Source organism: Vulpes lagopus, chromosome 7 (genome assembly GCF_018345385.1).
Source record: "Vulpes lagopus strain Blue_001 chromosome 7, ASM1834538v1, whole genome shotgun sequence".
NCBI lineage: Eukaryota > Metazoa > Chordata > Mammalia > Carnivora > Canidae > Vulpes > Vulpes lagopus.
In genome coordinates this window covers 74,341,930-74,630,287 of record NC_054830.1, presented here as the reverse complement: position 1 = coordinate 74,630,287, position 288,358 = coordinate 74,341,930, and the positions used below count along the sequence as shown (strand labels likewise).

At 39.4% G+C, this 288,358-nt stretch overlaps 3 protein-coding genes across 4 annotated transcripts; 1 reads left to right on the top strand and 2 right to left on the bottom strand.

Annotated features, from left to right (window-relative positions):
• Positions 1-14,323: 14,323 nt before the first annotated feature.
• Positions 14,324-40,580, top strand: RNF20 (ring finger protein 20). Its single transcript, XM_041763844.1, has 20 exons — positions 14,324-14,464; positions 15,611-15,765; positions 20,529-20,696; positions 20,816-20,963; positions 21,118-21,300; positions 26,073-26,191; positions 27,987-28,133; positions 28,311-28,388; positions 28,584-28,703; positions 30,238-30,417; positions 31,369-31,504; positions 31,835-31,956; positions 32,077-32,447; positions 33,647-33,764; positions 34,372-34,521; positions 36,569-36,781; positions 37,627-37,752; positions 37,910-38,050; positions 39,136-39,237; positions 39,463-40,580. Exons 2-20 carry the CDS (start codon positions 15,637-15,639, stop codon positions 39,637-39,639), a joined length of 2,928 nt encoding a protein of 975 aa, XP_041619778.1. The 5' UTR covers positions 14,324-14,464; positions 15,611-15,636; the 3' UTR covers positions 39,640-40,580.
• A 5,135-nt stretch (positions 40,581-45,715) lies between these two features.
• Positions 45,716-197,496, bottom strand: GRIN3A (glutamate ionotropic receptor NMDA type subunit 3A). Of its 2 annotated transcripts, XM_041762920.1 has the most exons (10): positions 196,798-197,496; positions 152,303-152,907; positions 134,489-135,536; positions 98,803-98,948; positions 94,797-94,912; positions 86,441-86,592; positions 55,403-55,567; positions 54,509-54,585; positions 49,456-49,784; positions 45,716-47,573 (listed from the first exon to the last, which is right to left on the bottom strand). In XM_041762920.1, exons 1-10 carry the CDS (start codon positions 197,494-197,496, stop codon positions 47,527-47,529), a joined length of 3,384 nt encoding a protein of 1,127 aa, XP_041618854.1. In that variant the 3' UTR covers positions 45,716-47,526. The 2 variants fall into 2 exon arrangements, with proteins under 2 accessions (XP_041618854.1, XP_041618855.1); XM_041762921.1 differs by lacking the exon at positions 45,716-47,573 and having other exon boundaries at positions 49,402-49,784.
• Positions 69,459-69,971, bottom strand: PPP3R2 (protein phosphatase 3 regulatory subunit B, beta). Its single transcript, XM_041762922.1, has one exon. It carries the CDS (start codon positions 69,969-69,971, stop codon positions 69,459-69,461), a length of 513 nt encoding a protein of 170 aa, XP_041618856.1.
• Positions 197,497-288,358: the final 90,862 nt, after the last annotated feature.

Here is a 288,358-nt window from a genome sequence, read left to right as displayed (position 1 = left end):
GGGCAGGCAGTGGGGGGAGGGACAAAAGGAGAGAGAGTACCCCAAGCAGGCTCCAAACCCAAAGTGGAGCCCTGTGTGGGGCTGGATCTCACTACCCTGAGATCATGACATGATCCAAAATCAGAAGTTACATGCTTAACCAACTCAGCCACTCAGGCACCCTATCCTCTCCTATTTTTGTCAAGCTCTTGGCAGCAGCCTCACAGTGATTCTTTCCTTTTATTTCCCTAGAGGGAGAGAGAGAGAGAGGGAAGGGAGAGGGAGGGGCAGAGGGAAAAAAAGAATCTCAAGCAGGCTCCATACCCAGTGTGGGGCCCAAAGTGGGGCTTGATCTCACAATCCTGCAATCATGACCTGAGCCAAAATCAGGAATAAGATGCTTAACCAACTGAGTCACCCACGCACTTCAACCCCATAGTGATTCTAAAAATAGGTTATACCTAATTGATATAGTTTCTGTTTAAAGTTTACCTATTTTACAGTTTATGCTCATTATAAAAAATTTACAAATATAGTCAAATAAAAAGAAAATCAAAATTTCCTGAAAGTAAAACTCAAAATCTAAGCTAAATTAAACAATTATTAATATCTTTATGTGTTCCCATTCTCTCATTCTGTGGGGACTGTGTGTGTGTGGGGGGGGTGTGTGTGTGTAACAGGACACTTTTGGCTGTTTGAGGCCAGCAGTGACCTCACTGCAATTTCCCATCCTTCTACATTTGCATTCATTGCAATGCTGAGGTTTTTATTTTGGAACTAGAGAACATTTGGGTCGGAGGCAGGATGAACAAAGAGAAGGAAAAACTAACTAAAGGAGACAGGATGGTGTATATCTCATCCTACTCGCTGAACAGGGAGAGACTCTGATTAGAGTCAGAAATAGAATAGACCATCAAGTCTCCACTGTTTTCCTCATTGCTTTTCACTAATGGGGGGATAGAAACAACTCCAGTTGGGAACTTTCTCCCCAAAATAACCAGCAGACACTTCCACTGGGACTGCTTCTGCTTTGGGGAGGGGTGGCTCAGAGATACCATATTTGAACATACATATAAAGTGATAATATTTTAAATTCATGCAATCCTCCAACTGATGCTTTGAAGGCTGTATTAGTTTCCTATTGCTGTTGTAACAAATTGCCACACACCTAAAACAACATACATATATTCTCTTATAATTCCGAAGGTCAGAAGTCTGTCTTCTGGACTAATCAAGAGGTGAGCAGAGCTGGTTCTTTCTGGAGGTTTTAGGGAAGAATCTGCTTTCTGATTTTTTTCCAAGTTCCAGAGGCTGCCCACATTCTTGGCTCATGGCCCTGCATCACATCACCTTTTCTTCCCCTTCTTCCATCAGCCCATCATTTTCTTCCTTCTTTACTCTCTCTGCCTCCCTCTTAATAAGGATCCTTTAATTACATTCAGAGCTCACCTGGGTAATCCAAGCTTATCTCCCTGTTTTGGTCCACTGGGGCTACTATAACAAAATGCCATAGACTGGTGGCTTATAAACAACAACCATTTATTTCTGACTTTTCTGGAGGCTGCTAAGTCCACTATCATGGTGCTGTAAATCTGGTGTCTGGTGTGGGCCAGCTTCTTTGTTGATGACTATCTTCTCCCTGTAACCTCGGATGGCAGAGGGACTAGCCAGCTCTCTGGAGTCTCTTTGATAAGGGCACTAATCCCCATCATAAGGGTTCTGTTCTCATGACCTAATCACCTCCCAAAGGCCCCACATCCTGATACCATCATCTTGGGGTTTAGGATTTCAACATATGAATTTTGAGGACACACAAGCATTCAGATTTCCCCATCTCAAGATCCATAAGTTAATTACATCTTTGCCATATAAAGTAACGTACTTACAGGTTCCAGGGATTAGGATATTGACATTTTTGAGGGTCATTATTCAACCTACTACGTGCCTACTATTTGCCAGTTACTACTGTTTGAGTTCCAGAGAGATAGCAGTGATTAAAATGAGAAAGCTTTGAGCCTGGACAGAGTTGGGGTTTAACGAATAGGTGGGGAAGGTGATCAAACCATGCAAATCTTATAAGCCTTAGCCACTTGATTAGATTTTATTCAATGGGCAATGGGAAGCTAGGAAGTAGCATTATTCAGTTTGTGTTTTTTTATTTTTTAAAGATTTTATTTATTTATTCATGACAGACAGAGACAGACAGAGAGAGAGAGAGAGAGAGAGAGAGAGACAGGCAGAGGGAGAAGCAGGCTCCATGCAGGGAAACTGATGTGGGACTCGATCCCGGATCTCCAGGATCACACCCTGGGCTGAAGGCGGCGCTAAACTGTTGAGCCGTTGGGGCTGCCCCAGTTTGTGTTTTTTTTTTAAAAGATCATTCTAGGGGCACCTGGGTGGCTCAGTCAGTGAAGCATCCTATTCTTGATTTTATTTATTTATTCACGAGAGACACACAGAGAGAGAGAGGCAGAGACATAGGGAGAGAGAGGAGAAGCAGGCTCCTTGCAGGGGAGCCTGAAGTGAGCTCAATCCCAGAACTTTGGGATCACTTCCTAAGCCAAAGGCAGCTGCTTAACCGCTGAGCCACCTACGCGTCCCTGTCATTAGATTTTTCAATGGCAGTCATGGAAGCAATCAGATAATGCAGTAGGATTTCCAAGTGATTAAAGGAAAAAAAAGTTAGAAACCAGAATTTTATATCCAGCAAACTGTTGTTCAGATACAGCTGTTCAGGATGACAAAACGCTTCTCAAGTACAGGCAGTCTTCACTTTGCACAAAAGTGCAGGGCCAGAAGCATGTGCAAGCAGAAGCCACACAGAACCAATTAATAATGAGAAAAGTTATGATTGTTTCATGACCTTAAACATTTTTGCCAAAACTTTAAAAGCTGTCTTACTGTTGGTTGTAAATGTATGGGGAAATGAAAAACATAGTCAAACTAAAATTTATTTAGTGCATTGAAATTTAAAGCCTAGAAACATCGAGAATTAAATATTTTATCTATTTGTAAAGAAAGTATCAATAGCAGTTTGATTAGTGCTTACCTTTTTCTTTTCTTCATATAAATTATGACATAAAGGAGTTAATCTGTCCTCAACTCTTTGTTGTCCACTTTGAGATTTCTCTGTCTTTCCTCGAATAAATTCCTTGATGGTGTTGCCTTTGGAAAAGGTTTTCCTCATCAACAAATAATATGCGATGATCATCATAACCACTTGGGTGTCCTGATTTCCTGACTCTGACCATAAAGAAAACTTAAGTTTTCTTAATATCCTCATAGCATGCCCATGCAGCTTCCTAGCAAGTCAGCCACAAATGAGTATATGCAATGAAATGGAATGTAAGCTTCCAGTAACCTATCATAATAGAAAATGATGTATTCACTCATTCATGCTTCAAAAACTGAGGTGTAACTACTGAGAGCTGAGCTTCTTAACCACCTTCTCTAGGAAGTTTCCCTGTTCTGGAACAATCTGTATCTTGCTCAATAAAATATTCATATTAAGTAAATTCTCTGAATTTTCTTTTGGCAGAAGCAATGAGCGGAATAGGGTGGGGGAGACACTGTGGTTTAGTGTAAAGTTATTCTTGAGGTCCTTGTTTTGTTTGGAGAGCTTTGGTGTTCAGCCCAATGACTGCCATGAGCAATACGTTTCTCAGGACTCACCTCTGACTCTCCTTGAAGCTGTTAGATTAATTAAATGAGGAGGCTGCTAGACCGATGTGATGTGGCACTCATGCTGTGGTGGCTGAGTTAAGCAAACCAAAATCTAAGCCTGCAAATGCCACAAGCTTGCAGAAATGAAAAGCTAAGGGCAACTGATCACCAACAGCCAACGAGGCTTTAAGCTACACCTAATCAGTAATTTACTTATTTTGCTTATTCCTTTTTTTAAATAGAAGTCTTTCTGCTAGCTCCTCTTGGTAGAGTACTCCTAACTGCTTGCAGTTTGGCACTGCCTAATTAGAATAGATTTTTGCTCAAATAAATTCTTACAGTTTTTTTAAAGATTTATTTATTTATTTTAAAGAGAGAGAGAGAGAGAGAGAGAGAGCATGCAGGGAGGGCAAGGGAGAGGGAGAGAGAGTGTTAAGCAGGCTCTGGGCTGAGCGGAGCCTGAAGTAGAGCTCAGTCTTATGACCCTGAGATCATGACCTGAGCTGAAACCAAGAGTCAGACACTCAACCCACTGCACCACCCAGGTGACCCACTCTTAAAGTTTCCAATATGCCTCGATTTCTTCTAACAAGCTTAAACCAGGCTCTATTCAGTTTCTTGTTGTAGGGGTAGAGGATGTCTTTTAATAATGGCAACAATATTGTCTCTCTCTCTCTCTTTTTTTTTTAAAGATTTTATTTATTTATTCTAGAAACAGAGAGAGAGGCAGAGACACAGGCAGAGGGAGAAGCAGGCTCCGTGCAGGGAGCTCCCAGTGGGACTCGATCCCCGGTCTCCAGGATCACACCCTGGGCTGAAGGTGGCGCTAAACCGCTGAGCCATCCGGGCTGCCCTATTCTCTCTTTCAATAGCGAAGATTGTGCTTGATCAATTTACATATTAAAACCCTTTCATATTTATCTGTATGTAAATAGTTGATATATAAAATATTTGATTTAGAAAATGGAGTGAATGGAAGATGCTGTGGAGACAGAAAGTGGTATAAATCCTCACCTGGTAGCACATTGGTTTTTAAAGGTTTCTCATTTCTTATAAAAATGAATGCTCCACTCACATCCCTATAATCTGTTTACTCCATTCAGGAACACATTGTAAGCATACTTCATGTTAAGAAATACAGCTCCAGATCATTTTAATGGCTGTAGAGAATTTTATATTTTGGATATCCCATAATGTGTCTAGATTGATTCTAGAATTTAAAAATGACAAATAAGACTGCAGTAAACATTTTTGTATAGTCATATTTAAACAATTATTTGCTTTTGTTTTCTTTAGAATACATTATTAGAATTACATACTCTAATCGTTGGGTAACTGGGTATGACTTACATTTTAAACTTTTAGTACAAATCGACAGATTGATGATCATTTTAAAAAGTAGGACAGTCTTCGTGAGAATGAAAAAAATACAAAACAAGATGTTCAGTACTTCAGATATCTTAGCATTTGCTAGCAGCTTAAAACTACACATCTCTACTGTTATTCTGCTTGCTAAGGCCACATTTCAAATAACCCAATCAAATTAGGCTTGGTGATCACTCAGGGGTAAATGTCCACATACATCATTAATAGCTTAGTAAAAATAAACACAAGCTAAAAAGAGACCATACCATACAGGTCTTAGAGGGAACTAGTCTTCAAGGTTAACGGACATTTGAAATGTCAATGCAGTGTCAAAACGTGCTCCATGGCATGGACATGCTCAAATAACAGTATCTTTATCACTGTACTTTTGAATTGCCCAATACCCTGGCATACAATTGCTTTTAAAGCCCTATTCAATTACAGGCTGCAAATAAATCCAGCCTCTAGGCTGGTGCATAAATTATAATTTGAGGTTTTGTTCAATAACTATAGCATAGTGACTTAATCTACGGTGAAGGGAAAATATTACCAGCCCGGATTATGGTTAGTAGAAAAAGCAGGGAAGGGATGCTGCCTGAACTCCCTCCCAACTGTTCCAAATAAGATGATGTGTCTCCTGCTTTATGACTCTCTTCAATAGGAAATAATATCACCATCCTACAGTAAAGACCAAGCTAGCTTCAAATTCCAAGAGCTACCTGTGAGAGGTGACACATCAACTTAATTAAACTTCACAGCAGACTCTGTGTGTGTGTGTGTGTGTGTGTGCATGCAAGGTCAGAGTGTCTCTGAGGTTTTGAGAGTGACAGAGGAGGAGTTGGCAGAGTGCCAGAAGTATCAGGGGCTGATGCAGCTGATGTTGGTTGGGAAGACTTTACATGAGCTGAGGTGCTTGAGGCAGTCTCCGGTTTCTTTTCTTTTTTAAAGATTTTATTTATTCATGAGAGACACAGAGAGATTCACTGACATATGCAGAGGGAGAAGCAGGCTCCCTGCAGGAGCCCGGTGTGGGACTCCATCCCAGGACCCTGGGATCATGCCCTGACCTGAAGGTAGCCGCTCAACCCCTGAGCCACCCAGGAGTCCCATTGGACTCTCTGGGCACTCTCTGTTGACTTCTCAACTGTAGAAAATTATAACTGAGCTAGTCATCAGTGTAGTCAGCCTTATTCCTCTGAGGTGGGGAAGCGGTGCCCAAAGGCAAGATTTGAAACATATAGTTCTGCTGCAAGATCTCCTTTTTTTTTTTTTTTTAAGTAGGCTCCAACAGGGGGCTTGAACTCACAACTTGAACAAGAGTCTCATGCTTAACTCAATGAGCCACTCAGGCATCCCAAGACCTCCTTTTAACTAGATTGGCTGCTATGCTTTTAGGCATCAGAAAGTCATAAATGGATGTATTGGAATGAATGTGAGTAACATCTTAATGCATACAGTTCATTGCAGTCAATGAAGCTTTAAATTGATACACTATGTCAGTTATATTATGAATTCTTTACTGACTGATCTCAGAATTGTTTAAATGCTAGATGTATATAGTCATCATGAGCCACACAAGACAGCACATATGCAATCAATAAATAATATTTTTCAGACTTAAGTAATGTACAGGCTCCTCTCTAAAGGAAAACAAATTTACCATGGACCACCTAGTGCTTACATAAATTATTGTTATTATTATGTTAGCTAAAACATATATAAACATAATCGTGGAATAAATGCCTGTACTTATATAGCTATACAAATCAAAACATATATGAATTTATTTACTTATTTATTTTTAAATTTATTTTTATTTATTTATGATAGTCACACAGAGAGAGATGAGAGAGAGTCAGAGACATAGGCAGAGGGAGAAGCAGGCTCCATGCACCGGGAGCCCGACGTGGGATTCGATCCCGGGTCTCCAGGATCGCGTCCTGGGCCAAAGGCAGGCGCTAAACTGCTGCGCCACCCAGGGATCCTTTATATGAATTTAATATAAAGAAAATCCAATAAGCTTCACATGAACAATATTTGACATGATGCTTGTTGTTTTGCTGAAATTAAGGCCATACTTGCACTGTGAACATGGTGTGTATAGATTCTTTGGAGTTCAGTGGTCTAGCTCACCACTCTTGACTGCCCATTGGGGAAGATGACTGACCTCTATTCAGGTGGTTTCTTTTGAGACTTCTATAAACTCCAAGACTGAGAGAGAGAGAGTGTTCCTGGAAACCTGATGGTCCAAATTTGTGCTCAGAGAGGGTGAACTGGACAAGCATGATTACCCTGGCCTGGGATAGTGTTTATTTTGTGTGTGTGTGAGAAATTTTTTATGAGAAATGAATTTTGTGTGTGCCAGAGAACATTTAAGTTCTACTTCTCTTAGCAAATTTCACTTATACAATATAACTTACTTTTAAAAATGAAAATGAGATTATACTATTCATAATGTCATGGTGTTCATATTATGACCATAAAGTTATACACGTTTCCCATTGTGAAACTGTTCCATAATTTAAGCCAACTCTTCTTTTTTTTAAAAAAAGATTTTATTTATTTATTCATGAGACACACACACACACACACACACACACACACACACACGGAGAGAGAGGGAGAGAGAGGCAGAGAGGCAGAGACATAGGCAGGAAAAGTAGGCTCCCCGCAGGGAGCCTGATGTGGGACTCCATCCCAGACCCTGGGATCACGCACTGAGCCGAAGACGGACACTCAACCATTGAGCCACCCAGGCGTCCCTAAGCCAGTTCTTCTTGAATATATTCAAGAAGTATATTCACTAAGTACCTTCTGAGCTACCCAGGTGTCCCTATGCCAGCTCTTCTTGAATACATTCAAGAGAATATTCACTAAGTACCTTCTGATTATTTATAAATGTGGCTTCATGCACAGATCAGCTACAAGGAATATGTCATCTTATTGAAATAATTAACAAGTCAGCATTTTGGTTATAACATTGCATATAAGCTTGGATAACAAGTACTTTATTTAGTCCCTTGATCACTCCCAGGAGTTCCTAAAATTGTTGTGTATTTGACCCAGATGGGACATAGGTGACTTCACCTATATAATGCCACTCGGGGAGGAAACTTTATACTCATCAGCAAGACTTCCCTAGGGGATGCCCCCTTCTTCAATTGTGTTTCAAGTTTTAACAGTACCTTTATTGTCAGAGCTGATGGGTTTGCGCAACAAGAGCTGGGACATAATCTGGAAAGTCTTAGTCAAAGGAATAGAGACTTGAATTGGACTTTAGAAGACAGATATGATTTAGATGGTTGACCTAAATGGGTCAGTCAGTTGTTCACTTCTGAAAGACACGATTGCAAGATGCTATTCAGCAACAGCCATCAGGAAGCTTTGAAAAAATAAAGGTTTATTTCTTCCAGAGCCTGGAAATTAGTTTATCTGGAGCCACACAGTGAGTTTGGGAGGTAGGACGGTAGCAGGTGGAGGGGTAAATATCTACAAGGGCCTGGGGTTTTGCTACTATTGGGGTTGAGGATAGGGGCTAGAGTTTCTTGGACTCGCTATGGTTGTATCTAAATGTAAGAGTGGGAATTTAAAATGATAGCAGAGGGACATGTGGGTGGCTCAGTGGCTGAGTGTCTACCCTCGGCTCAGGTTCTGATCCCGGAGTCCTGGGATCGAGTCCTGCATCAGGCTCCCCACAGGGAGCCTGCTTCTCCCTCTGCCTATGTCTCTGCCTCTCTCTGTGTCTCTCATGAATAAGTAAAATCTTAAAAAAAAAAAAAACCCAAAGCAATAGCAGAGAAAAAAACAAAACAAACCAGTGGCCTAAATGATCAGTTCTCAAATCCACTAAGATCTCTAAAACAGAGGAACTCAGGGGGTGGGGAAGTGGTCTGGCTCTTTATCCAATCTTGTGGCTGGCAATGTGTTTATTCAAGATAGTATTCTTTAAGGTAGATGCCTCAGCAATCAAACCTATAATCATGCACTTGCATTACAAAGAGGAAAGCCAACTATGATGGGTTATTCTACAACATATTAGAAAAGTAGCAAGAAAACTATCATTATTTGCTGATTCTACAATTGTTCTCCACCCTCTGCTCAACCCCCTTAGTCAACAAGAAAGTTTTCTAATAGGTCAAATGCAAAGATATATATAGCACTTATAAACAATTGGAAAAATATAATGTAAAAAGTCTTATTACTGAAAGCAACAAAGCCTCAGAACTATCTAGATACAGCCTTGATAAGTGACATGAAAGATTTATAAGAAGAAAACCATGAAATCTAACTAAAACATAAAGGAAGATTTGAGATAATAGAGAGGTAGGATGTGTTTCTGGTTGGGAAGACTAAATATTAGAGAATTTCATTTCTCCCTAAATTATTATATAAATAATAATTAGTTCTATAAATAGAACAATTTAGTTCTATAAATAGAACTCACTATATTAACATCTCAATGGAATTTTGTTTGTAAAGTTTACAAACCTTACAATATCAATTGTTTTGATTCCCTGCTCCCTCCATAGGCTCTATTCCCAAATACCATCACACTGAGGGAGGGGTGGCACATGAGTTTTGGGAGAACACAATTCAGTCCATAGCACTGGGTTGTTGAAAGTGTTAGAAATGGGCTCTTCCATTCTCCCCTCTGCAGGAGTAAAAACAGCCCATATCTTTGGAGTAAAATACAATAATCTCTTTACAAACCGCCATCTGAGTGATCAAGAGGTTGTCTGTGGGCTAGGAATAGGCCCTTTCAGCAAGACTCTTGAGTTCATTTGCTGGAGTCAGGTGGGAGACCAGACCTCTGTGCCTCTTAGCAAGACTCCAAAGTGACATTCTTTGAACTCTCATAATTTTTGGGCCACCAGCGCTGGCTATCAGCAGATGCTGTGATGTGTTGCCAACTTTTAATGGAAATCAAAACTATAAAAATCTTAGTAACTTAAACATAGCATAAAAACATAAACATAAAACCTCAATTCTATGACTGTACCATAGACACAACATAGCTTTTTAGGAGAGCATTAAAAGAAGGGTGGCTTCTTTGACAATTTGTGACTAGATCATCTCTCAGGTTTCCTGGCTCCGTGGACTAAAGCCACAAGCATGATCCACAGAAATCATACAAAGAGGGCATAACATAGTGGACCCAGTGATCCTGGGAGAAGGAGGCAGGGGTGTGGGAAAGAAGAAAGATGTGTTATGGCGAATGTCTGTAAGTGAGGGGAAGCTGAGAACAAGGGGGCTGGTTTCTGCAGGATTCTCTCAATCAGGCATAGCTGGGTATCACCACTTAGTGCTCCTCAAACATGTCCAAAAGGGGGGCATAATTAACAAAAGTAATAACTTGCATTTCCAGAGTTTTCCTCTGGAGATTCTGATTCACTAAGTCTAGAGCAGGGGCCATGGAACCTGCATGTTTATATTTAACACATGATGTGGGATCCCTGGGTGGCGCAGCGGTTTAGCGCCTGCCTTTGGCCCAGGGTGCAATCCTGGACACCCGGGATCGAATCCCACGTCAGGCTCCCGGTGCATGGAGCCTGCTTCTCCCTCTGCCTGTGTCTCTGCCTCTCTCTCTGTGTGTGTATGTGACTATCATAAATAAATAAAAATTTAAAAAATGATGTCAGGCTGGATAAAATACAATTGGATTAAAAGTAAGGATAAATAAAGGAATTATGTTTAGTACACAAAGAGCCCAAGCTAGGGTTTTAGAAATATTTGAATGCATGGAGATAGAACAATAATCTTACCGTAGAACATTTTCAGGGAGCATAGCCAAAACGGTAAACAAAAATCCAAAGCATTTTAATTTTTGTCCTTTAGGAGACCATTAAGCCCACCCTAAATAGTTGGCCAGGCTTCTAAGACTTAAACTGAAGACATGACCGAAGGGTTAAATTGAAGACGTGACCGAAGGCAGTTCAGTATTCTGGAACCAAAGCTTGAAGAGAGGAACTGGGGATGAAAGCGTGTCACCTGCTGCCACCTCATGGCAGAATTGTGCAGTTAATAAAGACCGGTTGCAAGTCAGACTAGCAAATGCTGGTCTACTATTTATGAGGGCCAAATTTATTTTTCTAGGCCTATCCTTTTCCCTCTGGATTAAGACGTCGGACAGGAGGTGGCCTGTCAGAAATAGGGAATATGTTCAATGAGAGAGGTCTCTGCCATCCTTCCCTTCATCTATTCCATTCCCCCAATTATTTTGAGTGAGGCTACTTCTTTGAATCAGATGGGCAATGTCAGGGGTAAATGTAAAAAGTCTTATTCTTGAGGTGTCAGGTCACTGACTGGGGCTTTAAGAAAAGATAGATATCACCAGGATCTGGAGAATATATATGGTTATCAACATGATGAGAATTGAAAGATTCTATAAATATGTGCTCTCTTCTTAATTTTTCTGAGTGTGGGTTGAAGCTAGCGGTGAAGTTAGCACTCTGAAGTGTGGATTGAAATGAGGGGTGTCCTCACAATTTCCCTGAGACTCTCTTAGTTCTGCCTATCTTTGTGTTGGCTATCAAGCTGGTTGGCAAGAAGTGTCCAGCGGTTTCAGTCCTCACACAAAAAATTGGGAGGATAAGTAGACTGTTGTAGTATTCTAAGCAATTAACCCTGATCAAATGGTCCATTGTTAAGACTAGGATTTTGCTTGGGGAATGAGACTTACTATTTACATTAAGACAATCTTTAGGGATGAAAGTGAAGTTAGCTTCCCCTAAGACATAGGGGACTACATGGATACTCGACTAAAGTCCTGATTGTGTTCTGTTAAGAAAGTGAGGGGAAATGATGGATGCTGGGTAGGCAACCAACAATGTTCATTTAGTATCAGTGATTGATGTGTCACAGTACAACACACAGGTGGTGATAACCAAATGAAACCCAACTAGTGTGAGGCAACTGATATTAGTGGAGATTATAGTAAACAAAAATAGAAGAGGATGCATTTCTCAGTTCTAGGCAATGTGACCATGCAAGACCACAAAAATATTGGAACATGTTAGAGCTTCAGCATTTTCAAGGAGTTGATAATCTGTATTTGTGTGTGTGTACACATTTTTATTATAACAAAGCAACCTGTACACTTCTAACGTTTAAAACTGAGCATCATCTTTCCTTTCCAGTGAAACAAAAAGAAAATTAAAAAATAAGCAGGAACAAAATCACAATAGAGAATGCCAATTCCAAATAAGATACTACAAGTTCTGCTGACTCTCCCATTGAGTGGCAGGGCTCACGTCATCATTAGAAGAGAGTTTTATTTTAAAAGTGTCACGATAACCTGGATTTTTATGTCAAGTATCTTATTTCGAATGTTGTAAACTAAGTTGGTTTTTGTTTTTAACCAGCTAGTACTGCCCAAAATAACCAAAGCTTATGTGGTGACCAAATTCAGCTTGTGAAACCCTATTTCACAAACTTTAGGCTAGAAGAACCATTGCTTCCCATTCACTGGTTCTGTGGATACAAGGCTTGTCAAGAATAGAGCAGTCAAAGGAAGGAAATCAGTTAGTGTCATTATCTCATGCAATACATTTCAGTAGGTGAGTCTGATGCCAGGAGGGGGGGGGTCTGGGGGGCCCAAGAGGGTCCTGCAGGACCAGCCAAGAGGATCCTTAGCTTCATGAAGGATGAAAACCAAACCTTAGCCAGCAGAGAGTGAGAGCAGCGTTCATTAAAGACATAAAGAGAACAGATACAGATGAAGCATCCAGGAGACTCAGAAAGGAAAGGAGCATGAGTTTTGTCTTTATTTGGGGTCTGGGGTTTTGAGGATGGTTCGTCTGGTGTACATGTCCTTTTAGGAATCCAGGTACCAGCTGGAAAAAAAAGACAAGGGCCTGGGTGTTATTTCTTGGAGCCAGGGGGTCTTGGTATTGAGATGTCTAGCTCCGGTGGTATGAAACATTCATATGATGATAGCTTCTCCATTCATCCTCACCTGGTCCTTCCTTAGATGTTATCTATACTAGAGACATCATTAACTCCTTGTCCTTTCCAAGGAGGACACATGTCTTTTGCATTACGAGGTATGTGTAAAAGTGGGGTGCAGATCCTAGCAAGAATAGAAGCAGGAAAGGGAACAAAAAGCAGATTTTTGTGGAGTTCCTCAGTTTCTCTATCTCCGGTCCCCAAACAATTCTCAGGCTTCTGCTTCAACTAACAAAACCTGAATTCCATTGGAGCCAGTTACTCCTTTCCTGTGTAGCAAGCTACCCTCGTCCCCAGAATCACAAACACTTGTTTACCCTCTTTCTTCATGCACAGGTGAAGACCCAGCGGCTACAGGGACTTCTTCCTACTACCAAAAATCTAGTGTGGCCTGGGCTTGATCCATTTTTTTCAAAGCTGCCTAAATTCCATTGGTCTTCTTTTTTCTTTTCTTTTCTTTTTTTAATTTTTCTTTTTGAAAGATACGGCTATCATTCTTGCATCTCGGGGCCCCTACCTGATGTCCTTAGGCAGTTTCTCATAGTTCTGAGAGGCATACCGTTTTTTTTTTTTTTTTAATTAATAAGTTAGATTGATTACCTTCCTATCATTCAAACGTTTAGGCATTTGGTTTAATTGAATGGGAAATAGCAGTTTGTTATGGACTAAAAAAAAAAAAAAATCAATGCCTCATTAGGTTAAAATAGACTAATGTTGAGATCAGAAACTACTTATTGATCTATGTTTCTTATCTTTTCCCTGGTCAATTTCTTATTCTAAGGAAGCAAAAAAAAAAAAAAGCAGTTAACTGTCAACCCAGTTTGCACCTTAGAATCTCGGGGGCTGGAAGAGCGATTGAGGAACGCTTTTTTTAAAAAAATGCCAGACCCTACCCTCCAGGGACCCAAACTCCCCAAATACTTCTCTAGTATGTTGGCAGGGCTGTGTATATGAAACCTACAAGCCCCAAAACCCATCAAGTCTTTAGGACTTTCTCCAGAACCCCTCAATTCTGCACGAACCGGCTCGGAATAACCTCGGCGGGCCGTGCCGGAGGCGAGGTCCTTCCGCCCGGAGATGGACGGGACGGCCAGCCAGTCGGCAGTCAGAGCGAGTCTCCCGCGTACCCGGAAGAGGCAACGGAACCAGGCACTTTATTCCAGTACAAACACTGGGTCGCAGCAACAGTGGCCGACGAGCCGAGGAAGCCAGGGGCGCTCTCGCCCGCGACAGCGCGGAGCGGGTGCACGCTGAGGTCGGCTGCCTGGGCGTTGCTAGAGCGACGACCTCTGTTTCCGGGCGCGCGGCGCCCTCGCGGGACGTCACTTCCGCCCGGCCTCGTTGAAGCCTCTTCCTCTTTCGGTTCCCTTCTTCCTTTCCTTGGCCCCGCCTCCCGGAAGCTCCGATGGGTCCTCGCCTGCGGGTCAGGGGTGAGAAGTGGGGGCGCTGAGCGGACCCCGGCGAATAACTGCCCGAGTTCCGCTCTCCAGCGGCGCGAGGCGTTAGAGACCAGGTTAGATCTCGGCCGAGGGCGCTGCGGGACTGTGCGGGGCGTCGGGAATCTCCACCCTCCCCGGCTGCGGGGCTTCCCTCTCCTGGGCCTGCCATTGGCCGCGCGGGAGGCTGGGGGGTCCCTGCCCCCTCGCGACTCGGCTTGGGGTTGCGGCCGGAGCCTTGCCCTTCTGTGTCCTCTCTCCAGGCGAGGTCCGACTCGGGTTACTGCCGCCGCTAAGCCCCCTTTTCCTGGAGCTTGGCTCGGAAGCGGGGTAGTGTGTCGTCCCGGTGATGGCAGGGCCGCTTTCTAAAGCAGCGAGGTGCCTTAGCATCCATTTCTCCTCCTCTGAGCTCCGAGACCCCGGGAGGCAGTTTGGGCAGAGTATTTGTTCGCCTCCCCTGTTGCTGTGAGGACACTGAAGCTCTTGTGGAAGTCCTTCCAGGCAACACGGCTCCCTGAGAGGTAGAATTGTGATTCACGCTCAGGTCTGGGCTCCCTAGGGTTGCACCGACATCATGAGGAGCGCGTTTGGCGATAGGGAGGAAACTGCAGATACAAGAAAAGGGAGCTGGTATTTCTGAGTGTGTGCTTCGTGTGCGGCGTTATGCTTAAGTCCTCTCTGTACTAACTCATCCTTTGAAAGGGGCACGGTCATAATACACTCTTATGCCTGGTATAGGAGACTGAGCCCCAGTGATGCTACACGGCTTGTTCAGTGTTAATGATTCAGTGGACACTTCTCAGGTCTCTTTCAGCTCTGTGTTGTTCCCCTCCCCCCCCCCCCCCAACACAATAGATTTGGTTCCTGTCGTATTCAAACTATTATTCTGATTCTGGCATTTCAGGAAGTGAGATTTCTCTTTTTTCTTAGGCTCTTCATTCTTTGCCCATTGTCCCATTTGTCTTACTCCTTAGCAGCATCCTGTTTAGAAATTAGTAGTTGCGTAGATTCAGCCCTGACTCTTAACTCCACACTTCACTTTTTTCTTTCCAGGAGGAATATGGGGATTGTATTCCTTGGTATGAAGTTCATGGATTTAGGTTAAGAGGCTGGCCAGAAAACTTGCTAGTTTTTACTTTGTAAGCGATCTCTTTATTGTTGCTCTTCTTTCATGTCTTACCTAAGTTTCTGTTTTTTTTTTTTTTTTTCTCCCCCCTCTCCAGGAAGACAGCTATCATCTGGAGCCAAGATGTCAGGAATTGGAAATAAAAGAGCAGCTGGAGAGCCTGGCACATCCGTGCCTCCGGAGAAGAAGACAGCCGTTGAAGATTCAGGGACCACAGTGGAGACAATTAAGCTTGGAGGTGTCTCCTCCACGGTATGTGGAAACAGTTCTATGAGAGCGTGCTTTTCTTTTCTCAATTACAAGCCGAAAGTAAGAATTTATGGAAGCCTTCTGGCCTAAGAAAAATTTATTTGAAAAGAGGGAAATAAAACAGGCAAAAGTAGGTGAAATGATGTGGTCAGTTCTGAAAAGAGTACATTGACATTTGATCTTTATTTTCAAAAGTATGCTTCTGATCTCTGGAGAGTGTGGTGCCTGATACACATTGATTATAGGCATTTAACAGTGGGAAACTGTACGGTCATTTTTCATTCACTGAAAGTTAGGTGCTAGGTACTAAGAGGCGGTATTCCAAAATCACTGAGAGAGTTGTGGTGGGTCACAGTCTGAGGCCAGACTGCCGGGAATTCACTCTCAGCACTAACACTTTCTAGCTGCATGGCTTATCCTCCCTGTGCCTCTTCTCCATGTCTATAAAATTTAATATGGTACCTACTTCATTGGGTTGTTGAGATGATAAAATGAAAGAGCCCCTGTTAAGGGTCGAAATGTTACCTTTAATATGGTAAGTACTCTTCCATGTATGTGAGCTATTAATAATAATTATTGGGCTTGGTATTATGACTATCATGGTGAATAAGATAGGTACTGTCCTTGCTATTATGGAGTTGACAGATTCATTAGACTGTTCTACACCAGAAGCTTAGAGTAATGTTATATGTCCATCAGAAGTTCACTATAATAAGTGTGAATCTAGATTAGGAGTCTGTATTCTGAAACTCAGCCATGGGGATATGGTGTTAAAATGCTACATTTGTATAGCTTATGAAACCACATCTCTTCCTTATTTGAATTAGGCTCAAGATGAAGGAGAAAATGGGAACATTCAGAGTAAATAGTTGATGAAGTGTCATTTCTGAGTCTGTCAGGGGTTAAACTACTCTGTACTGCTGCCAGGAGGTGATTTTGTCTTAACACTGAATCGCGTTATGCATCCCAAGGACATTTGCTAATTCAGTAAATATAAATATTTGTTGAACATCTGTTATTTCTAAATACTATGCTTTACACTGAAGACAACCCCTGGACTTCAGTTTAAGATGGCACTGCCAAGAGACCAGACTGTTCTAATATTTATGAGTGGGAGATGTGATGTTCATAGGGATAAATAGCCATAGGCTCTAAGGGAAGCAGACAGGATTCATCCCAGTTTGGACATTACCCACAAGTCATTAGAAGGTCTTAAGCAGGAGAGTAACATGCTCTGACTTCTGCTTGGAGAATAGATTGGAGAGGAGCAAGATTTAGAAGTTGAAACGTTAGCAAAATTGTTCCCTTGTTCCTTTGCCCTCTTCTCCTTCCCATTATGGGTGGGGAGTTGGGACATATCTCCACTGATTCCTACCCCAGTTGGTTGAAGGTTGCCTTTATAGGCAATATCTCTTCTTCTTCTGCACTTCAAGGTTGCTGTAGTGAGCCAGCTGAGATTGTGGAATAAAAGTTGAAAAGATTCCAGGTGGCTTGAGGTGGGAACACTGCCTGTATGAATGGAGCTGTCCACCACGGCTGTGCTGAAGTCTGGGAGACTGACAGGACATGGCATGGGGAACAAAAGTGTCCACTACAGGAGACTGTTGCAGTAATCTTTTTTATTTATTTATTTATTATTATTTTTTTTATTGGAGTTCAATTTGCCAACACATTGCAGTAATCTTGATGAGGCATCATATTTGCATGGGTCACCGTGGAGGTAGTGTTGACAAGATTTGCTAATGGAGTGGATGAAGTTTATGAAATCCCCAAATTTGGAAGTATAGACTGTCCACTGAGCTAGGGAGAAGTAGGAGAGGAGCATACTTTTTTGGGAAGCTGTGGAGGATGAATCAGGAATTTGATTTTTGATATGCAAGTTTGGGATACTTATTAAACATCTGAGTGGGTAGGTGGTTGGATACTATAATCTGCAGTCTGAGGAGAGGTCGGGGTAACGCTGTACATTTGGAAGGAGGTATTTAAATCCATGAGACTAGAGGCTCTAAGGGAGTGTAGATACGGAAGAGGTTTGATTGAGAACAGAACCCTGAAGTGCTGTGATGTTTTCCTTTCAAGGAGATGCAAAGAGACTAACCCAAAGAGACAGAAAATGAAGTAGATGGAGAAGAAGAGTGACTGGGGGCCCAGAAGTCAAATGAAGAGAGTTTCAGGAAGGAGTTGTTTAGGTGCTGCTGATGGTTTGAGTAGGGGGAGCACTGAGACATTTGGTTTAGCAGTGGAAGGTTCTCAGGAGCCTGGATAACTGTGTTTATTGGAGTGGTAGTGCTAGAAGTCTGATTGGAGTGAGCTGAAGAGAATAGGAGAGGAGAGGAATTAGAGAAAAGAGGGTAGAGACCATGCTTTGCAGGAGTATTGATGACTTTGTCTTTGCAAGACAAAGAAATGGGGCATAAGCCAGAGGGAAATGTGGGGTTTAGGGAAAGTGGTTTTGTTTTGTTTTTAAGATAGGAGCTATTACAGCAGGTTGATTGAAATGATTTGGTAGAGATGATAAAGCTGATGAGGTAGTAGAAAGAGGAGATGGTTGCTGGTGTGAATTCCATGAATAGGGGAGAGAGCGTGGCATGTAACATACAAGTGGGGAATTGGTTTTAACTGGGAGCAGGGGCAGTTGATCCATAGCAACAAAGAGGAACACAGTGATATGAGTTCAGTTGTAGGTAGGTCAGTAGTTGCAGTTATGAGAGATAGATGTGGACATTCTCTCCTGATTGCTTCTATTTCTTTTTCAGTGAAATCAGAGGCGACTCATCTGAGAGTGAGGATGGGGGAGGAAGTGTTGGAGGTTTGAAGAGACAGGAGAAGGTATGAAGTAGTCATCTTGAAGAGGGAATGGACTAGAGAGATCGAGTATTGTTGCTGGGCAGCACTGAGGACCTATCTGACTCTGATCATGAGATAAAGTGAGCCCAGGCAGCACAGTACTTTGTTTTGTGGTCACATTCAGCTGCATGGATGTAGGCCTGGAGTAGTGGAGAGTTGGATGATACCAGGGGTGGGGTTTTTACCAGGTAGGTGTGGAGAAGGAACAAGGACGGAAGAGGTTCTAAAAGGAGATGATTATGACTGATCATGGAATTCAAGTTCAAGAAAGAAAGGGAGTGAGGAAGTGAGAGGAGTGAAGGATGGGAAAGATAGAGGACCAATGGATTGTAGATGCTGGAGAAAGTGAAGAATTGGAGTAATCAGGGAACTAGAGAGAGTGAGCTGGAAAAGTAGGTGGTAATTGTGGGAAATGGGGTGTTTGAAATTCAGCTTATAGAGAGCATACATGTACAGCTCAGGCTAAGTATAAGAATAACAGAGTTTGGTGGCTGAGGGAGGTAGAGGACAAGATCATTGGAGGAAAGGAAGTCAACGACTTGATTTGAGATACAGGAAAGATCATCTATATGGGAATTGTAATCCGTAAGAACCGTGATAGTAGTAGCATTGGAGAGTGATAAGCTAGGTACCAAATCTTAAGGAAACGTGGGGAAGTGATCGGCACATTTATAGACCAGTGCAGGAAGGCAGGGTGGCAGGAGGATGCCTGCCTGTTTCCGGCCCAGGGCAGTGCTGGAGAAATGTGCAGGGAAACTGTATTCTCATACTGGTTTCAGTTAGAGCAAGAAGGGGAAAGGAGGGCTCAGAGAAGAGGTTAAGGATATCTTTTATTAATGGTATTAATAACTATACGTTTGGAAAACTATTGACTAATTTGGCATATCAAGTGTTTTAACCAAAATGGAAGAAGGAGAATAAAAGCAAAACAGGACATTGGTGCTCTAATAAACAGTGCTTACTTTAAAATATTCATGAACTTCGAGGTAAAGTAAAAGTGTAATCCTTTCCAATCCTTTGTTTCTGTGCCAGGGATCTCCCTCCCTGACCTCTACCTCCCAACTTGTCCTAGGGAAGTAGTTAGGGAGAAAAGTTAAAGATACTGAGAGAGGTGTGGAATTACTGATGGAGTGATATTTTTGCAGAAACAGAAGGGAATGAGAACCTGAGCACAAGTTGAGGTCAAGTATGGAAGATAGTGGAGATAGAAGGGATTGACAAGGAAAAAGGAGAGAATTAAAATTCTGGAAGATCTAGATGAGGATTGATATATGGGGATAAGGGCACAAGGTATCTGGAAAGATAAGATTTTATTCAAGGAATTTAAGATCTCAGTTGTGACAGAGTTACAGATAATGACAGAAGTCCAAGACATAGCCTTTGAAATGTGTGGCTGAAGCACAGTGGGGGAGATACTCACTAGAGTTAAGGAATTCAGAATGCAGCGTAGCTGCTAGAGGATTCGATGGTCTGTCCACATGTGTTCATGTCCACATGTGTATTGCGCTCACTGCATATGTTGGCAGGCACTGGGGCATAGAAGGGCCCAGGTGCCGAGGTTCTTGATTGAGTGAAGGGCAGTGCCATGGAGATGGGTGGCAGCGTTGATCAGGGTGGAAGGTGCTCTGGCTGGACAGTGGAGCCTCACAGGACTTCGTGGATGTCCATGAGAAAGAACAGTGAGATGGGCAAGGTCCAAGTCCTAGTATATGAGTGACATTCTCACTTCCCATCATTGCACATTCTTTCCTTTTCTTCTTTGTTCCTACTTCTTATCCAATGATTTGTTGTAAGATTTTTTAAAAAAAATGAACAGCTTTAGTCATAGGCAATAACAAATTAATGTGACCTTGTTGAATTTAACAGCTGATTTGCCTGATTTCTTTGGGGAGACTAATAAAATTGGTTTCCCGGGGCAGGAGGAGCTAGACATTCGAACACTGCAGACCAAAAATCGCAAGCTGGCAGAGATGCTGGATCAACGGCAGGCCATCGAAGATGAACTCCGTGAGCACATTGAAAAACTGGAGCGAAGACAGGCCACTGATGATGCCTCACTGCTGATCGTCAACCGGTACTGGAGTCAGGTAGCTGCCTCGTTCATTTGCTCAGGTTTTTATTTGAGCATTTTTGTTCTCAGCACTCTCTTCATTTCTCAAGTTGTGTTCTTTTGGTTTTTCATAAATGTTGTACCCACCCTTCTCAGTTTGATGAAAACATCCGTATCATCCTTAAACGGTACGACCTGGAGCAGGGCTTGGGAGATCTCCTCACAGAAAGGAAAGCCCTTGTCGTGCCTGAACCAGAGCCGGACTCTGATAGCAATCAGGAACGGAAAGATGACCGAGAGAGAGGTGAGTATTTGTAGTGGATCTACCACCACATGCTGTGTGGGTGTTGGAAGTAGAGCTTTGCTTTCAGGATTTCCATTTGAGGCAAGAAAGAAGACTTTGGTATTTCCAGTTTTATCATGTTGACAGCTTCTTTTTTTCCCCTCTGTGTCCTCAGGGGAAGGGCAAGAGCCAGCTTTCTCTTTCCTTGCTACTTTGGCCAGCAGTTCCAGTGAAGAAATGGAATCTCAGCTGCAGGAGCGAGTGGAGTCCTCCCGCCGAGCTGTGTCCCAGATCGTGACTGTCTATGATAAATTACAAGAGAAAGTGGAGCTGTTATCGCGCAAACTAAATAGTGGAGGTGAGGCAAGAACCAGGAGACTGAGAGAACGGGGAAAAATAAGAGCTCACCTTTGTATGCCGATTTATAGTTTGCAGACTTAACGTATTTATTTTTGATTAAATTCCTTGCAATCTAATTTCCAGTATTACTAGTAATACCTGTAATGTCGTCGTTATGGCATGTTAGTATTTTCCAAGTGTTTCATATTTTGAGGCACACGATAGTCCTGTAAGAAGCTGAGGAAAGCCTAATTCTGAGGAAAGCCCCATTCTATTTATTAAACACTTTTATAAGTAGCAAAATAAATTTTATTATTTAAGGAATAACTGTTTCTGGACATTTGTGTAGTATTGGCCATTGATTTATTTATTAGTGATAATATTTTATTTTAAATATTGGTAATTATTTAAAAAATTTTGTTGGTTAGATACTGAACTTTAATTTCAAAGAGTCAGTTTTTTAAAGATTTATTTATTTTAAAGATTTATTTATTTGAGGGAGAGTGAGTGAGTGAGTGAGAGAGCACAAGCAGGGGGGTGGGGCAGAGGGAGACACAGGCTCCCCCCTGAGCAGGGAACCTGACATGGGGCTCAATTCCAGGACCCTGGGATCATCACCTGATCTGAAGACATGCTTAACCGACTGAGCCACCCAGGCACCCCTAAAGAAAATTATTTATTCAAGAGATAGAGTCTGAGAGGTGGGTGGAAGGGCAGAGGAAGAGGGAGTGAGACAATCTTAAGCAGGCTCCATGCCCATTGTGGAGCCTGACTGGGGGTTTGATGTCATCACCGTGAGATCATGACTTGAGTCAAAATCAAGAGTCAGATACCCAGGCATGCCCAAAGAGTCAGTTTTAATATGTTCTTGTTTTTGTTTGTTTGTTTGTTTTTCTCTTATCTCTAATATTTTCAAAAAGAGATGGCTCAGGTTTTAGAGCTGTTGAATGATTTCTGTTTACAAAGATAAAAGAGGGGAGGCTGGGTAGCTTAGGTGGTTAATCGTCCGACTCTTGATTTCTGCTCAGGTCATGATCTCGGGGTCATGAGGTGGAACTCTGTGTTGGGGTCCGCCCTGGGCATGGAGCCTGCTTTAAGATTCTCTCACTTCCTCTCCCTCTGCCCCTCCCTCTTCACACAAAAAAATAAAAAGATAAAATATTATATGGATGGAGAAGTGTCTATTTGAAGTAGTTATGTTACTAGTCAGTGTTAATGGGGAACCTTAGAGATGTATAATATAGTAAAGTATTTGTGCAGTGAAGTTGCATTTTAAATGCCCCAATTTCACATTTTTAATAATCACGGTCTAGTTGTAATATCGTAATTTCTCTGATTGCTATTAAGATATTTAACCTTTCAGGGTGCCTGGCTGGCTCAGTCAGTTGAACATGTGACTTTTGATCTCAGGGTTGTGAGATCAAGCCCCACATTGGGGATGGAGCCTACTAAAAAAAAAAAAAAAAAAAAGATTAATCTTTTATTTCTGAAAGTAATACAGAGAATGTAATGAACCATTGGATGAGCAAATAAGAATTTTATTACTCTAATTTTCTTTAAGGATACTTGGGCTAAATTATCAACAGAATTAAAAAATGAGAGATGTAAAAGACTTGTGCGTATTTGATGGGAAATGGTTTCTTTTGCTTTTCTATAAATGTATTTGTGTATTTAATTATTTGGATAACAGTTTTAGAATATACAGATCAAAAACATTTAAGAGTAGACTACAAAAGTTCTCCCCTTTCACTTCTCAAAGATAATCATTGTAAGCAGGTTATAGTACAAAGCTTCGTGTCCTCCTAGACATTTGTATTCCTATATTACATCCACTTGTGAGTTCCAGTTAAACTCTGTCCCCTGATGTAGTGCTGTGGCTCACTCTTCTTTGTTTCTCCAGTGTCTAGCACTGTATCCGGTATCTAGTGTGTGCTTAGTTAATAGTGAATAAGTGGCTATAAATCACCTAATATAAACTGAGCTGGGTGTTCCTTCTTTTTCCCTTGGCTATACTTGACCAGTTGGATGGTATGGTTAAATCCTAGTAATATGCCCGTGGATAAACCATATGGATTATGGTACATACCAAGTGTATATTATATGCAGATAATATGCCATGTGCAGAGGTTATGCCAGTGTTAAAACTTGATTTTATAAATGAAAGTCAAGTAAAAAAAAATGGCTATATTTTAAAAGGAACTAAAATGATTAGCATACTAAACAGTATTTTAAAATTATTTTTGATGGCATACATTTTAAGGTTAGAGTTTAAGTTAAAAAATAAAATAAGTGGGACGGACGCCTGGGTGGCTCAGTGGTTGAGCATCTGCCTTTAGCTCAGGGCATGACCCTGGGATCCGGATTGAGTCCCACATTCGGCTTCTTGCAGGGAGCCTGCTTCTCCCTCTGCCTCTGTCTCTGCTTCTCTCTCTGTCTCATGAGTAAATACATAAAATCTTAAAAAAAAAAGTTATAAATCGCTGAGCTATTATTTATAGCATAAAAGGCAATTGCTGTTGATAAGCTGAACTTGCGAAGAGATAAAGATCTATAAAGTATGAATTGTAGCATCAAATATACTTTTTTGGCAGTTCATTTTTTTCCCCATGTTTATTTTATTTATTTGTTATTATTACTATTTTTAAAGATTTTATTTATTCATGAGAGACACAGAGAGAGAAAGAGAGAGAGAGGCAGAGACACAGGCAGAGGGAGAAGCAGGCTCCATGCAGGGAGCCCAACATGGGACTCGATCCCGGGTCTCCAGGATCATGCCCTGGGCTGAAGGCGGTGCTAAACCGCTGCGCCACCCATGCTGCCCCCCCATGTTTATTTTATCTTTGGTTCAAAAGAATTGTATTTATCAGCTTATTAATTCACTATTTATTGAGCTCTTACTGTAGTCTAGGCTTTGTTCTGAGTATCTCAAGATATCAAAAGGACTGAAATTCAGCTCCTCGTTCTTAGCTTGGATTATGAACCAGAAGCTTTGAGAACTTTCAGAGCATATGTTTTTTGACCGTGCTCATGGGTATTCTTATTTAGTAGGTGTGGGATGGATCCTAGGGAAGTGTCTAATCTTAAAAGTTCCACAAGTGATTCTGTAGGCAGTCCTGGTTGAAAACCACAAAACCCGCCACATGACCATCCTGTTCTGTATGGTGTTTGAGTGATGCCAGGGGGGTAGTAGGAGAGACCATAATTTTTCCTCCTGGTAACTGTCTCTACAGGGCATTATTATATATCCTGAGAGTATCTTGTTTCACTTGCTAACATTTGGATTTGAGCTATTATATTTGTCACTCTAATTTGAAACATATTAACTTATTGTAATAAGGTCTGTAAGTTTATCTACTTTCTTTGTAAATTGTAGTGTACATTTTGGCTTTTGAGCTTCAGGCGTGCCCCTTGCATCCTATTCTAGAACATGTTAAATAATTCTAGGCTCTTATGTTTACTCTTCCATTATTTTATTTTATTTTATTTTATTTTATTTTATTTTATTTTATTATTTTATTTTATTTTATTTTATTTTATTTTATTTATTTTATTTTATTTTATTATTTTATTTTATTTTATTTTATTTTATTTATTTTATTTTATTTTATTATTTTATTTTATTTTATTTTATTATTTTATTTTATTTTATTTTATTTATTTTATTTTATTTTATATTTTATTATTTTATTTTATTTTATTTTATTTATTTTATTTTTTATTATTTTATTTTATTTTTTTATTTTATTATTTTATTTTATTTTATTTTATTTTATTTTTTATTATTTTATTTTATTTATTTTATTTTATTTTATTTTATTTTATTTTATTTTATTTATTTATTTATTTTTTAAATCTTTATATATCAGTCATCACTCTAAACATTTATTTATTTATTTTTTATTTATTTATGATAGTCACGGAGAGAGAGAGAGAGGCAGAGACATAGGCAGAGGGAGAAGCAGGCTCCATGCACCGGGAGCCCGACGTGGAATTCGATCCCGGGTCTCCAGGATCGCGCCCTGGGCCAAAGGCAGGCGCCAAACTGCTGCGCCACCCAGGGGTCCCTTCTTCCATGATTTTAGAGGTGCTCATTTGTACAAGGAAATTTCTGCTCTCTGCCCTCCCCTTCTTTGTGTCAACAGAGAGACGTTTCATGTTGGTGTTAATGAATAATAGGATTTGTGATAGCCTTATGAAATAGAATTTTATTGTTATGAAGTCTAACACTGATGAGAGATCCTCTATCTTGTCTACAGTTGTAAAATGTAGTTTTTTTGGTGATTCTGTCTTTTCCAAATAAAGTTAAAGAATCTCTATTTCTCTTCTCATGGCATTTTGACTTTATAGAAAGGAATGGGAGGTAAGTGACCTTGGCTCTGTGTCATCTTCTACTGAAGCACCAGAATGGCTTATTTCCTTAGGCAAGTCATTTAAGGTCTGGGTACTTTTTTTTTTTTTTTTTAAGATTTTATTTATTTATTCATGAGAGACACACAGGCAGACACAGGCAGAGGGAGAAGCAGGCTCCATGCAGGGAGCCTGACGTGGGACTCGATCTCAGGTCTCCAGGATCATGCCGTGGGCCAAAGGCAGGCGCCGAACCGCTGAGCCACTCGGGCTGCCCAAGTTCTGGGTACTTAATCAGTCATTTGAGGATAATAACAACCAGCCTACTTCTTGAAGGTTTTCAGGAAAATAAAGTGAGATAGCATGTTAACATTTTGGTGGGATGCATAGTTTTAAAATTTGACACTATAGATGCTAAACTAAAGTGCAGTTCTTCTCCCTCAGATAATCTGATAGTGGAAGAGGCGGTGCAGGAGCTGAATTCCTTCCTTGCACAGGAGAATATGAGGCTCCAGGAATTGACAGACCTCCTTCAGGAGAAGCATCGCACCATGTCTCAGGAGGTACTTAACCCGAAAGGAGAGAGAGTACTTCTCAGTGGCCTGTGGCAGACATTGACTCAGAATTTTGAGTACTTTGAAGGTCATCTGTCTGTAGAATGCCTATTTTTATATTGAAAAGCATGCAGAAAAAAAAAGAAAGGAAAAAAAAAATATGCAGGGCAGGCTCAAGTGACCAGTTCTGAGCAATCAAAATCTGAGGAAAGGTTAAGGAAAAAAAATAATCACATGTTTCTTCTAGACGTGTGCCTCTGTTAAACAGACACTTGATGATATTAGTTTTTAGGAAGAAATACCATCATATGGGGTTTTGTGAAACAACACAGCAATCCCCCCAATAATGAATTCCCCCAAATATAAAATATCGTGTACAATGTTATGAGGAATGGGTTGGTAGAAATTTATCTTTAATGGGCAGTAGGAAGTACTGTTGATCACAGCCTGGGAACTTGAGGAATATGGGTTTTCAATCCAGACTTGGGTGGAAATAGTGCCATGACCAAACCATGTCAGGATTTGGGTATTTATTTATTTATACACAGTGATTGAGATAAAGTGATAATAGCCCTTTAAGATTTTTTTTGACATTCCTGATTATTGTTTCAGTTTAGTTCAAAGGATATTGTGCTGAAATTTGACATACTTTAGTTTGGCCACCCATGCCAAACTTGTGCTTATTATTAGTAAGTTAGTAGTTACCATCTATTTAGTGCCTAGCACTTAAGTACTTTGAGTATTATCTCTAATGGTTAAACAATTCCCATCTTACTGCTAAGAGAACAAAATCAGGGAGGTTGATGAGTGGTCTGAACCCACAGCCAGAAGGTGATCAAACTTTGATTTGGATGTAGGTCTGTTTTAGTTCAAAGCCATGTTCTTCACCATGCCATTGTTTTGTAAACTCCAATGCCAAGGTCCATGCTGGGTGTTCTTATGAGAATCGTCTGGGAAGTTCATTAACACATGTGGATTCTTATAAGCCTTATAAAGGGTTAGAGTAAAGCAGTGCTTATAAATAGATTGGAGTGTAGTAGAAAAACAGAAGAACTGCTGTCATGTTGGAGACATAAACTAGGTGCCACCAAAATGGGAAGGTTCATCTCTACTGGCCCTTTCCCAATCCTCATGTAACATTACGAAGCTGGAGAGTGATGTTGCTTTGCTCAACTGAGCTGATGTCCATTGTGGCTTTTGTGGCTGGCTGCTGATGTGGCCTGTCCATTGGGTGGAAACTCACCTTCGGTTGTCCACTAGAACGCCTGCATGTTGTCGCCTCCAGCGTGGCAGTTTGAGTGTGGTTGGGCTTCATACATGGCAGCTGGTTTCTTCAAGAGAATGAATGTCTCAAGAACTTCAGGCAGAGTCTGCATGGCCTTTCAGACATGGCCTCAAAGTTACATAGCATCATTTCTATTGGGTCACTAAAGTTGACCCAGATTTAAGAGGAGGGGACTGTGCCATCACCTCTTGATGGGAGGACTATCACAGATTTTTGGAACCATTTTTTAAAACCAACAAAGGGTAAGTATAGATTAATGTGAACATGTAATAGTTTTGTAATTAAAGTTTTCATGATTGTAACTGACCCAGAAAGGTTAAAAATATCTGATTTCATTTTTATACTCATGCATTGGGAAGAAGGTGAAGGAGCTTCTATTTAAATTTTGCTTACAATGATCCATAAGCGAGGATTAATTTTGTGAAATTTGAGATGTAAGATAGTGATGGAAGGTATTGCTTTTCTGACTCCGTATTTTTTTGGCTTTCTCTTTCTGGATGCCTTGTCTTTGGGATATAGTTCTCCAAGTTACAGAGTAAAGTAGAGACAGCCGAGTCGCGAGTGTCTGTCCTAGAGTCCATGATCGATGACCTGCAGTGGGATATTGACAAAATTCGAAAGAGGGAACAACGACTCAACCGACACTTAGCAGAAGTTCTCGAACGGGCAAGTGCTGTTTCATTCAGAGCTTAGGGACTAAGATCACTTTTAAGGAATCTGCTCAGAAAGGGTGGACTTGGGTAGTAGTACCTGGGGACAAAATGGACTCTTTAAAAGTACTTTGGTGATCAGACTGAAATCTTAGGGCCTCTTCTCACTAAAGAATCTTTTTCCTTGCTGTAGGTGAATTCGAAAGGTTATAAGGTCTATGGAGCCGGGAGCAGTCTCTATGGTGGCACAATCACTATCAATGCCCGGAAGGTAAAATCGGTGACTCCCTTGGGACACATTTTTGAACTAGTATCAGCTGTTGTGCTGTGTACTTAGGAGTTCACAAGTGGCAGAGTGGGGTTTTGATGGAAAAAGGGGTTGGTGAAGGTGGAAGCTTAGGAATGGAAGTGATTTAGAAATTCTTTTTCTTTATGCTTGTTTTGCAATTTTCCTGCTTCTCTCCAGTTTGAGGAAATGAATGCAGAGCTGGAGGAGAACAAAGAGCTGGCTCAGAACCGTCACTGTGAGCTGGAGAAACTTCGGCAAGACTTGGAGGAGGTCACTACGCAAAATGAAAAGCTGAAGGTAGGAGACACCTTTCTGAAGGGCCGTGAAATGAATCTTCTCACTGATCAACTCACACACATACCGGTCAGGCCTCATAACTTATGAGGGAAAAGAAAAATGTGAGTTTTGGGGCACCTGGGTGGCTCAGGGGTTGAGCATCTGCCTTTGGCTCAGGTCGAGGTCCTGGGATTGAGCCCCACATCAGGCTCCCCATGGGGAGCCTGCTTCTCCCTCTGCTTATGTCTCTGCCTCTCTCTTGGTGTTTCTCACAAATAAATAAATAAAATCTTTTTTTAAAAAAAAAAGTGAGGGCAGCCCAGGTGGCTCAGCAGTTTAGCGCCACCTTCAGGCCAGGGTGTGATCCCGGAGACCCGGGATCCAGTCCTACGTCAGGCTCCCTGCATGGAGCCTGCTTCTCCCTCTGCCTGTGTCTCTGTCTCCCTCTCTCTCTCTCTCTGTCTCTGTGTCTCTCATGAATAAATAAAATCTTTAAAAAAAAAAAAAGTGAGTTTTTTTGGCATACCAATTTATTTACTTAATTGTACCCTGCCTTGTTCTGGAAAGTAATTATTATAATTTTTTTTTTTTTTGGAAAGTAATTAAAACAGTCTACGAAGATGTATAGACTGAGCCAAGGTGTCCTAACTTGGAAATTGTTGAGAAAATTGAGGAGTAGGGTAAACTGGGGTGATGATCCAAAATGTATTTAAAAAAAATGTGGCTTGTATACAAGATATATGCATAGAGCACTTATACCCCATAACAGGGTCAGCTATCACATGCAGTAGTGGCAAATATGGGTCACAGAATTTGGCTCTGCAGTACCTAGACATCAAAACTGAGAAGGAAACATGATCAGTGATAGTACCTATTGGTTCTCCAACCTGCCTGTTAGAATTTTCTCTCCCCAGGTTCTTGGAGGGTAGGAAGAAAGTAGATCCTGAAAGTCTTCCTATCCCTCTTTCAGTAATAGCCACGTGTCTTTTATAATTTGATTTGTTTCTAGGTAAATACAGGAATAAAGATGTTTGAACTGTACAAACAAAACAAAACCCAACCTGAGTTAAATCGGTTAAAGTGTTTACATAATTAAAGCAAACCATTGCTTAAGAGAAGCATAACTTTTTTTGATACAATGTCAAAAGTATATTTCTCTGTGACTTCTCATAAATAGAACCAAGTTAGTGACAGGGGTCCTCAACTATGTTTTAAGAATTAAACATCTTGACAAATTTCATAAGGTTTCTCTGTGTCCCCACATCTGATAGATTTCACAGGGCTCTTCTTATTGGGTGTAAGTTGGTACATGTTGTAAAACATATCAATTAACACAGTTCTTGGGTGGAGAATACAGGTACCTGGTGTCACCTCTTAGATGGTCAGATTTAATTTGATACAGATTTTACCTAAGTGGAGGAGTGGGCAGAAATAATCCATAATCTTCATAAACCTTGTCTGAAATTACACAGACCTCATAGTGTTTAAGGTTTTATTTCCTGTCTAGCATCTAGGGCACAGACGCTAGCTTCTGATGTTTTTGGGCCCTCCTCAGGTGGAATTGCGGAGCGCGGTGGAGGAGGCAGTTAAGGAGACTCCGGAATACCGCTGTATGCAGTCACAGTTCTCCGTCCTGTACAATGAGAGCCTGCAGTTGAAAGCGCACTTGGATGAGGCTCGGACTCTGCTTCATGGCACCAGGGGGACCCACCAGCGCCAAGTTGAGCTTATTGAGGTAACACCCTTGCTTTGTCTTCTGTATATAAGCTTTTCTGCCTCATAAATTCTATAATTTTACCCTCTCATGAGCAATTATCTCTCATTCGGCAAACATGTTTAGAGTGGTCATAGGCCTTTGCTCTGCCGGTTGGTGGGCATCCTGCCATCAGAGATCAAACAGCCTCGCGGGGAGAGTAGTGTCCATTAGAATGCAGAGTGGGACAACGAGGCATACTTAAAACAGGCAATGATAAAGGAGACGGAGCATCTGATTTGACTGCAGAACCTTCCTGATACAGCTTGCCAGAGTAAAGTGTGAATCTTAAGTTCCCTGGTAGTAAACTTAAATACAGGTTTTGTATAAAAATGGGTTCACTGGTAGAAAAAATAGAAGGGCATTCCCAGCAGTGAGAGGAACAGATTTAAAAATAGCTGAGCATGGCTTGGAGCCTTCTGTGCATGGGCAAGAATAGTGGGTAGAAGCTGCCTCCCCATTTATAAGCCATTATAGTGTGTCAGGGCAAATGTAAATACTGGGGTTTTTTTTTTTGGGCAGAAACTTTTATTCATGTGTTCACTTCTGTACTTTCCATAGCCCTTAAGGTAATGTTTGTCATAGTTGGTCTTGTACTGTATGTCTGGCAAATGAATTGAATTTAATGTATCTTACCATACATATGTTTATATCCTGTTTTACCACTTAGTACTTCTAGTAAATTACAACATTCTCACAGGTAGTGGCTATTTCCCTTGTTTAATATCTTGCCAGTTCTCAAGTCAGTTTTTGTAGCTAACTGGTGCTCATTAAATGTCAACTAAATTGGAACATTGTAGAGTAATCCCTCTGAGTATTTCTTTTTTTTACTTCTTAGATCCTTACTGGTCAAAATTAGGAAACCTAGTAACAATATGATGGTGTTTCCACATTTGGATAAGAATTTTTGATTGCTTCCCTTTTTGTGTGTAGCGAGATGAAGTTAGTCTTCATAAGAAGCTGAGGACTGAAGTGATCCAGCTGGAAGATACACTGGCCCAGGTCCGCAAGGAGTATGAGATGCTGAGGATAGAATTTGAGCAGACCCTTGCTGCCAATGAGCAAGCAGGTATGATTATCCTTGCTCCACCCTGCAGTTTGCTGCACATGCTTCCCTTAAAAAGCATAATGTGGTCACCCGAATTTGTTAGTATTAAGTGGAGCTCAGATGTCTTAAAGACCCTTAAATCAAATCCTATAATTCATTTTGGTTCACAGCCTGGGTGTTTGTTTTGCAACTCAGATTAGCCAATTTTGTTTTCTTCTTCTGAGAAGGAATATGTCTTTTGGTAATTTTCCCTGTTTCTCAGAAGTCCCTGATGTGTGCTGCACTTTCTCTCCTTGTGCTTTTTTGCCCTTAATCTCAGTTCTTCATAATATTGCTATTGCTGTATTTAAGGCCCCATAAACCGGGAGATGCGTCACCTCATCAGTAGCCTCCAGAATCACAATCACCAGCTCAAAGGGGAGGTCCTAAGATATAAGCGGAAACTGAGAGAAGCCCAGTCTGACCTGAACAAGGTAACCAACCAGGAGGGGTAGAATCAGTGCTGTCTGCTGTTCCGTTTGTCAGGCTGGTCTCGAGGGAGGCGAGTGTGGTTACAGTAAGTGGTGTGCTTCTTTTCTGTCTTTGTCTCCCAGACACGTCTGCGCAGTGGCAGTGCCCTCCTACAGTCTCAGTCCAGTACTGAGGACCCAAAGGATGAGCCTGCAGAGCTGAAGCAAGATCCTGAGGACGTACCTGCCCAGTCCTCCGCATCAAAGGCATCTCAGGAGGAGGTCAATGAAATTAAGTCCAAACGGGACGAGGAAGAACGAGAACGAGAAAGGAGGGAGAAAGAGAGGGAGCGAGAAAGAGAGCGGGAGAAGGAAAAGGAGAGGGAACGAGAGAAGCAGAAACTGAAAGAGTCAGAAAAAGAAAGAGACTCTGCTAAGGATAAAGAGAAAGGGAAACATGACGATGGAAGGAAAAAGGAAGCAGAAGTTATCAAACAATTGAAGATTGAACTCAAGTAAGAGAATTTAGAGTAACTGTTTCTGACTCACAAGCTGAGGTTAGGACATCATGCACGAAATGTTTGGTTGATGGCGTGGGTTATAGAGTGTTGCAATATTTCAGGTGTAACTAAACGTACAATTAATTGTGCTCTCAATCCTTAATCAGGTGTACAATCCTTAGTACAGGTGGCTTGCACGGGCTGTTGCGTAGTCTGGGTCAGTGGTCAGGTCTCAGTAAACCCTCCTTGTGTAGGCTTGTTCTTCATGAATCCGAGTCAAGGGACAGGATGTCATGATTTAAGCGATACAAGAATTAGTGAAATTAACTGCTTGGGGATTGCTACCCTGAACTGTAATTTAAATCATATTAGGTTGAGTTTGTATCACTAGAACTTGAACAGTGTTGATTTGTTTGCCTGGCAGTTAACTAGTTTGTGTATGTATCAGATCATTTTAAGAGCTGTCTTAGGAGGTTTACCCCTGCGAGCATTGAAATGGTAAGACAATCCTGTTGGTTAATGAAACACCAGCGTGACTTCACATGCTGCCCCTTCTCTTCCTGCATAACCAGTAACTTGTCTGGGAGAACTAGTTATTTCTTGTTTCCCATTGGTTGCCTTTATTGATACTTAGATTTGAAGGACAGCTGCGCCCAGAACGTTTGAACTTCTTTGGTATATAAAAGTATAGTAAAGAGGTTTGATAAATTAGTAGATGAAGATTCAGTCTTCAGCTGATGGCTGATCACTGCACTATTGAATCTAGTTTTCTACCCTTTTTTTCTGCCATTCTTTCCTCTTGATCTCTTTAAGGTAAATGTTTTTTTCAAATGTATCAGAATCCTCTGGGTGACTTATTTAAAGTATATTCCTGGACCACATCACAGACCTGCTGAATCTCAGTTTCTAAGAGTAGGGCCCCAGAATTTTACATCTTTAATTAGGGCCACAGGCATTTATTTTTATAGCTTTATGTTAGAGAACTTAGTCTGAAGGGAGAAATAATTCCATTATCCAGCTTGCTTTTCTATAGTTTCTGAGTATATCCACAAGTCTCCCGTTGGGTCTGTGCAGAAGATTTATCTTTTAGATCTGTGATATAAGGTGTAAATGGAACTGTTGTAAACTATTTTGCTCAGTTCCAGTTTCCCTTGCTCTGATCTCCTGTGTTTTCTCATTACACCCTTCCCCTCCCCCTACTACCCTCATCATAGGAAGGCACAAGAGAGCCAAAAGGAGATGAAACTATTGCTAGATATGTACCGCTCTGCCCCAAAGGAACAGAGAGACAAAGTTCAGCTGATGGCAGCTGAGAAGAAGTCAAAGGCAGAGGTAATCTAGTCTGCCATTACCTGTCATTCTGGTTACAATCTGTATTTGTGGGATTTTCCTTCACATTTCTGAAGGATGTAGTTTCTTTCTTTATCTTTAAAGTCAGTGTTTAAAACTCAGCGGCGTTTTCTTTCCTTTCAGAGACCATCTAAAATAAAATAGATTTCTGTATTCTCCACCAGGTAGTAAGGTATTTCACAATTTCTGGGAATAGGAGTAACCTTTTCAGACTTTTTATTCCCTCTTTCCCATTAATGATTTCCCCATAAATCATTGTTACAGTGAGTTTCTTTTCTGATTACTTTTGGGAAGAATGTCTTAGTTTCTTACAATTTGGAGGCCTTAAAAAAAATGTGAGAACCACTATCCTAAAGAGAGGTACACGTGCACTTCTCACCAGTGTTCCTTATACAAGTGTGTCACGTTGGAACGAAGTGGAGTTACAACAGTGTTGTGCTGTGGTGGACCAGTATATCATTTTTCTCCCTTTCTAATTCTGTCAAGGTACTTTTGGTGTTGGGGGCCCTCCATTTGCACGTGATTAACTGATTTTTGAAGTTTTATTACGGTTTTTTCTTCTTGTATGTGTGATTCCTTACTTCTCTAGTTGGAAGATTTAAGGCAAAGACTCAAGGATCTAGAGGATAAGGAAAAAAAGGAGAACAAGAAAATGGCTGATGAGGATGCCTTGAGGAAGATCCGGGCAGTAGAAGAGCAGATAGAGTACCTGCAGAAGAAGCTGGCCATGGCCAAGCAGGTGGGGGCACACTCTCTTCATTTAGTTAGGTTTTTAAGTAAATGTTACTTGACAAGTTATTGACAGTGCAATTTTCTTTCATTCCATTTTTTTCTTTTTCATGAATACGTTTTTCTCCTATATGTACGTTCGTTTTTATATTGAAGTCTTTCATTCTTTATTATTTTGTTTTATGTATTTGTGAGGCAGGAAATTTACTTTTATTTTCAAATGGATAGCCGGTTGTTCAAACATTGTTTATTGCGGGATCTATCCTTCCTCTGCTGATCTGGAGTCGGGGATATAGTGAGTATAAATGAAAAAATATATATTATGTAAGGTTTTATGTATGTTATGATTACAAATATATGAAACTAAGAAAAAAGAACTGTAGAGATTTTTCTTCTCAGAATGAACATATTTCTTTTTTTTTTTAAGTCCCCATGAATTTTATTGATTTTCAATATTAAAGATCCCGAAAATGGAAAAGCTATGTACATAGTACACTGTGAGGAACATCTTCACTGCCTCTAAAAAATAGCAAAATGGCAAAGTGAAGGAGTTTTAGTGGTGATTTGATCATTAAGTACCTTGAGAAGAGGAACTTTATTGGAACCTGTATGCATTCTTTTTATAAAAAGTGGGCTTCGGCTTTTCTTAAATTTGGTGATTGCCAATTTTCTCTCCTTTGCTCTTTTTAAAAAAACAAAAATTCTTATGAGGAAATTGTACCTCATATGAACCTCTTAATAGGTTCTAGTAGCAGTGGAAAGGCATATGTACTCTTATATAGGATAACTCACTATCTTAAAAATATGTTAATTCTCCGTAAGTTAATGTATAAATTTAATATGATCCTAGTAAAAATACTGATTTTTGGTAGTAGGCAGACCAGTATTAAAGTACATGTGGAAGAGTAAATAAGAGTGGCCAGTAAAACTGAACAAGAAAAGCAGTAGGGTTGAGGGGTGGCCATTCCTATCAGATGTAAAAACATGAAGTTTCAGTAGATAAAATAGCTTGAGGCTAATATAGACTGTTAGGACTGAATAGAAAGTCCAGAAAGAGACCAAAGTACCTATGTGTATTTAATATGTGCCAGAGATACAGTTTAAAGTCAGTGGAGGAAAAGGAAGACTATTAAATGTGGTAGGGCAAAAAGAAACAATAATACTGGAAAAAAGTTGGGTGTATACTCAGACACTTTTATACTAGGATAATTTCCAACTGGGTTATAGCTGTAATATTAAAGAAGTTAATCCACTAAAAGAAAACAGACAAATTCTTTATAAATTTGGATGGGGGGATCTTTTTAACTGTTAATATAAGTCTAAAAAATATGAAAAGAATTGATAATTTCAACTTATGAAAGAAGCCCACAAAAATTCTACCTGGCAGAAACCACTGTTAGCAAAGCCAGAAGATAATGACAAACAGGCAAAAAATATTTCTGACTCTTAGCATAAAAGGGCTTATCTTTCTTCAAGAAAAACTCCCCAGAAATGATAGAGAAGAAAACCCAATGCCCTAATAGAAGAATAGGCAAAAGATAAGACTCGTTCACAGAAAAGGACATAGATGGCTCTTACACATCTGAAAAGATGTCCAGTCTCCTATTAACACAAAATGTAAGTTAAAAATATTTTAGATACTGTTCTTCACCCATCAGATGGTTGTGCAGTACTGTTGGAAAGTCTAGTTAAATTTGATATTTCAGTTGTGGGGAAATCATGAGAAAATGTGAAGGTTTCGTGATAGAAGTTCACTTCACCAACTGCTACTTGATCATTTTGCTAGATTATGTATGGTATGTGTAAGCTTTGTCTACTTTGTGGATACAGATCACCCAAGCATCAGACCATCAGTGCCAGTAGCTTCAGATAATAAGGGCTTCTTTTGTATTCCTAGGGCTAACCTAAGTGACAGAACTAACCTTCTTAACACTGAGTCCCTCTGTCACTAGGTTAATTTATTTCTGAATGAACACTGGGAAAATTTAGTTTCCAGTGCTCATTTCTTTGGAGCTAAAAGATTTTATTAAAACGAAGGTTCTTTCTCCTTATTTTAGGAGGAAGAGGCACTCCTCTCAGAGATGGATGTTACAGGCCAGGCCTTTGAAGACATGCAGGAGCAAAATATCCGTTTAATGCAGCAGTTGCGGGAGAAGGATGATGCAAATTTCAAGCTCATGTCTGAGCGTATCAAGTCCAATCAGATCCACAAGTTGCTCAAAGAAGAGAAGGAGGAGCTGGCTGACCAAGTTTTGACTCTAAAGACTCAGGTAATTCAAATAAAGCTTTCCAGAATTCTGTTGAAGTAGGGGGCTTTCTACGTGAAAGTATGCCTTAATGATTATGTGGCATTAAAAAATAAGAAAAAACCCTAAGAACTACATGTACCTTGTAAGCATTCTGGTAAATAAATTATACATCTCTGCAAGGGAGTACAGTGTAGCTGTTAAAACAAATATGGATCTGCTAATATGGAAGATGTTATCCTTAAGTGGTTTATTATCCCTTTTATGTTAGTAATGTGTACGTTTTGTGTATATGTGTGCTGTGTATTTTTACAAATTTCTGGGAGGCTGCATGAGAAACTGTGAGAGTGGTTACCTGATAATCTCTGGGTATTGGGATGAGAGCCTGTGGGTATGTGACTTTACTTCTTACCCTTTCATGTTAATTTCACCTTGTGTGTGAATTTCAAGAAAAAGGCTGCTTTAGAACTTCTAGCCATTCTGAAAGATACACATGGCCTTTATTGGAGCTGTAATTTTCATGGTCTAGTATGAATTGCCAGGCTTTGAGAATTAGTATGGCCGAAGGAGATGAAATTTTGTAAATGGAATTCCCTTTGCTTTTGGCAATTTGAGAGAAGAATTTTCAGTGGTTTCCTAGACTCCTGCTTGAATCATCAACAATGAATTTTTAACTTTTTTTTTTTTTTTGTATGAAAGGTGAAGTATTGTGCTGTTGCATATATTTTGAAGGGTTCATAGGTAAAGAACAGTGATGGTTTGAGATTTCTAACAGACTCTCTTTGTGGGCCTACGGATTAGCAGCACCTAGCAGTTAATTGTTTTTTTCTTTCCTGTTTGTGTTAAAAATCTGATTTTCTTTTTCAAAGGTTGATGCCCAGTTACAGGTAGTAAGGAAATTGGAAGAGAAGGAGCATCTTTTACAAAGTAACATTGGCACAGGGGAGAAGGAACTGGGTCTTAGGACTCAAGCCTTAGAGATGAATAAACGCAAGGTATGATTGCTTACACTGTAATCTAAAGTGATGATTAATCTCAGGGGAGCAAATAAGTAGGACACTGATGAAATTACAGGTTCACTTTCTTCCTTGAACCGGGTTAACATTTTGCCTCACTAGAAATAAGATGATGCTATATGTATGTCCCACCTAGGCGATGGAAGCAGCCCAGCTGGCAGATGACCTCAAAGCGCAACTGGAATTGGCTCAGAAGAAGCTACATGATTTTCAGGATGAGATCGTGGAGAACAGTGTCACCAAAGAAAAGGATATGTTTAATTTCAAACGAGCTCAGGTAAGAGCAGTTGTGTTTTTTTTGCGTTTCACCTTTTAGGTATTTTCTGGGCTCTGGAATTTTACGAAAGAGTCATTGGTCTAATGTATGTCATTTTCTACTTGATTATAATAAGTTCCTTAAGTGAAGAGACCAAGTCTGTTTTCTTCACTGCCATACCCCTAAAGCCTATCCTGATACCTAGCACCTGGTGGGCATGAAATAAATACTAATTAATTGAATGAATTGGTGAATTTGTAAAGTAGCAACATACCAAATTAGAGGATTTTAAAGTTCTGTAATTTTTCTATTTTAGGCATGTCAAATGTTTCTCAGGATAACTTTCTATCCTTATCCATACATCTGTAAATTATTATTGTTATTATTTTAAAGATTTTATTTATTTATTCAGGACAGACACAGAGAGAAGCAGAGACACAGAAGGAGAAGCAGGCTCCCTGTGGGGAGCCTGATGTGGGATTTGATCCCGGGATGGTGATTTGAGCCAAAGGCAGACGCTCAGCCACTGAACCACCCAGGCATCCCACATCTGTAAATTATTTTAATCCAATCTACCTTCAGCTTGAAAAGAATTACCTTAAAATAAAGTGGCTTATCTAGTTTTTCAACTTTTTTTTTTTTTTTTTTTTTTTAAATAAACTATTTCTGTAGAACTAGATTGACAGTAGTTAGGCGCAACTTGAGTTTGGTGATAGGGTTATGGTTTTTTGCTCTGGAACAAAAGAAGGTATTTGCCATCTGTAGTTCTCCGCATCTCTAGAAGATAATTGGATTTGGGACACCTGGGTGGTTCAGCGGTTGAGCATCTGCCTTTGGCTCAGGGTGTGGTCCTGGAGTTCTGGAATCGAGTGCCACATCAGGGTCCCTTCGTGGAGCCTGCTTCTCCCTCTGCCTATGTCTCTGCCTCTCTCTCTGTGTCTTGCATAAATAAATAAATAAAAATATTTTTAAAAAGATAATTGGATTTGAAAGGACAGAAAGTGCAAATAAAGCACAGCAGAAAGTTCCAAGTTGGAGCAATTTTTTTTTTCCTCAAAAATGGCAGGTCTAGGAGAGTATTTCTAATGTGTGCTGTGTTACCGCAGGAGGACATCTCTAGACTCCGAAGGAAGCTGGAGACCACAAAGAAACCAGACAATGTGCCCAAATGTGATGAGATCCTGATGGAGGAGATTAAGGATTACAAGGTTAGGACCACAGTGATTTCTTTGTGTGTTTTTTTTAAGTGGTCTACTAATAGACTGGGAGAATAAATGCTAAACTTCCTTACATGAAGGTAACCAGGGGATGGTTTATTTTAGTGGGGAAGTGACACTCTCATCTTAGTGCATACGGGGTTTCCTGGTTGTTTGCTTACATATGATAGCCATTTAAACCTTTACAGTTGATCAGACTCTGATTTTTTTTTTTAGGCACGCCTGACCTGTCCATGTTGCAATATGCGTAAAAAGGATGCTGTACTTACCAAGTGTTTTCATGTTTTCTGCTTTGAGTGTGTAAAGACACGCTATGACACCCGTCAGCGCAAATGTCCCAAGTGTAATGCTGCGTTTGGTGCCAATGACTTCCACCGCATCTACATTGGTTGAGCCAACCCAAGAGAAGAAGAGGGAATGGCTAGACAAGCACTTCTTCATTAACCACCAAACCTCTACCTCTTCTCTCCTTGACTGTCGCCTGCAGGGCAGTTTGTCTGTCAACTACTTTTCCTTCACAGACTTCACGTCCGGGTTCCCCTCTCTAATGGCTAGATGACTTCAGGGAAAAAGACTGGTAAAGGCAAGGCTTGGGTTTTAGAATGAATTAGAAACAAACAACTCTTATTTGTCTTCCCGCCAGCTTATTTCTTTCCTGCTTTTAGGTGTCTCAGCATTTTCTTCTTCAGGCTTACCGTATAATCTTGGACTTCCATTCCTCCTGAAGAAGTAAATTGGCATATTTGACATGGAGAAGGGAACAAAGAAGAGTGGAGGCCTCTGGCTGTGTTGGAGGGTCAGGGTGATCTTTTAGAAATAAGCTGTCTCTGGGCACAAACATTTCTTGAGTTGGGTAGTAAACTTTTTGTAAAGTTGGATTATAAAATGGTGTAATTGTGCTACCTTTTCCTGGATGGATTGAAGCCTTAATGAAATTATGTCCAGGATGATTCAGTCCATTTCCTATTTACTAACAGAGTAACTTGTCAAGGTCAGCTGGTTTCCATGTTCAAGTTATTTAAATTTTGAATGTTCCACTCATTAAAAAGTCTTTAAATTTCTTGAGGCCAGAATAATTTCCATTTCAGTAGCCCTTTTGATCTTACAATGAAATCAAGATTGGAGAGGATGGGGAACAGGACTGAGATGATGAAGAGATCTTCTGGGTACTTCAGGAACTTGATATGGGGAGGCCTCAGTGAGCTATGAATTACTCTTATCTGCCTCTCCCTGAGGATTGCTGTAATCCCTGTTTTCTGGAAGATTCCCTGTAATGTTTCTGTAGGACTTTATACTCCACCATCTTCAATTAAAGCAGGAATCAGTTTGTTTTAGTGTTTGTGTTTTTCTTGGGCAGCAAGTGGTTTGGGTTTGGATTTTTACTGTTTATGGTGCTTGGCTAGGAGAGCTGGTTGTCCAGCATCGGGGGAATGCAGCCTGTGGAATGTTGTGGAAGAAACCACTAGTCCCATGGGATTTATGGGAACTTCCTCTAGCTGAGAACAGCAGAGAGCCCCTTGTCCCAACTAGTTTGAAGTCCCAGCAACAGAGAGAGAGAGCTCCTAGAGACATTTTGAGATAATTACCAAAAATAGTGGTGATTTTTGGACAGTGAGGCTTCTAACTACAGAAGAGGCCAATGAATGGGCTCCAGGAATACCCACACATTGTATACAAAATTTTGTTTGTGTTGTATGTACATTCTTCATAGCTTTTTTCAGATTCTCAAAGGAATTTTGAAGCTTCATAAATCCCACAAAGGTTAAGAACCACTGTTCTAGGAGGACCTGGGTAGCTCAGTCTGTTAAACGTCTGACTCTTGATTTTGTCTTAGGTCATGATCTCAGGGTCCTGGGATTGAGCTCCACATCAGGCTCCTTGCTCAGTGGGGAGTCTGCTTGAAGATTCTTTCTCTCCCTCTGCACCCTACATCCCCGTGCATGCATTCTCTCTCTCTAAAATAAATACATCTTAAAAAAAAAAAAAAATCGGGATCCCTGGGTGGCTCATCTGCCTTTGACTCAGGGCACGATCCTGGAGTTCTGGGATCGAGTCCCACAACAGGTTCCCTGCATGGAGCCTGCTTCTCCCTCTGCCTGTGTCTCTGCTTCTCTCTGTGTTTCTCATGAATAAATGAATACAGTCTTTAAAAATAATAATAATAGAAAAATTTAAAAAAGAATCACCGGTCTAGATCCATAAAGAATATTTTAGAAATTGCTTTAATGCTATATGTGATTCCAACTTCAAGGATTATTGATCTCTTTTTTCTTTCTTCTCTCTTGTTATCTTGGAAAGTGTCTTGGCAATTTGGACCAAAATTAGGATTGATGTGCTATAAGACATATATCTTAACTACATGGCTTGGCTCCTACTACTATATTCTTACCTCTATAGGGATCTTTTTCAAAGGTGCTCAGCTATTTGTTAGCTATTGCATTCTTACATGAATTTCCATTGGGATTCCTTGTGTCATTTTGTTTTTTAATCTCTGTCCAGATCCACAGGCATCTTTGTTCTTCAAGGGCAGGAGTTCTGTGCACCTAGTACTGCGTGCATGCCATTTGAGTGGAATGTGATTTGTTATTTTGGGGATTCATGGGAAGATTCTGGAGAATAGAGAAATGATCACTTGTCTTCTTTCAGACCTATTGGGATGGTGATACTTTTTTTTTTTTTTTTTTTTTAGATTTTATTTTTTCACGAGAGACACACACACACGGGGGGGGGGGGGGGTGCAAAGACATAGGCAGAGGGAGAAGCAGGGTCCATGCAGGGAGCCTGATGTGGGACTCGATCCCAGGACTCCAGGATCACCCTGGGCCAAAGGCAGGCGCTAAACCGCTGAGCCACCCAGGCATCCCCTGATGCTCACTTTTTGAGGGAAGCTGTATGCTGCTCTCATCAATTTCCATGATCAGTTGTTGGTGTGGAATGCCTTTAAATTTTGATCTTTAAGGTTTTTGCTAAGGATTGTCCAATTGATAGATTGATTGTCATTGATAGATAGACCCAAGTACTGGTGAGTATGCAGAAAAGTTTTGACTAGTTCTTACCATGGAAGTCTACCTGATTTAACATGATAAGACAGCTACATTGAGAGTTAGTTAAATTGGTGGGTTGTGTACATGTTGGATTGGGTTTATGCAATAGGAAGTATGGAAGGTATGGAAGTAACCTAAGCATTTCCTAAATCTGTAATTGTCCCAGCACACAGAAAAATTGAGCTTTACTCCCTGGGGATTTCTCCCTAAATTTGTTTTTTTCCCTAATGTCAGATATTAAGGTCTTATTTGTAGCATACTTCACAGGTACTAAAATTAGGACATAGAGCACTGTCTTCTTTTTTAAAAAAATTTTATTTATTATAGAGAGAGTGTGTGCACAGAGAGAGAGAGAGAGAGAGAGAGAGAGAGAAAAGCAGATTCCTGCCACAGGGAACCTGACATGGGGCTCAATCCCAGTACCTTGGGATCCTGACCTGAGCTGAAGGCAGGCGCTTAACTGACTGAGCAACCCAGGCACCTGGAAAGAGCAATATGTTTACAATGTAGTCCTCACTATTCAGTAGTAGGCCTAGCCCACAGCACCCCGGACAAGTCTGCAAGGTTAAGTTAATGCAGCTCGTTGCTTCTGCTAACAGTTCCTCAGAAGTCTGCTTTATTGGTCCAGTGTGTAATTCAGACCTTACTCATTTTTTTTTCACTCCTTTAAGTAGAAACAATTTTTCCTCATATATTGAAGTAACTTCAAATTTGGATTATCCTAAATATAGAACTATGTTAAATTTCCTTTCATGGTGATAACAAAAGGAATTATTATGAATTCTGAAACTGGTAACTCTGAGGTAATCCATGATAGCTATGGCTTTTTTTTGTAGGTTTAGTCTTTTTTTCTTCTTCTTTTTTTTAGGGAAATTGAAGACAAAGTTGGAAGCATGGTATATTTGTATTAAGAATAATGCCATAGGATTTCAGGTTACTGAATCTACAGAGTGGAATGGTTTGAAGACTAGGATGTGGAAGTTAAAAGGGACCTCAAATCATGTCCTTATTTTAGAGATGAGGAAACAGGTCCCAGGGTCACTCAGTTTAGCAGCAGAATAAAAATGTGGCAATCAGACCTCTGTTTTTTTCTTTTTTTCTTTTACCCTAAGTGGAGACAGGTACCAACAGAATGCATGACATCAGGAAGATAATAAACGAAAATACCTTGAGTCTTTTAAGTCTTTTCTGAAAATTTGTAATTTAAGTAGGATCTCTGCCAGGCCCTCGATTAAGACTTTTTCTTCCCCTATTCCTTGAGAGTTCCCATAGCACTTTGTTCCAGAGCAGGACTGAACCAAAGGGATCTTCTATTTCTCCTTATTCACCCAGCCCAGGCCATTTGTGCGTTTGTTTAGTGCTTATTGTGATTCCAGGCACTGGGCTAAACATGTTTCTTGTGAAGTCAGACTTTGGATGAGTATGGCTCTGCCTCTTGTCAGCAGGTTACTTCAGCTCTCTGTTTCAGGTTCTTAATCTATAAAATAACTATATTACAGAATTGTATTGAGGATGAAATGAGTCAATATGTATAAAACATTTTAACAGAGTACCTAGCAACTAGTAAATGCTCAAAACATTAACTTTATTGCAAAGAAATTGAGAGGTCAATTTTTCTTCTATATTTTCTTCCTATTTCTAGAAATAAAAAATAAAGACTGACATCTTTAGAATCTAGACCAAATGTGTTTATTTAGGTCTGTCTCTCAGTCTACCTGTCCTGGTTAAGTGATGTCATGGCCAAGTCATTCCCAGTCATCAAAAAGTTAACTTCATTTGCTCTCTGCCCTACCAACAAATTGAATGCGTGTGCATGATAGCCAGTTCCACCTAGCTATGAGGACCCTGATTTTTTCCTATAACCCTCTTTTAGCTTAAAGTCCGTTACTGGTTCCTGAAGTCTTTGGGATACAAATCCAATTTAGCATAGGTTATCTTGCCTCTGCTTTTCTCTTTCCAGTCCAGTCTGTTACCACATGTGCTTTATGTGTATCATTGAATTATTTGATGTTCCTAAGTTTTTTGATTGTCATCGTTTCCCACCTCTGGAACTTAGCACATTGCTTTTTTTTACCTGGGATGTTGGTTACCCTCCTTTCAATTTCTCCACTGTGAGTATGTGCATGCACGTGCACACAACCACACACACACATGCATGTGCACGATGTCTTTTTTGCCTCTACAGTACCCGATGAGCATTTATCAGAATATACACAGTGTTGTTTTGCCAGTTTGTGTCTCCCCATTGAACTGAGCTCCATGGGGTCAGAATCTGCTTTTTATTTTTCTCTCTCAAGCAGCTAGCTTGATGCTTGGCTCAGAATAAACATCCAAACAATGGATGATTGTATGATGCAAAACAACCTTGGGTAAGTTGGCAGTTGAATTAGGTTACAGTAGGTTTATATTTGTCTGAGATTTGACTTGAGTGTATTCCAAAAGAATGTGTGTGAAGAATGCATCCTGCTAGCAGGTTCATGATGGCAGGTTTGCCAGCAGCTAAAACTGCCAGGTGTGTCAGAAACCCGTGCCTGAGGCTGCAGGACTGCTGAGGGATTTTCAGCTCTATTTGTACCAGTTCTCGGGCCAGGAAGCCAAAAGAGACGTCTAGAACAGCTGTTTCTGTGAGACTTGTGCGCTGCAGTGTTGAGTTCAGTGGACATGGCAATACAGGTGCAGTACGTGCATTGGTTTCCTTCTCTGTGGAGCTGGGGGGCAGGTTGAGGCATGGGTCAGACGCACTATGGCAGAGGGACTGAAGGGGAGTTGGAGGAAGGAGAGGGAGTTAGTCATAAGCCAATGATCAGAATCCTGACGACGTCAAATAGGTGTTCTGGAATTGCACTGCCTGTGTGTGAATCCATCTCTGCCACTACTATTATTAGCTGTGTGAGCTTGGACAGCTTCCTTAATTCCCTGAGCCTTAGTTTTTCCATCTGTAAACTAGCTGTCTAGTTTATCTAGGTCTAGAAAGCCTGTGTCTTGGGGTTTTAATGAAGCTTAAAATATGCTTAATAAATGTTAGCTTCTAGATCATTGTGTATTTACAGGTTGTGAAAGGACAGATTGTGAGATCTCAGAGACTATGCCCATCCTATTCACTCTTGTGTCCCAGCAGCACCTGGCACGTAAATACAGGCCATGTAGCAGATGGTTGTTGAATTACTAAGTGAGGGTGGCCAGGGCAGAATTTTTTAGAGATCTCTCAGTATTGTGGCTTTTCCTAGAATGTCTCCCAGATGAAGCTATTTCATTTATACTTTGTGATGCCCAGGCTCTGAGTTTTCTCAGCAAATTTTGTGCCACGTTGACTCTACTGAGGAAACAGTGTACATTATAGCATGAGTGAGTCTCCTGTGAGGAAGGAGCTGGTCCCATGTCCACATCTGAATCCCCAAAGACAATGCCAGCAGTACACCAGAAAGTGAAGTTTCTATCTGAACATTTATTCCACAGTCATAGAAACTGAAGATGGAAAAGACCTGAGAACATCTAGTCCATCCACATGGTTGTACAAGAAAAGTGGCTGGAGCAAAACAGCCTGTTCACTTCATGCTCACAAGACAGCATTTCAGTTCTTCCTGGAGTGGAGCGATTACACACACATTAAAATGAAGACACAATGCAAACACTCTTTACAAACCTTAAGAAAATACTTCTAAGTACATTATTTTCATAAAACGATTAGGAACTAAACTTAAAAAGAGTGAGGGACTCCTGGATTAGATGGGTGGCATTAAGGTGAGTAAAGAAGGGAATAACTCAAAAGTGCAGATAGTGAAGTGGCTTTGATGATCAGAACTCAAGTTCTTTCCATGACTGGTTGAATTTTCTGGTTTGCTTATCAAAAATGAGTTGGGAGGAAGAGAGGCCCTAAAGTAGTTTCTTTCCCCTTCATTCTTTATCCACACCGAGGAAACGCTTATTAGCTCCAAGGCCCTATGAGACCCAGCACCAACACTGAGAAGCTCACTGCCCAGAAGATGTAGCTTAGTTTGACTTGGCAGTTGCTTCACTGACCACTTGTCTGGTTGGCGCAGAAGCAGCAGCCCCGGTATAGGGTTTGTGCAACAGCAAGATCCATGAATAATGGAGTCCCCTCCAGGCACATTAAAGACCTCAAGTGATTGTGTCGCTGTGGCTGCCCCACTTGTCTGTCCCTTTTTTTCCAACTTGTCTTTTAATTGTTGGAGGAATCCCCCTTGTTCCTCTACCCCAAGGCATCCACACTCTGGGGCCTTATAATTATTATTTACATGAACCACGTTGCCCTATCTGTTCCTGCTCAGCCCGCCGTATATTATTGTGTGCTTCCTGTGCCAGGAACTTCCCCTTTGGAAAATGGGGTGGGGTGTGCTACACAACCAGGCCGTCTCGTTTCCCAGCAGCAGAGCTTGGAAAAGAATGGGCCTTCCTGATGTCATGAAACAGGAGCCCGGAAGAGGAGGCAAGCATCTTTCTCCTTTACTAGACTACCACCCTCCACCTGAAGCCTTGGATCTTTGTGTTTTTGAGCCCGAGGGAAGTTGAAAGAACAGGTGGAGCAGAACAGAAAGGAGGGTTTCCAAAGGACCCACCATTTCATGAACTCTTTTTATGAAACACAACACACTGTTTCACACACTGCAAAACACTGGTCAGTTACTACCGATAACGACAACCACTGCTACTTGAGACTGCTTCATTCCACCACAAGCAACTATGCAGTTTCTCTTCATCCAGAAACTGGAGGTGTTTCAAGCGATGCTGATGGCAGTAAGCCTGCCTCCAGCCCCTGCTGCTGCTTGCCCCGTCCTGGCCGCAGTTTGGCCAAGTAGTTCCTCAGTAGATACTGGGGAAGCCGGGCACTGGTCATCCGCTTTGCGGGTAGGCAGGGCCGTCTAGCTTGTCACCACTGCTCAGAGTGCCTCAGTAGAGAAGCTTAAGGTAAACCCGAAATACAAAAATCCAAACTTACAAAACAGAGACATTAAGGGATAATTAATTGCATTACAAAAGGATTCTTTACTTTACAAAAGAATTCACCTCTGGGTTCCTTTAAATAGCCAGCTTCTCAAGTACAGTTAGTCTGAGTTCAGTTACAAAAATGTCCATGTACGTTAGGAGCATGGCTGTCACGTTGAGTTGAGAGGTACACCCGCACGTCGGCCTTCCAGGCTGCGCAGAGGTTTGGGGCGCGCAGAGCATGATGGCAGGGTCTACGGCATCCTCAGCAGTTGCAGACGGGTGGGGATGGCTACGAGGCATCATCTTCCAAAGGCAGTTGCAAACCTATGTCTGGGCCTGGGTGAGAACACGGGAGGACAGGGCATTTCAAAGCAGGGTTGTCCTTTCTGTTTCCAGGGCTCCCCCCCCCCCCAACACCCGTCGTTCCCTCACTGTTTCATCTGCAAGGTTACGAAGTCTAACTAGAAGCCTCTTACCTCCCTCATCAGTCTCTGGGCCTCCATCCACCCCAGGGTTTTCTCAGATAATTAGCCAAAGTGCTACCTAATCATAGCTGAAGGGGTTCTCTTTCCCTGGGGGCCTGGGTAGCTCCTGGTGGGAACGCAGGAGAAATTTTTTGATTGCGAGCCCTTCCAGGGATGGGAAGCTGTTCCAGGGCACAGTGCGGGGACAGTGCTGTGGATTCGTTGTGCGCATTCCCGTTGATGAGTCTGGAGCAAAGGAAGTGATAAACGAAGTCTCGTCCTAAGTGGTCCCCTGGGGTGGGAGCGGCTGTGTGGGAGGTGAATCAGCAGGTGTGTGCTAACATCTAAAAACCTCTTAAAAAGGCTCTTCTCTCCGGGCTGGGAGCAGCCATCGTTCTAGAACAGTGCTTCCTGAAGAGGAATTTTTGGATCACGTGTGTCAGTCACCTGGCGGAGTGGGGTTAACAGGTTTCTGAGCCAGACTCCCCACCACTTCTGGGAAAAAAGGCCCTGGCAATCAGCATTCTAACGGGTTCCTAGCTGCTTCCCATCTACTCTAGCCCTGGGAACCGATGTGCCACGGTTCCCCATGACGTGCCCTTCCTGCATGTGTGACCACGCCGGTGCACCCGGGACACGGATGCTTAGGCAGAGGGGGAGGGGAAACCAGGTTACTGATGATCAGTTCCTTGGGGGCGTCCGATGGGGCCTAGGGGAGAATGGGAGGGACCACATCTGGCCACAGCCCCTCAGGGAGGAGTGGGTGTCGGGCTGGGAGACTGCTCGGTGGTTACCTGTACAGAGATGGACGGCACAGGGCGCACCGTCCCAAATATTAAAGCTTGTGGTGTTTGCAGGGGAGGTCCGCTTTTGGGATTCCTAGAGCTCAGGGGCTAATGTGTGGTTCACAGAGCCTTTTAACTCAACCCACAGTGCCAGCTCGTGTGCCCTGTGTGGGCAATAAGCTGGGATAGTCCGGTTTCATCTAAGGCCACGTCCTTGCTTTGCTTTTTTTTTTTTTCCCTTTATCAAAGGCACACTCTGTTGCGGAGATGCTTTGCTAGATTAGAAGTACAGTCCTATGCATGCATTAGCCAAATTGTTTTTTCTGGCCCAGCGCTTTGGTTCTTCAGCATGATGGCCGTTTTTAACACCTCTTTTGTCTGTCCTCTGTTCCCTCTCACCACATCCCTGTCCCCTTCCCTTGGTCTGCTGTGACGCTAATGAGTTCACTTCATTATTTACAGACCCACACCTCTGGCTCTTATCCGGCTCCCCGGTCAGAATGTAGGAACAAGTCTAGATGGGGGGAGTTAGATCAAAAGCCACAACCCTGGAGAATCCTGTTCCATACTAAAAATAAAACCAGGTATGAGTAAGCATCTATCTCTTGTTGGTGACAGTGCAGAGAAAGGGCTAAAACCCCGAACTACTAGTGTGGCACCCGGTGAGAAGGTTAGCAGGAGCCAGGGTTGCCTGGTCATTCATAGATCCTTTCCACAGAGTTTACCCCTAAGTTACCATCCCTGCTCCGAAAGACCCCTTACCCTGGAGAGCTAGGGAGTCGGCTTGGGAAGGGCTGTGGCTGATTTTTAGGCTAGGATGGGCAGACTTGACCTCTAAGAAGACCTAGACCTCCGCTTCCCCACACTTTTGTCAGTAGTTACAAAAGAGCATCGCAAAGTGTCTCAAGGGCTCAGAGGAATGCCCAGAACCGAGAAGGGGAGCGGCAGGCAGGGTCACCTAGGACTCACAAGTCCGGTTTGTCCTTTGATACTCTTCAAGCTCCGTCTTCCTGCTCACAGCCAGCTGCAGCTCCTGCCGGATCACCTGAATCTGCTTCTCGAGCTCTGAGAGTTCCTGCATCACTGAGTTCCGAGCTCCACTTAGGGAGTCCGCCTTCCCGTTGGTGGTCAGCGAGGCAGGGAGCTCTCTCCTCCTTGGAGGGAGCGGGATGTCCTGGTGGGTCCGGACGCTCAGCTGGTTTTGTCCTCCCTCATCACTGAAGATGTACTTTCGCCGGTTATCATGACTCAGATTGGAAGTATTCCACACAGTGAGCTGACGGGGTCCCACACTGGACCTGGGAAACAAAGACACTTTAGATTCACCTTCCACTCTGCAGCTCTCAAAAGTGCTGCTCCCCATCTGTTGGCCATTTCAAACTGAATATGGAGCTGGATGTATATTCAGAGAGGAAGTAACAAAGCCACGGATGGACTACCTGCTGGGGTGGTGTAGGGACAAAAAGAGCCATTTTACTGTTCTTTTCAACTGAAGTTCAAAGCTTTGCCAAGACTTCCGCTGCCCTGAAATTGGAATGGATCATCGGGAGGGCGGAGGGACCAGGGTGTGGCATATATCTTTTATGAAGAACCTTGGCCGTCTTTCCATTTCCTTCCTACCGGTGAGGCTGAGCGAGCAGCACTGCCTTGAAACATTCAATGGCTACAAAAATGGTGCTTTAGTAAAAGTGAGAATCTGTTTATTCACCTCTTGGACTCTAAGCATAAGCCTGCTGATAGATACCATAAAACAGCTCATCCTCTGTTCCATAGGACTACCCTGATGTTTACTACTTGAGTTTGAGGATAATAAAAACATTCAAGCTGCGGGTTTCAGCAAAAAGTGTTCCATTATAGGGAAGACTTTATGTGGGTTGAGAATGACAGCTCAGGTCTGAAGCTAAAAAGAAACCCCAAGAAAGCCTCAAATTCTTGCTGAAATAATGAAAGTCAATAGAAATAGATTCACAACCTTCTTTCACGCTTGCTTCAAACCACCTTCCACTGTCTCGGAGAGATGGCTGTGAACAGCAAGAGCTACTGCTGGACAGGCCCAAGAGAAGGGGGATTTGGTGCCCGAAATAAACTTTGACAGTTAGGTGCAGTGAGAAGAGTTTCTTGCCATAAGAGCAGACTAGAGCCCTAAGCAGTTGCTGTCTTCTACTTTTGTAGGAGGAGGAGGGTTATGACCATTTTTGCATTTGGCCATGGGGCGAACCTAAGTAGAAACACTCTGTTAAGTTCTTGTGCTTTTGTTCTCAACGATGTAACTGAATCAAGACTTTATTTCTGGGCTCTTTCTTCCCAGGAGAAGAAGGGGAGGACCTCCAGGGGAAGGAGTAGAGGGAGGGCCAATAAAGTCTTGATTCAGTTACATGGATGAGAACAGAAACACAAGTGGGTTCATTATAGACTTTTACTCTGCCTAGGACACATGAAATGGTGCTTTAGTAAAAGTGAGAATCTGTTTATTCACCTCTTGGACTCTAAGCATAAGCCTGCTGATAGATACCATAAAACAGCTCATCCTCTGTCCCATAGGACTACCCTGATGTTTACTACTTGAGTTTGAGGAGAATAAAAACATTCAAGCTGCGGGTTTCAGCCAAAAGTGTTCCATTATAGGATGATTCTGTTTCATTTTGCCCTCTGGTTGACTGCAGAAATGGTCATAATCCTTTATTCCTCCTTTCCATCCATGTCCCTCGGTACTGGGACTTTGTGGCTCAGCTCTATCAAGGAGGATTCAAGGGGAGAAAGTCTGGCTTTCCCTCCTTCTTGAGTTTAGTCTGGTTTCATGACTTGTTTTGGGCCAAACTAGCAGAAATGGCAGGCAGCAGTTCCACACTTAAACTTTTAAGAAGCCTCGTCCACCTCCACTAAGGGTTTCTCTCAGAATCCTGCTGCCGCAGTGTGAACAAGTCCAGACCGATCTGCTGATGATAACAGAGAATGTGGAGAGAATTCCCAGTCTCCCCAGTGGACCCAGCTGAGGCCATACACCCACCAGCCCTTAGCTGCTTTCCCCCTCTCCACAAGCTGCCTGCAGATGTATGGGCAAATGTAGCCAAGATCAGCCAAAGTCTGGCCCAGACCAGTAAACTGCACAGCTGACCCATAGATTGCTAACTCGCAGTTGTTTAAAAAATTAAGTTATTGAGATAATTTTCTCACACACCAAAAACTGAGATACCTGCCCCAAGCTACTAAAACGCATATTCCAAACTACCCTGCAGTTCATTTACATTTCTCATAGTTGCATATAAATGAGTGAGTGGCACCAGAGCTTGACTTTCATGTGTCCTAGGCAGAGTAAAAGTCTATAATGAACCCACTTAGAGCTCCGCTGGCTTTAAAGCTGGGTCAGGGGTATGGTTAAAATTTTAAATTCTAGTCCTATAGTTCCCTTTAATTTTTCCTTCAAATCTCTTCCAGTTGAATTTGAAAAATTTCGAGACAATCTTGTTTGTGTTTGTGTTATGTGGATTATAATTTTTTTATACCTTGGGGCAAGGAGAAAGGGAAAATGAGGGTGTATTAGAAACCTAGTGGGATGAAGTATAGACCAAAACTTATATGAAATCCCAGGTTGAATACACCAAAGACTGGGTAGTGTCTTGCAATATTTACTTTTTTCTCTGCATTAAATGGAAAAAGAGCAACATCTACTTTGGTATCATGGCCCAGAATTTCTTTAGGCCTTTGCTCAAATCCATATGTTAATCATTTGTTCATCTATTTTTTTTTAAGCTCAATTAAACATTTATTTTCCAGAGGGTACACACACATCCATTGTCCCTGGTCCTCAGGGCCAGACTCATCTGCATACACCCACTTATCTATGGTTTTATTCATTCTATAAATATAGAGCATGCTGGAAGGATGCCAAATTGTAGCAGGCCCAGGCATTTGTGTAGGTACTCTTCCAAAAAAGAGGGAAAGAGTTTTCGACCCAACAAACCTAACTGTAGTACCACAGAATGATTCATAGTAGGACACCTGCACATTTTCCTGGCATGTCCAGGCAACCACAGAAATCAGGCAAGTAGAGATAGCCAATCTGGTTTTCTCCAGAGCTTTGTGCATATATCTGGGAATAGAATATAGAGAAATAAGCAAAAGCTGGATTCCATCACAAACTCTATCAAGTGCCCTGGTAATTGACATGTGGCTCTGGGCCACCTATGAATAGAAGATGACAGATACTGATGTCAGATTTGGTTTCTCATTGGAGGCCTCTTCAGCATTTTGTTATGTTTTCTATGGAAACTTCCTGAGCCTTGGCATGTAAGGTGACCAGTGGGTGAACTGCACTTGGCACTTAAAATGAGCAAAACGAGTTTCCACAGACCAATTCTGTAACCTTGGAGTTCAATACTCCACTGGAGCATTCAGAAAAGGGATGACAGCTGTGGGGCCTCAAACACTCACTGCATTTGAAAGGTTATGGCTGGGTGTTGGGTAGTAGGGAGGTGGCCCAAGGTAAGCCAGGAGGGCATGTTCTGCTTTAGTGCCTCAAAATAAGGGTCTTCAGGAGGGAATCTGCCAAGAAAGTGCATACACTGAGTGAAAGACACATTTGGTGCCCAACTCAGGTGAGAGAGATGTGACTAGGAATCACACCACGGCTGGAAATGGGATCACTGGGCTTCCTGTTTCTATTATGGCTGGTAAACAAATGCTTTGTCATGAGATGATGTCTTTGCTGCTATGTCTGTCTGTGTTCCTCTGGTTAAAAATTTGTTTTAATTGCAGAAAGAATACATGTAACATGACACAGGACAGCTGTGACCTGATTAGTCTACAGCTTGTCGCTGACAGGGTTGCAACATGATCCAGGAATACCACAGACTGAGAGGGCGAGAAGTGCTCACTGACTGGAAAGAGAGGCTTCCAGAGAGAACGGAAATGGTTCTGACAAGCTAGATGCACACTGGAGACATGGGCACAGCAGCCGTCCCAGAGGAGGTATAAACAATGAAAATGAATGATGCCTTTCACCCCCCTTTTCCTTTTCCTCGATTAGGAGTGGGAAATGTGAGGGGCAGATTTCAAAATCACCCAGAAAGCCAAGCTTTGAGCTGATGATCTGCCACAGATGAGAGTCATTTGGAGGCAGTGCCCTGAACTGAAGGCTCTGGTATAAGGGAGGAAGAGGAGGAGGAAGAGGAGGAGGAGGAGGACGAGGAGGATGAGGAGGGGAGGAGGGCCACCGGGGCAGCGTGCAGCACAGCCGGCCCCTTTAGCTGCAGCAGTCACCCACAGGCTGGATGTGGGGAAGGCGGGAAGCTTCGGTGTTCAGATGTCCTCTCTGCATTTACTGCTTGTTACTTCCGATCCATGAGACGCTTTGCTGGGCATTTGTAGTAAGAGTGCCAGGAAACGAATTAAGCAGAACACGTCTGTTGCATATTTCAAATATTCCTAGGAGTGCTGGAAAGGAGTGGGGAGCAGAAAGGCCCCATGGAGCCCACATGCCAGAAAGGGCACACTGCAGGAAACGAATTGTGTGCAGTACTCATGAATTAGGGTTTGCGTGTATTTTGTGCACAAGAACAAGAGCTAAAATAGCTTCATTCCCGGGGCTTTACCTGTATTATTATCTCAATGAATCCTTACAGCCTCTCTAGGAAGTGAGTACTGTTTTTATCTCAATTTCACAAATGAGGACATTGAGGCCCAGAGAAGTTAAATAAATAATTTGCCAAGCCACACATACGGCAAGTGTCTGGGACAGGTTATGATCCAGGTGCCTGACTCCAGAGACCACAGCCGTGCTTTTAACCATACGTGGCCTATAATGCATTTCCCTGTCCATTATGTACAGAGAATTTTTTTTTTATTCTGTCCTATTTCTGTTTGAAACCACACATACTCTTACTGGTTGTGTTATCAACAACTTGGTCCTGATCTGATCTGAATTACTTACACATAATTGCCCCTATGTGTAGGGAGACCCAGTTACATGTCTCCGTTTTTATTTTCACAAACATAAAGACACCTGGCCCTGGCCTCTTCTTACCTCTTTTCCACACGTTTTGTCTTGAAACGCTGCCGCTTTTCCTCTCCAAATGATGTGTTTAGTGCTCTGTGTAATCTCTGGCAGGAAGAACAGATTCACACGTAGAGATTATTAGAAACATACAGTTAATTGTGTATCTTACGGTTAACAGATCTTGGGCTCTCGAAACAAATTTCCAGGGATGCCCGAAAACGGATCAACCTTCAGCCCGAAATCTCAAGAGAACCAAATTCTAAGATATTATTCTTATCTAGAGGGGGAAATAAAAAAATAACTTGGTAGGAAGCTTAGAAATGCTCTGGTTTGTAAAAAGGCACATGATACAATGAAGATACAACTAGCGTGTGGGGCAAAGGGCCTTGCAGAAGTGCTAGAGAGGAGTGTCAAAAACTTAAGTGCTGGCATCTGGGTTACTTGACAGAAATTCCATCCTGTGGCACTCGGCTTTGGCACCAGCCAACTTCAAAGCTCAGGGCCACTGAAGATGGGGACAGAACAAGGGCTGCTGGGTTCATCTAAAGGGCAACAGGGACTTCAAGCTCACTTAAGGAGTTTCAATTCTGGCTAGAAAAGTCTTTAGGAAATACACCTCTCACACCATCTCTTCAGGTTGTCACTATTAAGTGAAACGAGGCTGAAAACAATTCTATGGCTTCCATGTGGGCAATAGTGGAGGGTTCCATGAAAGGACGGGGAGTTTTGGGGTAGGCTAATTTAAGAGGGAAGCGAATTAATGAGATAGAAGGAAAAAAAAATGAGATAGAAGGAACTCTGTCTTCTACACCAACTGTCTATACCTAGTTTTCTTGGGAACTTGTCACCCATCTGACTTGGCCTCTCCCATCAGTGGGAGTTCTGAGGTTAGGATACTGGGCAGGATGCTGTGGCACTCACCTGGCTGGTATGGAGCCAGTACTGTAGCCTAGATTTGTTCTTGATTCGTGGTAGTAGGAGCCTGTACACTATGTGCTCACCAATGGTTGTCAAGATGGATAGACCAAATCCGATGCACAGCAGCACGAAAAGTCCAGAGAAGTGTTTGATGCCCATTTGCAAAGTCTATGGCAGAACAGGAAAGGAAAGGCCATGAATGTGTTGCTTCACCTGGCCCCATGCTGATACATTTTCCTTAGACCCAAAGAGAGCTGGAGATCACCCCTCCCTGTGTGCTTGACCGGCTTCACTACAACGTGTAGTGGAGGAACCAGCCTGGACCGAGGGCCACTGCCCGGAACGCTTCCTGGGAGTCCTATCGTATGACTGGTCCCAGTGTCTGGACCACCCTATAGACTCTAGAGAGAGACTGAGAGGTAGAGGGACACAGACCAAGAATTGAAACAATTTAATTTCCTAAAGTGCTGCAGAGTTGTCAAGGAAAGAACCTTTCTCAGGGACACAGAACGAGTAGGTTTAAGGGGAAGAGATGATGAGTTCAATAATTTTGACATTTAGATCTGGTGGGAACATGGAAATCATCCACTTCAATGTTCTCATTTTACAGATGAGGAACCTGGGACCAGGGGAGTGAAGTAAATTCAGGCAGGCCACAAAATTAGTCACAGAGGAGGAAAAGATAGGACCTAATATTTATTGACTGCTTACTTTTTTTTTTGCACTGAGCTAGGTATTAAAACCACAATTTACAGTTGAAGACACTGAAGTCCTTGCAGCTTTTAAGTGACAAAGCTGGTCTATAAGTCCATGTTTGTTTAGCTGTGAAGCCTGGGCTCTTTCTGCTGTACCTCAGAACAGCAGCTAGGGCACCTGGGTGGCTCAGTCGATTAAGTGTCCAACTCTTGATTTTGGCTCAGGTCATGATCTCAGGGTCATGGGATCGAGCCCCAGGTTGGGCTCTGCACTGGGCTTGGAACCTGCTTGAGATTCTCAATAGTTACAACAACTATACGTGGCAGGTACTTTGCTAAGTGGTTTACATATGAGATCTAAGAGAATCCTCATGAGTTCTCTATGAAATGGGTATTTATTATTCAGTCACGGGTATCAATGACTACAGAAAAGACAGACTTTTGACACAGTGAGTGTGTATTTCAGGCACTGGTTGAGAAGTACCACAGGATTCGGATAGGAGAGTTACGTCCCTGCCTTTAATGGGCTTGAGTCTAGGGAGGAAGCAAACAATTTATACCCCTTGATACAGACACTGATCCATGCCTTCTCAGTTTTGTGGAGAAGTGGACTCATGAGATAAGACGTAAAGGGAGAGAGGTAGAATGTGGAGGCTTGGGTGAGACGTAAGCACTCTGAAGGTTGCAGAAACAGGGAAAGAAGTGACGTCTGGCACCAGTGATGTAGGGGGTTGTGAAGCAGACCGTGGTGGCTGAGGGGTAGGTGGTGCAGGAGGCATGTGCTGTGAGGAAGAACCATACCAAGCAAGTCCTCAGATGCCAGTGCTTAGAAGCCTGATGTCATCCCTCTGCCAGGGGCTTTTGGTCATCATCCTCATCACTGATAATTATTTATCACTTAATATGTGGCAGGCACAGCTTTGAACACTTTATCACTCACAACTTGCTTACTATTCATAACAACCTATGAGGTAGGTACTGTCATTGCCTCCATTCTATAGGTGAGGAAACTTAGGAACAAAATAACTTAGCTACTTGTCCAAGGTCACACAACCAGCCAAGATTAGAGCTGGGGTTCAAAGTCAGGCAGTCTAGCTCCAGAGCCTATATTTTTAATCACCCTCAAATGACGGATGTCAGTGTCCTCCCATTCTCTTGAAGGGAGTTTCCTTTCTTCCATTCTCCCCGCCTCTACCTCCAGTCCCGAAGAAACACTTAGCCAGACATGGTTCAGGCATGGGGCCATCTCCTGGGTATGCCAGGAAGTCCATCTGGGGGCAGCGTTCAGAAGTAGAACTTGGGGACTCCAGTGGAGTCTGGGCATGAAATCTCTTTCTCCATGACAGTACATCCTCCAGCGATGGCTCTGCATCAATGACAGATGCTAGGATCCCTGGAGAACTAATGACTGGAGGTGAGCAGAGGCATGACCTGGTCTAGGCCACTGAGAACAAGGCAAGATACCTGGGCAGACCACCTGAGACAATGAGGCAGAGAAGCCCAGCCCTAGGGAATAAGGAATGCTGCTCTAGGAAAGGGAAGAGGTGTATCAGGTCCGGAGAGCTACACAAGTACTAGGGCTTCTCCTGGGACATCTCTGCACAAGTGGTGACCAACTGTAATGCTGACCTCCAGAAAGTAGGTTACAAATATGTCTGAAAATAGCCCTCGGGCGGGACCTGTCGTAATGCGTACAGGATATGGTTATTACGTAAGGATTTAGTGAGTTGTTGCTGCCATGGATGAAGAACAAAATGGGGGAATTCATTTTTGACATTAACATCATCAAACATTTGGCACAACGCTTAACAGACTGGCACTTTCTTACAAGGTGCTGCCAAGACGACTGAGAAAAATGCAGCTTACGGTGAAACATCTTGCCTTTATTTATTTATTTATTTATTTATTTATTTATTTATTTTATGATAGGCACACAGTGAGAGAGAGAGAGAGGCAGAGACACAGGCAGAGGGAGAAGCAGGCCCCATGCACCGGGAGCCCGACGTGGGATTCGATCCTGGGTCTCCAGGATCGCGCCCTGGGTCAAAGGCAGGCGCTAAACCGCTGTGCCACCCAGGGATCCCCACATCTTGCCTTTAAACACATGGCTCCCCCCTCTGTGTTTTTGTGCGTGACAATAACCAGTCTCATTTTCCTCTTATTACCTCAGTATCAAATAGGCTGTATTCAGTTTATTTTACACATTTTTCTTTAAATATTTATTTATTTATTTATTTATTTATTTATTTATTTATTTGATACAGTGGGCACATGAGCAGGGGGGTTGGCAGAGGGAAAGAATTTTTTTTTTAAGATTTTATTTATTTATTCCTGAGAGACAGAGGGAGAGAGAGAGAGAGACAGTGAGAGAGAGAGAGGCAGAGACACAGGCAGAGGGAGAAGCAGGCTCCATGCGGGGAGCCCGATGCGGGACTCGATCCCGGGTCTCCAGGATCGGGCCCTGGGCTGAAGGCGGCACTAAACCGCTGAGCCACCCGGGCTGCCCGAGAGGGAGAGAATCTTGAGCAGACTCCGACACGGTGCTTGATCTCATGACCCTGAGATCATGACCTGAGCGGATACCAAGAGTCAGACATTTAACCAACTGAGCCATCCAGGCACCCCCTCATTTTTTCCTTTAACTTGTTTACACCCATATACTAATAAACTAGTAGATATAATTACTGTTTGTTTTAAATTGGGCAACTAATATGTGTGCCAGGCATCACATATGTGTATTATGATTTTTAATACCCTTTAAATATTATTATCCCTATTTCACATTCAAGGAAACTGAGTCTCATAGAGATTAACTACCTTCCCCAAGATCTTACAAGCTAATAAATGGGGGAGCCAGGTTGTAGATCCAGGACTGTTTGATGCTAAATCCCATACTACCTTTCTTTTCTCTCTCTCTCTTTTTAAAAATATTTTATTTATTCATGAGAGACACAGAGAGGCAAAGACACAGGCAGAGGGAGGAGAAGCAGGCTCCATGCAAGAAGCCCGATGTGGGACTGGATCCTGGGAATCCAGGATCACGCCCCGAGCCAAAGGCAGACGCTCAACTGCTGAGCCACCCAGGCGTCCCCCATACTACCTTTCAAGTGAATACCATTTATAGGTATCCCTTGCTACCTGAACTCTTACCGTCTATTCCCTAAAACAACATGCAAATATTTTAATTCAAAACTCAACATCCAAATTGAAAATCCGCGATAATCTGCCTGTGAGCACCAACGAACATGTTTAACTTGTGTGTGAGTCTGAGTGATAAGATGTACAGCTGCAGTTGTAATTCAGTCATTCTTCTCCTCGGACGTGTTCCGTGTACTGCGCATTAGCTACGTGCGTCTGCCCCACATACCACGTGAAAACTTTCTAATAAAGTGGAACTTGCTCAACTCCACATTTATCACTGGCCAGAGGAAGAAGAGAAACAGTGGATATTCAAAGTCATATCTTAAAAATACATTTAAGCAACACAGACAAAATGATGGGAGTATGAACATCCTGTTCAGAAATGCAATCAGAGCCCAATGGTGTGTTGTCAGGAGCTGCATAAATGACAACAAAGAAAGGCAAACAGACATAAGGTTTTTGTTTTCTTTATCCTGTGGCTTTGTCTGCAGCTTCATTTGATAGCTCACAGCCATACACTTCTGGGGTCTCAAGTCTGTCCTAGGATTTAGCCATGGGCAAATCTCGGCCATTTATGGCTTTTTTTTCCATCATACACTCATGCTAGGCCATCCAATCTCACTGAGCTACCTCTTTAATCCATATGTAACCACTCAGAAAACTGCCTTGCTTGACTATTTTGCTAAATGTTATTTATATATGTTATGCTTCTTTAGCATTTTATTATTTACATTGGCATATATTCATTGCATTGTGGAGGGAAAACATACTCTGCATATCACACCCATGAATATCCAATAATTATGCATCAAAGAAAGAATGAATAAGAAGTGGTGTTTTAAATGCTTCCTATTATGCAGAAATCCTTGATGGACTGTTATATGCACTGTGCCTTAGATATTAAACACACGTGTCTAAGGGTGTTTTAGTGATATTTAAAACTGGTTGGGGTTTTTGGATGAAGTAGGAATGCTTTGTTTTTGGTTTTTCTTTTTTTATTTAAAACAATGGAAAGGACTCCCACAATCTAGAAGTTCACCAGCCAACGTATTTCCAGGAATGGACTAGATTCAGATAAAGGGAGATGCCTGTTGTGTCAAATGTTCTAAGTGGTCCCTGCCCAGATTATGAGTGCTCCCAGCATAAAGAGGCCAAGACCACCAATTTTGTTGCTGCCTAAACCGTGCTTTGCATCTTGCTCAGATGTGGACATTTGAAACATCTGACAGCTGGTTAGATGACTAATTCTGAAACCTCCAGCAAGAAATGCAGTTAGAGTGTTTCATGCATCATGCTTCAGATGTCACTGAGTCCAAAGAGCTAAGCCTTCCTAGCCCCCAGTACCCATCTCTCAACATACCAACTGCACACTTTCTCTGGTCCTCTAAGGAGCTGGCTATACTTGTTTTCAATTTCTCTGTCCCCATTCTCTTTTGAACTCATTCCATTTAGGCTTTTTGTCCCAACCTGTAACCTAGACAACTCGTGTCAAAGCCGTCAATGACCTCCACATTGCCAAATACAACAGTTTTCACCTTATTCATGTACCAGGTTGGACACCATTGATTATTTCATCCTCTTTGACATATTTTCTTCCCTGCTTCTGGGATACCTCTCTGTTCTACTTCAGTCTTGTTTACTGGTTCCTCCCCATCTTTATGATCATAAATATTGGCATGCCTTAATTCTTTAGCTACATTCACTTTCTTGTCCAGACTCACGGCTATAAATCCTACCTACAGGCCAATGATTTCTAAATTTATATCTTCCCCAACTTCTTATTCAGTCTTGCTGCTAGGATATCTACCAGACATCTCAAGCTTAACACATTGAAATAAACTAATTTTCCTCCCTGAAAACTGCTCCTCTCATAGTCTTTCTCATCAGAGAATCCCCATCCTTGCTATCATTCAGGCAAAAAGTCTTAGAGTCATCTTTGACTGCTCTCTTTCTTTAGCATCCATACCTAGTATGTCTGCAAATATGGCGAACCCTACCTTCAAAGTATACCTAGAATCTGATGACTTCCCACCACCTCAACCAACCACTCTGGTCTCTGCCACCATCATTGCTCACTTGGACTATTGAAATAGCCTTCTATTTGGTTCTCTGATCCCCTCAGTCTGTCTTCTGCACAGCATCCAGCTTGGCTCCCTCAACAAAACATGTCATTCAATGTCTGGTGACGGTTTTCCATCTCCTCTAGAGTATACATGAGTTCTTACAATAATCTAAATGACCTTCCATGATTTAGTCCTGTACTTCTGACTTCATATCCTTCTCTCACTTGTTCATTCTGCTCAGCTACTTGGGCTTCCTCTTGCTTAAGTCTATGGAGCAGTTGAGAGTCTTCATTTTCTGTGCTCTGCCTGCAACTCCTGCCAGTAATCAGTATTGTTCCTCTCCCTCATTTTCTTCAATTCTCTATTCAAATGTCATTTATCAATAAAGTCTCCCCTAACCATGTGGTTAAAAAGGGCAAAACTTCCTCCCCTTCCTTTTCTGGACACAACTTAACCCCCTTACTCTGCTTTATTTTTCTCCTAACATAATATATTTTATTTATTGCCTACTTCCCTTCTTACATAGAATGTAAGCTCCAAGAGGATAGGAGTTTTGTTCATCTTGTTCAGACTGTACCCTGATTGCCTAGAACAGTGCCTAGCATTTACTTGGTCTTCAATTAATATTTTTTGAAAGAACGGATGAAAGCATTCAAAAGCTAGAATCTTATTGTATAATGTAAATGTGTACCAGTTTTTCTCCCTGAACACGTTATTTTTTATTTTTTTAATAATAAATTTATTTTTTATTGGTGTTCAATTTGCCAACAATAGAATAACACCCAGTGTTCATCCCGTCAAGTGCCCTCCTCAGTGCTCGTCACCCATTCACCCCCCCCCCCCCGCCCTCCTCCCCTTCCACCACCCCTAGTTCGTTTCCCAGAGTTAGGAGTCTTTATGTTCTGTCTCCCTTTATGATATTTCCTACCCATCTCTTCTCCTTTCCCTTCTACTCCCTGAACACTTTTGTATATCTCAGGAGATTTTTTAGAATAATTTTGTGAGGGAGAAAGAGATGGGTATTCTCAATTGATAGATGAGAAAACTGAGCTTGGAAAACTTGCCATCATGACTGCATAATACCAGTATTCATCACTCTGGGACCTAATTGGAGGGAAGTATATTTGCAATTAATAAAAAGTTAGAGATTGAATGCAGTAATTTCAGCTGACTTGTGTTGGGCATGTATTGTATTGATTTTATTTGTTTAGGACACTTTCCTTGGGGAAATGCGTAGTTTTCATTTATCAACCAATCAGACTCCTCATTGTTTGGTCCCTTAAAGCCAAGCATGTGACCTAAGGTAAGCCAATTTGCATTTGAAACAGAGATATTGGCATTGAAAGTTATTTGAGACTGAGTCATTTCCAGTGCCAATGCCTCAAAGTCATAGTCCCTGGAGTCCTGTGGTTCCTGAGGCATTATCAGTTATTCTTTTCCTTACTTCAAAACACTGAGCTCCCCACTATTCTTTTGATAATCCCCTTTTTTCTTGCTTAATCTGTTGCTTGCAACCAAAGAACTTGACCCGATAGACTGCTTAAAGGACTAAGCTCCTCTAGCTCCAAGCTGTAAATAGAACCTATCTTGAAATAGACTTTATTTCTCAATGTAGAACCCTGAAGTGAATCCATGAGTCTGTTCTAGGAAGATTTCTCTGATGCAGTGAGGCTTTGCCTTTCTTTATATGCCTCCAAAAGTTTGGTGTATAGTAGGTGTTCAATACATGCCTATTAAATACAATATGTCTGAAAAGAAACTTAGTTACAGTTAATCTCAAGATTTCCAGTACCCATTAGAGTAGGCTTCCCCCAGGGTAAAATAACTACAAGAACCAGGGGAAATCATTTTATATTTTAGTGATCTAGTGCGTTAAACTTTGCATTATCTCTTCTCTGAGTCTGTAAAGCCCAATCCTGGTGTTCAAACTGATATTCTTTTTCTTTAGTAAGAACAAGAGTTGGGGACAAATGATGATTTTAGTGAAAGGTAAAGGAAAGAAGAGCTATGGAAAGTCTGAACTATGGATGACTCCTAGATACTTGGAAGTAGGGTGCATACATAGGAAGCAAATACGGTTTCTAATCTAGAAGACCTGATTTATACACTTTTGTTTGCCACCCACTATTTTGCCTGGAAGAGCAGAAGCTCAACAAATTTGGCAGCTTCATTGTTGTATCTATACAAAAGATCCTTTGTGGGGGAGGGACAGAAGATGGAGACTTGCAGGAGGCTGGGCTCGGAGGTCCCAAGGACAGCTCCCAAGGGATACAGTTTACCTGGCTGGAGAGTAGGGTAAAAGTGTAAGGTGCAATCATTTGGGATTTCTAAAAAAAAAAAAAAAAAACAATAATTATGAAGAGGGAGAAAGAAGATGTTCACTCAGAGGATCTGGAATTTTTTCATCAATGAAGACAGATGGAAAGATCACATTTAACAAAAGAAACAAGAGGAGATGATCTGCAAAATCCAGCAGGACAATGCATAAGCAAAGTTAATTAACAGTGCTCACACATTTGCATTAGCAAAACGATGTAGATGGACAGCGACCAGTGTCTGTGGGAAGGTCTCATCACTTTCCAGGCCCTGGGGGCTGGGAACCTCTGTCTTCTTTAATCTGTAATCTGCTTAATGGCTCCGTCAGTGTGGCACTGCCCATCCTGTTCAGGAAACATTCCTTCTGTTCCTTGCCTTCTCCAAGCCCCTGCCCCTTCTAGGCTTCCGCAACCACTTTTTAGCCTCAGACCTGGTACTCAATTTGCTACATTACTCCATTGTGTGGTCTTTTGAAAATCTTGATTTATTATTAAAGCAACTCAGAAAAACATTTCTAAACTTTAGAGACGATTAACCAAAATCCTTTACCCATACATAGTTTCTTTTTAAAAAATAAGTGTCTACATCCCATGGGGGGGCTCAAACTCACAATCCCGAGATCAAGAGTCACAGGCTTTAGCCAACTGAGCCAGCCAGGTGTCCCTACAAAATACTTTCAGTTCTTATTTTCCTTTTCTGAACTGCATATGAACCATATACATATGTATTTTCCATAATTATGTAAATATATAACAACTCTGCTTTTTAAAAAAAATACTATTTTCCAAAAATGTGTATTTACAGTCATTTTATTTATTAATTTAATGGCTTTATTTTATCACCTATTATTTACCATAATTGGCAACTAATCTCAAACTGTCAGGTGTTTAATTTTCTTTAATATTATATATACATGATAAATATTGCTACAACAAAAAAATCTTTTGTGCATAACATTTAAAAATCGGTTTTGATTCTCTGAGATATATATATATATGAGATTCTCTGATATGTATATATATATATATGCATATATATATATATATACAGTGGCTGGGATTAACAAGTCAGATGATATTACTGTTTTGAGGCCTCATGAAGTGTGAAGCATCCTTCACAAAGTGTGAACACTGTTGCTGATGCTGCCCGATGCACAGAATGCTCACATCCCTGCCAAGCCTGTTTTATATGCAATCATTTTTTCTTGTTTTAAACATTCTGATTTGTATTTACTTAGGGAGGCTATTTTTTGATGTTTTTTCCATCTCCTTTTGTATGAATCATATATTTATATCCTTTGCTGGTTATGCATTCCAGACAAGGCAAGGCTTTTTGTTGAAAAAAAGCTATTAATCTCTTTCCTAGGTATTATTTATGTTTCTCTAATTTCAAGTTGACTGTTAGTTTTTGTTAGATTTTATTATATGGAGGTTTGAAGTTTTATATGGCTATATTTGTTTTGACTATTGTAAACTTATTGTTTCAGCTGTTAGAAAATATTGGTTGTTGGGATAAATGTTTTATGACCAGATGCACTATTTTTGAAAAATAATGAACACTTTAGTCCATCTTGAGCTTTTGTACTAAAGAGTGGAGCAGGTTTTCTCTTCCTTGAAACTTTCCATTTTAGCCACATGCTTCATAGGTATCTTAGCCAATAAAAGGTCACTCTCATCTTGGGGTGGCATGCATTCCTTTATGCTCATTTTGATTTTGATTTAAGAGCTTCAGATTTTAAAAATATTGGCAAATAAAAAACTTGTGAGGACAAACATCACATAAAACAACAAAAAAAATTTACTTGCAGGTCGGATAAAGCCTATGAGTTTTCAGACTGTAGCCTTTGATGTACACAGCTGTCTTGCTGCTGGTATCTCTTCAATGTTGTGGTTTTTCATTGTGAACCAGCCAATGCCTTTAAAGTTGACACATGATATGCTGCTATGTGCACAGTCACCAGCCTTTGGGATAGCTACAGTAACCAGTATGAAAGGAGAGGCGTCCAGTCTGATTCTCAGTCTAGTGGCCTATTACGGTGCCACCTTGTCTTAAAAAACATCCAAGCCATTCCCTTTTCAAGGCATGCAAAACAGATAAAACACAGTAGCCAGATCAATGACTTCCTATATGCTAACAAAGAGATTCAATAGTACAAGTGAAGAATAGAATTTGTAACTAAACAAAAAATATTTCCTGAGAGGTTTTTCCCTGAGAATGCCTCTAAAGCATGATAGACTTTGAGGATAAACCAACAGAGCTAAGGCTATATTTTCTCCTATTTCAAAAAAAAAAAAAAGAAAAGGAAAGTGCCTTGTGGTTTGGGATTGCAACATATGGTAGAGAGCAGATACAATCCATTAATATTGGATTTAATAACAACATATTGTTAGTGATCTGTATAGCCTGGAAGTATATTGGTTGCTATTATCAGTTTATTTTTTATTTTTATTATTTTTTTAAGATTTTATTTATTCATGAGAGACACACAGAGAGAGAGGCAGAGACACAGGCAGAGAGAGAAGCAAGCTCCACACTGCAGTGCATGGGTGCACACTCTCAAATGAATGAATAAGTCTTAAAAATAAATAAATAAATAAATAAATAAATAAATAAATAAATAAATAAATAAGCCTAGTTCAAGTTCTTGCTTTGCCACTTACCAACTGGGAGATCTTGGAGAAGATTCTAGATCTCTCTACAGCTTCATGCATTAAACCGAATGATGGCACCTACTTCGCAGTGTTGTTATGATTAAATGATATAACAAATTCAACAGTATCTGGAACAGTGGTTCAATAAATGTTAACTACCATTATCACGCAAGGAGTTGTACAGAACTATATTCATTGGCAACCAGCAACTAACAGAAAAATCAAAGCATTCTAACTTGGAAGTAAATGTGATCTTTCTCCCCAAATATCCATACAGTCAGATCTTTCCAGTTGCTAAAAGTAGAAACAGTTCTCAGTTCAAGGTCATTACCATAAAGCTCTGGGTAACTACATTAAGTAGACTGATGGAGCAATTAGCTTGTTAATTCCAGCCATTCCAGGAGCTGAAATATTTTTCCTCCTCTTGTTAAATTTAAACATGTAATTCAACATGTTTCAAACCCTTGGTCGTAATTTTTAAATTTCCATATTTTAATATGTACATTGCAGAGTATATAAAAAAAAAAGTCTCCAAGAGGCCTTGTCAGCTAGCACTACACATGCTGACTTTCCTCTTGCATAGTTTCCTCCACAAAGTCAAATAGGTTGGGCTAGAATGAGAGTCTTCTAAACTTTCTCTGGCCAAGAAGTCTCTCGTTACCTCTGCACATGAGGGGGTCGGGAGGGCTACGACATTGTTTCTTTTCTGGATTAGGATTATACAAACATCCAGCTAATTTTACACTGCTATAGCTAAGTACTAAGAAAGAGTTCAAGACGAAGAATTCTTTCCCTTATGTATCTTGATCTAATAGAAGTGGAGTAAAGGGGGGAAGAGAAGGAAATTACAATGAACTCATTGTGCTCTAGGCACTTTACTTTTATTATTATTATTATTATTATTATTATTATTATTATTATTTTAGTAGGCTCTACACCCAACATGGGGCACAAACTCACAACCGTGAGATCAAGAGTTGCATGCTCTACTGACTAAGCCATCTAGGCACCCCTTACATGTTTTACATTTTTGAATCTTCAAAATGACCATATGGTGGATCCTCGTTTTAATTAGGAGAACTGATCCTGAGAGATTAAGTAACTTGCTTATGCTCACAGAGCTAATAAATGACCGTCATAAAAACCCAGTTGTAAGCAACTCCAAACCCAGGTGTGTCTGAATTGATGCTATCCTGCAATGGGGGTATCACACAGGGTTGGGGCCATTTCTTGAGTATTAATACATTTTCTAGGACTGCACAGGAATAAAGGACAGAGACTCCTCTATTTTTTGTGGTTCCTAAATAATCTAGAAAATAAAAAGTGTGGCAGGGAGCCTTGGTAGATGGGTGCCCTGACAGTAATTAAATTTGTGGACTTATTTTTCCTACTTTGTTTTTTTCAAGACCAGCTACTAACTTCTTCAAAATATAAGGATAATAGTATCTTTCAAACAGATATGCCTCATCCTGAGTAAAATCACCTGAGTTTTGTCCTGTGTAGGGAGAGAATGTTTCATTGTACCGCTGTTTTGAAAGCCTTAAGCCCTTCCATGGGGGAGTGGTCCACTGTAAGGAAGAGGATTGGTGTGAAGTGGCAAATGCTGGGACCAAGGACACCTTGTTTTCTGAGAACTGACAGTTAAGTGGGACCTCAGAGATCTGGTAAGATCTGCAGTACAGGCAGTGATATACTTACTTATACTGGTTCTCCAAACAAAATGAAAAGTTTTGCTCCTTCCCATGATGTGCTAGTTCCACGGTGGCCAATTTCAATCTATCAACGTGATGACGTCACTAACACAGAGCTAGGAAGAGATGCACACACGCTGCCTTTGCCCAGTGTAAATAGGCTCCAGTACACACGTTGGCTGCAGGTGTATTAGGGTATGAGGAAATATGGGCTGAGTGTTCCAAGAGAAAAGCTTCCTGGGGTGAAAGAGCTCTCAGCTTCCCTGCCAGGCCCGGGGTCTGATTTCTAAAACTAAGTTTAGCTAGTACAGACGGCACCCCCGCTTCTGCAGAGACAGGTCTGCCCGTATTTGCATCTTTTGATTGTGTTTGCCTCTGTCCTGTGGGAAGAATGACTCTGAATCTGTCCCTGTAACTGGGGTGGTGGTGGGGGGACCTGAGTTTTGGAGGTAAGAGCTTTCTGGGAAGGCCCCCACCCTGTTTGGCTGGGAGCAGTCTTAACTGAACTTCGTATCGGGATGGGTAGCCCACCCTGAAAGACTGCCACCGAGGCTGATAGTTGGGCTGGGCACTTAATCCAGGTTCAGTATTTCTTATAAGAGTCCTGAGACCAGTTTCTGGTCAGGAGCTGAAACGATGAGACAGGAGGAACCCTCCAGACAGGCTCAGGGATTTCTGCACATGGGGTGGGCAGTGGGCTGCAGCCCAGGAAAGGGAAAGACGGGCTTTTGCTGCCCAGAGAGAGCTGATCAAAGACGTGTTCAGCCAAGAGAAATATATCTGCTCCTGTTGCCACCACAGGAAGTTAACAATCCGTCGTGAGAACCTGGCTGCAAGTAAGTCAAAACTATCCACCCAACACCTGATTTAAATTGTGCAATTTTCTCCCATATATAACACCATGAGAGGTGAAGGCCAAGATATGTATATTTTCTCATTTTGGGATTTTTTTTTTCATTTTGGGATTTTTAAAGTTCTTTTTGACTCTTTATAGTTTGATTTCTGCGTCAAAACCAAGAAAAAGGGCAGCCCGGGCGGCTCAGCGGTTAAGTGCCGCCTTCAGCCCAGGGCCTGATCCTGGAGACCTGGGATCGAGTCCCACGTCGGGCTCCCTGCATGGAGCCTGCTTCTCCCTCTGCCTGTGTCCCTGCCTCTCTCTCTTTCTCCGTGTCTCTTATTAATAAATAACTAAAATCTTTAAAAAAAAACCCACAACAAAACAAAGCCAAGAAAAAGCCGTTTAGAAAAGCCATTTGGTTTTCTTTCCCCACCACGCTCCTTCATCTTGGTCTCCCCCAGGTAGAGCGTTACCCTGAATCGCTGAGAGAGAAAGAATGAATGACACCGAGTTGGTCATGAGGTTCGTGTTAGAAAAACGTGGCTTGACAAAGAGAAGCACTTCCAAGTAAGTCAGAGAGAGGGCTGCTGGGCTGCCTGGAGCCCATCTCAAAAGGGACAGGAAGGGAAGTAAGGGTTGGTGGGTGGTGCTCGTAAGGAAAAGCTCACACAATTACTACCAGCTTCTTGTGCACCTCCAGGCCTCCGACCGCAGCACTGAACTCCTCGAAGGAGATCTTCCCGTCCCCGTCTCTATCCAGGATGATGATGGTCTTGTCCACCAGCTGCTGTAACTGCCAGTCTTTCAGGTTGTCCCCGACCATCATCTTCAGCACCTGGAAGAGCTCCCCGTTGGAGATGTAGCCGTCTTTATCCATGTCGTAGATGCTGAAGGCAAACCTCAGCTTCTGCTCCTCGTCGCCCCTGACGCTGAACTGGGAGGCCCCCAGGATGAACTCCCTGAAGTCCACCTCCCCGTTGCCGTCCGTGTCGAAGACGTCGACCACTCGCTGCACCAGCGGGTTCTGCTGCAGCTCGGGCAGCGACAGGAACTCGTCCACGCTCAGGGCGCCCGAGCAGTCCAGGTCCAGCTTCTTGAACCGCTTGCCCAGCCTCTTAATTTCGTCCTGGCTGAAGTGGGAGCACATCTCCTCGGGGTAACTGGCTTCGTTCCCCATTGTGCACGCGGGCACCCCTCGCTGGGGCGCTGGGGGCGCGGGGGGCGGACGGTTGCGGGGCGCGGGCAGCCTTGGGGGGCTCGCGGGACCCCCACGACCAAAGGGAGCCCCCAGCCCCAGCGAGCGGGGGTGGGGAGCCAGGCGGGGAGCAGGGGGGAGCTGAGGGTTGCAGGGGATGGGCGCCCCGGGAAACCCAGGGGCCCTCAGGCTGCCCCTGCGCCCTCCTTCCTTCTCTCCTGGCCCTCCTCGATTTTCTAAATGTTTTTTTTTTTTTAATTTTTTTATTTATTTATGATAGTCACAGAGAGAGAGAGAGAGACAGAGAGGCAGAGACACAGGCAGAGGGAGAAGCAGGCTCCATGCACCGGGAGCCCGACGTGGGATTCGATCCCGGGTCTCCAGGATCGCGCCCCAGGCCAAAGGCAGGCGCCAAACCGCTGAGCCACCCAGGGATCCCTCGATTTTCTCTCTAGTTCCCTTGCTAGGATTTTACCTTCTCACCTCCTCACATTTCCTTAGCAAGTCACCCCCAAAAGGGCAGTCCCCCCCGCCCCACAGCACCTGTCCTGCAGTACATAAGCTTAATAAACCTGCAAGGCATTAGGGAAGGAAGCGCAGTCTTCGGCGTTCCTGCTTATTATGCAGGCCTAGTGGGGGGGCCAAGTGAGGTGGCCGTCACAGGGTTGGTCTTACACCTATTTTTCCTAAATTCTCTGGGAGGGGAAGCCAGCCTTGATCTCCTTCCCGTTGTGGTCATTGACCCTTGTCAAGGTATGGGGTTCAGGGCCTTTCTAAGAGACCACTCAGATGTCGCACAGGATTTCTCACATGATCACCTACAGGCGGGGACATATTCTTGAGGAATGCAGGCAACGCTGGACCCAGGGCATTTTTCAAGAGCACACGGTTCCCCAGAATATTAGCCTTGCTTGCCCTATTGTTACTTGGAATTCATCATCTTACAACTGGTCTTCCTCGCTCTTGAACTGGTGCCTGATGGCTGTCCTGCAGACCACTTTGGGAATGGCTGTGATGAGCCCAGAGAAACCTTTGGCTTGTTCTGAGAGTGCCTGTGGCCCTTCTGCGGTGTCACTCTTTCCTCTTTGCTTAAACTGGATTTGTCCTTTTTGTTAAATGGGAATCTGATGCACTACCCCCCTTCCCCATATTCCTTCTTCCTTTGGAAGCACATCAGTTACTCCAAATGCATAAGAAATAAATTAAAAAAAAAGAAAGAAATCAGATTCAAGAGCAATGATGTTCAAAGGGACTAAGGGGGAACCCCAGGCCACTAAATCAAACCCAAGGGGGGCAAACACTCACTTAAAAAATGCTAACACCTTCTTTGTGTTTTAAGTTCAGCCAAAATATCACTCTACGGCGATTGTGCTGAAACATGATTCTATCCCACAATAAAGCTATGGGGTATCTTTTCCCAAGAGCTAGACAATTTAAAGGGAAAGGCAAGCTTCATAGACTACAACAAACCACTGAATTATTATCCCAAGTGACTGAATGAGCTAGATCTGAAAGAAGCATGATAGAGTGGAAAAAATTTAAAAGAGAATCACCTAGCATCAGCTCTGAACGGCCCACTCAGTAGCGGTAAGGCCTCAAACAACTTGCTTAACTGCAGTTTTTCCCATCTGTAAAATGGGGCTAATAATACATGTTTGCAGCTGTATGAGGATTAAAGTTGATCTTAGCTGATATGATAAACCTTAATCATTATTAATATTACTACTAATTTCAGTACTATTTACCCTGCTGGTGAAGATGAAGTCTTAAAGAATGAACAGTTGGCAGCCTGGGTCCCTACGTGTCTGTTGTTTACTGAGCATTCCTCGTGTGCCATTTACACGGCGCCACTTACTGCTCTAAGCATTTTCTCAGCATTGACTTTGGCTCCCCCAGTTCAGCATACTCCTTGAGGACTGACTGCAAACCTTCCATCACAGGCTTGAGGAAGCCAGTGACGACCTCACGGGCCCATCAGGCATGCTTCTGGAGTCTTCACTGGCTTACCCTTGATGGTCATCATGTGGAAAGAGATACTGGGCGTGGAAACTTTTAGTAAGTGTATTCCTCTATTCTTCTATGTAGTGAGGGGTAGTGGAAAGAGCATAAGAATTCAGTAGACCAGGTTCCAGTCCCTGCTCTGCCCAGATTAGCGATGAGCCCTTCGAGGAGCCACTTCTGTACCCACCTCAGCCTCCTCATCTGTAGAATGGTGATAGTAATTATACCTGCCTTCTCCACTGCATGTGGTTGTTCTGAGAGTGAGATGTGGGCATGCATACAGAAATGTTACATGAGAGGAGACGTTAACTCCTGGTTGAACAGACACTCTCAGGAAGATGGTCCCACTTCACTAAAACAATTCAGTGTGTTACCAAGAATTGCTTTACTCCTGTCCTGCAGAGGATGCAATGTCATGCTGGATGTTAAGTTTTGGTCAATGTGAAGTTGAGTCCCCCATTGCTCCACATATCATAAACCTCATAGTTCAGCATTATTATGCAGCTCAATGCCATTGCTTCAATTTTCTCTGGCTGTTATTCCTAGCCATTTTCAGTGTTACTTTTTTTCTTTATCACTGTGGAGGGATCTGGACCATTGGACATTCACCGCAGTAAGTAAATTAAAAGGGTTCGCTGTTTGTGCCAGAAGAAATCAGGAGCCTAATGGCACTTCCATTTCAGCAAGTCATTATTTTTTCCTCAAGAATTTTCAGGGAAAGAACTGTGAGATGGTCACGTGCAAAAATCACTGATATTGGAAAATAAAACCAATAGAAATGGAAGTGATGATCCTTTGGCTCATTTAAGGCCTCATCTTCCAAGTCAGGAGAATGGGTTTCTGAGCAGTATCACACAGCCATTCTGGGAGCTTCCCAGGTAGTGGGTCATTGATCTTGACCTGGAAGCCCACACCTATCTGTGGTGTTGCAAATTACCATATTTAACATTAATCTGTGTTGAGGTTAGCCATCCTGTAGACTGTGGAACCACACAGCCCCGAGTTTAAAACCTTTTCTGAGCATCAGCTTTCTCATCTGCAAAGCAGGAATAATACGGTGTCGTAGCGACGTCTGGGTGGCTCAGTCAGTTAAGTGTCTGCCTGCCTTCAGTTCAGGTCATGATCCCAGGGTCCTTGGATTGAGCCCCCACATTAGGCTCCCTGCTCAGGGGGCAGTCTGCTTCTCCCCCTTCCTCTGCCCCTTTCCCTGCTGGTGCTCTCTCTCTCTCTCTCTTTTTCTCTCAAATAAATGAATAAAATCTTTTAAAAATATATAATGGTGTCATAGTATTATTTTAGATTTGAGTGAGAGAACATCTAAAATAATTAAAAAGCCATCTAAAATAGCATACCATGTGCACCTATCTTTTGTACCCTATCTTCTTTCTTTTTCCTTTCTTACTCTTTATTTGCTTTCTCCAAAGCAGATATTTGGCTCTGGCTATATGTGTCTTGTTTTTCTTGGATGTGACAAATGTTGTTTCAAGTTCAAATCCATTTAACAAATATATATCAAATACCTACTGTGAGCCAGGCCCTGTGCCAGCTGATGGGTCTTCTGTGGTGAACAAGATAGAGTCCCTTGAGAAATAAACAGTTTTGCTATTGAGAGATCTACAATTTAATAAACAGTATGACTGGAAAGATGTAGCACTATTTGCTTAGTCTTTTATGCGTAACGTGTATTCAAAAGGATCAAGAATAATTTGTTTGATTTTCTTTTGTAATTCTGGCATGGTGTTTAGTATGAGCACTGGTTTCCTTTTCTTTTTTTTTTTTTTTTTAAGATTTTTATTTATTTATTCACGAGAGACAGAGAGAGAGAGAGGCAGAGACACAGGCAGAGGGAGAAGCAGGCTCCATGCAGGGAGCCCGATGTGGGACTCGATCCCGGGTCTCCAGGATCACACCTTGGGCTGAAGGTGGCGTTAAACCGCTGAGCCACCTGGGCTGCCTAGAGCTTTCAATTTTTAACAATTTCAATTGTTAAATTTGCTATTTAACAACTCTATGATCGTGGGCAAAATTACTTATTTAAATCACTGCTCATCTATAAAACTGGGGCAACAATTGCTAACTCATTGCATCATTTTCAAGATTAAATGAGATAGAACACATTAAAGAATTAGGCTCAACGCCTAGCACATAGTAGGTACAAAAATGATAGATGTTATAATTGTGCCTACTTTAGGCTTGCCTAGAAAATTTTTAAGACTGTTTATATACGTGTACATGTAGATATACCCAACTATATTCATTTGCTTTCTTCACAAATATTTATTAAACATCTACTATACAAGAAGCATGCATAGCATAGTGATTTAAAGCAGATTCTTTTCCAGCTGTTTCTGTCCTCATGGAGCTTACAGTTTTGCAGGGAAGATGGGCATTAGCCAAATTACCATGCCCAGAAATGTTAAAGGGGCACCTGTGGTGAGTGTTGCAGGTAAGAGGTAACACATTAGGAATTTGTGGTGCCAGTGGAGTTCACACAATGCGAATTTGATCCAGTCAAAAAGATGAACTAAACTTTCATTGGGGAAATCATGATTAAGCTGAAATATCAAGGAGAAGAATAAATTAATTGGATGCTCCGGGATGAGTGAGGGATGAGTGTTCCGGGAGGAAGGAACTACATGTGCAAAGGCACTGGGGCAGGAGGAGGGTCTCAAATAGAAGAATTTTAAAAAGGCCACTGTGGCCAGAACAGGGAGGTCACAGGAGAGCACAGTATTAGATGAAGTGAAGGAATGTCCATTTCCTAGACACTAGAGAAAGTGCAGTGTTTATTCAATCATTCCTTACAGGACATCATTTATCCAATCATGTTTCTTCAACATGTAGAGCACTGAGAAAGCCTACTTGCTGCTGAGTGACTTGAGGCATTAGAAAGTTGTAGTTAATTATAACATAAGATAGAAAAGGAAAGATGTCATCAGGAACGTAAAGCTAAGAGCTATAAGAATTCAGAGAATTGAGAAGTTGTTGGGAAATTCCTAGAATTCTTGCTGGTAACAAATAGAGGAAGACTTGTCTTTGCAGGAAGTACTGTTTGATCCTGACAAAGACAAGGGGGGGCAGGTCCCATAACCACAGAAATGGGAAAGGGAGAGGTGGGGATCACAGCAACTGGTGCAATGTGGCTGAAGTACTGGAGTAAAATACCAAAGTGAAATGGAAGGAACCAGCTCAATGGGAGTTTTGAATATTTGGCCAAGATGTGGTTTTTATAGGACACCGAAAGAGTGATAGAAAGCACACAAGAATGACTGAATCAGGATTCTATTCTAGAAAGATTAATCGGGCATTGTGAAGGGGAGAGACTGGCAGCTGGGAGGGCAGCTCACAACCAAGGACAACCACATGTGCTTGTCTGGAAAATGAGAGCCTGCAGTAGGCGGAACGAAGCCCTGGAGGTGAAAGGCTGGGTGCACTCAGCTGCTTGGCTGTCGTAGCAAAGTACCACAAACTGGGGCTTAACCAGAAGCTGTGTCCCAGTTCTGGAGACTACAAGTCTGAAATCAAGATGTCAGCAGGGCCATGTTCCCTCTGAAACCTTAGAGGAGTCCTTCTTTGCTTATTCCGAGCATCTAACAGTTTGTTGATGTCTTTGGCATCTGTTGGTTTGCAGTTGCATAAATCCAATATCTGCCTCATGCTCAGTGTGCTCTCCCTGTGGCCGTCTCTCCAGAGTGACCGTCTTCTTAGAAGGACGCCAGGCATGTTGGAGTAGGGACCCATCCCTCTAGAGTGTGACCACACCTCAATTTAACTATTCATGTCTGCAATGAGCCTATTTCCAAACCAGGCCTTGTTCTGAAGTACCAGGGGTTAGTTCATTAGAACCTCATCATATCTTTTTGGGGAACACAATTCAACCCATAACACCAGGCCTGAAGTCTTACTGGACAGGATGGGGGCGGACAGAGGCGAGGCCCCACATGGGGCTGCACTGGCTCCTCTGGCGTGCTCAGATGTTGCAGGAAGCCACCTAAAATGTGATGAGAGGGGCACCCCTTACGGGTCCCTGGGCTCCCCCATGATGCCGCCTTCTCATCTGACGTGTCCTGAAACTCCACCACTTCCCACAGCTGCATCGGGACAGGGGGTCTTCGGAGGCCTTGGGTATGACAGAGGGAATGTGAGCTCAATTTCTCACCTTCTTAGACTTGATTAATGATGTTTGTGAAGAACAAAAAAAGATGGTTTTTCTGACCGTTTGTGACACTTCACATCATAGCCGCTAGATGGCAAGCTTCCCACATTTCCGAGCTTTCTGGGTTTTTTCCAGCCAGAATCTTGAGAGCCTTGGAAGCAACTACTTATTAGCACGAAGAATAATTAGGGAGGAGTCCTGTTTCATGTGATTCCCCTATAGATTTCAGCGTATGGAAATCCGAAAACCTGGAAGGAAGACTGTCTCTCACAATAATCCTAATCAGTTTGAGCACTGTTCACACCTTTCAGTTGCATAGTAAATAACTATATTCATAAATATTCATGACTCCACTGAATGTAACCAGGGGAAAAAGCAAAAACTATTAACAGTATATCATCTTGGGCATAATTTATGCCCAAGCATCTCTTGTATACAAAGGAAGAGACCCTTATTCCATGAGCTCTGGTTACTTGGTCATTAGCAAGGGTGAAGGGGGCACCCGCTGGAATTAGTTTTTCCTCATAACAAAATTCAAACTTCTGTCATGCATTATAAGCAGAGAGCAGCAGAGCACCAGCCCCACCTTTGCGATGATGTGGCAGGAGAGGAAAACCACACAGGAGAACTCTAGGGCTCCAGCCTGCCCATCCGGTAACCTGACTTTGAAATACCAGTGATCACATTTGAAGAAAATAGTTAACTGCTGTTTCCCTAAAAATCTGATCTAAGTGCCTCTTAATGGTCTGCATACACCATTTTCAAACTTAGAACCCGCTCAAACTTAGAAGCTGAGTTGGAAGAAAGAAATAACACGATACGGTAACAGCTGGTTAGTCCAGCACTTCGCAAGGCAGAAAATTCCAGAATCATGCATTTCCCAAGTCCTCCAGGAAAACAGTCTTCAGTTTTATAACATGTGTAAGTAACACAGAAAAGAATCTTTACGGTGGAATTGTAAGAGGCGTGTAATGATAAGAAGCTCCCGCTTTTTTGGAGACGGGTCCAAAAGTTGGTCCAGAGGGTGCACCAACTGTAATTTCTTACACGTGCTTGTTATTTACCATTTTTTTTTTCTTCTGCACACGTAACTCTATACTCAGGGAAAGAGGAGGGAATATTTATTAACATCAGTATTCTTCCTAAAATAACTCATTAAATATAGAAGTAGATTTAGAAGTAGATTCCATTATCATTCCCAGTTTGGGGGGAAGGATCTGAAGTTTTGGAAGCTGCATGGCTTGCAGGGACACACAGTGATGGAGCGGGGTGTCAAACCTCAGTATGTCTACTTTTGGAGCTGAAATTTTTCCAGTTATTTCAGACTGCCTTCCATATGGAGATTTAAAAGGATGTCTCTGTGGTAGTGGGAGTAACAGGGGAGCTACACGTCAGAACACAAGGCAAGGTGGCCGTCTATGATCTCAGAATCCCGAAGGAGGGCACCACTAGAAGGGCATAAAGTCCTGTCCATCCAGCAGAACTGGGTGCAGTGTCTCCGGAGGGTGGGGCCAAACCATATCGCTTGCAATATGGTTTGCAATCCGTGCCTCAGTGTCTTGCTCATGCTCTGGCTGGAGGGTTCTTTCCCCTACAGGGGTGACCTCCTCCGGGAAGCCCTCTCTGATTCATCCTTACTCTTCCATAAGTGATTCATGGGCTTGCCTGTGTCTTCTTCTCCTGCTGTCCCTGTGACGATGTGGTGTACGGGGTTTGTTCACAGGTCTGTCTCCCTGCCTGTGAGTTCTGTATTCCTCTCTGCATCGGCTGCACCTGATGCAGGGCTGGCACACAGGGCTTCAATACATGTGTGCTGATGAGTGGGTGGGTGGATGGATGGATGGATGAATTTGTTCAGGTAGCAGAGCATAAGAAGGTAAGGCCTTTCTGAGATTGGCCTCCCTTTCTTCATGCACAATTCCACCCCACATCATAAAAGGACACACGTACAGTGTTGTGCCTCTCAGGTTTCCAGAAAGCACTACCTGGATAGGATCCATCTGACCTTATGCTTGGCTTAAATATGAAACTTAATTACTTAGGCTATTCCAAGGGAAGCACTCAGCTGTCAAGGTGGCTCCCGACATACACGGGTTTTCAATTTAAAGCAATCTACAGTCATTAACTCTCCTTGCCTCGCCATAACTTTCATCAGGTTGGATAGCAGTGACATTTTAAATTGAAAAAGGAAGGGGTAGGGATGAGAGGGGCAGGAGGCTGTTGAGATGTGACCTAGTTGTCAAGAGCAGAAAAGACTGCATTAAAACTCACTCCTCCCCCACCCCCATACCATTCCCTTTGGGTTTTAAAGACAAAATGGAAGGAAAACTGACCAGCATTGAAGCCTCTTGATGTGACTTATGTGATCTATTCGGCTTTCAATGTGTAGTTGGTTAATCCTTTCCTCCCCACCTCCCCCCAAAAATATTAATGGAAGGAAGAATGGATTTGCCGCAAGACAACTCCATTTTATCAGTGAACAAACTAGTAGGTCTCCTATGGGATGCACGTTTTGGTGGTCTTGGGCCATGGTCAGAGATGGAGAGCCCAGACTGGAAGCCAGTCAGTTCACTGTCCTTCTCTGTGTCCCAGGATCTGCATCTTTTAGGACAGGATCCCTCTAAACCTGTCAGCCTGAGAACTACAGCGTTCTTTGAGCTGGACATGCTACACAGCTCAATCTTAAGGTGAGAAAACAAACCTGAGAGAACTTTAGTGATTTGTTGAAGGTCACTCAGTTGGTTCGTGGCAGACAAATATGATGACTACCATTCATTCAGCACCTGCTTTTCTAGATGGCAGGCGCTTTTATGTACATTGTCTCTGTTCCTTACACCAAGCCAGAAGCACCAAATATTGTTCTCTCCAATGAGCAGAGGAGACTCAGAGAGGTTAAGCAATTTGCATTCGATGTTTTGATGTACCTTTGTGACGGAGATATTTTGAGACCGGTTATTTTTACATTTGCACCTCTACAGTGCTCTTGAAAACAAATCATTTACCGTCAGCTTTAAAAAAAATAACCTAATAATGAGCTTAGCAGACATCTCACTTCATCTCTGCCCAGTGGTCCCATCCCTTATTAAATGAAGTTCAGGACTGGAGAGGCCATGGATGGAGCAAATTCAGGGATGTAGTAAAGGTGAAGTTGAAGATGAGCTCAGAAATGGAAGGGGGGCAAAGTTTCTCATTGTGCACTTCCCTTGAGATTAAGAAACACCGAAAAGTACAATGATTTACCTTTAGACTGGTCCAAAATTTACTTCTCCTTTTCCTTACACCATGCAGTCAAGGTCTCTGAACTCCTGAGATGGAACTCCTTTCCTGGCAATGTTTAACTTCCTGCTTAGTATGTATTTGTTTGTCTCAGCACTCAATAACAGCACAAGGACACCCTTGGATTCAGAGGAATCGTTTAACAATCCAGCAAGGTATGGATTCAATTGAGGTTGAGAGAGGTTAAGTAACTTTTCCAAGGACATAAAGCTGCCTCCTCATAGTAAAGCTGGAGCCACAATGGCCTGGCTCCCAAGTGTTGCTATAGTGGACCTGGTTGCACTTCTCTCTCTTTTCTGACTAAGGCAAGGCATGAGCGGTCTGCCTACAGGTTGGACCTGGGTTTGGGTGCAGAAAGTGCACATTCTCAGATGGTCAGGCTGCGGGCACTTTCCTCTAACTGTCCCATCTCCATCTTCATCTCCCATGAGGGGCTGTGCTAGACATTCTTTTGCCCTTCCAGATCCACTCTCCATCTTTCTCCATCCACCTTTGTGCCCTGGGGAGGTCCTCTGTGGACCATAGTGATAGGATCCCTTTACCTAAGGCGGTGGTGGGAGATGATGATGAGGCAAGAGGAGGCTGAGGTCAGGAATTTATTCTCTGGCCACTTCCTAGCCGGGTCACTGTGGGTTAGCTATGTCCCTTGTCAAAGGCTACAGCTCCTGTTAGGAAGCCCTCCACCATCGCCTCCCTGAGCTCTAGGAATGGCTCTCTCCATTTTTCCTCTTGAGCCTAGATATGATAATGGCTTCTTCACTTTACTTGCCCTGGAAGAATGTGCTATATCTGTTGGTTTCCTTAAACCATACTTTTGCAAATGGTTTCTTAGAAACTCCTCGGACTCTGAGTGTGATATCCATTCTCTGCCAAGACCACTATTTCCTCTTCCTTCTCTACTATTTCCAGTTGGTTAAAAAGTTCAACCAATTAGGTCTTCAATCCATTATTTAAAAGAGATTTAAAAAAAGATATCATCACAGATCTTCATAGTTTTTTAAAGAATTTTGGGAGTTTGCTAAACTGTGGTCTATGGTCTGCCATCTTCCTGTTCCTGGTTTGCAAGTAACAGATTTCACAAAACAGTTGCCCTGGAACCCTAAATTCACTCAGTGACTTTACTAAAAAAATTACATTTTTTGCTTAGTCAAAAGGAAATGGAGGAATTTAAAGTCTACCATACATTTTCTCCAGTGGAACTGAGTGACAAGGAGTCTGCTCTGGGCACAGAGTTGTGTTAGGACGACTATGGAGAAACAACTGAAGTCAATTTAAAATTCCACTCTGAGAACTGCCCGAGTCTGGTCAGCAGAACTGGACCTGCAATTTTCTAGGTGACTCTGGGGACCAGATAAAGCCCTGGAATTAAAAAAAAAATGAGTTTATCCTCCAGAGAGACTGCAGCTAGACAGCTCTGGGGTTGCCAAGAGATGGGAGGTGAATACATCCAGATTCTCACGGGGGAGGAAGTACTAATGTCCAATTACCAGAAATAGGAAGAAAAAGCATCTTTCATGTCATGTTAGTAGGTGACCATATTACTCATTAGCCAAACTAGGATATTTTTTCAGAGTACAAGGGTGCTTAATTACTCTGTGGCTTAATTACTAGGACTGGACCTGGAAAATGGGAGGTCAGGTCAGAAATTAACAGAGTAATGTTTTCCACAAGAGCCCCTATTGGGAGAGGTGCCCTCCAGAATATACCTGCTTCTGCTGCACTGCACACTGTAGCCCTCCCTCTGGGAGGGGGGGTGAAAGAGTGGGACGTGTCTATTAAACTACTATTTTATTTATTCTACACAAGAAGCCACAGAAGAGATGAAGAAGTGGAGACTGAGTGACTTAGCAACTTGCGCAAGGCAAGCTGATGGTAGAAGCAGGCTTCCAATATGGGGTGTCTGATGTCAGAGCCAGTCTTTGTTTCTCTACACTATCATAGCCTAGCAATGTATGGCATTTAAGACAAAAGGGCTGATAAAGTACTAACAGGTACGCTTCCTTCTTCTGACCTTTTCTGGGAGAAGAGTTAAAAAAAAAAAAGCAGGTGGAAAATCATGGATCAAGCAAAGGGAAATCCAGCAGGCACAGGGCCTTCACAGAGGACACCAAGCTCAGCGGAAGATTGGCTTCATTTAATTACATTCTACCTGTAGGTTTTGTGAGGGTGACATTCAGAAATTCTATCTTAGGTTGTACAAGACAAATGTGTCAGCCTGCACAAGGATGTGTACTGCTGTTTAAATGCACACAGGTGAGCATTGTCATAAAGCAGTTATTGCATGGACTGGGAGATGCCATAGTACAGAGCACCATTCCTCAGAAACAATAGCTCCCTGTATGTTCAGAATGTTCCCCGAGGCTGGGAGTGGCCCTCTTACCACCACACATACAGATTCTTCTTTCATTTCTGTCTCTGAGACAGAATTAAGAATATGCATCTCTTCCATTCTCTTCATTCCTACCCCTCCCCTCCTTCCAAATTCAGCTGATCCATACGACCAGGTTGGTCTTAACAATCATAACTTTTTAAAAAAGATTTTATTTATTTATTCATGAGACATACAGAGAGAGGCAGAGGGAGAAGCAGGCTGTCTGTGGGGAGCCTGATGTGGGACCGGACCTGAGCCAAAGGCAGATGCTCAACTACTGAGCCACTCGGGTGCCCCAACAACCATAACTTGATCCTGTTATCAGTCTCTTATTCAGCTGCTTCCAGTTCAATACACCCAGAATTTCCCACAATGCCTCTCCCCTGAATTTGGCCCATTAAAAGCCATGGTTGAAAAAAAATTCAGTGTATTTTGTATGCATCATCTAAACAGTTTATGACTTCTGCTGATTATTTGTTATTCAAAATATGTCCTCTTATTTGTCCATACTTAATTGGTTTTGTTTAAAATTACTGACAGTCCTGGGATATTTATTTATTTATTTATTTATTTATTATTTTAAAATATTTTATTTATTCATGAGGGAGAGAGAGAGAGAGAGAAAGAGAGAGAGAGAGAGAGAGAGAGAGGGAGAAGCAGGCTCCATGCAGGGAGCCCGACGTGGGACTCAATCCTGGATCTACCAGGATCACGCCCTGGATCGAAGGCGGCGCTAAACCTCTGAGCCACCCAGGCTGCCCTAGTCCTGGGATATTTATGATAAAACTTCAAAATCCTTAAGAGCATAAGTGACCTTGTGGTTAGTATATTTGGGTATAAGCTCAATATTTTACAAGCTTTATCTGACAATTTTTTCTATAATCCTATAGATATTCCCACCACCAATTTACAGAAGATGAGGCTTAGAACCGTCAAGTATCACGTCCTATATCACAAACCTGAAAGGTTTAAAATCCAGAACTGTCTCGAAAGCCCCTGTTTTCAACCATGTTGTTATACTGTAAAGAATATTAATATTTTTATCTCAGGATAATATAAAGGGAAACCATAATCACTGGTCAAAGCTGAGAGGACTCCTGTAGATGATAAAATCCAAATATCTTATTGTATAGATGAATGGAAGTGAGTGGGATGAGAGCAGAAGCAACTTTCAATTTGTAGAGTGAGTGTAGAAGAGGTCAGTGATTGCTTATTTAGCATTCACTCTCCCATCTCCTTCTTCCTAAGGGAATCTTGCTTTTGTTTAGGTCTTCTCTATGTGATCATATATTTCAAGGGAAGCTGGCCCATCATCAGTCCTAGGGGATGACTCATGATTGGTCTAATCCATCATGGTGATCTCATTCCCCTCACACTGACTGGATTACATAGGGCAGATGACACGATTTTGGCCAATGAAATATGAGGAAATACACTGCTGGTCTTTGGGGAAGGTTTTCTCACTTCTATAAAGAGCTGCAGGAAGACACCTGAAGATATCTATGAACCTCAGGAAATTCTCCTGATGGAGAGGAATATTAGCACTTCCATTATTTACTATTTATTATGTCAGGTTTCTTACTAGGTCTATACATAAATGATCTCCTCTTCTCAGAACAAAATAGCAAGGCAGGTTTTATCATATTCATTTATGCATGAGGAAACTCAGACTTAATAGCAGTTAAGTCATTCAGTTGTTAATTGGTAGATTCAGGATACAAGTCCAGAAATGTATGGCTTCAAATTTATCATGCTTTGTGGTAGCTCCTTTCATATTGGAATAAATAGACTTCTGCTAGTCTCCAAAAGGATATTCCCCTCTATGTGTCCAATGGGCTCAGATGGTCCCTTTAGCTGATAGCTCCATCTGATGGTCCTCTGAACAACCTAGAGGTGTGATCAGGAGGTGCAAATCACTCTATATGGTTGGCTTTGGGGACATGACTGGGAGGCAACTTTTGTCTTGTCTAATGTCTTGCTGTCAACCTTCAATCACTTGGAAATTTTAGCATTAGTTAACCATGGTCACAGCAAATAGTAGAAAACACCAAGCGATTCGTACAATTTAAACAATTGGTTTGTTTGCTTCTTGGCTGACTTGACTTAATTCAGTTCATTAGTATAAGACCAATTTTACTTTTAGAAAGAGCCATGCAAACCACTCCAAATAAAAATAAAAATGCCTGACTAACAGGGTTGTAGTTGGAACCAATGAGTTCATTGGTTTTGTCACATGGTAGGAAAGTGAACATGCTAGTTTCCTAAGTCCCCCATTTTCCTCTTTGCTTTCTTTAAATCTTTGCCCTATGACCATCTTCTCAATGAGCTATAATAGATTAAAAAGGAAGATATGATTCGGATTGAAACAGGGATTATGGGCAGGGTCTGGAGAAGTGAGATTTCAGCTGGGAATTTATTTATTTTAAAAAAATATTTTATTTATTTATTTGAGAGAGAGAGAGCGTGAGAGAGCACAAGCAGGGACAGGGACAGAAGGAGAGGGAGAAACAGACTCCTCGCTGAGCAGGAAGACTGATGCAGGGCAGACACTTCACCAACGCAGCTAGCCAGGGGCCCCTCAGCTGGGAATTTATAAGAGGCATTAGCTGGTAAACGTCAGGGGTAAGAGTATTTGGGAAGGATGATCCAATAACATGTGCCAAGTTGCCAAGACAGGGAAGCCACTGGCATTTCTCTATCTAAAATAACCATTGTGAAAAACAAAAACAAAAGCAAAAACAAACAAAAAAATAAAATAAAATAACCATTGTGGGGTCCCTGGGTGGCTCAGTTGGTTGAATGTCTGACTCTCTTGGCTTTGGCTCAGGTCGTGATCTCAAGGTCGTGAGATCAAGCCCCAGGTCGCTCTCTGGGCTCAGCTCAGAGTCTGCTTTAGACCCTCTCCCTCTGCCCCTCCCCCTGCTTGTGAGCACATACACGTGCGAGCCCTCTTTCTCTCAATAAATAAATAAATAAATAAATAAATAAATAAAATAAATCTTTAGAAAAATAAATAAAATGGCCATGGTTGTGGGAATGTAATGAGGCAGGAGGAAAGTGGTGTGAGATGAGACTGAAGACGTAGGCAGTCCCACAGGGCAGTGTAGCCATGTTCTGCATTTCAGATTGTTCCCTAATTAACATGACAGGCCAATGCAGACTTCTAAGCAAAAGAGTGAACTGCCATGTAGAAAACAAATTGGAGAAAGGCAGGCATGAAAACAGAAAACAGTTAGAGGAGACTTTTGCAGTGGTCTGGATGAAGGATGAGGGCTTGAACTACAGCAATGACAGTGAAGATGGCAATAAATGGGCATACTTGAGATATATTTTATAGAAAGGAAAATATGGCTTGTTGATGGATGCAAAAGGGGAGATGTGGAAGGCATGAAGGATCCTTGACAGTTTCTGGAATGAGTAACTGAATGGACAGAGGCGCCATTACCCAAAATATGAAGCGCAGGAGGAAAAGCAGATTTAGGAGAGAAGATCAAAGGTTCAGTTTTTGACAAGTTGAATGTGAGATGCCTGTAAGATATTCAAGGGTGGAAAGTAGACATATGGTTCTGGAGCTCAGAAGAATCTTTAGATATGTAAATTTGTGAGTTGTTGGCAAATAGAGGTTATGTGAAGCCATTGTTGTTGACTGTAGTGTTGTGTTTTTAAATGTCTGGCTGAGGGATCCCTGGCTGGCGCAGTGGTTTAGCGCCTTCCTTTGGCCCAGGGCGCGATCCTGGAGACCCGGGATCGAATCCCATGTTGGGCTCCTGGTGCATGGAGCCCGCTTCTCCCTCTGCCTGTGTCTCTGCCTCTCTCTCTCTGTGTGACTATCATAAATAAATAAAAATTAAAAAAAAAAACCATATCCGCAAAGACCCTTTAAAAAAAATAAATGTCTGGCTGATCTTGTACTAGTTTATTTGGCTTCTCTTTTAAATATCTGAACTTATGGTTCTTGTTATATCTTTTAGTTTCCTATCTTAATTATTCACTTTCATGGTTTCTTTCTAATTATATTATAAAGGCACAACACTACAATAGAAATAAGTGGATTTTGACTATTTGTGGGCCTTGGGCAAATCATTTAGATCTCTAGGTATTAGTTTCTCATCTGTAAAAGAAAGGTTTTGGTTGTTTTCAGTTTAAAAAAATCTATGATTTGGTAATCTAAGAATTACCCATTAAGGTGTGTTTATTTTTGTGAACCCACAAAGGATTCATGGTTGGACCACTGGGAAATACTTTGAGTAGATCCTGAAGGATCTACTGAAGTTCATATCATTAGTCCAGTAATTAACAATTGAACCAAACACTGTTAATGACAATCTTAGATACTATTGCCGTAATTCAAACAGCATTTCTTCTGCATTTTGGGATATAACATATAGAAAAAAAGTGGAAAATTCAGACATTGACTCATCAAAATGGCATCATATTTAAATCCAAGACAAACTAGTCTTTATGCAAATTCCTACCGGAATGTACACTCTTCAAGTGGAGTTAGGAGTAATGCAAACATCATGGTGAATTCTAGTAGACGTAATAGCCTAGATTATTGACCACAAGACATATGTAACAGCATTTCTTCATATTCTTCAAGGTAAAGTGATACAAAGAATCAACATTATCAGCACTCTTTTTCCTTACCTCAGTGACAGCAAAGCTTCTCTTTCCACAGGGAACCACTTTGTACCACTTATCATGCAACACATCCATGAACCCATGTGACTTGTATTGGCTGATTAGCTCGGATATATTGGAGGTCAGTGGAGAGTTGGGTGGGAGGCCAATGCCATATCCTAGAAGAAAATATAATACCATATCAGCTTTTCATTCGAGAGGATCCTAAGATGTGCCACCACACTTATGTGATATTGCTATCAGATCTGGTAACAAGGGTAGGATGAGCTTTCACCATCTTTCTTTCAAAGGACTCAGTAATATCCAAGGTATGATTACTATGCATCTGCTGCCTTTCTGAATAGAAGAGATGAATCTGGAAAGGAGAGGAATGGGCTGTGCACTGTGTTTTAGTGGCATACTGTATTCCAAGGCCTTTTGTCCTTCCTTTCAAGAGAATTTTGAGAAGATACCTTTGAGGCCTTCACCAGGACTAGGATTGCCTACCCACCTCTCTTAGAACCCCTCCTGTGAACCTTAACACACAAAATTGGATTAATTATAATCCCTGGTTTATGACATTCTCTCATCATTGGCCATGCATGAACCTCTCTTGCTTTTATTTTGTCAATTTTTAAATAATGAGACCATGTGAACATACAATATAACACGAGAATTAAAACATCTACAAAAATTTGTCAATAAGAAAAAAAAGAGTCTGGTAAGGCCAGGTGTTGGAGAAGATGTAGGTCCATAACATCACTTATTATGTTGCTTCTGCGAATACAAATTAATATAACCATTGTGGAAAATAGTTTGCTATTATTCTGTATAGTTGAACATTTATATCCGCTAGGACTAGTAATTTTAAAGTACATTCCTAAAGAGCTCTCTACAACCATACCAGGAGATATGTGCCAGAATGTTCTAGAGGCACTATTCATAGTAAACATTTTGAAAAAAATTTTCTTTGAAAAAAGAATGGATAAATAAATTGTGGAATATTTACAAAATTGGAATATTATATAGTGTGTAACATATGAACTAGAATTACATGGGATAATATGGATGACTCTCAGCAATACTGATAAAAAAGGTCAGTCCCAGAAGAGTATAGCATGAATCCACTGTATAAATATAAACACATCCAAAATAAAATAGTGTATTTTTTAGGAATTCATATGTATGTGGCAAAAGTACAGTTAGAAGAAATTCAAGGAACTAATAAGCCAGATATCCAGGATAGTGGTTATTTAAGGCAAGAAAGGCAGGGGAAAGGATGAAGGAGGAACACAAAGGTGAATGTAATGTGTTGTTAGAGTTTTATTTTTTTTTTTTTGTTGTTAGAGTTTTATTAATCAGCTTGGACTCTCTATCCTCACTCTGTGTGGTTTTACTTCCTTTCCAAACTGTTAATTCACTGTTATTCTCTTTGATGAGCCATGTGAAAGGGCTAATTAACTAATTTTATCTTTAGTTATTGGATAACATAGTCAAAAAAGATGTTTCACCCTCAGGATGATTGAGGAAGATAAATTAAAAGTATAACTAGTTCTTTTTTCACTGATAAAGACTAAAAGGCTGTCAAGAATTCAAAAATACTTCATGAAAACAAATGCTTGCTATAATTATTCTATCTTACAATTTATTTCTGGACATTAGTTTTTGTTCCATTTTTTTTATTGCAGATACACAAATCCTTTTTTAAAAAAATGAGGCCTGAGATGTGTTTATAACCAATAAAAGAGAAGAAATAAATAATGCAGAAAATATTTTTGAATTTTAAAGAGCTGTATGGGATTTTGTCTGTTGCCTAACAATGGCAAGTCAAGGAAATGATGACAACGTCAAGAGCATGATTAGAATATTCCATTCAAAGAGCTATTTTGAGTGCCTACTTTGTGCTTAGTAGTTTTGGTTTGAAAAGCAAGACTGACAATACAAGACTTTACATAGGCAGCCTGTTCTGCTGATGTTATCATTAAGTAACATTTTTTTATAATGGGTAACAACAAGGAAGTAACCAGTTTTCTTTAGAAACTTTTATTACAATGAACACTACTGACACCTCAATTGCATTTTCATTCATTCAGTATTTATTTACATGTCAGGCACAATACTAGTCATATGTCTAATAAAATTCAATGACTTACTGACTCATCCATCCATTCATCATTCATTCATTCATTCATTCATTCATTCAACAAATGTTTGCTGAGGAATAGGCACTGCATTAAGTGATCAGGATTTAGCAGTGAACAAGGCATACATAGTCCCTGTTATTGAGTGTATATGACATTAGGGAGATAGTTATTATTGCACTATGTAATGATTATTTCATTACTAGTGAGATAGATGCCATGAGAGAGAACTGGGGCATATAGAACATATAGTAGGAAGACTTGGAACTATCTGCTGGAAATGGGTTGATCATCAGGATAACTAGTACCAGGTTTGCTGAATATTACACCACTTTCCCCCTGAAGCAATAACTTTCAAAACAATTTCTAACAGGTATTGAGAGATTAGTATACACTATGTGCCAAAATAAACTTTGTATGTACCTTACCCCATTTTATAGATCATGCGCTAGACTAAGATTGCATACTAGACTGTGGTATGTAGTTGAGTTAGATCTTTCTGGAATTTAATAAGAACTAGAACATATTGATCCCTACTGTCTACCAGGTAATATTCCACATGTGTCTAACCCCTGTATGAACTTATACATGATAAGTATTACTTTAGGACTTAAAGAGTGAATAAGTAAACTGACTAAGGTCACACAGTTTGTAGTTGGCAAAGCTAGCATTTGGAAGTAGGTCTCTTTGAGTCTAAAGCCAATGCTCTTTCTACTGTGTCCAAAACTTTTTATTTTTTTTATGATAGTCACAGAGAGAGAGAGAGAGAGAGAGAGAGGCAGAGACACAGGCAGAGAGAGAAGCAGGCTCTATGCACCAGGAGCCCGACGTGGGATTCGATCCCAGGTCTCCAGGATCGCGCCCTGGGCCAAAGGCAGGCGCCAAACCGCTGCACCACCCAGGGATCCCATCCAAAACTTGATATGATCAAGACAAGGGAATACTTGGCCTATTTCCTCCTCTTCAACACAGGTTCTATCACTATAGTCATATTGATGTAATCTCCCTGAACCAGGCAATTCAGTAAAGAACCACAATCATCTAAACTGATGGCTTTTTTTCAGCAAACAGATATATATGTCATTCATGGACAGATTGTTTATACACTTTTCAATAAGTTGTGTAAATAAATGTAAGTACAGCCCTGACTGATAGATGATTATACATATATGAAGAAATTAACTAGCAAGGATATTCCCTGACTATATCTTTTCTTCTAAGAATCATCTCAAAGCCAACAATTTGAGCCCAGGTTAAGTTAATAATGGCAAAATGTTTTCATTTTTCATTTGATATGCACTTATTACACACTTATTCATCTATTCATAATTCCACAAACATGTGTTGAATGCTTATTCTGTGCCAAATACTCCACCAAAGGCTATGGAGGCTTCCAAGCTAACTCAGACACCATTTCTATCCTTATGAAGCTCATGGGGGCATTGGGGAGATGAAGCAGACATAAATAGCTACACAACGTGGTAGAAAGTTACAGGACTTTTCTGGAAAACAAGATAGATGATGCATAAATTCAATAAAGGTCAAATAGAAAAACTGGATGCAATGAGGAGGATAGATAAAATTCTATGGAGTTTAAAGGAATGAGCTTGCTACCCAATGAGAGGATGAGAGGAGGCATCTTAGATTGATTCTTGATAGTGGCATTTAGGGTAGATGAGACAAAAATGCATGATGTAAAGTTTAAAAAGCTGAAATTAATACTTATGATAAATCTACATATTCTAAGAATAGAATTTTGGCACTACAACAAAAGTATTAAAAATGCCTTAGGGAAAAAGCTATGTTGAAGTTGCAGGGACATTTATAAAAAATTGCTACCTAGGAAATAATAAATATTAAATCACTCTACTCCATCACTTCAAGGTTAATTTGCAATCTACTGCTAAAAATAGATTACTATCCTTTTAAATTTTCTATTTTAATATATATTGAGTATTGATATTTAAATGATTATTAGCATTAATAATGATTATTATGAGCTAATTAAAATAAACTATGCATATAGAACAAGGGGGGAAATTTCTCATGGGAAAAAGAGTTATGTGGTGATTAGAAGAGGTATTTGTTAAAAGACATAAAAATCCATTTTATTCAGAAACACAAACTAGTAAAACCTTGAAAGTTTCATTTCTGTCCTTCTCTTTATTAGTTGCTTTTCAAATTTGATTGTGTTCATTGGTTAAAGAATTTTTTATTTTTAAATTGCTGACTCAACCTAGCAGCCTGAGTTGCTTTCATTATCATTAGAAACATGGCTTTGCAATAAAGAAGAGGTTGACTATTTTGTGGTTGATGGATGAAGCAAAATGGAATCCTTCAACCCTAAAGATGAAGGCATCAGGCACCCTGGAAATTGGATACAGCTTAATAGCCCAAGAGAACAATTTTCAGAACAGAATTCTGATCTTTTCCCCATGGATAAATCAGCTTTACTCAGCTAAGAGTGGGGGAAATATATTTTGGCTAGCAAATGTATAGTTGGAAATTCATAGACTAAAAGAATCTTCCTGAAATGTAGTTGGGTAATAGATATTTTGAAAATGAGATCTTAGATAGGGTTAAAAAGGCTTCAGGAAGAAAGATTAATTCATTTTTGCTGTCTCTCCTTGGAATACCATATTTAGCTACTCTGGGGCAATAGTTGAGAACATATTGTAATAGTCCCAACTGTAAAGCAGACTTTAAGAATGGGTTTCCCTTACCCCCAAGCACATGAGAGTGAAGAGAGGAGTGCGTGGGAGAAGCTGAGATATATGAAAGCTGTCTATCCTGGGATAATTTTATAGGGAATCCGTCTCAGTCTATTAATTCAATATACCGAATAATAATTTACTGGGCACTCTATGCTTATCCATGCTTCATATGTATTATTTTACTTAACCCTCACGACTCCACTCTAGATGTGGCATTCATAAGCCCATTATGCAGATGAGAGGCCTGAAGAACAGATGAAATGACTTGCTCAATGGGGCACAGTTGGTAACAACAACTGTATTCTAACCCAAGCACTCAGGTTCCAGAGCTAGTGCTCCAAGCACTGTATTAAATAATTAGTGGAAAGCAAGTAAAAGAACAAACTCAAAAACAGGCAAAGGTCTTTGGCAGAAAGGTCACAAATCATTACCGTGCAGTTCCATTACTCTTTCTTCCCATCTGACCTTTATTGTCAGCTAACTCCAATGCATAAATTTGGGACATGTATTCATTTATCTTAACACTTTCTTTTTTTCCAGAGCACATGATATGTCTTTGTGTCTCTGGTGTATGGTATTTAATATGACGAAAGACTTTCCACATGCTTCTGAATTCTGAATAGTTTCCGTTTGCTGGGCTGAGTCCTCAGGAAAAGGTTTCAAACTCAAAGTGGAGCCACTGGCTCACATATGCTTCACCTTTGCCTTTGAGTCCTAAATAAGGGGTGCCTGGGTGGCTCAATGGTTGAGTGTCTGCCTTTGGCTAAGGTTGTGATCCCCTGGTCCCCTGGTCCTGGGATCATAGTTCCACATTAGGCTCCCCTCAGGGAGCCTGCTTCTCCCTCTGCCTATGTCTCTGCACCCCCCCTGTCTTTCATGAATAAATAACTAAAATCTTAAAAAAATATTGAAGCCTAAATAAATGCAGAATGGTGAAGTTGGGAGGGGTGAGCAGTACTCACAAGGAGTTGGTGGGGTATCAGTACTATATAAAGTAAAGGTAGATTCAACATGAAGAAATCAATGGACTCTGTCTTCCCCTCCTAAGTTCCCAAAGCCATTTAAGCACTTGGGAAACTATTTGCAGATACCAAGGTCCTTTCATGAGCTCCATCAATATATGAATTAGATACTTATTTCAAATTTAACCTCATGAGTTACATACTAGGTAATACATCATCTATTACATCACTGTTATTACACAGGTGATACAGATACATATATATAAAACATTCCTGTAAGCTAAAAGGGTAAGAATTGTTTGTAAATTTCATGACATTTTAATGCATATAATGTCTAATTAATTAGTAAGTCCACATTTTTATAAGTTCAAAAAACATAAATGTTGTCAAAGCATATAATATTTTTAAAAATTTCCTTGAGAGAAATATTCCCTAAAAATTTATGAGATTAACATTTTTTAAAAATAGATTTTGCTTATTCATGAGAGGCACAGAGAGAGAGAGAGAGAGATGTAGAGACACAGGCAGAGGGAGAAGCAGGCTCCATGGAGGAAGCCCGATGTGGGACTCGATCCCGGGTCTCCAGGACCAGGCCCTGGGCTGCAGGCAGGCGCTAAACTGCTGAGCCACGCGGGCTGCCCGAAATTAACATATTTTAAAAAAGCAGTGATCAAGACTTTTACTAGTATCCCTATTACATTGTTGTTTGTGACTTTTAAGTATCCTCTCTTTGTGCTTTACCAAGTTGTTGTCAGGCTGTGAACTTGTTGGGAGGGGTAGTACTGAATTAAAATTTCTGATTTGCACCTTACCCAGAATAAACCACCAGTGGGTTTTATTTATTTATTTATTTTAAGAATAAACCAACCAGGAGGAGAATGTTTCCTATTCAAGTCTGTAGTCTTTCTGTTCTCTTGCTGAGAGAGTTCTTTCATGCGCCATTTTGTGCTTATCCCCTTTGAAAACAATGTGGTGTGTGGAGATGATGGGAACTGTAAGATACTAAGTCTCAGGAGCACAGATGGAAATGTAAACAGGAAACCAGTGGGGAGTTAATTGTGTGGCATCTGGCACTGGGGTCTAGCAGAGGCAAACAAGCCATCTCACCACTGTTTTTTGACAAGATAGGGTTGCCCCCTGAAGACAAAGGTGGAGAATGGAGTCCCTCATTCTTATGCCCGCTACAAATGATTCATTGTTAGTAGCTGCTAAAGGCAGAAGGGACCTCAGTTACCCAGTGTATCTAGGACAGAAAAAAAAGTAACATCCCTTTCATATCCCCAGATGCCACAAAAATGGGAATTTTTCCATTGCTACATCAAAATGGGGTTCTATGATAAATGTTCTATTGATTTTCTTGCTTTTTCTTTCTTTCTTTTGTTCTTTAGATTGTGCTGCCTCGGATTGTAGTTTTAATAGAAGACAACTACCACTAAATCTCTCTCTTCCTGAGTTCTACCACCTGGTTCAGGTGGAGGTCACTTTGCCTGGAGAAAAGATTGATTTCTCTTAGGAGAAGGCTCAAAGAAACATCAGCTCTTACATTCTCATTTATCACAAAAACAAAGACTGCAGTAAAAAATTTGCTGATATGTTTAGAGGAGACAGAGACCAACTGTAGCTGGGAGATTGGAATCAGAATAGTTTTGATACACTAGTTAACATACGGAAAAGCAGGGTTTTCTGGGATAGGAGTTGGGCACCCTCATGGGATTGTTTCAAGTCAAAGTGTTTTCTGACAAGTGAGCATGGCTGTCTTGAGAGCCAGCATGTACTGTCAGAGAAGGGAAGCTGGGAATTGGGAGATGTGAAATTTGCTGGTTCAAACTATCAGCTCCATATATCAACTGTTGTCCAGAATGAAAGGAGCAACTGACAAAGCAATCCTTCTCTGGCCCTGAAGTTTGATTGATTGGTTGATGAAGTTGGGAGTAAAAATTTGCTACCTGTGGGGAGAAAGGCAAACCTGAGGTCCCAAACAAGGTTTTATTTAGGATTCTTAGAGGTTATTAAGGTATAGAAGGAGATTTCTTTTTCTATTGTTTTCCCATCCAGTGGAAAAACATTTATTTAGAAACCATGAGATTTGGATTCTAATTCCAATATTATCATTTAATTGTGATTATGAAAAAAGTAATGTAATATCCCTGAGCTTTCTTGTGGATAAAATGAGTAGATTGGATTAGATCGACATTGAGGTCCTTCCAATTGTAGAATGCAATCATCCTAGCTTTTGCATCAGATTCATTGTAGGAATTAAATTAAAATTGGACTCCCCGTTTGTTACACTGCGCCACCACTCTCAGATATTTGAAGCAACATCATTTGGGTAACAGTGTTTGTTGTTGTTTTTTTTTTTTAACAATTGGGTAAATAAATTTTTGTGGAGTAGGTGAAAAATAAATTCCTAACTCCAGCAACTTAATAGCTAAATACTTATGAGTTGAAAATGAAAACAAGGCAAGATGAATAGCTTTTTGCCTCTGACTTTGGCATTTATGACTTGCTAGGTTGGCAAACCAAGAACATCCTGAGTCAAAGTGAATCAAGAGTAACTGGCTAATACCTTCTATAGCAAATGGCTTCCCCACGGTTAGAAGTTTGCAGTCAGCGTCTATTGACACTTCATAATCCAGAAGGGCTTTGTCCATGATGAAGGCATCTAGTTTCTCTGGATCATTCCTATATTTAAGACCAAGAGAATAAAAGAGAAAAATGATTCATTAATAGACAGAAAGTTTGACAGCCGGCTTTTGTTTAGGGGACAGAAACCTGGAAAGGACAGCACAAGTTAGGTAGCTGCTGACTCAGCCTTGTTGACATCTCACTGACCCGAAGAGAACAGACCAGGGGAAACAGACACTTTTCTAAGAGAGCATGACATCTCTCCAATGGGTTTATCTGCCATTTCCTTTTATTACTTCTAAAGCCAACAATAAAGCCAAAGTGACTGAATTGAATGGGAAGGCTCAGTTCTCTTACATTAACTGAGTGACTCGATTGTTCTCCACACACTGTATCACTCATAATGACTGTGAGGTGGGGGGTATTATCCCATTTTAGCAGATGAGGAAATTGAGGCTCAGAGAGTCAAAGTAACTGGATCCAGGTTACATAGCTAGTAAGTATTGGAGCCAGGTGGTCTCACTAATCAGTATGTGGAGATTTTTATTTCTTTCTGTCAAAATCACTATCATATTCTTCAGCAATCAGGCATCATTTCACATTTAGGAATACATATTTGGGAAATACAAATATGAGATCCAGCATTCCTGGGGAAAGAGAGCTAAGGTCTCTTTAAAGTCCATCGCTAGCATCCATTAACTGGAAGCGGAAGCACAGGTAATAAGAATAGGTCTTAGTGATCTACTTTATTAATACATCTCTAAAGATCCATGTTTCACTCCTATCTTAGGAAGTGATTCAGACAAGGGTCATTTAAAGTAGGTGTTCCTGGACTGTATCAGTGAATAAGACGTGGACTGGGCTCAAGATACCAACAGATGACTTGTGCATTCTTCATGTGTTCTCCTCATTTCTTAAATGTAGGCACAGAAATGGTCCAGAGATAGGTATGTCTCAGCACCGGTTGAGCTCCCAATTACAAAGGAGGTAAGGAAGAAGGAATTTTAAAAGAAACTCTTTTAAGGTATATGCAATGACTCTTGTTTGCAGCTACTTCAAATCATTTTTGGACAGCTGTAGGACATATAGCCATTTAAGAAAGGCTTCCGACCCTCAAGGCTATCCAAGCATCTTGGCAAAGAGAACAACTCTTTTTCTATTCTATCTGGACTCAGTCATTCCTCAATTAGAGCCAAAAATGAGTCTATTGGAATTCAAAGTGGAGTAGCCTCAAACTCAGACTAGAACACGGCTAGGGCCCATCAAAAATCTAAAAAGGAAAGACACCCTTAGCCACCTCTAAGGTTTATCAGTGGGAAGGAAGTACATATTTATATGGATGGCTTTGTTGGGGCCATACATGGACACAGAGTAAATAGGCCAACTTCCTTCTTGATGCCAATGACCCTTGCTTCCTCTTTCTACTCTTTGAGGAAGTGAAACAGCCTATTCAAAAATGTGTTCCTTTTTCCAGGGGTATTGGATTTAAGTCATGAGACTTGTCTTTAACCAAAATAAAAAAACATCTCCCAGCTCCACAGCTGTGGGAAGCTTCAGAAAGGGTTGAGAATGTGAATTGTCTCCTAGGAGCTGATGATGAGGAACCTTAATGGAATCTTGGCAATAAAATAAAAATCAAGCTGAAAGATGTTTCTCCAATAAAGGTTTTACTGCCACAGTAACAAAATGTACCTTGGGAGCTACACAGCAACTAGTTACCATTTACCAATACTCTGCAAATATCTGAGGTAGCAATAACAATAGAAAAAATTGGGGTTCAGTTTTTCTAAGCAGTAATTAGTGAGGTCCAGTCTCAGTGGTATCCTTAAATAATTACTCTTGATTTTGGATTGCAAAGTGAAGTTAGTTATGACAAGTCTCTATTGCATAGGAAGGTGAGAAGCAATTAACTCACAGACTCCCTTGGGGCCCTGCACCGGTGAGGAAGTGGCTGGGTATGATTCAGGTATAAGCAGCTTCTAGACGGCTGAATCATCCTTACAGTTGGCAGGGCCTCCGTTTTTTTCTCCCATTATAGAATCATGCTCTTTTTGAGAACTCTTTTAATAATACATGTACCACAAAATAATGCACATATCACAATAATACACATATCATAGGCAACCATAGAGGTGTGTTCTGCAAGTCAGGGCTCTGGGATGTCAAAGGGGGTAATATGAGGACTGTGGTTTCTTGGAGTGGTGGCTAAGAGCATAGGCAGTGACTGGGCCAAACACGGAGAGAGAGAAGCCCAAAGATAAGAAGTCAGAAGGCATTAATGTTAAGTTCTGCCTATATTCCAACGTCACTTCCATTAGCAAGTCGCCTAGAAAGCTTGTTAAAATGCAGTTTCTGGGATGGGGCCTGATAGTCTGCATTTCTCACAAACTCCCAAGTGCTAACAGGAGCATGAATTCTGCTGGAACATGGACTATTCTTTGAACATCGAGGACCTACTTTTCTGTTGCAGTTTCTAGACTAACCTGAAGCAGTGATTGGATTCTAGAGATCTGGTTTTAGTCGTGACTCTGGCTAAATTACCGTGGGCAAGTTGCTTCTTTAAGGTCTTGGCTTCTTCATCTCTGACTGCTTTTATCATGATTTCATCTCTCCAGGCTAATGCAGGGGCAACTCTGAGTATGGGGGCCTTCTCAGGTGAAGTCTCCAGAAAAAAAATGAATACCCTGAGAGGAGTGGAACTGGGGACAGCCACAGTGTGGCTCATCTAACTCTTTTTATACTGCTATAAGAGTCCAGTCTGTCAGTGATTACTATCTAGCTGGGAGCCACTGCCATCTCCCTGACATCTTATTCTGTCTCTCAGGCATGAATTTGCCTGAAGGAGAGAATCCGGGGGGGGCGGGGGGCTGGAAGGCAAAGGAGCACTCAACTCTGTGTTAGAGAGGGACTCTAACATTTTAATGTTCCTGAAAAACTGAAAGTGCCATTTCATGGTGTTTAAACATCCTACATAACACTGCAAATCTAAGAGCACAAACAAGGCTTCCTCTCTAGACTCTATAAAAGTCCATAAGGAGTTTTAGGGTCCTGTCACCAGAGCTCTTGAGAAACATATAGCTCTCATGTCTCATGCAATTATGTATTTGTTTCCCTTCTTTATTAAAAGAGAATTTGAGGTGGCAAGTCCTTTTGTTCATTGGGAAGATTATTGTGGTTGACCATAGATAAACCAGTTTTCTGGGGCTGCATGATTTTAGGGATTGGAAGCTTGAATTTATGTCACTGTCCTGAGGCTATCAGGCACAAGGGAGAGGGCTGCTCACCCTCATGCTGTGGTGCTTATCAGGACCCATTCATTCCCTTTTCCCAGACAGATGAGATGAGCAGATCCATAACTGCACCACCCTTCTTTGCATTCAGCTTCACTGAATTACAGGCTCTGATAATCTGCCATGGCAATGTGATTGCTCTTGATTGCTTCTCATAAATTCTGATGAGAAGGATGCAGGCATGGGAATCACTGCCTTTTATCTTATTTCCTTTCTACAGGAAATCTCTAAGATAAATTCCATTTCCTTGTGGCAAGAGGAGACAGTCCATGGGCTTAGAGATTCACTGTGAAGGAAAGGGTTGCTTTGGGACACTTTATCCTCTGGCCACATTCCCTGAGTGTTTGATCATTTCAGCACCATTGTTTTCTCAAGTGATGTCAAGCCAACATTTACTTCCCCTACCATCTGCTACACTAATGACCCCACTGGCACTTTGAGCAAAGCTACTGCCAACTGGGGACTATGCAGGTAACTAGTAATTTAGGTCACATAATTAAATGCACACTATTCCATACTGCCTTCTCAGTCTCACAATGTGAGGGATTACTGAATGGGTATATTTAGCTGTCATTAAAACAACAACAAATACTATATATGTATCAGTAGCTATTTCTTTTGGTGAGAACTTTCTGGATCCAAGAGGTTGATACTCACTTCAGATACTCCACTCCGTCAGGGGTGGCTGGAACATTGTACCTTCTCATATACTCATGCATCTCTGGGAAGCTTTGCCTCACATAATCTTCAGCACTGCTCTCCCGGACAGTTCCAAAGCGGAAGCCTTGAGAGGGATGATGTAGCTATGAGGGCGAAAGAAATGTCTTTAATATAAATTATTCTTAGGATTGTTTTCAAAAATTTCCTCTTTCATCATTCTTTGGAATCAAATAGTGATCTAGAATTTTTCAAACACACAGCATCATAAACATGTACATATAAATGTGCGGATATTCGAGCTTTCATGCAAGTAATTGTTCCATCTTCAGAAGCAAATGTATGGAAACAACAAACAGAAAACATTAAATGGTTTTCTGCTCTATACTGAGAACCTATCAGAATTCATTAGACATTTTATGAATAGGCATGCAGAACCAGCCTCATTATTATAAATTACATATCAGAGAAAGGATAAAGGTAATAAAAGTTGTGCTTCTTCTTGGTTAGAACTACACAAAGACCAAGTTAAAACCTGGCATCCTGAGACTGAAATATACTTGACCCAAAGTAGTAAATACAGCTTTCTTATGTTTACCCATTTTTTGCTATATTTTAAGTTTGTTGAATTTATTTTTGGAATAGTTAGGAAATTCTCTTTCCTTTAGGATAACTGTATTTTCCAGTGCTGAATCATGTTACATATTTGCTCAAATGGAATGGGATGTAAAATAGTTAGGAGTCAAGAGAAGAAGGGTAGCAGGGACAGACCCTCTAATATAGTTATCCAGGGTGCAGGACCTTCACAGTGAAGAGAAGTAGCACACCTAGAGCTCTGTAGAAGCTTTTGGTCACCAAGGATAAAAAAGATATAGCACACACAACATTATTATTCATGAAAGTTGTGTAGAAGTGTGAATGTAGCATCTAGACTTAATATTCTAATGTAAGAATGAACTGGGATTGGGCCATGTTATAAAGATAGTTGAATATCCTGTAGTCAGGAGTATTTTAGAGAGGATACTTCTCCACAATTGTCACATTAGATTTCCTGAACTTTTTTCTTCTGCTTCATGTTAACATATTTGGTATCCTTGCTTCTGACTTGAAGTCCTGGGACAGGAATCCATGGACGGGCTTTGTGAAGTTTATAGAACTCCTGAAATTGTAGGCAGCATCTTATATAACTATGTTTATAATTTGCTTCTATGAAACCCCAAAAGGTTAAGAACTCACTGAATATGTAACAACTTATATTTAAGATGAATTAGTTTTGTCATGTGCCAAAAATCTAACAATATGGCAATAAATTAACAAATAATAAATTACATGGCACATGCTTATAGACTATTATGCAATGTCTAAATCATTTTTGAAGCATATATAATAAAACAAGGCAAATGCTCCTATGACAAATGGAGAAAAATCTCTTGTACAGTATGATCGAATAAAATATCTATATAGCTACTTTAAATGTTATGATCTCCAACATGTCTATGTCTCTCTCTCTCTCTCTCTCTCTCTCTCTCTCTCTCTCACACACACACACACACACACACACACACACCCCTTGGGAAAAAATGTATCAAGATATTAACAATGGTTGTCCCACTGGTGTTGAAATGACAGTTTACTTATTTATAGATTTACAGAAACATACTTCATGTTTATAAATAGAAAAAAACTTTATTTTATGATCAGCAGAATAAATTCCTCACTAATTTATTCAACATTTATTGAGGCCTACTTTGTACAACTTGCAAAGTTACTGGGACCACAGAGGTAACTATGCAATCACTGCCACATAGGAACTCACCACCTGGTTGTTCATGATATATTTTGGAGATTCCCTGTTGAATAGGTGATTAGGTATATCTTTGTGTTTAATGTAATTGCTCCATACACGGAACAAATTCTTATGTTCTGTGTCAGCATAACCTTAATGAGGCATCAACAATAATAACAGCTAACTTTTACTAAATATTTATTATGTGCCAGATGTAGAATTTAGTGCTTTACATGCATTATCTTGTTTATTCCTCATAACAGCTTCATGAAGAGGGCACTATTATTATTTCCTTTTTTAAAGATTAGTGGACTGAAGCTCAGAGAAGTAAAGTAACTGGTGTAAGATCACACAGAAACAGGAGGGACTGAATTTGAACCCATGTCTATCTGATTCCAAAGCTCATCTCATTATCAACCACATTGCCCCGCCTTGCAGCTCATGGTAGCAACTGGAGAGAAGATGCTTATTAGAATAAACTCACTAGTCTTTTAAAATATTCTCCTTATGCCTTAGATCCCCCTTTGCATTCTCACAGGGGCAAACTGTAGACCCGTGCCTAGAGCAAGGCAAATCTAACAGCACCGTCTGCCTAATACCTACTCATTTTTAAGGCCTAGATCAAGACTTTGTCTTTGAAATCTTTGGTCTTATCTAGCTTCACCCTTCTGTCTAGAACATAAACAAAAACAATTTACTGCTTATTTATCTGTGCTGGTACAGCACCTTGCACATACATAATATGGGGTCTAGCTATTTACTTAACCGTATTTAACACTTCTCATGCAATACCTCTTTCAATCCTCCTAAGAAACCTATGAGGTATTTCTATTATCTTCTTTTTATAGGTGAAGAAACTAAAGATCAGAAAGTTTGTCATTTCCTCAAAGTCATAGAGCTAGTAAGTGGTGGATCTGGGATCTGAACCAAGGCAGTCTGATTGAAGATAGTAAGTTTTTGAACAGTGTGAACACTGCTTCTGATACTGTGTCATACTGACTCTTGGTGTGGTCATTACAAAACTTGCTACTTATGTGTCTCACAGTGTCTCCCATTAGATATGTTTAATTCTCACAATAATCCTGCAAGATAGATATTTTCATGTTTTACAGATTCAGACACTGAGGTTTGGGTAGTTAAAGTGACAAATTCTCAAAGCTAGCAATTAGCAAGACTCAGCCCATGTTCTTTTCTCCAACATGCAGACTGAGTTTTATTCACATGCGTATCACAGAGACCCATATGACATTTGGCACCTGACAGGTGTGCTATACATGTTTGTCAAATTAACTCACTTTACCACTTGCCTTATTCTCTCTCCACCCACCTGACTTTTCTCAGTTCATTCATCATTTCCCTAACTTGCTGTTTATGTGTCACCTCCTTCCATAACCCCCACAGTATAAGTAATTTTTTTTGCTAGAACCTATCACAGTTGCACTTCTTAATTTTTTTTCAGAGAGAGAGAACACACACATGAGTTGGGGGGGGGAGGAAGAAGGAGAGGGAGAGAGAGAGAGAGAATCTCAAGCAGACTCCACACTACTTCTTAATTTTTTTTCAGAGAGAGAGAACACACACATGAGTTGGGGGGGGGAGGAAGAAGGAGAGGGAGAGAGAGAGAGAGAATCTCAAGCAGACTCCACACTCAGCATGGAGTCTGACGCAGGGCTCGATCTCATGACCTTGAGATCAGGACTTGAGATGAAATTAAAAGTCAGATGCACTTAGCTGAATGAGCCACCCAGGTGCCCCTGCACTTCTTAAATTTAATTGTATAATAGCTTAAGGTCTAGACTTTTGGCTTCTTCGCTGGACTGGAAGCTGTGTGTGATGAACATGTGATGAAGCACTGTATTCCAATGCCTTTTATCATGTGGTTGTTCAACTCAAATGCCTGACAAATGTGGATAACTTTTCCTTGAGCCCAGGGGGAAGTGAGGGCTTTGTCATCCCACTTAGCACAAAAGGGGCTAACAATTTAGCTTATAGCTCCAGCTTTGAAATGAACCCTCCTTTTAAGGTAAAGGGATCTTAGGCTAGTAATTAAAAAATACTTCGGTCTTATATATGAAAAGAATCCCTTTCAGAAGTCTATTTTCTCCGGGTACCTGGGTGACTCAGTTGGTTGAGCAGACAGCTCTTGATTTCAACTCAGGTCATGATCTCAGGGTCCTGGGATTGAGTCCACATCAGGCTCAGTGGGGAGTGTGCTTGAAGATCCTCTCTCTCTCCCTCTCCCCCTGCCCTACTCTTACTCCCCCTACTCTTACTTTCTCTCTCTCAAATAAATAAATAAGAAGTCTATTTTCTCACACTATTCTCTGACAATACTTTTATGGCCTATGAACTATTTCTAGACAAACCCTGACCCTCTTTTCTCTGCTGAATTCATTAGCACTTCATTCTGCCCTATGTCATGGGATGGAATCACAAATCAGCAGATTCAGGCTCATATTCCAGTGCAGAACTAGTCTTTTGTGTTTCTTCTTTTCCATGCCTTTCAGTTGCCTTTTGCTCATAGGCTTCCACATCTCCCTTCAGCTCTAATGCTTGTGAGGGGAACAGTTTTGGGGTTTTGAGGAGGGAAAGTTCCTTCAACACTAACACAGATAACCAGACTCCAATGGGAGGAAGTCTTTTATTAGTCTGACAGGGACCTCATTCTACCTTGGAGATGTTTTACAAACACTGCCACCTCTTCGGTCCGAGCCACCATCATTTCTGCCCTCTGCACACTTCCTCTCTTCCTTTCCAGTCCAGTCAGAGCAATCTCAGAGCCCAAAGCTGATCATTCCCCCACTTTTTTTTAACACCTATCCGAGGCTCCCCCTTGGCCTTGGGATAAATTTCCTCCTCATGGAAACTCCAAGATTCAGTAAGACCTTGCTCTACTATCTTCTCTCCAGCCTCATCTCCTCACTCTCTTTTTGGTCCTCTAGGCTTTAGCCAGTTCTCTCAGTTCTTCCAACGTATACTTTTTGCTTGATTAGAGTTCTTGCCCATAGTCATCACTCTGTCTATAACGCTTTTTCTCCTTAACCTTACCTTTTCTTTGTGTAGATAACCTTTAAATATTGCTTTCCCAGAGAAGGTTTCACTGACCCCTAGATGAGATTAGGCCACCTGATACACTGTCTCATCGCACCCTGCCATAGTATTGATAAAACTTGGAATTATTTATGTAATGTCTACTTTTCCTGTTGGCTTATAAGTTACATGAAGGCAAGGCTCATGCCTATCTCATTTGAGTGGTCATAATTCATTAACAAATGTTAGCTATTATCACTAACATCACCATCATTATCATCATGCAACAAATACACTGCTTAGCACACAGTTGATGCCTGATAAATATTGGTTATTTTTAACAAAATTCCCTTGGGTTACACACATTACAAACTTGATACTTTTGTCCCACTTCATGTTGTCTTTCTTTCCCCTTAAAAGTTAGTTTTTTTCCCTTTAATTCTTAATTCTTTTGAAATGACATATTCTTTTTTATTTTTGTGTGTGAGATTCTAGTGGAAGAATACAATGGCCTACTCAGGCAATCACAGAATAATGGAATCAGAAAAGGGATCTTAGAAACAACTGATGCAACCCAATGGATGAGCGTAGTCCATCCTGTGTATCCACGTGGCATGTAATTCAAGCAGCCAGGGATGTCAGAAAGCCTGCATCAAGGAGGCAGGATAAAAGTATACAAAGAGCTGAAGCAGTTGTGCTGCATTACAACCATCACCAGAAAGTCCCAGGGAGAAAAAAAAATTATTTAAAGTTTCAGCTAAATATTTCACCAGCTCTTCTAGTTTTTTATATTTGTTTCAACCTCTTCAGGCCTTGGGGAAATATCTAAGGTTAAACTATCTATTTGTATGTGAACTGTTCAGTATTAATGGAATATTGAACTCTACCCAGAGCACCTGCATAGAGAATAATCAGATATGCATTTTGCAGAAAGCAGAGAAGTGGCTCAAAACAAAACGGAAGCAAACTCAAGGAATGATCAAGGGCCTATGTCCAAGGAGATATGATGCTTTAGATTAAAAAACAGTCTTAATGTTGGTTATTTTTATTCAAGGTCCACATTCGTATTTATCTGAGATTGTACTCTAATAAATGGAATGTAGTCACTGGCCTTGGTTTAATGTTCTTTGGAACTGGGTGGAAAGGGCCATTGTTAACCTGCCCAGTGGAATGGAATGCAGTAGTTATTGGGACCATGGCTTCTCCCCATGCCATTACTTTATTCACTTAAAACCTGTGGACTAGAATATGCAGTGGTCTCAGAGTTCAGAAGGGCTTTAAAAGTCATCTACTGTGGGATCCCTGGGTGGCGCAGCGGTTTGGCGCCTGCCTTTGGCCCAGGGCGCGATCCTGGAGACCCGGGATCAAATCCCACATCGGGCTCCCGGTGCATGGAGCCTGCTTCTCCCTCTGCCTGTGTCTCTGCCTCTCTCTCTCTCTCTGTGACTATCATAAAATAAAAATTAAAAAAAAAAGTCATCTACTGTAATCATCCACTGGTTTCTGAATCCTTTATAGCAGGCCATACCACCTGGAGTTTCTTTAAGACGTAGATTCTGATTCATTAAGTCTAGGTTGGAGCCTGACAGTCTACATTTCTGATAAGCTCCCAGGTGATGCTGACACTTGGTTCATGGACCAGACTTTGAGTAGCAAGGCTTATTTATAACATCACTATTAAGGGCTTGTTAAATTCCTGCTTGAATGTCTTCAGAGAAAAGTAAGAAAAGTAAGTCACTCCTCTTAAAGCCTATCTTCTGTATAGGAAGGATGACTCTATGTCCCATCTAATCAAACTACCCACCTGAATCTATAATAATAATGAAGTAATACTGAATATTTTTTATGTATTAACTATATGTTAATACATTTAAATCTGATGAGATTGTTAAATTTATTATTTATTATTATATATGAGGCTAAGATTCAAGGGGATTCAGCATATTGTATAAGACCAGCAGAAAGCGATAAAGATTTGAATCTGACTCTGTATGATTTGAAGGCCTCACCCTATCTAACGCCCTCACCCTACCTAGCACTATTTTCTGCCTTTATAGACTTGTGTTATTGTCCAAATTTTAACATTAAATAACACATACCTGTCTATGCTACAATTTCAAAACCATTTTGGTTCTTACAGCTTTGGCTATATAATTTATATTGCACACTAGGACACTTCTCCAACAGGGGTCACTATTGATTATCACAGAGGGACAACAGGCACACTAAGACTATTCCCAGCAAAAGGGATGTGTATTCACCTAGTTATTACTCGTGCTCTGAACATTGGAACACAGAAAAATTAGGCTGCAAACAACGTTCCTGAGCCCCGCTCAGTCTTTCTCTCATGTAAATTACTGAATACATTTTATGTTGTAATTCTTTTTTTTTTTCATGTTATTCTTATTTTCTTCTACAAAATTTAGGCTCTCCATTTACATTTAAGCATTTTATTTCCTCTCTTCATTTTTCGCCTGAAGCCCTCCATGTTAGGTCAGGTAATCTCTAGTCAACAACATTCTTTGACCTCATGTTTGATTTATATGAGCTTTAGTCCCAATGCTTCTGACAACTTGAGTCATTGCATCAAATCCCTTGTATAGTCTAGAGGTTAGCAAACTATGCCGTATGGGCCAATTCTGGCCTGCCACTTGCTTTTGTAAATCAAGGTTTATTGGAACACAGCCATGCCAATTCATTTACATATATGTACTACATATACTCTTGTACTACAACAGAAGAGTTGAGTAGGTGTGAAAGAAACTATATGGTTTCAGAAAGCCTAAAATATTACTATCTGGCCCACATAGAAAATGTCTGCCAGCCCATGGTATGGGCAATATTGACCTATTTCATGTATTCTCATATTTGAAATTTTACTTTCTACTCTAAAAACCCATCCATCACTTAAGGGATGCCATCTTCGCAGGTGAATGAACAGAGGTAGGTGTGATAAATCTCAGCAGGCTTCCTGGCACTCCACAGATTTTGGCTTTAGCATTATGCACATCTCTCACATCTAGCTAAGTGAAGTATCAGTATTCCAACAGGGGGTCCCAACTACTACAGTCCTTTGTTTCTTTTTAGGGTCAGTAATAGAAAAACTGGTCACAAAATTTCAAAACAAAGCATTAGTATGATGCTTGGGTTAATTTGGAATTAAATTTTAAATCCAAGGCCAGGTGCTACTGGGGTGGTCCCCAAAGGACTGAAGTTGGGAGAACTGGCCAGGGACACATCTATTCACTCTAGCTGAACTTTTCCTTTCATTTCATTCTCTACTTTGCCACTTTCCCCCATTGCTTATCCCGGAGATGTAGACTTTGTGTATTTGTCATCTCATCAAAATTGGAGTTATTAATGATTCCTATAGTATTTCTTTCATTATTTTAATAATGGTAATAGCTAAACCTTACTGGATCTTTCCTTTATTCTAGGCACTGTGCCAAGATCTTAAATTTATCACCTCATTTAATCCTTACGGCATCCTTTTAGGGTACATATAATCATCATCCCCATTTTAAAGACGGGGTAACTGAAGCTTAAAGTGGTTTAGCAACTTGCCTAAAGCCATACAACCAGAAAATGGCAGACCAAGGAACTGAATCCAAAGAACTTGTACTATTAATCTCTAGTTTATACTGCCTTCATGTTAGATTTTTCTTCTCTGAAAAAAACTATAGATATGATAGGCTTCCTCAAGACTAATGGTCAATTTAATGCAAACAAGTGCCAGTTTAAAGAAGTAAGACAGAAAGCCTATACCCTTCAGGTTTTTGAACAAGGTATTAATCACTATTATAGCAACAGCAGCAAAAACAGCAACATTTGAACTGTGCTATTTACAAAACTCATTCATGCATATTGTTCCATTCACAAGGCACAAGCAGTCTGATGGGTTTTGTGTTCTATTCATAAAAGATAAAAAACAAGCTAGATGGGTTGGCCAAGCTTCCCGAAAACAAACACATTCATCCTGTATCCCATGGTGGGGGAGGCTGGTGGGGGGGCAAATGCTTGTGCTCCATATCTGGTAGTCTAGGGATGGCTGTAGGAAGACTGAACCCTGCTCCTTTTCCCTTGTCAGCATCCCCACATCTTCACACACATTGTCACTGCTGCCACACTGGCCATCTTAATCCCACTGTCTGTGAGTTACTGGTGGGGCCTAGGTACTGAACTTGAAAAGAGATGCCAAAGTCGGGGAGGCTATAAAAATAAGGAATCTAGGCTGGAGGACATGCTACAGATCATTTAGTCTATTTATTTTTATAGCTAATAATATAGGTAGCTTCCATTTATTAAGGCATTCTCTATATGTCAAGCATTGTGCTAAAACCTTAATTTGGATTATATATTTTAAGCCTCGTAACAACCTTATGGGTGTATTTACTACCATCTCCAACTTTCCCACAAGAAACCAAGACTTGCATTTAAATAAATTCTCCAAGATCACTCTGTCAATAAGGCATATAGAAGGGTTCTGAACTTAGACTCCAGAGTCTTTGTATCTAAACATTCTCTTGTAGTACTTTCTGTAAAGAAATTTAGGTCCTTAATGAGAAAAGTGAAGAAGGGACTTGCTCTAGGTCTCAAAAATTAGGCAAAGTTGAGCTTGAAAAACCCAAAAGCATCTTCCTCTGCTGGCCCTCCTGCTTGTGCTCTTTCATTCTCTGTCAAATAAATGAATAAAATCTTTATTTAAAAGAAGGTAGGGAGGCATCTGGATGGTTCAGTTGGTTAAGCATCTGTTTTTGGCTCAGGTCATGATCCCGGGGTCTTGGGATTGAGCCCCGGATCGGGCTCCCTGGCCGAAGTGGGAAGCCTGCTTCTCCCTCTCCCTCTGCTGGCCTTCCTTCTTGTGCTCTCTCACTCTCTGTCAAATAAATGAATAAAATCTTTATATATATAAAAAAGAAAAACCCTAAATCAAGCTCAAATGTATAATCCTGTTGAATGGATAATCCCCTCCTCAAATGAATATGGCCATTAAAAATTATTTCTTCTTTTTAGTATGCAATATTCAACATTTCCCCATCTACTATTTATGAAACCATTAAGTTCTAGACTTTTTTTTTAAATTTTATTTTAAGTAATCTCTATACCCAACATAGGATGTAAACTCACAACCCCGAGATCAAGACTCACATGCCCTACCAACTGAGCCAGCCAGGTGCCCACACTAAGTTTCTGGTCTCTATTTCCTTCTTTTTTTTTGCCCTCCCACCTCTATTTCCTTCTTTAACAAATAAATTCGTTCAACAACATGTATGAAATAGCATTGTAGTCTTCATTTACTAGGCCTCTGGTAGTCCACAATATATTTGTGTCATGTATAGTAATACAAGGATAGGGCCCATTATCATGGGGTATCTAGTCTTTAGATGCTAGAGACCAAACCGAAGAATTATAGGATTTCTGCAGGGAAATTTGTAACTATTTTACTACAAATGTTCAACCTATGTCTTTATTTCCTCTTTCCTTTCTTTCATGGAAGTCTCTGGCTTCTTCTCTAACCCTGGTTTCAATGTCTTATTCTATTCATTTGGAACTGCCTATCTTATTCAGTTCACTGAGACTCTTCCAATTGTCTTCTTCAAAATCCCCTTCTAATCCCAATTTATTTTCAGTGATCTTGTGGAGCAAAGTCCATTTATCCCTTATATGTCAGACGAATTATTTCACTACTGGTGCTACCCACACTACTGGTATTTCCAAAGAAGAAGCATGGAATAATCATAATCACAACAGTGGTGGTGGCGATGATGTAGTTCACCATGTGCCACACGCTATCTCAATGCTTTAGACATATTAGCTTTCTAAATACTTACAACCCTACGAGGATGATTCTATCATCTTATCTATTTTATAGATGAGAATCCTGAAACACAGAACAACTAACTTGTCTAAGCTATGGAACTAGTAAATGAGAGAGCTAGGCAGTCTGTGCAGCTCTATGGTTTATGCTCTCAACCACTACGGTTTTACTGGCTATCCCCTTAACTGCAGTGACCCATTATCTGCAAAATGGTTAATTCAAAGAATTTAGCCATTATACATGGACCTAAGAGCTGATTATAGGATCTTAATTAGCTCTTAACAATATCTTAATACCCATAGCTGTCATTTCTTGTGCTGATTATATACGGGCTGCCCACATTCATCATCTCATTTCAGCCTTGCTTTTTTGAAAAAAAGATTTTATTTATTTATTCATGAGAGACACACATAGAGAGGCAGAGACATAGGCAGAGGGAGAAGTAGGCTTATTGCAGGGAGCCCAATGTAGGACTTGATCCCAAGACCCTGGGATCACAACCTGAGTCAAAGGCGGGTGCTCAACTGCTGAGCCACCCCGGTGCCCCTCATTTCAGCCTTCCTATAGCCCTATATGGTAGGTTCTGTTAATAACTCCAGTTCATGAATATGGAAATGAAGCTCAGAGACATGAAATAACTTTCTCCAGGGTCTTCAGCCCATGCTATTGGAATCAGTTATACACACTTATCAGATGATTCTAGAACTCAACTACATGTAACATATTGTCTTAATGGGATTTTCAAGTGGGATTTAATTATGATCATAACACAATTGTCTAGAACCATAATTCTGCCAAAGATGTGATTCCACGGTAAGTGGCACAATTAGTGCATGAACCAGGTCAGCTGAGGTCAGAACCAACACCTTTTACGGAAAAAGGGAGGATTCCTTTAAGCCATGGCATGAGAATAACCCTGGTTTTATAATTGACTGGCTATCCAGCCAAACTTCAAGGTGAAAAATGACCTGTAGACTATGGAACCCAAACTTCTCACTTGAGTCATTGCCCATCACCAGCAGTACTGTACCCTGCAGAATGAGCAGGCAATAAGGTCCCCACTGAACCTAGAGTCAGCAATTCTGGGCTGATTAAATGCAAATGAATGAAAACAGCTATAAATTTACCTCCAGTCTGGTGATGTAAGCTTTTTGGCACAACTCCATCCAAATCTATGGCATAGGAACTTGCTTTAATGCCAGTTTTTATCTAACTATATAACTCAGAAGAATTAAATATTAAAGCATGTCCAATTTGGACTTCATTCAGGGTGGGTTGTGTACAAAAGTACCGTAGGAAGTTTAGCCTAAAGGTCAGTAATCCCATAGCATGGGCCCAGGAAACAAGCCTCTTAGAGAAGCTGCTAAAGCAAAGCATCAAACAAACAAAAAGACAGGATACCAAATACAGTAAGATGAGAAATCCTTCGCTTCTGCTTTATTTTTCTCCTAGGCTAGCCCTTGGGGGTGACTTGGGCTATATCCAATAATTTTATTTGCCACAGCTGAACAGGCAATCTGTCTTTCCTCTGGAGCTCAGGGAATCAGTGATCGAGCTCTTATGGTGAAGGGGCTCTCAAGGATTCAAGTATTTATTCTGAACAAATGTATCCAGGAGAAGATGCCTCTCCCCTTACCAGGGCATCTTGCCTGTACCATTGCTCCCAGTTTTTCCACTTGAGACTACCTCCCAGTTAATGACTGAGCCGGTGTTTGCTTATCTTTCTTTTCTGTTCAGCACATTTGCTCCTGTTAAATGAATCACAAGAGCAGCACAAGCAAAGTAGCATTTTGCTTTGTGAGCTAAGCATCAGAGGGCAGCAGTCAGCTGAGTTAAAAAGGCATTTTCTTTCTCTCTCTTCTGCAAATTTGAGAAATTTTCATGTAAAAGTAAGAAAGAAAAAAAATCATGTGATGATTCATAAAGTTTGCAGTTGAGAAAAATGAGGATCAGCAAGATTAAGCAATTTGGCCAATATTATAAAGAGCTAAGTGGAGCTATGTCATACGTGCATTTAACATACTACTTGTGTGTGGCCTCTGACACTTAACCTGAATGTGAGTTCTGATTCCACCATCTTGAGTAATCCTAGCAGCAAATAAATTAAGAGAATGAAATGAATTTATAATTCATATGCAGAAGCTGGCTTGGTGCAAACTGGAAGAACAGATCCATGAACTGTGTCTAGTAACTAGATAGTAGAAATAAATGTTTAGTGAGTGTTTTTTTTTTTTTAAGTTTTATTTATTCATGAGAGAGAGAGAGAGAGAGAGAGGCAGGGAGATGCAGGCTCCATGCCAGGAGCCCAACGGGGGACTTGATCCTGGGACTCCAGGATCCCACCCTGGGCCAAAGGCACGCACCAAACCGCTGAGCCACCCAGGGATCCGTGTGTAGTGAGTGTTTGATGAGTGAATATGCCCTTAATGTAGAGAAGGAAAAGACAAAAGCTAACTCAGAACTTGCAAAGTTTAAAAAGCATACGTTTTAAAACAAATTAAATGTATTTCATCAGCTTAAAAAAGTAGTTGTAAGTGGAAGGTATTTGTTTTAAAAATCATCATCTGTTACATCAGTATACATTAAAAATAATGAACTTTTTTTTTTTTAATTTTTATTTATGATAGTCACAGAGAGAGAGAGAGAGAGAGGCAGAGACATAGGCAGAGGGAGAAGCAGGCTCCATGCACCGGGAGCCTGATGTGGGATTCGATCCTGGGTCTCCAGGATCACGCCCTGGGCCAAAGGCAGGCGCCAAACCGCTGCGCCACCCAGGGATCCCAATAATGAACTTTTTAATGAAAAATATTGATTTAAAAATCTGTTTACTGATTAAACTTTGAATTAATACTTCCTTTTAGAATTCACTACTTTTAGAATTTTTTTTTTGTTTCATATTCTGACTGGTAGTAGATAAGGAGGTTCATTTGCAAATGAACCATTTTCTTCCCAGAATTTCAGCATGCTAGACTTAAGGTGATGTTAGAACCATTTAATTAATTAATTAACCACTTAATTAATAATCCTTTAATTTGGCAGATGAAAAAACTAGAGTTGACCGAGGTTACATGAATAACCCAAGACCGGGAAGCCTGGGTGGCTCAGCGGTTGAGCCTCTGCCTTTCACTCAGGGCGTGACCCTGGGGTCCTGGGATCGAGTTCCGAAACAGGCTCCCAGTCGGGAGCCTGCTTCTCCCTCTGCCTGTGTCTCTGCCTCTCTCTCTGTGTCTCTCGTGAATAAATAAATAAAATCTTAAAAAAAAAAAGAAGAACCCAAGACCACAGACTTAACTATGGCAAAATTGAGAAAAGAACCTAGTTTCCTGGACTCTTGAGAATATATTAGTTGCAAATTAAAATAATGTTCAGTGAATACATAGATATTGAAGAATGAAAAGTGAACATAAACAACCTTGAATATCTGGATTAACATTTAAACTGTTGAAATGGTAATTATGAGAAAACTTAGCTAGTTTCACTTTCTGAAAAAATTTCAAAAGCATATTCATTTATTTAATGCTATAAGTAGTATACAAATCTATTCTCACTGTAAAATCCAAACAGAAGTTTCATGGCATAAAACATTATAGTATCTGTTTTTCCTCCCTGATTCTACTGCCTCCTCTAAAAGTAGCAATTGCTGATATTTTAGTGGTTATCATGGGTATTCTTATTTTTACTTTGAGTTCTACAGGATTGAATTTGGTATTTAGATGTCCTTTTTTGATTAAAGCCTAGAAAATGTACTAGCCTTGATTGAGATTATTGTTTTGTTTAAGGAACATGAAACAGAAGTTTAAGTTTAAATGTGTGGCTACCTGGTGTGTCTAACCACTGATTGCTTAGATTTCCAAGGTAACTTTCTTTGTTCTTTCTCTATTTATTCTCAGCTAAAGAACTTTCAAAACACCTTCTATACATATCCTCCTCCAAACCCTGGGGTGTTAACACAGAGGAACTGTTGTATTCTCCATTCATTGACGAGGAAACTAAACTCTAGAGACATTAAGTGTATACAGCCTATTAATTGTATTCATGGCTCCAAGTCCTCCCTTTGCCATGTCATTGTGACTATCCTCCCTCTTTGACTCTGGTTCTGCCCAGGTGACTTACTTTGGTCATTGGAATGTTAGCAGAAATGATATAAGCACAGTTCTGGAAAAATGCTTTTACCTTTCTGCTATAGCCCTCTGCTATCATCATAAGAAGGACACACCCCAGGTTAGCCTGCTGGAGGATGAGATATGTGGAACAGAGCCAAGTAACCTTACCAAATACTGAGGAAACCCTAGATCAGCCAACAGACAGCTGACCCCTCAATATGTAAGTGAGCCCATACTAGGTCTTCTGAACCTTGCAAATTTGAGAGCTACGTAAATGTTTTTTTTGTATACCACTGGTGTTGTGTGATTTGTTATATGGTATTATTGTAGTAAGAGATAAATGACAGAGTGGTAACAACTATAAGTGAGGATCCAGAAATTTAACTAAGATCTTCTGTCTTTGAGCCTATGTCATCTGGCCCAACTTTGCCTTTGCACACATTACCTCTGTCTGGAGTTCCATTTCCCTTCTCCTAGTCTTCCTAGAAAATCCAGATCAGATACATTTCCTTTTAGAAGCCTCTCTGATCTTCCCAAGGAAGAGTTAACTATCCTTGTGGGAGCTACTTCTCTCTTTTACATATTTTTATTATTTCACTAAAAATTGTGTGGCACGATTAGTGGTTTACTTGAATCTATTTCTTAAGGGAATATGAGTTTCCTTGAACTGTTTTAGAAACCAGCTCAATATCTCATCATTATTTTTGGAATTATATTAATTGGTAGAAAGAACAAAGAATAAATGTTTTCTTCCTAAAAGTTTTCAAGCATATTTCTGATTTAGTTGCCTGCCATCCTGGGTCAGGTGATAGGAAGAACAAAGAATTCATTGATTGAGCACATATATATCATATGATATATATATATATATATATATATATATATATATGTCATATATACCCTGTTCTAGTTGATAGGTCACTAAGATTAATAATATAGAAAAGGTGTCTACTCCTATAGAGAAAAACAATTAACAAAAAGCAAACCAGAAGGGCCCCTGGGTGGCTCAGTGGTTGAGCATCTGCCTTAGGCTCAGGTCATGATCTCATGGTCCTGGAATCAAGTCCCACCTTTGGATCCCCTCTCAGTTTAGTGGGGAATCTGCTTGTCTTTCTCCTTCTGCCCCTCCCAGGCTTGTGCTCTCAATCTTTCTCAAACAAAAAATAAAATCTTTAAAAAAAGCAAACCAGATAATTACAGATTAGTGATCAATTGAAGAGAAAAAAATGGTATGATGCGATAGAAAGTCAGGTGGAGAGGCCACTTCTAATAGGGCGGTCAGGAATACTGATATCCCCACTGAGTACTTAATGGTGAACACACTTCCTCTCCTGTTTTCCGTGGTGTTTTAATCTCAACTTGATTACACATTTTATGAGGACAAAAATTATATGCATTGCCCTTTATATCTTCCACCAACTCTAGGCATGGAGAATAACTTGCTGGCTGATTTATTAATCTGATAACGAGGGGGCACAATAAGTTCACCGTGTATATATGTGTGCGTGTATGTGTGTGTGTTTGTGTGTGTTCCTTTCAGATTTTAAAATTTATGCTACTTGCTTGGAGGGCTATTATAAGTCTGTAAATTCTACAAATAAATTTCATATTCCTTGGTAATACTTCTGGGCTTCTTCCGAGATTTCCCATTAAAAATGGTCACAGGCTTTATTTTAAAGATGAATGTTAAAGCATAAATCCTGAGTGCCATGAATGTTGGCTGTAATTCTTCCTGGAGAAGTCAAGGATGCATTTGGTCTTGGCCTACTGTTAGAGGTCTAAGAAAAGTAACCAGAGTACATCCTCAGTCCTTGTATTAGATACAATTTGTCCTTCTTCATTCATCCAGTCATCTACAACGCTGGGATTATGGTTATCTACAACTCTGGAGAATTTAGATTTAGCAAATAATCATAGAACACTGTCAGAGGCCAGCACTCCGCTCAGGAATTTTATATATGCATTATCTCCTAATTGCCTAAGGACCATGCCAGGAGTAGGTATTGTTTTCATTTCTATTTCTTAGGTGAGGAATTTGAGGTTTAGAGTTTGAGTACCTTGTCCAGGATCACAAAGTCCAGTTATATAGCAGAGATAAGACTCAAATGGAAGTTTTCTGATTTGAAACAGAATTTAGAGAACTTTTACTGTGATTTTCTTTTCTTTTCTTTCTTTCTTTTTTTTTTTTTTTTTGGTGGCAAATATTTATCAAGTGCCAGGCTCTGCACTAGGTTCTGGAAATATATAATCAAAATGGCATGGGGCAATTCTCATGAGCTGCTTTCATGTTACCCTACAAACTTCAGAAGAGAGAGAGAGAAGAGAAATTGAAAGGAGGAGGAATAGGTTTGAGGTATTCTTTGTAGCACTTTGTCTGTTTAGAAGAGGAAGTTTTGTATTGAGTTTCCCAGACAGCCAGTAGTTGCCAACATCCTCCTCCCACTGAAAGGCACTGATCCCTAGTGAAGCAAGTGACCACCAGTTGATTATGGATGCTAGGCAGTAAATGCTGTGCAATGCCCTACGGCTGGGGTTTTCATGCTTTTCCAGACCTCCTTGGACCAGGGGCACCTGGGGCTTAGGCAGGCTGGTGAGCTCTCATATTTTCCTTCACTACAAAATAGTCAAGTAAATATGTCTTTTGTGAGGCTTGGTTTTCTATCAGTATTTAGTTTTTATATATTCAAACTTTCCTCTAATATGCATAATTGCTAAAAGAAAAAGGCTGTAGAACAGCCATGAATTATGGCTTTTAGGAGAATGAACACTGCAGTTAATGTTGCAAGACAGCTTCCATTATAATCCCGTTTTCACATCCTTGTGATTTTTTAAGGGGGAATGGGGGGAGGAAGAATTTTCGTTTGAGCTAAAATTTTCCATAGTTTGACTCAGCCCAAGGTGATTTTAAAAAATGAAACATTTGCACAAATGTTTCCATTTATTCTTGAGTTATTGTATTTGGAAAATGCTGTTCATTTTTACTCCAAGTATTATGAATGCATAAAAAATTCCACGTACGAAGGGCTATTAACACTTCAGTCATTATGTGACACTTGTCTCAGAGGTCAGCTAGATTCTTTCTTCATATAACTATGTTATAGCATTTACTGTGAAATGGTTAAAATATTTGTCTTCACAGTTTCATTGTAATGCTTGGTTGGCACACAGATTTTCAGGGAGGAAATAAATATTTAGGTTACTTTTACTATTGTAAAATTTATGATGAACTCTAATGTAACAAAATACACTTAAATAATTTCTATCCTTTTTGAACTATAGTAATCAAGCTTTTAAGTTTTTAGCCCAGGTATTTTTTTTTAAGAGGGAGGAGGGGCAGAAGGAGAGAGAGAGAGATTGAGAATCTTACTCAGACTCCAAGCCCAGTGTGGAGCCCATGATGGCACTTGATCTCACAATGCTGAGATCATGACCTGAGCCAAAATCAAGAATTGGATGCTTAACTGACTGAGCTACCCAGGTGCCCAAGCTCAGGTGTTTTAAGTGTCTCTTGTAAATGGCACTTGTTGAGACTTTTAAAAAAAATGTCACTTTCTTAGTGGAACCAACTTTCAGGGAGTAGAATTACTAATAATTGCCATAAAAACAAAACCAATTCTTCCTGTATCTAAGGATTTCTATCTAGAATTTGGGGCATGTGTTTAAGTAAGTATCTTGTCCTAATGTTTTATGTCTCTAATTTGTTTTCTCCTCCTACCTATTCTTAGATATTCTGAAATACAATCTGTATTGTATATAATTTTCATTTAATGTGTATGATTTTAGATGATTTATTGATATTTATGCTAAGGCTCTGTCACTGTACCTCCTCACAATATAAAAAATACGTACATATAAAGTGATACAAATGAAAATTATATTGTCACTGAAAACAATATAATTTAATTTTTGAAATGATATTAAAATATTGAGAGATGACTTGTGCAGTCCAGAACTCTTTCCTGCCTTTTCCATTTGGTGGCAAACTTTAATTCTCCAAAATGAATGACATCTTCACTAGGTGATTATTTCACATTAAATAACCTCTTGTTCATCTCTTATAGAATCTTGGACCTATTATTGTTCCATTCAACACATTATTTTATTTTTTGAATTTTAATTCCAGTATAGTTAACCTGCAGTGTTATATTAGTTTCAGGCAACACAATATTTTATGATCTTATCTAATTTTTTCATCCTAATTAGTTATCCCTTGAATATTATCTCTACAGTTTTTTTTTCTTTAAGATTTTATTTATGTATTCATGAGAGACACACAGAGAGAGGCAGAGACATAGGCAGAGAGAGAAGCAGGCTCCCCGCGGGCAGCCCAATATGAGACTTGATCCTAGGACCCCGGGATCACGCCCTGAGCCAAAGGCAGATGCTCAAACACTGAGTCACCCAGGTGCCGTCTTTGAATCTTATTCTTTTGCAATTGGAGGTGAGACATTTTATAAAAAATGGCCTGATGTTTTCTCATTGCAAATTCTGCTCTGGTGCACATACATGTATATATACACATCTATACACACATATAAAACGTATGTATATACCATATACTTCTCATGCACACATATATCACATACACATACATTATATTATACAGAATATATATGCACATGTTTGTATATATGTGTATATATAAAATGAGAAATATGTATATGCATTTTACTACACTACATTTTTAATTTTTTTAAAATTTTATTTATTTATTCATAGAGAGAGAGAGAGAGGCAGACACAGGCAGAGGGAGAAGCAGGCTCCATGCAGAGAGCCTGATGTGGGACTCGATCCAGGGTCTCCAGGATCACGCCCTGGGCTGCAGGCGGCGCCAAACCGCTGCGCCACCGGGGCTGCCCCATTTTTAATTTTTTTTTAGCAAATACACATGACATGGAACATTGTGAAAATTTAAGGTGTACAATGTGTTACTTTGATACATTTATATATTGTAATGATTGCCATCATAGTGATATTTATCACAGTACCGAGTGACACTACAATATTGTTATCTATATTATTATACTGTGCATTAGATCTCTATGGCTTATTTACTGCTTGTTGCAAGTTTGCACCCTCTGAAAACATCAATTTTATTCCCTCTACCTCTCATTCCCTGGTAACCACCATTTTACTGTCTGTTGTTTACAAGTTTGATTTTTTTCATATCCCACATATAAGTGATATCATTCAGTACTTGTCTTTCTCTGTCTGACTTATCTCAATTAGCACAATATGCTCAAGGTCATTATTTTCTGATTCTCTTTCACTTTTTCCTCTAGCATATCCACACAGCTGTTCTTACCATTTGGAGGGGGTGGGTGTAGATTAGATTTCTGTGCTTTCCTTTCAAGATCTTAATATCTCACTCTCAGTATGTGCTTGCTAAGAAGCTTTGCCCTCTTCTTATCCTTTATGATTCTGACTCAATATACAGAGTTTAGTTCTGTTTACTTCCTCAAGGAGGCCTACTTTGATTGTGTCCTTCCCTTCCCAGTTGGTCGGGTTCCTGTTAATACATTGGCATAACCTTCTATTCATTAGCATAACATTTATATCAGAGTTGTGGTTATTTAATGTCTGGTTCCTCTGCTAAAATGAAAGTTCTCTGAGGGCAGGACTAGGGATCGGACTTGTCTGTTGCTATAACCCCAGTCTTTGTCTCAGTGGCAGATATATGGTGATGTATACGTATTTATGGAATGGTGGGATGAATGAATTACCTGCCATTCTCGTTTTAAAAAATAATTCCTACATTTAAAGTCATTAGTCAATATGACTAGGCATTTAAAATAGTTTTCCCTATAATTGCTGTAGAGAACAGGCTAGTTATGGTACTCAATGGCTGAAAGCATTTCAACAACTCTTGCCCATGGGGAGCTATAATTTCACCTTATGATATCATAAACCACTCAAGGATTTCATGTAGTTACCAGAACCTTGGGCTAAAATTATAACCCTGAAAGCCCCTGCTGCCTATTAGTCATTTGGTACATGACACAAAGCAAAATGTATTGTGCATTCTTGGACTTCAGATTGGCTCTTAGTACACTGGCTGTTTGATTGCGTTATTTGACCTGCAAAATATTCAGCTTTCTGAAAGTTTAAACCATCCAAAAACCCAAGGTAATTCACAGTACTTGATCTATATCAAGCAGTAAATAAATGTATTATGAATTTCTTATTTGCTCTGATCATTGTTTTCTTCAAATTACATTCCTGAAATGCTGACCAAGCTTTGGGGGCTACCCTTGTACACTTAATAAGTTTTTGAATATAGTTTATATGAGGCAGCACATTGTATTGAAATCATGATGGATCTGAAATTAGAAAGCGTGGGCTTAAGTAGCAGCTTGAACTTTGGAAAAAAAATCACTTAACTCTTCTTAGCCTCTGTCTTTATTCTTATTAAATAAATGCTTTTTCTGCTGCAGAGATGTAGGGGCAAAACTGAGGTGCCAGACTGAAGCATCTGGGAGGCAATGGAGTGCTTTACAAATGGTATGTGTCACTCTTGTTGGTCATATTAGAGAAGCATAATGGTCATTTTCTAAAAGCATGTAAAAGTGAACAGAGAATCGCTGGATCAGGATAAAATCTTGAATTTCCTATATATAATATTTGCTCTTCTTTTAGTACTCTGATGTAGATAAGAACTTGTGCAAGAGCATGCCTACGATAACGTGATGTGAATACAGGGACAGCACCTTTCATTCCTCCAGATGCGTTGGAAACGATGGTTTGTCAAGTGATTCACAAGATGTGAAGAGTGGGGTGAGAAATGGGTTATTCACAGTTCAAAGGAGAAGCTGATAAACTGGTTACTATCTCCACAGAGGAAAGAACAAGAGTAAAAAGGCTTAAGATGCAATACAGAGAACTTTTTTGCATTGACAGCAGACTGGTGACAGAGACCAGGGAGTTTTTTCTGAAATTCTTTAGATGATGGACTGGTGTGTTGCTGGTTTGGCTAGAGGCACAAAGTAGTGTAAATCAGTTTGGTGGTGAGGCAGGTAGACAGTGAAGAACAAAACCGTATAGGCCCATCATCCAAGATGTTTACCAGCTGGACTGAAATTGTAACTGGCAGCCTGAGGCTCTGAGTCAAAACATCCCCCAGATGTTGGGAGAGGACCAGAGCTAGAAATCACTAGAAACTTGAAATTAACATGACAGTAATTATAAGACAGATGCAGATTTGGTCCTCGAACATGTCACTGACTGGAATTGCAAGGTAAGAGTAGGGCCAGCAGCAAAGTGCCAGATGCTGGGTCACGTGGGAAGTGGCCAACAGTGATGTTTCTCCCATCGTACTATGGAAATGAGACACCCAGGGATCTCATGAAAATACAGATTCTGGTTCAGCAGGACTGAGTAAGGGCCTGAGGTTCTACATTTCTAACAAGCCCCTGGAAATGCTGGTCCTTGGGCCTCACTTCTGAGGGGAAAAGACATAGACAGGCCATATTAAATTCTCCCTGAATGAGAATGGGATTGGTTTCTGAGCCTGTGGGGGGAAGGTAAAGAAGAGGTCTGTGTCTGAATATGAGGCAAAAGTGGCCTCAGCAATAAGAAGTCGAGAGTGAGGAGGAACTGAATCTTGGCAGCAAGCTAGACTGGCTGCCTCTCTTCTGGACCCTTCCACAGAGTTGACGGTTCGTGTCTTCTCCCTAAAATTGATCAAATGGTCCAATGGTATATATTTCCCTTGCTCTCTAGGTAAGTAGAATTATCTAGTCTAAATTAATAACCCATACAGGAAACTAACAGAGGTATCACCTCTTTCAGGGAACATTTGTCTTATCTTGAAATAAATGCAGTATTATATAGGAGCCACCAGGAGGAAAATTTCCTGTTGGGAGAATTTCAGGACCCGTGCCAAGAAGAAAGAGATGCCCTTGATATCATTGTATTCTAGTGCTGAGCAACCCTCGTACAAGGGTGCCAATTTAGCAAAACTAAAAATTTTAATAGCATGTTTTACAGACTTTTATTGTATATGATTATTTTGTGTAATCTACATTTTAAAAACTTGACTATATATCCCATTTTTTCCTTAACAGTAACATATTTCACTGAAAGAATGTGCCCTACTTTAGCCAATCTCCTCTTACTGACTAGAGATTCTTTCTAGACTTTAAACACTATAAACAATATTTTGATAAATAGAGACTGATTTAGTCCCTCTTTTCTTTGAATAAAATTGATGAGTTGAGTGGTGCTGAAGGGAGAGTGGGAATGGGGGATTTCCCAGACATTAATTAGCACCAGGGTTCAAACATGAATATTACAGCTCCTTTTGAACACCCCTAGCTGCAGCCAAGAGAAGAGAGGCTGCCATTTCTCAGGAGTGGTGGCGGGGGAGCAGGGTGGCATCTGAGGCTGTGACAGTGTGCCACGGTGGTGCTGGGGGGAAGACACAATGTGGATAAACAAGTCATCCTTAGTTTTTGAAGTGCCCAGAAAACCATATTCCTGCTGCAACACTTCTCTGGGTAGGGCATTAGTGATGATGGTGATGAGGGTGGAGTGAGAGTAAATCCTCCCTGGATCTGTGGGTCTCTTACTTCTTCATCCCGTATGAACCGTGTGCACAAATTCAAATGCCCTGGCCTCAGCAGCAGTCTCTGCCCATGAATGACCTTTGTGTGTGAACAACTTTCCCAGGTTATGTCCAGGGGTGGGGAAAGGACTACTTAAAATACATCAGGGCGGAGGGTGGCAGGGGGGCACCTGGGTGGCTCAGTTGGTTCAGCATCTGACTTTGGCTCAACTCATGATCTTGGGGTCCTGGGATCGGGCCCCACATCGAGCTCCCCTTAGTGGGGAGTCTGATTGCCCCTCTTCCTCTCCTACTGCCCTTCCGTCTCCCACTCATGCTCTCTCTCTCTTTCAAATAAATAAAATCTTAAAAAAAATACATCATGTTGGGAAGAACATTCTTACTGCATATGAAAATGAAACACTGAGTAGGAATAATCAGTCAGATTTTGTTGGGTATGAATCCTGCCTCTACTATTAATTAACTAAATGGCCTTGGACACGCTAGCTGATTTCTTTTAGCCCTGTTTCCTCATTTGTATGGATGCAGTAAAATTTAAATGAGAAAAATCCATGTAAAGCAGTTAGCACAGTCCCTGGAACATGGCTGGTATCCAACAAATATTGTTATCATTATTATTTATTGATGCTATTTTCAGTTTCTGTCCCTGAAACTCTATCAGAAGTCTTATTATAATGCTAATACATACATACGTAAGAAGGTTCATATGTATGACCCTCAGGATTGATCATCATGTTAAACAAGTAAATCACGGGGGATACATGTATTTATATGCCTACGTTCACTTATATTCTTATTTGCCAATAGAGTCACCTCCATTAATTTTATATCTTTAGATCATGCATGGAAAAAAAAAGTGCCAGTTCAAGGATAATTTAAGGAAACGTCGATAAGTCTTGTTTTGGTTGGCACTGCTTGAATTTTCTATCATTTGGCATTTTTTAAGGTAGCAGCTTCCTAATAAAATGCCATGATAAGTTCTTGAGTTTGAAAAAATTAATGGATTCTGATAAAACATCTTTCTGAATTCAAGTATAAATAACATCATATATATTATGTATACATTAGATATTATATACACATTATATATACCTATATAATATATACACACGTACATTGTATGCACTGTATATATACTATATATACCTACATATTTTTTTACATATATGTATCTGTGTAGTTGGCTGGAGTAGGCTTGTACGCAGTTGCAGTTGGGGAAAGCAAGCCCTAACTTGGCTGAATTTCCCAGAATGAACTCACAATGAAGCTGAGCTCACAGTTAAGCTTCCTGACATGTCACTAGATAGAGACACAGGGTGGTTAGCTCATGCTAGCTCCTGATCTGATTAAGGATCAAAATGTGAAGTTGAGGCTACATCATAAAAATCCAATATTCACCTTAATTCACACTGTTTGTGGAGCTACAGTATGTATTTAGACATAAAAGAAGCCTCTTCGGGGTTTGTCTGCAGCTTCTTCAGGTACAGAGATATTTATTGAACATGAAAATGAGATTCTTCACAGAGCTAACCTTCAAACCTAAGTTGCACCAAACATTTACCTATCCAACACTGGGACTTTGTCCTTTGTATCACCCTACGTTGTCTCCTACTGGGGATTTCCTTCTATCCCTTCCCTAGCATCTAATATGAGAGTGGTGTGAATGCTTGTGAGATCAAGCAGAGGTGGCCAAGATGTGTCCAGGAGGACAGAGGCAGAAGGTGGGAGCCTCTCTCACTTGCAGTTGGAGGGCGTAGCCGTGAGATTTTCACATTATGTCCAAGAATGGCTTGGAGTAATTTAGCTCTCCCTAATTATAAATGCGTGTGTCCCTTGAACATTTATTAACTTTTAAATTATAAATATTCGTGTACAAACACACAGTTGAGAGACATGTGTACTGATCATAGTTTATAATTATATAAGATGTGGATATTTATAGATATCCTATGATACATTTATTGGTACAGAAAGCATGCTTAAAGATAGTGCTTGCTAAGCAGGTCAAAAATGTAAACAAAGTTATAAGTCAATTTTCTTCTAATTTAAGAGAAAGGTTTGCAAAAATTTGGCACAGTCTCTGTATTCAAATGAAGGAAGTGATCTTAGACATTCATTAATGCAAATCCAGCAGGGTGTCTAATTGCTAACACTTTGCCGCTGTTAGTGTGAATTACTGTATCTACTTGAAAGTCATAAAACTGCAGTTATTTTAAAAAATTCTATAAAGACTCCATCTCAAAAATATTTTGGAAGTAGATGAGGAAGTAAACCGATCACATGCTCATTTGTTCATTTTTTCCATTTACCAATGTGAAATAGCACAATCTTTTTGGTTTTCCAAAGTTTTTTTCAATTGAACAACAGTCAGGAAGGGAAGGGAAATATCCAGTTGTCCAACTCCCAATAGGTGTCAGGTGCTGTGTGTCTGATCTTTACTGCAGCACTAAATGTTTCTAACCCAACTCCACAGTCTGCTGCCAGGGAACCCAGAACCACCCAGGTTGGGGCAGCATTATCAGTCTCATGCTCTCATTCAAGGAAACCTACACCTCTGATCCTTGGCTCCACTATGGGCATCATGGTCTTAGGTTTTCTTTGCTTTGATGATCTGATTGTACCAAACTCATGGCTCAAAGAGTCCAGGTCACTCTTTGGATATAATTTGGAACTCATCTGGGTATATTCTCCAATTGCAAATGAAAGGATTCCTATCTTCTACCTCTATTCTACTGGACACATGTTGATCACCTCTGCTTCGCCTCATGGCAAATCCATAATTTACAGAACACTTACCTACATGAGTGGTTGCTATATGCTTAGGCTCTAGGGATACAGGTCTTTTATTTTATATAGATCTGGTCTCCAGTCCCATGGAGTTTATAATTTAAATATAATTTAAGTAAATATAATTTAAATATAATTAAATACATCAAACTTAGATCTGTCCAAAACCAGAATTTTGTTCCTTGTATCATAGAGTACATTGCCGCTTACTGCGGCTTTCCTTCTATATGTTCCTTAGCAGCTAGTAGTAGAATGGTTTTAAATGGTCATTTTAAGTGATGCTTTTGAATCAAAAGCACGGATTTCAAAGTAATCCCTATAGGAGACTATAGCCCTATTCCAATGATGCCGCTATTTTTCATTCATTTATTAATCAAACAACATTTACTGAATATTTACTGTTTACCCAACACTGTGAGATTCTAGTGGTGAGCAGGACACAGTGGGACAATTAACAAGTAAACAAATAGATGATATGACAATTTCAGATTGTTCTAACTCCTATGAATAAACTGAGTGGGAATGAAAATTTGTTTCTGAAACTTTCTGTAGAAAGCTCAACATCTTAAAATGTAAACGTTTTACTATGGGAGGGCTACTCATTGAGGAACTCAACCTGCCTGGACTCGAAAGTTTGCTGACAGCTGCACTGCATGGGGAGCCTACACTGCTGTTGTGACTACTGTCTCTTATCTAAATTATTCTGATTCTTACTTGGTTTATTATGAAATTCCTCATCACATCAATATTCCATGAACACTGTAGAAAATATGGAGTGGAAATGAAATAAATATCACCTGTAATAACACTGCTCAGATACCAGTGCTGTTAACACTTGTGCTATATTTCCTTCTAGGTCTTTCTCCTTATCGTTGTACGTATATATATTACAAAGCTGAAAATACAGCATATGGTTTTTATCCCAGCTTTTCACTTCCTCTTATATTTTTAGTTTTGATATTTAAATAAAACATTCTTTATTATAACTTTTTTTTAGTTGCAGTATGGTTTGACATATTATTATAATACTAGTTTCAGGTATACAATTTTTTGACGTTCTAAAAGCTTTTCAAAATCATCTCTATTGGCTACATTTTTAGAGTACGTAGGAATATTATAATGCATTAATTGTGTTACTGTTGGATATTTACATGGTTTCTAATTTTTTGTTATTCTGAGTAAGCAATGAGTCTTTGGAATAAATTATTGTTCATATATTAAGTTACTTCATTTGCATAGATTCCTAGAAGTAGAAGTCAAGGGTGAAAGGGCCTAACCCCCTTCAAGGCTCGCTCTTAACAGAAATGGCCAAATTGATTTATGAACTATTTTACCAACCTACCCTCCCAATAGCAGTAATGCTGGTGTCAGTCTTAACGTACTTCGACCAAGATTGAGAACTATCAGTAAAAGATTCCTAATATGACAGGTAAAATACCATCTCATTACTGTTTCAATTAGCATTTCTTTGATTATAAGATTTAACTTTTTTTTTTAATTTGGTCAATTTTATTTCTTTTTTTGAATTGCTGTGAATATTCTTCATTTATTACCTGATTTTGACATTACTTAATGTATACCTTGCTCTCTTCCTGAAAAGATTTAAGGCAGCAGCTTAAAGGTCATGCAAAATACAAGACAGCATAAATTAAAATACATTGAAGCAGAAAAAAAAACCCAAAATGAACCCAGGAATGATGTTTCTTAAAATGCAAACTGCAACGAAAATAAATCTGCTGTTAGTAGGCAAGAAATTTGCCTCCAAGCTCTCTAGGAGTTAGCTCAGAAAGAGAATCTTGCCATTTACCGAGTTCACAGTGACAAGAGAGAAATAATTGTTTGAGATACATGTAATTAATATTAGTGTTAAAATCTGACAAGAGTTTTAACTATTCTTACTTCCTGCCCCCTAGTTGTCAGACACAATGCAAGTTGCTTTACTTAGATTATTTTAATTTCCATGACTACTCAGTGGGAGTGGATAATACGTTAATGTCATTTACAACAGTGCCTGGCGTATGGGAGCAGTCAATGAATACTAGATTTTCTGTTATTATTACTAATATTAAGTATCTCAATATCTAGAAGAATAAACCCCTTGAATCTTCTTAGATTAAATTTAATATATATATCTATATATATATAGATATATATATATTTTTTTTCCTTAGGAGACACAGCAACAATCATACAAGTCAACAAAAAAGTCCATTGGTATTTTCATTGGAATTGCTTTATATCTATTAACTAACCAAGAGGAAACTTACCATCTTTAAAAATCCAGTCTTCCAATTCAGTAATATGGTGGTTTGCTTATTTGTTTATAATTGATTAAAACAGTCTTTTTGAGCTATAATTCACATACCATACAATTCACCCATTTAGAGTGTATAATTCAATAGCTTTTAGTATGTGCAAGATGCACAGAACCATTAGCACATTCGAATTTTTTTATCCAAACCATTTTTGTTCTGTACATTAGAAAGTGTTTTATTGCAATTCTCATGGAGAGCACTTCCCTGATCTATTAAGAGTTTTTGCTGCCCAAGTGAAAGGGATGTATCTCCCATCATGTCTTCTATTTGGAAGTACACAGAGCCCATGGGAAGTGTAGCTTTTCTCAGACAATAAAATTTCTTAGATTTTTCTTCTTTTGAGAAATGTTCTCTCTAGAATGTCCTTTACCTTATTACTTGTCCTACTCTCCTCCCCCTTTCTCTGGCTTTCCAATCTCTCATAGCTCATGATGGAGTGGTCATGACTGCAGTCCTCTTCCTCTAGTCTTGGGGCTTCTGCACAGGCTGCCATGTCACTCTGAGGTGCTCTTCTCCTAACACCCCCTAACACGCCTGTCAGCTCGTTTCCATTCTTCAGATCTCAGCCAGACTGGAGACCTTCTCTGATTCTCCATTGGATCAAGTCTCCTGTGAGTAAGTAAGATCTTATATATATATAGAGAATCCCTCAGATTCTCTTGAATTTTCTTCTACAGTAACATACCATGATTTAAATCATTAACTGAGTCATGTGCTCCTTTCATTAGTGTCTTTCTTTCCCACTAAACCGCATGTTACAAGGGCAGTGTCTGTTTTTTCACTGCTAAATTCCTGGCCACCTAGCACGGTGCCTGGAACAGAAGCTGCTGTTACTGGATGAATTAAAGAAGGAACGAGTGAATGGTTTGGTGTAGCTCAGTTTTCTTCCTTCTCACTTCCAACATCATGTTTGGTCTTGTCTGCCGTGGAGTTCTGGTACCCCCTCCTTTGTTCAAGGCCAGCCTTTATTGCATGAATTCACACGTTATATGAAGATCAATAAAGCTGGCTTTTATTATTTTGGGAAATGCTTATCATACCCTAACAGGGCTACGAGAGTGTCCTTTACTTTAATGCTTCTGGTTAAAGTTTGCTCTTGCCTTCACAGCAAGCCTATTTAATTTTTAATATTTACTTGAATGTTCACCAGGATTGTTTTTCTAAAGCAGCACCATCCTTTGCCTGTACAAAAATGACACCAGCCTTGTGTTCTCTATATGAAGCTGACTTTTTTTTATTATTAGACACACAGAGATAAAGGGGGCATTTTATGTGAGAAGCTGGAAGAACACTAGAAGGTCCATTGTAATCAGCAGATAGCTAATTTCAAATGCTCTTGTGTCCTTTCACCTGGGCCATTTCAACTCTATGAGGGGAGGTGGGGCTTTATTTCTTAGTGTATTTGTGCTTTATGAAGAATTTTTCTCATCTTGTCTTATATCTCTGCAGATCGAATGTCAATGGCTAGAAGGTTCTAAGAATGCCTATGTCTACACATTAGATTACAGACTCAGATGAAGACTTTGCTGGATAAAAATAATACTGCAGTTTCTATCCACCTGTCAGTCATCCCAAAGTGCTAAGAGGAAATGGCTTTGGATGAGGCAATGGGTGCTTGCTTCCATCTGTCTACTTTACCCTATTTTTTGCATTGCCTATAATGAATAGTGCTAGTTTTATGTCAGGAAAATACCCATCTAAGCTCTATTAAATATATCACTCATAAATTCTTGCTTTCATGGTCTCATGCTTCAAGAGCCCACCCGCTTTGAAGCATGGAGCTTGCTTCCCAGTAGAGTCAGTGGGAGGTTGGGAAAAGCTGCATATATTACTTTTAGTGTAAAATAAATTATTCTGGCGAAAATAGTTAAGTGAGGGTAGCATCATCCTCTTGAATTTCATTTGCACAGCAGTCCAGTCCCTCTTCCTTGGGGTTAGCTATAGGAGCAGCCAGCAACAAGATGATTTCTTCCCTCTGACCCTCGTCAGTAAAAGAAAGAAGTATTCCAACCTGCCTTGGCTCCTGAAACATGTAGTGAATCATACACTGGTCTGCCCCGCACAGCATTTTGCTTTTAATTTTATTTGATTCAAAGTAGTTAGTTGAAGCCAGTGAATTTCAATTCTGAAATGGTAATAAAATACTCACGCTCTTAAATTTTATTAATTGTGATAAATATATAGCCAGCATGCTAAACAATTATGATCAAGATGAAATATGGTGCTATTACATTCACTCTAAGTTATTTAATATCATGGTTACAAATACTTATGTGGCTCAATTTACTGATGGGTTGTGTATAAATACAGATCACAAATCTCACTTTTTAAGTTGATAGGTTTTCATCCAAGCACATTTTCCCACAGGAATATTTTAGAAGTGGTGTTTGGATTCCAAGACTGATATTAAAAAAAAAAAAAAGCTGTAGCCCAAATTTTGGGCTAGAAATAGAAACCATTTCCGAAAAACCCCACTATTATTATAATTGAAGATATTATATGTAACAGAAAAGTAGTTTTAAGGAAAGAGGAGATGGAAATCTGAGGAGTCCCTTTTTCAGATCCAGGGGCTTAGATGGCGTCTAAGAGCTGAAGACATCTATTCCCAGGAGCACATTTCTTCATAAGCTGCTTCTAGAAAAGTCTGAGAGGTGTAATGCTCAAAGTTTTCAGGCACAGTCGTAATGGGTAGGCATGGGGAGCTTATCCGGAGGTAGCTAAAGAAAAGTTAGAGAAGGCAGGTGTTCAAGAGCATTAATGTAGAGGCACAAGGAAATTTGCCTGAGGTGAGTTAACTGAGCTGTGAGGACTGTAACTGGGATGAGAATTGGCAGCGTGGCATAATGGGGGGTGTCCTAATACCTAGCATGTGAGGAGCACAAAAGGAAATGAAAAGAAATAAGACACACAGGGAGTCGGGGGTGCAGGAATCTTCAGAGTGTGACCAATAGGCTATATGTCACCTTTCATTCAGATTTAGGGGATTTTCACCTTACAGCAGACAAACAAATGTCCCAAGAAAACTACAGACATCTGTGATTTCCTCATAAGTGACATGTTTTCCCTATTCTGAATTAAAATGCCATCAAAAGAATTTGAGCGGAGTTTGGAAAATAGACTAGGAAAAAGCAAACCATATAAAACCGAGTTTCATCAGACATAAAACACACACACACACACATACACGCGTGTGCGTGCTCACTAACAATTCTCAGTTTGGACTGGGCATTGATCGGCTTTTGTCCTCTCTGATAACTGCTGGAAAGAAGCTAGAACGCGGCAGACAGAATAATACCAATCTTCACCTCAAAAAAGTAAAAATCCAAGCTATAGAGAGAGGGGCACTCAAGGGTCAGTGTGACTTTGTTATAGGGCACCTTTATCTCCTTGCTCTCCACCTGGTCTCTCCACAAATCCTGTCCTCCAACACCATGGGGCTCTTTGTGCCTGCTGCTCTCTTTCAGACAGCAATTTTTTTTCTGTACCACCTTCTCCCTTGGGGTCTCATACTCTTCCGAGGACTTTAATACACAGGATCACCTCTCTGGTCAGGAGTCCCACCAGCTTCAGTCTCACTCCTGAACTCTGGCTTCCAAATGCCTGCTAGATCTCACCTGGATGTCCAAAACAAGATTTTAAAATGCTACGTGTGAAACTGAACTGACCACTCCATATTCTATTCCATAAACTGCCCTCTCTCCTTCCTTGAATGGTCCCAGCATCTCAGATACTCAGGCCTGTGACTCTGAAGAGGACTTCTGGTTGCCTCTCACGTTCAGTTAATCACTAAATCCTATACAGACTTGATCACCACCCTATATCTTGCATCTGTCTTCTTTCTATTGGTGACTATAGCTATCACTTCTCTGCATCTTTCTCTTCTAATCTTGTTTACATGCTGCTCCCACAGCAGCCATCCTAAATGGATACTGTTCCACTCTGCTCTTCCATTGTTCAAGAATGTCAGTGGATCTCTACTGTCAGATGGAGTTCACTAGTCTTAGCTTGATGTCAAAGATCTGATATCACAACTGAACCTAATTTGCAGACGTGGATCTCCCCTCCTTCCCTTCATGTAACATATGCTATGGCTAAATTGAACTCCCCGAGATATCCCGACTACACCGTACACTTTTCCCCTCAGAGTAGTTCATTCTGTTCCTTGGCTTGGAATGACCACTCCTCTTCCCCTGACACATGTGTCATTTCCAAGTGTTCTTCAAGAATAGGCACACATTTTTATCTTGTTAATTAAGCTTTCCCTTAATGTATTAAGTGGAAGGTGACGGCCCTTTCCTTTAACTTTGACAGTATTTCATGTTTCTGAACTCCAGCATGTTTACAACTTTCAGAGTTGTTTTCTCCTCTCCTGGACTTATTTACCTCTCAATTTCTCTCCATCATTCAGTGTAAGAAAAAAGATACCGTCCTCTAAAGAATTTAGCACGAGTAGGACAGAAAAGTATGCATGTGAGTAACTGCAATACACTTAAGGATGAAAGTTGAGTGACTGAAAGGGTATGAACATTATCTTAATCATCTCTCTCTGGGAGAGGGTGACGACACTCCATCATTTGCATAATGCCACATCTCTGGATGAAAATGTAACAATTCTGTCACCAACATTATTTGTCCAAAGCCCAGATGTCAAGTATTGCTTAGTCAAATGATCTGGGTATCTTTATATGACAAAAACCAATATGTGAGAGACTTTACCATTGAACAATACTGGGGAAGAAATATACATTTGGGGGAGAACTGTAGTGGAAATTCATTTATTATCTCAAATTGAAAGTCTTTTATTTTTTTTAAAAAGATATTATTTATTCGAGAGAGAGCACAAGCAGGGGGAGCAGGAGATGAAGAGGGAGAAGTAGACTCCCTGCCAGTGCAGGGCTCGATTCTAGGATCCTGAGATCATGACCTGAGCTGAAGCCAGAATCTTAACTGACTGAACCACCCAGGCACTCCAAATTTAATGTATTTTAGATACTTGTCCCACTTCATTAAGAACGTACTAGCTATAACACAAAGTTGACTTTGTCTAGTTCTGCTCACTTTCTCTTGTGGGTGGGGTGAGGTTGATAAAAACTTCACCTTTTATTCTGGTGGAATCAGAGATTGAATGGCTGTCTTGTTTTGTTTAAAGAAACTATTTTCTGCTGTGTGCCATCTATCTTTATGATTTTCTATTTAATCCCCTAAAATAATCATTGCCACTGGTTTCTCACATATAGCATCCATGAGTTAATTTTGACAATCTTTGGTTTTGATTAATGAAGCTCTAGTCGAGATTGTGTTCACCTTTTTATATTAGATAATGGTCTGGAATCTTCACAACAGGCACATATTAGATTGTTTTTTTGTACTAGATTGGATTGAATGGTTTTCACTTTGAATTCCTAATTTAAGCATCACATTGCAAGATTCATGTAACATATCTGGGTAAGCCGCTAACAAGGCAGTGAACCTTTGGGAGATCTACAGCCCAACTTAGCAAAGAATAAACAGCAGCTGCTAATACCACTGCAAAGCATGAATGCAAAAGCATGATGAAAATCTCTCTTTAGGGTGATACATTTATTTATGCTACAGACTTGGTGTTCATTGGATTCCAGCTCATAACCTGAAGCCCTGAATGTGCATTAAAAGGCTACGTAATTCCTTGCCTAATCAGTAAGCCATTGTTTGCTGAACTGTTTCCTGAGGTTCATGTCACTTACCAGGAGGTTTGCAGTGTATGGGTCAAGTTTCTCACGTTCCTTTTCTTGCAGAACAGACCTTATATCTTAATCCAAACTGTTTATGAGAGTTTCTAAAGGCACCACCAGCCCTCTGGGCCACTTCATCATTCGATAAAGATAGTTGCAAATATCCTGTGTGTTGATGCTCTATGAAATTAATTTTATTTAATTTTATTCTTTAAAAAAAGATTTCATTTATTTATTTATGAGAGACACACAGAGAGAAAGAGGCAGAGACACAGGCAGAGGGAGAATCAGGCTCCATGCAGGGAGCCCGACGTGGGACTCGATCCTGGGTCTCCAGGATCACATCCTGGGCTGAAGGCGGCACTAAACCTCTGAGCCATGCGGGTTGCCCTGAAATTATTTTTAAATGTTTAATAGAAATTTATAGTAAAGTTTTAATACCTTGAGACTTGGTATGAAAGGGGATATTTGGAAAGACATAATGAGTGTTTCCCAATTTGAAATGCTCAGCTGAGCTGAGCTCAAGTTGCTTAAACACAGCGTGTCCCTTTAAAGGCACACTTGTCTGTGTACACAGTGGAGTATGTCCACTGAATTGCAACTTCCTCTGATCTCTCCTACGTAGGTTGTATGCATTGGAACATACTTCTGCTCTGGATCTGAATTCTGTTCCCCATCAGGACTGTAGTACTCTTGGGCCTTAGTCCAATTTCCTTGAGCTTCAACAACCACCTCCTCCCTACTCTCACCAGATTGGACTAGGTTCTCCATACCCCTAGTCTCTGGAAGGCGTCCTGTTTTAATTCAGACAGAACATACACATGGCTGTCCTTACTCGAGTATCACCACAGCTTTGCCTGTATACCTGAACTCTACCCATCTCCTCCCTTCTACCCTTGCGGTAAAAAATCTAGGATACCAAAGGCAGCCTAGAATAGACATACTTTTTTTGAATGTCCTTGGACATTATAATATGACTGTTGGTACCAAACCCTCAGCCAAGGTGACCAGCTGTATGGCTTTCCTTACTGTGAAAAAGACACCCTGTTTTTAGCTAAGCCTGACATCTCAGTTCAGTACTCTTTGTTCTATACCGATTGAGTTCTCTAGCATTTGACTTTGGATGTTTATGATAAAATGTTAGTTCTTTGCTTTTTTATTTTTTTTAACAGCAAAAAAAAAAAAAAGATTCTTTACAATTTAAATGTGGATTCCATTATTTATTTCCATTAATTCCCAAGAGAAGTAATCCATCAGTTTTTGAAGTCTGCTTTGGGTGAAAATAACTTTGTATGTCTATTCCTTGATGGCCATCCTGTCAGATTCACAAATAACACAACTAATAGATGTTCCTACCAGAAAAACCTTCTCTAGAAAAAACACCCTCTAAAGCCCCTCACTCTTTTTGTTTCATTCAATAAAACAATAAAGTATTTTATTTAGCTATTAGTCTGTAGATATGGCTGAGAGAATACTGTGTTAGATGAAAGAACATAGACATACTATAGCGTAAGACCCAATATATGCAGTTACAGTGGACAAAAAAGAAAGCTAGAGTAAAAAGAAACATTACCTTAGGATCATGTATTCCAGAAAGCTCTTCGTAGATCTTCTCACCTACCATGACAGCAGCCAAGTTTGCGGTGTATGTAGAAAGGCAAAACATACAGAAAATGGCCCAAAGGTTCATTAGAAACCTGCCAGTCCAGCATTTTGGAGGTTTGATGGCTGCTGTTCTACCAAACAAGAGGGCATAACAGACATTCAAGGCTGAAGAGAAGGAGAAGACTTTACTTCTATTTCGCCCTTTAGGAGTCATACCAAAAGGGCTCTTCCATTCATACAGAGTCAGGAAGATGGCAGTGATATGCAGAGCCACGAAAATCCCCAGCCACATTGTCCAGTGGAGTGGCCACATGAAGGCTCCAATGGGAGCTGCTGTGTCTCGGGTCCTCACTAAGATGCCCAAGCTGGTGGAAAAGAAAGGACTGGTGAAATCTATTACCTGGCTTCGTGCAGTATTGATGCTGAAGGAAGTGACTGCCAGGTGGGCCGACCCACTCAGGAGATCACCCACCAGCCCAGTCCAGTGCCCATTTTTCCAGGCTCCATACTTGCCATCCCCAACAATATAGAGGTCAAAGTCAAAGTTCATGTCTTCCGCTAGCTTTTCCAGCAGATCAATGCAATATCCATAGCAGCACTTCTTGAATTTGATGGGCACTGTATCATTACTGCTATGAAGGCTGTTAAAAAGGCTGTCCAGCACAGAGGAGTCATTAGTCATGGGGTTTAGACAGAGTTGGCCAGCAGGGCACAAGCCTTCATCATCTACCTCCCGTGTAAAGACAAATGGATGCTCAATCAGGGTAACCACCCTCAAGTGTAGTTTACTTGGGTATTGGAAGTGGGTTTTGTGCCTCTGGGCCTGCTCTGGCCATATTCCATAGTCCATGACAATCTTGCCCCCTTGCCATCTGCCCAAACGGGTCCACATTGGCTTTCCCATGGGGTCATGTTGCAGATTCCAGATGAAAAAGTTGTTTTCTGAGCTGATGATAGTGGAACCTTTTACTCTGATGGAACCACTGATGCCTCTGAAAGTGGTGTTGGCTAGAAACCTGGCAAAGAGGAGCAAAGGCAAAAAGTAAGGAAGAGAGGTGAGACCAAAGACAGGAAGCAGTGCTCAGGTTTGCTTCTCTGCCTTAACAAAAAGAAACTCTAATTTTTTTTTTAAAAGGCATTGCCTATAATTTCCTCAGGAATTAATAACCTGGACTCTTTCTAAGAGTCTTATTTCATTGAGCAAATGAGATCTCACCCTTAGGTTCTCACATCTGGGCTAGGTATGAGACTCTTGGTCTTACTCCAAATCTCTTTATTCCTAGTTAAGGGAGGTGTTAATTGTTTCCTGTTGTAAACTGTTAATTACATATATTTTTACAACTTTCTAAACTATGGAGGTTCTCAGCATCTTTAAAATGCTTCATTTCTAACTGTTCACTCTATTCAATTGCAATGAAATCAGCTCAATAAATACTGTTTTTGGTGCAAGGAAGGAGTTTTTTTTTCTTTTAAGATTTTATGTGTTTATTTGACAGAGAGAGAGAGAGAGAGAACACAAGTAAGGGGAGCGGCAGAGGGAGAGGGAGAAGCAGGCTCCCCACTGAGCAGGGAGCCTGACATGGGGCTCGATCTCAGGACCCTGAGGTTATGACAGGAGAGAAAGGCAGATGCTTAACCGACTAAGCCACCCAGGTGCCCCTTAAGCGATTAATTTTAATAAGTATGCCTATCCTTTTATAATTGCTTAAAAATTGGACTCATAATTCCAGAAAGTATCCAAATCTTACTTTCAACGTTTTTCTTTTCACAGTGGAAAGAATCAACACATCTGTCCCCATAAGACTAGTCAAAGCATGTTGGATATCATCCATGGAACACAGAAAATGATGAGAAATAGACTTGCAGATCTCAGGATAGCCTCAGGCTACCCTCCCTCTAAGTCATTAGAGAAAAACAATTGACTCTGGCTGTGGAGAGAGCTTCTTTGCCCAAGTCAAAGAAAGGAAAATTACCAACTGAATGATATACTGATTCCTAACCAAGTGAACCAGGCACTGTCGAGTATATGTTCTGATTTCTTCTGATTTGGACAAGGCAGGGAAGTGCTTGGTCAGTGTCTGGGAAGATAAGGCAATACGAGATAACATACAAACTTGAGGTATTTTTCATACTCTTAATTATGGCCTGTGTCCAAAGAAAAGCCTGACTTTGACATCAGACCTCTCTGTTTGGATTTTGGTCCAGCCACCTTCATTGGCTGGCTTTTTGGTGCCAGAACACTTAGCATTGTCTTTGGTTTTGTCTTCAGCGAAATGGGGAAAATAATATGCCCTCCATTACAAGGGTTGGAAATAATGCATGTAAAATATATACCATAGCTTTTGACATAGAACAAATGTTGCAGATATAGTACCTATTATTCAGTGTCATTTGTTGGGGAATGACTACATGGGAAAGTTTCCAGAAGGAACTGGCCATACAGAAAACTCTGGAAACAGAGATGAGAGCCTCCTTGGAATGGCAAGGGGCCATGCATGTGATGGTCCAGATGGAAACTTTCCCATGTAGTCATTCCCCAGCAGTCACTCAAGTTTTTTTTTTCATCAAGGCTGTCCCCAGATCACTTTTCCCTTATCTGTAACAGAACTTTTCTAGTTGGAGACACAAAGTACTACATCATGGGAAAGTCAAAGGGTACTCAAGACACATTTTAAATGAGAAGGAATTGCAATGAAATGTGGAATGTAACATAGAAGTTTTTTTTGAGGAATTAGATGATACAAATCTAGACTCTCAGCAAAACACATTCATCCATTGCCTGCTATCAACATGACTCAATAATTTACAAATGCCAATACAAGTAGTAAGAAGTTATGCTGCCATAGAAGAGACACAGAAAAATCAGAAAGTATGACGAATGTACTAATTTTCATTAGAGATATACATGTAAATCACATTTGAAGATTCTCCTATTACTAAATGCAACGAAACTGTTCATTTTGGTAGATTGCATGTAATGGTGATTATTCATGTTAGCACTCCCCAGTGGGACTCTCTACCACTTAAAATGAATTTTATTTTGCAACAAGTAATGAGGTCTCAGTTATCTTAGATTTTAAAACAGTTGTATCCTTCTTTAGAGAAGTAGGAAACCAAATTATTAAAGTATACAGATTAATCAACTGATAATTACCTAGGTACTATAAAGGAAGAGTGACAATTGTTTTTCTAATGAGCAGTCTACTGTTTGATGTGTTTGATGTATTTATCTCCACTCCCCCTGCCCCTGCCCCCCAACACACACACACTGACATAGCCTAGGGAACAAAATGGTTTGTAGTAAATAGGTTAGTTTCATTTGGTCAATTTGGTGATCAGTAAAGTAAAGCTGGAGTTGTATATAGAGAAGCCCTTCACTATTTTAAGAACATTTGGGGAATTTTTATAGATTTTTAGCTGGATGGACCCTTGAAGGACTACCACTGAAAAAATATACACTTAAATCATCTCAGAAAAGAAATCTTGCAGAGATTACATAACTTCTTCATTCCAGGAAAACTAATTCCTCATTATTGATGTTCAATAACCTCCAAGATGGTGGTGACTGAAGGACAATGCTCATTTGTCTCTGAGCCATTCATTTGTCACAGAAAGGCAGATCTACCAGGATCTAAAGGCCTTCAATTTTCCCAGACCAGAAAATCCAGTGGTTGTTTCACTATGCAATTGGCACCAAGAAATTGGGTCTCAGATTATTTCTGTCTATTTTATTTTCAGTTTTACAGAAAGGATAAGTTAAAATAAACTCATTGAGGGATGCGTGGGTAGCTCAGTGGTTGATCCTGGGCTGAGGTCATGATCCTGGGGTTCTGAGATCAAGTTCTGCGCCAGGCTCCTGACAGGGAGCTTGCTTCTCCCTCTGCCTAGGTCTCTGCCTCTCTCTGTGTGTCTCTCATGAATAAATAAATAAAATCTTAAAAAAAACTCACTGATAACTTTTGTTATAGTCATTCTCACTATGTATTCTTTGGAATATGATGACCGTCCATAAGCAAAGTTTAAATGCCCACTGAGTAAATGGCTGAAATCTTCCTTTTGCTTTAATCAGTTTCTACCATGTTCCTTTTTATCCTGCCTGGATTCTTTCTGGATGAACAAGAAAATGCAAAATCGGGAATACTTTTACTTACAGGAGAAACTGATGCAAATATGTTTCTTAACATGAGAGTTAGAGATGAAAGACACACTCATTGTTCTCAGGGACCTTAAGTCTTCCAATGGAGAGAAAGAAAAGCAAGTAGGCATTTCTAAACCAATATAATGAATGTCACAATAGAGGTAAATTTGGGTGCCACTGGGACAAGACCAAGGCCTCCTGCACATTTCACTGCAGACATGGCGGGGAAGGCTTCATAGAGGAGGGGTGCCAGAGTTGACTCTGTTACGAAAGAATAGTTAGCGAGGAAGAGAAGCTGAGGACCGATCCTATTAACCCAGGGAGATGTGTGTGCAAAAGCCAGACACAGAGTACAAGATGATGTGTGGGGAGAAATAAAGCTAAAGACAAGGTGGGAAATGAATTTCAAAAGGTCTGAGGTTATGATGAAGGTAATAGGGAGCCACTGAGGGGGTTTCATCTGGGGAAGAACATGACCAGATTCGATTTTAAAAAGGTTTTTCCCCTTGTTAGCTATATAGAAAATGGTTTGGAAGGAGGAAAGGGGTGAGCACACTTTCATATGTGAAGAATAATGCTCCTTCCCTCCTTTTCTTGCTTCTCTCTCTGCCTGTTTCATAAGGGGCTTAAGGTGGCAAGAGCTAAGGTAATAGCAGTATAAGTGGAGAAAAGATGGCATAATCAGGAGATATATAGTCTTCAAAAAGAAAAGTAGTGATTTTAAGGCACCAAATGCACAGGGTTGCACTTACTCCACAAACCACATGAAAGATGTGTGAAACTCAGCTTGATGGAAGGTCACATAAATAAGTCCTGGAGTATTTAGTTGAATATCAGCTCAGTGTAAGCCCATATAACAATGTGGGTGTAAAAAAGGAGAAAAGCAATCTTAAATTCTTTTAATAGAAATTTAGAGCCTGGGTCACAGGGACCAATAATATCACCACACTCTGTGTTGATCACACTACTGCTCTAGCCTAGAAGTGAATTCTAAATAAACCTTCCAGCTTCAGGAATGTTATGAAGAAAGGTAGGGAGGGGGAAAGTATAACAAGGGGTAGGAAGCACAAAAATTCGATTGGAGGGCAGGGTAGAAAAATACGAGAAAATAATATAAGAGAAGCAGATTGCAACTAGACTGGAGAGACTTTACACGTCCATTTTATGAGATGGGATTTTTTTTTTTTTTGATTTTTTTTTTTTTTTTGATTTTTTTTTTTAATAGGAAAAGGGGAACCGTGAAGATTTTTGAGCAGAGTAATGATATAAGCAGAGGTCTGCATTAGTAATATTGATCTGGAAACAGGTACCCTGTGTACATAGGAAGAGATGGTGACCAGGAGACCACTTAGAAGAATATTACAATAGCTTTGTCATGTATGATAAGGGCTTGGATCTTGTGCTGAGTAAGCGCCCACTTTAGCACTGAGCCTTTCCTGTCAAATGTTTAACAAAGCAGTCAGGTATCTGTGTTTTTTATCAGCAAACCTCCCAAGATAACACTCTGCTCAAAAGAATGAAGCTCATTAGTTATTTTGCATTGAGGTAACTTATCACTTTAGTAAAAGCTCCCAATTATCTCACCAATTAAGAATATGTGTTGATTTGTATAGGAGCCAAGATAAAATGTGTACTTTGCAAATTATGTAAAAATTGTTTTTGAGACGGTTCACAGTATAAGCAAGATCAGCATTTAATACATTTAAGATACATTTTAATAGCCTCACTTGCACACAAAACTTGACTTGCTAATTCAAGGATTTTCTTATTCATTTAAACAAATGAGCAAAGATGGTAAAAAACAAAACAAAACAAAACACAACACGTCACCCATTCAATCACTGATTCATTCAACAGTCCTGTGTGCCAGGCACTATGAGAAGTGCTAGGGGATATAGTAGTGAACAAAACAGGCACAAATCTTTGTAGCTTATATTTTACTGAAGGAGACAAAATGAATGTGCTAAATAGGTAGTATGTATGGGATATGAGAGCTGCTAGGTGCAAAGGAGGAAAAATAAAGCAGAATAAGGAGATAAGATGTGTCTGGGGTGGCAGTAGTAGTGTGAAATTTCAAATTATAGAGGCCAGCAAAGAAGGAGATATTTGAGTAAAGAGCAGAAGAAAAGGAAGCAGCTAACCAGAAGGGGGAGATCTGGGTGGACTACTCCCTGTAGAGGAAGAACCAAGTCCAGCTTTCTTAAAGTGAGGGCGTTTCTACTGCTGGAGGGACACCTATGGGAGTGAGGGGCATAAGAGTTTAAGATAAAGTCAGAGAAGGGACACCTGGGTGGTCCAGTGGTTGAGAGTCTGCCTTTGGCTCAGGTCATGATCCTGGGGTCCTGGGATCGAGTCCCACATCAGGTTCCGTGTAGGGAGCCTGCTTCTCCCTATGTCTCTCCCTCTCTCTCTCTCTGTGTGTCTCTCATGAGTAAGTAAATAAAATCTTAAAAAAAAGTCAGAAAATTCATACGTAGTGGGAGGTGGGGAAATAGCATGTTGTGGGTCATTATGAGGACTCTGTTTCTTCTCTGCATGAGATGAAAAGCCGTGGGTGGCTTTTGAGCAGGGAAGCAATATGACATGACTTACATTTTAACAGGATCACCACAGTGCTGTGTTAAGAATGAACTGAAAAAAGAGCAGCAGCAGAAGACCAGTTAGGGGGCTGTTTCCAACACCCAGATGAAAGAGTGAGGATGGTTTAGCCTGAGGTGGTAGCAGTGAAGGTTGGATCTTGATATATTTTGAAACTGGAAATGACAGGATTTGTTCTGATATAGTTGCCAGGAAAAGGTGACACAAGGATGACACCAGAGTTTTTGCCCCAGCAAGTGGAGGCATGGAGTTGCCACTGAGATCAAGAAAACTGTAGGAGAGTCAGGTTTGAGGTGGGTGAGAATGACCAGTTCAATGTGCTCGGGTTAAGCTGGAGATAACTTACAGAAATTGAAATGCAGATGTCAAGTAGGTAGTTGGAGATCGTCTGGAGCTTAGGAATGAGATCTGGACAGGAGCTACGAAATTGGAAGCCATCCCTAGACGTGGTATTTAAGGAGACCAAAAGAGATCCCAAGAGGAGTAACAGTAGATGAGAAGACCCAGGAGTAAATCTGAGCACTCTGACACTAAAGGTGGTGCCTGAGGAAGAACTAGCAAAGGGAACTGAGAAGTTGGCCAGAGAGGTAAGAGAAGAGCAGTCTGCGTTGGGTTCTAGAAGCCAAGTAAAAAAGACATTGCAAGGAGGGACAGTGATCAACTGTGTCAAATACTTCTATATTCCTTAATCAGAGGAAGTTAACTGCAGTGTTTATCTTAATTTACCTAATTACATTATTCATGTACTATTTTTATTTTTTAAAAACTTGGTCTAGGGACACCTGGTGGCTCGGTGGTTGAGCACCTTCTTTAGGCCCCGGGTGTGATCCTGGAGTCCCAGGATCGAGTCCCTCATTGGGCTCCCTGCATGGAGCCTGCTTCTCCCTCTGCCTGTGTCCCTGCCTCTCTCTGTGTCTCTCATGAATGAATAAATAAAATCTTAAAAAAAAAAAAAACTTGATCTAAAATGTACTGGAGTTAAATAAAGTTAGCAGGAGTGCTACAAATGATGTTGCTATGTTCTTAACCAATTTTAAGATCTGTTGTCCCTGTTTTTTCTTCTTATTTGGCATATAGTTTTACTAGTATTATGTTTTTTTCTATTTATTATAAATCTGTACCTTTTCTTACCTTTGAACTATTTCTGTAGTAATCCATTGTTTCCAGTCTTCCTTTTGACCACTGAGGAACTGAACCATTGTTTATAAACATCATCATCCTCCCGTGTCTTCTTCGGTGCCCAGTTGTTTACAGGTCAGATTTTTATTTCTATTTTGATCTTTTTTTCACTCAGCTTTGTATATCCACTTCTCTCATTTGTTTTTTATTTCTTTTTAGATTGCCCTCTTACCTTTTTTTTTTTCTGCTACCATTGCCTTCCGTTAATCTTATTTGTACACAGGCATATCTATTTTGCTCTGTAAAGCCATAAAATTTATTTTCCCCTTTGGGAACTTTCTTTTGTATCATTAAAAAAATCTGTGTTCTCATTGTCTTATATCTTGAAAAATGAGCTGAATTTCTTTTCCTCTGATCATCTCATCACATTTAATATTCCCCCCCTGAGGAAGGGGAGACTTGTTCATCCTCCATAAAGCTCTATAAAATTTTTTAGACTGTGAAAACTTAATTTTGAATTCTTGCCTTTGCCTATATTATTGTTAGTGACATTCTCTCCAACTTCCCTCCCAGCAGCACCACCTAATCCTTATCAGCTTGACTTGCTCCTATGCAGTGAATCTAAATATTTATTTCTTGGTCATTTTTAATTTAGCTCTAGAGCTACTAACTACAGCAAAAGCTCAATAAAGCCCTCTTAGTATGAGACAAAGGAATATCCTTAAAGTTTCTCATTCTCCTTTTCATGGGGTAGGGGTTGGGGGTTGGAGAGGAGAGTTGGGAAGAGACCTGCTAATGTTCAGAAATCCCATCTTTTCTTCACATGATTCATTATCTATAATCATGTAATGAATCGCCAGTCAAAACTCACAGCCTCCAAAGTTCTACACTTTTACATTTGTGACAAGCTGATATTCATAGGGTTTTTTTTTTCCTGCTTTTTATCACTGGAGAGCCCCAATCTATTCTGTCTTTGGATAGTCTTATCTTTTAGAACTTACACCCAGTCCTGATCTTTTACAACCGCTGTAGTTGTCTGAATTATTAGCTATTTGTATTTTATGTTTGTATTTTAATCTATGTGTGTGATTTTTCTTAACTCTTCAAGACTTTTCCCTTACTGCCGCTTATTCTCTAAATTATCCTCATTTTGTGTCTCTTCCCCAGGCTCTAGATTTCTTCCCCTCCCTCTCTAGGTTTCTTACAGTTTCTGATATATGGGTTAACCCGTGGTTATCTCATTATTTTTTTTTGCTCTTTTCTCTTATTTTTCTGAATTTTCTTTTCTTCCTCTTTTTCCCTCTTTTCCTGTTGGTGGACTTTGTGTAACAGAATCACCAATATCCTGTCCTGTTAGAAGGAGGTCTTGTCTTGAATCAGCTCTTGGCCATCTCTAGCTAATGTGATTATTTTTGTTGTTGTTGCCACTCTAGTAGGTACTTTCCCACTCCTGAAATCTGTTTACTTCCCTTTATTCTTTTCATGTCTCTTTTGCCATCTCTCTCTCTCTCTCTCTCTTTCTCTTTTAAATAGCCCTGGAGACCCTTTGCCTATTTGTATGGCCAGTTGCTATTAGTTCAGCTTTCATTTTGTGGCCTCTTTCAGTGCAGCAGACCCCTGCCTGATGACATGAATTTGCCACCTGAGCCACAGAGCTTACCCATGGTCCAATTCTGTCAGAGGACATTGCTTTCTTTGGTTTTGTTCTCTGTGCATGGGATAGCTCTCCAAAATAAATATTAAATATAGATGATTTCTTGAGCTCCATGTGCAATGATGCCTTCGCCCTCCTTTCTAATCGTTTTCAGTAATCCTAACCTGCAAGTATTTGGCAGATGATCACCTACATCTTTGACTTTTTGAACCATAAGTCTATAGTGTGGATTTTGACATTCTTCACATTCCTAGAGCAGTCTCTTCCACAAGAGTGGCTGGTAGGAATAAACAAACTCTCTCTACCCACTGCTCTGCTTTCTAACACTGCAGGCTGTCAAGCTGAAAGAGACTGTAGCGTGCATCGAAGCACCTACAGAGTACTGAGCCATCTTTGAATCTGAGGCACGACACAGTGCTTGGCCAGAGTTTCTGCTCAGTGATGTTTATGGGGTAAATGCAATCAAAGGCATGTCTTCTGCTCAGATCAGACATGTATCACTTAAAGAGCTCTTCATCACTTTACCAGAAGAATGGGGCTCAGTCAGGCAGGGAGTATTTGCATCTGCAATTTACAAATTGTTCAAAGCATTAAAATTCTCATATATTGGGCAGCCCCGGTGGGCTCAGTGATTTAGCGCTGACTTCAGCCCAGGGCATGATCCTGGAGACCCAGGATCGAGTCCCACATCAGGCTCCCTGCATGGAGCCTGCTTCTCTCTCTGCCTGTGTCTCTGCCTCTCTCTCTGTGTGTGTCTCTCATGAATAAATAAATACAATCTTTAATAAAATAAAATAAAATAAAATAATAAAATAAAATTCTCATATATTTTCCCCTCAAATAATGGGTAGTAACAAAATTAGAAATTAGGTTAAAAAAAAAAAGAAATTAGGTTGATAGGAAACCTCTCTGATGATAAAGAATTTTATAGGAATCAAAAACTGCTAAATTTCAATCCTCAGAGCAGAGGGCCCCATGTATTTTGATCACTGATCACATCAGCTCCAAAACTCATCTTTTAAAACAAATTTCTATCAGTTAAAGGACAAGAGCAATTTAATAATATGTCAAATATACCTATGTACAAACATATGAATCATTTGGGTCTATGCTTTGCCAACATCAGCAAAACTCAGTTACTTATAAGCGAAACTGTATAATGGAAGGACAGCTCCTGTCCTTGTTAGCTTTTTTTCCCAAGAGGAGAAAAATAGCCTATGTGATTGTGTTAATATACTTTTTGGGGACACCTGGCTGCCTCAGTGGTTTAGTGTCTGGCTTTGGCTCAGGTCATGATCCCAAGGGTCCTGGGTTGGAGTCCCACATCAGACTCCCCACAGGGAGCCTACTTCTCCCTCCGCCTGTGTCTCTGCCTCTCTCTGTGTGTCTCTCATGAGTAAATAAATGAAATCTCTAAAATATATATACCTTTTGGTCTGTGTTACTACTGGTGTGAATAATGCACACCAAAATATCAGACACATGGGGATGTCTGGGTGGCTCAGCAGTTGAGCGTCTGCCTTCAGCTCAGGGCATAATCCCAGGATCCGGGATCAAATTCCACATCAGGTTCCCTGCATGGAGCCTGCTTCTTCCCCTGTCTCTCTGTCTCTCTCTCTCTGTCTCTCTCTCTCTCTCTCTCTCTCTCTGTCTCTCATGAATAAATAAATAAATCTTAAAAAAATTAGACACATGGATAGAACATTCTCTTTTTCCTGTTTTTGTGTGCCATAAATGACAAGCTGGCACTTTTTTCTTTCTGTGTTTTTCTCTCGCATTGCAGTTAGATCTGTTCCATACCCTTAAGTAGTTTTCCTTACTCCTTGCTGCTTAGTATGGACCTTGACTCTTCTCCACAACTGTGATCTGTGCCCAGCCCTTGGACTGCTCCTAGTTGCTCTGTGTAACATCTCAACTTAACTTATTCTAGCACTCTGGATCTGGCTCCAGCACTAGCCCAGGAACTGATATCCCCTCCAGTACTGCCCTGGCACTTCCAGTAGTAACATAGCCCTGGCATTGGCACATCATGTGGTATTTACCAGTCAATCATCCATCCAAAGGGTTATAGGGTCTGGAGATTGAAGTGGCCCGAGAGATAGATCTGGAATTCAGTAGAGCTGCAGTATTACCCTCTGCACTTGCATACCTCTTTCTGACATATTTCCAAATTTTATAGTAGATGTATACAAAGTAAAAAAGTCAAAACAATTTTCTCTCCAGCAAATAAATACAAGCTTGGAAGCTCTCCTCATTTGGAAAAATTCCACAGTTTAAAAGTTGCTGGATGCTGAACTAAGCAAATTTGAGCTGTTTTCATCAAAATAGGGTCCTGAGGGAATACCTATTTTCCAATGTTCCTTATTTGAAGCTTCCATGACTTTCTGAAAATTTCAGACTCAGCTCTTGGCATGACTTAAGTGACACAAAGAGAGAACAGCAAGTTCAATCAAGTTAGTCCAGTGACAGGAGTTCCTACTGGAAGCATCTGGAAACAGATCTTAAGTGTTGGACCCAAAGATTCACGACACAAAAGCATGTGCTTCCTACACCTTAGACAGCCTAGCATAGAATATTAACTTAGGAGTAACAGCTGGACACACTAGATCCCTGCATAACAATGGGTTCTCCTTAGGGATACAAGGAACTAGTGTTACCAGCCTCTAACCCCTGGCTCCATATTCAATGCAACTCCACCTCTTCTAAGTACCTGATTAAACCTATAGGCTAACTAGTTTACTCAGTAGGGTCCTCAGGACAAGAATGCCTATACATGAGTAATCATGCCTGCTGGTGTCTATAGCTTTGACTGAAAGAATATAAACTGTCAAGTAATAGGATCCTAATTAAGGAATACATATATTATATATATATATATTTATAATATATATATATTTTAAGGAAGGTATATATTTTAAGGAAGGTATATAATATACATATATGTATATATATATATTTTTTTTTAAGGAAGGTTTATATTAATTCTGAATTGGGAATTTGGATTTAGATGAACTGGTTTAAATCTTCCCCTATAAGGTACTAGCTGAATGACTCTAGGCATACCACTTGAGTTTTCAAGGTGGGAATCATTATAGTTAAGGAAATTAAAGTTTCCAAAGATTAAATAACTTTGCTGGGGTCACAGTGCCAGCAAATTAATGTAAAGGAGGGTGAGAACATCTAAAATTAGAATTTTATTATGCAGCCTCAAGTTCTTCTGGAATTCTCTAAATATCCAGGAATAAAATGTGGACCGTCAATTTAGATCTTGGGATTTTTGAATGGAGACTTATTGTTTTGGCCTTTTTTTCCTGAAGCTTCCTAGTGCCTCACAATACCTGTACATAGTACATTGTAAGCAATATGTGCAGAATCAATAAGTAAAACAACAATTTACTATTAATGAAAGGCCAGTGAATCTTGGTATTGCTTGACCATGCAAGCATAAAGATGGACGTAGCTAGGAGGAGAGTCTCTAGCATGTTGGACTATTCATTAAGGATGAATGAGGATGGGGCCTAACAGCGCGAGCTAATGCCAGAAAATAATCATGGAATGGGTGTTGTTCCAAAGAAGAATGATGAACAAACAAACAGGTCAAAGAAAGTGGATTAAAAAATATGGATAATTAGAGGAGCATATCTGCTCTTAGTGTGAGAACAGAAGGGGATTGTCAGCTTCCTGAGAGCAAGACCCATGTGTTCTATTCTTTGTGTCTCCAGCATTAGCCAAGGGCCTCACCTAATATTAGTAAGCTTCAACAAATGTTTGTGAATAAATAAATGAACTAATTACTGCCTACTTGATACAGAACTGACCTGCAGAAGCTGTTCAAAGAATCAAGGCAAGATTCTATGGCCTGTTTAGCAGCTGAAATAACTACCAGGACTATAATTAGTAAAGTAAAGGGTCAGGGACTTCTTAGGCTCAGGGAATGAGGTGTCTGTAAGTGTCTAGACTCTGAATTCTTAAAAAAAAGATAACAGTTTTTGACCATGCTATGACTAACCCAAGAGAGCTCTTTCTCTAGGAACAATAGATTCATTAGAATCCAGTGCCTAAAGTAAGCATGGAAAAACCCTAATCCTAGGAACAGTAGGTCAAACTCCTACTCACTTTTGCCAGATTCTGGCATTTATAATGCAGTAAGGCAGTAAACGAGGGCAAGGCTAAAACCAGTTTTGAGAAATAATAACAATTTTTTATCATAATGGTTTAAAAAATCACTTCCAAGGTTTTTATGCTATATTACTTTTTTGCTTAATTCGTTACAGGATTATGATTTTATAAATATGTCGTGGCTAATGTTCAGTCATTCAAGTGACACCCAGTATGCATATAAAATGCACACTTCTTAGCTTGGCATGAAAGCCCTGTGTGGCACACTATCAGATTAACTACTTTTCCAGAGTCATGTCAAATACTCTTCATATGCAATGTATGCTCCAACTGTACCAAATTTCTCTTTTGAGTCTTGGTGAATATACATATGCCATTTTCTATGAGTGACTTGGCTGCAAACCAGAAAATGACTCGTTTAGAAGGATTCAATTCCAGTGTTTCCTCCTTGGTGTCTGAGAAGAGTTCATTATTTCCTCCTCTGTCTGTATGGACATATCTCTACTTTAAAGAATCATGTATCCTTTTGTTTTATAATCATTTCCTTACTTTTCGACCTCATGCACTGAGCTGTCAGCTTGAAAATGGCAGGATGCAGGAGGATCCCTGGGTGGCTCAGTGGTTTAGCACCTGCCTTTGGTTCAGGGCATGATCCTGGAGTCCCAGGGTCGAGTGCCACACTGGGCTCCCTGCATGGAGCCTGCTTCTCCCTCTGCCTGTGTCTCTGCCTTTCTCTCTGTGTGTCTCTCATGAATAAGTAAATAAAATCTTTAAAAAAAGTTTTAAAAAATGGCAGGAGGCAGGTCTTCATTCTGCCTACCTCACCCTAGTTCAGCAAATAGCCATCAGCTGCCTCAAACCCCTCATATTACCAAGTAACATACCAGATTTCATTGCCTCAAATAATTATTAATAAAATAACTTGCAAATACATTGTTAAAGATCATACTATGAACTTAGCCCCCCAGTGGTTTTGTCTACATGTACTTATGATGGACATTTGCTCTGGGGTGTGGGGACCCTGAAGAATAAAATCCCTTATGCCTATAATTACATCTATGTAGCCTGTCATGAGAAATAGTTTTTCTAGTCTAAAGCATATGTTGAAAAATTCATGTTTTTTGGCGATTTCATTAACATTTTAAAATGTTAACAATTATGTCAGCCCAAACTGAAAATGATTGTGTGAGAAATGAAAGCTTGCATAACTGACACTCGCTATTCAAGGCTCATTATCCTCATGACTTTCGTGACGCAGTGAAGGAGTGGGGTCAGCCTCACAAAATTTAGGAACAATTAAGAAAATTACCGTATGCAGATGTGACTTATGGACTGAGAATAACGAACTTCCTAAAAGACCATATTCAACAAAATAAATAAGACTGATGGAAATTCCACAGATGTTTTATGGCTTAAGGCAGCTTTTCAGTTATTCATTATAAAGACTCCTTCCAGGGTTTAGCCCACTTCCCTTGAACCTTTCCCGAACACTTTGAAACTTTCTCTTTGACCATGTTCCTCAGGGAGTCCAAGAAGTCCTAGGCATATTTCCTGAAGTTCCTGGAGTTCACTCTCAAACACATCCATGGAGATAAAAACATGGTCACTGACCCTTACACATTGTGAATTGCTACTGGGCTCCAAACGCCTTACATTCTTCTTTGAAACATTCAAACTTAGTGGAATAAACATATGGTAACAGCCACAAGGGCAAAGGTTATCCACAAACCTGACATTTCATTCCAAAAAAAAAAAAAAAAAAAAGAAAAGGAAAAAAAGACTACATTTTTAATTTAGACAAAATGCTATTTATCAGCCACCTATTTTTCTTCTACAGCCACAGATAATGAAGGATGTAAATATAATATAAAATTTCCTTTCCTTCCTTCTATTTCAATAAATGCCTATTAAATGGCTGCTATGTGCTAGGTATTAAACTAGGCTGAATAATAGTGTCTCTGCTTAATAGAATTTATACTTTAGCTCAGAAGTCAGACACATAGACAAATAATGATGATGGAATGGGCTAAGTACCATCATATAATTTCATGTACAAAGTACCATGGGATCCTTGTGAAAGGAAGCACATAACTTTAATATAAATTAAACCTTGAGGAGCCAGAAAGATCAGTTTGATCTTGATAAAATGAACCTCTAGGGTATATACAACCCAAGTCAACAAATATTTCTCCCTGTAGTTTCTAAACATTTTTAGGATCCAAACAGAATCATTTTTCTTGTGCTCTCCATTTTATATGAGGCAGAAAGATGCTAAATAACTTAATATAGCTTTCATAAGGGGTTTTTCCTGTCTGCTGTTTATGATTGCCCTTCCAAAATAATGACTATTCAAATTATACATAAAAGTTTTGCTTATATTTTTGTATGAAGGAGAATTTTCTTATCCTAGATAAAATCCTGAGCCTCAATTAGGTGCTAGTTCAAAAATAGTAGATTAAATCTTGATAGCGGCTGTAAAATAAAATATGCAAAGACTTTAATCTTGTGGAAATTCAAATACAATATGGGAAAAATGGAAAGTTCACATGATGATAGAATATCTAATTTTATCATTAGTAGATTCCTAACAAATGAATTTTAAATTATTTTATTGTATCAACATTCCTTAGGGAGTATACAGGCTATGACTAAACTGCCAGTATATGGTATTTAAGATGTCTCCTTGCACGTAGTTGATGCTCAATTCATATGTGTAAGATTAAATGTAAAATGCTTGTGACGGCCTGACATTCCATCAAATAGTCATATCTTTTCAAAAGGCAAGACACTATGAGGTTGTCTTTTGTTTTTCAATATAGTAAGATGTCCTTGCTCCACAAGGGCTGCATGCTCAGTCAGAAGAGCATGTGACTCTTAATCTCAGGGTTGTGAGTTGGTGCCCCAAATCGAGCTTAGAGATTACTAAAAATAAGTAAATAAACTTTAAAAATGGGACCAGCCTGGAGCTAAGCCCTCACCTCTAAAAGAGCAAAAATTTCTCTGATTTGGTCTTTTTGTTTTTGTTTTTTTGATTTTTTTTTTTTTTGATTGATTTGGTCTTTTTGATTACAGGTGTTGTTTTTTCAGGAAAAAAGCTAGGCCCCTATTAAATATCTTTTAAAGATATTCTCCTTTTGCCAGGGATCATGAAAATTATTTCCATATTATAGATTATTCTTGAAATTAAATGGGCTATTTCATTCTATCCTCTGAACCAGACTGAGAAACTGGAGAAGAAAGGTACCTAAATAAAAAGTTACCTAATTAAAGGTGCCCAATTATCTATCTATCTATCTATCTATCTATCATCTATCATCTATCATCTATCTATCATCTATCTATATATAAAATCCCATGTTTTTGTCAATTAAAGTCTTGTGGAACTCTTAGTTGTGTCCAGCTATCCATTCTCTCTCTCTCTCTCTCTCTCTCTCTCTTTCTGTCTCTATCTATCTACCATCTAGCTAGCTAGCTATCACCTATCTTTACAATGACCCCATGGATAGTAAGATCTATTGTTATGTTCATTTTAGAAAAATGGAAACTAAGACTCAGAGAAGTTAAAGTAACTTGACTGAGTCACACAAGCAGCAAGTGGCAGAGCTAAAAAAATCAAGCTCAGAGAGTCTGGCTCCAGGCTCTATGTCTTTACCACTCTATACTGCTTTAAGCATCATGGCCTGAGAGGAGAGGGAAAAATCCATTTCCTACTTGACTAATTTTTTTCTCTGTATAGATTTAAAGAGATTTGTCTAAGTCTGTTGGTTTAAGAGTGGGCAGGGACAGAAACATTTGTTGGGTATCTATTATGAGCTGGCACAGTGTTAGGTACTTTTCATATATAATTTCATGGTATCTTAATTATCATATATCAAGCTATTCAATATAGTCTTCGCTTATTAATTAGAAAGCTGAGGGTCAGAGTTTTAAAATAACTTGTCAAAAATATCTAGTAAGGGTCTAGGCCAGGGTTTAAAAGCAGGACTGCATAGTCCCTACTATACACAGTGTGCTTTCAAATCTGTAGATCAAATTCCAGATGACAGATCATGAAATACTAGCCTATGTAACCAGAAGTGTCTGGGTGAGGAGGGGAACTTTACTTCCTGTCAAAACCCTACGAATGGGGATGTAACATAGGCCTTGCATCCTACCTTGATAAATATTGTCCTGAAGTGAGATTTGCAGTTTCCACATCCATGCAGTTCATCGTGCTGGGAATAAGTGCTAGTTCTGGCTGGATCATGGTGGCTGTGGCTACAGCTCTTGCGACCAGTTCCATGGCATCTTGTACATAGTACTCAAAGATGGATTGTGTTGTTTTTCCATGAGCAATGAGCCCTAGGGGCAAACCTTCTGTCCTCAGTTCCTCAACATTCTGGGAATCCCCCAGCACCCAACGAAGCTCAGGGGGCGTTACTCCAAACTGGGTGGTAATTTCGAAAATCCGCCGGATACTTTCCATGTCACAGCCAAACATCACCATTGTGGGCGTACTGTTCTTAATACTCTCAAGCTGGACCTGCAGGAAGCTCAAGAGGTCCTCGGTAGAGGAGAGGTTGGTGGTGATGTTGATGACAGATCCAAGGTGGAACTTGGAATTCTTCTGGGTAAGGAGGAGGAAGTCGGTGATGTTCCAGTCTTCCTGGCACAGCAACAAGCTAAAATTGTACCAGTTGTTCATGGTCAGGATTGAGACAGTGACATCAGCATCAGAACTTAATGAATTTTCTAAACTCAGTTGTAGGTGAAGGGGATTCTGTATTTAAAGATATGAAAAAGAAGAATTAGAAAGCATTGGCCAAAGATGGTAACATGGGGTATTTTGCTTTCTTATGAGGCTTACTTAGTCCTTTATTTAAAAAAAAATCCTTTATTTTTCCCTGCAATAGTCAAATGCCTCTGGGATAAAATTCCCATCATCTGGAAAACAACTTTCGTATCTAACTGAATTATTGAATACTTACAGCTGATCTTCCTTGCTAAGAGTACCAGAGAGCAAAAGGTTTTTGGTGTAAATGTCAGGGCTGAGGCAACAAGTCTTAAATTTTTATCAAGCTTTTCTACTTCCTTATAGCTTGTCCCCTTCATGTATTCCATTACCAACTATGGCTGTTTTTAACTCATTTGTTAAATTCTCCTCTCAGGTGAAATAATTAAAAGAAATTATGTTTGCTTTCCTTTAAAATTAATAGCAGAGAAGGCTAAAACAGTGCAGACACCTGTATAAGAATGGTGTGGAAAATGGACACATCAGTTTACTAAACTTTTAGCCTCTGAGAAAGGCATTTTTAATATATACGGTGCTACAGTCTGAATGCTTGTGTTTCCCCAGAATTCACGTTGAAATCCTCATTAATGCTCAATCTGATGGTATGAGGAGGTGGAGCCTTTAGGAAGTGACAAAGTCATGAGGCCAGAATCCTTATGAATGAGATTAATGCCCAAGAGGCTCAAGAGAGCTCCCAACCCCTGCTACTGTGTGAGTACATAGTGAAAAGTTGGCAGGTTGTTACCCAGAAGAGGGCCCTTCCTCGATTATACTGGCACACTGATCTCTGACTTCCAACCTCTAGAACTGTGAGAAATCAATTTCTGTTGTTTAGAAGCCACTCAGTCTGTGGTATTTTGTTAGAGCACCCTGAATAGATGAAGACCTATGTTATAATTAGCAATATATACATTAGGATAAAGTGTATAGCTCAATACTGAAGGCTTGATTATATTTGTGTCTACTGAGAAGGGATTTTTCCTGTGAAATGTGTGCCATTTAAATACATTGATGGAACTTCCATCACAATTTCATCTACTTATGGAACTCACCAAATCAATGAAGGAAGAGTATTTTTTTCTTATTATCTTTTCTTATTCGAAAAGTCGCAAGTCATTAATCATACAGGTGAAGTGGAAATAGTTTTCCAATGAATAAATTTGTTAACTGTTCTTCCTGAGAGCAGACATTCGACTTACTTATCCTTTACCATTCCTGAGAATGCTTAGCACAATACCTTACAAATATTAGGTGTATAATAAATATTGGCTGAATTTAGCTAAACATGTTCCCACTGGAAACTAATAGACTATTGGCCTATTTTTGAGAACTTCCAAACATTCAGCCAAATAACATATGTAGAAAAATGAGGAAGGCTTTCTTAATAAAGTTTCAAGTGCTGAACAAAATGCAAGTGTGGCCTCCCCTCTCACCTAAAAATGTGTAATGAAAAATAGGACTTGAGATGAAATTTTAATTCTATGAAGGACTGAAAGAATCTTAATATGAGCAGACTAAGGAGTGAAGATTCAGAAGGGACTTATGGGAGAAAGACTATGGCTAAAAGCATTAAATGAGAGCAATCATGCTAGGAGGTAGGATGGAGTTTTTAAATTTATTCGAAGAAGTTAACTTCTGTTTTTCAAATTAATCTTTTAAGCAGGGTTTGTAATGATCAAAACAGAACTTCTGATCATCTATGGGCAACATTCAACACGGAGAGGGAAAATAAGCCCTTCAGGATCTTGAGTAGGTGCTATATGTTTAACCTGGAAGCCAGTATTAGTAATGGTAGGAAGGACATGAGAAAAGTTTTTTTTTTAATTAAAATTTAATGACAAGATTAAATGTGAGAAGCAAAAAAGGGAGAAGTGTTAGAAACCAGGGGACAGCATCCAATAATAGGTAGTTCCTGGTTTCCAGGCTTGAGATGCCATACAAGATCTTGAGCTTGCCTTCCTCACTCCTACTCTTGATCAATATAAATTCCTCCAGAATGTTCTTCTTGTCCTAAAAAAGCTAAAAGGCTTTTCTTCCTTTGTATTTCCTCCTCTGCTTTAACCCTCTTCCAGAAGCAAAAAGGAATGGAGGGCAAGCTCTACATTTAGCTGGCAGGAACAAATTATTCCCAACTATCTTCTTGGCCTCAGCTCCCTATTTTGTTGCCAGCTTTCTTTGTACAACATAAATATGACCATATCGTTCTTCTGCACCATAATCTCTGAGTCACCCATAGAACAAATTTCAGAATCAATAGTATGGCTTAGGAGGCCACTTCTAGTCTTTAGCTTCACCTCCAACACTCCAAACATGTACATCAAGATGAGTCATAGTGGACAATTTATTTTTCTTGTATCAGAGTGAGCATTTTCACACCTATACAAATTTGGTATGTTGATCCCTGCTGATTTCCTGTAATGGTGATTGGGGTTTTGTTTATTTAATTGTTCCTCTCACTCCTGACCAAGCAGAATTGATCACCTCATGTCTGTGTCAGGGTCTCATTTTGGTCATTCCTCTAATACAGAATTCTTGACACCATAATGTAGCTAGTCAATTAAGTGTTTATCTTCCACACTAGACTGGAAGTTTCCTTAGGATAAAGATCACATCTCAGTCATTTCTTATCACACAGTTCTTAGTTAATCAGAGGTAGTATTTGTCAAGTGCCATTTTCTTTTGCTTGCTTCAAGTCCTAGGCTATGACCATAATCTCTGACTATGGACTGAAAGACTGAGAAGAAGATCAATTCTAGCAGAGCTTCAAGACCCGATATTTTGTCCCTAGTTGGAACAAAAGCTCATCCATAAACTTCCTTCAGAGGGATTCATTAAATTGGTATGTAAGGAGCAAGCTTTAATGTAAGCAGGGATAAAAATATTGTCCTTTGCTAAATAGGGAAGTGAAATTAGCTAATCATATTGAACATTTAGCACCAAGCAGAAACAACTGCATTTGGCATGAAAGTGACATGGTAGTAAAATGAAGGACAATCTTCTCTCCTCCACCATGAATACTTATTAATCCATATAATCACACTCATCCCTATAAACAATTCTATTAAGAAATTCCAGTTGTTGGAAGTTAATCCTTTAACAAACTTAACACCATTCTTCAAAAAATATTTATTATAACAGTTTGGAAGCATCTAGTGATCTTATATTTATCTAGTAGCCTCAGATGCAACATCTTTCAACTTCTCTCTATGTAATATAGTAAAAGCAGAGGGGCAAGTGAACGTGCATGCACATGTGCACACGCACACACACCTATTAATCCTTCTGTTACTACTTCCCTTTATTGGTACCTAAGATGGTACGCCATTCTGTTCCATTAATTTGTTAAGATTTAATTCCCATTATAATCTGCTTCAACATTATTTTGGAGGCTAGAATTCCCAAAAGTATAGGGCAAGAATGGTCATGCTGAAATGCACACATGGAATGAAATCTCAAGTCAAGTGCAGAGCTGAAGGGAGCAAGGAGCTGCCAAGATGGCAATGCTGTTGCCAGTGTCAGAAAACTGCAAGAGTGTTAAGAATCATTCAATGGTGTAAGGAAAGATTTCTTCATCTGCTATGTATTGATAACCAACAGAATACTAAAATTCCACAGAAAGTTAAATCAGGCAAGAATGCAAGAAAATTGGGAAATAGAAAAATGATAGAGGGGCCTTGCCTTAAGAGATATTAGAATACATCAGAAAATGCAATTTTTATAAAACAAAAACTAAAACAGGGAAGTAGTAACAGAAGGATTAATAGGTAAATAAATAGAACAACTGAGTTAATGTATGTAAAGAAGCACATTGATTTAATAGACACATTGATTTAATTGATTTTAATCTTGATATATGTTGCAAATCATAAAGGACTGTGGAAGAAGTACACATGGAATTAAGAGTTGAGAGAAGAGATTGTTTTTGAAAATAATTTCATTTAAATTCCTAATTCCACCATATATATTTTTTAAGATTTTATTTATTTATTCGTGAGAGACACAGAAAGAGGCAGAGACATAGGCAGAGGGAGAAGCAGGCTCCCCTCTGGGAGCCTGATGTGGGACTCGATCCCACACCCTGAGTCGAAGGCGGATGTGCTTAACCACTGAGCCACTCAGTGGTCCCTCCACCATATATTAAAAATCAATTCCAGACCACTTAAGAATTAAAAGTATAATAGTAAATCATTAAAAGATAGACCTAATAGGTACATATGTTTCAGAAATCACAATGATGAAGAGAAATATATTAAACTAAAAATTACAATATACCTTATTTCTAGCATTAATCACCTATCATAAATAACAACAACAAAAGGGGAAGCATGAGAAATAAGAGAATATGTGCAACAAATTAGATAGACAAAGAGTTAATGTTCACTAAATATGAAGAACATTTACTAATCAATCAGGAAATAGAATCCTCAACTGAGCACTCACTCAATCAAGAAAAATAATTTTTAATCTTCTACTGTGAGCCATGCCTCTACAAGAAATTTCCCGTTGCCTGTATAGGGATTGAGAGACAATATAAAGGTATGTAGACAAATAAACAGTAATTATAAATTATAAAAATTACTGTAAATGAAACTAAGGATGTGGTAAGAGTGGGAAAGGGGGAAGAGGGTCCCAGGAAAAGTTTGATAATTATGATTAGTATGGTAGTGGATGCAAGTATCTGCACTATATAAGCACTCTGCAGTTAGGACTTCAGCAAAAATAAAGAATGTATATAAAATGAATAATCACTATATATATATAGGTAAACATATATAACAATTCATAAAAACATACACATTTAACTAATATTGTGGTCTCATTTTGACCATCCATTCTCTCTCATCTAGATACTACCCTTCTAGTCCCAGATAAATGGTTGGAAGCACCACCTGCTTCCATATTCCCTTTGATTCTTCACTTTCCTCTTTTATAGTGTCTGCAATATTTTTCCTTAAGCCCTAAACAGTCCATGCTGGCTCAGCCACAGTTGAGCTTGTCTCTCCTTTCCTGGGGCAGTAAGTATAATGGCTAGGGATTAGGAATTTTGGTAATCTCTGAAATTCTGGCTCCTTCATTTGTAAGCCAAGTGGCCTTCTACAAGTCATGTAAAGTATCTCGGAGTCACAAATTCCTCATCTCTAAAACTAGGATAATTCTACCTCTTACCTTACAGGTTCATTGTGAGAATTAAATGTGAGAATGTGTAATGCATGGGGAGTGCCTGGCACACAGTGAGGGCCTGGTTGGTAAATGGTAGCTGTTACAATTTGCTTAGAATTAAGTCATTATTCTTTAAAAGTGCTTTTAAAGTGACTGCCATGTATTTTTTTCTTTGCTATTGTTCTTTTTTGTCTATTTTCACAAAATAGTCCCTGCCATATGTATCTTTTACTAATACCAATTACACCAACTCCCTAGCAGGCAAACAGCCACTCTGTCTCAGGCTGTGGGAGGCTATTTATTTGGGAGACAGTTGTGTTCACCGCAGAGTAGCAGAGTATCTGCCTCCCCCCAACCCCCCCTCACCACCGCCCCCCATCCCCCCAGCCCCCCACCCCCACCACACACACACAAAGAAAAACCCCCAAAACTCTTCTTTCTTTGGTACTGGTTCTAGTGTCACTTTACAAGTTAAGGAATTTTTGGCGCCAACTGCTGGAAATACCCCATCAATCTTTGTTCTTCCTGAGAGCACAGATTCAGCTATTTTCTGGATCAGTAGAAGTTTCAAAAACAAGATTGGCTGCAGTAAAGAGCTTGCCAGATGCTCTGAGACGTTCTCTGACAAGAGAAAAGAGGTAACGAAGCCAGGTTCGTATTGAGAGTGAAGAAAAAATGAAACTCTCTCAGCTCTTTCCTGGGCAAGCAAACCATTGAGTTTTGCCTTGTAGGCCAAAGCTCAGAAAGCTCAAGTGAGCATAATATTTCCACTACTTTTAACAGAGATGAAATTCCCTTCCTTTCCTAAGTCTGCTGATTACTGAAAGTGTTCAAGGAGCTCAGAACTGGCATTCTCTTCTGCTACTGCTTCTCCTCAGCCAAGGAGGCTGCAGTTTTGTGGTTTCTCATTATCTCACACCTCATTTGACCTATATTATACAGAAGTCTTTTTTTTCTGAAAATTAAAGCCTAGTCTTTTAGAAGCCCAGGCTTTTAAAGAAATGAACTGTTTGTTACCATTGCATTAGGGATTCAGGCAAAAATAAGGCAGAGTCCATGCCCAGAAATTGTAATCTAATAATAATAATAATACAAATGAAGAGCCAGTATCTACTAATGGCCCTGGTGCTTTACGCATATTGTCTTATTTTTTCTTCACAATGGCCTCATGAGGTGACTCCCATGATTAGCTTTTAAAAATAAATGACAAAATTGAGGCTCGGAAAGGGTAATTTTTTTTTAAGGTTGCACAGCTACTGAGAAATAGAGCCTGGATCCCAAATCCAACTTTGTAGGACTTGAAAGCCTGTGCTTTTGGCTAGTACTCTGTACTACTCCTTCCACTTTATAAGAATGTGTGAAGTAGAACCTTGGCATTTATAGACTTAATATTTATAATTCTGATTATTTGCAAGTAACCCTCATGGAATCAAGTCACTTTTAAGATGCATCACAGCACGGGTTAGAATGACATGCCCCCTGTGGCTGGCACCTGGGAGCCGGTGAGGGGGCTAGCCTGCTGCCCAGCATGCACATAGCTTCCCAGCAGTTTTCTTCACTCATCCTTCCATTTGTAGGAAGGAAATGACAAGATATGTATTTCTTCATTAACAGCAATTTAACAACAAAAGCCAGTCGTATAATTAATGACATCAGTGTTGTGTTCGGTAGAATAAGAAAGTTTGGAAAGGCTCACTTAAATTTTTCATTTAGGTTCTACTGAATTTTGTGGTTGAAACTATAATCTGTAATGGTGTTCAATCATTATGTATGGGGGGTGTCAGCAAAAATCTTAGGATACATCCTTCGGATTTTTGAGTGATATATAAAATAGTACATAACAAAGTAGTAGAACACAACGAATGCTTCAGAAGGCAGGATTGTGGATGCATGGGGCAGTTGGCATAATATTGCCAATCAGGCTGGGTGCAGTCTATTTCATTAGACTAGAATCCACCTGGAATAGATAGGACACTGTAGACTGACCTGGCCTTAGGAAGAAACGTTGGCAAGCATAACATTGTCTTCAAAAACAACTGACTGATTTATTCATCCAACAAAACATGTTGAAAGCCTATTATATACCAGACCATGGATAGAATAATGCATGTCTCCAGGTGGAGGAAACACTGGAAGTATGGCAAGCTATATCCTTTGAACCAACTCAGTCCTTCTTCATTTCAGGCTCACTTCCAAAAAGGGGAGTCAGAGGCATAGCAGGTTGGTTTGGGGTTGATTCCTCAAGTTACCTACACTCAGCTTTTGATCACACATTTTTTTTCTCATTCTATTTCCACTTAATTTCTGCTATTCAATTTGTTTACCCATGTCCCACTCCATTTCTGCTTTTTGTTCTAGATGGTTATACTTTATTTCTCTCATCTGACCTTTTGTAATCTTCAGAGCCGGGTTTAAATATTTGGCTCTGGCTACCACTCACTCTCTGAGCCCTGCTCTCCCAGACCACTCATGTAAAATAGACCTTTCCCAGATGCAACTTCTGGTGCTTAAAACTATCACTGGTAAACTTGGGGCAGGGAGGGCTTCGATCAAAAAGATGTGGCTGCCGAAGACATGTAGTCATAAGGTGCTTAGGAGAGTGGTCAGCTCAGGTAAAATGTCCAACACAGAAAAAGGTGAACCAAGGACAAAGGGTCATTGGAAATGTGGGCATTTGACATCAGGAAAGACTGTCAGCGAGCAAGAAAATCCAATACCTTGGTCTAGGGTTCAGAAAGTCACTGTAATTTCCAGGAGAGTCCAAAGGAGAACATAGTGGCTGTATTTGGAGTTGTAATTGTGGTTCTTTTATCAGTTGTGTGTAACAGACTTTGTGAAAATCATTTAGCCTCATGGAGCTTCATTCTTCTTTTCTGTGCAATGAAAATGATACTACCTACCTTGCAAGGTTTGTGAGGACTAAAATACATAATACATATAAAACATCAGCACATAGTAAATAGTAAGAGGTAATCTATAATAATGCTGCTGCTGCTGAGATTAGGAACGTTATAGTAAGAGAATCTAAGTATAAGGCCTAGACTGGTGGTATACTCGGTTTATTTAATAAACAATTGAATATGTTTTTTTGAGCAACTGTTTTGTGCCAATGCTGAATGCTGACTATTGGGACTGCGGTAGTGAAAAAGACCAATATTATCTCTCTTTCATGGATTTCAAAGTCTGTCATCACTATCAGGACACAAATTGATAATTTAGAAATAAAGCAGAAGACTGGGACAAGAAATAGGGCCCAAGTAAGGTGAACTAAACAGAATGGTGGTTTGGTTTTTGAGTTTTACATTATGGGGCAAATAGCATCACAGCCTTCCTGCTTACATTTTGGACAAGCTCTGGATACTGGGGCAAGACCAAATCTACAGGTAGAGGTCAAGGGGCCATGGATGAATGGGAAGGGAAGAGGAGGCTAGATGGAGGAAGAATATGATGCTTTGGGAGGCTTTATCATATGCCTAATGTGTAGTAAATGTGTGGTAAACATAGGCCTCTTTCTTCTTAGTGTTGTGAATAAAAGTAGCACGCTTCTCTGGGCTGACGTAGTCGATCCTTCCCTGATGACTCAGGTCATTTTGATGTCTGCGCTAGTCATTGTACCTGGCTGCAGGACCGTGATGTGTTCAGGGGCAATGGAGCCAGCAGGTGTCCATGTTGACTGAACCAAGGGGAACTGAGCTTATGGCAATTCCAGAATTACCGAGCCTCTTTAGAAACTATATTTTCTCTCTTTTCCTGCCACAGTGTCAGGCCGTCCCCTATCCCTTTTCATTATCCCAGCATGCCTTCATCAACTTCTTGAAGCCCCTTTTAAGATACTCTGACTTAGAGAAAGAGCATAACTCTCATGGGCACCTGGGTGGCTCAGTTGGTTAAGCAACTGCCTTTGCCTCAGGTCCTGATTCTGGAGTTGCCTATCTAGTCCTAGGGAGCCCTAGGGCTCCCTGCATGGAGTCTGCTTCTCCCTCTCCATCTGCTCCCCCCTCCCCTTTGTGCTCTTGCTCTTACTTTCTCTCCAATAAAATCTTTAAAAAAAAAAAAAGAGCATAAAAAATAAAATTAAAATAAAATTTAAAAAATAAAAAAGAGCATAACTCTCATGTAACAATTTTTTCTAAAATATGAGTAAAATACATCAAGACCATCCTATAAGCAAAATGGATCAGCTTTAGCAGTACTGAGGAGGCTGTGGACTGGTTTTGAGATCAGGACTATTCTGGGGATTGTGGTTTCCATTTCTTCAGCTGTGATGAGAGAATTATTACAATAGTCGACCAACTACTTCAGAGCAGTGGGGGACCATGTGATGCTATGCATGTGAAGGTGCTTTATGAAGCACTTTATGAACACTATAGAAATAGAAGGCAGGATCTGTTTGCATATCTATGTTCTGGACAGTAGGGGTGGCAGGATCAATAACCTAGAGAGAAGTAAAGGAGGCATCGCTGGAACAGGATATTAAAGCTAGATTTAATTGTAAAATTCTATGCCATTTTTAAATGCTCATATTACAAAATGACAAGATTATTTGTTACATTTTAAGAACTTTTAGAATACAGATGTCAGTTTGAGACTGATTTTAGTTACTATTTCACCACCCAGATTTTGGTCAAATTAAGTAATATTTGAATGAATGTACACATTTATATGTATCAGCAGGCAGATGATTTATAAGATAATTAAAATTTATTGAAGTGTTCAAACTATTGTTATAGACACTCTCGGTGACAAACTCTGGCATATTTTCTTATAATGGGAACCATTGAAATGTGCACCAGATAATTAAACTGTCTAGCATCCAAGTTAAATTTCCTATGGAAATTTGATTACTTTATGTCAATGCAGCTTGAAACTATTATTAAGAGATGGCTTATGTCACATGCTAATTTGCTTTATTACAATAAGAATGAAAACTCAGCTAAATGATGAGTATTTCTATTTTTAAATACCCTCTAGGACTGACACCACAGTTGACATAAGCTTTTTTTCTCAATTTCTTAAACCATTCTTTTCTTTTTTTTTACTGATACAAGTACATGTTTTGTACATTTAAACCATGTTTCAACTAATAGTGATGTAATATGGCTTTTATATTATACTGGTTTAGCACCCTAGATTAATTTCATAATTGTAAAATCAGTTTAATTGCATAACAGCTTCTTATTTCATTTTGAAATTAAAAAAAATTTGTATAGACTCATATTCATTGCTTGCTCCCTGGCATTGACCAGTTTAACACTCTAAAGAGTATTAGCATGCCATTAAACAGTATTTCAGTAAATTTCCATTTTAGCACCTTATTTCAAAACTTGTGATCCACTAATTATGATTAAGCTTTGCTGCAATGACATTTTATTTTACTTGCATTACTAGGCACACATTAGCATAATTAATTCTTTGTACCTTTCAGATCCTGGTTCAAAGTAAGAAGGCACTGGAAATGTTGAATTTAGTTCTTAGAGTCTCTGGTTGCAGAGGCAGTACTTTCTCATGAATTAGTGATCAAACCCAGAGGCTCTTTAAGCAGTTCTGGTGACCTCAGATCCAGGACAATGAACAGGTCTATGTTCTTTCAGGGGGGTCTGTGTGAGCATTATCACTAATTATGCAATGAAAAAAGGTCTAGTTGGCTAGTTATCAAGTTTAAGATTTGGATTACATCTGGCTCTATTGTGAACTCACTTGTCAAATCATTGCTTATATCTATTCAAGCCCAATAATAAACAGGGCAGATTTGTTAAGTTTGAATGATCTACCAGAAGCCAATTAGTGTACTTATGATCTTATCATTTGGTTTGGAAGGGACCTTAACGTTCAGCTAACACAAACTTTAAGGAATGCCATGGAGTAAGGGGTAAGAATGAGTTAACGGCATTTCTCAAATTAGGAAGGTTACTAATTTTTTAAATTGAGGCAGTCTGTCTTCCTTATATCGTCAATGAATATGACTGCATTTTAATATTTATGAATATCTGCTTGTGTTTAATTTTATCTCTTGAATTTTAAAGGAAAGATTCAGGCTCAGCCCAAACTTGCACACTCTAATTCTCTCTGTAATCCTTAGGCCACAAATAACTGACCCTTATAAGGGAAGTATGAAGAGTGCATTGATTTATGAATTCAATAATTTTTCTTCCCCATCGTGACAAACATATATAATCACATCATGTCTTGAGAGCACAGAAACATTAATTACTAATATATTTAGTGCTAAAAAGAATCAAATCAAATACAACAAGTTTTCCGGGTTTCCATCTGATTTACTGTATGAGCCCTGGAATTATGTCTTTCTGGAATTATTTACTGCCCATATACAGTTATTCTGTTAACATTTTTTAGCCTCTGTTGGCATTATTTTCTTTGAAACTCTTTCATATCACACCAGAAGCTTTTAGGCTTTAAAATGGGAAGAACCTCCAAAGACCATCTCTATGTTTTCCAAGTTGGTCCTGGAGCACAAACCCAAAAAGAGAACAGGGACCTTGAGAGGTCTTTATTATTTCTGGAAAAAAAGGAAATTGATAACACTGTCTTTATAATACAGATCAGCACTCATAATGCTAAATTCATGATGTTGGTGATTTTCTCTCCTTTCCGTGTCCTGGATGTTCCTGGAGAACGCCGATATCCTATCTCTTGCTTCTCTCTCCAGATTACACAGGCTCCATCAGAGTGGACAGTGATTATTTCTATGTACTCTAGCCCTCATGCTTATCTCCTCTGAAGCACAAGAGTGGTGTCATCTTGTCCTGTTTATTCAATTGTCTAAATATATCAGTTTCCTTTTATCTTGGAAGCCATCCCCCAGAACTTGGAATCCCCCAAGCACTTCAGCTGTGTCACCTCCACATGCATAGGTAGGTCATTTTCTGTGCCCAGAACACTCTAGCTCTCTTTTGATCTCATGAACTTCCACACAGCTTTCCTCCAGCTACACGTTGCAGACTTGCTTCACCCTCAAGTTGTGTTATATGCCTCGCTTTAATCTGGTGCCCTTCCACACTGTGCACATCCCCCAATCATTTATTACATGGCATAGTCATTATTCCTTTCTTCAACTCTCTCCTTTCCTGGACCGTTCAGGGGCTATATGGTCTTTTATAGTAAAATTCTGAGAAACAGTGCCCAGAAAATATGAGACTCGCAGCAAAGATTCGTTGCTTAAATGAACAAACAGTGATGTGTAGTTTAGATTTAGACAGAGAAGCCTGACCTTTAGCTGAGATGTGGGTCTATTTTTTATGACTCATTTTCCTTCCTATTTGACTAGTAGGGTTCTCTCTGGAGGCAAGAGTAATTATTATCTGCTTTCCCATAAAATCTTATCCTTCTAGATGACACAAATATTCTCTGATGTCAATCAGAAAAATGGCACCTGAATGCTGAGAGGATTGACAGGATTGCTCAATTGCATATGTGCCTGAGGCACTGTTTAGAAATACAAGTGAATCATAACATGTGCAAACTCAGTGTGTGTCACTCATTTTCTTTACACTAAAGATAGTTGTGGGGAAATATCTATTGTGCCTTATAAATTATTCATAGTCAATTTTGTTTAAATGATCAACAATGATGCATTTAAAACATAATCGAATATACGAAAGTATCAATATTGAGGCAACCGTTCAGTTGCTCATTGGTTACGTAAAGTGAAGTACCATAACAGCACTGGAGAAATGACTTTGGAATCTCTGACCAACTGAGAATGGTATTTGAACAAAGTACGTGGAAGTGACAGTAAATAAAGAAGATTATGTTAAGAGAAAGAAGACTGACTAAAGCAAGATGATAGAAGTTTTATCAGGATTTTGAAACTTAAAATAATACACCTATTACTATGCACAACCATACATATCTTAGCATTTAGCATAAAAAAGCAAGTAATCAGGCTTCTATTTACTTGAATTCAAAGACACAGCTATACATGGCCTGGGGGAGGCGGAGAGGGGAACTTGGACAACCAAATTACAGTACAATTCCTGCTGCTCCTTTTTTATGCAAAGTGAAAACACTTCCCCCAGATGGCTGGTTCCTTCTCAACAGTCAGGTCTCAGCTCAAATTTCTGGACTTTCTGCTTAACATTAACAGCCTTCCCACTGAACCACCCACCATCAAATCCATCACCTTCACGGATCCTAACTTCATCTTCCTGAGCACTGGTCAGTGATGGAAACTAACTTCCTTATTTGTTGATGGGCTTGTTCAACATTCTCTCACTATGAGGCTGAAAGTTTTCTGGGGGGTGGGGGCAGAATAATGTTTGATGGCATTTGTTGGTTGAATGACACTGACTTGAGTTATCTATTAATATTAAAATTTATCTTTCCTCTAAAAACTTTCAAAATCTCATTTTTTGGCTGATAAGACATGTTCCAGAAGTTTTCCCCTTGAAATTAGTTTGGGATGGTTGACCGATAGAAATCTGTCCTTCTTTGCTACCTCTGTCTCCACTTTACCTCCACTTCCTCCTCCATCCCTGTCTCTGTTTTCATCTTTATCTTGGTCTTTAAATTTCTTTTATCAACATTTACTTTCTTTGTGGCTGAATCTCTGGTTTTCTCTTGCTTAAACACAAGGCAAAAAGAGCTTTCTTTAAAAGGAGGATACTAATGGCAAGGGACTGTATTTACTGAGCATTAGAAATAATTGTCATTGTATTCAAACAGCTTGCTGCTTTGGCTATTGTCCTAAAAAGATGATACATTTTAGATATTATTTGAAAAAAACTCATTATGGTACAGCTCTTTACTGCAAAATTGGCTATCTGTGGATCCAATCATGTTTCCTAAAATATTCTCATACAGTATTTTCTGATAGAATGGGGCTCATTTATTCAATACCTTAATGTAATGCTGTAGAGAGGCAAAATTTAATCCTTTGGTGTTCGACATCATATTCACTTCCAGAGTGTATCATGTTTCTAGGCAATATATTTTAGATACATTTCTCTACAGAAAATAGTTGGTTGAGTTGCTACTATATGCCAGGCACTGTTACATATATTGGGAATGTAATGGGAATGAACAAAAGAGACATGCCCTCTGTCTTCACGGAGCTTAGAGTTTTAGGGGGGAGGCAAATATTAATAAAAGAAAACGTTAATAAGATAAAGAATAATAATAATAGGTAACACTTATTGGATGAGTGTTTACTATGTGCCAGGATGTGTTCTGAGTGTTCTACAACTATTAATTCATTCAATCCTTACAATTCTATGATGTTGGAACTACTAATGTGCCCATTTTCAAAGGATGAAACTAAGGTCACACAACTAGCTAGAAGCCAGGATGGGATTCAAAATGAGTCTCTAGCAGCCATTCTTTTAAACACTGTATTTCACTACCTGGTGAGACTTGTTAAAAAATAAAAAAGAGAGGTGAGATTCATTCCAAGTAAATTTGTAATTATGACAGTAAGTTCCATGAACCGAAAGTAAGAGTCTAGAGAATATATTCCAGAGTTACCTAGTCTGGGAATCAGGCAAGATTTTCTTAGAGAAGAGGAGTTAGAATTGAGACTGGAAGGATTTAATTAACATATATTTCATTCCTTCTAGCTTAGTCCTGCCCTACCTACACTACTGGAACTTTCTTTTCAAAGGAATACACAGGTCTTTCATTGAGAATTGGTCATTAATTCATTCTTCTGACCTTTCCATTTCCTGCAAAATAATCAATCTCTGCTGTTGATTAACATAATGCAAAGTCAGAACAAATGAATATGGGTCAGAGGCACCTAAAAACCCCCTGGGTGGCCATGGTCTGTCTTAGGATGAATATGATGCCATCAGTAATAACCCTAAGAAGAAAATAATAATAACCATTATTTTTTTTTTTTTTTTTTGTGAAATATTCTAGCCACTTGTAGATAAAGCTATAGTTTGGAAAGGAATAATTTAAGAACAACAAAATCAGATTATGCAATCAGGGAGCTGGGAGGACTGACATTATTGCATTTAATTCATGACACGTTATAGAGTAAACCATTTCAGGGAAATGGAGCCTCTCCTTTTAATGCAGGTCATTAGGAAAACACTCCTCACTGTCCATGTGGCTGAACACTAGAATGTGCTGCCAGAGGAGGTCATCATAGGTTCTTTTTAAGCAACAGCTCATTTAATTCCCAGATAGGCCAGGAAGCTTCAATTTGTTCCTTGGACACAGATTTCATTCTTCACCCCAGCACTTATCTAAAAATGTAGAATGTTGCACACACGGGAGACCAAGAGAAAGAACGAGAATGAATGTATTGCCAAATGACCAAATTTTATAGTCTCTCAGGTCCGAGAGACAATTGATCGCTTTTTTTTTTTCACTTGCAGATAAAACTTACAGATTTCAGGAAAGAAATCACAGACTTGTAATGAGGTGGTGAGACTAAATCAGCAAATGAGAAGCAAGAAACATCCCAACAGCAATTATTCAGCAGCCACTGAAATTTGCAAAAGATGCCAGTATCTCCCAGGAGAGCAAACAATCATGATGTTGAAATGTCAACTGTGGAAATAGTATGTTAAAAATGCAGTGCGAAATTTCCCAACAGTGTATTTTGTCTTATGGAGTGTAGCATCATGCACAACAGTCCGTAAGTAGCCCCGGGGTTGTAGCTACATCAGTAGAAATCTCTACTTCTCTGTCCATGGTAATAGTTAATGAACTGAGGACGCCTGGGTGGCTCAGCGGTTGAGCTCAGGTTGAGCTCAGGTTGAGCCTTTGGCTCAGGGCATGATCCTGCAGTTCCGGGATAGATTCCCACATCGGGCAACCTGCAGGGAACCTGCATCTCCCTCTGCCTAAGTCTCTGCCTCTCTCTGGGTCTCTCACAAATAAACACTTTAAAAAATAGTTAATGAACTGAACTGGGGCCACACTGGCTAGCTTAATTTATTATCACCAATATCAACAATGGCATTCAATCCAAACCTCATATACACCCACTTGACTGCTCTTCTTTATGGCTAGTTTCTTGTTTGATCCTGCATATCTTTAGCACAGCAGAGAGGCCTCCCTTTTGGTTGCCCTTGTGATGCTTTCTTCATAATGTGTTTTAAAATATCGCAGATTGGCAGCTCCTCTGATATAAGATATGGACAGAGATGGGGCTCAAAGTAATTTAGGCACAGACTAATTATTCATACACTTTTGTCTCTAGCTTAAGTAAGCACTGTATTTTTTGTTTTAGATTTTTACAATTGCTCCCAGTACTAATAGAAATGTTTTGAACACCCCGTAATATGCCCATAGTTTTAAGATAATATTAGTGCAATTGTTTTCATTCTTAACTCTGGCAGACAATCTATTGTAAGGATCTGGGATTAGTCGACAGTGAACTTTTACTCCCTCTTGGAATGCGAGGTACCTCCAGGCAAGGGTAATGTTCTGCTATTCTTCACATGTAATGTTTCTGCACAGAAGGAGAGTGGAAAGGAGCATGAAGTCAGAAGTGGCTCACTTCTCTTTTGATAGTTCTTTGGCAAGACTTTCCCCTTAATGTTAACCAGTTGTTTCTTGCTGAAAATCCAGTGAAGAAAAGAGGGAGTTCATCAATGCAAAAGGTTGAGGGGTGGTGGTAGTGCTCAGAGGTACTGAATATGTAACAGATTTACATTAAAAGGGAATGAGAATAAATCTACCATTTGGATGAAGAATGTAAAATGAGCTAGCTGATGAGGGTAAAATATTTTATGTTCTAAAGGGTCCTGAGGCCATGTCAGTGAGTTAAGTGTTAGGAGTAGTCAACAGATCTCTAAGTGACTAATACAACACATTTCAGGACTTGAATAGCTAGCTTTATGTTTTCAGAGATTTAACATTACTTATTATGGGCAATGGGTTGTCCAATGATGGGGAAGACTGGTGTCATGTGTCCTTTAAATATCTCTTCAAACAAGACAACGTGGTTTTTGTGATGGTTTTGTAGATAGGACCAATTGAAGCATATTTTGCGCCAACTGGGAATTTGCTCCACTGAGAATTATGTGATAGTATTGCTAAGTTATAGTGTGGGAATGGAATTCTCTGTATGAAAAAAGAGATGGGGTACTGTGGGTTAGCCCCCACTGAGCTCAAGGTCATGGATATTAATATAGTCTAGGAATTATCTATATGATACCTACCATGATAGGGTTCTATTTATATAATTAGAATTAATAATGAATGAGTCATTTTGATTTAGAGATCCAGAATTAAATTTATCATCTGCTTAAGGTATAAATCTTCAGAAATAATGGGATAATGATTTGTCTTATGCATTTCTATGGCTAACCTGACATTTTTATACCAGATGACTGAGCATCCAGCTCCAAAATTATAAGGTCTACACTAATGTCTCCCAGATGTTTATTAAAAGTCCTCAAAGTAACTTTGCAGACTCTCAAATAAAATTTTGCAGTAAATCCTCAACATATGAATATGTCATAGGACGTATTTTATGAATCTCATATAATAATAGAAAGCTCAAGATTAAAATTTTAACTGTCATAAATGTTTTTATAAACCTTTGAAAAAGATGAATCTTTTTCAAAGACCAATGACCATAGCACACAGGCAATTCCGAAATGCTCCAATGACCTTTGGCCATAGACCTACTCTTAACTGCAAGTTCTGGTTTTCCCAGCCATAACCTGTATTATAATTCTTTGAGTATTTCTTTTTCTCTTTTGAAACCGATTTTTCCTGAGACGATGGATTCCTTAAAATTTCTAGAAGTTAGACACGAATAAGGGAAGCTGATGATAAAAATATTAATATGTACTCAAGGTCAAATAGGTCTCAGAAAATTCAAACAATCTTTTCCAGAAAGAAATAAGATTATGTATCCATCTCAGCAGCTTCGGATGATAATAAACAATGTTTTAAGATGCCAAAAGGGTAATCTAATGGCAGTTTTGAAGAATATATCATTTATTGAAACAGAATACAACTTTATGCTTCTGGGATCTTTGGTGGAATATCCCTGTTTTTATTGAGGCAGCAGACTCCGGTGATTAAAGTCTCAAGAGAGGAGTCAGGACCTTTGGATTTTGAAGTTGGTGCCATAGCAGCTCATACATTCACTACTAAGCTCTCAGAAGCAGAATCTCTGAATCCACGATGATTTAGAGGACAGAGCACTGGACTTAAAATCAGCAAATTTCATTTAATAGTTGCATGGTAAAATAGTCTACCTGAGGCTCAGTTTCTTTATAACTTCATTTGTAATTTGGGTGGGTAACACCTTCCTCCTAAAGATATTGTAGGTTGTTATGTGTACGGGAGTTTATGTGAGCTGAAATTACATTGTAAATTGTAAAATCTTCATCAAATGAGAATGAGTGCTTTATTGTACACATACCCAAAAAGGCCCATGCCCTGTATCCAAGACCTAAAGGGAATGAGACATTACCCTAAATTCACATTGCACTTATTCCTCTTTCAGTTGTGATGGAGTCTGGGTTAGAAAATGCAGGAATGGTATTTCTAAACCTATCAATATGATGGTGTAAAGAAGGGGCCTATCAAACAGTGTTATTTGGATATCCCAAACTTAAACTTATTCTACATACAATCTTTTTTACTATTATTCCTGTAAATTTTTTTTCATGGAAACCCTTTGTTTTAGAGAATTGAGTGAATTCCAGTAATTTGAGAGGCCAGAGGAAGAGCTATAAAGAGATTTGAAGTATTGTCAGTATCAGGCCAGTCATTAAAAACTGGAACTTTATAGGTAAATGATAACTTAGAGACTGGGCAGAGTAGGGGTGGGTGAGTGGAAACTAGGGAGCTAACATATTGAGGATTTAAACCTCAACTATCAACAAATCTTGAATAATAGATAATAGCAGTATTGTATTCCAACGAAATTCTGTCAGAGAATTCTTATTTTTCTGAGTCTCAAACAGACACATAAATTAAGATAAACATTCATTTATTGTTGCATGGCGAATGCCAAAGTATGTGCAAATATTAGTAATCTTTTGCAGACATTAGTGGATATATTAATGTCTGAAGGTGACTAATGTCCTACATCTATTCTCAAGAGCAGTAATTTATTAACTAAAGAGAGATCTCTACTAGTTTAGAGATCTGTAATAGGTTAATTCTTTCCAAATTCTACCCTGTTCTATAGATTTCTTTCTTTCTTTTTTTTTTTTTTTTTTTTATTTATGATAGTCACAGGGAGAGAGAGAGAGGCAGAGACACAGGCAGAGGGAGAAGCAGGCTCCATGCACCGGGAGCCCGACGTGGGATTCGATCCGGGGTCTCCAGGATCGCGCCCTGGGCCAAAGGCAGGCGCCAAACCGCTGCGCCACCCAGGGATCCCTATAGATTTCTATTTATGGCAAAAATGTATAATCAGTTTATTCAAGTTGCTTTTCTAATGGAGAGGCTACTGAGGACAGTCAGCTTCCGGTGATGAGGTACCTGAGGGAGGATTTTTGCCAAACAATGACAGTGACATTACAAGGGCATAAAGTCAACTGGCAACCAGTCATTGTTCCAGGCAATCTGAAAGACAAAGTACATGGCCAAAACAAATAATTCACATTAACATATTTTCCTAAACTTCGTATTGTCTGATTCAACTATCTGTTTAGTTCAGATGAATTGGAAAATTGCCCAGTCTCCACAGCTCTCAGCAGTTAGGCACACATGCCCAACATAGTAAGTTAAATGTTGTGAAATAATAATTTTATTGAGAATAAAACAAAATCAAACAATGTTGAGCAAAGAGACATTAATTACTCACAAATGCATCTCAGAGTTAGAAGAAATCATAGCATCAATGCCAGACATGATATGAGGCAAAGCTGCATAGGGACTTTGGAGATACACAGAGTGAATGTGACTCCTAGCTATGCCTCTTTGTAGTTGAGTGACCTTGAGTAACTGAGGTTCTAAAAATAAATGATGTTAACCAAGTAACTCCTGATCTCTTCACCAATAATATTTGGGTAAAACAATATTAGCTACCTCAGAAGATTTAGTGAGAATTAAATATGAAAATGCACTATGCCCAGCGCATAGTAATGGTGCAATGAATGACTCACTGAGTGGGTATGGCTATAGTCTCTCAGCTCCAAACCCACTTTTTCCCTCTCCACTTTGGGATGCAAGAGCTAGTACTCTAGTACCAGCTAGTACTCTAGTACACATCACATTTTGGTTTGCCAGGAGGATCCTGGTATGCTCTGCCAATAGAGGCCACCAAAAGGAGAATCCAAGACTGGAGGAAGAACAGGGTCTTGCTTCCTCCTGTCCTCTCTTTGCTTCCGGTGGGTTTCCTGTCTGCTTCTGATTCCTTTCAGTATCGCTCCAGCAATACATGTGCACCCCTTCAGAGGTTCCTTCTCAGGGCAGAATTAAATCTGAGGCAGCCTAACACTTGCAGAACCACTTTTTCCTGTACCCTTAGAAATACCAGCACCAACCAGCCAGTTTGGGGTTTGGATCTGAGCCTTTTAGGATCCATCCTTAGAGCTTAGAACCACCACCACCAGCTGAACAGCCCCACTTTTTTTCAGATATCCAAGTTTCAGCTTCACAAGCTCTTCCTCTAAGTTTCTAGGTGTTAATATTAACACTCTTCCTATTGTTTCCTCAGCTCTGGGATGGTAACTGGTTCCAGATTGTTACTTTCATACCAGGGAGTTTTCTTCTTATCCTTCCAGTACTTGACTAACAACTTTGTACCATCATATTAAAAATTTCTCTCTTTAAATAATTGGTGTGGCTTCTATGTCTTGTGTGGCCCTCACTGATACACTGAATATCTGTAACAGTTTATATAATCACTTGGACAGCTTTTTTTTTTTTTTTAAGATTTTATTTATTTATTTGAAAGAGCCAGAGATAGTGAGAGAGCACGAGTGGGGGAAGAGACAGAGAAGCAGGCTCCCTGCTGAGCATGGAGCCAGAAAGACATGGGATCATGATCTGAGCCAAAGGAAGATGTTTAACTGACTGAACCACCCAGGCACCCCTGGACAGCTTTAGAAGATCTTGGTTTTGAGTTAAACTTCCCCCTAGCGACTAGCACCCATGGGGTCCTTTTGAACCACACAGAACTACTTCCTTCATGAATGTTACTAGCTTATCCAGTATTGGCATGTTTCAGACCAGATTACTGCTCTAAAGTCATAGAACTAGGTGGAAGAAGAAATGAGGCAGACAAGGCAGCCAGTAGGAAATGGCATGAAGGCATGGATAGAAATGAAATGATTGATACTCTGTTCAAGCTTAAACCACAGTGATGGATAACCGTTCTAGAGCTTATTCATAAAATTCCAATAAAATGCACAAACTGATATGATGCAGCATTCCTCAACTTTCCACTAAAAAACCAAATAAGACATAAAAATACATAAGCTCACAACTCTAAAAACCTCTATTAACAATCAAGAATGTTGCACAAACTGTAAGCTGGTGGAAGAAGAAAAAATATGAAATTAATATTGTATCTGAAAGTAATAGTGGCTAATATTTCTTGAACATTTCATATGTATCAGGGCTTTCTTAACACTTTCTATAGGTTATTTCATTTCATCTTTTTAAAATTCAGTGGAATAGATCCTATTATTATCCCTATCTCATAGATGAGGAAACCAAATCATAGAGAGATTAAGTGACTTGCCTAGTTGCAGTTAGCTAATGTAAGTGTCAGGATGGGATTCAAACTCAAGTAATCTGGGTCCTCTAGCTCATAACTTCTATACTGACTATAATATCTTTCCTTCTACCAGTCAGTTAAATTAGTCACCAAGGCCCGTCTATGGTATGGGCCCTGCTTTTTGAGGTAGTCAGAATGACATTCAGTCATTTTTTCCCTCTGGTAGTGTTTTTTATTCCTGAATCTAGATAAAATGCATCTCCATGGGAAGAGTGTATGGGAGAGGTTTAACTCCCACACAAAAAGCACTATAGAAAAAAAAAAAGCACTATAGCAAGGGGATGTCTGGGTGGCTCAGCAGCTGAGCGTTTGCCTTTGGCTCAGGGTGGGATCCTGGAGTCTCTGGATCAAATCCCACATGGGGCCCCCTGCATGGAGCCTGCTTCTCCCTCTGCCTGTGTCTTTGCCTCTCTCTCTGTGTCTCTCATGAATAGATAAATAAAATCTTAAAAAAAAAAAAGCACTATAAAAGTTGGCAGAATCAGAAATCACCCTAAGAGACATGCAAACCAAGAGCCCTGTGTGTATATATGTGTGTTGTTGTTGTTTTCACATACTTCATTATTTCAGATTAGTGAGTCTCAACCGAGTGGACAACTGGAAACACCTGGGAATTATTATTGTTTTTTGTTTGATTGTTTGTTTGTTTTACATTTGCAAACCGATGTTTCTTAAGGTTTTGAGCCAGGAGATCTAGGATGGAGCCTAGATGTGAATTTTGAAATGGTTCCCTAGGTTGAGGAATTGATTAAGAGCCACTGGTTCATATCATCAAAAAACAGTTCAGCAGGGGAAAAGTAGATTCCAGCTTGGTTCAGCAGAGTCACACCACATGCTGGATGGCTGCTAAAGACTGGGATTTGGCTTAGGTGATAAACAGCAACTTTGTGTCCACTTGTATTTATTAGAGATTTAACCAGAACATAAGTGAATTCAAAGTAAGGCAATTAGCAATCTAAGCAGCTAGTCTAGTGACAACAGGTATAGACAGATCTCTTATTCTATAGTAAGAATTCCTCTTACCCAAGAAAGAGATAAAACAACATGGGCCCTATGCAAATGCTGTAGAACAGGCAAAGAAAAGGAGAATGATTTATTTTAGAAGCCAAAAAAAAAAAATTAGAAAAAAATAAATGAAATACACAAGCCCCCTGACATTTCAACAAAAGCAGGATAACATGGTTTTTATGAAATATAAGTAAATCACAAGAGGCAAACACATCGAGATGAGTAGTAGGATGGAATAAAAAAGAACAGTGTCATATGGAAAGAAACAGGGGAACTAAATATCCGATAACATTTCAAATATGCTTTGGAAGCACAAAAGATATAATAGATATCGCAAAGGATTAAATTAGTGATATGGAAGGCACAATATAGAAAATCTTTCAGGATACAGAACAAAAGGATCAAGAACTATAATAATGAAAAAGTATGTCAGGGAAGTTATGAGTCTGTTTGTGCTCACACAGTTCCTGTTTCATGCCTATTGTCCTGTGCAATCATTAACTCCTTCCACTTTCAAAAGTGTCCTAGTTAGGACATAATCTATTTGGTCACCTAAATATGGGGGTCGAACCTAACAATTATGGTGTATCTAAGAAAGAAACCGTAACCACAGGACCAGAAGGACTAATCCAAGACATCTCTGAAGAAAAAATTTCTGTTTAAAAAAAACACAAAAACCTCAGTTTGATGGATTTACCTCATTCACGGCATAATCAATAAAGATTTAGTTGTACTTAGACATATCTGGCAAGGTGTTTTAATTTAAAAAAATAGCATTAGGAGGAAAGAAAAGGAAAAAAGTAACCTTCCAAAGGATGATTATAAATATCATGGGTTTCTCATTTCTGCTACATTAAATGCTCAAAGATAAGAAAAAAACAAATTTATTTGAGAATTTTATGCCTGGTTAATCTGTCTTTGATTTGTAAGAAAAATGACAAAGACATGCTGAAATATATAAGGGTGTATAAAATATGCCATTCATATGCCCCAACTAAGTAGTATTTATTTTCCTCTTCCAGGAATCAATGCTAAGGAAATAATCCATAAGGTAGACAAAAGTCTATTAACAAAGATCTTTAGTGTGGAAAATTTTATGGCAAAAATTGCAAAAAACTTAAATGTCAACATTCTAGGCATATCCAAAAACTTAGGATAATATGCAATTAATACAATAATAGTGACAGGGATGCCTGGGTGGCTCAGCAGCTGAGCATCTCCCTTCGGCTCAGGGTGTGACCCCGGAGTCCCAGGATAGAGTCCCACATCAGGCTCCGAGAGGGGTGCCTGCTTCTCCCTCTGCCTATGTCTCTGCCTTATCTCTGTGTCTCTCACAAATAAATAAATAAAGTTTTTTAAAAAATAATAGTGACAACTGGCTTCCCGTGATATGAAATACTAGCAATGCCGCATCAAATGAAAGATTCTGAATAGAAACTGTCCATGTTTACAGAAAAAGTTTTATGTAACAAGCACTAGGAGAAATATCTCAGCAAATTAACAGTGAGTATTTCTGGACAGCAGGATTAAGAGAGTTTTTCTAGGCTTTCATATTTTCCTGATTTTATAATTAGAAGAAAGTCAACAGAACAGAAATATTTGTTTGAAGTTTGTGGAGACATAAGATTCATGACCTAATGGGATTGAGAGCAAAGCGGAATACAAAATTGACTGTGTACTTATCATTTTAGAAGTGCATTCATTCATTCCTTAAGTATCTAAGTGACTACCATGTGCAAAAGACTAACAGGATCTTGGATTGTAATGGCAAGTAAAACAAAACACTGTCCTCAGAGAGATAAAAATGTACATAAGAGGATAGAAATTAGAAGGAAATAGATGTGAAGGTGATGAAACTGTTAGTCTTTTTTTTTTTAAGATTTATTTATTTATTTGAGAGAGAGAGAGAGGGAGAGCAGAGGGGCAGAGGGGGAAGGAGATGCAGACTCCCTGCTGAGCATGCAGCCCGACTCAAGGTTCGATTTCACAACCCTAAGATCATAACCTGAGCCGAAATCAAGAATCAGACACTTAACCAACTGAACCAAACAGGTGCTCCCAAATTATTAGTCTTTAACATTGTAAATACATTTTTAAACATCATCATTACATTGTTTTCATATAAAATTATTTTTTGTTATTTTTTTAAAGCCCCTGAATAACAGAATGCTATAAAGTAAAGGCAACCTTCCTACTCTGACCAGAGTATTATCAGAATTTTTTTTCAGAATAATCCAGAATTCTTCAGACCATTTGTTGAGCAACTTCCCTTGCACAGCATTTAGAATCACTGAACTCATGGTAGAGGAAAGAAACCCAATGATGAGATACAGAGACATTTTTGTATTCTGAAATGACTTTTCCTATGAGGGACTCGAATCACTTTGTCATCACTACCTTGTTAATGATCTCATTATAGAAGTATTATCAGCTTTCTTGAAAACAAAAACAAGACTATCAAGGGAATTTGTCAGCTTTTTGCCATGAGCTTACTTTTCTTCAGTGCCTGTTGAATTTTAATGCGAGGCAAGAGAGCCTTAAAGAAAGGGGAAATAAGAGTGGCAGGATTTTTTTTAAGAACTTGAGTACCTGCTATATGTCCAATGACATTGTTAACCCACTTGATACGGTCTAGTTAATCAATACCTCAAACACCACGAATAGTTATTATTATCTCATTATCCCTATTTTATTGAGTAAGGTTTCTAAGAGTTCATTTATGAGCACACCTGGAATTGATTACATTCATTATCTTCTAATGCCCTTTTCCCCTCTTGTTCTCTTGCTTTCAAATGAGGGTGGCCACCTGTCCTCTACAATATGTACTTATTTTAGTTCTTTCTCCCTGTACCTTAAAGCTACGGTACTTAAGGCCTATGTCACCTCCTATTGCTTAGCTAGTCACTGAGGCATTTCTAGTTAATACTTGTCTATGACAAATGCCTTGACACTTCCCAGCCCAGAAGTGTCACACCGGTGACCCTCCAGCCCTAGTGAACCTGCAGATTGTATTTTAAAACGTGAGTTACTTAATTAATGTGGTGCGAAGAATCCTTTCACAACGTGTGTGTGTGTGTGTGTGTGTGTGTGTATCAAATCATCACGTTGTATGCTTTCATATGCCTCACAATTTCGTCAATTATACCTCAATAAAGCCAAAAAAAAAAAAAAAGGTGAGTTGCAGTGTCAACATTTAAAGAAATGTTTACATTAAAAAAAAAATCCTCACCCTGGCTTCCTTTGAAAATTCAAAGTAACTGGCAACATCTCAATGGGTGAACAGCTGGTTGCAGCTGAGTGGTAGCTGGCTGGCCCTTAGAAAGGTTAGGCACTCTTTAGTTGCCCACGGTTTTTACTACTCCCTACTGTATTATCTGAAACTGTTTTTCACATTTCCATTACCTTCCTGACCCCTATAAGGCATCTGAGCTTGAGACCCTCTGCCCCAGATCATTGATTCTCAAACTGTACTGTGCATATATGAATCACCTGGGGGAGTTTCTTTAAAAAAAAAAAAAAGCATATAGGAGGCCATAGCATATGATTTAGTGGAACTCAGTGAGGTTGAGAGGATCTGCACTTTAAACGTTACCTTAGGCTTTTTTTTTTTTTTTTTTCAGGTAGTACTTAGTCACAGTTTGAAAATCACATCAGGGGAGACTCTTAGGATCATGTGATCCCAAAATATGATACTCCAAATCCCCCATGGACACAATCACCGGTGAGGGTGTTTGTTTTTAGACAGATTTCTGTGCTCCAATCCCAGGAGTTCTGATTTGATAAGCTCGGGAATCCCTATTTTGAAAAGTTATCTGTGTGTTGCTGACACACAGATGGCCACCACTCCAGAGGTCTGAAAGCCTAAGGAATTATACTTAATGAAAGAAAAGGAGCCAGGAATAGAACCGGTTAGTCTTGGCCAGATCTGAATCCTTGTCTGATTTTTTGATCATTTTGTTTAACAAAGGATGACAGGATAAAATACAATTCCAGGCTTCTTCTCTTCTTAACTGGTGATTATTCCAGTAACTTTACTTTTCATCAATTCTGACATTCTTTAATTTTACATGTCGAGAATCTTTGGCTATACGATACAGTGAAATTGGTTGAAGGGGGATTAAAATTCGGGAAAGCAGTGGCTTAAAGATCTGAGAACAATATCACTTTTCTGTCACTTGTGGTCTCCAGGAAATTGAAAAGCGATTTGTGGACAATGAAGGATGCATAAAAAGCTTAATAGGGTAGTAGAAACAGGTTTTCTACTTCTTATGAAATCAATTTCCTCAAGGCCTTACTCTACCAGCTTTTTCTACATAACAGCAAATTCTGGGTGGTCAAGAACTCTCTCCACCACAGTGAATGAGGATCCTTTTTCATAAGGTGATACACTTTCTTAGGTTCACATCATCCCACCTGAACAGTCAGTGGGTTTTCCACAGGCGTTATACTTAGTTCTATTACACTGGAAGGGATGGAAATGGACCACTCATTCAGTTTAAACAATAGTCACTGAGCATTTCTATCATGAGCCATGCACCGTGCCAGAGGCTTAGGGTTTAATTTAGTGGAGGAGCGAGATATGCAGGTAAATAAATAATTACATGTCTATCCAATAGATCTAGTAAAGAAGAATGTGCAAAGTAGAAATGTCACACAGAAGTGGTTAACTGTGGTAGGGAAAGGATGAGCAGTGACCTGTGCACAGGTGATATTTGAGCCAAGATCTGGAGGTCGAATAGGAGTTTCAGGCAGACACAAGGGGGAAAGAGCATTGAGAACAGCATGTGCCCAGGTTTGGAACAGGATTGTGCATTTCAGCATTGCTGAGCAGAGTGCAAGGGCTAAGGGTTAGTATCAAGAAGAAATGAGGAGAGTTAAGCAAGACTCGGATAATGAAAGGTCCAGAATGCCTGCCCTAGGCTGCTTAGAATTCAGCCTATAGGAGCACCTGGGTGGCTCAGTGGTTGAGCATCTGCCTTTCGCTCAGGCCGTGGTCCTGGGGTCCTGGGATCAAGTCCCACATTAGGTTCCCCCCGTGAGAAGCCTGCTTCTCCCTCTGTCTATGTCTCTGCCTCTCTCTTTGGGTCTCTCATGAATAAATAAATAAAATATTAAAAAAAAAGAATTCAACCTATAGGTTAGAGGCTGGCAGAGTGGAGGTGGTTCATGAGAAAATCTTAGGTTGATCAGGGGCTTGACATTAAGTAACACTGACTCACACAGTGAGAAAGTTAATCCCTTTTCAATTAGTATTTAATCCTTCTGCTAAATCCAGGAGAAAGCCTCCATTTGGTGTCAGTGTGCCTTTAACACTTCCCTAACACCTGGAAATGTTCCCATGTAAAGAAGGGCTCAGGCAAGGCTACCTAGCTAGAATGATTTTGTTTTCACGGTGTACTTATCTCGTTGTATACTTTTTTCTATTTGTGGCAAGGGGGACTGGTTCTTCACTGATATCACCATAAAAAGATTTTTAAAAATAAATTTATTGAAGTAAAACAGTAATTTAAAAAATTAGTTGCAGGGGTGCCTGGGTTAAGCGTCTGCCTTGTGGCTCAGGTCATGATCCCAGGGTTCTGGGAATGAGCCCTGCGTCAGGCTCCCTGCTCAGCAAGGAGTCTGCTTCTCCCTCTCCCTCTGCTGCTCCCCCTGCTTGTGTGTGTGTGTGTGTGTGTGTGTGTGTGTGTACCTTCTCTCTTTCTCTGTCAAATAAATAAATAAAATCTTAAAAAAAATAAAATAAAAAATTAGTAGCTATAGGCGATGTCGAAATACAGCATAAGTTATAAAGGCAGTACACATTGTGCCTGAACCAGGCAACAATGATGTTGTGTTTAGGGAGGAGAGGGGGGGTAAGGTGGCCAATGAACCATCTCTCTTTCAGACAGCAGCTTGGAGACTGTCGTGGAAGAGCCAAAATGGAGGCAGAGAAGTCAGCTAGGAGGACAATGAAATACTGGAGGCACGGATGGTGTGGCCGAGGTTGAGCCTGTTGGTTTATTCCTGATCTTTCCCTGCATTACTTTGCACAAAGGGGATCCTAAGGGTTCTCCTGGCCTATGAGGAGCTGAATCCAGAAGTAATTCTGAAACATGGAATTGAAAGATTTTTACACAACTGCTACCCAGCAAATGTTAAAGGCAGACTTGGAATGAAGGTTAGAGTGAGATTTGATTATTTTCCAGGATACCGATGAATCATGAAATATTACTTAGAAACCGATGAAATCTTAAATCTGAACTAATGTGTTTTTTATGAATGTAAGTGGCCAATCTGAGCTTTAATATCAGATTTCCAAAGTGTCTCTCATTCTAACCTGTGTCCTGGCTGTCACTTTGCTACCCTGTCAGCTCCTCAAAGCTCCTTTCTTTCCTCCTTAGGCCTAAGACGAGCACCTGACGCTAGGGACATTCAGAAGAAGCACTTTTCAAGTCTCTGTTTGGAAAGTGTGAAACTGCCCTGCCCTCCTTTCCTCCCCTTCCAGCTGCTGCTGACCGTTGAGGAGTTACAGCATGACCACTCTGGTTCAGTGCAGAAGGACAAGACAAGGCCGGGCTACTCCCAGTGTTACATTAGTACTGGGAAAGATTAGTCCTGGCTTTCCCAAAGTGGAACTAGGAATGTTTACCTGACTAAACAGATGCTTCAATAAGAATGCTTCTCATCTTTTTTTTTTTTTTAAGATTTATTTATTTTAGGGAGAGAAAGAGATGTGAGTGTGCAGTAGGGGGTAGGGATGAAGGGAGGGCACAGGGAGAGGGAGAGAGAGAATCTCAAGCAGACTCCCCAATGAGCAGGGAGACCGATGCAGGGCTCGATCTCTCCACCCTGAGATCATGACCTGAGCGGAAATCAAGAGTCAGATGCTTCATCGACTGAGCCACCCAGGTGCCCCTCATCTGTTTTTTAAGTCTGAATGTAGAAAATGTTTTTATGTATATTAACTTGCTGAAACCCATATCGATTCTTTAAAATAGCACAGTAGGTACACTCCACCAACCCCTGCTTAATGAGCAACTATTTATAATTTGTAATAGAAAAATGGAGACTCCGAGAAGTTTTCCAAAACTGTACAGATTACTCTGGAATTATCATTGAAAGCCAGGGCTTCTGGCTTTCCTCCTCACTCCATACCCGCCCCCGCCCCCCCTCCTCCCCCACTTGGTCTCAAACAGAAAGAGCCTGTAACAGCTAGGGCTTAGTGTCTACAGAACTAATAGAATCCTGTCGTAGTATGGGCCAAAGAGGATTTTGTGGCCTGGCCTGAGGTCTTAACAGCCACAGATAACATTGTTTCAATGGAAAAATCAATTCTAAATAGGAGCTTAATTCATCTGCAAATTGTGACAACTTGAGTGTATATCTGTCTTTCTATATAGATGTATAATAGAGAAATGCTTCTTAATATAATAACTTACATGTATTGATTTTTTAAAAGTCACACACACGTATTTCTATTTCTAGAGATCTTATGCTTTCTGGACATCTGTATCTGTATCTCAGAAGGATGTCATGAATTGGAAAGAGTTATTTGCACATTGTGAAAGGTCTTGAGGACCAGGTTCTATCAATTTGCTAACTATTAACCTATGTCTCCCTAGCTTCAGGGGAGGCATGTCAGGATCTTGAGAGTGGGGGATGGAAGGCTTTTTTGGACTATACTCCCAAAACTTGGAGAGTCTGATACATTCTCTTAAGCATGGTGTACCCTGCTCCAATTCTGGGAATTACTCTTGTAGTGAATCATTGTTATTAAGGTGTGTTTCATCCCTCAGGAGAGTTAGGGCATGGAAGAAGAATGATAACACTGCCACGATAAAATGGCTTTCCAGCAGGGACGTAGTGCATTATACTTGGTAAGTGTTTGTTGAATAAAAAATGAAGAATGAATAAATAGATGAAAGTTGTTTTGCTTTCAAAAGATTTATCTAGCAGTAGTGTGCAGAATGGTTTGGAGGAAAGAAAGTAGAGTTAGAGAGACTATTCAAGAGTGTTGGCAGAAGGAGCTAATGTCTTGTGAAAAGAAGGAAAGATGAAGATATGGGAAATATACTAAGGAAGGCAACAGAGCCTGATGAGAAGAAAAGAGAGAGGTCCAAGGTGAGATTTCCTGTTATAGGTGAGAGGGAATGCCACCTTTGGGTATCTCTAAATATTTTGAGTTTAAGGTGACAATGCGAGATATTACTGGAAATCCCAGTTAGAAATTCCTGGTATTGCCATATGCAAGAAGACAAATTCAGTAATCTAAACCTTAGGAGATTTACCTTCTTTGAAAATGTCCTACTGACAAATGTTATAATGGCTGGTACCTTAGGATAGTCCATTTATTCATTTATTCAACAAATTTTTATTGCTATGCTCATTCCTACCTCAGAGGTTTGTACTTTTGTTCTCTCTGCTTGTAATGCCCTTCCCTTAGAAATTTGCATGATCGGGGTCGCCTGGTGGCTCAGTGGTTGAGCTTCTGCCTTCAGCTTAGAACATGATCTCAGGGTCCCAGGATTGAGTCCCACATCGGGCTCCCTGCATGGAGCCTGCTTCTCCCTCTGCCTTTCTCTGTGTGTCTCTCATGAATAAATAAATAAAATATTAAAAAAAAAAGAAATTTGCATGATCCACTTCTTCATTCTCTGGTCAGGTGTCATCTCTTCAGACAGGACTTAATGACTAACCAGTTATTTTTTTAAATCTTTTTTAAATATTTTATTTATTTATTAGAGAGAGAGAGAGAGAGAGAGAGAGAGAGAGAGAGGCAGAGATGCAGGCAGAGGGAGAAGCAGGCTCCACGCAGGGAGCCCGACGTGGGACTCGATTCCGGGTCTCCAGGATCACACCCTGGGCTGAAGGCGGAGCTAAACCACTGAGCCACCCGGTTGGCCCAACTAAGCAGTTATTCTCTCATCCTTTACCCTGCTTCATTTTTTCTCCATTGCACTTGCCTCTGCTTAAAAATATTATATTTAGGGACTCCTGGGTGGCTCAGCGGTTGAACATCTGCCTTTGGTTGAGGGCGTGATCCCAGTTCTGGGATAGAGTCCCACATCAGGCTCCCTGCATGGAGCCTACTTCTCCCTCTGCCTGGGTCTCTACCTCTCTCTGTGTGTCTCTCATGAATAAATAAATAAAATCTTTTAAAAATATTATATTTATGTTGGTATATCTTATTGTCTGTCTCCCCTGCTGGAATGTAGATTCTTTGAGAACAGGAGTTTTGCTGTTTTATTTACTGCTGTATTCTAAGGCTTATACTGAACACTTAACTCAGAAGTCTGGCCATTGCTACTGGATTAAGGAAAGGTGTATAACTTGAGATGGAGGGGGAAGCAATGATTTGTTTTGGCTCATTGAATATCTGCAGAATGTGAACTAAGAGATACAAAACACATAGATGATTAAAGTTGAAAGTCCTACCAAGTTCAGGCTACATCCTGTCATGGTAAATTGAAACCACATCCATGCAGAAGTTATGGCAGGGCAGAGGAAGAAGCTGGTATCTGGAGAGAAGGATGGAGCAGATGTGAAGTGAGAAGCCAAGAGAGGATCTTTGGACCCCAGGGGATGGAAGGGAAGGTAGTAGCTGCCCCAGCACTTTCCAGGAGTGCAGGCTAGCTGGACCTCCTGCAATTCAGTTCCTGATCATGTTTTGTAGTTTCCAGCACAAACCCCTCACTTTTGAGCTCCTTAGAGTGAGTTTCTGTTTCTTACAACTACGTACCCTGACAGCAATGGAGATATCCAACAGAACTTTCAATGAAGATAGAAGATGTTGTCTATCTGTGCTGTCAAATTCAGTAGCCACTACCTACATGTGCCACTGAGCCCTTAGAGCACCTGAGAAACTGACTTTCAAATTTTACATCATTTTAATTAAAACTTCAGTATCCATACAGGGCCAGCAGCTATCTTAGCTGCTTAGAGCTGGACAGCACAGTTCTAGGATTATTACCACAAGGGCTCAAAGACAAAAAGCACAAAAGATAATGAAAGGGCCGAAACCCCCCGCCCCCAGAAACAACCTTGATGATGTCCCAGAACTCAAGCAGAGTGTTCCACAGGACCAAAAACTAAAGAATGTTAAAGAGAACAAGTCTGGTAAAGACCCATTAGTTATTGATTTTTTTTTTTGTGGGAAATAACTTGGATTCAAACAAAGGGCTAAACAAATGAAATGTAATGGGTAATTTGCCTTTGGATAAGCAAATAATTAAATTATTGCCAATAAAATAATGAGAAATTATTAATGACATGGGAAGATGCTTATAATATGCAAGTTAAAAATCATAAAATAGCACGATTCCCAATTTTATAATATATACATATGTCTAGATCCTTGGATTGTGGGTTTGTGTGTGATTTTTATTTTACTCTTTGGCATTTTTTTTTATTATTGTGATTATCCACAAAGAACACACCTTTTTAATAATTAGAAAGAAGGAGCAAAGGATATGCCTAACACAATAAAATGCCCACATCTTTTCAAGTTGCATTATAAACCAAAGTGATAGTAAATATACCTACTACAATAATTAACCACTCCGCCTTGCTAAAGTTAGTAAAAGTCATTCAGGTTTGCCTCTCCACACCTTGAGACATATACTTGCAGATATCTTTAAGGTTTCTAATTGCAATTATAGATATGGTGGCCAAACAGCAGAAATTGTTGGATCTTCTTAGAAGGCAGAAAGAAGGTCTTTTCTGTGATGGATTAACCTAGATTTCCCACAGTCAAAAGAATAGGACATAGATGAAAAGCTGTTTGGAATCCTTCTCTTGCCTTGTCAGGCTGGATTTCTAGGATGCTTTAACTTAAAGCCAAAGCTGTATTTTAGGGGCCACTAGATGGCTCTCTGTGCCTGCGACCAAGTGAAGGCACACTGGATTAACTCAGACATGGATTTATTATTCATTTTCAGGTATACATTGAAGCATTTTTTTAAAGTGTCTAACACTGTGTGAGGTGACTCAAATTAATTTCTTGTATAGCATCAAAACAATGACAGCTCTCCATCTGAACCTATTGAATTCACAATAGACAGAAGCAAATTCTTTGTTTAATGGAATCCCCACTTAAGTACTTCTGGTTGGGACTGAACAAATAGAATTCCGCAATAGCCAGATTGTGATTCTGTTAGATAAAGACATGCTGAGCATCTCAGTTTGCTTTATGGAAATAAATTTTTAACATTTTTAATCTGGAGAGTATTAACCCAATTGTTGCTTGGCTTTGAGTTGAAGCTTTCCATACAAAAAACACCAATAAATTGTATGCAGCTTTTGCAACTATCAAAGTGCTTGACACTGAAAGTTCTGCTAATGACCACCCCTAGCTGAGAAGAGATAGTGGCAACCCATTTCCAAGCCATTCTTAGGAATGGTACTGAAAGATCCAGACTGAGCCATTGTTCGGAACGGTACAGACTCAGTCACTTGCAAAATGTTGAAAATATAAAGCTAGATTGCAAATACAAAGGAAACTATCACCTTTTAATATAGAATACCATCAACTCAGAGCGCCCAAGATTCAAAAAGTCCTGTCAACTCTGAGTTTTTAGAAAATTAAAAAAAAAAAAAAGGATTTTCCTTTCTCTTATCCTTTGACAGCAATGCCTAGTTGGACCGACAAGAGGGCTTTCTTTAATTGTACCCAATGGTTTCTGAAAATTTTAAACAAAGAGCCTCAAGAGAATAAAATACATCAATATGTTACTCAAGGTCATCTGTGGACACCCATGGTGAGTAGTGCATATATATGCATTACTTTTATAATCAGAACAGCAATATGCATGTAAAAGGCCCCTTAAAGTTGTATGCATCAAACAGTTTTGATACAGTCAGTATTCAATAAAATACAGTTTGCCTCATGGGTATCCTTTTTCTGTAAATCTTAGTGTATAATAGTGTTATTGTCACTAAACTTTTGAGCTAATATATGCCACAAGTCAGTTACATTAATGTATATATATAAAGCTTATATGGAACAGGGGAAACTTGTAAACCTTGAATCCATGCCAAATTAAGACTCTACTCTAAACAACCTTATTTCCCCCAAGGAGTCTAAAATATCAACTGGCTCATGGCTCTACTGTTCCTTAAGTATAATTTCTGGGAGGTTCCTAGGGGAAATTAGAGTAGTAGATAAGGCAAGAATTATGAGTTCCTCACACCAATGAATAGAAATGAACATTATTTTTTACCTCTAATGTAACTGATCCAAAGATCCTATCATTCAGAACCAGTAGAAAGATGCAAGTAGTTGAAACCGGACCTCAAAGTTCACTTTCTTGCTAACCAACTTTATATACACCTAAACTTCAGTGAATGGAACTGTTAAGTGAGGTTTTCAAACAGCAGATTTCTTTGTTTATCTTAGGGTTGGCCTACTGGAGCTGGATCTCCTAAGCTTGAATGTCCTATGCATATAGAGGGGCATTGGGTTGGCTCAGTCACATGAGCATCAAACTCTTGGTTTTGACTCAGATCATGATCTCTGGGTTGTGAGATTGAGCTCCAGGGTCAGCTCCATGCTCAGCAGGAGTCTGCTTGAGATTCAGTCCCTCTCCCTCTGACTCTCTCCCCTCTACTCATTCTCTCTCTCTCTTTCTCTCCCTGGAATAAATAAATCTTAAAGAAAAAAAAAAAAAGAAAGAAAATGGATATAGAAATACTCCTGAGAGCAACCCAGAATATTTGAGTTCTTATCCAGATAATTTTAGTTTTGTCACATCAACAATTTATATTAAAAGCATGACCATTATCATAATAAGAACACATAGTGTTTTAAGGTACTATACTTAGAACTTTGCATACATGGTGTCATCCTCACCACAACTTTAGGAGATCGTCATATTTTATGGATCAAGAAATTGAGATATATTTTCCCAGGTAAGATGTCTAGAAAGCTGTAAACCTAAGGTTCAAATATAGGTCTGTATTTTAAAAAATCTCCTAACTCCTACTTTGTATTTCTTTCCTTTATATTACTATTGTTTCATTTGCAAAATAAAGGTAATACATACTATTTGTCTTGCTCACCTCACAAAGTTAACTATGAGGATAAAATGGAAAAAAATAGATGTGAAAGGACTTTGTTAAATCTAACCTACTCTACAATTTATTTTCCTATAATCTATACTTTCATATTGAAGTATCATAGCATTGGTGAAGAAATGTGAAGCTAACTCATCATTTTTCTCTTAACATTTTTATTCATATAGGTAATACATACTTTTTTTGTTTTTTAAAGAAGCACATTGGGATGCCTGGGTGGCTCAGTAGTTGAACATCTGCCTTTGGCTCAGGGCATGATCCTGGAGTCCCGGGATTGAGTCCCACATTGGGCTCCCTGCATGGAGCCTGCTTCTCCCTCTGCCTGTGTCTCTGCCTCTCTCTCTCTCTCTCTCTCTGTGTCTCTCATGAATAGATAAACAAACAAACAAACAAACAAACAAATAAATAAAGTCCTAAAATATAAAATAAATTTTAAAAAATCTTAAAAATTAAATAATGCACAGATAGGAAAAAAATGGGCTCTATTACCATTTTTATAAATAAAATCCAAGACTTCGTATTTTCCAGGATCAAGGTCATACTTTATATATGTTATATAAAATTTTTCTCTATCTCTGTGTCAATATATTTTCATTTGAATGGCTATTAGAACTCCATTGTAAAGATCTACCATGATTCATTTAAGTCAATTCCTATTATTGGTTATTTAGTATGAAATATGCATTTAACAATCAAACTTGTAGATATCTCTCTTATTTATCTTCCTTTCTTACTTAATTCAAAAGCAGTGATGGATCCAGTCTGTTCTTGGATTGTAGGCTAACAAATACACTGAATTTAGAAGGAGCTAATAGTCTGTTTTTCTTCTTGATGACTTCTCACTTCTTAGAATGCATAGGGCTCTCTAGTACTCTGTATGTTGTATGTATTGTTTTTTACCTCATAGGACTGTTTGAAGGATTCTGTGAACACATTTGTGAAGAAGGCCTGAAAAGCACAAATGCTATAAAAACATATATGATGGAGTATTTTCCTAAATCTATGACTCAAATGAAAAACAATGGTGCATAATTCAACCTGACTGAAAAAGAGGGCATTCTGTTTAATTCTTCACCACTTGAATCTTTGAAGGCTCATCTCTACCAGTAGACTGTCCCTGGCCAACCAGATACTAGCTTTTCAGCATCAGTATTTAGTCTAGTTGACACAATACCAGAGTAGGTCTGTATAATCAATCTTCTCCCTCAATGCAGGAGATCACGGTGTCCGCTTGTAAGTGACTGAATCTTACACTTTCAGAAGGAAACCTGAAAATGTGGCTGAAGTTTTACATTGGGTCAAGGGGAGGGATGTGGCAAGAGAGGTAAGTTACTCCTTGTTTATCTTTTCCCCATCGTTTTTTTCTCCCACGATCCCATAAAGAAAAGATCTGAGAAAGACAAACAAGTGGCTTAAAGATTTCCATTAGTTTGTTATTTGTGCATTCACTCAAAAAACAATGTGGCAGATGCTGAGATGTTCTTTCTTCTTTCTTGCTTAGTTTTATAGATTCAGCATCACATTTCTGGTGTTGTACACTTCCTCTACTTTTCTGTGTATGTGAGTGGCAGTAGCTAGAGTAGTCAAGACAAAAGACAATGAGATTCTCATCTCTACATTTAGTGATGTCATCAAAATGCACAATACCTTGCTATGAGAGCCCCGGCAAAATTATCTACAGCAATGGTACCCAAAGTAACTGGTGTGCAACTCTTTGTTATCTGTCCATGAGATAAGGAGCTTGTGCCAGTATGAACCAACACATTGCTTTTTTTCTTCAAGAAAACTTGCTGTGAAAATAATATCAGATGAGCCAATGTACTTAGTGATATAATAGGTGAAGAGTCCATACTTTTATGAATAGTCTATTATTGTTAAGTTTGCTTATAGGAAAAACTTATAACCAATGTGTGAGAGAGAGATCTACATTTCTGAAAAGCCTTGGGCATCTTATTGAGGCTTCTATGGCAATACCCAAGGCTCTAGATACTGTGTTAGATGTGTAATAGGTAAAAATTTTCCATCGGTATAGAAATAGTACCTATGGCACATATCCCAGTTTGGGGCAAGTGCACAATGTACTTAGAAGCCTAGTTCTTTTTGTTTTTTGTTTTTTCCTTTTTGTGGGAGGGCTAAACCTACTTACTTTTTTTTTTTTTCTAAAGAGAAAGAAAATAAAGGAGTAGAGAATAAGGTGGATGATGAAGACATGTTACACCATGAATCACATTCCAATTTGATTGGTAACTATTAATAAGAATTAGTGAAGAATTAAGACTTGGATGATTCTTATCAGACCAACACTTCTCTACCAGTTGTTTGGCTAACACTATAAATTTTCCCAAAGTACTTCAATCTCTTATTTGATGTAAAAAACAACTCTGTCAGAAGGGTAATTACCTTCTTTTGAATTATAAGCATAGATGTTCAGAGACAGAAGCACTTGACAAGATTACATGGCCAGTAAGAGGCAGAGGAAACCTGAGAACGTTTTGATTGTTGTTTAATATACCTTCCATTATATTGTGCCCTTTTAACCAACATTATTGGAATTTGACTGGAAGTTTTCTTGAAATAAAATCTAATGACACAAAAATCCATTGTGAATTCTACACCACCAAAAGATAAAACATTAAGGAATTAGACAATGAAACTGGCCTTCAGAGGACTCAGATACTTAGTTCAGTTGATTCAATCATAAGTTAATTCCAAGATGGAATAGTCAAAGAAGGTCAAGACCAAATATTCTCTGTGACTATACTGTGGCAGGCACAAAGAAAGTGAGTGAGACGGATTAATTGCCAGTGAATGTATATGCTAATCTTTTCTGATCTATTTATCTGGAAAAAATTTTTTTAAGTATTGTAAAGGAAAAAAAAAATCCCCAAATTGAAAATAAAAACTTCCAAATTAATCCCAAGTCTCCGTTCCTCAAGAGGAATCTGTAAAAGATCACTTCCAAGAAAAGTTTTGTATCACTTGACATTTAATTTGAAATCATTTATCTTCAAGTCAGCAACAATTAGGTGCTACTACCAGCCATTCATCATGAAGTGCAGAAGAAATATATTTCCCCCAGAGGACAGAAAACAGTGCTTTGCATGAAGCAAGTCAAGGAAAACCAATACAGTTGAGAGCAGATACTTTAAAAATAAACGTCCTTTACTTGTCCCCTAACGACTCACCTAAGTCATATATAGTAGTCCCTCCTTATCCATGGGGGCTACGTTCCAAGACCCGTAGTGAATGCCTGAAACCATGGATAGAACCTATACTATAAATACTGTGGGGTTTTTTTCTACACATACATACCTATGATAAAGTTTAATTTATAAATTAGGCACAGTAAGAGATTAACAACAATTATAACAATATGCTATAATAAAAATTATGTGAATGTGGCCTCTTTCAAGCTATCTTATTCTTTTGCACTCACCTTCTTCTTGTGATGATGTGAGATAATAAAACACGTATGTGATAAGATGAAGTGAGGAGAAAGAAGTAGGCATTATGATTCAGCAGGAAGCTACTATTGACCTTTTGATACTATGTCGGCAAAGGAGAAATCATCTGCTTCTGGACCATGATTGATAGCAGAAAGCAAAACCTTGGCTAAAGGAGCACTACTGGTATCCCCAACTTTCTGAAACTCCTCATTATGCCACTTTGCTTTCATAAAAATGAAAATCCCCTTCTGAATTTTTTCCATTAGGGAAAACAGGTACTAATGTAGGTCTTTCCTCAAACTGAAGTGGCATTACACTAACTTCTGGAAAGAGAGGGGGATACTCTTCACTTTATGCCAGTTTGGCTTACAAAAGGTTTCATAGGGATGCTTTACTTTCAGATAGTGGGGGAAGCCTGTACCTTAGTGGTATTACTGTTCTGGTCCCTCTATCATACAGAAGTGGTGCTGTGTTAGCCAAACTAATAAATAGACTTCAGTGCTTATCCTTGTGCTGTTAGAGAAAAGGGACCATCTAAAACACTTAGATATCCATGGGAATAAACATATTAATTAGCATACAATGGTTAATGAGACAGGCAAACTATGTTTGGTATGTTCAACTGGAGTTGAAAATAGTAATACAGTCACTTTTTGTTTTTTACTTATTTTTAAAAATATTTATGTATTTACGAGAGAGAGAGAGAGAGAGAGAGAGAGAGAGCAGCCCAGGTGGCTCAGCGGTTTAGCACTGCCTTCAGCCCAGGGCATGATCCTGGAGACCCAGGATCAAGTTCAACATCGGGCCCCCTGCATGGAGCCTGCCTCTCCCTCTGCCTGTGTCTCTGCCTCTCTCTCTCTCTGTGTGTGTCTCTCATGAATAAATAAATAAAGTCTTTCAAAAGAGAGAGAGAGAGAAAGAGAGCACGCACATGACCTGGAGGAGGGGCAGAGGGGGAGGGAGAAGGAGAGAAGATTCCTCACTGAGCAGGGAGCCTATGTGGACCCTAAGATCATGACCTGAGGTGAAATCAAGAGTCCACCGCTCAACTGACTGAGCCACCCTGGAGCCCTGAGTCAGTTTTTGATTGTATGGGTTTGGACCTAAGCCAATTATATTACTCCATTAACTCTGCCTAATGGACCAATATGGAATTAACATGAGATATTCATTTTAGAAATAAACCTGTATCTGTCACTAACTCAATGGGCAAATTTTGAGGAGTCAACTTTGGAGAAACAATATAAGAACCCTAGAAGATAGGATAGTATGGGGATGGAAGAGAAAGAAAGAACAATTATGGGAACTTCATATAACTTAAATGTAACTGGGGATCCCTGGGTGGCTCAGTGGTTTGGCACCTGCCTTTGGCCCAGGCTGTGACCCTGGAGTCCGGGGATCAAGTCCCATGTCAGGCTCCCTACGTGGAGCCTGCTTCTCCCTCTGCCTATGTTCTCTGCCTCTCTCTCTGTGTGTGTCTCTGGTGAATAAATAAATAAAACCTTTAAAAAAAACCTTAAATGTAACTGGATCCATATGCAGCATCATTATTTGAAGGTCACAGGAATAGAATTTAGAACTAAGAAATTATCATTTTAATAAATGAGTGAGCCTCAAGTGGAGGTTTGAGTGTGTAGTAAAATCAGAATTTTTAGATGGGAACAGGCTTTGATCCTATCCTTGTATGAAGCTTTTATTATGTAATAATAATACATATCACTAAACTACCACTAGTAGTAAGAAAATAAACTACCACTAAAAGTGCGTAGCTTATTATCTTACTTAAAATGGATTTCCCTGCTTGAAGAAAGTTGGTTCCTCACAAGGTGATGACCTTATGTGTTTATTTAGTGAAAGAAACTATTTCAGTGGTATCACTTTCCATTCATGAACTGTGACAGGATGTTATCAAAACCACTATTTTTTTTTTTTTTAAAACCACTATTTATTAATTAAATGTTTCATATCAAGGAAATCATCAACCCAAAAGAAAGTGAGAAAACTGTTGCCACTAATGCTCCAAGCAACTTTGATTTGTCTGAATAAGACACAATTTTATTTTACTTGGTTGTGTAGACAAGTCCACTTCCTTCTGGAATTCTCTATTCAGGCACTGGCCCAATCTATTAGGTCATTGGGCAGTAGAATCCAATGAGAACAGTGGCTAAATTAAGTCAATTTTATTTATTTATTTATTTATTTATTTATTTATTTATTTATCTTAAAATACAAAATGACACTTACATTCTTTGATATTTTGAAAGTTGTTCCTTTTTTTTCAGTCACAACAGTGTTGGGAGAAAGGTCTACTCTTTAGTAGAAGCAAGGGAAAGATCAGTTATTATTTTTGCTGAAAGAGGATTATGGTCATATCCTAAAATTATACGTTATAGTGACTTGGCATTAAGTTGGACATTCTTAATATAGAACATTATAGAATGACATTTAAATGATATACTAAAAGTGAGACAAGTTAGATATGTTTGAATTTAAAATACAAAGATAAATGAAAGAACATGTCAGTTGGGCAAACGAGATCTGAATTAATATAATCATCTCTCTGTGTGCCATGAAAATAACAGTGACAACAGTGATTTAAAATACATTTCTGAATTGAAGTACAGAAGTAAATGTGCTTGGCGGAGTGTTCATTTTATTGTCAGCTTGTAAGGGTTGTCCCTGGAAGACTGTTCCCACAGTAGTCCTAAAGCTGTGAAGCTGTCTGATTCTAGATGCTGCTTCATCGTTTCTCTGGTCCCCTTGTTGTAATGTGCTGTATACTGCACAAATCCATCATGGAACATGATTTCCTTTCTAACTAAGGAACACTAATTTGGGGAAAATTCTTGCTATTTAAGATCTGCCAAGCAATCTACAAATGGAAAGGAGTCTAGAGACCGTGAACACTATTGGCAACTTATGAAGTATTAGGTAATAAAGAAGCAATGATGAGAAGCACGTGATGCTGACTCTTGCATTTCGTTCAATCTGATTCTGCATATATATTAATAATGATGCACCCTATGGATGCAATTTCATGTTTATAACACTTTGGCCATTGGCAGCATTGTGCACCTGTGTTTTCCCTGCCTTCCCATCTGCTGCCTACAGTCATTCAGATTCAGGTGACGGAAATGTTTTAGATAAAAGTTAATTAGCCTGCACTCTGCAGATCAAATCTCTATAGTTCAGCATTAAATAGCAATCTTCAGGGTAACTGCTGAAAGTAGCGAGTGCCCAGCCCACCTAAGATTAAAAATGTAAGATTCATTTTTCTAGAAAAAGAGATCTTTAGTACTCTCTTGATATTTTATGCATAGATTCTATCAAACTTTTCACTTGTATTTGGCCTTACTCATTTTCGCTTTTATCTCTGTATATATATCAAAAGTGGAAGATATTAGAAATATTTTTTTTCCAGCTAAAGGGATAGCGAGAAGGATATGTAGAGTTAGAAATTCCCCAGTGTCCAGACTCTTTTATTAGTACACTGATCAAAACTTTCCTTAGTCCCTCAATCCTTATCATGGGGCCAACACCATTTGCCTAGTTGTTTCATAAATACTGGCAGGTCTTAATGAAGCTTGATATTTTGATAAAAATAATGCACAAAATGCAGCAAAAACCTATTCCTGAAAGGACCCCACCCTCTCTAAATATCTATATCATTATTGTCAACAGTAAGTTCACAAATAGCTTTTTTTATTGAAAATATATTCAACTTTTTAACCCATAAGAAACAAAATCATTAGATTCTTCTTCCTTTATTCCCAGATAATTGAGCAGAAATGGGCTGAACACAGCAACTGCATACAGCCAGTCTAGTCTTTGAGCCCACATCACACAGAAGATAGGGACTAAATAAATAAATAAATAAATAAATAAATAAATAAAAATGAAAAATCCCAAGTGAGTCCTCCCATCCATTTTTACGCCATCAGATAATAATTCTAATACATTCCAATGCCCAAGCGTAACTGACCGCCCTTCTTTACCTATTGCTTCTGTACTAGTGCAGATTTCCTATTTACTCATAGAAATTCAGAGAGATGTTTTCTTCCTTACACCACCGCCCAAGCCTCAGGCACACCTTGTAAAGAAGTCAGAGCTGATGCAGCTCTTCCCGCCACATGCTCAGTTCCTGTGGGGAGTCAGACTCCAGCCCCGTCAGGGATCTTCCATCCCCATCCCCCGCGCCGGCCTTCAGAACCTCGATTGCTCTCCAGGGTCCTGAACTTTGACTCCCCCCTTCCCTCCGGCATCCGCTGGGTTTTCTCAGCTAGTCCAAACAGGAGTATTTTTTCGCTTATTTCCCCCACTCCCTTCCTACCATCTGCTACCCCCACCTCCTATTTTATTTCCATCCGCACTTAAACTGTCTTATTTTACTTTTACTGAGGTCCTTCAGCCAACCACTTCTGAATACGGTCCGATCTTTCAACAATGCCAAAGTTGTAAAGCCCCACGTCCCTCCGGACTTCGCCCTTCTCCTTTCTCCTCTCCTGCCCTCCAGAAGATCCCGGCCCCCAAAGCGCTCCCCACTCCTCTCACCTGACTCTCCCGCGGAAACTCGCGGCGCACGATGCTGATCACCGGAATGTGCAGGACGGAGCTGACCAAGTCGAGCTCCATCATCTCGCCCTGGCTCTGGGGGAAGGCGAGCAGCGCCGACACCCCTTGCACCACCACGGTGTGGCACACGCTCTGCAGGAAGGAGAAAGGGTCACTGCTCCACGGCGAGCTGGGGGAGGAGAAGGGCAAGAGCGGCAGATCGCCCAGGCCCGCCTCGATGGCCATCACCACTTCCAGGGACAGGTTGTAGGGCAGCAGACCTTCCACGCGGTTCAGGTTGTCCACGGCGAAGAGGAGGGCGTCCCGAGGCCACAGGGTCTCGGCCCCCGCGCCCTCCCCGGGCTTGCGGGCGCGCGGCGGGCCCCGGCCATGCAGGGCGCTCCCCAACCAGCGTGCGCCCGGCGAGGGCGCCGGGGGTCGCCAAGTCCCTGGCTCGGGTTCATCGCGCTGGGCGCCTGCCCGGCTGCCGTCTGGAGCGCGGCTGGCGGCGCGGGGGGCCGTGGTCCAGGGCTGCAAGTGCACCGCGCCCACCCTCACCGCGTGCCCGATGCGCTTGAGGATCTGGCAGGGCTGCGGGTGCGAGGAGGAGCCGGGCACCCCGGCCAGCACCAGAGCGCAGGGCGGCGGCAGCAGCAGACAGACCCTGCTCAGCAGCCACCACAAACTCAGTCTCCTCATTACTGAGACCCGCAGGGAGAAAGCGCGCCCCCTCGTGCGCCCGGCTCGCCCCCTGCAGCCGCTCTAAGGTCTCCGCCCCCAGGTCCCGCGGGCCGCTCACTCGCCGCGACCCCGCGCCCCCAGGAGCCGACGCGGTCTCGGGGCCATGCAAGTCGGAGCCTAGCGCGCGCGGGTCCCTCCGCCTCGCATCCTCTGGCCGCCCGGTCCCCGCAGGAGCCGGGCAGGCGGGCGCCGCTCAGCCGCGGCTTGGGCGCGCGCTCCCTGCCCGCCCCATCTGCAGGGCGGCCCCGCGGGGAGGCTGGGCGAGTCCCGAGGGGGCACCGCGACCCGGGGGGCTCGGCGCTCCCTTGGATTCTTCGCTTTTCCCTTTCCGCCCGGGCGAGACCCACTTATTTCCTTGGGGTCGCGCCGGAGAAGGGTTCACGCCCGGAGTGCGGAAGGGAAGCCAGATCCTCCTTGCCCCAGCGCCGGCCACCCTCTGGCGGGGCCCCCCGGCACCGGCTTCATCTTCCTCCCCGATCCTTGCTCCGCTCCCCGGTGCCCGCCGCCGCCGCCGCCGCCTGCTTGCTCCGAGGAGCGACGCGACTGGCCAGCGAAGGGTGGCTCCGCTCGGAGCGCAAAGTTCTCCCCGCCTCGGCCGGCGCCTCCCTGTTGCTGAGCCCTGGCGCCGGCCCGTCGCTTGGCTGCGCTAAACGCCCACTGATGGCGAGAGGCGCCCCGGAGAGCCGCCGGCCTCGGTCTGCGAGATTCCGAGCGGCCCGCGAGGGCGAGGACTCGGAGCCGAATTCGGAGCCGCGCCCCAGGCGCCTTGGATGGGCTCTAGGAAGCCGTGATTTGAACGAGCCCCTCTTCCACGTGCCACTTGAAAGGTTCTTCTGGCTTAAGGGCACCGAAGCCAGAATCATCTACACGCTGCATCTCCCCCAGCCTCCTCCTCCCGGGCACGTGGGCCTCTGCGGTGTTTAAGGATTCCCTGGGTTCGTAGATTCCCAGAGGTAAAAAGTGAATGTGCAGCAATTGTGTGAACAAGGAATTAAAGGGATTCAGAATGCTTTTGGAGTTCCAAGCCCAATCAACAACAATTTCTAGTTTAGACCAAGAGCCCCTCCACACCACTGTTTCCAGCTAAGTTCTTTCATGTGTAAGGTAATGCAGTGAAGTCCGTGGGTAAGGATCTGGTCTCTTCCCTCCTGGGTCTGAATCATCCGAAATTAAAAAGCAAAAGAGAGGGTTAAGGGCAGGCCCGTGGTTTCCACGCCTGCAGTACATTGAGTTGGTGCCCTGGTATCCTTTAGAAGATTAGGAGACGCATCCTTGGGGCCAGCAAGACTGGGGACCAGCAGTTCTGAATTTCAATACCGCTTCAAGAGAACAGTGACCTTGGCAATTTATTTCACCTGACCTTGCCCTGCAGTTTGGAGCTGCTAAATTGTTATGCAAATACAGCTTGCTTTTAGCTCTGGAGGGCTGCTTTGATTCATGAGCTCAAGTTTCCATCCTGCTTTAAATCCTCGGGATGAAGAGGCTCTCGCTAAGTAAAATTCCCAAGAAGGTTGCAAAGTGAATGCTGTTTTCCTCAGAACAGACTTTTAAAGGTGTCTCAGAGCAAAACTTCTCTGACAACCCAAACAGCCCCTGTAAGGCTGGTGTGCCGGAGAATTTGAAAAGGAGGGAAAATCGAAATAAAGGATGAACGGCAAGAGAAAGAAAGGGTCCCTCCTGGGGCCCTAGACAGCATCCCATGTATGGATGCTGGAAATTCTTTCTTGCTTCAGAAGATTCCACTGATTGGGCACTGAATAAGAAAAGTTTAGAATTCCGTGGTCCTTGCATTGCAAGGAAAACCAGGAATCTATCAATTGTACAGTAAGATGTGCTGGTCTGTGCACGTGTGCATTGAGGAGTGTAACATTCCAGATTATGGCCATGCCCTAGAGCGGTTAGCTTAGTACTTGGTATTATATACATGTTCAAATCAGGTTCTCAAGAAAATAGATTGGTGATGAAGCAATGGTTGGTTCGTTTGATCCTACGTTCTTTAGTCCTCTCAAGTCCATGACCACCTTGAGGGAACAGCTGAACTGCTTGTTCACAGGAGAGGGGCCGATTCCCAAGGTTCTGAGGAATGTGCTCCACCAGCTCATGATAAAAACCAAAGGTTCATCTTGCGAAAACTGAGTACTCACAGTGATGAACAGCCTTTCCTTTCTGTGCTTCATTTTTTGCTCCTTTCCTGAGCTTTTTGATGATGATATCCTGCTTCCCTTTCTGTTGCCTTTTGCTGATTGGTTCTTTTTATCCATATCACTGCAATCAGAGTGTCTCTGACATGATTCTTTTCTCTCCTTTCCTCATGTCTCCCCTTCCCTTTCCCCTTCCTTCTCTTTTTTCATGCTTCAATGGTCATAGTGTTGAGAGCTCTTTTAGATTCAGTCATCAGTTGAACGACCATTTATTAAGCTCCAACATCATGCCAGGCATTGCTACAGAACTGTCCTGGGGTTAGATGAATAAACTCTAGATCAAAGAAGTTGAGGGTTCCCCCCCCCCCCACAAACCACATATTTAATGAGTGAACAAAATGCTGACATTGAGCTTTTATGCTAGTGGGAGAGACAGACAGTGAAGCATACAAAGAAGCAAATGTATGATATGTTAGATGATGCTAAGAAGAAAAGTAAACCATCAAAAAGGAAGCATTAGATAGGAGAGCCAGAGTAAACCCCTCTGGGAAGATAACTTTTGAAGTTAAAGGGAGGTGATTCATATTAATATTCAAAACAAGAATTTCCAAGTTAGAGGAAACAATGAGTGCAAAGGCCCTGAGGCAGGTGTGTTTCTGGCATGTCTGAGGAATAATGAAGGGTCCAGAGTAGCTGAGACTAAGAGTGAGAGTGGTGACAGGTCAGGCCAGAGAAGCAATGAGAAGGTGGCAGGTAATGTAAGGAAATGAAGAATTTTGGCTTCTACTCTGAAGGGGATGAGAAGGTATGGGGGCAGGTGTTAAACAAAAGTTTTAACAGGATTTTTCTAGCTGCTCTGTTGATAATAGGTAGGCAAGGGTAGAAGTCAGGAAACCAGAGATGAGGCTGTTGGCAATAATCCATGTGAGAGATAACATTACTGTCAAATCATCGAACCACTTCGTCAGATTAGTGTTATTATTCCCATTCTACAGGATAGGAAATCGTATTTGAGAAACATTTGCGTTATTTGCACAAAGTCATTGCATAGTTAGTGAGTGGCAGCCTGGATTCGATATTCTAAGTTCATCCCAGCTGCATTATTGGTAGCAGGAATCAGCCAAATTTCAAAATTGGCTCACCCAGAGAAGATGAAGCTCTTTTTATTACCAGATTCTAAATGGGAACTACTGATATAAGAACCCATGTTGGAGAGTCAAATAAACAAAAACAAATCCAAATGCTCACAATTTAAAATGTGCTTTTGTGCACATCTGTGCTCTCTGGTACCAGCAACCGGTATACTAAAAGCTGAGATATTCTGGAGGTAGCCCAGGAAAGCTGCGGTGAAGGATGCTGTGGGAGTCAGAAAGTTAGATTCTATTTTCAGCACCATTTCCCTATGGCTACAACATTTAACCTCCCAAAGCACAGATTCCTCCTTTGTACTGGGCTATGGTGACAGCTCTTGGCAGTCGTCTACGCGGCAGTGTGTGGACTCCTGTTGAACTCTTTCAAGTTCCATGGGAGTGGGAGGCTTTTTGTAGGGCTTTCAGTTCAGTCACATTTATAAAGATTTGGGAAATTACCCATTTTTCTTTCTTTTTACCTATACCCCGACATATTTCCTATACCCTACCCATATTTAGCTTTGTTTTGGTAAGTGGCAATAATATGAAATGACATATTCCTATTTCTGGATCAGCCTTTTATGCAATATTAGCAGTGTAGATTGTTGTTGTTGTTGTTGTTGTTTTTATTCAATATCCAAATGAAAAACATGCTTACCTCTGGCTAATAACCCCCAAAGCCCAAATTGTGCCCTCTCCTTTATCAACTTCTTTGTCTTTGATGGGGAACAGGGCTAGCTGAGGAGAAAGCAAGGCTGATATCCCACAAATGACCCCCACCCAAGGTGGGATATTTGTGACATTCTTCAGGAAGCTTCCAGTTGTCTTAATGTTACTGCCTTGCTAGAGGGAAAAACAATCTTTAACTTGACAATGGCAAGGCCTCCGGTATCTTGTAGGTCCTCCTTAGCATGTGAAATCCTTTTGGAATCTCTCTTCTGCTTTTTGTTCTCCCCCAACTCCGGGGTATCTAATCAGCCTCCCCTCACAGGCCCAGGGCAGCCACTCTACCTGCCTACAGGTCCTGTTCCCCTGCTTTAATTAAACCACCATCTTGCACCAAAGACGTCTCAACATCTCAAGAATTCTTTCTTGGTCTTTGGCTCTGGACTTCACCTATATTCCAAAACTTCATCAGTCTCTATTGCCAGAGATTCTGTTGTTATGGGAATCCTCCTGGGTAAAAACAGCAAACAAAACAAAGAAACAAACAAACAAAAACCAGAAACAGAATCACAAATACAGAGAACAAAGTGGTGGTTGCCAGAAGGCAGGGGGGTTGGAGTGGGGGTGAAATAGGTGAAGGGGATGAAGAGGCACAGAAGTACAGCATAGGGAATATAATCAATAATACCATAATAACATTATGGTAACAGATGGTAACTACACCCTGTAATGTATAGAATTGTGGAATCATCACGTGGTGCTCTGAAACTAATATAACTTGTATATCAACTATACTTAATAAAAATTTAAAACAATTTGTTGGTAGAGAAGCAATGGTAGCAGAATTTGAGGAGGGTATGAATCACAAAAAAATCTGGGTCAGTTTTGAGGAGCAGATCCTAAAGGTCAATTTATCTAAAACCTAATTATTCTTTTTCTGTTCCCTCAATTGAAAAAAAAAATTCCTTAACCGCTTGACATCTTGTAACACTGTTTTATGTTCTACTCATTAGGCATTAATTTTGGCACTAGTCCTCCTCAAAAAATGCAAGTAACTTTCATGATTATGGGGTTATTAGGATAAATTATTTAACCCTGATTGTTGTAAAATTAGTGTCCTGTTGGGAATTTTTTTGGGGGGGGGGTAGTTCATTTTGCATGATAAGGGGATTTAGATACATAAGAAAGGACCAGGTGGAATTTTACTAAAGGAGTTTTAGGCAATTCAAAGAACTGGAATAAAAGAAAAGGAGCTTTAGGAGCTAGGAAAGTGGGGTAAAGAAAGGGAAGCAAAATATTAGTTTGTCTTATCTATTTCAAATAGTGCTCAGTCTTTGCCATGACCCTGGAAAATATAAAGGGGAATGTCTCCTCCTTTATACCACATAATCACCTACACCCAGGAAACCAAATACAGGTCAGGACTATTACCTATCAACAAATTAGGAGCTGCCAATAGTTGTTTGCCTTTCCACTATGAAAAAGAACACTGTGGTGTCCTCAGTCTAGTTATTGTCAGGGGAGTAAGTTATCAGTTGTGACAAGTGCGTGGCCTTTTCAACATCCAGCAGGATTATTAGCTGAGTGTTTGGATTTCCTGATTCTTCTCTTAAACCACACACTACAGAAAACTCAAATAGGACTTGGAAAGGCCAATGTGGCAGTCTCTCTCTCACTCTCTCTCTCTCTCTCTCTTTTGGTAATAATCATTCCAATTTAGTGTTTATCCAAATGAATTTTGGGATAAAACTTGGCCCATCCCAGACTGCAACATTTTTAATGGACTTTTTTGTGCCCAGTTTGTAGCACAAATTTTATAGCTATAGCCAGAGAATTGAGGACTTTTGCAAAGGCTATTTGCCTTCATGGTTCTCATGCCTTAAATCTGGAAAAGCATTTTGTTTAAGAAAAAAATGTTTTTTTTTCTTTAGAAAGAGGCTTTATGGAAGTTTTTCATCAGAAGACAAGAATTATGAAATCTCTATCACTCTAGAGTTTATTATCGAGTGACTTGTACATGTGAGGCACTTTGCATACATGATCTCCTAATTTTATGATTCAATAGACTGTGTTATCCTTATTTTATAGATGATGAAACTCAGGCTTGGTGAGGTTGAGTTATTTGCCAAGAACTGAGAAGCAAAGTCAGATTTGATCCTCTGACTCCAAAGTCCAAACTCTTCTTTTTCCACTTCCAAGTGTGAATGGCCACATGATGATCAGGCCTAACTGACTGTAGAACCACTATCTAGTTAATGTACAGGGATAAACATAATCATAAAGTTACTTGACTATGTCAACTCTAGAAATCTTAATATTTTAGGAAATGGTTTCCTTACTGTTTAATACTACACATAAATAGGCATGGATCATTATGACTTTGTATTTTCTTATTGGGCCACAAACTTTTCAGTGGATACTTTTTGTCTATTTCGTATGTGAAATGACTCTCACCTTGGCTACAGGCTTAAATGTCATTGGGAATATATTTTCACTCATTATCCTCCTTAGGACCTATTTTCAGCAATCATATAGTCAGGATGTCAAGGACTATTTTAATATGTGAAAATGTGAGATGGTGCTTCTAGAATGTTCTCATTGGGATGAGTTCAATTCAAAGGGAAACTCTATGTTCTCAAGGGAAGACCACAGCCTCCTCTTCACATATTTAATTGACAAGACTTCTATCTTGATCAAAGGATTTAAGAGTTTGCATGGTATAAGCTAGAGCACTAAAAAATGAGTTTGGATACATACTTCGTATTGTGATGTATGACCTTTTGGTAGATAGAATTGTCCTCCATGCCATTTCCAGGTGCATCAATTGATGCAGACAGACACAAAAAAATCTCGTGATTATGCTGAAGGAGAACCTTCTGAGAACTGAACCTCTCTTTGAAGTAAGGGCTAGTCATCTAGAAACTGTTATTGAAATAGTCTGACCTCTTCCAGAAGTTGAAATTCCCTCAAAAATACACTGTCCCTTTTCTTTTGGTGTGCCATCACTGGGTTAGAAAAATCAGTTGTGGGCGCCTGGCTGCCTCAGTTGGTTAAATGTCAGACTCTTGACTTGGGCTCAGGTCATGATCTCAGGATCCTGGGATGGAGCCTTGCATGGGGCTCCATGCTCAGCAGAGAGTCTGCTTGAGGATTCTCTCTCTTTTCCTCTCCCTCTGGTTCTCTCTCTCTCTCTCTAATAAATAAATAAATCTTTAAAAAAATCAGTTGGCCCATACCCCCAACAGTACTACCAGTGCAAGGTATACTATAGAGAGCAAACTGAGCAAGTGATACAGTAGCAGCAATGATTAGCTTGTGATCACATGGAAGTCTACGGAGTACTCAATGGAAAAACATTTCATCCATTAAGAGTGCTGGTCTAATGAGACTGATTAGGATGAGACAGGATGAAAATAGTAACTACTGTACCGTGAAATGGGATGACACCTTTTTGTTTGAAGAGCTTAATGCTTTCTTGAAGAATTTTTTAAATTCTTTCTCAAGTCGAAGAGAGTAGACATATTAATATATTTATATAGTTTTAAATCAATTATGAATAGCTGATGCCTGAGGCAGAGAGTCAATAAATGATAGCCCAAGGTTCCGCAGCTTAAGGCAGACACAGAACTACAACCCCATTTCTTTTACAGCAATCAAAATGGGTAGGCAAGATATGCAACAATGACTGTAGCTGGTGGAGCTGGTGGGGTGTAGGCTGCTGTTTCTCCTCTGATCTGCTCCCAGGCAAAAAGACCCCTGTTTGGTTCTGACATCTGATGCCTTGAAGACGAGAGCTGAGCTTTTCTGATAATAAAAACACATGCAGCTCATTTGTTTATAATGTTTATATCTGCCTTAATCCTCATTCATGTTTTTTAACTGAGAGATTTGCACTTTGCTCCCTCCTTAGCATGGCTTTGTCCCAAAGTCCTTCATCTGGTTGGTGGCAAAGTCATGTTTCTGTGAATTTTCGAAATGGTCTTCAGCAAAAGCAATCTTCTTTTCTATTGTACCAGCTATTCAATCTTCCTCTTTAAGTCTCCCTACTAGCTCCCTGCTGCTTTCTAAATCAAGCTGTGATTTTCCTGGTTTATCAGCCTCTCCATCATGGGGTTTAAATTTGCTATTACATATATATATATATTTTTTTTTCTTTTCTTACTAGTATCTTTCCCAGTGCTAAAATACATCATCTTCACTCCATAAGTGGGTGGTCAGAAACCTCTTCCTGACAACGTCCACGGTTAGTGGTACAGGCATCTGTATATGTATGGGATGGATAGGGGAGATTGCCTATAGCTTGTTCACTTTGGCATCCACAGCTTTCAAGTGACTACAATGTGTGTAGGTTGCCCGTGCATTATTTCATTCTGATTCTGCTAATACCAGCAAGTCTTCTTCTGCTAATACCATAGCCAAGAGATATGGTTTTAAAAAAAGAAGCTAGCCAATACAGTCTCTAACCATTTTTCACAAGATCAGAAAATATAACAATTGGTGAGATTACACTGAACCCTCTGAGTGCAGCAGGAAAGGCTATAGCAATGTATTCATATATAATATAATGTAAAATGTAATATATGCATAATAAAAATATAATTTAGCAATAGTATAAGTTAAATCTATCTCAATTCTGCATTGCCCAAAGTAGTAATACGACCTTATGGTAGAGTGTATTTATCTAGTCTTTGACTTTGGGTTGGCTAACTCATTACTTTGACCAATGGTTTTTGTTTTTGTTTTTCAAAGATTTTATTTATTTATTCATGAGAGACACAGAGAGAGAGCCAGAGACATAGGCAGAGGGAGAAGCAGGCTCTATGCAGGGAGTCCTATGTGGGACTCGATCCTGGGACTCCAGGATCAGACCCTGGGCCGAAGGCAAGGGCTAAACTGCTGAGCCACCCAGGGATCCCTTTTTTTAATTTTTAAAGATTTTACTTATTTATTCATGAGAGACACAGAGAAAGAGAGGCAGAGACATAGTCAGAGGGAGAAGCAGGCTACCCCCCCCCCAGGGTGGGAGGGGTTAGGGGTGGGGAGCCTGATGGGAGACTTGATCCCTGGACTTCAGGATCACTCCCTAAGCCAAAGGCAGATGCTCAATAGCTGAGCCATCCTAGTCAAGGGGATTTTAATGGACATGATGCAAACGAAGACTTGAAATGTGCTTGCACAGTTGAGCTTGTTTTCTTGAGTTCCTACTTTTTACTCATAGAAAGATATTCTTTGAATGACTACTGGTTCAAAGACCATGAGGGGCTTGCAAAACAGACCTAGACCCGACTGCAGATAGGAGCCAAGTCCAATGGACCTCAGCCTAGGTCAGCTGAGCCCCGGTAAACAATAGTCTGGTGAGTGACTATGTTTTATGTTGTTGAGGTTTTCTTGGTATCCGTTCTGCAGCAAAGCAACTGAGACACATACATAAATCTGTGGGAAAAAATCTAATTAGATGCATCTTGTTCACTTTTAGAAGAAATATTCCAAAGATAAAGCAGAGATTTATGGGTTAAGAAAAAACCCTCAAATGTCTCCATAGCATATTCTGGGGATAGTTTACATTCCATCTGAGCACTTACATTTACTTCTACATCCTCACATGGTGAAGGTTCACATTCTTTGCATGATCCAACACAATGAAGATTTTCAACCATCATGAAATTGAACATACTCAGCGTGCACTTATGAACAAAACATCCCACATATTCATACGATGCCTAGTATAAGTAGTATTAAGGTTAAGATGAACACATCCAGTCACAAAGTAATCTTAAAATAATACTTTATTTGTATTTTTCAAATAGCACGAAGAGATATACATACACTGAAGTAATACCTTAAAACTTTCATCTTTCCCATTCATTTCCTTTCTTCATTGCAAATGCTTTTCACATTTCTTTCATCCTGAATTGACCCTATAATCTGCCAGCCTATTCTTGTTTGAAGATTTCCTCAGTGTTAGCCTGTTTTCTCCCAGTCGTTCTCTGACTCTAGCTTTCTTCCTGGTTCTGCACGACAAACCCTAAAAGAATGAGGTCCAATCTAGTTGTCAGGTGACTGAGGACTTCAAGCCAGAATCTTCCCCAGTCGCCAGAGTTAGATAAAGTCTGGGAATACTCATGATTGAGTAACTGTTGACACATTACATGTCATGGCTCTGTTAGGGGCATGATAGTGTAAAATGCAGAAACAAATGAAAAGGTCTCTGCTTTGAGATCTCACTAGTGTTGGAGAATGTCATTCTAACAAAGCATTGAAAAGATATGGGTGCCTGGGTTGCTCAGTGGTTGAGCCTCTGCCTTTGGCTCGGGTCATGATCCAGGGGTCCTGGGATCGAGTCCCACATTGGGTGCGCTGCAGGGAGCCTGCTTCTCCTCCTGCCTAAGTCTTTGCCTCTCTCTGTGTTTCTCTCATAAGTAAATAAGTAAAATCTTAAAAAAAATATGAGGAATAAAGCTTGATATGGAAGATACTTCCTGAATTGCAATTGGGTTCTATAAGAGGAATCGGCAGAAGAATGACAGATAAAAGAAAATATAACATATGCCAGAAATCATAATGTGTGGCTTATAGGATAAAACAAAGCCTAAATATAAGATTAATATATGTATACAGACATATAAATACATATTTTATATTTGTCATAGTAACTATAAAGGCGTTTCCAAATTTTATGTTTTCCAACTAGGTGGTATCTTGGGTTATAAAAATGTCACTTCACTTCTGCATAACTAAAGTTTAATTTAGCTTTCAAATTTAAATTTCTACTGATGCTGAAAAACTTAAGTTGGCCAATTTAAGAAAAAATTGATTTTCAAGAAGGAAAAATATATCAAAATATAAGTCTTGTCCTTAAGTGTAAAGTGACCACTTCTTGGAAGTTTGCATAAACTGAGAAAACTCACTCTTAACCTAATATGCTTCAGTGGGATTAAAGAGTTAAGTACAATCATATAGGAAAATTAAAATATATAGATCAAAGTACTTAAGGCCATGTCGTTGATGCCCTGAAGAAGTAGGAATACTGGGCAGCCCAGGTGGCTCAGCGGTTTAGCGCCGCCTTCAGCTCAGGGCGTGACCCTGGAGACTCGGGATCGAGTCCCACCTTGGGCTTCCTGCATGGAGCCTGCTTCTCCCTCTGCCTGTGTCTGTGCCTCTCTCTCTCTCTCTCTCTGTCTCTCAGGAATAAATAAATACAATAAAAAAAAAAGAAGTAAGAATACTTCTATGCTGATTGTAAAATCAAGCTGGGAGAGGCACACAATTGTTAATCCTTTCTGATAAAATGATCTGCTTCATAGAAATTAATACCAGAAAACAAAGAAGAGAAAAAGGACAAAAGGAAGGAAGAAAGGAAGAAAAACCAAGAAGAGGTAGAAAGACATTTTGCAGTGTAGTTGAAACTTTTGGAAACTTGGAAACTGGAAAGCAACATAAATAATTCACAAATAATAGGGCAATAAGTAAGTTTTTTATGGCATGTTAATTCTATGTTATTTCATTCAGTTATTAAAAATGATGAATATGGAAATTTTAGCATTTGGTAAATTACCTACAAATATGGAAAAAAAGTATGGATTTCATACACTTTGATTGCAATTCTGTCTGTAAAATTTTCACTGGGGGAACTCTTGGGTGGCTCAGTGGTTGAGCACCTGCCTTTGGCTTAGGTCATAATCCCATGGTCCCAGGATGGATTCTGTTTCTTCCTCTGCCTGTGTCTCTGCCTCTGTCTCTGTATCTCTCATGAATAAATAAATAAAATCTTTAAAAAATGTTTTCATTGGTACATTGGAGATGACCAAAAAATATTAGTAGAAAATAATGGTTATAATTTTTAAAAATTAGCAGCACATCATTTACACATTTTAATGTAAAAAAGTGATATGCAAATTAAATTTCCAACTAATTTAGCAAGTAATTACCCAGTTACCTCTCATACTTGAAACACATTTAGGAACCAGAAAATAAGCAAGTGCATTTCTAAGGAGCCAAAAAACAAAAACCAAAAAAACATTGCAGTGCCGATGCTCTAAAGTTCACACATTTTATTTATAGAGAAACACTTCCAACTTTTACTTAGAGCATTCTAATGAGCCTGATTCCTATACCAGCGCAGATTTGAAGAGATAATCAGAAGAGAGGAATCAAACCACAGGAAATTAATGATAATAAGATCCATACAAAACTTCTACTATTGATAAAATACATTCATATGCATTATTTCACTTGATTTATACAAAAACTTTGAGACATCATTTTTTCATTGTGTTCATTTTACAGAAGAGGACATTGAGACACAGTGGTTAAGTGACTATCCAAGATCACATAACTTAAACTCAAGTGTCCTAAATTCAAATTCCTAAATCTCTTTACCTTCATGACACCCTCTGTCTTACAATAGTGAAAAGTGACATCTGATTGTCTGCCAACTTGGAATGTCAGCATAGCAGGTCCCTGATCAGTCAGATTGAAGTTAGCCTCCTGATTTATCTCTTTTCTGACAATTCTAAACCTTGGTTTCCTCATTTGTAAAATGGGGAAAGCATTTATGGGACTTTTGTAATGATTAAATGAATAGATGCAAGTGAAGTGCTTGGAAGGGTGTCTAGCTAGTAGTATGGAAAATTTTAAATTTTCCAAGCTCACAGTAAACATGTACTCAGATTTCGGACACAATACAGAATAAGCTCAATTGACAGATTACCATATATTCAGTTTGGAATTTGACATTACTGTAAGGTGAAATATCTTCAATGGTCATATAATTGTATAGATGTTGGTTTCTTTTCTTTTAGACTATCCTTGCAATTCTGAATCTTCACACTTCTCTTAACCCCCATGGTATTCATTCTAATCATGAAATAAAAAATTAGGAACATTGAGCTTTTTCCATATACAGGTGCTAATTTTCATTCTAGAACATTTTAATGAATAGAAATACATAGAATTCTACTTGGTGCTCCTTTATGTCATGTATTTTAGAAAAAAGACAAGGCCCTGAATAAATGGACATTAAAAGCTTCAATCATGAGCAAAGACTTCTGTGATCTATAGAAACCTGAATCAAATGATACTCCTTTGAAGTGAGCTTGAAGCATCATGTTCTCTTTTCTCATGTTGTCTTTTGGCTTTATGAGGTAGCTAATATTTTCCAAAGTCCTTTCAGGTAGATGAATTGATATTTTCTAGATTTTCTTGAACCCATTAAACTTTTACTCAGGGAAATAGTTTTGGTGCTGGTAATTTTTCACTCGTACACACACACACACACACACACACACAATCACACACACACATACCACATAGCATTGGCATTTAGAATCTTAAATGCATTGTATTGCATTTCTGTCATGTTATTGTTTTATTTATTTTTTATTTTTTTAATTTATGATAGTCATACACACACACACACACACACACACACACACACAGAGAGAGAGAGAGAGAGAGAGAGAGAGAGAGAGGCAGATACATAGGCAGAGGGAGAAGCAGGCTTCATGCACCCGGAGCCCGATGTGGGATTCGATCCCGGGTCTCCAGGATTGCGCCCTGGGCCAAAGGCAGGTGCCAAACTGCTGCGCCACCCAGGGATCCCTCATGTTTTTGTTTTAATAAGTGAACCACTGAACCAAGAAAAACAAGTTCAATTATACAAAGAGATATTGAGATCCGCTCTCCCTTAGATCATATATATGAGCTCAACTCTTTGGTACCTCCCTAAACTTACTTTTGATACCAAATAAATACACAATAATGGGTGGCAGACTTTCTTACTTTCAGCAGATTAGATACTAGCTGTTATTACCCATATTATACTTGCTCTCTAGCAATCAGGAGAATAGTTGTATCACTTATATGGAATGATGAATGAAAAATTGGTAGGGGCCGCTAGAGGTTTCGGCTTTGGCCCTCCTTCCTATTCTCTACCTCTGGTCTGCAAGAGTATCAAAGTGATTCATTGTAGAAACAAAACAATAGAACAACAACAAAACAAAAGTCTTCACCCACAAACAAACAAGGCAAAGAAGCACCTGATAGAAGCTGCTGGGAGCAGAATCTACAGATGTAGACAATGGCTCTAAAATGCCAATCCTTGTATACATAAGAGCTTCCGGTTGTGGTCAAACAGACTCAGCCACAGCTGGGAACTAATTTTAGGTTGAAATGTTCTAATATATATTTCTTTGTGTTAAGATAACATAAGCATTGGGATGTGGTGAGAAGTGTTACTGGTGATTTTGGAAAATTCATAAAGAGGGACACCTGGGTTGCTCAGTGGTTTAGTGCCTGCCTTCGGCCCAGGGTATGATCCTGGAGTCCTGGGATCGAGTACCATATTGGACTCCCTGCATGGAGCCTGCTTCTCTGTCTCTGCCTCTCTCTCTCTCTCTCTCTCTCTCTCTCTCTCTCTCTCTCTCTCTGTGTCTCATGAATAAATAAATAAAATCTTTTAAAAAAAAGGGAAAATTCATAAAGAGGAAGTTAAGCCAAATGGTGTACAGAGTGGATAGAATGGGTCAATAATCAACTCCAGGGGATCCCTGGGTTTCTCAGTGTTTGAACATTTGCCTTCTGCCCAGGGTGTGATCCTGGAGTCCCGGGATCAAGTCCCACATCGGGCTCCCTGCATGGAGCCTGCTTCTCCCTCTGCCTGTGTCTCTGCCTCTTTCTCTCTCTCTCTCTCTCTCTCTCTCTCTCTCTCTCTCTCGTGTGTGTGTGTGTGTGTGTGTGTGTGTGTGTGTCTCATGAATAAAAGAATAAAATCTTAAAAAAACAAAATCATAAACCCCAGGACCTAATGTTTGGAAAGAAGGCTCAAGTTTTGAATGAAGTAACCTTTCTTAACTCCTGAATTAATCACAATGGCTCATAATAGGCACTGAGTATTAGCTATTATTACTGACTAAACACAAATTCTATATACCATAAAAAACCACCACCACGACCACCACCACTAAAACTATGAAAAATATACGGCTTCAGTATATAGGTAAACTGTATTACTTAATTCAAAAGTCTTTGAAAGCCTCTTTACATTTCAATAGAGTGCAATAGAAAGCATAGATCAGTTTATTCTCCCTCTCAATTGGATTCAATCACCACAAACCTATACGTTTAGATTGCATTCGTTGTTTTCCTTTAAGAATTGCACATCATAAATTATACTTAATATTTTGCACTTGTCTTTACTTTCACTTGTTACAACAAAATTTGCTAAAGCATTTATGGGAAATAAGGTTGAAGATTTTCCTCTACTATCTAACTTAGTTGTGCTTACATTAAATTATCTGTGAGCAACTCTTTTAGAAATAATTTATAGAAAAATCTTAGTTGCCCTTTAAGAACTATCATGTTCCCTCCCTTCTAGAAATAAGAAAGGTAATTGGTTCTAATCACCCCTTTCATTGTCTTTACCAGAAAACTCAGTACCAACCTAGAGATTCGGGTAAAGCAAGAATAATGACATTATTTTTTAAATTTTTTGCTTTAAAATTTTTTTTTTGATTTGTGTTTTACATGCATTTATGTCCTACAATTGCATTTCATGGTTTTTGTTTGCCAGTTGTCTCAAATCCTTTGTGTGAAGCAATAGATTCAAATCTAACCATTAAATTAATCAATCAATCAATCCCACCATGTTCTGTATATTCTGCTTGAATTAATAGAGAAGTGTGCAAATGACACATTATGCATTTATCTAAATTTATTAAGTCTGATAAGGGAAATACTCAACCCAAATACCCAAATTCTAGATGTTAGACTCTTATAAATGAAAGGACTTCAGAGGTCATCTACTTATACCTTTGATCTCTTAGTTTTTGCATTCCTGTTGACAGCACATTTTCTTTCCTTTTTAAAGATTTTATTTATTCATTTGACAGCGAGAGAAAGCACAAGCAGTAACAGCAGCAGGTAGAGGGAGAAGGAGAAGCAGGCTCTGTGAGGAGCAGGGAGCCCAATTCAAAGCCTAATCCTAGAACCTGGGATCATGATCTGAGCCAAAGGCAGATGCTTAACCAACTGAGCCACCCAGGAATCCCTGATGTCAAGTTTTCTAAAGATTATTTTTAGTGTTTTAATTTTTATTAACTTTTATTAGTTTTTAAATCCAGTGTAGTTAACATACATTGTTATATTAGTTTCAGGTGTACAATATAGTGATTGAGCAATTTCATATGTCACCCAATGCTCACCATGACAAGTGCACTCCGTAATCTCCATCACCTATTTCACCAGTCCTCCCACCACTTCCCCTGTAAGCATCACTTTGTTCTCTATAGGTAAGAGTTGTTCTTGATTTGCTTTTGAAGATTTTTTAAAGCTTAGTTTATAATCCTTCCATGTTAAAATCTTGTGGTAAACAAGCATTTTAAAAACACACTCATTTAAATTAGGGTAGGAATGCTCAATAATGATAATGTACATTGCAGTACATCAAATAATTTTAACTAAAAGAATGTATTTTGATCCCTCTTATTTTTCTCATAATTTATATATTCATAAATATCCTAAGGTTCATTCAAGCCACTTGCTTCTGAATTACTTATCTGCATCTGAATGCTGGGAGGTAAGAGTTACCCGCTATTTAAAAACAACATCTAATTTGTGTCTTTGTAAACTTTTCTTGAATCTGAAAAAAAAGGTAAAGCAATTTATTTCATCATTATTCAAATTGGGGTCTAAGCTTAAAATGTAGAATATTTTAAAAACTTAGAAACTTAAAAAACTTAGAAACTTTGAAAACTTAAAAACTTAGAACTTTAAAGACTTTACAGTAGTCAATCCCCAACACAGACACCTGTTATACCCTTAGCTGTAAAATGACAAAAGCAGCAAAGAATAGTCAGTTAACTACACCCCACCTCCCTGACACCCTGTCAGTTTGCACATAATATGGAAAGATGGCTTAGTAGCTCTGGAAAAACTAGCCGAGGGACTGGGAACATCTGATTCATAAAAGGAGCTGCCAGTGAAAATAAAACCGCTAGTTATGGCTGGTTCTGTGTAGGAATGGGCAGTCATCACAGCTGGGTTTGCTGGACTGTGTTGGAAGAAGAGGTTTCTGGAAGTTTTTTGAGTAGAATCCTACCCTTTGTATCATGCACTTTCCGGATTCAGTGAGCCTCTTCACAGGCACTATTTTGTGGAATCACTACCTTCTAAGAGACTCTGAGTCATGTGTAGATAGATGGTTGTGACATTCCCCTTCTCTGAGAAGGAAAGGAGAAAAGCTTCACTTATTTATTTTGGGTAAACTTAAAGTACTCCTTCTGTGGGGGAGAGCTTCTGTGGAATCTTAGAGAAGTCATCTTTAGATGTGAGAACGCTGTGTCTTAGTCCAATATGCTGCTATAGCAAAACACCACAAACTAAGTAGTTTGTACACAACAGAAATTTATTTCTCGTGGTTCTGGAGGTTGCAAATTTGTGACCAGAGTGCTTCCTGGTTAGGTAAGGGCCCTCTTCTGGGTGGCAGATTTTTCCTTCTATCTTTATTTTTTTTATTTTTTGTAAGATTTATTTATTTATTCATGAGAGACACAGAGAGAGAGAGACAGAGAGAGAGAGAGAGAGAGACAGAGAGACAGAAAGACGGAGACATAAGATGAGAGAGAGAGGCAGAGACATAAGGTGAGGAAGGCTCCGTGAGAGGAGACTGATGTGGGACTTAATTCCAGATCCTGGGATCATGCCCTGAGCTGGAGGCAGACACTCAACCACTGAGCCACCCAAGTGTCCCTCCTTCTATCTTTACATGGTAGAAGAGTCTAGGAGCCCTGTGGGGTTTTGTTTTTACAGGCACCAATCCCATTCATGAGAGCTCTACCCTCATGACCTAATCACCTCCCGAAAGTTCCTCCTACTAATTCCATCACCTTTGAGAGTTGGGATTTCAACATATAAATTTGGGGGAAGTGGTGCACAAACATTCAACCATAGCAAACCCTCTGCAAAATGTTCCTTGTGTCCCTCAATTTTAAATTTATATCAGTACCAAAAATAGGCTGAGGGATGCCCCCATATGGAAGACCATGGGAATTTCTTTATGGGCAAATGTCTGCTGAATTTCCTCTGAGGATTGTAGTCTTGGAATGACAGCTTGCGTTTGCTCTTTTCTTTTTCTTATGTTTGTGCTTTGTTAGTATCACTTCAGCATATCACATGTTCAGTTAGCCAATTAGTGTAAAATTACTTTATTGTCATATGAGCAAGTGGATATAGATAAAATACACAGGCTTTTTATTTTCAAAATAATGTCGATCCAAGATCAGTCAAAAGTTAATATTCCAATCAGACTTGACCAATTATCAGGTGAAACACTATCATTTACTAGAACATGACAAGTGAACCACATAATTCTTTTGCAAGAGTTAGGAGTGAATCATTGTGTTTTTATGATGAGGCATTTAAGATTCATGAACGTTTCTTTTTCCTTTTTTTTTTTCTTGGTTAATTCCATTAACCTCTACATAACTCTTTGCATAACCTATCAAAGATGGAGATTGTTGGGCCCAGTTCAGAAAAGCTCAGCTCAGCCAATCCTGAAGATATAAAATTGCAACCTCAGTTGGGCTCCATCAAGGAGTAATCTGAGATGAGGACTCTGTTTTCACAGTAGGATTTAGAGAAATTGCAAGATTATCACCAACTCTGTATTAATAACTTGAGTTTTTAAGCTACAAACATGAGTTAATATTTGTGTGTATATAAGTCAAATCAAAATTACTTTGAGGATGATGCTCCTATTTAGGCACCAAAAATTAAGAAATGAATGTAAGGACATTTTAAATTGTATTCAATTTTATATTTCCTTGGAAACTCTAGTTTTGACATATTTTAATGTTTTTATTATAATTGATAAATTGACTCCAACTTTCTTAAATAATTTTATTTATTTTATCTTTTAAAGATTTTATTTATTTATTTATTTATTTATTTATTTATTTATTTATTTTTCTCTCCCTCTCATGAGAGAACAGAGACAGAGGCAGAGACATAGGCAGAGGGAGAAATAGGCTCCATGCAGGGACCCCCATGTGGAACTCGATCCCGGGATCCCTGGGTCACGCCCTGAACTGAAGGCAGACGCTCAACCACTGAGCCACTCAGGCGTCCCATTCTTAATTAATTTTATATGCTTTTGTCATCAGCTTCTCAATGAAAAAGTTTATGACAAACTGAATATGGAAATAGGTCGGTAGAGAAAGGTGTGTATCAGGAAAAGCATTTGGGTAGGAATGCAACAAAGAAAGAAAGATGATTCCAAAAGAGTGGGCCCATCGTGGGAGAATTCCACTCTCCCAGGTCTATAAGAGTTCTGAGATACAATTCTCTTTGACGAAGCCAGCACTCATGGAGCAATCTGTGGCTTTAGGAACCTGTGAGGCACTGTAGTCTTCTCTTATTGTCTTAGGCCAATTCTCTGGAAACAGACTCTCACATGAAGATTTGAACGCAGCAATTTAATTGGAGAATGTGCTTGGGAACAGCCCATACAGGATGAGGAAAGCAAGATTGTGCAGAGGGAGGAGGTGATGCAGTTGTAGTAGAAGTCTCAGCAGACCCCATAGGAGAACTCCATAGCGTGGTTGGTCTCCCAAAGTTGTTCCAGACTGAGGCAAAGGGATAGGACCCTTGCTCCCTCTACCCTCCTCTACTTTCATCAACCAGACATTGGAAGAAAACTGCCCTGAGAGGGTGTGAATCTAGATGCCTTTATCCGAGGGCATTTCCCAAAGACTTGGGACTTGGTCAAGAGTTACCAGCCATCAATATTCCTGGTAGCTGGGATAATAAGGTCTTTGTTCTGATGCAGAACCACAGCATTCCCTGTGGTTACCATGCCCTCTTGAATGCAAAGCATGCAATTATTATATTTTTCTTGTTATTATTAATAATTAGACCTAACATTTATTGAGACTTCTTTATGTATTGGACACTGTGCCTAATGCTTTATGAGGCTGGCCACTTTCAGCATAACCATGCTGTGAGAGCACTAGTTACGAATATAGGCTTTGGAGCTGAAATGTTCCAGTAAAATGCCAGCTCGTCTTCCTGCTTTCTGGCTGCACAAACCAGAACAAGATCCTCAAATTTATAGACTCCATCTTGCAGGGTATCTGGGAATGTGAAATGAACTTATCTGTATAAAGCATTTAGAACAGTGCCCGTCATACAATTTACACTTAGGAAAGGTTAGTTATAATTATTGCCTTATCCATTTTACGAGTGAAGAAGAAACTGAGTTTTGGAGAGGTTAGATAAATGCCCGGGCACACGAACTCAGGCAATCTGACTATGACTCCATTCTCTTCCCTTTCTTAAACATTTTGTGTAATAAAATACTAAGCATATCTGATAGGTAGAGGTCCAGGAAATCTAACAGGTTATGTTCTCCAGGCCTTCTGAATGAGAGGGTCAAACCAAATAAAGGTTAACTCCATAAAATAATATGGGTTCCTCTGACATTGCAGCAAGATGCTAACTTTAAAGAGAATATAATAATTTATTTATCCATTCATTATTCAACAACATGTTTTTGAGTTGGGCCATTATTCCAGCTATTCTCCTGGATTCTGGAATAAATTCTGGAATAAAGCAGGATAGTCATTGTTCCTGCCCTTGGGGACTTATGGTCAAACAAGAAAAGTATGTTAAATATTACAAAAGAGAAGTATAGACTATGTGGAGATGAGAAGAAGCATGGGCTTCAGATTTAGTTAATACTTAAGTACTTACTATAGTTATGGCTAAAACTGCCACTCTTATACTTATAACCTACATGAATCATTAATGATTACGCTATTTCCCCCTGACACTTGATGTGGCCTCACAGCATGTAGTAGCAGCATATTACATGTGTTCAAAAGGAAAAAAAAAAAGTAAAAATTTAGTAGTACAGGTGAACCATTTCATTCAATGGCTATATGCCCTGGAGAGAGCATGAAATGGGAAACATTACTTTGCTATTCAGTCAGTTGGCTTCAGTTTCCATTTACTTCTTATAATATGAACACTTTACTGAGCTGGGCATGATTCTTATGTTAAAGACACTTACTTTTCAAAAACATGGCCTCTAAACATAAACTAACTATTTCATCTGTGCTCAGTTGAAGGAACAGCAATCTGTTCCAATCCTGGAGGAAAAATTTCTGGTGTTGCATTTATGAGTCCCCATTGTAGTATAGAATATGTCCATGTATGGTACTTGATCTGTGATTAAAGGGACTTTTAGAGGTAGCTTTGATTAAATGCAATTCTTGCCTTATATACTGACTTCAGAACTTACTCCCTGAATTAAGTTGTGACTCTCTATAGCATTGTCTTTAAGCAAATGGACTCTGGAGCCAGGTGAATTCGAGTTCAAATCACAGTTCCCACATACCTAACTGTGTTATATTGGAGAATTTAATTAACTTCTCTATGCTTCATTTTCCTCCTCTGTAAAATGGGGATAACTCTATAACATAGGACTGTTATGAGGATTAAATGAAATGAAATTTCATTAAATGAAACACTTAGTACAATGTTTTATTGAGCAATAATGGTCTATTAAGAGAAATCCTTGTCAAACATAGAATTCTTGAGAGTCAGAGTTGGCACAGCAGCTGAAAGTTATTTTGTGCTGATATGTGTATTAGGAAACAATAAAACATGGAAGAAAATAGTATATAAAACAGTGATTAAGTTTAATTTTGGAGTTAGTGCTGAGCTTGAAACCCCACTTACTACACTTACAAGCATTGTAGCTTTAGGCAAGTTATTTGACTTCTCCAAGCTGTTCATCTGTAAAATGATGCAACTAATTCTTCACTCACAGGGTTGTTGTGAGGATTAAATGAAATGATCCATATAATGCATTTAGCTGAGTTCTTTGACATATGGTATGCACTTCAAAATGTCAGCTATTATTATTATGGAAAAATTTCACACATATTAGCTTTTTAATCTCCAGTTATTTATTTTATAAATATAAGAAAGGAAGTTCAGTGATTTGACCAGCTGGTAAGTGCTGATGCTTGTCTCATCATGGATTATTGCAAATTCAGGTCCTTTCCCCCAACCTGCTTCCCTCCTCATACACCCCCTCCCCCTCCAACATACCTGGTGCTCCCCTCCCTAACAAAATATGGGCAAGATACTGTTACAATTTATGCTGCTGACATAATATTATAATAGCACACACCTGATACCAAAATTAGTGCTATCACTAAAATTACTCATGGAAAATCTCTGCAAGGTTTCAATAATATATGAATATGTCAAACTGAATGGTCACATGCCAGAATGAGTCTCCAGAAATAATTGAGAGGATATGTCAAGCTTAAATACTCATACTCTTAAAAAGAAAATGAAAGATACCTTTCTGCAAATACAAAGTATAGACTAAAAGTTACAGGAGAAGGGCATGGAAGTAAACTCTTCATTGTAGTTGTCTTAGTTTAGGAAGAATTCACCATGATTTCAACTTTGCGGTTTAGGAAAGAAAATATAATCTCTTCTTCTCTCATTTTTTTTTTTTTTTGCTAGTTACAGAAGCCTCTTTATACCTTTAAAATCCATTTTTTTTTAATTCATAGAGACACACACAGAGAGAGAGAGAGAGAGGCAGAGACACAGGCAGAGGGAGAAGCAGGCACCATTCAGAGAGCCTGATGTGGGACTCCATCCAGGGTCTCCAGGATCATGCCCTAGGCTGCAGGCAGCGCTAAACCACTGCACCACTGGGGCTGCCCTAAAATCCATTTTAATGTCAATATTTATCAATAAGGAGTAGAGTTAATGTTGGATGTGCATTGGTTAGATACCTTACAAAGTTGATCCATGTTTTTGAGTCCTGGACTGCAGTGTAATATGACAGTGCCATATTCAGAGTCCCTAGAGCCCTGCATTCAGAGTGCTTGCTGCATACCATGTCTGTGGCATGAAATAATAATACACATACCTGAGATCATGGTAGTTTTAGTCTAATCTAGATCATGGTAACTGTCCATTTGGTTTTGGTGTTGAATCTTTTTGTCCTTTGTGTGTAAGCCTGCCTAACATCCAGTGACTCCTAAAAGTCAAGCATATAATTCAAGCAGGAGTGATGAAATTTTCTCACTTTCCAGACTTTAATTTCTGCCTATTCTCATTCTGACTCAAATTCTGTCCTGTTTCTGGGACTGGGCTGACTCCCTCCTATTTTCACATTGTGTCTGAGGAGATTTTGTCTTGGATGTTTTACTAATGCTCCCTGCTTTGAATGTTCTCTGGTAGGATATCCTGCCCTAGTTGAATTTCCTGTCCCTCACACACTCACCTATATGCACTCCAGGAAGAGAAATATAACCAAAATAGCTGGTTGGCAATATCACATAGGCTTCTCGAATACTTGTCCCTCTCTTGGGAGATTTCATAATTATTGCCCACCACTATATATGTGTGTGTGTGTGTGTGTGTGTGTGTGTGTGTATGAAATGTAATTCTCCCATTGTTCTTTAAATCACCATTTTCCACACACATTCTACTCAACTGCACGTGTACAATGAGGTACAATGAGTTATTTGCACAATCTTCCTCCAGGAAATTATAATAATTAATGCTAATATAGTAATTACTATAGACCAGACACTATTCCAGGCATTTTATAAACATCAAACTCATTTAATCCTCAAAAAATTCCATCAGATAAGTAAGATTACATTTTACAGATGAGGTAACTAAGCTACAGTGAAGTTTGCTGAAGGTTATCTGAAATACTATTAAATAAAACTTACACAGCATTCTGAATCTTAGAATTTATGTTATCATACGTTAGTTCATTAAATCTACTCAATTATTACTCAATCATGGTTGTGGGTTGCAATATTCAGTAACAATATAAGATATGTTTGTCTATGTTTCTTATTTCCCCATTCAAATTATCATCCTTTCCCTCAAAGCCTAGTTCTTTGAACTGTCTTATCAGTACAAAAGCAATCCTAATAGAAAATGTATAGTAAAAAGTAACAGAATTCGGAAGAAGAAATACAAATGCCCCATAAACACATGAAAGGATACTCAACCTTACTAATAATCAGGAAAATGCGTATAAAAATAATAAGTTTTCACCTAACATATTGGCAAATTTTATTCATGATAATCATGAGGTGTAGGGAACTGGGAGGTCCCATTTATGCTCTGCTGCTGGATGAATAAATTGGTATAACCTTTTTGAGTGGTAATTTGGCAGCTGCTCATAAAGATTTAAAGATGTGTAATCTTCAAGGCAGCAATCCCACTTTTAGGTATCCATCTTAGGGAGGTATTCAGATGTGGGTATAGTAAATAGAAGTATGTTTACCACAGCATTATTTGTAATAACAAAATCCATCAATTGGTAATTAGTTGAATAAATTGTGGTGCTCACATTCATAGAACACCGTGTCTGCAGCAGTCCCAAAGAATCAGGTGGATATATATGTACTGACATTTCAAAAGCTTTCAGGCAAAAAAGAAACTTTTACTTTTTTTTTTTAAGACTTTACTCATTTATTTGAGAGAGAGAGAGAACGCGCGTGTGCACACTCACACGCAAAAGCAGGGGGAGGGGCAGAGGGAGAGGAAAAAGCAGACTTCCCACTGAGCAGGCTTGATCCCAGGATCCCTAGATCATGACCTGAGCTGAAGGCAGATGAGCAACCAACTGAGCCACCCAGGTGCTCCAAAAGAAATTTTCGGAAAAATAAATCAAGTTACCGGTTAACTTAAAAAGGAAATACAAAATTACATATCTCTATATGAACATGTGTGCCATATGCTTAAAAACCAAATAGAGAGCCAGCTGTAAAGGAGACAGCATCTGGGAAGTAGAGACAGTATTGTTTGAAGTGTTTATACATACAAACACAAAAACATGTGTGGCTTTCTCTGTGTGAATTTTAAAAGTCAAATAAATGTATATAATATGTCTTTTTACAGAGAATTTGTGTCTTTCATACAATCCTTTCCTGTTTTTTGCTTTTTAAAAGAGGACTGCAGAAGAAGACTATTCTTTGATCCTTTTCTATCTACTCAGAAGAGTCTATTCTACAGTCAAGGCAGATTAACGTCAAAGGCTTCCTAGTGTTTGTACATTGCCTTCAAGGCAAGTGGACTTAAATGATAGGGGGATGACACTATAAGGAACTCTGCAATCCCAGGATTTAGAATGATCAAATACTCAGTGTTAGTCAAACATTATATAGAGATATGAAATATGGTGTAACATATTTTGAATTTTTGGAAAAAGCAACGCAATAGATGTTCTTCCATTAATTTGGGCAATGGACCCTGGGCTTATTTAGTTGACTGGACTATTACCCTAAATGCTTCCAAATAAATTCAATAGAGGTGTTCATTCATTGGGCCTCTTCCCAATTGTGAAGATCCTATTGTTGTAAAATATGTTTTTTCTTTAAATCGGCATACGTATAGGTACCCAATAAAGATATTCTTTGTACTATTCAGAATTAGTAATTTGAGAACAAATATGTAGAAAATGTCTTCACACCATTTATGTGTATGACCTTTAAAATAACCCAAAGTGTTTAAAACCAGGGCATTCACAGTACTTGTTTTTCTATCTATAGTCGTTGAACTTTGTTTTCTTTCTCATTTAGATTTATAAGATTTGGCCCAACATCCAAGTCTCTGGGTGCACATGTTAACATGAATTGGAGGCAATCGAGTGCTTAGAAACCATAGTGATTTGTGTTGTTAAAACAGATTTTTGAAGTAATAACAACTCTTGAACTTAAGTTCCACTCTGGCAAAAGCTTGATTGAAAAGAAAGCATTTGCAGTTTGAAAATCAACTTATTATTTGTGCTCTAAGGATAATGAAAAGAAGCAGTCAGCATAACCAACCAACAATCTTCCAAATTTAATGGAATGCAGTGAGAGTGAAACCACAGTTATGGAGTGCATCATGTTCCTAGAAATTTAAACACAACAAACAGTCATTGTTCTCACAAACTGTACCTCATTTGATCATTCCCTCTTTGTCCTTATTGTTTCTATCATGTATTTACAGGATCATTTTCAAAGACAATCAAGGAAATAATGATTTTGATGCCCCCACTAGGAGACACTTAATTTTAGCCCCGATTCAATTATAATGTGAGTCAAATAATTTGCTCTTTGTACATAGTTTATGTTGCAGTTTTTAAGATATAATATGAGAAACCTCTAAGTGCTTGGCTTGGTTCTTCATTACCTTGGTATATTTGTAGTCCAGAGACAATAGAAATTAAAAATAAAATAGCGGCTAACATTTATAAAGTGCTTATCATATGCCTGTTATTTTCATATATATTTCAGCAACTGACTTTTTGATATTGGCCTCTCCAACTTGAAAAAGACTTTCCTCCTGAGAATTCCTCCTCTCAGTTTCAGATTAGACTATATCTTTTTCCTGGATGGGTCGCAGAAGGTTGAACTTATTAAATGTGCATTCATCTTCCAGGAAACACTCTGTTATCTACTGGGAGGCACAATGGTAGCAGTTCCACATGGTCATGGCCTTGTGAATACTTACTTAGATGCTGTGTATTAAGGAGGGAAGCTATCATATACTTATCATTGCTTACAGGTATAGATTTTTAGTTGTCTGTCTTTTGGGTTAGACAATAAGCTTCTTGGGTTCAGAGACCTTTCCGTGTTGCCCTGTATTGCTTGTCAGAGTCCTAGCATGGTGTCCATGTTGTTCCAAATGGAGGAATTTTTTTCTTTCTCACAACTGAACAATATTCCATTGTGTGTGTACGTATACAGAATTATATCTATCTATCCTTTTTTTTTATATCTATCTATCTATCTATATCTGTCTCTCTACATATCTCACATTTCCTTCATCCATTTGTCTGTAAATGGACACTTAGGTTATTTCTCTATCTTGGCTATTGTGAATAATGCTTCAGTGAACATGGGACTGCAGATATCTCTGAGAATCTGATTTCATTTCCTTTGGATATTTGCAGAAAAGTGAGATAGCTGAGTCATATGATAGTTCTATCTTTATTTTTTTAATTTAAAAAAATTTTAATACTTATTTATTGATTTATTTATTCATGAGAGACACACAGAGAGAGGTCGAGACACAAGCAGAGGGTGAAGCAGTCTCCATGCAGGGATCGTGCCCTGAGCTGAAGGCGGATACTTAACCGCTGAGCCACCCAGGCATCGCTAGTAGTTCTATTTTTATTTTTTTGAGGAACCTCCATACTATTTTCCCTAGTGGTTATACCAACTTACATTCCCACCCCTAGTGCATAGGGTTCCTTTTTCTCCACATCCTTGCAACATTTGTTATCTCCTGTATTTTTGATGATGATCCTTCTAACAGGTGAGGTGATATTTTATAACTCCTTATCAGATATATGATTTGCAAATATTTTCTCCCATTCTGTAGGTTGCCTTTTCATTTTGTTGATTGTTTCTTTTGCTGTGTAGAAGCTTCTTATTTTAACACGGTCTAACTTACTTATTTTTCTGCTTTTATTTCTTATGCTTTTGGGTGTCATATTTTAAAAATCATTGCCAAGACCAATGCCAAGGAGCTTTTCCTCTATGCTTATTTCAGGAGTTTTATTGTTTTAGGACCTCTGTTTAAACTCTTCTTCCATTTTTAGTTCATTTTTGGGAGTTGAGTAAGTTAGAGGTCCAATTTCATTCTGCATGTGTTTATCCAGTTTCCCCATTAGTTATTGAAGAAACTATCCTTTTCCCACTGCGTATTCTTAGCTTCCTCATTAAATATTAGTTGATTGTATGTGGGAAGACTTTTTTCTGGTCTCTTGATTCTGTTCCATTGGCCTATGTGTCTATTTTTATGCCAATACCATACTGTTTTGATTACCACAGCTCTGTAGTATAGTTTGAAATCAAGAAGGGCAGCACTGTTTTCTTTTTTTTTTAGATTTTATTTATTTATTCACGAGACACACACACACACACACAGAGGCAGAGACACAGGCAGAGGGAGAAACAGGCTCCGTGCAGGACTCAATCCCGGGATTCCAGGATCACGCCCTGAGCCGAAGGCAGGCACTAAACTGTTGAGCCACCCAGGGATCCCTGCAGCACTGTTTTCTGATATCAGGCTCTATATGCATAGACATATGTGGAAGTACCTGATGGAATTAAGGAATGATATTGATCCAAGTTCAAGTAATCAACAAGCTGGGCTGATGCAAAAAGACAAATTGACTATCAGATTTTCCCTCTGGAGAATACTGAAAAAACATGGCAGAAGCATATAGGATGAAAGTTAGGAGGGAGGAGCCATGGGTAATAGACACAAAGATGGTGGCGAAGGTGGTAGAGAAGCCAGGAAACACAGGCAGGGAGAGAGCAGCTATGTTATAAAAATGGAGAAGCATTTGAAGGAAAAGGCATAAGGTCTCTAGAGCTGCCAAGGACCCAACACAAGTCTCTAGTTTCTTCTGTGCCTGAGGCCTGGGTGTCCGGGAAACCACTCCTATTGCCTGCAGGAACTTGGAAGAATTGCTGTTTTTTGTAACCCCAGAGTGTAGTACAAGAGTGCTTAACCATGGTGCAGAGGTTTGATGATCAGCTCAGGGACACTCCCAGCAACCGGCTGACCCCAGGCCCAGCAGAATTGGGAAGTCCTCAGTGTAGGACTCAGGCAAGGAGTAAAATGGTAGGTGACCCATTACTCAAATGGAGATATAAGGTTCAACTTGTGACCATGGGAACACAACATGTGTTTCTCCCATCTCACCTCATCCTCTGTCCTTACTCATTGTACTTTCTAGCCATATTGGCCTTTTTTTCATGCGTTTCTCTTTTTGTTCCCCACTGAAGGCCTTACCTTCTCTTCATTATTAGTGTCTACTTATTCCTTCAGGTACTGGGCTAAATGTCCCTTCCTCTGAATACTTTCTTTTACTAATAATTTCAAAATATACCACACCTCTACTTTACCTCAGAACAGTTTATATTTTTACCTCAGAGCCCTTAACCAAATTTGTAATCTTTACTTGCATGTTTCTGTTAGATGTAGGTTTTCTCACTAGATTACATTTCACAAGGGCAGGGCCTATGTTTGCCATAGTAATATTCACTTCCTTAATACCATCCCCATTGCTACAGAATTAACCCTATTAATATCTGATGAATGAATAAATAAATACACCAGAATTAAAGTGATGTAGGAGTAGAGAGTTGAGCAGTCCATTACTGAATCATGTTTACTTTCCTTCAAACCAAGATCATTATGGTCACCTAATGATAATTTTCTTCTTATTTCAAAACTCTATTGTATTTTTAGTCTTTCTGAATGCCTTTTTTTTGAAAGCTCATAATCAAGAAAATGTCTTTTCTTTGGTGAATTTTCTCAGTGACTGACATCTGCTATATGATTCTATTAACTGTTGCCTTTTAAATAATTTTTCAAAAAGATTTCTATATCATGCAATGTCATTTGTAAATGATGTCACCCTTTCCTTGGAAAATCCTGCATTTCCTGATTTTCAACTGGAAATCTGAGTATCATGAGCAGGGGTGACTCAGAAGTTTTCCTTCTTTTAGAATGTGAGTTTAATTCTGATAGTCTGGTTTATGCTGGCCCTGTAGAATTCAACATGTCAAGAACAATTTTATCTGTTTTTCATATCAGATTCCATAGCAAATTCACAGTTGGATCTAGCAGAAGGGAAGGCAGGGATGTCAAAGAAACAGATGTTGGCATTGTAAAAGCAGATGCTCTGTGCTTAATTTTACATGCCAAAAAAATTCTATTATTAAAATTCAGCATCTGTCTTTTTAGAGGAATTACTCACTCTCAACCAGGTTGAAACTGAGCCCTGGTATTCAATTACAGGAATTTTTTTCCCCACTCAGAATGTTACACATTTGAAAATCAAGTCAATAAACCAGATGCAAGCTTCTTCCAATATTAGAAGGCCTTTATAGTGGAGTATGTAAGTAGCTTCAGACATGAAATTTTCTTATATGAATTGCATTAATTTCTGTCTCCTGAAAACTCCCTGCTCCCTTGAAGAACCCGGCAATGACAGGGATGCTAGTATGAGACTATCCATTAGAAGGAAGCATGAAAAGGCAGCTTTGGTTTTTGAGGAACTGAAGTCTGAGCCCAGGAGTGTTCCTGGTGAGACTTTTGATCAGTAATGAAGGGAGACCTATCTAAGCTTGTGCTTTGAAATCCTGCATCCTTGATAAGGTCAAAGATACAGAGCTAGCTGCCCTAGGAACCTAATTAAAGCCATGCCTCTCTGAGAGAAATTAAACATTGGCAGGATGGAATGTACCAGCAGCTGTCAGGAAGCCATTTCTTCAAGGACAGCCGCACCTTGACAGCACTTTAAAAGTGTTTTCCTCATCTGCTCTGCGAACTCCTAAAAAAAAAAAAAAAAATCAGTCCTTTCATCTCTGATTTGACAGCTGGCCCTGAACAACTTCGTGAGTCTGTGCTGCTCTTTGCACGTAGGGAACTGTATTCGTGCAAAGGCCTTCCCATTTGTGGCAACTCAAAAGTCGCACTGATTGGACAATGAGTCAACGGAGGGCCCATTCATTAGGAGAAAGCTGAAGAAGAAGCATCACGTTAATCAAGGAACCTGGGATTCCACTGCAACACATTTCTAAATTAGGCTTTCAGAGTTGCAGTACAGCTTTTCACTTGGTTTTTACGGAAGAGGGTTGCAGAGTCCCTTTAACCTCGTTGAAACTAGCTGGCAGAAGGGCACTTATGCGCTCAACATGTGTTGATTTGTTTTCAGACAGTCTGAAGGCTTGGAGGAAAGGGTGTAATTCCTTCTAAGTTTCCATAATATTTCCCATCGTGGGTTCTTGCAAGTCCACTTCGATTCCCATCAGGAAACTTCAGGAGGAAATTGCTTTTCATCTGTGGGTTCGGCATCTAGATATTGGTGCCTGTCAGAAGGAGTAGGGTTTGACAATGGCTAGAGGATGAGAAAATCCCCAAGGGAGTATTCTGAGAACAAAAGAGAGAAATCAAAAACTTGTTAGGAAAGTCAGAGGAAAAAAAATGTATTTCCTCTGTAAGAAACTATCAAATTTATACTTCACTTCTTGCTGAATGAAGACTGAATTTGAGAGTTGAGCAGCATGAACTTTATAAATATGCAAGATTCTGATGTACTTGAAAGAAATCCACTTGGTAACGATTATAGAGGGGAGACTTCTCTCTCAGGACTCTTGGGAGGGCTTAATAAGATATTGGTACCTGTCCAGAATAACGTCTGTTCCATAGTGCTGAGATCGGCATTAGAAGCAACAAACAAAAACCAAACATAAAAACATTTATTATACATAGCCATTTATTTTAGCACTTGATATTTTAAAGCTTTTTTTTTTTAACTTGTATGTCCTGAATTTAGGATAAGGTGTGCTCTAGCATGTTGGCTTTATATAGAAATGACTATGACCTCTTTGAAAGTGCAACCGATTCTTTTGTCCACCTTCAACTTGGAAGCTGGAGTAAATTGAGACAGAGTGACAGTAGCAACATTTTCTCTAGGATATAAAGAAAAATAACACAGTCACCAGAAAGACGCATTATTCTCTGATCCTTCCAAAGGACTATGGGCTCTAACAATGCGCTCTGATTCCCTCGGATGCGATGGGATTTCTGGAGGAAAAGTACTTAGATCTTCTTGGTAAATGACAGGAAGCTTCACAAAGGTGCCAATATTTTGGCTGAGCTCTAAAGGATGAGCAAAAGTTTGCTGATGTAAGATTGAGAGGTGTGGGTAAGCGTGGTGTGCTCAAGAACCTACAAATTCTGCTCCTAGCTTTGTACCCTATAATTCACTCTTTACCCAGAAGCCAAAGTGCTCCTGTTAAAACAAAAATCTGTTATATTACTCCCCTGCTTGGTACCCTCTTTTGGCTTTACAATGCCAAATCTCTTATTTCTCCTGGTGCGCTCTTTCCCTGCCTGTGTCTTTTTATTTTTATTTTTTATTTAAAAAATTTAAAAAGATTTTATTTATTTGTTTATGACACACACACACACACACACACACACACAGAGGCAGAGACACAGGCAGAGGGAGAAGCAGGCTCCATGCAAGGAGCCTGACGTGGGACTCGATCCCAGATCTCCAGGATCACACCCTGGGATGAAGGTGGCGCTAAACCGCTGAGCCACCTGGGCTGCCCCTGCCTGTGTCTTTTTACACATGCTGAACTTCTTTTTGTTTCTTGAACCTGCTGACCTCCCTTCTCCTCAATAAATACCCATGTTACCTCTCCTAGAAAGTTCTCTGCTGATTTTCAAAGGTTGACTTCTTAGTATTCAGGTCTTTCCTGACCACTTTTCCCATCTACTTACTCCATAATAGTTTTCTGATATATTTTATTCATAGCATATATCCCTCCTTGAATGTATTAATTTTGCTACTTATTGTCTCAATAAAGAGAATATGTTGTTAAAACAGAATTGTCACACATGGGTAGGTGCTGCACAAATGGTTAGCGAAAGGCTGAGTAAAAAGGATGAAGAAATGGATATTTTTGTAAAGTTGAAAAATGATGGGAGTGTCAAAAAACAAATGTTGAGAGGTAGATGGATACTGGATAATTAGGGTGGTATGCTGTCTTAGGAAATTTAAACTTTATTCTGAAAGAGTAGAAGGCATTGGATAATTTTGAGGAGGATAGCAAGGAGGTTGTAGCTGGAGAACAAAGAACAAGGGAAAGAGCAGAAGGAGATGAAAGAAGTGTAATTTCCTAAGGCTGTCATAACAAAGTCCTACAGAGTTGTTTTAAGGGTGGCTTAAAACAACATAAATAATATTCTCTCATAGTGCTGGGGGCTAGAAGTATGGATTATAGGGTTTGGCAGGTTGGTTCTTCTGGAGCTTGTTTGCCTCTCCCACCTTCTGGTGGTTGCCAGTAATTCTTGGCATTCCGTGGTTTATAGATACAACACTCCAGTCTCTGCCTCCCATGTCTTTCTCTCTTCTGGGCCCCTACCCCACCCATTGTGTGTCTCTATCTCTTGATTCTCTTCCTATGAGAACATCAGTCCGATTAGGGCCCACCCTAATCCAGTATGACCTTGATCTAAATAATTATATTTGCACAGATTCTATTTCCAAATAAGATCGGATTCTGAGATCCCAGGTAGACAACGAATTTTGAGGGGTTACTATACAATCCAGTATAAGAAATAACAAGGAACAAAATCATTTAGGTCTCTGTAGGCTATAGTAATATATTTGGCTTTTATTCTTTTGTTGTTGTTGTTGTTGTTTGTAATATTTATTTATTTATTTATTTATTTATTTATTTATTTATTTATTTCATTAATTTTTTATTGGTGTTCAATTTACCAACATACAGAATAACACCCAGTGCTCATACCGTCAAGTGGCCCCCTCAGTACCTGTCACCCATTCACCCCCACCCCCGCCTTCCTCCCCTTCCACCACCCCTAGTTCATTTCCCAGAGTTAGGAGTCTTTATGTTCTGTCTCCCTTTCTGATATTTCCCACACATTTCTTCTCCCTTCCCTTATATTCCCTTTCACTATTTCACTATTATTTATATTCCCCAAATGAATGAGAACATACACTGTTTGTCCTTCTCTGCTTGACTTACTTCACTCAGCATAATACCCTCCAGTTCCATCCACGTTGAAGCAAATGGTGGGTATTTGTCATTTCTAATGGCTGAGGAATATTCCATTGTATACATAAACCACATCTTCTTTATCCATTCATCTTTCGATGGACACGGAGGCTCCTTCCACAGTTTGGCTATTGTGGACATTGCTGCTAGAAACATCGGAATGGAATGGAAAGAGATTATATTCTGGATGTTTTGAAGGTAGAGACAATAAGATATTCTGATGGATTGGAGGTGGCATGGGAGAAAAAGACAGCAGTAAAGATTACTCAAGATTTTTGACCTCAGCTGCTGGTAGAAAGGTGTTGCCATCAACCAAAATGAGAAAGACCATGGATAGGACAGGTTTATGGCAAATAATGGATGATCAATTTTTTATATAATTTCAGATGCCAATTAAATATGGAAGTGAACAATTCATAAAGTAATTGGCTATAAAAGTCTTAGTGCAGTGAAGAAGACTTGGATGGAGACATGAGACTAAGAGTCATTAATACATAGATGGTATTTAAATCTGTAGGATTGGATGAGCTCCAATAGAAAAAGTGAGGATAAACAAGATGCTCAAAAATGGAATCTTAGGCCACTTCACTAAGATCAGAGATCGGAAAAAAAGCAAGAAGGAGCAGCTGGTGAGAGAATGTGAAAATCAGATGAGTGAAGTGTCCTGTTATCCAAATGAAGAAAGTGTTTGAAGGGGGAAGGGAATGATCAACTTTGCCAAATGCTGGAACATAGAGGGGAACAAACATTGAACCCTGAAGTTAGTATTGTGGAGGTTATTAGTGATTTTTTTTTAAAAGACTTTACTTACTTATTCATGAGAGACAGAGAGAGGGAGGCAGAGACATAGGCACCCCCATGGGGAGCCTGCTGTGGGACTCAATCCCAGGATCCCAGGATTCTGACCTGAGCTGAAGGCAGATGCTCAACCACTGAGCCACCCAGGAGCCCCAGTTATTAATGATTTTAATAATGCACACTTAATGGAGTGGTGGAAGGGAATGCCAGATAGGAAAACCATGAAAAAACAGGACGAGAAAATTGAATAAAATGGATAATTTTGGTGTGAAGTTTTGCTGTAGAGCAATGGTTATAAATTGAGGCAATTTCCTGAAGGGAAATTTGATAATGTCTGGAGATATTTTCAGTTATCACAACTGGAGTCAAGGGTGCTATTGGCAACTAGGTGACAGAGGATAAGAATGCTCCAAACATCTTAAAATGCACAGGACAGCCTTCACCAATGCATACAGACCATTCTCCATTCTTCGTCACTAAAATTTGGCTTTGAAACTATTGTCATCTTTCTCTAACATCCTCTATCACTTTATGAGGCAGTCATCTAACATCCTTTGTTTATTAGAAAATTTTAACCCTTGGTTCACTGTCACTCAGTCCAACAATTCTCATCATAATTGTTACTGATTTCAGTGTCCACATAGAAAATCCTTCCAACATTCTTGGCCTCTCAGTTCCTTGAATTTCAACAACAGAAAACAAGTACTAACACTGTAAGGCAGGGTTCTGCAAGCTAGACCCATGGGCCAAATCTAGTACACTGCCCCTTTCATCTGGCCTACGGGCTAAGAATAATTTTAATATTTTAGAAGTGTGACAAATAAGAAAGAATTTTATTTGTGACAGGTTAAAATTACATGAAATTCAAATTTCAGCAATCATAATAAAGTTTTATTAGTATATATCCAAGCCCATTTGTTTCTGTGTTGTCCATAGCTGCTTTAACACCACAGGGGCACAGGTAAGTTGTTGAGACAGATCCAGTGTGGCCCCCAAAGCCTAAGGTATTTACCATTTGGTCTTTTATGAAAAAAAAAATTATAGACCTCAGCTGTAGCAGGTTTATATAATACAGGGAGTTAAGAGGTAAAGTCCTAAGAAAGGAATAATTCCTTAGTAATTCATGAACATAGATCTTTATTTTTTCCAAGTTATTTCTTTTTTAAAAATAATTTTTAGATTTGAATATAGCTGACATGCAATGTTAGATTAGTCTCAGGTGTACAACATAGTGATTTAACTTCCTATACATTACGCTATGCTCACAAGTGTAGGCACCATCTGTCACCATACAATAGTATAATAATACCATTGACTATATTCCCTACGCTGTGCCTTTTATTCCATGCCTTATTCATTCCATAAGTGGAGTCCTGTATCTCCCAATCCCCTTGACCCATTTTGCCCATCTTCACACCCCTTTTCTTCTGGAAACTATTCATTTATTTCCTATATTTTACGTCTGGCTCTGTTTTTTGTTTGTTTATTCTTTGTTTTGTTTTGTTCGTCTATTTGATTCCAGAGCTGTGTGATATCATACAGTATTTGTCTCATTCTGACTTGTTTCACTTAACATAATACCCTCCAGGTCCACCCCTGTTGTCGCAAATGGCAAGATCTCATCCTTTTTTATGGCTTCCCCAAGTTGCTTCTTGTTCAAATATTCCTCAGATTCTCTTTGGCACTGACGATCAATATTTCCATGATACAAATCACATTATGTTTAATGCTCTGCTCTCCTTGGTCTGTGTTACTGGATTACCTTTGCCATATGGCAGCCATCAGAGCTCTGAAATTTCTAACTATGTTGCTTCTCCCATTTTCATTTGCCATTTTTTAAAACAGAAAATGTCCACGTTCCATATTCTGTAGGAGTTTCCCATTTACTCCGCAGAAGCATGTTACATGAGGAGGAAATAAAGCCTATAGCTGATATGCATTAAAGTAACTTGCTTTATTTCTGGGAGTTAAAACCATTTTGTCAAATAACTTAAAATAACCTTGCTCCTTTGGCAGAAATTGGACTTCCAGCAGCTGATGGTAAAACTGTTATCTGGAGGAGGGAATGATCTGTACATTTATTGTATAACATTCACAATCATAAGCCCTGTTGCAAATGTGCCCAAAATCATTTGCCATAGTATATTTTTAAATCTTTCACTCAGCCTAGTGAGCTTTCTAAGTCAATCTGTGTGGAGAAACTTAAATTAGAGAAATTAAATAACCTCTTTTTTCCCCCTACTTATTTTGACTTCCCATTAAACAATAACAGCAGTAATTTAATAACCTACTTCTGGTACAGAGAAGAGAGCCAGGAGGGATTCTGAACCACTGAGGTTTCATGGGGACTCCTCATTTTTCTGCACTTTGACTTAAGACCGCATGAGAGAATCTGGCTGGAAGAGGTTCGTTTCTGAGATGAGTTAGAAGTAATTAAGCAGAGGACCAAAGAGCATATGAAGGAGGAGCCAAGGACAGGATGAATATGCAGGAAAGACAGCAAATTGTGGATCGAAGTTAAGAGAGGGAAACAAAGGCATTCTGGGGACAAGGAAAAGAACCATATGGCTGTTCATAGGAAGGAGCTTAGGTAAAAGTCATATACAAGATGGTATTACTGGTGAATATTTGGAGTTTTCTGAGTCTAATTTAAATGAGATTTATTTCCATTAATAAACACACCATTTGGGGAAATGCAGGACAAAGAGCAAATTCTAATGAGATCTCTGGCAAAAGACTCTCCTGGCACAATTGGAGAGGAAGAAGGGAGGGCAGGAATTCTTCCGATAAAAATCCCAAGGATTTCCTTCCACTGTATCCTTTCCATTTCTTTATTTAAACTAGCTAGCTTCTGGGATCCCTGGGTGGCGCAGCGGTTTGGCGCCTGCCTTTGGCCCAGGGCGTGATCCTGGAGACCCAGGATCGAATCCCACATCAGGCTCCCGGTGCATGGAGCCTGCTTCTCCCTCCGCCTCTGCCTCTGCCTCTCTCTCTCTCTCTCTGTGACTATCATAAATAAATAAAAATTTAAAAAAAAAATTATAAACTAGCTAGCTTCATCTAAACCAGTGGTTTACAATTCTGATTACGCAGCACCTTGCACATCACCTGTGGAACTGGCATATATACCACTATGACAACATTTGCCACATGCTGCTCAGGACCACAATTTTGGGTAGGGGGAGGTCCAGGCAATATTATCATTAAAAAGCTCTCTAATTCTAATGTGCAGCCATGGTTGAGAACTACTGGTCTAAGCAAGAGCTTTTCAATCTCAGTACTATTCAGTTTGAGCTGCTAGTTCTTTGCTGTGGGGGCTATCCTGTGCAGCTTAGGATGCTTAGCAGCATCCCTAGCCTCTGTCCACTAGATGCCAGTAGCACTCTTCTCCCCATCAAGTGGTGGCAACTAAAAATTTGTCCAAATTTTGGCAAATTCCCCTGGGGGGCAAAATTGCCTCCAATTGAGAACCCCGGACCTAGACCAAATAAAACCAGGAACATATAGATGCTCTGAGCTGCCTTCCAATTCCTTTATGGAAGAGATGATACCTTAACTAAAACACCTCGATAAATCCAGTTACATTGAAAATTGGTGCAGCATTATGTAAAACAGTATGGAGGTTCCTCAAAAATAAAAAATAGAACTACATATAATCCAGCAGTTCCATTTTGGGTATATATACAAAGAAAATGATTCAGGATCTAGAAGAGATACCTGCACTCCCATGTTCATTGCAGCACTATTCATAATAGCCAAGTTATGGAAACAACCTGAGTATCCATCAGTGGATGAATGGATAAAAGAAATGTGGTATACACACACACACACACACACACGCACGCACACATATACACAGTGGAATATTATTCAGTCATGAAAAAGAAAAACCCTGCCACTTGCAATAACATGGATGGACTTTAAGGGCATTTTGCTAAGTGAAATAAGTTAGAGAAATACGAAGGCCATATGGTCTCACTTATACGTGATCTCTAAAAAAGCCAAACTCATAGAAACTGAGAGTGAAAAGTGGTTTGCAGTGGCTGGGGGATGGGGGAAATGTGGAGATGTCAGTCAAAGGTACAAACTTCTAGTTATAAGATGAATAAATTCTGGGGATCTAATGTACAGCATAGTGGCTATAGTTAGTAATACTGTATTAAATACTTGAAAGTTGTAGAGTAGATCTTAAATGTTCTCAGCACATGCACACATACACACACAAATGGCAATTTTGTGAACTGATAGATATGTTAACTAACCTTATTGTGGTAATCATTTTGCAATATATATGTGTATCAAATCGTTACATTGCACACCTTATGTTTAAATAATAGGTTAATTATACCTCAATAAAGCTGGAAAAAATGGACTCTGCATTTTCTCATATTTTTTATTAATTTGTACACACAAATATGCCTTCTTGACTTGAAGATATCCCCTTAAGCTTGGCTCATTTGAAGTAACAGGGTAGTTTGGGGTATGTGTGTATGTGGGGAAAAAACTAATATTAAAACTAACGTCATGCATTCTGTTTTATTTGTAGTGTTATACATGCATGTGGTATTAATACAGAACAAGAATGTCTGACCCATGAATCAAGTGATCGACTCTGATATACTTTAAAGAAAGTGCAGCAGAGACTGACCAATATGGGGATGGAAGACAGAATTGCATACTCCATAGTGTTTTAGGAAGCAAAATTGGACATCATGAAATACATTTTATCTTTTAAAAAACATTCACAAATAACCCTATGGGGATTAATACCATCTCCTGGTAAGAACCATGTCAGTATTTATAACCAGTTTGCTCTGCTTGCAAGAGCTGTGGTATAATAGGAAGGGAATCTTTTAAGTTAAAAAAGAACTGGATGTGAATCCCAGCTACACCAATAGTAAATGTTTGCTCTTGTTGGTTATTCATGTTGAGACATTATTTCCTTATTTTTTTAGATAAAACATCATGGCTACTCTGTGTGAGAACTAGAAATCATGCATTAAGTTGCATAAATGTCTGGCAAGAGTTGACATACAATACCACATTGGATTTCTCTCTTTCAGGATGCCTGGGTGGCTCAGTGGTTGAGCATCTGTCTTTGACTCAGGTTGTGAACCTGTGGTCGTGGGATCGAGTCCCACATCTGGCTCCCCACATGGAGCCTGCTTTTCTCTATGTCTCTCATGAATAAATAAATAAATAAAATCTTAAAAAAATAGATTCCTCTTTTTCTTCCTTTTACGAAGTACTGACTGTTCTAGATGCATTTTCCTCATTTAATGCTTACAATAATTGTGTGAGCTAACTATTATAACTTTATTTTACACTTGGGGAAACCTAGAGTTAAAGAAATTAAATAACTTGTCTGAAGACCAATGCTAAAATACAGAGTCAGAATTTGAACGTAGTCAAACACCGGAGTAAGAAAACTGAGTTAAAAAACTATTTCCCTATCAGGTTATATCCCTAAGTCCCCTTTAAACAGGCACGTGGATACTTTTTTGTTTGGATGTTGTGCTGCTGATCACTATGCAGAGAAAAATGGAAATAAGTATGGGAATTAAAGACATTTCAAAATTACATCCTTTAATCAGTTATAGACAAAATATTATTAGAACTGAATTTTTCATAGCCTCTTTTTCGACTTAGTTTTTAGTTTATTCGGAGGAAATCCTCTAGATCCATATTTTTAATAAAGATTTATTTATTTATTTGAGAAAAAGTGAGAGATAGTGTATGTGAACAGGGAAAGAGCCAGAGAAAGTAAAGGTAGAGAATCTCCAGCAGACTCCCTACCGAGTGTGGAGCCTGACAAGCGGCTCAATGCGACAACTTTGAGCTGAAACCAGGAGTTGGAGGCTCAACTGACTAAGCTTACCCAGCTGCCCCTAGATCCACATTCTTATAACTTTTTTTCTTGAGAAGAGTGGCAAGAACTCAATTTTCCCCCATTTTTTTCTTCCAACAAAATTTCTCTTTAGTCCTCAAAGGAGAGAATAAGTATGAAATCACAGCTATTAAGAATAGAATCCATGCCCAATCAGAGTTCCACTTTTCTTAATTTTTGCAAAGTGTAGATTGAGTTCAGATGGGAGACTAAGTTCAGTGATCCAATTAACCTAAGCCTTGAGAAGAAGGTAAGATACTGTGTAAAGACAGAGTGACTCCCAAATAGGTAACCATATCTCACAATGATTAGAGTTTATTAATTGGATATTACAAAAGGTAAGATATAGCTAAAGAGCATCACAAAAATCGCAAAACAACGGGCAGCCTGGCTGGCTCAGTGGTTTAGCGCCACCTTCACCCCAGGGTGTGATCCTGGAGACCTCAGATCAAGGCCCACATTGGGCTCCCTGCATGGAGACACACTCTGACTCTTTCTCTCCGTGTGTCTCTCATGAATAAATAAATGAAATCTTTAAAAAAAAATCTCAAAACAAACCCCAAATGACAGCAACTTGCCAGAAACTGCAAAGAAGCAAGCGCATCAAAAAAAAAAAAAATACAGAGAAAAGATAAAAGATGCCAGGTTTTCATAGGTTTTCTCTGTACTGTTTTATTAACTACAATCAGGAAAACTGATAAGATGGTGTAGTATTTCTTTTCTTTTCTTTTTTAAAAAGATTTTATTTATTTATGAGAAACAGAAAGAGAGAGAGAGAGAGAGAGAGAGAGGCAGAGGGATAAGCAGGCTCCACCCAGGGAGCCCGACATGGGACTTGATCCTGAGTCTCCAGGATCACACCCTGGGCTGAAGGCAGCGCTAAACCACTGAGCCACTGGGGCTGCCTGGTGTAGTATTTCTTTTCAATGGTCTGGACAAGGAAGTTCATTACCATAGAAGTTCCTTGCACTTCCTTTACTTGGTTCAACTGTAGTGATTACCACTGAAACATGAGCATGCTCAATTTTCTCACTTTTACTACAGTTTAAATTTCAATGTAAGTTCAGGTATTTGTTTGAGAGAGAGAGAGAGTGTGATCAGGAGTGGGGAGAGAGGGAGAGAGGAAGAGAGACAATCCTCAAGCAGACTTCCACTGAGCGTTGAGCTCAATGTGGGGCTCCATCCCAGAACCCTGAGATCATGACCTGAGCTGAAATCAAGAGCCAGAGGCTCAACTGAGCCACCCAGGCGCCCCTGCTTAAATTTTAAAACTTTTCTTTAATGCTTAAATTTTTGGCCCATACATATGGATTAGTTTTTTTTTCTGTGTGTGACAGGACAGAATTATGGTGACCTTTTTTTCTTTAAAATTTTCTGTACTAAAATAACTATTAAATATTGATTTAATTTTAGGATTAAGCATAGGCTTTAAAAATCTTACATTTGCATGTGACAAAATCTGTCTGAACTTTACTTAGATAAATTCACAGAATGTCTTAAGTTTAATATTTTGTATGGTGTATCTATGGAAACAATAGAGCATTTTATAATAACTACCATATCGACTGGAAAAGCATCTGATGAGTTATTTGGCACGGTGATTGCACACCTGGCCCTTGCCCCTTAGTCCTAATCTTGTTCTTTTGCAGTTAACTGACAGCTTCATTAAATCATTCTTATTACCTTTATGTTTTGCGCTACTGAAGCTGGAGCTCCTGTTATCCATTGATGTGCTAAACATCTTATCAGCAAATCTGCTTTGCTCTGAGAAGTAAATATCATCATCAAATTTGTTATTTGCCCCATGTGGCAGGACTTCAAGCTCAAGAATGTCACACTGGAATCCATACTTTTATATCTGCGGAAATGACTTTCTGATATTAACAGAAAAACCCATAATAACATTAAGAGAAGTTTTATCAGTTCTTTTGCAAAGTCTTTGCATCTATGAAACAAGAATTTTTTCACTTAGAAGTGATGGGGCAGTGATGTATGACAATTAAGAGTCTGGGCTTTGGGGTTAGACACAACTTGGCTCTGTTCTCTACTTACCACTTGTGAGCTATTTAACCTTGAACAATTTATTTAACCTCTTTGGACCTGAGATTCTTCATCTATAAAATGCTGATAATATTACCTTACTTTATAGTGTTGAACTGAAATTAAATGGACAATTAATTTAAAGCACTTGGTGCTCAATTATTATTGCTGTTAATATTTTCATTGTCCACACTTTCCTCATATTTATAAAAACTTGGTTCATACAATGAGATTTGCCTAAAAGTGCCTAAAAATCTAAATGGCTTAAAACTAATAATAATAATAATAATAATAATAATAATAGTAGTAGTAGCTAACGTTCATTGAATTCTTTCCAAGCTCTCTTCTTTCATTATCTTATTAAATTTCCCATAACATTGGACTTCTTCTGGCCTGATGGACTAACAAGGACATGATTTACCCTTCTGTCTGAAATAACTAAAAAATATCATACAGTATATAAACAGTTTTCAAGACACTGTACATGAAGCAATGGAGAAGAGATATCCCTGAGACATGGGAAATAATTGAGGTGAGCTCTACAATATTTCCAGTTTACTGACTTAAGAACACTTCCATGCCATGATATAGGGAGGGAGAAATCTAGATCTACACCAGAAGACATTTTTTTAAGAAAAAGTTTTATTTATTTATTTATTTATTTATTTATTTATTTATTTATTTATTTGAGAGAGAGAGAGCACATACAAGTAGGGGGAGGGGTAGAAGGAGAGAATCTCAAGCAGACTTCTTGCTAAGTGTGGAGCCTGAGACAGGGCTTAACTTGTGGTTCCATCTCATGACTTATGAGATCATGACCTGAACCAAAACCAAGAATCTGATGCTTAACCAATTGAGCCACCCAGGTTCCCCTGCCCCAGGAGACTTCTTGAGTCCAGATGACAAAGATGAGAATCTAGAGAAATCAAGGTAGCTGGAATTCATGGGAGAGAGTATCAGAGATGAGGGGGAGGTACAGAGAACCCTGGGGATCTTCAGAGATTCCCCCTTGGGTATTCAGTAGAGTATAATTAACATACGCATGTGAAGAAACCACTGAGGTACAGGAAAAATAAAAGTCTGAACGGATTGGAGAGAATAGTAGCTGGTTCTCACACAAAGCCAGAAATAGTGCTTGTTCCTATTAGAGAGACTGGAAACCTCATAATTCATGAGCATTGAAAAGAGCATTCAGGAGGGTCTTTTCCCAGTAGTGGGAGTAGTGGGGGATCATTAACCCTAGACTAAATGCTGCTCTGGTTCTGCCCAAGAAATGAAAAGCAAGGCCCAAAAGATCAAACTATGTATCAAAGTTCAAGGGTACTTTTAGACATAAAAAAGAAGTTTAGTACCAGATGAGATAAAATTCACAAAGTTTGCTATCCAATAAAAAATTATGAGTAATATAGCAGGAAAGTATGATTCATACTAAGGAGAAAAATCTCTATATTAAAATTTTTTTTCTCTATATTAAAATTGACCAGGAATTGACCCAGATGTTAGAATTAGCAGACATTGACATTGAAATAGTTATTGGAACTGCATTTTATATGTTCAGAAACTATAGGAAAGATTGACTATGTTAAGTAGAGATATGAAAGATATTTTTTAAGATCCAAATCGAACTTCTATAGATGGAAACTACAATGCCTGATACAAAAAGTATACTGGATGGAATTAATGACAGAATGGACACTGCAAATAAAACGGTTAGTGAATTTCAAGACATAGAAGTACAAAATATCTAAAATGAAGTACAGAGGGGAAAAGGAATAAATAATAATAATAATAATAATGAATAAACAATAATAATGATGATGATAAATTAAGAGGGCATTAGTGAGCTGTGTGACTACTTTAAGTGACTTACGATGTGCAAAATTAAGTTCCAAAAAGGGAGAGGCAGAAAAATATTTGAAGAAATAAAGGCTTAAAATTTTCCAATTGTATGATCCCACAGATGCAAGAAGCTCAGTGAACCCCAAGCACAAGAAATGCGGAGAGAATTATGCCAAAATATATCATAAATAAATTTCTCAAAACCAGTGACAAAGAGAAAATCTTAACAGTTGCCAGAGAACAAGATACAGCATGTTTTGAGGAACACAGATAAAGATCACAGCAGATTTGATACTGGAAGTGAGGCAAGTGAGAAGACAGTGGAGTAACCTCTTTAATGTGCTGAAAGAAAAAAAAATCCTGCCAACCTAGAATTCTATTCCCAGTATAAATATCTTTCACAAATAAAAAAGACTATTGTACTAGAAGATTATGAACATGAGTCTTTGAGGTAGAAGGAAAATAATACCGAATATAAGTGTGGAGCTAAACAAAGGAATATTTTAAACACTCCAGTTAAGGGCAGAAGTTGTTAGGATAAGAAAAGCAAAACTATGTTACCTACATTAAATGTACAAATGGATTAAAAACAAAAGGATGGAAAAATAAGAAACATGCTAAAATTATCACAAGGAAGCTGAAGTGAATATATTAATGTCAAGTAAAAGTAAATTTCAGAGCAAAGATTTTTACAACACTACTATGAGGGAGAATAGTGTATTAGAGTTCCCCATAGAAATAGTACCAATAGGATGTGAAATCTATCTCATCTATCTATCTATCTATCTATCTATCTATCTATCTATCTATCATCTATCTATCTATCATCTATCTATCTATCACCTTAAGAGAGATTCATTCTTATAAATTGGCTGACAAGATTGTGAGGCCTGGCAATTCCAAAATCTGCAGGCAGGCTGGCAAAGCTGAAGACCCAGGAGAAAATTGGTGTTGTAGTCTTGAATCTCAAGATAGTCAGGAGGCAGAATTCCTTCCTTCTTGGGGGGATCTGTCTTTTCTTTTAAGCCTTTCAACTGATTGGATGAGGCCCACTCACATTATGAAGGGTAATGGGCTTAACTCAAAGTTTAAATGTTAATCATTTCTTAAAAATCTTTCACAGCAATATCTCAACTGGTATATGAACAAACAACTGGGTATCATAACTTAGCCAACCTGACACATAACATCACAGATGGGTAATATTTTTAACATACAATGTTACACTAGTTTCAAGTGAACAAAAATTGATTCAACAATTCTTGGGATGCCTGGGTGGCTTGACAGTTGAGCATCTGCCTTCGGCTCAGGGTGTAATCCTGGGATCCAGGATCAAGTCCCACATCAGGCTCATTGCAGGAAGCCTGCTTCTCCCTCTGCCTGTGTCTCTGCCTCTCTCTCTCTGCATATCTCTCATGAATAAATAAATAAAATCTTTTTTAAAAACCCAAATAATTCTATACATTACACAGTACTCATCATGGTAAGTGTAGTTATCATCTGTCACCAAACATTATTACAATCTTATTGACTATATTCCTTATGCAACCCAAGTGTCCACTGACAGATGAATGGATACAGAAGATATGGTATATACGCACAATGGAATATTAACCACAAAAAAGAATGAGATCTTACCATTTGTGACATGGATGAACCTAGAGAGTATTGTGCTAAGTGAAATAAGTTGGCCAAAGAAACACAAGTACCATATGACTTCACTTATATGTGGACTTTAGCCTTATTTTATGATGAAAAAAGCTACAGCTTTAAGATGAGATAACTTGCTCATGGACACATGGCTAATAAGCAGCTGAACAGATTCAACTCAGGGAGGCTGCCCCTGGAAAGTATATCTTAATCAATACACTAAACTGATAAATGGAAATATCATAGTATAAAATTATCTCCTCCTTTGATACCAATTCTATTTGACACCTTTGTTGAATCTCTACATATTACACAGTTGAGGGCTAGCTGGTATCTCTTAGATTAAATTTGTTAAGTGGGATCAAATTCTTCTACTATAAAGTTTATTTCAGGATTATTCTGTATTTAGCCCAGGGATGAATGCAGCATAAGGGTGAACTCAAGTTGATAAAAAAATCTCACATTTATTATGTGTCTATTATGAACAGACACATTTTACATGTATATTGTTTAATCTTAGAACATGGTAGGTGTTCTATAAGCTTTATTTCCATTACAACACCAAATGTTATAAGTAAATGGTCCATTTAGGAAAAGTATCCTTATTTACATATTGTATTGAAAGATTTCTCTTGTGTATTTAATTTCATTAATAAAAATTATATATGTTTGATGTGTACAACGTGATGATTTGATAGACATATACATATTGATTACTACAGTCAAGCTAATTAACATATCTTCCTACATAAGTACGTTTTGTTTTTCATTTTTGGTGATGAGAGCATCTGAAATCTACTCTCTTAGCAATTTCCAGTATTCGATATAGTATTTTAACTATAGTCAACATGTGGTATATTAGGTCTCTAGGTTACACTAGATCATATTCATCCTATATAATTGCAGCTCTGCACCCTTTAACCAACATGTCCCTATTTCTCCCATCTTCCCACCTCTGGTTACCACATTCTAGTTTTTGCTTTTATGTATGTCACTTTTTTAGGTTTCACTCATAAGCAGGATCATTCAGTTATTTTCTTTTTTTGTATTTAGTTTGTTTCACTTAGCATAATATTGTTCATGTTCATCCATTTTGCTGCAAATGGCAGGATCTCCTTTTTTGCAGGCTGAATAATATTCTACTGTATATTATGTATATATCTTAAAACTTCTTTATCCTTTCATCTCTTGATGGACACTTCTTTGTGTGTTTTGTTTGATTTTCTTTGTTTTTATTTGAACAGTAAAAGAAATAATGAAATATTTTCAAACATACTTCATATAAATTAGAACTAAAGAATGTCATTTTGTTTTTCTCTCAACCACAGTTGTACAAGTTTTCAAATGTGCTATGGAAATCATACAGCTCAGTCAGTTTAATGTATATTTATATCTTTCATGGTATTGAGCCCAAAATAGTTAAATAGCAAAATTCCTGAGCTAATTCATGCAAAGAAAATATTTAATAGCAAGTTACATAGGAAGAATAGTGGTGACCTTATTTCTTAATGTGTTACCCATTTTCATTTCAGAGCCAAATTTGAAGTGCCCAAAAGAAGTGGGATAACCCCCTGTCCATCACATAACAGAATACTGATTCTGCAGAACATAGGCAGCTAGCCAGAGAATAAAGAAACAGAAAAAGAACCTATTTAGCTATGCAAGAGAAAGCAGAAATAATTCCTGTGGAGAAAAAAATTGGTTGCAGACATTTATTAGAAGGTATTGGAAGGTTTATAAGAATTTTCAAACTTAAAGTTAGCAGATAGAGAATGAGGCTGAAGATTTTCTGCAATTAGTAATAAGTATCTGATGCAAAAACCCAACCATTCCAGATTAGGTTGGGCCAGTGAAAGAACAAAATCCAGAGTAGGCTGGAATAATAATGTTGTCTTAGTTAAACCAGGTTAAGAGTTTTTCTAGTTCATTAGGTAAAATGTACAAGTTAATATCCTTTATTTATTTAATTATCCATCAAACATTTTCTAAGCACCTACTCTGTGCCAGCCCCTGGGCTACATGCTGGAGAGAATGAAACAAAATAGATATGGTCTTTGCCTTTTTGCAGACTATAGGCTAATGAAGGAGGCAGATTAAGGAAATAATCAAAATATAATGTGAAATCACACTGTGAGAAGTCCTCTCATCATAGGACATTCAGTTCTGCTGACCCCTATGCCTGGAAACACGTTTTCCTCTTTCACCTTTTTCAAGTGCTTGTTCAAATCTTGCCTTCTGGATAAAACCCTCCCTGATCACCCTGTTAATATTACAGCTGCCACCCAACTGCCTTCACTAGTGCTCCTAATCCCTTTGTCCTATACTATTTTTTTCCAATAGAATTTGTCATCTCTTAACATACTAATTTACACAGTTATTGATACTATCACTCCACCATTAGAATATAAGTTTCTTGAAGGCAGGGACCTCTGTTTTATTCATTGGGTTCATATCCCAAATACCTAGAACAGTGTCTGACACATAGGAGGTGCTCAGTATTAAGTGAGTGAATAAATGAAGGTATGAGAGTCTATCAAAACAATGGTCAAAGAATTTATAAATTGCTGTAATGGACTTAATTCCATTGTAAAATTTATATTGTTTTCACATAATTGACCCAACTTTTTCTGTTTTCTCAAATAACTCTTGAAGTCCCAAGAATTATTAAAAAGAAAGAAAACAAGAACGTGGCAAGTCCTCTTGCTCTTCATTTCGGTTCTGATACTCAGATTGTGCCAACCAGGAGTGTGACATGCTTGCAAAATGTTGTCTTAATGCAGTTTAGTTTTATGTTATCTATTTGTATACACATTTAACATTATATACCAAGACATGTGTGACAAGGGCTGGTATGCATTATTTTCATGAAATATGACAGTACTTCTCTGGCTTCTGCTTTCTCAAATATTTTCTATTCTTTGTCTTTACACATGTATATTTTTATTAAAATGCTTAGTTATTTGATCCACTCCATGATTATTTTCACAAAAACTGTAATTTATGTAACATTTCCATGGTTCACAGAGAAGAATATTTGAGATTATAATTGTCCTGGATAATCTAGTTTACACGGCTACAATCCCTGCAAGAGACCTTCAGCATACAGTGAGGCATTGATTATGTGCCAGCATCTGGAGATTTAAAAATGAGAGGACATAGAGGATCTTCAAGGAGTTGCTTGGCTCTATTAGCCTTGGAATTGAGTCATTAGAGATGGTTCACTGCAGCCTAAATTCTGGGCCAATCATGTGTAAGTGTTGTCATAATTTAAGGAGTTCGGTGGAGCTCAAATTTTCTTGCTAATGGTGTTTTTTCCCCCGCTTTTTCTAGTGGCCCCCTCAGGGTTTACCAGAATTCTCTGTAGAAACCAAATCTATGTGTAACTAATTATCTTTTTCCACAAATCTGGGGGTTCATTGTGATAGATTTCATTAGAAACCTCTGTTTTGCACCCTCAGGCAATTAATAAGGAAGTCTTCTAGTCTTTGATACAAGTAGAGTTGTAATTGTTCTGAGAAGCTTTTTAGGTTCAGTGGTTCAGTAGCATTGGGGCACATGGGGGGATGGGTGGTACTAGAGGAATGAAAGACAAGGGTGATGAATGACAAGGGGGAAGATTAGAAGAGAAGGTTATTCTATATTGGGAAGCCTGAAATTCATCCCGGGGGCAGAAGGGTTCTATTGAAGGGTTTTATTTATTTATTTATTTATTTATTTATTTATTTATTTATTTTTAAATCAAGGGAATGGTATAATCAGATTAGCTTATGTGGAGAATTACTATGGCTGCAGTTTGAAGAGAGGACTGGCAGGATAGCAGGATGAGATTCAGGACAATCTACCTGAGAGAAGATGGTGACCTGGAATTAGACAGATGACCATGGAAAGGAGGTATAGAAATGGCCTGAGGTAGGGTGGGCAGAGGAACTGGAGAGGGAACAACAAGAGATGAAACCCATATTTCTGGCTTACATAGTTATGCGTCACTGAGGACAAGCAGCTCAGTTTGGGGAAAAGGTGATGAATTAATCTATGGATATATTGAGCTTTGCTATCTGATATCAAAAATATCATCTATTTAAACAGGTTCTTGTCTCTGGAGCTCAAGAGAGATACTAGGATGGAGGCAAAGATTTGGCATTTATTAGCACTCAGATGTTAATTAAAGCTGTAGTTGTAAATGAGATTTACCAGGGAGAAGGTGTGGAATGAGAAGAAAAGAGAGACAATACTGTGGGTTACTACTACAGGGATATATATAACATAAGATCCTGTAAAGGACACTGAGATGGAGTGGCCATAGAGGAAGAGGAAAACCACATTCATGAATGATGGACCCATGGTAGCTTCCATCACCTATATGGGTCTTGAAGCTCTCCAGGGCGAGAGCAGAGTGAGGATGAAGACAGTTACTGCCAAGGTCTTTAATGAGGGAGGAGAATGATCAAGGTGATAGTAGATGATGTGACTGAGGGTGACTAGATTGACAGGATGGCACATCCTTCACAGCAGTCAGAACAGAGTTTGGAATCAGAGAGAATGAGAAGCCTTCCTTGGAGAAGGTTGCAGGAGAAACAAGATCTTGGGAGGAGTGTTAGAGACTGAATGTTTGTGTTCCTCAGAATCCAAATGCTGAAACCTAATCTCCAACATGACCATTTTAGGAGGTGGAGCTGTTGGGATGTGGTTAGGTCATGAGGGTGGAGCCTTCATGAGTGCAATTAGGGCCCTTATAAAGGACGCACCAGAGAGCTCCCTAACTTCTGCTAACACATAGCAAGACACTATGAATCAGGAAGCAGGTCCTTGCAGGAGAATCGCCAAGGCTATGATCTTGGACTTAGCCTCCAAAATGGTGAGAAATAGATTTCTGTTGTTTATAAGTCATCCAGTCTATAGTACTCTGTCTGTTATAGTAGCCTGAAATAGCTGAAACCAGTTTAACTTATAGTGTTAGAGGGATGAAGGAAATGGTGAAAAGCCTTTAGTTATAGAGTTATTTTATAACTCAGGACTTATGATTCTAGAGGGCACAGTGGAAAGGTTTGGGACTGAGGAGAGCAATGGTGGCTGTGTTAAGGGGAAAGCAGCACAGAGATTTATGGCCCAGTGATATGGTGAAAGATAGCAAATAAGAAGGCTTTCCTCGGGTGCTTAGAAAAATAGCAGAGATTTGAGGTGGGTGGACTTAACTGGCAGGTTTCTTAGAAGTCATCTTTGGCCAAAAGATGGCTTTAGTTTTTGATGGGTGAGTAGATCTCAAAGCAGAATAAGTGACCCAAGGTCTGAATTGATGGCATATGTTATGTGAGTGGCCCAATTTTCTGCAGGGTGGCCAACTATATTGGGTTCTATCTGCTAAACTTTGTTCTATATGAAACAGTCTTCCCGTTTTCAGATCACAATTTGAGAACTGAAACCTCTTTTATCCCCACATCATAGTTATATTTTTCCTTTTAAATGCTCCTATAGCATAATTTCTGATCATAGCATTGGCTAAAATATAGTATTGCCAGGTTAACAGCTATATCCCCCATTAGGCCATATTCTTTAAAGGACAAGACATTTCTGACCTACTGATGTATTTCCAGAAATCTGGTTAGGTGAATGAAATATTTACCTACACACACACACGCACAGAGTGTGTGTGGGTAGGGCTGGTTTATCCTGTAAGTTTTGTATGTTCTCTCTAAGGAAATGGTATATACCTGTATTCAGGGGAGGTGCCCTACTTTAGGGTGGAGCTTTTCTGCTTTCAGTGTAAAGGGGGATGTGTGGTATTGAGGGCTTGTCCCCAACTCACACTGATTACGGCCAAAAGAGGGCAGCAGAGAGTCACAGACTGAAGGTGATTTGAAGTGTGCAGAGAAGGGTGTGAGAAAGTACAAAATCAGGAGAGTTTTGGATGCTAGGGTTAAGGTGGTGCTCTTTATAGAAGTTAGAGCAATGAGGGGAGGTTTAGCAAGGGAAAGAGTTGGGAAATCCCCAGGTCTGAAGAGAATATTTAAAAAGACTCAAAACCAGGGGATGAAGTGGGAAGTAGTAAGATATTTCCTTATTGGCTAGAAGGCAATTTGTAATAATTGTGTTTTTACTGCTAAGAATATCCTTTGAAACCCAGACCAGACTCAGGAAGTGAGGCTTGTCAGTCATAGGAAGGAGTGAAGGGGTGGAGAGGCTTCACTGAGTGAAGGGAAGCCACAGTGTACGAGAGAGAGACACTTCAAGTAAATATTCTTAGAGGTAGATCAGGTCCATCTCTTCTGAATGGCCCAGAGGGACAAAAACTGGGACTAATGAGTAGGAATGAAATGAAGATTGATTTTAATTTAAAATGAGAACTTTCTTCTCTAGCCTTGTCTCATGCCACTCTCCCTCCTTGTCTGCCAGGCCAGAGCTACACTAGCTCTCAGTTCCTTAACCACACCAAGACATCTCGGGCCACTTCACTACCAGCATAGTTGCATTTTCATCATCCCTAAGATCTTGACTGTTATTTCCTAAGAAAGTCCCTTTCTGACTATCCTCTGCTATTCCCTATCATAGCATCGTGCTCACTCCCTTTTGAACCCATAAGTACTTATCATTATGTACTCATTTATTTCTCTTTTGTTTATTGTCTGTCTTCCCCTGTGGAACAAGGGCCATGTGTGTTTTACTTCCATATTGTGGAGACAGCATCTTGTATAATACCCAACTGATGGTCAGTAGTTTAATAAACATTTGCTGGGCATATACACTGAATAGGTTGTTGCCTTTGGAGGGAGGGAGTTGCCCATTATGGAAGGTGTTTGATATGAATTGGATATACTGTTGGGAGAGATCTTATATACAGGATTCAAGGATCAGACGGATTTTTACATAAAAAATGACATTTGAAGTTCCTTTCTGTCATTCTATTCTATTATTCCAAGAAATGAAGAGTGTAAAATTAATGACTCTAAAATGAAGGCAATAATGAGCCCATTGCTCATCAATATGAAAAGGAGAGAAAATAAATGTGGCTGATTAGAGAGTAATGAAAATCTTGCCAAACCATTAATAAAAATGTAATTTGTAAGAAATCTGGGCCTTATGTAAGTCAGACTGGGATAAGTTCCCAGGGAAATATTTAGGGACTAATACAAAGACAGATCTATTGTAACTACCTACCTATTCTCTTTGTGTTTTTCATGACTAGCACAGTATGTAGCATATAGTAAATGAACAATAAATATTTGCTGAATAAATAAATAAGGGAACTTTTAGAAGCTATACCACAGGACTGTTTTCATAAATCTATCCAGCTCTGCAGTCTGCATTGGATCATTCCTTACTTGGTACGATTTGCCCATTTACACCTTAACACCTTCCAACAGGTAATATACATGTGACATGTCATTAAATGATGATAAAATGATGCCTCCATAAAGATAGTCATGTTCCTCACTGCTGAGTGTTGATGTAGGACCAAATTATTGCTAAAAACACAAACAGTTTTCTGAAATTGCCTCTGAGGTGCTGTTATGTTTCTGTCAAAATTGACATTTAAATAAATATAATAATAACTAATGCTCATTAAGATAGTGGAGATGATTTGGATAATTAGCCTTTTTTTTTAAAGATAGTTTTTTTAAAAATTTTTATTTATTTATGACAGTCACACAGAGAGAGAGAGAGAGAGAAGCAGAGACACAGGCAGAGGGAGAAGCAGGCTCCATGCACCAGGAGCCCGACGTGGGATTCGATCCCGGGTCTCCAGGATCGCGCCCTGGGCCAAAGGCAGGCGCTAAACCACTGGGCCACCCAGGGATCCCCAAGGATAATTAGCTTTTCTTCAAGTTTTTTTTTTTAGCACACTTACATCACTGAATATCAAATATTAATACCAACTAAACATATGCTTATTTTCCTATTACCTATTGTGGTAGATAGACTTTAAAGTAGCCTCCATGACCCCCAACTTTTGGTGTTTAGGTGCTTGTGTGATTCCTGCTCCTTGAGTGTGGGTAGGATCTGTGACTTGCTTCTAACTAATAAAATAGGACCAAGGGGATGGGATGTCACTCTTCTGATTGTTACAGTTTAGAAGATGCCATCTTGCTAGTAGATTTCCTCTAGGGCCTGTTAGTACCAAACTACTTAATAAATAGAAATGTTCAGTTTCTTTTGACTTCGGGAGAGATATTTTTTGCCTCAGACACTAAAGGTGTTGTGAATTGAGAAAATTTGGAAACTTCACACAGAGTGCTTAGATAATAACCCTTCACAATGACCCTTTAGGATTTGTATCTCTACTAACATATTTTGTAAACAAACAGATTAATCTCTGGCCATTTGAAAATAATAAGGTTTGTTTTTGACCAAGTGTTTGGGGATTCTATTAAAAATGTCACCACCGGTAGCAAAAGCTAAAGTAGACTAATGAGACTACATCAAACTTAAAAAACAAAAACTCTGTCTACTTTTGTGCATCAGAGACACATCAACAGAATAAAAAAACAATACACCAACATTGGAGAAAATATTTACATATTATAAATCTGATAAAGAGTTAATATCCAAATACACCAAGAACTCTTACAACAAAAAGACAAAAAAAAATCAGATAATCTGATTATAAATATATATTTTCTAGGAAATTGGGTTGAAAATTGCTTGTCTGTTTTCCACCTGTAGATTTTGAGACTAGAATGCAACTGCCATGTAAATAATAAAGTGATTGAAGATGAAGGCAAAATGCAATTTTCTCTAATGACAAGAATTGAATTTAGTCTTAACTTATTTGAAGATGACTAAAGAGAAAAATATAAATCTATGAATGAATAAAGCAGAATGAAAGAAAGGGACCAACACCCCGAAGATTCAGACAAAAGGTATACTTCTGAAAATTTATACTGTGGACACAGATGATTGTTTGGTGCTCCAATATGATGAAAAAATATACAGTCAAGAAAAAAGGAAGTCATAAGTGGTAAATAATTTATTTATTTATTTATTTTTTTTAGTGGTAAATAATTTAGATAAAAGTAGAGATTGAGGAAATGAGGAATGTTTACCTAGTATTTAAAACTAAAATACATTATTTAAAAACAAAACAAACTAAAATGCCTAATTGACAGGAAAAAGCATGATGAACAATATGAAGAAAATCGCATCAATCATGGGTGGATAAAACTGAGACACTCTACCTGAAGCAAGAGTTAACAACGAGAGCCAATGAGTGGGGAGGAGTGGAAACAAAGTTCAAATTGGAATATGTAAATTATTCAGATAGACATCAACATATCCAAGTTTCATATAGCTTTCATATGAGTGAATATGAGTGAAACATGAGTTTCATGTAGCTTTCTGCCCCTTTTTACCCAGTGCCTTGTAGAGTTCAAATAGTTATTTACTGAAGAAAACAGAATAACTTAAACAAACTAGTTATGTGAATATTATTAAAGAAAAAATTTCTAATTTAATAGACATTAGCAAATTTTGTGTACCACAGAGGATATATTTTCTTTTTAAAATTCCATAGAACAAGTGCAAATATTTCTTTAAATTAGGCCATAAAAAGAATCAATTAATTCTCCAAACTGGGAAATGAAAGATCATATTCTTTGATCAAAATGTACTAAAATTTGAAATTAATAAAAGTTCATATATCCTCAATGCAAACTCAAACCTGTCACTCTTTAAGTGACATTCAAAGCTAAAATTAAAAAAAATATGGTATTGGCCTGAGGATAATCAGATAGGTCATTGGATCCAAATGAAGCCTAGGTACAGACCACACACTGTGTAAGAAACATTGTATGACAGAAAAGTAAACATAATAGGTACCCAATAACATCTGTTGAATGGATGAATCACTAGCTTTTCAAGTCAGTGGGATTATTAAATAGATATTATTATTATTATTATTATTATTTTTTTTAATTTTTATTTATTTATGATAGTCACAGAGAGAGAGAGAGAGGCAGAGACACAGGCGGAGGGAGAAGCAGGCTCCATGCACCGGGAGCCTGACGTGGGATTCGATCCCGGGTCTCTAGGATCGTGCCCTGGGCCAAAGGCAGGCACCAAACGGCTGCGCCACCCAGGGATCCCAAATAGATATTATTTTAACAATTGATAAACATTTTGGAATTAAAATGAAATTAATTTTCTATTTCAGATTCCATATAGAATAAAGTCAGTATGAATAGAGTTAAGAGAAAAAATGAAAGTATAGAAAAATAGAAGAAAATAATGTTGAGTATGTTTCTAATTTTAGGGTAGGAAAGTATTCTCCAAACATCAAATCAAAGAAAATAACATTATGATTAGATGTACCTGAAAATAAATACCTGAAAATAAATATATATGCCTACTAGAGGACACATGTCAAATTGCCATTAAATATGTTGGACATTTTGTGAGTGTTTAATATCTTTAATATAAAAAATAGAAATTTATAGAGATCTATACAAGAAATACAAATACCCCAATAAAGAAATAGGTTGAGAACATGAGCAAATAATTCAAAAAAAGGAAACTAGCCATTAAATATGGTAAAAATATTCAACTCCAAGAACTAGCAAAGTAAAATAAATAGAAGCATGTTGCCAGCTTTAAATTTTCGAATTTGCATGCTTTGAAAAATGGTAATGCCTAGTTTGGGCTAGGGTGCAATTATCACTACTCTGGAGGGAAATGTTGCAAGATGCTAGAGGAGCCTTAACATCCTTGCACTTTTTGACTGGGTAATTTCTCCTCTAGGAATATATTTTTAAAAATTTTTTTTTTTAATTTTTTAAATTTATTTATGATAGTCACAGAGAGAGAAAGAGTGAGAGGCAGAGACATAGGTAGAGGGAGAAGCAGGCTCCATGCACTGGGAGCCTGATGTGGGATTCGATCCCGGGTCTCCAGGATCGCGCCCTGGGCCAAAGGCAGGCGCCAAACCACTGCGCCACCCAGGGATCCCTAGGAATATATTTTTAGAATATGTAAAAAGATCCACCAAAGGATTTATAAACAGGAATCTTTGCTGAGGCATAATTTATAATATTTTGAAATATTCAAAACAAACTCTATGTCTTCCTATAAAGAGTTGAATGAAGTATTATACAGTTACTAAAGTCGTGTTTAATAATATATTTTTAAAAATATTTTATTTATGTATTCATGAGAGACAGAGGGAGAGAGGCAGAGACACAGGCAGAGGAGAAGCAGGCTCCATGAAGGAAGCCGGATGTGGGACCCGATCCTGGGACTCCAGGATCACACCCTGAGCTGAAGGCAGTCAGCCAACCGCTGAGCCACCCAGGCGTCCCTGTTTTTTTTTTTTTTTTTAAATTTTTATTTATTTATGATAGTCATAGAGAGAGAGAGAGGCAGAGACACAGGCGGAGGGAGAAGCAGGCTCCATGCACTGGGAGCCTGATGTGGGATTCGATCCCGGGTCTCCAGGATCGCGCCCTGGGCCAAAGGCAGGCGCCAAACCACTGCGCCACCCAGGGATCCCTAAGAAATCTGTAACTGGCTGTGATCAATTAATTGTAGGCACCACTGCACTCGGACCAGCCGGCGTCCCTGTTTAATAATATTTAATGATATATTTAAGTGCTCAAGATATATTGTTAAATGGAAAATATAAGTTATACATGCATTTACAGAATGTCCAATTTTAAATAACTTTTGGGGCACCTGTATGGCTCTGTTAAGCCCCTGACTCTTGGTTTGGCTTAGATCATGATCTCAGGGTCCTTGGATGGAGCCGTGTGTCAGTCTCTATGCTCAATGGGAAGTCTGCTTGAGATTCTCTCTCTCTCTCTCCCTCATGCTCTTTCTCTCAAATAACTAAATAAATCTTAAAAAAAAAAAAAAAAAAAAACAAAACCTTTCAGAATGCCTGAGTGGCTCAATGGTTGAGTGTCTGCCTTCAGCTCAGGTCATGATCCTGGAGTTTCGGGATCGAGTCCTCATTGGGCTCTCTGTGGAGAGCCTGCTTCTCCCTCTACCTGTGTCTCTGCCTCTCTCTCTCTCTCATGAATAAATAAATAAAATTTTAGGAAAAAATCCCTTATATTCTTTTTTATGGAAAAAAGACTGAAAGGTGTTATTAGTGAATGTCTTCGATCTTTGCAGAAGTCATCTGAGAAACTGCAAATAATTTTTATTTTGCTATATTTTCAAAATTTAGTAAAATATAAATATATTAATTGTATATGTAGAAAAACAAGAAATGACATTTAGTAAAGAAAAGCCATGTGTCTTTCAGATAAACCTTTGAGTTTAGAAATGAAATTATGGGAGATAATGAGGATATTTTGAAAAATGCTTAGTGAAAACACTGTTTAATATTCCTCTATTGACTACACTCTGAAAATTCTAAGTGGGGAATGTCACCAGGGAATCACATTTGGTGAGGAACTATCTATTGAGGATGTTACTGCACATAACTGCATAGTGCCTTGCCTATATGTTGTGGCTTTGCAGAGCACTACGTTTTTTTTTTTTTTTTTTCAACTGCTCCTCAAAACCTCCCACTTTTGGAGTCTCAGAGAATCTTTCACAGTCAGAAATGGAAGGAAACTTGGATCATTTGGTTTGATTATTTACATTTCGCATATGGGAACACATGGACATTATATGATCTCCTTACCGAAATGAAGCTAGAAGGCAGTGGAAGTCTTTTACTCATCCCTTCTTCTATAATGTGCTACCTACCTATACCTGAAGATGATTCTGCAAACTTGTCTAAAAGCTTTTACGGTTTAATTTCTTTTTTAAGATAGGGAGGTAAATTCCTTGTGATTAGACATTTTTGCCTAATGGTCTATGTGAAAATTGTAAGTGTATAAACATATGGCTTACCCACTTACTTAGGACCTCTACACAAGATGCACTGATCTATCTGAGCATAGGTCTTTGGGTTCCTAAACCGAATACTGATGTGTGTGTGTGTGTGTGTGTATTTGTATGTACGCCCACGCACACGCACGTGTATGGTGATTGGGCAGTGGGGGTTCTTTAACAAGCAATAGTCAGACACCAGATGGGTGTCCTATAACCTAACTCAACTGTGACACTATCTACCTGTAGATAGTATCAGATCCCACAGGTGAAGGGTCCAGTCCCATAAGACTCCTTCCTCCCACATCCACTTTGGATGCCAGCTGCAAACCTCAATTGTTAGAGAGACACTGTATGTCTGACCCTGGCTATAAATCGGAGGTTTCCAGGACTCTTTCCATGAGTTTGATTAATTTAATAGAGGGACTCATGGAACTTAGAGAAAAATTTAGTTACTGGATCACCAGTTTATTATAAAAGGATATAATTCAGGTACAGCCAGATGCAAGAGATATATAGGGCAAGGTGTGGGGAAAAGATGTGCAGCTTCCATGTCCTCTCAAAGGACCATTCTCTCCAAATCTCCATGTGTTCACCAACTCAGAAGCTCTCTGAATTCAGTCCTTTGGGGTATTTATGGAGGGTTCTTGCATAGGCATGATTGATTAATCACTGGCCATTGATGATTGATCACTTGGTTGGGTCCCCTGGAAACCAGCCTTCAGCCTTAGGTATTTTCCAAAAGTCATCTCAGTAACACAACAAAAGACATATTTATCACTCTAATTACTTAGGAAATGCCAAGGGTTTTAAGAGTTTTGTGCCAGAAATGAGGATGAAAACCAAATATATATATTTCTATTATAGATTACAGTTTTAAATAGGCATTTATTTGTAGCACCGGAATGGGGAGGAATATTAGATATTTAATATTGTACAAATTTCAGAAAATTCCCAGTCTTTAGTTATAATTTTTCAACTATAAAATTTTAAGTGCAGTCCTCATCAATTCTTTATTTAACCCCTTAGCTCTTTTAATTAAAAATCGAAGAATTTAATTTTCCTGTGATACAAGTTTGAAAGATTCTTGCTGAAGCTACCTTTGGCCCAGAATGATTTTTGTCTCTTCTCTTGTGGTTTAACAGGACGATTTAGGGTACTCTAGCTTTTGATTGAATGATAATGGCTTCTAGGTTGAGTACTGCGAATTTCGCCTCAGATGCAAAAGAAATTGGCTTCCTATTCCTTCCTATTTTATATTATTAAATATTATACTCAGCCTTAGAAATACTGGAATTTAACTTAAATTATGCATGTGTAAAAAATGATTCTTTCTTAAATTAAGTTATTAAATTTAAATTATTCACTAAGTATAAACTACATATGTCCCCTAGCTGCTAATGTGGTGAACATCTTTTAGCAAATATACCAAATGAAAGTATTAAGAAAGCAAACAAATGAAATTCAGAAAGCAAGGTGTGTTGATTTCCCAGGTTCTCGATGTTGTGATGTCCACTAGGGATTGTGGCTGCATCTGAGGAAAGTCATTTAGAGATAGGTCCAGTGGGTGACTCATCACATTCCAGGGTCTAGTCTTCAGCCTTGCAAGGCCAGAAATTTGAACTTGTCAGAACTCTGAGACAATTAGACCCTAGGAAATTGCTTCATTTCAATAGAGAGAGAGAGAGAGAGAGAGAGAGAGAGAGAGATGTATAAACTAGAATATCAATTTACTCACTTGTAATGAAAAATATAACTGTAGCTAGGATTGAATTACTCTTGTTAGCAGATCAGCATTTTCTTTCCCTGTAGGCAATAGACAAAGGCTACAACATTTAATCAGAAGTCTCATTTGATGAAAATAGATTTGTTTAATTTTAGGGAGTGCCTCTCCTAAATTAAGGAGAGACTAAACTATGACTATAAATATAGTTTTACCCCTTAGAGGAGAGATGCCTATTGAATTTACTGGCCTATAGTCTCCATGCACTGAATATGCAATCACTGTATTTTATTATTAGTCCCGCTCTCTCGTAGGCTATTGTGTTTACTTTCTATATTCCATGTTATATTTTTAAAACTCTGATGCTCTGTACTCTTGCACTAGATATGCTTATACTATTTCATTTCTACACTGGTCACCAGTGTACAAATTATTGCCTAAGTAAATGTTTCGAACTTAATCTTCTGAGATACTCCGTTACATACTTTATATAAACTCGCTACAAAAACAAATCATGTTTTTGATATCAAACTAGATTCTCAAATATGATTGTCTCTATGGCTTTAGGTTTACTTGCACTTCAATTGATGAGTTTTCCATTCTTTTTTTTCTTTTTAAAGATTTTATTTATTTATTCATGAGACACACACACACACACACAGAGGCACAGGCACAGCAGAGGGAGAAGCAGGCTCCATGCATGGAGCCTGATGTGGGACTTGATTCTGGGTCTGGAGGATCAGGCCCTGGGCCGAAGGTGGCACTAAACCACTGAACCACCCCAGCTGCCCTTTCCACTCTTATTTTAAGGCTCCTTGGGACTATTCCTGGAAGTCCTTGGAGGGTGTTATGTTCCTAGGGATGCTGATGCCCGTGAAGGAAGTGCTGTACTTCTGGAGATACCCATCAGGGTGGATACTGTAGTTACCCTTGCCTGACGTCCCTGGCAACCACTTCCTGCCCTGAGAAAGCCATCTTCTGCTTGCTGCCTGTACTAGCCTTCACTGCAGGCAGCTCTGTACCCCATTGTGGCAAGAACTATGGCTAACAATACACGTTGTCACAGAGGCAGAAGGAAAAAATAATGGGCTAAAACAGATTGTGATCATGGTCAACACCAAAATAAGAGACTTCTGGGTAAAGTCAGACCCTGAGAAAATGGGTTGCCAGGGGTCAAGCAAATAGGAGACAACCAAAAGAATTTGCCTCAGCAAAGAAGAGGATTTTGGAGGGGGATAGAGAAAAAAGAAGAGAGAAGATAGAGAATGGAAGTTTAGGTATCCCAGTAGGAGGCAAGAGCAGAGCTTATGTTAGCTCTAGCTGGAGGATGCCTGGAGGTGAATTCGGAAGAGGTCTTTCCTCCTTCCTGGCAGAGGCAACCCCTCGCCAGGGAGCATGACTTAAAGAGATTCAGGGCTGAATTCTTCTGTTTTCACACCCTTTGGCCAAATGCATTTATGCAGGGCACAAATTACACATTTGTTAAAGAACTGATGGCATTTAACAAGAATATTGAAAAATGATATAATTGTATGAAACTGGATGTTCTCAAGAATATAAACTTTTTTGGTGCTTATCACTAAGTTATTTACCTAGTAGCAAGAAATTCTTCTGTGCTGCCAGTAAGAAAAGAAAAAAAGAAGGGAAGTGGGTTTTTAAAGATTTTATTTATTTATTTAAGAGAGGGAGAAAAAGAGAGAGAGAAAGAGAGCGAGTGAAAGTAGGGGCAGGGGCACAGGGCAGGGCAGAGGAAGAGACTCTCATGGAGACACTGCTGAGCACAAAGCCTGATGTGGGGCTCGATCTCACAATTCTGAGATCATGACCTGAGTTGACATCAAGGGTCTGCTATGGGGGATCCCTGGGTGGCTCAGTAGTTTGGCGCCTGCCTTTGGCCCAGGGCGTGATCCTGGAATCCCGGGATCAAGTCCCACATCCGGCTTCCTGCATGGAGCCTGCTTCTCCTCTGTCTGTGTCTCTATCCCTCTCTCTATCTGTGTCTCTCATGAATAAATAAATAAAATTAAAAGAAAAAAGTTCTCTTTGTAACCGACTGAGCTACCCAGGCACCCTGGGAAGTGGGTTTTTTTTTTTTTTTTTTTTGGAAGTGGGTTTTTAATAGTATATGTAGATTAGATTAGTGTTGGTTTCCTAGTTTATGTCATATTAATTGATCTAGTGTGTTCCACCTCCAACTGAATCAGACCAGGAGAACCTACTCAGGGAATACCATCTTACAGAATTTCAAACTCTATTAGGCTCTATTTTCATAACTGTGATTTCCTATCTTTCTCAACTTAGTGTATGCTTGTCAACCATATCCAAGAGGCTACTATTAAGAAGTCAGCAACATCTGATCTCTGTGCAACAGTATTCCTAGACAATATTACTTTTCCAATATTTGTGGCTGGTGCTATGTTTAGGTCATGATTAAATTGTTTTCCCCTGCAAACCACTCAGAATGGAACTTCTGGATTATTTCTCTCTAGTTTTCAGATCCCTGTAGAATAGAGTGCTTTGGATTTAATCCTACTAAGAAATAGGGTAAATATCCTAGGAAAATACAACTTCTTGGTTCTGTCACTTTCTTAACATTTTCCAATATGTATGTCTGTATATTTTGTATATTAATGCATGGATATATATGTGTGTGTAAACATATGCATATAGTGTAAACATATGTACATATGCTGTATTTGCTATATAGATTTCAGAAATTTAAAAAAATATGAAAAAAATGAAGTTTCTCACCTCTCTATAGGTGGTTGGTGCCTTAGAAGGAATTAGTATCACTGCTTTGCAAATTCAAACTGTGAACATTTCATTTGAAGTGAAATCCAGAGTCGGCTTTCACCAGTGTGTGCTAGAGGTGTGATATAATGGGGGAATCTGTGGTGGGAACATGGCAATGTAAGGATTTTAATATAGATGCATGTAAATAAGAGTCGTAAATCTTGGCAGAAAAACAACTACTTCACTTTTCTAGCAAAACTGATTTTCTGGACTCATCTCAAATCAATAAAATTGCTATGGTCATTTTTAGGTTGCCTGAACTCCTTTGTGCATCCCCTCCCCCCCCCCAATTTTTCTCCAGCTAAATTCTACTTTTCAGATTTGGAATGTTTTCCCTTTTTTTCTTTGCAGTTGGTTTATCATCTACATCTTGAGTATGTGCTTCCCCAGGATATGGCTGTGAAGTGGAACAGTCTCCCTAGCTTTCCCAGTAGTCCTTGCCTCTCAACTTACTTTCCTGTCACACACCAAGATGACAACTAGAAATGGCTGTTTTTAATGTCTTAGCTCCTGATCATGCAGAAAAAAGGAAAACATAAAAAAGTAGTGCATTTGAAGACGATATGCATTTTTGAAAGCTTAAAGAACCTATAGGCCTAGTCCTTCATCCAGAAATGGCACCTGGTGGACTAGATGAGCAGACCACCTGATATCTTATTCCCAGGCATTGGGCAACTGATAGTACATTGCCTTCCTGCCACCAGCTACAATTATTATTATTATTTTTTTTTGGCAAATTCTCTCCTGGACATAAACAACAACAACAACATTGATGACAACAAAATAAACAAGTGACTGTGAAAAAAAAAGGATAGAAGCCATTATTTTTTGATGTAGTCAAGTGAGTTTTACTGCTGATAAATTGGTATCTTACTGATTTAGACTTAGGCAGTAATAGACATGTTTTTCCATGTATTAATTTATTCTTGCTTCTTCCTTTTCCTCATACTTCTGGGACTGGACTTCAAGGAATAGTGACTTTTGTTTTGAGTAGAACAGTTGAAACAACCTGAACTTCTGGATCTGAAATCCCAGGAAATACCTTTTAAGATCCATAAGCCTAAGTACTGATTTTATAATTTCCTGCTTGATCTCATTTTCTGTCTTTGGAACACATTTTAAAAATATGATGTAATGATAGTGTTGAACTCTAAGATGCTTATTTTTGTAGGACTGATCTACTTGAGTCCTATAGCCAACATTGAGATAAAATACTGACATTTTCTCACTCTTTTTTTAAAAATTATTTATTTATTCATGAGAGACAGACAGAAAGGGGCAGAGACATAGGCAGAGGGAGAGCCAGGCTCCTCACAGGGAGCCTGATGTGGGACTCGATCCCAAGACCCTGGGATCATGACCTGAGCCGAAGGCAGAGGCTCAACCGCTGGGCTACCCAGGCATCCCTTCTCACTCTTTATCAGGCTATCAAATTTCATTTGATAGCCAAATTTGAGGTTTCATTTCATTTGAGGTTTGTACTCATCTATATCATTCACTAACAATTTATGAAAGTACAACTTCTGCTACATAATCCTCAGCAATAAAACATCATTTGAAGAATATTTTAATATTTCATTATTAATAAGGGTAATTTTTCTTTATAAGAATTGTGACTTTATAAAAAATGGCAATCATTATATAACAGTATTTGAAGTATAAAATGTCTTTTTTCTATTGCTCTTTTCCAAGAAATTAAAATAAATGCTGGAGACTGAACAACCACATCAGTATTATGAGTCAAAGAGGTATTATTCCCTGGTATTAAATAACTTATGAAAATTATCAGAAAGAATGAATTAAAACATAATGAAAATTAGAAAAGGTAATAATAAGGTTCACTCTATGGTTTCCCAAAATCCAGGGAGAGAAAGGTCAATAAGTCCCAATGGCAGAAGGAATCATAATCTAGTCTCCCACTGTGTTGGACAGAAAACCATAAAGAGAGTTTCCATGACTTTCCTAAGGCTTGTTGGTGGCATATAGGGATGCAGCACCCATTTCTTCTAACATCCGATATTAAAATAGCTTAACTCTGGTAATCATGCTCGTTTTAATAATTATTCCCTAGATTTCTCATCATTATTACCATGAAATATATCTGGTGATAATAAATTGCTGTCCCCTAAAAATATACTGCATTATTATATATTTAAAAAAACTCTTACAGGAAATCTTATTTCCTTTAAGCCTTGTCTGATTTTCATATACACAAATTCTTGTTACTACATCTTATAAAGAGTCTTGAAGGAAAACATTTTAGGGTCATGCTGTTGCCCATGTTATTCCACAGTTAAGTTAAGCTGATGCACTTTATGTGAATGCCATCATTGGAGAGAGGGATGCGCTGTTTATTGTCAATCTGCACATAGGAAAAGATTCTTCTTAATGGTTGTATTTTTTAAAAATTTTTTAATGGTTGTATTAGTCAGAGTTCTCTGAAGAAACAGAACCAATAGCATACATATAGATATTAAAGAAGAGATTTACTGTGGGAATTAGTTCACATGGCTGTGGAAGCCAAGAGGTCCATGATTGGCCATCTGCATGCTGGAGAACTAGGAAAGCCAGTGGTATAATTCAATCCCAGCATCCAAAGGCCAAGAACCAGGAGCTCTGATGTCCAAGAGCAAGGGAAGATGGACATCCCAGTTCAAGAAAATAGAGTTTACCTTTCCTCTGCCTTTTTGTTTTATTTGGTTCCTCAGTGGATTGGATGATGCGAACCCACAATGGTGAAGGCAGATCTCTTTACTCAGTCTACTGATTCAGATGCTAATCTTTCCAGAAACACCCTCACAGCACACCCAGGAACAATGTTTTATCAGCTATCTGGGCATCTCTTAGCCCAGTCAAGTTGACACATAAAATCAACCATCATAGTGGTTATGTTTTTTTATTTTCAGAAACTGACATTGATTGAGTCTAAATCTGAACTCAAAATTCCAGTGTCTACGTTGTCCTATTGTTGAAAAATAATCTACCATTGAATCCACCCTTATCTCAAATTTTGTATAGCAGTTTGGTTTACCTGTCACTATCAGTCGATGTTTCCGTATCTGTAACAATTCAGCCAATGTCATTCTAAGACAGAAGGAAATAGCATTATCCTCAGGCATTACTGCGATGTGCCTCAAAAAGTATAGATCTATTTATAGGTGATGCGAAGCATTCTTCACATTTGTAGCCACTTAATTGTTGCTTTAATAGTGATGTTAGCATTGACTATGAACTTGATCCTTTTGAGAGGGTTATTTATGAGGAAGATAAGTTCCCCTTTTCAAGGATTCTGAGGTGCCAATTTACTTTGACTTGACTTTGAGTTGCTCCCAGCTGAGGATCTAAAACTCAACATTAAAGAAAGAATTTCAGTTTTTACTGAAATGTGGAAATTAATGACCATATATTTTAGCACCATAGAGTTTTTCCATTACCTTTCTCTATAGAGAGTCTTGTCAATGGGAACTAAACAACATGCATCATCTGGTGTTTTCTTCTAAAACTCAAACACTACTAAAAAAGAATGGCATGTTCAGAGTTTTTACAGAAAATTATTACATTACTTGTTTGTTCTCTTCTTCCATTTCTGGAGGGTGAATCAGACATGGGAAAGGGGGCAGCCTGATTTACCCATAGACAAAAATATTTGGAGAACCATACATTCCTTTAAACAGTTATTTTTCAAGTCTGATAAAGTTCTTGAATTAAAAAGCTAGAGAGGATAGAGAATGGCATTAACCCAGTTATCTCTGAGTGTAGTAAAGAAAATCTGGATTCGATTTTTGTAATGGAAAAGTGATTATCTCATTGAACCCAACATTTGTGATAGCTATTACGCTGAATAAAAGAATTAGTTCACCAATTAGCCCTTGACAGTTCACCTTAGTTGATTTCCAACTCTGAAGGCAGAGCAAATAAATATAAGGAAAATATATTCATATATATTAGCTAGAATGAAAGGTTTAAAATAAAAAAAAATATATCCCTTTTTTCTTTTCTTAAAGGAGCACAGTTGGAAATCATTTTTTACCTTTCACTCAATCCCAGATCAGTTTTGATCTCTCTTTTTAATCTTAATTTCTTCAACAGAGAACTCTGCTAAACTGATGTCACGTTCTTTTAGCTTTGTCAATCATGTGGTGCAATTACTATCTGCATCAGCACTATGTCAGGCACTAGGAGAAATACAAAGACATAGAGCATATAGGACATGGAGTCTCTGGAAGAAGGTGGTAATTTAGCTGGAGAGACAAACAATGGATATCAAAGGTTCAATAACAATTTGATAAAACAATAGAGATTAGTGTGAACTAATAGAATTTGCATTTATCTACTAAACAAAAGGGTAAGTAATGTTATTTACATCCTAACTTTTGTTTTTAGGATACCTGAAGTATCATAGTAACTTGAAATGGTTCTATCTCTCCAGAAGGGGATTAAAAAATTCAGCTTCTATGAGTATAAATGAATAGATCAGACATGTTAGAGGAAAGAACATATTTGGAGTCAGATGACCTGAGCATCTGGCTCATTCACAAAGCTGATATCCCTTGGACAATTATCTAACCTCCTCAAGTCTTAATTCCTTATATATAATATAATGAAATTAATAGACCTTGTGGTAGGTTGATCTCATTAATGACCATAATTAATGGGTTTCCTGTAGCAACATTTTTTTCCCTTACACTATAACTCTGGGGTCAGGCATATGACCTGCTTTGGCCAATGGTACAATAGCAAATAATGCAATCCGAGGCCTGAATAAGTATATTGCTTTTTCTCTTGCTCTTCTACTTTTATCATGAGAACATGCCCTAAGTAGGGGATGAGGAATGTGAAGCAGTCAAGACAGCCCACTTTGACCAGCTAAGGCCCAGGGTATGTGAGAGAACCCAGCTCAGGTCATCAAAGCTGTCAAGGTGATGTGCAACTAACTGCAGATGCATAAATGAGCCCCCTCTGAACTCAGCTGAACAGTACAGCCACTGCCACCAACTTGTGAGCAAATATAAAAGATTTATGCCACTGAGGTTTTGTGATGGTTTGTTAGCAGTAGCTGACTGATAAAAATACTTCATTGTTACCATGGGGATTAAATAAGACTGTGTGCATGAATGAGTTTTGCAAACTGTGAAGTAATACACGGATTAAGAGTTAAAAACTCTTAAGATATGGGTTGTTGGAGATGAAGACACAGAAGAGTGAGAAGACATAGATTTTAGTTATTTCTAGCATTTATCCAAACATTCAAGTTATTATGTCAAAGTGTTTTTGTTGTTCAAAGGGATATATATTTATTGTGGTTGCTTATTATTTGTATAAATGGCTAGAAGTTCTTAACAGTTATAGTTATTTTAAAAATGAAACAGTAGAGAAGAGCCCAATGCTAAAAACTAGATACGGAAGGAGGTTACCAGATTGTGTTCACTGAAATGGTTTAAATATAGAAAATTTTCATTAGCAAGAGGTAAAATTTTCTTCCTTAGCAAGTTACTAATAGTTTGGCTTGACCAAGGTCAAGGGTGTGAGAAATCCAAGAAGAAAATTAGGCATTTGATATTATTTAACACTAATTTATGGAATATTTTTACACTGCTGAATTTCTTAAAAAATTAGATGCTGCAAAGCTAAATAAAAAAATGAAACCTTCTATTTTTGGGTAGACTGCTTTAAAGGCTAATACTCAAGAGTAGGCTTTTTGGATTTTGGAGCACATTTTTCTAATATCAACAATGATATGTTCTGAGGGTAATCTACACAAGCTCATTTAACAGCAATAATTTAACAAATATTCACTGAGAATTTTACATGAGCTCTATTCTAGAGGAGAGAGATATATTAGTGCAGAAAACAAAAAATACTCCTGTTTTCTTGCAACTCACATTCTATTAGGGGGGACAAAAATAAGCAAGATGCACAAGTAAATATGTAGTATAGAATCTGGCAATAGGTTTTATGGAGACAAAGAAATCAGGAAGAGGGATACGGAGTCCTATCAGTAGGATTGTAATTTTATTTTAAGAGAGAGAAAGGGAGAGAGAATGTGAGTCAGGGAGAGGGGCAAAGGGAGAGGGAGAGAGAGAGAATCTTAAGTGGATTCTGAGCCCAGCCTGGTATGGAGCTGACAAGAGGCTCAGTCTCATGACTCAGATCATGATCTGAGCTGAAATCAAGAGTCGGAAGTTCAACCAACTGAGCCACCCTGGCCCCCGAGGGTTGCAATTTTAATAGGTGGTTTTTACCATAGTGGAAGACGAAATTCTCCAGGAGCTGTGAAAACAAGCACCTGTCCCCCCCCCCCCCTCCATCCCACAATGCTTTTATGGCTGATGAAGGCTATTTCTGGTGGTTTGACACTCTTTTCTCCCTGCTCTTTTCTCCCTCTCTGTGGCCAGAGTCTTCATTCTGGATTTGTTGAGATCAAATGTAGAGATGAGGTGGGAATGAGTAAGGAGGACACAATCGCTGAAGAGGAAGCAAAAGAAAGATGAGAGGGAAATCAGAGGCAATGCCTACTGGCCCTCCTTCCTGAGATGCTGCTTATGTCAGGGTAAATCATGGGACATGGAACTTAGAATTTTCTACCTTATCATGTACTTTCATATGTCAGCATCGTCTCCTTCTTTCAGACAATATACATTATGTAAAGAGGGAAAATATGTGCGTTCTGGGGGCAAAAATAAAGGGGGTTACTAATGTGCTCAACTAAAAACCTCAAAATATCTTAAGAATGCTATTTCTTTTTTTTTTTTTAAAGATTTTATTTATTTATTCATGAGAGACAGAGGGAGAGAGAGAGAGAGAGGCAGAGACAAAGACAGAGGGAGAAGCAGGCTCCATGCAAGGAGCCTGATGTGGGACTTGATCCCGGGACTCCAGGATCACACCCTGGATCAAAGGCAGGTGCTAAACTGCTGAGCCACCCAGGGATCCCCAAGAATGCTATTTCTGATAAGGCAACAGAACCCTGGGGGATCCCTGGGTGGCTCAGTGGTTTGGGGCCTGCCTTTGGCCCAGGGTGTGATCCTGAAGTCCCGGGATCGAGTCCTGCATCAGGCTCCCTGCATGGAGCCTGCCTCTCCCTCCTCCTGTGTCTCTGCCTCTCTCTATATCTATCTATCTATCATGAATAAATAAATAAATAAATCTTTAAAAAAATTAAAATAAAAATAAAAAAAAGGCAACAGAACCCTGTATAGGGTGTGCCTGCTGACAGCTAAATGTTCTCACCACAGAGAAGAAATGATAAGTATGTGATGTGAGAAAGATGGTAGCTAATGCTATGGTGGTGATCATACTGTAATGTATAAATGTATCAAATTGACATGTTGTATACTTTAAACTTACACATTATTATCTATTTTTTTAAAGAGGGAGTGTTGCAAAAGAGAGGAAGTGAGAAAGTGGATCTGTCCATTCCCCGAGTCCTACAGTATTCTGTTCATTGAAGCAATCACAGAGTGGGCATGAAATCAAGGGGAAGAGGCATAGACTCCCCTCTCCCCACCATGGTCAAATTGAAATGTTGAGTGAAAAAACTATGTTGTTCCCACTAGCCTTTAAAAAGGAATCTTTGAATCTAAAGACTCTGGTTTACTGCGCTAAGGCTGTCATGATAAAAGTTAATTTATTGGGTTGAACGATGATTTTATCTTGCTTAATTTTTGAGGGCAAGTGTGAAAAACGTTTTTCAAAAATTGGGAGAGAATAAACGATGTAGGACATTTCCTACATTGATTGTTTTACCCTAAGCAGTCATGGAACTTCCCCAGAGCTGTTTTCCTTTCATTGCAGATATGCTTGGCTGACCAACTGGACACCAGCTGTAGAATCAGAGGGGGAGAAATTACTTAGTAGATTCAAAGCCAGGAGAGAATGTTTCCTCCATCATGAACCCTAAGCTGTAGGTACTGAGGGGTCCTGCTTGTTGGAGATCCCTGAACAAATTTGATAGCCCATAAAGACAAGACAGGCTTAAAGCCAAGCTACATGGTAGAACTGTCAAAAGAGTTTTAAAAGAGAGTCATGCAGTGTTGATTTTAACTCAATGTTATGCTTAGGTATGAAAAAAACCATTCATCATTATTTCACTGCTAAAACCGTGCTCAGCTGGAATACAGCCTTATGAGGCTCCTGGAGAACTTACCTTTCATTTTTGTCCGTACTTGTTAATCAGGCTTAGAGAAGAGCATGCAGAGATTACAAACATTTTTTTTTTATAAGAACAAAAGTTGATAAATGCGATGAAAATGAAATGTGATTGGCAGCTCCTGGCTGCCTAGAGATCAGACTCATTATTCCCTGTACAGTCTGGTAATTCTTTCTTTATCTAAAGGTCAGAAGTTTTCAGAGTAGAAATGGGTCCCTACATTTGCAGACAAGATCAAGAAAGCCCTGTTCCTGGGAATTAAAGGGAAATTTGCATTTTTAAGAAGTGTTTCTAATTGGATCAGTAATTATAGTGGTAAAAGAAGCAGCCAGAAATCAGTTACTTTCTAGAAACTTAGAAAAAAAAAAAAAAGGAAATCAGCAATGCAACGTAAAGAATAGACAGACAAGTTGGCAATTTAGAGACAATTTAGAGGCCATTCTCTACTGGATGGACAAGTTGCTTCATGTCAGAGTCTCATAAAATGTATCATTGTGAAGCTTAGGACAGTGTCTTTGGGATGGCCTCAGAAGTGTTGAAAACCCAACCTTAATAGAGTCTGGAATCTAAAAAGAAGAATTGACACCTAACTAACTGTAGAGATTCCTGCCCTGCCTACTGGCCTTCCCTACTGACTATGAGGTGCTTATCTCCCAGCTTTGGCTTGGTTAATGACGGCAGTTGGGATTTGGCAAGCTACAGTTCCCTTCTGCCAGCTGGCTCCTAGTAGACACTACTAGAGAGATGGGAACTAGAGAGAAATGGGAAGCCCGAGGATGGGAAAAGAGGCTGGTCCTTTTTCTGTCTCTTAATCCCATCAGGGCCACCCTAGCAACGGTGCTTCATTTGTTTTTTTAAAAGATTTTATTTATTTGAGAGGGGGAGAAAGGGAGAGAGAGAGAGAGAGAGAGAGAGAGAGAGAGAGATAGCAGGCATGGAGCAGAGGCAGAAGCCAACTCTGCTGAGCAGGGAGCCTGACACAGGGCTTGATCCTAGGACCTGGGAATATGACTTGACCTGAAGGCAGACACTTAACCAACTGAGCCACCCAGGTGCCTCAATGGTGCTTCATTTTATTTTTTAAAAAGATTTTATTTACCTATTCATGAGAGACACACAGACACACACACACACACAGAGAGAGAGAGAGAGAGAGAGGCAGAGATACAGGCAGAGGGAGAAGCAGGCTCCATGCAGGGAGCCTGACATGGGACCCGATCCCAGGTCTCCAGGATCAGGCCCTGGGCCAAAGGCAGGTGCTAAACCACTGGGCCACCGGGGCTGCCCGGTGCTTCATTTTAAATGCAGCCATTGGTCCCAGTAGCAGCAGGTGGCTCCAGGTTTCATTTCTTTTTTTTATGTTTCCTGGACGAGGCTCATTGAATCTTTCCAGATTACTAACACTCGCCAACTGTGTCCCTCCCCATAAGGCTGAGTCCCAGCTCTGCAGGGGTCCTCTTGAACCCTGAGGTACCAGTTCAAGCTAGCAGTGCCCCCTTATTAAAGGTGAATGCCCAGTTCTTTAGGACCTTTCTCCTAAGGTTCTAAGTTCTTAGGTTCCCTAGGGTAGTACCTGCTTCTTGCATTTACCATTTCTGTAATACCTCACTATTTATTTTTTGCCTTTTTACTCCTTTTATCCTCTTCATTAACTCTTTACATTAAATCTCTATTAAAATCACTGGTAAATGTGACTGTGACTGATACATCTGTTTTGCAGGAATGTTTACAGTGGCCCCAGTGCTACTTTAATTTCACCATAAAAGTGCACAGCCTGTACCTCTCCTACCTATTCCACACAGACGTACGATAATGATGCTGATCCACAGGTCTTGCCACAGGGCAGCTGACAATCAATCACCTAAGCATGCTCAAGAAGGGAAACATGTTGCATTCTGCAGAGAGGTCATTATTTAACTTGTTTAGAACTTCTGGGCCCTGCCAAATTTCCAAGGGCCAGCATTTTCTCTCTTCAAATTCTCTTTATAATCCTTCCATCCACCCTGCCCTCCCCCTACCCCCTCCTGCCCCAACTGTGAATGTCATCCCATGGTATTCTGGTATATATGTCCCTGAGAATTCCATTTTATCCTTGACCCTCATTGGTACTCTTCCTTCTTTTTGAGCAGTAGGTGAAGTGGGTGAAGTGAAGTAAAATAGAGAAGCAGGGGTGGGAATGGGTTTTTTTGGGGGATTAGGGTATGAAACAGGATGTCCAGAACACAGATTAAAGATACCTAATCCATAGAGCAATTCTTCCTATGGGAGGTGCATCTGAAGTGACTCTTGAAGGATGAACTGGAATTAACAGGATGGAAAGGGAGGGGCAGGTAGTTGCTAGAACCAGAAAGGATGAACCTAAGTATCTGGGTAAAAGGAGCAAAGTGGTAACATTTTGGCATATTATTATGTAGCAGATGGGAAGTAGACAATAAAATTAGCTTTCCTGCCATATCTATTTCCCAAGCCCAGAAAGACTTGTTGGGAACTGAATATTAAGAAAGCATCAGGATATTCAGAATTTTAATTGACTTTACTCAAGGTATATAATTTATATTATATTATATATTAATTGTTTGGGGTAAATATATCTTATTTCCTAATTAGACTAAGTAGAGATAGTGCTAAATCCTGTTGGGTGTCCAACTCCATCACCTTACACGGGGACACATAAAAAACTTAACAGATGCATATGGGCTGAATAAGTGAAAAAAATTAATGAAACTCTTAAATAGCATTATATATCATGAAAATGGCTACCTAGCTTATCGTGGAGAACAGCATGATTTTTCCTTGTATGATATTGATCTCAAAAGGTATTGTACTGCCTCCTCCACAATTCCCAGGATTTCCCTATGATATCTTCTTAATAAAATGTGCACTTAGATTTGTTTAGTTATTGAGTCAGGAATGATTTTCAAAATATAACTGGAAGAGAGTTTTTTTCTAGCTGTCATTTAGAGGTTTGATTTGTGGCAAAATAATTTAAATATTTGCCATTTGGGGGATGTTTGGCTTCCAGGCATGCTTCTTAGTTGTATTCTTGTATGAATGCAAAGGCCTTTTACTTGAAGGCAGTGGCTACCTTCTACTGTAGGAACTGAAGGAGATATGTCTCCTTTCTTTCTTTATCCCAGTAAAATCAGACATGAGCTTGGCCAACAGGTGTTACCTTGTAGGATGTGGAATCTTTAGCAAGTGATGGCACAATTCAGTGACTGTTGGGGTTGTGTGACCTTCCCTGGTTATCTTCTGCATAGCTCTCCAGAACTCCCTTGGTACCTGTCAAGTTTACAAGCCTGGTCTTCCAGTCTTCCGATATCATTCGAATAAATTCTCTTTTTGCTTTTGACTATGTGTACCATTTTCTGTGTTTGCAACCAAATGCCCAGATGATATAGATGGCATGGTTAAAGATGTAAGAAAACATATCACTGTTTACTCTCACTCAAAACTGATTACTTTAAAGAGCATATAAAGTGAAAATTTGACCCCCAAAAGAGTATTTCTACCTTTAATGTCAACCATCTGTGAACAAGTTTCCCACTATCCAGTGGGAAAGGTTTCCCACTATCAAAGGTTTTTGACAGGTATTGTAAATGTCTTCGAGTGACACACACATTTTTGGATGGAGATCTCAGGGTTTCCCCAGTGAATGCGATGAGTTGTCCAGATGGTGTCCTGATAGCCACTCAGCAGAGTCCTTTAACGATAACAATTAACAGCTAATTACATTTAATGCCTTGAAAGGAGTCCAGTAGCATTTATCTGATCAGAATCCATCCCTGGGTAGATCCAGAAGAGAGAAAAGACGTCCAGCATAGCCATCTGGATGCTCTTTTTTTCCCCCTTGCTCTTGCCATTGAAGAGGCTTTAGTGATGTCCATGACTCCTTATGGAGTACATATTCTGCTTCTGGAAGCTGCTTAAAGAGTGGGCCTTACTGAATTAAACTGCCTTTTGTCCCATCAAAAACAAGAGTCAAGATGGATGAAAATCCTGTTTGGATGGAAAGGACAGAAAGCAAGCTTGGAAACCCTGCACCAGACATTTGTGGCAGCTCTAGGAGTCAGGACATACAAACAACCATGCCAAAAGAAGTTGGAACAAAATGCCTCAACTTATTAATTCAAAGAAATGTATGTTACTTCTCCTCATATTTTTCTCCATAAACACTATTTCTCTTTGTATGGTATATACACAGGACATTAACATTATTACAAAACTTTATACATTTCTAGATTCTTAGTTGACAATTCATGACAATTCTAATAGAAACTGGCACAGAACATACAGTTTTCAATGTAGATTATTAACTTTCTTATTCAAGTGATAGCCCTGCCCACCTGACATGTATCACTAATGCCAAGTACTTCCTCAGTGGGAGACAGTACAACATCATGTAGTAATCTTCCATCTGTCATCTATATCTTGGTGCCATTGTTTACAAAGTTTGGGATCTACTGAATTGAGTCATTATAGGCAGCAAATGCTCAAACAGTGAAATGTAATAAAATACATTTTCCTCTCTGGAAATAGCCTTAAAACACAGTGGAGGACATCAAAAACCTAAGAGGCCATGACTGTGTTGTTGTATCTCGTACTTTTGGTTATGTAATTCACCTAAGCTGGGCTGATTGGGTTTTCTTTCCTGGAATTGTGAATTTTGGAAGAGGGAAGAAGAGAGACCGCAAGTTTTGAAAGTGAACATTAATTAATGGCAATGCCCTAGAAGGAAGGCCCTTCTTGTATAAATATAATATATAAATATTTTATAATTTATAAAATTTTAAATAAATATTTAAAAATAATATGTATTTTTATAATATATAAAAATATAAACATATTTTTATGTTTACTAAAAGCATAGCTTTTATTTTTTATTTCTAAAAATTTATTTATTTAAGAGAGAGGGCATGAGCAAGGGGCAGAGGTAGAGGGAGAAGAGGACCCCCCCGCTGAGCAGGAAGTCAACAGGGACTTGATTCCAGGACCTGGTCTCATGACCTGGGCCAAAGGCAGATGCTTAACTGACTGAACCAGCCAGGTACCCTAAAGCATAGTTTTTAAAAAAGTATATTTTTATAGGCTTTGATACAGTGTTTTTAGTTTTTGTTTTTATAGATGTTCTATAATTTCTTTCTTTTAAAAAATATTTTATTTATTTATTCGTGAGAGACACAGAGAGAGAGTTGTAGACATAGGCAGAGGGAGACGAAGCTTCCTGCAGGAAACCTGATGTGGGACTCAATCCCGGGACTCCAGGATCATGCCCTGAGCTTTGCGAAGTTAGACACCCAACCACTGAACCACTCAGGTGTCCCAGATGTTCTATAATTTCAATTTGGATTTTTTAAGTCAAGTGTTTGTATCACAATACAGGATAGATTAACACTAACTTAATGTTCATTAAGGTCAGTTGAGGACTGTGCTCAGTCAACGCTTATCCAGAACCATCTGAAATGTTGCCAGTCACTGCAGCACAGATTGGAGAGGAATAGAGAATAGCACCTTACATATGCTTGCTCACCTTTTATTGGCTAATTAAAGTCACATCACAATATCCAAATTCAAGGGTATAGGGAAACATAGTCCTACTGTGTCCTGGGATAACAAGAAGGAGAGATACTAGAAATAAGGATGAGAAGCCCTAGTGAAACATCCCAGTTAGGGGAATTTTGTTCTTGATTTTGTTCTGATCAGAGAATGTTGCCTGTTTCTAAATTATGGAATTTATTGAAATTTGCTTAGTGGTTGACTATATAATCAATTTTTATGGCTGTTTTACTAATACTTAAAGAAGGTCTATTACTTATACTCAAAGTATGGAATTTTGTATTTATATAAATTACATATATTTTTCAGTTTTGGTATTTCATTTTGGTATTTCATTTTTAAAAATTTATTCATGAGAGACCGAGAGAGAAGCAGAGACACAGGCAGAGGGAGAAGCAGGCTTCACGCAGGGATCCTGATTTGGGACTCAATCCCAGGACCCCGGGATCATGCCCTGAGCCAAAGGCAGACGCTCAACTGCTAGCCACTCAGGCGTTCCTGATATTTCGTTTTTAAAAATGTATTCTAGTCCATTTGATCTGCAATGAACTAAGAGAAAAAATGGAAACCCATCATTTTGAATATTGATCTGTTGATCTTTGTATCTTCTGTGATTTTTGCTTTATAAATGTTATTTGGTGCATATATTAATAACTGTTATTACTTCAATATAAATCGCACATTTTAGAATTGCAAAATACCCTATTTTTAAAAGTTAATTTATTTTTTAAATCTCTACATCCAATGTGGAGCTTGAACTCATGACCCCTAATTCAAGAGTCACATGCTCTTCTAAGTGAGCCAGCAAAGCACCCCCAAAGCACCCTATTTTTATAATGTATGCATTCTCCTTAAATTTAACCTTACCTGAAATCAAGATAATAATTTCTGATACCTTTTAAACACATACTAATCAAGTATTTTCCCTTACCACTAATAGGTAACTGATGTCTGACACTTTGCTTTACATTGATCATACTCTCTTCCTTGAAAGACTATTTTTACTTGTCTTCCAGAGTATCACGTTATACAATTTTCCTTCTACCTCACTAGTTGCTATTTTTTTGTCTTTTTTTTTTTGACTGTTTTCTTCTTATGCCCTGAAACTTCTAAATTAGTTGGAGTACTCTAGAACTCACTTCTTTGAACTCTTGCCTTCCTTATCTGTATTCACTGTTTTGGTGATGTCATCTAGTCTCATGGCTTAAATACCATCTATATTTGTATCAGTCAGGGTCCAATCAGGATACAGGAATCACATCTGTCATTTCAACGGAAAGAATTTGATATAAAGAATTATTAATTAGGCATAGATTTATTGACTGTATCACCAATAATTATCATTCTGAGATATTCTGTGGGGCAACATGTTCAGCAAGTAGTTTTTAAAGGGTTGAGTACTTTCAGCCATCATTTCTCAGTATAATTTTTCTTTTCCACATGTGAGCCACATTTCTGTTGTGAAAGCACTGAGAGCATGTCTGGGTATGTAGACTATGCCAGCTATCCTCTAGGGACTGTCATAAATTCTTTAGCTCCTCTTTTTATTTTCTAGTTCACATGCTAATTATTGGTTTTCACTTGTGTTGGAGGAGTAAGGAGGTAAGAAGGTAAGCATATAGAGATTTGCACCTGCTCCATTGTTTTATAGAAATAAGCAAAGACTTTCAGCCTACTTGGTTCCAAGTCTCTCAGAATCATTTGGATAAGAAGGCTAGAGGTTCTTCTCAAGGTCTATAGTAGTCCAACAGAGCCCTCCCTTGGAGTGCAGAATAGACAGCTAGCCAGCGATGGTATGTTCCTTTGAGATGCTCTACTGTCTCTACGTCCATATGTTCCTTGGGAATTTGCTTGTCAAAAGCAGAACTGACCATCTATCTAGTTGTAAATGTCCATTGGCCTCTTATTAAAGACTCCTTATAACTTGTCTGATATTTTTGTGTAATTAAAAGGAAGAAGAAAACATATGACAGTAAGAAACAAGGTTAAATTTTGGTTATATTTTCTCTTTCTCCAGTGTGGGATTCTCTTATCGTGCTCTTTTTAAAAAATTATGTAGCTATTTTTGTCCATTTTATGAATGTTTTTGCTCTCTTAGTGTTATTGAAGTGTGATTATTTGCAATAACATAGTCATATAAATATATCCAATTAAAATACTGGCCAAAAAATATAATGAGTATAATTAATGATATTAATAGTGATTTTCTTCTCAAGTGCTTTGCTATATGTTAACTTATTTTGACTTTATTACAATCTCATGAAGTATTCTGGGCAAATGCTATCCTTTAGACTTTACAGTGAAGGACACTGATGCCTAGAGATGTTAAAGAATTTGTTCAAGGTCACAGTTTATTTATTTTTTTATCTTACATTACAGTGAAGGCTAAGCACTCCATGCTTACCACTAACAGCTTCCATTTTCTTAGTCAAGTGGATGCTAAAAACTTTTCACTGGTTAGGACATTTTAATTTCTACAACAACAGAACAGAGTTTGACCTCCTGAATTGGCCTTTGTGAAAGCTAATGAAGAATTAAGCTGCTTGAGAGACTCAAGATGAAAGATTTTCTCAGGTCTTTTAAATATTGTAAACATACAGCAGGCAGGGGCCAGAACTTGCCTTTGTACATTGTGAGGTACAAGGGAGGGATTAATAAACACGGCAGAATGAATTGCCTGTTGGGCACTTTTAATGTTGAAGAGCTTCCAGTAATTGTCACACTTCTGTCCTTACTTCAATCAGGTACACAGTGCACCTTTCAGTCTCTAATCATCCTGTCAGTGATTACATACCTCTGGTCTCAGGGCCATGCGTATCCAACAGGAGGCAGAGAACAACATGAGCAGAGAAAACTACTCACTGCCTTGGGCTCAGATCTTCTTTACTGTGTCTACCCATGAATGTCACTACTTCAAATTCTCCAAGTTGTTAGATTCTGAACCTGCCATGACCTTCAAGATTCTATTGATCTCTCCAGTCTTGCTTAAAACCATGGACTTAACCCTTTCCTACTCTCTGCTGACTTTGGACTTCTGTTTTATAAGTCCCAATTTGCAGGACTTGTTGGATTCTTAACGCACTGCTTCCTCTGACTTCAGATTCAGATCTGCTCAAATCTGGTTGGAATTCAAAATTTGCTCACTTTGCTTTGTCTGATAATTGCTGCCCTCTTCAATGCTTGGACATGGTTCTTTACGTTTTCATTTGGTTATTCTACAGTTTTCTTAATTCTTCATTATTCTCTCCCAGAGTTAATTAAGTTGGTAGAAATGAAGGTGCAATACGCAGTAAAAGCCAAGGTGATTGCAGCCACAGGATGTATAGGATGATGTTTCTGAGGAAAAAACACAGAATAAAAATTTTGCCTCTTAGGGATTGAACTTTTCTACATTGAGTTCATACATTGTTGGAATCTGAAAAGTATATCTATTTAACAAAATTCAGTGAGGTTTCAAACTCATTTGCATTCCCAGCCCAATAGTTGTAGTAAGGGGAAGATCTTAAAGAACTTGATTGAAGAGGGAAAAAAAATCAGGGCAGTGCTTCAGCCTCACCAAGTAGCAAAGGCAGCCTTTCTCTGAGTATCAATTTCTCAAATATGGCTGTGATTTTGTTTTCAGGGCTGGAGATCTTGCTGAAGTACAGTTTCTTAGGCTCACCTATAATATTTTATGGGAGCATGGTCTGGAAACCTGAATATTTAACAAATTCTTGAGTTGATTCTGCTGCATTGGGCCTAAGGATTTAGTATTTGAAAAATCACAGCTTTTTGTGATTGAGGGTAGCAATTATGCAGATCATAAATGAGAAAAAGAAAAATCTTAACAAATACAGTTGATAAAGACTCTATACTTTAATTGTCTGAGAAAAGAGCAATTGAGAAGAGACAGAATCCTCTGCAGTTATTATTAAAGTTATTTTTTTAAAAGATTTTATTTATTTATTCATGAGAGACAGCGAGAGAGAGCGAGGCAGAGACACAGGCAGAGGGAGAAGCAGGCTCCCTGCAGGGAACCTGACTTGGGACTTGATCCCTGGTCTCCATGATCACACCCTGGGCCGAAGGCAGGGGCCAAACCACTGAGCCGCCCGGGCTGCCCTATTAAAGTTCTTGATACAAGAAGTTGCACAATCTTTAAAATTACTGGAGTTTTAAATATGGAAAAAGAGGTCTGGAGAATCATTACAGTGAAATCAAAATAGTATATAAAGTAGAAGAGGCACATTTCCCTACTAACACCTAGCTGATGGTTTCACCAGGTCCTACTAGAGATGGATTGTGAGTCAGTGTTAGATCACAGTGTTTTGTAGTTTATGTTTATTGTGACATAGTTATAGTTTTTTTCTCATTGCAGATGTTTTATCTTACTTAATGATGTCATTTCATCATAAGTGGATTTTTCTTAAATGAAGTCCAAAAGTAAAATATCCCTTAGCTATTTTTATAGATAGACAAATCATCACTGAGTAGATCTTCAATGGCATTAGGGATTTGATGTCTAGAGCATGAAAAAAAAAGCAACTCTTCTTAATAACTTAATAAGACTTGCTTCTATTTGAGAATGATCAGGGATGATATTTGAAATACTTAACAACTGCCATGGTAATATAAATTAATATATAAATGAAAATGCATTTAAAATTCCTTTTATTCTCTAAGTTAAATATACATGTATATGTCTAAAGCCATACAATAGTTTACATAAATCATTCATCCAGTCTAATAATTTTCAAATCAGATGTTCATTTGTTTAGAAATTAACAGCATGATCTTACATCTGTCATGGCTTTCACTGACTAAATGCTGCTCCTGTCTGACCCATGATTTGATTTTGGGAAGCACATACACTATTTCAGTGTCTTCTTCATTAAATAATAGTGAATACATTCCTGGTACTTCTACTTTTAGCATTTTGAAGGTAGCTGACTGTTCATATGTGCAGAGAGCCTGAATTTCAACTGCTTGTGACAATGTTGCCACTGGTGCTACCATTCCTGCCATCTGCTCTGCCAACTTGCTCCTGCAAATGCTGGGCTTCTCCAAAATAGCAGGTGGGCCTAAGAATACGACACTGCACTTTTGCTTCTACCAGCTTTGTCCACTCAACAACCTACTAAGGGTTGTCCATGTTTGTACTAGCAAGATTCATAAGTTCAATTTTCTGCCTCTGATGTTGCCGAACAACATTTTTACATGAAGTTTGTCCCCATAACCCAGTATAAAAGAATTTCACATCTTAATACTTAGCACAGCTATACTGGTATAAACTAGTTGAAAAGCAGTCCTAGGTAAGTGCTAAGTTATAGCACCACCTATATCAGTTAAGTGCTAAGTTCCACTACATGTAACAGGTAGCTTAAACAAGATAGAGATTTATTTTTCTTTCCTAGATAAGCAGTTCAGGATTGGTATGATGGATTGATAGTCTTCAGGAACCTAAGTTCCTTTTCTTTTCTTTTGATGCTCTGTTATACTTAGCGTTCTGTCTCATGGTACAAAACAGCTGCTCAAGCTCCAGTTGTCATGCCATATTCCAGCCAACAGAAAGGTAGGAAAATGGAGGCATGAAAGGTATGGTACCATTTTTTAAAAAGATTTTATTTATTTATTCATGAGAAATACACACACACACAGAGGCAGAGACACAGGCAGAGGGAGAAGCAGGCTCCATGCAGGTAGCCCGATATAGGACTCGATCCTGGGACTCCGGGATTACACCCTGAGCCAAAGGCAGACGCTCAACCACTAAACCACCCACACGTCCCATGTTACCTTTGTTTACAAAGATCTCGTTGAATATCCGTGCAACATTTTTCTTTACATCTATTTGTCTAGTGTTTAACTCTACTGTCACATGCAAGAACAAGGGAACCTGAGAGGCTATATTTCTATCCCATAATCAAGATGATGGCTGAAAACTTGGCTTCTGGAGACAACTTGCACTCTGCCACGACACCTTTTAATTTATTCCCCTGTTTCATTAAGGATGATAGCAAAAGCCCAAGGACATAAAGACATAGATGGAACAGATGCCCATTCAAGTTATCATTTGAAGGTATTTTAATTCTGGCTTAGGAACTTTTGAAAATACTTGCAAGGAATAACTTTTTTTCATTGCTGTACTAAGAGATCTGCATCCTCTGGCCCTACCTTCTCAGAAATCCTTGACTCGGACTTGGATACTGATGAAAACAATGATAATATTTTCCATGTGTGTTGTGTAAAGGCTTTAGGGAAAGAAAACACACTGGCAGTTCTGGATATCGCTGACTATGTCTGGTGTGCTGGAGAGAAACAAACTGAGAGTAGCCCTGAGTTTATTGTTGTTGATTCAGCCCCACCACTCAGCTGCATCCATCTGTGAAGATTTCATAAGAAATCACATCCTACCAAGAACTCTAGTCTGAGGGGGAGAAAAATAACAAAACAAAACTCTCATATTGAGAATGAGAAACATTTTCAAGAAGTCCCTCTCTTGATATGGCTTAATTGCCTTTGGTTTACCCTGTTGGTAGGGGAAAGATTCCCATTCTAGTGTAATGGAGATGGCCAGACACATGACACTTAACATTGACAAATGAGTTTGACAGTAGTTTATTAGTCACATATACCTGTGGTCTGGGGGCTATATAGGCCACACAGGGTGAATAGATTTTGTAGTAGTAAGAGGGTGAGATGTTCTTTGGTTCCTTTGGGAGGATGTGACTGACTTGTTTGAATCATTCTGCAGGTTGGCAGGAAACTAAAGCTACCTACTCAGAGATGACCTCCTAGGAACTGTGCTGATTCCTCTGATAAGAACTATTTGGCTAGGGGACCTTATCTCAGGGAGCAGAGTTGGGATGGATTTGCAGTTAGACCATTCAAGGGCCTTCTGATTTTCCAGATGTCCAGGTAGCATGTAATATTGAGCCTTAATTTTAGGCCTTTTTCTAGATGTTGCTGATTTCATTGGGTTGGAGGTTCCTTTTGCCCTTTATTGGAAACCTGAGCCTTTGTATTTTTACCTTCTATTTGCTCAGGTATGGTACATATTCAATACTTGACTAAATTTCCTTTTTGTTGAAAATCAATGAATATTTTTTTCAGAAAAGAATAGATGTTGGGTTCATAGTTTTGATACTGCATCAAGAGAAAATATATATATATATATATATATATATTTTATTTATGATAGTCATCAGAGAGAGAGAGAAAGGCAGAGACACAGGCGGAGGGAGAAGCAGGCTCCATGCACCGGGAGCCCGACGTGGGATTCGATCCCGGGTCTCCAGGATCGCGCCCTGGGCCAAAGGCAGGCGCTAAACTGCTGTGCCACCCAGGGATCCCAAGAGAAAATATATTGCTTTTTTTTTTTTCCTCTGCAGAAGACATGTCAGCAATGGGACAGCCCTTGCCATGCAGTTTGCAGGAACCTTGGAAGCCTGAGTCTCTAGCGGAGGAAAGAAAGGTAGACTAGGCTAGGTAATCTGACATAGTTCTGTAGCAGGCTCACAATGGAGATAGTGAGATAACTACAATATCCATCCATCTTCAAAGCTAGTAGGATAATATCTTCAAATCTTTCTTTGACTATGAACCTTTGCTTCCATCATCACATTTTCTCTGTGACCTTTTCTATCTGCCTCTTGTAAGGACTCTTGTGAATACATTAGACAGAGTTGTATAATCCAGGATAATCAGATAATCTCCCCATGTCAAAATGCTTAATTAAATCACAGCTGCAAACTGCCCCTTTGCCATGTAATGTAACATATTCATAGGTTCCAGAAATTATGACATGGGCTTTGGGGAGGCCATCATTTTGCTTTTCATGCAAGGATATGACAAAAATGTATTTACTTATTTACTAATTAGACATAAATATCTACTGTCTCTATTTTTATGATCCCTTGAAGCTGTCTATTTCTAACCTTTCATTCTCATTGAACCATTCTTCACTTTTCCATGTTTGTGTTTTTGCTATTCACTTCATCTAACAATTGCTTTCTGTAGCCTCTTCTGCTATCCAGATTTTGCTAATTCGTTATTAAATTACATTTCATCTTGTGGGTAAACTGAAATTAACATTATTTAGATTTTCACCCTCTTGTTCTATGGGGCTTCTGTTGAGTTTGTATTATTTAGTTATTTTTCAGAGTATTAGGCTTTTCCATAAACATGGCAGATGATTGGACTGAGTATTCATTACAAACCATATAGGAAATTCATCCCAATGGCCCATTTTTAAAATGATTTATTTATTTATATATATATACAGAGAGAGAGAGATCGAGTGAGCACACACAAGCAGGGGAGGGGCAAAGGGAGAGGAAGAGAGAGAATCCTCAAGCAAACTCCCTGCTGAGTGTGGACTCCCATGAGCTTAATCCTCAGGACTCTGAGATCATGATCTGAGCTGAAACCAGGAGTTGGATGCTTAACCGACTGAGTCACCAAGCACTCCTCAAATGGCCCATTTTATTGACAAAACAAAGTAAGGAAGGAAGAAAGAAAGAAAATTAAAAGAGAAAAGAAATAGAAAAAGAAATCCAACCGGATAAATTTCCAAATCAGGCACTTCTCTACAATCTAAGCTCTGGATCATTTTCAGTTGCTCTGTCTCTTTCCTTGCCTCGAGTCAACAAAAATATTTCCATTAAAACAAAAAACAGAGAATCCAAAAAGACAATTAGCTATATCTCCTCATTTTAGAAAGGAGAATCTGGAGCTCAGAGAGATGTCATGATGAGGTCGCCAAATTATTAGGTGGCAATATAAGAGTACATGAAACCCAGATTCCAGAGTCAGTTTTCTAACAAAAGGTTTTGCTTTATACCACACTGCCTAAAGTCTAAATCAATGAAAATCAAACCCCCATATATCCATTAAGGAACTGCATCTTTTCAAAGCTTTGTGAAGAGAAGAGAACCTAGGATAATCTCTGTTTTTTATTTTCTAATCAGTTGTGTTGGTATTGTGTAAATTTAATGTACAGTATTTAAAAATGTGGAGAGGAAACAAATCTTTCACTATCAGGTGAGCATATGTGGTAGGCTGGGGCTGTTGAAAGCAGTAATTTGACACCGTTCTTCCTCCTACCCACCAAAATAAATAACAAACTCAATATTTACTTTTTAAAAAATTTTTCTTTACTTATGATAGTCACACACACACACACACACACACACACAGAGAGAGAGAGAGAGAGGCAGAGACACAGGCAGAGGGAGAAGCAGGCTCCATGCACCCAGAGCCCGACGTGGGATTCGATCCCGGGTCTCCAGGATCCTGCCCGGGGCCAAACGCAGGCGCTAAACCGCTGCGCCACCCAGGAATCCCAAAGATTTACTATTGAAAAATGAAGAAGTTTAGGAGATTTATCAGAACAGACATTTTAGGTTAGTTGGATTCTTTGACTTTCCTTATGTGTCCCTGAAATCCAATGGTGCCTGGGTCCAAGGGTCAGTCTACCATTCCACAAAGTACAGTCAGATGAAAGGTCAGAAGATGAATTTTTGCTGCTTGGCTGAGGCATGGATCTTACTTCTCTCATCATTAAAAATATTTTGCTAAATCCTGTTTCATTAGTCTTGAAAATTTGGGAGCTCCCTTTTAAAACCGTTAGTATGAGGTTGAGATAAGGTCAAACCTTTAATCACAAAATGTATGGGAAGGGGGCGATAAAGTCAGGTGTTGGGTGAAAGCAAGCATATGGGAAGGCCTAGAGTTAGCTGCCTTCTTTTTGATGAAGCAAAAAGGCAACAAACACTTGAAGAGGCAGGCGTAAGAGAGCATGCATCCAGAATTTCTTATTGGTGAATAACTTCCAGGACATCTATCTGATCACAGATTAAAACTAACAGCTTTTTACCTTGATCTATCTAATAACATACTCATTTTCTTTTAGTTTGGAAGACGGGCAGTTCCCGGTGACTGGGTTTCAGGTCCAAGGAAAAAGCACGGAATGTAATACATGTAAACCCTGAAACATGACTCTTGAATTATAAGAGCGTGTTCCACTCTTCACAGAAAAGACAGATTTCACTGTATGTCACTTACTGTGAATGTACCAGCACTGCAGAGTTCAAAAGTACAAATGTTACAGCCAGAAACAATGGGTTTCTTGGAATTATGTTTGGGAAATTTCTTAAGATCATAGCTGTCTAAAACTCTGCCCACGAGGAATTTTCACATAGGCCCTGTCATATCCTATAAAAGACTAGCTCATCGTAAATGGGGAAACAAGTGTTCTGATAAAGGGTGATTACATTCCAGTACTCAATGTGAGAACAGGAATACACAGGTAAGGAACTAGCAAATCTTCCAGAGGACCGTGCTTTATTGCTTACAGATAACCTACCCTAGGCTAACTTCACCTTAAATCACTGTAGGAAATGATTGCAGAAAGTCAAAAGGGACAAAACCTTACTGAACATTTCAACACCTATAACTAACACAATATTTTAACTGATGAGAAGCTTAAGGGTGATTAAGTGTAATTGTGACAGCTCGACAACTTTGCTAACCCACAAATTCTAGTCAGTTAAATGCAGACCCACTATATGAAATGAGAACATGCGGCAATTTCACTGTGGCAGATATAGTAAGGAAACAATAAAGAAATATATTGCAGTGTGGAATAGGAAGCTTAAGGACACTTGGAAAAATCCAACTGATGCTAAGAAATGATGCTAGGCATCAGGAAAATTTAGGAAGGAAAGAAGAAGAATGACATAGGAATCACCTAAAGTAAGTTAGATGTGGCCTGTGCTTTCTAGGATATGAATCTATTGCAATCCTTATGTAACTTAGTGGTTCCAGTGCTTGGAGAAATAGGAACTGATAATCCATTTGAAATCAAGCTGAGATACACTGTGTGGTCCTTTTAAATTCTGTGCATGTGGAAGAATTCTAAATTATTGCAAGGTTAAACAAGCAAGCCAGTGTAGCCAAATCTTGCCTATTAAGAAAAAGAAATTAAATCACTGGTGATGTGATAGGGATTGTTTTTGTCTTATTATTCTTGTCTAGACTCTAAGGGGCAAAGAAAGAGTCATACAGAAAATACTTTTTGAATAAGCAGAAGCAAAGGAATTTGATGTTTGCACACTAAAATAGATTAGGAATTCTTAATGTTTGTATATATTAGACACACCTGAAACTGTATATGGGCATTGCATATAACTCTGTTAAAATCTCCTAATATAATTAGTGGTGTGTGTGCATATATATTACATATAATTATAATTATGCTATTATTATTATATGTAATTATATATTATATATATAAGTGATATAATTGGAGTTTTGAGTGGGAGGAGCTATGCTTATTAAAAAGCATCGTCTGAGTTCACAGAACTAGAACTAATAATACTAAAATTTGTATCTGGCTACAACAGATTCCAAATACTCAAATTGGTCTTGAGAAAGAACAAAACTGGAGGTATCACAACTCCAAATTTCAAGATATGTTACAAAGCTGTAACACTAAAACAGTATGGTACTGTCATAAAAATAGACACATAAATCAATGGAACAGAATAGAGAGCCCAGAAATAAACCTGTGCTAATAAGGTCAATCAATCTATGACAAAAGAGGTAAGAATATACAGAGGGGAAAAGAAAGTCTCTTCAACAAGTGGTGTTGAGAAAACTGGGCAGCTACATGCAAAAGAATACAACTGGACTACTTTATCACACCATGCACAAAAATAATCTCAAAAGGGATTAAAGACCTAAATGTGAGGCCTGAAACCATAAAAATCCTAGAGAAAAAAATAGGTAGTAATTTCTTTGACATTGGCTGTAGAATCAATTTTCTAGATATGTCTTCTCAGGCAAAGGAAACAAAAGCAAAACAAACTACTGGGGCAAGAACAAAATAGAAAGCTTTTGCACAGTGAAGGAAACAATCAACAAAACAAAAAGGCAACCTACAGGATGGGAGAAAATATTTGTAAATGATATAGCCCATGAAGTGTTAGTATCCAAAATATATAAAGAACTTCTACAACTAAACACCAAAACCCCCACATAATCTTATTAACAAATTCCAGGCAGAGGAGCTGAATAGATAGTTCTCCAAAGAAGACATACAAATGGCCAACAGACAGGTGAAAAGATGCTCAACATCACTAATCATCAGGGAAATGCAAATGAAAATCACAATGAGATATCATCTTACACCTGTCAGATGGTGAGAATAAAAAAGACAAGAAATAACAAGTGTTGTTGAGGATGTGGAGATAAAGAAACCCTCTTGCACTGTTAGTGGGAATGCAAAGTGGTGCAGCTACTGTGGGAAACAGTGTGGAGGTTCCTCAGAAAATTGAAAACAAAATTATCATATGATTCAGTCCTTCTATTGGGTATTTATCCAAAGAATATGAAAACACTAATTTGAAAAGACATGCAGCCTTATGTTTACCGCAGCACTATTTACAGTAGCCAAGATATGGAAGCAACCTGAGTATCTATCAATAGATGAATGGAAAAAGGTAATGTGGTATATCTATACAATGGAATATTGCTCAACAACGGAAAAGAATGAGATCTAGCCATTTGCGACAACATGGATGGATCTAGAGGATATAATGCCAAGTGAAATAAGTCAGTCAGAGAAAGGCAAATACCATATGATTTTGCTCTTATGTAGAATTTAAGAAACAAAAGAAATAAAAAAAAAAAAGAAAAAAGAGACAAGCAAAAAACCAAACTCTTAAATACAGAGAATAAATGGTGGTGCCAGAGGGGAGATAGGGAGGATGAGTGAAATAGATAAAGGGGAGTACACTTATCATGATGAGCACTGAGTAATGTATAGAAATGTTGAATCATTATATTGTACATCTAAAACTAATATAATACTACATATTAATTATATTTCAATTAAAAATTGTCAAAGATAAAAATGTATGTATATAAATGTACTATTTGAAGAGCTTAGACAAAATTGTTATCATTCTAGTAGAGGATTGAGATGGAATTTGAAGAATTTAGTACTACTTGATCAATAATAAAATTAGTTTTTTTGAAGAGTCAAGCAATGCAAAACTAATTAATACAAACCTTTTGTTTTGTTTTTGGTTGCCTTCCATAGTGTCCTCCTTATAGAAGTTATCTTGGCCACATTTTATAGAATAAGCTTCCTTTCAATATTTAAGTATGAATTAAATTAATACAAATACAAGCTGGATTAAGCAACTGTTAAATGACTGTTTGTTTACTTTCCATTGAATTCGTAATGGATTAAGGTATATTAGATAAAATGGGCCAAAGACAAAGGAATGGCTCTATCCTACTTCAAATCACCGCTTCTCCTCTTTGTATAGTTCTTTTTTTAAAATTTTTATTTATTTAGGATAGTCACAGAGAGAGAGAGAGAGAGAGAGAGAGGCAGAGACATAGGCAGAGGGAGAAGCAGGCTCCATGCACCGGGAGCCCGACGTGGGATTCAATCCTGGGTCTCCAGGATCACGCCCCCGGCCAAAGGCAGGCACTAAACCGCTGTGCCACCCAGGGATCCCTCTTTGTATAGTTCTAAATAGCAATAAAGACATAATGAACTGGCACTTCACCATCAGCTGGGTTTGTGTCCCAAATCCACTAATGTGGAAAACTGGGCTGGTGCTTGGCTTTTCAGCTTCCTGCTGACAGTACCACTCCCTAGTCCAAAGCAGCTTGGATCTCACTAGTTGAAGAAAGCACTGGAAAAGAGAAAAATGATAGAAAAGAGAAAAGTGAGGATTCAGGGAAGGCAGACTCTAGGGAACCTTACTTTCCCAGCAATGGGAGAAAGTGGCTTTAACCATACCTGAGACCTTTTAGTATATAGTTACTTCTGCTAGTAATGGTGGTCTTAACAGTCAGAGTCTTCTTTCCAACATGTGCAGGATGAAGCAAGAAGGAGAAAGAATGTAAGGAAGGAAGGAGTTTTAGGCATGTTACATTCCTTTTTTTTTTTTTAAAGATTTTATCTATTTATTTATTTACGGAGGGAGAATGCAAA

Excerpts from the sequence above, each read along its gene's own strand:
- RNF20 (XM_041763844.1), top strand. The coding sequence starts at position 15,637 with ATGTCAGGAATTGGAAATAAAAGAGCAGCTGGAGAGCCTGGCACATCC. Across the intron at positions 28,704-30,237 it reads CGCAAAATGAAAAGCTGAAG|GTGGAATTGCGGAGCGCGGT; the intron begins GTAGGAGACACC and ends GGCCCTCCTCAG. Across the intron at positions 38,051-39,135 it reads TTAATTTCAAACGAGCTCAG|GAGGACATCTCTAGACTCCG; the intron begins GTAAGAGCAGTT and ends GTGTTACCGCAG.
- GRIN3A (XM_041762920.1), bottom strand. The coding sequence starts at position 197,496 with ATGAGGAGACTGAGTTTGTGGTGGCTGCTGAGCAGGGTCTGTCTGCTG. Across the intron at positions 135,537-152,302 it reads TCAGGACAATATTTATCAAG|GTTTCTAGCCAACACCACTT; the intron begins GTAGGATGCAAG and ends CCTCTTTGCCAG. Across the intron at positions 94,913-98,802 it reads GACGGAGTGGAGTATCTGAA|GAATGATCCAGAGAAACTAG; the intron begins GTGAGTATCAAC and ends TCTTAAATATAG.
- PPP3R2 (XM_041762922.1), bottom strand. The coding sequence starts at position 69,971 with ATGGGGAACGAAGCCAGTTACCCCGAGGAGATGTGCTCCCACTTCAGC.